Source organism: Tachypleus tridentatus, chromosome 5 (genome assembly GCF_004210375.1).
Source record: "Tachypleus tridentatus isolate NWPU-2018 chromosome 5, ASM421037v1, whole genome shotgun sequence".
In the NCBI taxonomy this organism is placed as follows: Eukaryota; Metazoa; Arthropoda; class Merostomata; order Xiphosura; family Limulidae; genus Tachypleus; species Tachypleus tridentatus.
The window spans coordinates 17,370,892-17,659,249 of record NC_134829.1 but is presented as its reverse complement, the minus strand read 5'-3'; the positions used below and the strand labels follow the sequence as shown (position 1 = coordinate 17,659,249).

General features: G+C 32.4%; 1 protein-coding gene, 1 long non-coding RNA gene and 1 pseudogene across 25 annotated transcripts; 1 reads left to right on the top strand and 2 right to left on the bottom strand.

The window, feature by feature from the left end:
• Positions 1–32,064: 32,064 nt before the first annotated feature.
• Positions 32,065–54,144, bottom strand: LOC143250627 (mucolipin-3 pseudogene; annotated as a pseudogene). 17 transcript variants are annotated; one of them, XR_013028262.1, is made up of 4 exons: positions 53,973–54,144; positions 52,140–52,256; positions 50,027–50,070; positions 32,065–40,093 (listed from the first exon to the last, which is right to left on the bottom strand). The product of XR_013028262.1 is annotated as a mucolipin-3 pseudogene, transcript variant X5 (transcript). The 17 variants fall into 17 exon arrangements; XR_013028259.1 differs by lacking the exon at positions 53,973–54,144 and adding an exon at positions 53,540–53,722; XR_013028260.1 differs by lacking the exon at positions 53,973–54,144 and adding an exon at positions 53,621–53,720.
• A 17,071-nt stretch (positions 54,145–71,215) lies between these two features.
• LOC143250626 (potassium voltage-gated channel protein Shal-like) lies at positions 71,216–245,518 on the bottom strand. 6 transcript variants are annotated; one of them, XM_076501478.1, is made up of 7 exons: positions 243,459–245,518; positions 114,685–114,847; positions 105,639–105,821; positions 98,812–98,967; positions 78,456–78,749; positions 75,017–75,103; positions 71,216–74,515 (listed from the first exon to the last, which is right to left on the bottom strand). In XM_076501478.1, exons 1-6 carry the CDS (start codon positions 244,571–244,573, stop codon positions 75,065–75,067), a joined length of 1,950 nt encoding a protein of 649 aa, XP_076357593.1. In that variant the 5' UTR covers positions 244,574–245,518; the 3' UTR covers positions 71,216–74,515; positions 75,017–75,064. The 6 variants fall into 6 exon arrangements, with proteins under 6 accessions (XP_076357593.1, XP_076357592.1, XP_076357596.1 ...); XM_076501477.1 differs by having other exon boundaries at positions 71,216–75,103; XM_076501481.1 differs by lacking the exon at positions 78,456–78,749 and having other exon boundaries at positions 71,216–75,103.
• A 59-nt stretch (positions 245,519–245,577) lies between these two features.
• On the top strand, positions 245,578–260,423 carry LOC143250233 (uncharacterized). Of its 2 annotated transcripts, XR_013028096.1 has the most exons (4): positions 245,578–245,662; positions 245,839–245,870; positions 248,084–248,162; positions 258,249–260,423. It is a non-coding gene; the product is annotated as an uncharacterized LOC143250233 (long non-coding RNA). The 2 variants fall into 2 exon arrangements; XR_013028095.1 differs by lacking the exon at positions 248,084–248,162 and having other exon boundaries at positions 245,580–245,662.
• Positions 260,424–288,358: the final 27,935 nt, after the last annotated feature.

The following is a 288,358-nucleotide window of genomic DNA, read 5'->3' as shown; positions in this document are numbered from 1 at the left end:
GAAAACTGCCAAGCTTCCAGGAACGAGAATAAAATCTCTTAGGTCCGAGAAAAATAGATTGTTATTTAGCTTTTAAATTTCGACTTTTCGAAGTTAACTTAAAATGATTGATTAATATAATTTAAAGCTATTTGATTAAACACTGGGAGATTGTAATCAAAATAGATCCATTTCCATAGCGCTCTTACACACTCTAGAGTCAAATAAATTAATTATTTTATTGAATATAGTGAAATGTCCAGTAAAAAAAAACCCAGAGAATCTTATCTAACAACCATGCAAAACTTATATGCAAGAGGTTTAATAACATATCAATAATGATCATGTAATTACAAGTTATATATATAAAATGGTTGAATGTCCTTTATTAAAATAAAATGTAAAAAAATCAGTAAGCTTCATTATGCACAGAAAGTCCCAATTGCGTTTTTAATCGACAAAAATAAAATATATCATTTAAGGAAAATTAATTTTCTGTTTGTTTGCAGAAGTTTTAAAAAAGTGTTTGCGAATGTAATATACATAAGCTATTCTATTACTCCTTAAATGATATTATGATTTTTAAAATAAACACTATTACACGATATAATATAGAGCTAGATTTCAGCTAGTGTCAGTTGATAAATTTTAATTACTCGACTACTTTTATATTAGTTGGCAAAAGTGAAATAAAACCTATATGCCCCCTAGTGGTACAGTGGCATGTCTGCGGACTTACACACTAAAAACCGTGTTTCGATACCCGTGATGGGCAGAGCACAGATAACCCATTGCGTAGCTTTGTGCTTAATTCAAAACAAACAAACAAAAAAAAACCTACATAAAAGAGAACATGAAAGTTTAAATATGGTTTATGTATTTAGTTTAAGGTCATTGATTTCGCATTAATTAAAAATGCTTTTATCGAAATAGCAACTATTCGTTGAGCTCCAAGTAAATAAGAAAACCTGAAACGGAATTGGAAATAATAATAACAAACTATCATCGTGAAGCCTAAAAAAAAATCAGTTCGTACGTTTATAGACCATTCAGTTAAACCTGCAAATCCATCTAATATTACAAAATACGTGCCTAAAGAATGTTATGTCGCTGTTAAAAAGCTGACACAATAAAGAAGATTGTTTGTTCTGTGCTCTAGAGCTAAAGATAAAAAAGAAGCTAAAATTCCGTAACTACATCTTTGAAGCCTAATTTCAAACAAGGCAGTTTGAGTTAACCTCTACAAATCAAGCTTTGCTCCGGAAAGTGCTAGGCTTGCTTGTAAATTATTTCAAATATTAGTTCAAAGATTAGAGAAGATCACTGGCATTCTTGTAAAATGCAAAATATTTTCTGAACTCTTTGTCACAAAAATCTTTATGTGAGAATTTGGTAGTCCATAAATTTCAGTGGAGTCATTAAATGCTGGTTTGAAGTATGAGATGAAATCAAGTCTATATGATTGATGTTGTTCCCTTAATGTAGAACGATACACCGAGCTATCTGCACTTTGTCCATCACGGAATATTGAACCATGCATTTTAAATTTGAAATCCATAATTACTTACCTCTGATCAACTAAGTTTAAGTGAAAAATATCTCAGTGATCCCCATAAATGCTTATGATAATTGTTAATAACTATTATTTATTTTGCTTGTTGTTAATTTTGCAGGAATAGGTAGTACTTAAGGAACACATACAGTAACAATCCAAAAAGTAAAATGCTGATAAAATTATTATGTGACGTATTATAATTTATCCGATTTATTTTATTACATACGTTACGTATTTTGATTTCAAATAACTTGAAATTTCAATATCAATTTAGGAATTAATTAAATCTCAATATGTGTTAAATTTATGTTATTTGCCAACAGGATTGACACACACAATATACAAAAAATAATACAATTGATAATAACGATTATTACAAATTGTTATTATCAATGATGTTTTATGTACGAGAGTTTTACAAACTTACAAACTATACTGTGTCTGCTATGTGATCTGGAACTGAATATTTTATCGGCTAGCCAATCAATTCTGAGTTGATATTGTTACACGTTGCTTAAGCTACCTAGCTCCCTTTTCGTGGCTGGCCACACACCCCTTACAAGCTAACTTTTTACCGACGAAAATATTTAATGTCTTTGTAGAAATATTAACATAAGAAGTTAAATTACTGTAATTGTGTAGTTTGTATTTTTTGAAATTTATAAACGTTCCTGGTCAAATTCTGTAGTTCTTCGGTTATTAAACATTAATTACAATTATACCCTCCGAGGCTTATAGTATACTGTAACTGGCCAAACAATATTCTATAACCGTCACTCAGCGCGTTGGCTTATATACTTTAAGGTGCGAGTCTCGCATGTTCAACAATATTCGAAGATACACTAGTGTTTTTATAAAATATATATTGTTGATTAACATTCTCGAGAAGCTTCTACAAATTTAAAGGAAAGGTGGAACTTGCGCAATACACATCCAACAATGAACGCCACATGCATCAAACTGAAACAAATGCAGGTGTTAAAAGAAATGTATAACAATACATCCGACATAGGTGATTTATCTAATGCACTATCCTCTGACTGGAAGTTTAGATATGTGTTTTGTTTTTGAGTATTTCAGTTATCTGTTACACATTTAAATGTATTTCGTAAATTTCTCAATCCAATAAACATATAACTATGTTAAACGTAGTAAAATAATGAATACTTTTCCATTACCGAGATTTTGAAAAAAAGCATGAGAATAACTCTTATTTAGGTAGCTCTAGTAGATAAAAACATTGCATTTCGAATCCATATACGACTTCCAACTAAAAATATTTTATTAGGAAAACCAGAATTTAAGTATAAGAGCTGCATAGGCAGCGTTTTTTGAACGATTAGACATGAACCGAGCATGGCCCAGCAGTTAGCGTGCCCGACTATCGATCTGTGACTTCTGCATTTGATACCCATTACTGTCGAAAAAAAAATGGCTCTTAATTTCAAGGCCGTGAGTGCGTTATAAGTGTGACAGTTCAATAATTAGGGACACAGTGAAAACTTGTTGATGTGTATTGTCTAATATGTTACTTTGAAAACAATGAACATTTTAATATTAATATGTATTGTCGATCGAGCATGCAACTGATAAAAGTAACTGTAGGTATAACAAAGTTATCAATTTATTGTTTTATAATTCGTCAATAATAATACATATTGCAAAAACAAAATTGCATTATTTTCCATTATCTTTACAAAAATAAATCCTTGCTTAAAACCAATGACTTATCTATTGAATGCAAAACACATAGTACATTTATTGTTTTCGTGCATTAACAGAAACGTTTTGAAACACTGTGACTAGACATAACTGTAGCGCAAGTCACTTTGGTAGTCTGTCAGCATCTATTACAATTTATATGTATTTTCTTAACCTAAGGTCGTTCTCAGAAATATTTTCGAAACCGTTATCTAATACAAGCGCAGGTGTTCCGTAGTCACTAATCAACATATCATCGATCCGTAAAATGTACGGATTACCAGATCATTTATCCATGGAAGTTCATGTTTGTTATAAGAAATGTATTTTCGATTATTGAACACGAATATACGAATTATTTTTAAGTTTGTGTTGAATATAGTTCTTTAGAAAATTTATATAAATCGAACAGTAATTAATCTCAATTGTCGATGTCCGCACCAACGAGAATTCACTGTATCCGAAAACAAACATATGAACAACTAAATCCACTATGATCCTAGCGTCACCTGGTGACAAATAAAATGTAAAGTAGACACTCGGGCCTGGTTACTCTACAATCATGACTTTTGACAAGACTACATTAAAATAAAATATGTATAATGTTCAATAGATTAATCAACTTACATTAAGCACCTGGGCAACCCAAACACAGGTTTCGTTTTATCATAAAAGTATAGGTTATATGAGCCAAATGTACTTAGTTGCTTTCATGCTTTTTGTAAATGTGTGTTAGTATAATATTTATAATACACTATACTTTCATTATCCTAATCATGATACTTTTTAAGTTATGAGGAAAAACTACTCTCGACGCAGGGGTACGAACACTCTCTGTCGTAACTGTAATATTATCAAACAACAACGAAAAGAGATATAAAGATACTAAATAAGAGATACTTACAATTAGGGCGGGAGGCCCTATATATATTATATATAACATGACAACTTCTAATTCCGGGCATTTCTACTTTTTTTTTTTTTTTTACAGATAACATATAAATAACTCTACTCAAAAGTCATGAACTAGTAGTTTCTAGGTGCAGCAAATTCTTTCTATCAAATTATGACTCATTTAATATGCTCAGCCATATTTTGGATTTTATTCACATGTTTATTAGGTACTCTGGTTTAATGTTTTCGTAACAGTTTCGCACAGCGATAAGAAATTTCTACACTATTGTGCAACAAGATTAACAAAATCATCCGTTTCAAGAAATACATAAAGAACGCAAAGTATCACCATACATTTATTTTTTAATGTTTCTCACGTGAGAAGAGTTATTTTTATTACATTGACATACGTCGTCAACCTCAAAAACTTCTTAATGAAATTTGATTCGACTAACTATTTAAATATTCTTCAAGAAGGATATCCAGGTTTTTCTGACTTCGATGCTGAGATGACTGGGCATATTATTAGTCAGTTGATTGTACGTGGCCTATTTTATCTGTATTTTTCTCATGTGTGTTTCATATCTTATCATTCAAATTTATTATGTGGTATTCATTTTTTGGCATTATGGGCTACTGAAGATAAATTGATATTAGTGTGTTGTTATGTTTACTGAATTGTAAATTTTGTTAGTCTTTTTGTCTAATGGAAACCATATTCATAGAAAATGCTGTAAATTGTAGTTTTCTCTTTTCATGAGAACTTTAGGCAATTTTCTCTGCCCCATGACTTCTGAATATTGTTATAACTTTATGTTGTTTACACTTTTTCTGTATAATTCCAGATAAACTCTCGGTTTGGGGGAAATGGCTATATTTCTGTAATTTTCTTCCTGTTTATCGAATTACTTTTCGCCTTTGTCGAGTGTTCCGTGTATTCATTGTTAAGAAGGGTCGTAGTGATGTGATTTTCTTCTACCCTATTCGATTCTTCTGCATAACAAATTTTGTTAATTTTGTGAATTAATTAGCGTTTGAAACTTGTCTTTACACTTTTAATGTGTTTTGATTTGGAATTCAACTGAATCTGTGGGTTTCCTGTAAATTATTGTGGTATACAGGTCTCAGCAACCAACAAGCTAAGAAACAGGACTTTATTATATTTTCCTATTTCCATTGTAAACTTCATCATAGGCTGCTGTCTGCTCAAGTAGTTTATGAATCGTTCACTCATGTCTGAAATATGTTACCGTATTAAGAATGTAATCAACATATCCGATTCTTATTTGTTTGGGATTTAGATAGGCAGTTTTGAGAGCGTTAACTTCGAAACATGCCATTAAAAGGCTACTAAATTGTAGTGTTAGGAGAAAGTCCTATGCTAGCCCTTTCCCTTCTTTGTATTATTTATCTTTTAATTTGGAAGAAGGTTGTGTTAATACAAGTAGAAAATTTCCATAATGTGTTTTCCGGACAACTTGTATATTGTTACAGTGTAATTGTTATTCAATATTAAAGTAATTCAATACAAAACAGAGGGTGTACCAAGTTGATATTATTGCAATGAATAAAACTAACTTCAGAATATGTTCTTAATTAAATATTATTTGGAAGTGTATGTGCTTTGTTTCTTTGTATTTGGGATTTTGTACTGTAACTGATTTGGTTTGTTTTAAATTTCCCCCAAAACTACACGAGGGCTGCCTGTACTAGCCGTACCTAATTTAGAAGTGATAACCAGAGGGAAGACAGATGAACTACACCACCAACCGCTAACTTTTGGACTACTCTTCTGCTAAAAAAAAAAGGAGATTGCTTATCACTTGATAATACCCCAACAGCTGAAAAGACAAGCATATTCTATGACTGGATTCGAATTAGCGACCTGCAGATTACCAGTCGAGTACTTTAACATCTGCATGACCATAAGGTCATGCTATGCTAAAAATATAAGTTATTTAAATTTTTGTGTCATTTCAAAGGTTAAATTAATTCTGTAAAAATGGTTCTTGTACACCTATATAAAGAACCTTGGGCCTATCTGGTTTCAAGTCCTTTATGACTTTAGTATTGCAGTTATTCAAAAGTTATCCTAATTTCTGAGCTTTCTTAATTAGAGTTTCTATAGCTGTCCCAGCAGTTTCTTTTGTTTGATTGTTTCTTAGATATGTAGCTTAGTTCAACCTGTCAAACTTCTTAAATTCTTCTCATGAGTATTGGGAAGGACACTTATTACTCATTACTAATTCGACAGATTAATATCAAGCAAAATAATTGTATAACACCTGAATCGCCCATTTTGCTCCGAAGTCATGCGATATGTCAGCTTCACAGAAATTGGAGAACCACTCAATGATAGTTAAATATCTACAAATTAAAAAGAAATGTCAGTAACAGCTTTGACCTGCAACCAATTGGTACATCATGAAACATCAGAATTTCTCATTATTTCTAATCCCATGCATATACCACAACTGGAAATAAAATATTTTATTTCAATTGTCATATTAGGCCAAAAAAGGCACTCTTTAGTCACCTTAGACATTCATTCACACCATAGTATAAGAAATTGATACTTTCACAAACTTCCTCATATGGTAATTTATATCTTAATTGTTTCGTCTTTCTTTCTACCTTTCATACATTCAATCTAGTTTGAGGTTTGAATGTAATAGCTTCTTTAAGTGTTGCTTTTACCTTTTGGGGATGCTTTTAAGTTTTGAATATATATATGGTTGTAGTGTCGTTTGTTTTTGTTGGTAGATACAAAACTACAAAATAATCTATCTGTGCTCTTTGTTTAAACCAGATTTTCAGCATTATAATTTTTTCTTCTTACCACTGAGCCACGGGGGACATTATTGAAGTAAAATATTTATTTCTTATGATTTATTCAGTGTTTTTATTAGAGTACTAAGTTTAGACTTTATTATTGCTTCTGTTTAAATTTCTTGATTTTCTTTAGCAGCCTTAGTATGTGTTTAGGTTGCAACTAGATTACGTTACAGATCTTTCTCATGATTGAGATTAATTTTAAATATTTCATGTGGTTGGAATTCGAAATCTGGAATTGTAACTGTATTCCATCTCCATATGTTCCCGCAGGGTAAATATTTAGTTTACAGACTTACAACCTAAATACAGAGATCGATTTTTTGTGACATAAAGAGTGCAAATAAACCCTTTAATTAACTTTGCCCTAGAAAACACAAAAGACAACAACATCATAGTCCACATGCACATGAGCATAATATATCTATTCTCCAAACTGAAATTCAGTAAAATGTTACTCTACATGCTCTTTGAAACTTCCTTCTGTAAACTCGTATGATTTCAGAGGCTTAAAATCTTTCCACCAAAATTATTGTTAATATTAGCAGTATGCAGGAAAACAGAGCAAGACAATGACTATTTTGAAACTGAAATCCAGCACAATGATGCTTTTGCATCATCGAGTCTCCATCGACTATTAAAAAAGGATGCTTTTTTTTACATTGCTTTGCATCTTCATTGAGGAGCGACATACACGTTCCAGGACTCATATTTTGCTGAAGTATAATGATGAATGAACAACAGGTTTACAGATTTACAACACTAAAATCCGTGGTTCAATTCCCAGCTGTGGATAGAGTGTACACACACACACATATGACTCTTAATACGATATATGCAAAAAGAGAGAGTGAGGGATGTTTTGAAATATCTCCTTGCAATTTGCAAAATACATGTAAGTGTTTGAAGTTTCATTTATAACTAGAAAAATGAAGCTAAACTTTGAGAATGTCGAAGACGAACCTAACTTGGTAGTAATAAAACAAACTCGAGTTGGTAAAGTGAAACGAATGTATGTATATATAGTTAGCTCGATTTGTAAAATATTTCAATTACAAACTATTACTTTACATAATATAGAAAATAGACATGTGATTCTGTTGAAAAGTATTGTAGAATGCAACTACAATCTCAAGAATATCTTAAAAGATACAAAGTAGATAAAGTTAGTCTTACAAGGTTTGTGACATAAAGAAATGTAGGATACTGCAGCATCATTTAAGCTCTAATGGCTGAATTTAAGAATAAAACTACTATATTACTTAATTAACTCCAGTCATATTCACATCATTTGGCTAAACACATCAACATCTATCATCTTAATGACTAATATCTGCAATTACGCGTTAAGCTTTAAACTATTTTAGTGGTTTTGTCGGCCTAAAATAATTTCATCAAAAAATCAAGTTTCACGAAATATAATATTTAATTTTGTTCAATATATTTATCATTTACTTACTTTTATGTATTTTCGTACAGTAGTTTTACAATACTTCTCTCATAAATACATCTTTTTTAATAAGCTCATTTGTTTAGTTTTGTTTGTGATTTTTGAAGACTCCATGTTTGTTTGTCCTTTTAAACTTACTTATATACACGTTTGGGTAGCAAGAAAAAGCTGGCTGCAGAAACTATGAAATGTGATGTTTAATTGAAAACTTCTTATAAAGTTTTCCCTGTAACTCTGCAGCAAACTGGAGAGTATATAACACTAAAACGTAGGTATCGATACCTATGAGTGGCACACATGTAGCCCATTTGCACAGTTTTATGCTTAACAACAAATAAAAGCATAAAATTCGGTTAAAGCAGTGCGGGAGATGCTTCAGTGTTATAATGCAGCTGTGCCATTATTCATTAATTCAGTTATGTGCTTCTTTCGTATATCATAATTCAGTAAGATCGTGTTCCACACACCATTTCAACAAAAAAAAAACATTATTTGTTAGAAAAGTGTTTATATGTGAGACACAGCCCAGCACAATTGACAAAAAAAAAGTTAAAACAGACGAGTGCTATTTTTCGTAATGGTCCTTTCACAAAATAAGATATTAAATGATAGTAAAATATGCGTTAGCCATGTGCAGCATCTCAAATTTGAGACCTCCATTAAAAGAGCCTATTTTTCTCGGAAATCAGCCGTTTCCCGCGACCATTAGTGTTATAGAGCCGTTAACGTGCATTTGTCAACCTTCAAACAGCACCATTCCCAGTACAGTAACAACCTTGGCTTTAATGGTTCTTAATCCCCTTCAGTACTCTTGCTAGCTGAATCAGGGAAGTTTTGATTATCGTCCTATTTATGAAACTACACTTATTTTGCTGTAATCATATTTTAGCACCGAAGTGCTAAATCTTTCTTATGAGATAAACAGTTAAGGAAAGCGTTAAAATGCCATAGGTAAAGTTGTAAGTTATATAAAATGGAAGCTAATTAAATTTACTATTAGAAGTATACACTCGAACCTGGCATTATCATGAAATTTGCAAAATCAAGACTCCCCGGGGATCAGCTAAAAAGTCAACTTTTGACACCAGCTGTGAACAGGGTACAGATAGCCCATTGTATAGCTTTATTCTTGCGAGCAAACAAATAAAAACCAAATGAATCATATAAAGTAGCGAGATTGTTTAGTTATAGGATAAAACATGTGCCTTTAAAGCTGTTTATTACATATAAATTACAATAGAAATATTTCTATTTTCATAGTTTGGCTTTAAAGCAAATAAGCATACATAGGTTTATATTTGCATATAAACTTGATATAGTAAAAAGTGTGTAAGCTTCTCTGTTTTTAATCTTTATCATTCAATTTATTTGCAAAATTATATTTTTTCTATGATTTAATAAGAAATATTTAATAAACTTTTTCATCACGTACTCCAAGGGTCCAAGGGACCTAAAACAAAATGTTTTCATAAATCTATAGAAAAGTAACGAATTATTTAATATATATTTACTGCAGTCGTATATACACTATAAAAATATCACTGTAAACTGTTTTTCAGTATAGATAAATAGATACCTAATATCCAATCGTGTTTGATTCTACTGCAACTAATTATACGATCTTCGCAAAAGTATTTCTATTCACCAGTTTAATAAGTTTTATAAAAAAAATAAACATATTTACAAGTAAATGAAACATAGTGCAGCATTTACAATTAAAAATCTTTTTCAACCTTTAAGGGGCTTTGGTAATGAGGCTCAAAATACACGAATGACAAAAACTCGAGCAGACCGACAGCTTTAGAATAAGCGATTGAATAAAGCAAAAATTACAATTAATTCAAGCAAAAATGTAATGAAACTTATTTCAACGACAAGATTATTTTATAAATCGTAAAATAGTTGTTTATCTGATCTGGTGAAAATCACACGTAGATTCTACAAAAGTGTAGAAGAAAGTGGACCTCTTAATGTGGTTTCTTATGAAATTTATGGAGTATTGGATCCTCATCCAACTAAAGTAATGGCTGGCAACCTTCCATTCTATATATATAGCATCAAAAATAGCTCTTTAGCTTTGTAAGCTATCGTTTGATGTTCAATGATTTCTCAAGACTTCTTTTTATAATACTATAATAATTTTGTAAATGATTAGGAAGTGTCTTACACTGTAAATGATTAGGAAGTGTCTTACACTAAGTATTTGGCACGATCGATGTTGCTCTTGTGCTCCGTTTAATGCAAAGGTGTGGCCATCTGGTGTTGGCTACTGGTATCACTCTCTCAGTCTATACTCTATAGCATACATTTTATTAACATGTCTTACTAGTCAAAGTTCCTAAAACGTACGCTTTGGTATTTGCGTCATTATTATTATAAAATATAAAACAAAAAAATGAATCTTAAAATATCAAATGTCTAACTGTTAAGCATGGAAATTACGAAATATTTAGTAGAGACGGTCGATACTGATATGTTAAAACCTTTATTTAAAACACAAAACAAATAACAACGTTTCGAAAGAGCTGGAAATATTACTTGGTTTGTGTTTCAAATAAAGGCTTTTAATATCTATATCAGCCATCCCTGCTGTATGCTTACTTAAAGTGAGTTCTTCGACATCATGAAACTAAGAAATAACTTACAAACTGTTCACAGAAGTTATTGAAGGACAAATTGTAATATAAATAATAATATTATACTTAATTAGTGGACTCTGATTATGTGTATATAGAGTTACGCCAATACTTAGCCTAATGTAAACTTCATAGACGTGTAAGGTTCATACGTTTTCTTCTTGGTTTACTTTAAAGAACTCTGACCACTCGCCATCCTTACCTCCACCCAGAGTCTCAGTAAAACGTCTGAGTATTTGCAACTCTAAAATTCTAGCTCCAATACTCGATGTGTGTAGAACACAGAAAGTCCATTACTTGGCTTTGTACTAACTAGCAAATTAATAAACATTAACAAATGACCAAAAACACTCTGCTAACGCTGTTGTCTGCTATCAGAAAGGTCTAAAAATCCCCGCAACTTTTCAATTTCTTATTTCACAAAATTTATACAAAATCGTAATAATAATATCAAAACACTTTTCAATTATCTAAGTAATTTCTAGTTCTTTGAAGCACCTTAATTTACAAACAAAAAATATTTAAAATCTTTGTGCTTGATAAAAACACATTAAGATCTAGGATGACAACCTATAAAAGAATATTAACATAATTTGATATTTATGAAAAACTATGACGCACCGTGCAGAATAAAATCTTTAAAGACATTCAAGAAACTCTTTAAAATATATGTATTCAGGCATTAATGTCCTTTAGAAGCAGTCGCAAAATTACGATATTAAATCTATTAAGTACAGGTGAGGAATATTTGTAATATACTTTCCATATATTTGACATTTGTTTATTAAATATTTCTAGCTTTGGAGCGCTTGGATATAAAGTACATAATTGCGCATGCCTACTTTTTTAACTGATAAACTAGATGAAAAGAACCTAGTCAAGATCACCAACTATCAACTCTTTAGTTACTACAATCTAATAGTGGGATTTAACCATCAATCGTATAGCATATCGAGTGTCCCAAAATGCAAAACGTAATTTAACAGCAACAGGAAACAAACCATGGGCCCTCCGATTCACAGAGTAATGAATCATTTCTGGTCCGAGTAAAAGTGAAATGCTACAATATTCTTCGTAAGAAAATCCTTGTTTGACAAATATATATAAAAAATCACACCTAAACTCAAGTAAATTGGTGCGCAAAATTTGTCAATGTATTACATTCTACAGACTTTGATTCATAAATAATATAGTAACATTGTTAAAACCAAGTTATATATAATAAAATACTTATTTGCATATTAGTTTTTGGTCTTTACAATTTTCAGGAAATGATAAAACTAATTATGTGTTGATGAGATCTTAAACTATTTGATTTGAAAAGAGTGCTGAAAACAATTGAAGATAAAGTTTAAATCTGCTCTAGTTTTTAATTTAAATAGTTATATACATATGTATGAAAACAATTGAAGATAAAGTTTAAATCTTCTCTAATTTTTAATTTAAATAGTTATATACATATATGTGAAAACAATTGAAGATAAAGTTTAAATCTTCTCTAATTTTTAATTTAAATAGTTATATACATATATATGAAAACAATTGAAGATAAAGTTTAAATCTTCTCTAATTTTTAATTTAAATAGTTATATACATATATGTGAAAACAATTGAAGATAAAGTTTAAATCTTCTCTAATTTTTAATTTAAATAGTTATATACATCTCACCAACAATTTCGTTATTAATCAATCAAATAAGTTAAATGAAAACTGCTAACCAGACTGCATCGTCAACATGGTCGATCTGGTTAGCTTCCTATTACTAATAAACTATTTGCATGAACGAACATTTGGTTTTAGTCTATAAATAATTAAATAACACAGAGATACCTCGAACCTTAAACCGTAACAAAAAAATTAAGAACAGTTTAAACGCAGAATAAAATATAACATTAATTTTCAAGATACGAAAATCGACATATTTATATTAAACTCTCTAGCGACTACAACTAATTTGAAAAAAAAAAATCCAAAACTCAAACGCTTTCAAATAATTGAATATTCTTCTCATTTATTCTCCTGGACAAGAATGATCAACTGTTAGAAACCCTGTGATCCCGCTTGCTAACTTTTATAAAAAAGTTAAACGATTACAATTTACTCTTGAAATTTGCTGTCCCTAATTTGAACGTACAGATTATAAGGAAGTTGGGTAGTCAACAGCCCACATTTCCATGCCTTTGGATACTATTGTAGTTCCCCGCTGGTACAGCAGTTACTCTACGGATTTACAACGCTAAAATCAGAGGTTAAATTCCCCTCGGTAGACTCAGCAGATAACACGATGTGGCTTTGCTGTAAGAAAACACACACACACTACTATTGTATGATTGAATGGTATCTGCACACACGACTGGAAAGTGCGAAGCGTGCTTTGCCAAAAACAAGACGTGAATCAGGAAACTTACAGATATACAGACCGGACATGTTTTAACCTCTCGACCATTGTTTTAAGGATCAAGAAGACCACTCTTGTGGGGTTGATCTGATAAGTTTACACAGGGCAGATGTCAGATAATATATGAACCCCATAACAGAGAAGATATTATTTAATATATATACATTTTCGCAACCAGCTGTACAACAAAACAGGCGTACGTACTTTAACATGATTGTTGCCATTTGCTTATACTTCTTTAGTGTTAAACGACAGGTGTAAGGACATCTGTTATGTAATGTATTTTTTTAAGTCTATCAGTTGAGGAGGTCAATCGAACACTCGAGTTTGATCTTAACAATTTATAATAAAAAAAAAATCTAATTCTGGCAAGAAAAAGCTGACGTTGAACTGAGAAATACACATTAAGATAGAGGATAAGAGTCGACTTTTTCCTTTCAAATAAAAGTGTTTATTGAATTTTTAAAAGTTTCGATTTATATTTTTTATCGTACGGATGTTACGCTCATAACACAAAATATATAATTACCCATTAACCTAATGCATACGATTTATGTAGCTGCATCGTGCATTTTACAAGACAATCTTCCTAACGACGTTCATGTAGTACATGTATGTAAAGTACAAACTGAAGCTATTTTGAGTAACATCGTATAACAATGAAATGCTTACTTACATCTATGATACTGGAAATACTTTTTTATTACGCAATGTGCAGCCTCCAATTTCACGAAATTTTTATTCCGTGTGCATGTAGATTTGCAATAGGGGTCACGATTTTCCCCTTTTTTCTCTATTTACCGTCACGGAGAACTCTATTTTTCTCCATTCAAATGTGCAGAAAAAATTGGGCAGCTGAATTTGCTGCACGTAGTGGACCAAAATAATTGTGAAGACGTTACACGCTGATTCGACTTTTATGGAGTTATAAAGTGATGAATAGCGTCAGAAACAGTTCTGTATTATAAGTTGTTCAAGTATCTACTGATTATTTAAGGGAAAAACTGTCATTTGTGGCCAAAAATTGAGAAAACTTGGGAAAATGTTCTCGAAGCGGTGCTATTAGTTTACAAAGACGCAGGATGCAGATATGATGTCATGAATATGTCACACGCGGATCTAATGCATTGGCACCAAGGGCAATCGGCTAGTACACCTAATTATACACTTAGCCTCACTTTTTTTTATTTCACCTTCTGCCTAAGCATAATTATGCTATTTCTACTCTTCACTCCCAGAACAGCTGTTTTTGAGCTTTCGACAAAATGTCAATTTAAAAACTTATTCTCAGGTCAGTAATCACTCAATCACTCATTGGACCTGTAAGAATATGTTTCAACACAAGTCTAGTTTGAAACCATCTAATTTTAATGAAATATAATAACTTATCTGAGACATATTTCAAATAGAACCAAGTTCAGGAACAGAGATTTCAAACTGAGTTTACAACTACACGACACGTCCTGTGTTATGTGAAAGTCTAATCGGAATGTATGTTAATAATACTGAACATAGATCTGCATGCATTTATAATAATAATATAAAAATAACTTGAAAAAGTTTTAATCAAAACACTATATAACTTGCATTAACTCACAAGCTAGAAGGATGAGCATATTTTTTTAAAGTAAGACTGCAGTTATACTCCACGGATAATTATATGACCCATGTTTAAAAAATAATATTATTATGAATCAGCTTGGAACTCATTAACACTGACAATTATTTACATTTAGATACTCCAATCTGGTAAAAATGAAATTAGTTTTTGAAAAGAAAATGGTACAACCTAATTTCCTTTGTGACAAGTTAAAATCGGTTGTGCTAATAACTTTTCTCCTTTATCTTCTTTAACAGGCAAAATGTGTTATTCACATTCAAACGTCAATGCTAATTTTAATTTTTACTTTTATTTTTACTAGTTTCACACTAGCAATTCCAGTTAGCAATAATCAAATTTCAACGACACTTCGATAACATTCGTCATTTTAAAGTGATCTCCCAAAATCTTGGAAATATTCTTCTGTACTAAAATACTGGAGCAAAATTTCAGACTATTGAACATGCTAAAAGTTTTCACATTAGACACCTGGGTGCAATTTCTTGATTATATCAATTTAACAATGCTATACGTAGACGTAACTAGAGTGGTGTTTTATAATACTGATATTGTTTTTCGATCACTTGTAAAGTGATTGTTGAATATTGCCCTTATAAAGTACGTACATTTACTAGAAGTTATCATTCTCAAGGAATTTCAGAACTTCAGCAATAAAAAATTCCATTGAAGATTTCAAGAACCATTATTAAAATATATATATATATAACCGAGATTTTCAACTTCGAATGGGAACGTTTTATTCACCACCCATGGGAACATTTGTAAGTCTACGCATTTATGAAGTCTATTCTCCTCAAAAGTCACAGCAGATAATTCGAGATGGCTTTACTATAAGAAAAACACAGACCCTTTTTATTCATATTGTAGTCTATTTGATACAATTCATAAACATCTAAAGTTAACTTTTTTATAGCACTTTGATACAGGAATTTCTGTTACAAGCATTTGTTTTGAATTTTAACTTGAAATTTCTTCATTTAGATTTTTATATTCTATTCAATAAAAGAACAGCGTGAAAATCCAATAATTAATTGCGATTTCTCTTATTAAAACATTCATTATGGCCATAATATGAAATGCTTATTTTTAATTTACAGAACGATGAGTTTTAAATTCAGCAAAACTAATCATCTACGTGAAACTAGCAAATCAAAAATAGGTTAGTGTTCTACATCATATTTTCTTTCACTGGTTTAATTTGAATTTCGCTCAAAGCTTCACGAGGGCTATCTGCGCTAGCCGTCCCTCATTTAGCAGTGGGAAAGCAGCTACTCATCACCACCCACTGCCAATTCTTAAGCTACTGTTCAATTAATGAATAGTGGGATTGACCCTAACATTATAGCGCATGCACGGCTGAAAAAGCGAACATGTTTGGTAGGATCGGGATTAGAATCTACAACCCTTAGGTTACTGCGTTTGTCCCTGAAATTTACGTTTTGATGAGTAAAGAAAATTCATAAGCAAATATATAACGAGTTGACCTGCTGAATAATATTGCATGTATTCCAAACACTTAACATATTTTAGGTTATTGTGATGCGTAAAGAAAAAACATAAAAAACAAATAAATTGCTTCCCTATTTTAGCCAAATAATACTTTTCTGAAATCATATTTGCTGTTAATTAGCATTATTCTTTTCTTAATTGTCAACATTTATCATACATGTGATGAATGGTAGCACAATTGAAAGACATATAAAAAGAATGCATACAAGGGCATCCGCGCAACAACACATCTTTTCACTCCGGCGCATTACGCATGTGTTAAATAACCTGTTTCAAGTATCTTCTACATTATCTGTCATAGAATGAATTATTTAATTAATCGTCTCATTTAATTTTAATTTGAGTAATACATTGATCTGTATGTATACATCAAGTTCATTGACGTGGTAAGGAAAATGGTTTATTGGAAAGTATTTCAAAAAATTATAATTACACATTACTCAAAACGAGTACTAACAAAGAGAAAAGCGCAAACTAAAAAATAACTTAGGAGGAATAAAGCAAATACTAATTAGATAAATAACTATAATTCACTAATAAATAATCAAGTGAATACCTCCTTACGAAATGGATGAAGGCTATGTAAATATTAATTTCATGTGGCAAGAAAAAAAGAGAAAATTCAAAGCAATCAGAGGATGTTCAAAAATGGTGAAATGGTGCATAAGACTTTTCATGTTCTTCCTAGGACCTTAACAGAATAAAACTTTGGCAGAACACATGGAGATTTAAGTAGTTCATAAAGCTGATATAAAAGCTCGAAGGTAAGGAAATCATATGAACTTTCAAATATAAATAGTATGAGAAAGAAGTATTGAAAATTATTTTTAAGCATTTGCTTGTGGTCAAATGATATACTGATCGATAATTTTATTGAAAAATTACACATCAGACCATGTGGCAGTTTTTGTTAAGAGAGAGTTTGAAATGCTCATGTCAAACCATGCAATGGAGCAATGTAAAACGTCAGTAGCAGTATCAACTGCAGGGCCCTTGAAGTTGCCAAAGCTCAAACATCAGCTCCACTGCATAATATGCCACTAGTCATCATAATGGTGCCACTGTGGTCTCAGAAGGAACAGCATGACTTTTTGGCCCAACTGTCGTAGTGTATTCTTAATGCAACAATAATTTGGTATTTGAAGGTGCCAAGGGTGAAATGGAAAATTTTTCCGCTTAATTGTGACTAATCTGACACTGAGTTACAGGAATATCCTTATATTGTTGTAAGACAAGATTAATATACATAAATAACATTCAGGCTAATATCCGATAAGTGAAATAAAGTAATGGATATTGAATGAGGTTTCTCAGCCAGATGAAGAGGATGCAGATGTCAACTTGCACCATATGACATGACAGCTTGTTTTAAGAACCATGGACTTGGCATCACGTGATATGAGACAATAATGAGAAACGGATATGAGGTTGAACGTTTTGAAGCATCCGACATTTTATCTGACACACACAAAAAAGTGACAGCTAGACATTAATGGAGGAGAATATCTCTGATTTTAGTTTAATAATTTCTTACAACGTGAAATTACCGTCTCTGACATAACTGAAGGAATTGATAGCCGCATAAATTGTCAGAAATTTATGTTTGTGCAACATCTAAGCTGTAGATATACAGCAAACCAATTCAATGCCAATCAGACCCAAGAATAATAAGCTGAGTCAGTGATGTCGAGAAACCCACTTGTTGAGAAATACATATGCATGACGTGAACCTGACGATGACCGAAGAAGGTCGAAACGTTGTTCGCTCTTCTATGTAAAATATTTTCTCAACCCAAACGAGCCGTTTTTGCATATATAATAAGCTGAGTGTATATATCTTAAAAAGGTGATAATTGTACTGCCAAACACGCAAATAGCACTATGGATGCAGTCTAGTGTGTTGTCACCATTTGTTGCAATGACAGAACTGATGCATGAAATTGTTTACAGTTTGGAAGATATGCTGTACTATCTTGGGTACCTGTCTAAGTACTGGTGTTACAGCAGTGTTAGTATGTAACTATGGGCGTTAGGTATTTCAGCTACCAGCTGGAACAGCTATGAATATGGAGAAAAGAATGACACAAACAAGTCACACAATTTGTGTCACAGCATCCAAAAATGAACATACATATTCCATACCTTTAAATTCTTTTTGAGTGAAGATTATACTAACGATCAGAACTTTACTAAAAGACAAGAACCTAGTGAATTATTCCAAGTGTTTGCTGATGTATTTACACATAAACACAGGAGAAATGTAGATCCAATAAAACAATTGCCAAGCAGGCTAGTTGTCAGTACTGAAATTGACCAGATGTTGGATGATATAAAATATGATCTTTGGAGAGTATTTAGTTGACTCCAGCGATGATTTTTCCACTGTGATATACTTAAATAGCCATATGTCTTTCAGTGAGACAACGCTAAATCTATGGATTTACACAGCACATAGCGCGATGTGGATTTGCCACATATACACACACACTAATAGATATATATTTATTTTCTAGATTATAAAATCGTTACAGGCATATTACTTTCATATTGATTTACATAACAAACCAGCCTAGATAAAGAAATTGTTTCATTTAACCATGTAACTAAGATCATCCTACAAAATTTCGTTCTATAATTCTACGACAGAATTTACTCAGTTCAAAACAGAGTACTGCCTAACTATAAAACAAACTTACACCATAAAATCATAATCAATGTGTCTGTTTTATAGACATCTGATAGATATTGAATTATAAGGGTGAGAAAGGAAAGTCGCTCCAGAGCTAAATATCTCTCCCTTTCCCAGCTTATAAAACACATATTTAAAATTATGAAAAATATTTAATTATTTTTGTTCTCACCCTCATTCTGTACATAGAACACTACAATACTTAAGACTCTTCTATTTTTTGCCGTCTTTATTAATTTCACTGGGTTCCTGAATTCAGGATGTAAATTTCTAGCGGATCTTTAGTACAAACATTCAAATAGCATTTTTAATTAAACATAACTAACCTAATTTAAAAACATATTGTTTCAACATATGTAAAAATAAAATACAATCCTCGCAAAAATTAAGCAAGTTAAAACAGATTTAAAATAAATTAAATTAGTTTATATTTATTAAACATATTACGTTCGGCATGGCCAAGTGATTAGAGCGCTCGACTCGTAATCTGAGGGTTGCGGGTTGGAACACCCGTCACACCAAACATGCTCTACCTTTAAGCCGTGGGGGCGTTATAACGTTACGGTCAATCCCACTATTCGTTGGTAAAAGAGTAGCCCAAGAGTTAGCGCTGGGTGGTGATGACTAGTTATCTCCCATCTAGTCTTACATTACTAAATTAGGGGCAGATAGCCCTCGTGTAACTCCTGAAACAAACAAATATTAAATATATTTCCCTTCTTTCCTCTATCAGGTTTATGTCGATTAAAATTTCATTTTAATTATCCTTTCTCTCGTTATTATAGAAAAGGAGTTTATTTCTCTAGTTCTTAATAATTTAATACAAAATTATACCATTTTCGTTAATTTCATTTTTGTGGATTTTACGATTTAATAATTCCAACATAACTTTACGCAAGTACTGATAGTTCTGCTTCGCTTCTTCTGTGTGGGTATTTGGGTATGTTAATTTTTGAATACCCAGGAGGGTCAGGTGCACTAGACCTCTTCTTCCATCCCTAACTTTGATGTCATTTATTCTATGGGTTATGTTATTGGGTAGAACTTTGGGCCAGAGTATTACACCGTACTCAGGCCCGTTTCAGGGCAATGTCCATGTACAGTCTTGAAAAGTTTTTTTTTCCTTCTTGTTTTTCAATATTTCTATTCGTTTTCTTGTGTGTTTTTAACTTGTATATTCGTAATCTTTTTTTCCATATATATGAAATACTAATAAAAAATAAATAAATAAATAAAAATAATAAAATAAAATAAAATAAAATAAAGTAAATTAAATAGTTTTAAGCGTCTAGTGCGTGGTGGCCAGTTTGATTTATATTTCTTAAATATATATTTATAGGAGAGAGGTACTTAGGACTATGTTCATCATGTACGTAGTATCTGTCGAGATCACACATTAAAACATTTTTATGCCAATTCTTATTAAAATAGTTTAGTGCATTATGCTAGAGTCTTTCAGATATTGTCTCTATGTTTGTATACTTGTGCATGAATGTGGATGAAGTACTACGTGGTGCTTTATAGGCTGAAGTTAAGATTGAATTTTGTATTTTTTGTAGTTTCTGTAATTGTTTTTGTGTTATGTTTATCCAGGCAGGAGATGCGTATTTTTTTTATAGGTCTAATGTATGTTTTGTAGATTATTATATTATCAGGTGATGTTCCTTGATTTTTACTTGAAAGACTTCTTGCATAATTTGCTCTCATCCAGTTTCTTATCAGGATATTGTTTATATGTTGTATCCACGTTAATTTGGTATCATAAGTTAATCCTAGAAATTTAGCAGAAGTAGCAGTCTGTAAAAGAGATCCATTCATGTATAACTTGGGTGGATCTTTTTTCAGTTTATTTAATGTGCTGAATAATATCACTTGGGTTTTCGGAATATTAATTTTTATTCTATATTTCTGGCAGTATCCTTCTATATTATTTAGGACTGGTTGGAGGTTTGTTGAAGGAGTGGGGACACTTTTCCAGACTGCTACATTGTCAGCAAATTGTGGTGTAAAACCTAAATTTAGGTCCGACAGTGGCATATTACTCACATACATGATAAATAATATAGGGCTAAACTAACCCTCCCTGCGTAATTCCTGTCTCGGATGAAAATGACACTGAGTGGGCCCCATTCACGTCTACTTTACACGTACTGTTTTCCAGGAAGTTGGATTGATAGTTTTGCTCAAATATCTCTATATATATATTTAAAATGGGGCCACAAATTATCAGACAGGTGGCGCCACTGCCTAAACTGAGATAACTCGGATTGTTCATAGAAATGGCATTTTAAATATCTTCTCAACATGTCTTCAAAACTTTACAATTTCATACAGAGTATAAACTAAGAGATTACAAGGAAAGAAGTTAATCAACACCACACACTGCAAACTCTTTGGCATTTCTAATAAACTTGTGACACATGACTGTCACTCTTATCACACACTCACTAGTAATCTAAGTGTCGCGGGTTGAATCCCAGTCGCACCAAACATGCCACTCTTTCAGCCGTGGGGGCGTTATAATGAGAAGATCAATCCCACTATTCGTTGGTAAAAGAGTAGCCCAAGAGTTGGCGGTGGGTGATGATGACTATCTGCCTACCCTCCTGTCTTACATTGCTAACTTAGGGACGGCTAACGCAGATAGCTTTCGTGTAACTTTGCGCAAAATTAAAAAACAAACAAAGCTACACCACTCCAGTGCTACAGCAGTACCAAAGTACCTTGTTGCTACACCATTACAATACCAAAACTAAACCATTCCAATACTACACCATTACAAAATTATTTGATGCTACACTTTTACAATATTACGACAGTATAACATTATCGTATTACACAAAGCACTAAAACATCATGACATCGTAACACTAAAGAACTATAATTTTGGAACAGTGAATATTATAATTCCAAAATATTAAACCGTTACAATGTTGTAGTATTTCAATATTAAAACACTACACCTCAATACTAAATCGTTCAGATCCTACACTATTGCTCATTAAAGCCAAATGTATTGCAGTGATACAATAGCCAAACACTCCAATAATGAATATTATATTATATGGCTCTACAGCACTACAACACTGACGCTCAACCATAATACAAAACATATTATTTAGATATGATATCACAGCGATATTTATGAAACCTCAAAACAGAAGTAATTTCAAAAAGGCAGAAATAAACCACAAGTCGGTTCAACACACGTCACTTGAAGCTCGTCTCATTGTAAAGCATTACCGATATTAATCAAGTAATGTAGTAAGTGGAAAAGAGTACCTGAGTTTTTCAACTAAATCGTAAGTGGTTCGTGCTTACTACAAGAACGTATTTATAAAGTCAAGTAAATGACGATCAAATAGCAAATTATATAGCTGTAACAATCCCAAAAAATCTTATCTGTAGCAGTAAACATTAAACAAAATGTTATAAGATTTTATCATACGCCATTTTAAATGAATATTATAATTTTCAAATACAAGATATGATATGAAAATTATTTTTTTTAGCTTTTTTTCAGCACCGTAAAAATCTATTTACGATTTTCATATTTAAGTACCACTTAATCTGTTAATATTTCAAATACAAGTTACAAATTAATATATTTCGCATTCGAAAATTATCTTAACAACTTAATTTACGTGAATTTCTGAATATGTTGAAATTCACGACGGTCCTGTGTCTCATTGTGATATGCTCTCCAGTGGCTCAGAATAAGTCTTAAGAGTTTATAACGGTTTTTAAACATGAAACAGATACCCTATTCGCCAATTCTTGAGCTACTCTTTTCCCAACGAACAGTGGGATTGATCGTTTCATTATAACGCCCTCACGGCTGAAAGGGTGAGCATGTTTAGTGCCACCGGAATTCGAACCCTCGACCCTCAGATTACGAGTCGCACGCCTTAACCCACCTGCCCATACCGGGTCTGTAGTTTTCGAAAATTACCATTGAAAGAGAGTCTACCATAGGGTCAAATCAGTACCATAAATGAAAACAAATCTTCACTTCAAAAATTACATTTGTGAGAGATAAAATCAAGAAAAATTTGGAGAACTGCAATAGAAATTAAGGTTAATTTATTTAATAACATTTAGGGAAAAAAGATGTTAAATGGCTAAAATACTCATTTTAAAATTACACTTTAGTATTATTCAAAGTATTTTATTTTATGTGTTGGAAGTTGATGTTTTTGTATACTTTGAAAACGAAATAATTTTATTTGGTCTTGTTACACAAAAATATCATGGTATCTTATAATTGTGCTATTTTATTATGAGAACATTGCAATTGAGAAAACAAACTTGTGTTTAAAATCTATAACAAAACATCTGATAAATAATAATCATTTTGTTCACGTGACACACGTGAGGAGTTTTGTTTGTTTCAACATTTACGCAAAGTCACTCAAAGATTTGTTACGCATAGTTCTATCTAATTTAGTACTGATAGATTAGTCAACATCATCCATTGTTAATTTTGAACTACTTCTTTCTGACAGAAAAGCAAATTTGACTGTTACTCTTATAATGCAAACATAATCCCTTCCAATTTACAGTCTGAATGAACTAACCCTTCGGTCATGCTTACCCACACGCACCATGTTAGTACAGCGGTGAATCTACGGATTTACAACGCAAAAATCAGGCGTTCGATTCCCCTCCGTTGGCTCACCAGATAACCCGACGTGGCTTTGTTATAACAAAACACATAAACAAGCACATTAACCACATTAACATTAAAAAGGCATACTGAAATTTTGAATAAATGTATTTCTTAGTTTATTAGAATAATAGCGTTTATTTACGAGAGTTCCAAATACAATAAGCAAAAGTGTGCGAGTGTTTCGTAGACAAATTATATTATTTTTTTCGTTCTGGAATTTTTTTACTATCGACAGCTAGTGAATTTCGAGATACCAATTTCACGTGAACTGTGTAGACAAATATAATTCGAAGAGTTCAAAAATAAGTAGTTTCAAAATATTTTTGTTTCTGAAATTCTTTCTTTCTGTATAATACAATTATAAGGGGAGGAGACCTTACGAGCAGACATAATGTGCTTCTTACTTAAAATATATCAGGTGAGTTTCAGCAACAAAAGTTGTGCACGAAATGTAAATGAAGAGTCAACGGGAACACTTATTGTGTCACAACATTCCTTTTTCAAAGTGACTTATCAGAGGGACATTAAATACTCATCAATCAGGGAAGTTTCCTGCTAAAATTAATTTCCTTATAACTCAGTCAATAACTTTACCGTCCATCTACACTGATGTTCAATATTGAACTAATATTCCTTCTATGCAATCACCATTCAAAATAGGCTGATATATGGATTTCAGGGATAGGAGAAAAGATATGCAGATGTGTAAGTGTTTAAATAATGGGATCGAGAAATATATCATTAGTTTGTTTTGCTTTTCCTGAGAAACCTTTTTATTCAGCGCTGATACACACAAGGATTTTTTTTTTATTTCCATACTAAGATTTATCCATGGTGATTAAAGTAAGACAAAATTAATATAACGTCGAAGATATGTTATTCATAAGAACTTTCCACTGATACTCAGGCCCGGCATGGCCAGGTGGTTAAGGCGTTTGATTCGTAATCTGATGGTCGCGGGTTCGAATCGCCGTCGCGCTAAACATGCTCGCCCTTTCAGCCGTGAAAGCATTATAATTTGATGGTCAATCGCACTATTCATTGGTGAAAAGGTAGCTCCAGAGTTGGCGGTGGGTGGTGATGACTAGCTGCTTTCCCTCTAGTCCTACACTGCTAGGTTAGATGGGTGGTAACAAATAAATAAAATATTATTGGTACTAATTACATTTGCGGAGAATTCTATTTTCTCTGAAGAGTGAATAGAACCAAAATTAAGATAAACAAATATTTTTTTATTTCTTGCTTTGAAGTTCATATGTCTTGTTGTGCTGTATCCTACAGAGTGAATAATTCTTCTTATAATTCATGGCAAGCACATGTTTTACTGACGTCATAAGGGTAGAAATTTCAATGTTAAGCATCTCTTATGTGACATCACTTTAGTACTTGTTTTTGAATTTCGCGCAAAGCTACATGAGGGCTATCTGTGCTAGCCATCCCTAATTTAGCAGTGTAAGACAAGAAAGAAAACAGCTAGACACCACCACCCACAGCCAATTCTTGGGCTACTCTTTTACCAACGAATAGTGGGATTGACCGTCACATTATAATGCTCCCACGGCTGCAAGGGCGAGCATGTTTGGCTCGACGGGGATTCGAACCTGCGACCCTCAGATTACGACTCGAACGCCTTAACCCATCTGGTCAGGCTGGGCCTCACTTTAGTGTTTACTAACTCTCTGACAGACAAAACACTACTGTGTAGTGAGCTCTGTGTGTCAAGTGGTTAGAATGCTCACCTCGCAATCTGAGGGTAGCGGGTTCGAATCCCCATCACACTAACCATGCTCTCCCTTTCAGTCGTGAAGGCGTTATTATGTGACAGTCAATCTCACTATTCGTTGGCAAAAAAAGAGCCCCAGAGTTGGCAGTGGGTGGTGATGACTAGTTGCCTTCCCTCTAATCTTGTACTGTTAAATTAGGGACGGATAGCGCAAATACCTCTCGTGTAGCTTTGCGTGAAATGCAAAAACAAACAAATTGTATTGTGGTGCAAGAAGTTAAAACACGTGAGCTTTCCAGGCGTCCTTCAGCGCTCTTTTGAGGAAATTATAATAAAAACTTTGTTTCTCAGTTGGTATACCATTAGTGATGATATATGTGCAGCTAATGAACTTATTTTCTTTATGGAAATTGGAATTAATCGTAATTAGGAAACGAAAACAAAAGCCGATTAAGCATATACAGTCATGTGAAAAAGTTAGGACACGTTATGAAAGCCTTTGTATTTTTGTAACATTTTTGGATATATAGATATTTAATATTAATATTTAAAATAGTGAGATATTATAGGAATATAACTAAACAATTAAAACTGAAGAAAGTACTTTTCAAGATCTTCTGTAAATGTAATTCTACAAAAATGTATATTCTAACTGAGGAAAAAGTTAGGACACCCCCACATTTATTCCCATTTAAAATGGCTCAACTTAGACACAGGTGTATCACACAAGGTGCACATGATTAGAAGATCGTTACTCAGCATTTTGAATGAGGCTTGCCCTATTTAAACCTCAGACGGTTAGTTTAGTGTGCTATTGCCTGTTGAAGTGTTCACTCGCACTACGTTGTTTTTAGTGCTAGTCTCTGCGTGGGGTTTTCTTCCGTTGTTTCTCGTGCTCGTCGGGGGTGTTTGTCTTGTTTTGTACCCGTGTATAGTATCGTGTTCAGCTTTAACCGTGGTACTTGGTCGTGTGTAGTATCGTACCGGTGCTGTTTCACAGCCGTTTCGTGTGTATGTGTGAGTGTTCTGTGCAGTCTTGGTCGGTATGGCTACTGCCCTTGATACTCTCGGGCCAGTTCCCCGGGCTGAATGTCCCCAAGTCACGTGCGCGGGATTTGTTAAATTGGCCTCGTCTGCCGACTCTCCGTTTGGTCTGGATTGGACCCCTCCCCGAGCACCTGCTTTCGGATTCGTTTTCTCGCGGGCCCTGGGGCTGCTTGGGAGGGGTGGTTCAGCGTGTTGGTTCAACTGTGCATGATTACCGCTACTGCCCTGTCAACCTGTTTGGCAGGGTGGAGGAGGGTCCTCCCCTAGGTCTGGTACATCGGGGCTGTCATTCCTCTTGATGATTGCACTGCACGATCCATCGAACGCCATGTCTTTGCCTTCCTGTGGGGCGCCAAGCCAGAGGGAGTTTCTCGGCACTCCTTGACGCTGCCGCCTCGCAGGGGTGGTCTGGGCATTCCATGTGTCTGGATACAGTGTCTTTCCCTTTTTCTGTCTGTTACCTTTCACTGTCTGTCTTTGGAGAGTCACCCCTATTGCCACCTCGTGAGATTCCTGGTTGGCAGGGGGCGCAGGCTCTTTGGTGTTCCTTTGAGCCTGCAGATACTATGTGTTTGTACCCTCCTTCATGATACATTGGCGCTGCTGCTGCGATTCGGCGGTGTCGTTCCGTGTCTGCCGATGTACCTATGGACTTCGGTTCTCTTTACCGCCTGCTGCTCCCTGCATCTATCCACAGGATAGAGAAATACCATCCTGCCCTGCCTTGGGGCGGACTACCAGCGCCAAAATCTTAGTCTTTTTTTCAGTTTTAATTGTTTAGTTAAATTCCTATAATCTCTCAGTATTGTTGAAATTGAGATTAAATATCTATATATTCAAAAATGTTACAACAATGCACAGGCTTTCATAGGGTGTCCTAACTTTTTCACATGACTGTATCCTGTTAAAGATGGTTTTACCATCTATTGACAATATTTATCATCACAATCTCTTTACTGTCGTTACAGAGATTGGAATACACGTCTTACAACTTGATCAATTGGTACATTTTAAAACACTGTTTTCTATTGTTCTTTGTGTTATTATTATAAGGGCGAATATAAACTTCTAGTGACGTTTCTCTATATCGTGTAGAATTTACAACATATACCAACTATATTTAATGTAATCTCTCGAAGAAAAAAACGGCGAAAAAATAGGTTTTACTGAAACTGCTCGTATTAAGAGCCTTCTATGTCATTTTAGTTTGTTGTATGTTGCATTATATTCAAAGTGATTGCCTAAAACGAATTAAAAAGAGGGTCCTCTGTTTGACAATTTCGTTGTTGAAGAATAGAAGGAATTAGTTTGTTTTGTTTCTTATAGCAAAGAAACCGACGTGAATCGAACCCCTGATTTTGGTGTTGTAAATCCTTAGATTTACCGCTGTCGCAGCTGAGAACTATGGGTTTAGCAAAGAGCATTCAACTGAGAGAAAATAATCTTCACTTACTTAAAAAAAAAAAAAAAAAAAAACTGATGCGATTAATATATACACAACTTTAATATTTAAACATTATTTATTTAATTACTCGTCTAATTCATTTGTTATTTAGTACCAAACTCTGTAAACTGTTCAAATACTAGTGTCAGCTGGTAGATTTTTAAAAATTCCAACAGGAAAGAAACTACTATTTGTTTGTCGATATCGTAGTTATTATCGCAAAACTACTTTCCTTTAATTATGTGTTTGTAATTTTAAGTAGTTTTAGACTGAATAGCTTGAATCGAGTTTCCTTTATTCAAAGGTTTAACTCTAAGAATAACCCTGAGTTCCCCTTAATGGACAAAACAAATGCATCTAATCCATTATCTAGCTTTGTGCTTAACAAAAATAACTCGAAGGAATACTGAAGTAGATTGATACTTTTGGATCCTGCACTGAAACTTATTACAATGAAAAATTAAAACATTCACAACTTCACTATTCCAGGCAAATACAACCCTTATAAACTAAAAATCCAGTACACACACACACACACACACACACACACACACACACACACACCCTATTTGTTCAGCTGGCTCCTTAAGGAATCGAAGATAATAGCTTACTTACACGGTTACTTCTTCACCTAGTTTATTTAAATGAATAATTTCGAATACTTTACCTCGCATATTAATTATTATCTTATTTCTTTATAATATACAAAAAACAAAACGGCATCTTCCAAATGAATTTAAAGTGGCACGGCCTCTTCTTCTCCTACGAACTATTGTATCTTATTTCATTCCTTCCTAAATTTAAAATATCTTCGTAATTCTTCATCTTTCCATTCTATTAAAGAGCATTAGTTCCTTTAGCACCTGACGGAAGTTAAAGTTAAAACGAAACAACAAAAGAAAACGGCAATTATAGTTAAGCCTATGTGACTCTTCGGAAATTAACTCAATATGGAAATTTCAAAATGATTAGAATGTAATTTATCACTGAACGAGAATTTCTTGACATACTTAATTAAAAACAAACAGCGCATGCGTAGCTATGTTTACGTATAATAAGGGAATTTTTTTACCACAGAGCAGTAAAAATTGACTGACTTCGCTTATATTATATCACAAACATTTTCACCATTCATTAACTTTTTGTGATAAATCTTGCACAATTTTGCATGATGCAAGAACATGCGATAAAAACAGTCTCTCACTCGCTGTTGTACAAATAAACCATCACTAGGTTTATACCAAAGTTGTTGAAAATGTGGCCGGTTAGAAACAATTAATTATACTCTTTTTTTTTTTTTTCACTAGCCTTAAGGACAAACATACACCATAACTTTAAAATTTTACAATAAAACTGTTTCCTTGAGAAATCGTTATGTTACTTATTTTTTAATCACTCTTGATAGGCCCTATTTTCGTAATAACTACTGTTAATGTGTATTTTAATAACAGCTAAAGATAAGACATCGTGCTTGGCAAATGATTATACTCTATCTTTAATTGCTAAAAAAGTAGCTTCCCGGTGGCTCATCGGTAATGTTAAAAATCTGTTTTCAATATCTGTGTGGTGGGCAGAATATAGCTAGCCCATTTTGTATCAAACAATGTTAAAAGTATTGTTATTGTAAGTAAAAATGGTTCATAGGGGAGCAGCCCCGGCATGGCTAGGTGGTTAAGGCACTTGACTCGTAATCTGAGCGTCGCGGGTTCAAATCCTCACCACACCAAACATGCTCGCCCTTTCAACCATGTGGGCGTTAAAATGTTACGGTTAATCCCACTAATTGTTGATAAGAGTAGCCCAAGAGTGGGCGGTAGGTGGTGATGACTACCGTGTTTCTCCGAAAATAAGACAGGGCTTATATTAATTTTCACTCCAAAATATGACACTAGGGCTTATTTTCGGGGGATGTCTTATTTTGATATATTAAAAAAATGAAGTTACAAAGTAAAACTATTAAACTAACCATTTAAAATAAACTATTATTAAACTAACTGATTAATACTTAAACAAACTAATTAACTAACTATTAAACTAATTAATAAATTAATTTTTTTAATTTCTTTCCTCTTCCTGCCACTCTTAACTAGGGCTTATTTTAAGGGTAGGGCTTATATTAAAACTATCCCCAAAAATCACACTAGGTCTTATTTTATGGGTAGGTCTTATTATCGGAGAAACACAGTAGCTGTCTCCCCTCTAGTCTTACCCTTTTAAATTAGGGATAGCTAATACACATAGTCCTAGTTTAGCTTTGCGCACAATTCAACACAAACCAAACCATAGGTGAGCACTACAAAATTTAAATCTTTATTAAACCGCTAGCTACAAACACATATATTAATTTATCTTTATTACAGATTCCACTTTGCATAGATAGTATAAAAGATAAAGTTAATGCTAACAGAAATACTTCTCTACGGACGGCTGTTGTGTTAGTAAGTGCTAATCGTAGTATTCATACCACATTCAAAACAAATAGAAAAATTAAACATTTCTTAAGATAGGAATTTTCTGGGGCGTACTGAATAGGGAAAGTGTTCAGATCCTACTGATATAAACTGTAACGTTTTTATCTACTAAAAGTGCTACCATTTACTAAAAAAATTAAGTTTTTGAAGAACTTTTTTAGTACTATTTACAAATTGCATCAATAAAGATATACATATACCGTAGCTATTTTTCGAATTGTCTGAGTTTTGAATATCCAAACCGTAAAATATTTCTTTAAGAATTTTCTTTTGTGGTGTTATTAAATAGATAGAGCAACGCTGTATTTATTTATATATATATATATATCCGCTATGTTTTAGATCTATCAAATCCCAGATCTCCTCAATTGGGTTGAAATCAGGGGTCTGTGAGAACCATTGCATCATTTGAATGATTCCAGCAGCACTTTTCTTAGTTGAATAATTTAGACATAAGTTTGAGTGTTTGGGTTATTATCTTCTAGGTAACTGAATCTTTAACCAATGATATTTACTACAGTACTTGCACCGATCCATTTTTTTTTAAATACAAATATCCAAACACCAAACCATTTAACTGCTTCCTCTATGGTAGGAGTTATGCATTAAGGTGTCTTTCACTTTTCTTCTGCCGAACATGCAACCTATGCTTGGAACCAAATATTTCAAATTTGGACTCTTCCGTCAATAATACTCTTTTCCCAATAATCAACAATCCAGTTTTTGTACATTTTAGAAAAACTTCAGCCTCTTGAATATATTCCGAGACTAAAGTAAATGTATTTTAACTATTACACAACCCAATATTCCATTTCCCTTGATACCACATATCTGGAAACCTTTCTGTAATTTGATTGGTTAGTTGTAATTAATCAAAAAGCTACACAAAGGGTTATCTGTGCTCTGCCAACCACTGGTATCAAAACCCGATTTTTAACGGTGAGAGTCTACAGATATACCATTGGGCTATGTGTCATTTCCTACATTGTCATTTATATCATGCTCAAAAACAACTGCGATCTTCCTTGTCTTGAAAGATCGCATAAACAAAGATACTCAACATCAGTTTCATTGTGTTTAGGTGTTCTGCCTCTTCCTTTGCTGCTTATTAAACAGTTCATTCAAATTTTAAATAGCAAGAAATATTTACTGCTATTAAGTTTGAATATCCATAGTTCTATTAGATAATATGGCAATGAAATGACGACTTATAAAGCATAAGCTCAAACAGAATGTACTCTATATTCTAGTTGTTGGTTCAGTTAAAGACCTATTATAATGCATTGTCATTGAAATGTGTCTATTAAGTATTACAAATAGTGCCAACATAATATCAATATTTTGATGAGTTTCAGTAATAACCTTCAACATTTCGCTTCTCTGATAGGAGAGATTGACTAGGGAAGAATCACTGTTGTGTGAGTGTTACAAAGATCATGAAGGACTTAAAATGAAAATTCCATTTATTAATCCTATATTAACATTTTAATTTCAAAATATTGAAAACAAATTTTAGTGTCATAACAATCAAACGTGAATGGTTAGAAATGAAAAACAATGTAATTCTTCTTGGGGTCCTTGTTCTGTATTAATGGTACTACAAAGCACATGGGCTAATATACATAATTACTAATAACAAACAGAAAGCAAGTTACTTTACCTCTTACAGTACTTATAAATTCAATAAAACACAGTAGTGGCTTAAAGACTTGAAGGAGAGATATTAGTGAGAGATGTTTAAGTAATAATTTGTAGCTCCTTTAAAGGTTAAATAAATATTAAGTATTTTAAAACTTAAGTTTCAATGAAAGTGAGTTTTCCTATAACTCACAAACAAAATAATCAATTAATATTTAAAATAAATTGTAGCTAAAAGTAAAAAGTTTGTACCCACAAGACACCAATCAATACTTACTTGGCTAGAGATGCTAAAATGGTCTCTATATTGAGGCAAATGCTTATGAAAACTGATCTATTGTATTGTATTCTCACTAGTTACAAGTTGAATAAATCTGTCAATTATCAACTATAAAACTCTTGCCAAGGCTTTATTTAATAGATTTTAGAACTGATTTATTATTCTCTATAATTCTTTTCTTTTAAGCAGGAATATAAAATCTACAAGTTTTCATTCTTTAAACCACTGTCAAAAACAAGAACATATTCAATAGAAGCAAGTATTGATTATTATAACTGGTTGATTTTACAGCGAAGCCACATTGGGCTATCTGCTGTGCCCACCACGAGGAATCAAATCCCAGACTTTAGCACTGTACACCTCCAAACTTACCATTTTCCACTAGAGGATGGACTATTCTTATAATTAAAATAAATATTACGTGGATTAACAAACACATTGATTGAAATAAAAAATACAAATATACTGAGTGTGGCCATAATTTGAAATATTAATGCCGAACTGCATTTTTAGTTCATTTTAACAACTAAAAATTAAATTTGTTTCAAACCAAACCAGTTTCCTACATTTTAATGCACTAATTTGATCATTGTGCTAATTCAAACTTAAAGATCAATGTTAAAAATTAACTTATCTTTCATATTATGTACAATATAAGTTAGCACTGGTTGAAATATTTCTTCAATAAAAATTCAAGTGCTATCAGTATGTGTGTTTGTGTTTTTCTCATAGCAAAGCCACATCGGGCTATCTGCCGAGTCAATAGAGGGGAATCGAACTTCTGATTTTAACGTTGTAAGTGCATGGACTTACCACTGTATGAGTGGGGGACTGCTATCAGTAATCACTTTTGTTTGTAATAACTCATAAATCATGTTAATCTCGAAACTAGAGGCAATATCCATATTATTATAAGAATCAAAATCCAATAGTTGCTTAATGTACATAACACTTACACACTATGTTGGAGTAACATCAAATTTTACTCTTTCCAAAATGTGTGTGTGTAATTAGCAAAACAAATATTTATTATGAAACTTAAGTTCTTTATAATAAAGCTGGATAGTTTGTAACTTCAACAGAACAACTTCAGTTTATTGAGGCTGTGAGCTTTCCATTTACTAATGCAATATGAAAAAAATATATACTGTTAATAACAGATTTTATCAAAGACAATCTCATGTACATTTTTTTCCACAAAACCATTTATAAAATGTCTCTAACATTCAACTTTGCTTACATATACGTAATATCATTCACTAAATAAGATTTTATTTTACAAATAGGATTAAAATATTATCACTTGTATAATATAGATTTTAACATGCTACATAAAAGCATATGACTAAAATACATAAATATTCATTTATTTAGTACTGACTGAAGTGCAAGTCTTAAGTAACTTATAAGATCTTGACTAAGAACAAGTTTTATCCAACAAAACTTGTCTGTAGCAGAATTCATGTGAACAAAACACAATTATTAATAAAAATTTAAAGAGTAATTATAATGTACATTTTTATTAGTATCCTTTATTTGTATTAGTATTATCAATATCAAAGTACAGGTACGCCACTGATTTTCTGGCAACCCCTTTAATCCAGATGAAATTAGAAGAGAAAACTAACTTCCTGTGACCACTAAACTAGTTCACTGGATAGCCATAGATGGCACTGCATGTGGCACACGCTCTTTCAGGATGGGCTATTTTCTGACCTTGCAGCATTTAATGTGTCGAAGAAAAAAGAATTTCTTCATGAGTATGCAAAAAGTTTTACAAGACCTGCTGCCAAGAAAGTAAGTTTAATGAAGAAAGTCTGGCTGAGTAAATGAATGTCGACAAAGAAACACCTGTTGTTCATCACCATTTTGAATCTGAAATTATGTATATTGTTCTGAATCCTAATAAAACCAATGAAAGTGATGAAGATAAAACAGATGTAGCTGAAAGACTTACTATGGACAATTTGTGTTGACAGATGAATTAACTAGTGGGCTAGAGTAATGTACCTTCATGACAGACAGAAGAGCTAATGACTCGTCCTTTGCTATATAAAGACAGAAGAGCTAATGACTCGTCCTTTGCTATATAATTACAGAAGAGCTAATGACTCGTCCTTTGCTGTATAAAGACAGAAGAGCCAATGACTCGTCCTTTGCTGTATAAAGAATTACACAGGGAGAGATCAAAGCACATAAAAGAACTTCACTTGTACGAAATATTTAAAAAATATAGCCAAGAAGAATGTGTGATAGAGTAGTAGGCCTACATCTGATAATTCTATAGCTTGAAGTACCCCAGATATTCCCCCTGCAAAATCACGAATCCATGATGAAACAGACAGTAATCCTGACAGCCCTCAACTTCCAAACCTTTGTGATTAGCTCTATAATTCCAGTAAAATTCTAAAATTTGTTCTTTTGAAGCAGACTACCACAACATTCTTTGTAAGTACAGTTAATTAATAAACATTTTTCATTTATATTGTACTAATAAACCTGTACCATTTATAACTGTACTAATGTATTTTGTTAATTATTTGATTTACATTCAATATTTGATTTATTTAAGTTTCTAGAGGTCCATGGTGCTTTAGAGACACAGTAGGGGTATAATTAGTGGGCCAGAAGAGTACTGTTGAATTGTTACTACATAACCTCTGTTGGTCTGGCAAAACAAATAATCCAGCAAGGCTCTGGAACCAAGGGTACCAGAAAATTGGTGGTGTACCTGTATTCAGGAAACAATGGTATTGTAAAACACAACAATCATACATATGCAGACATCACAAAGTTCTTTCATGGAGTTAACATGTTTTGTAGTTTTAAAACTTATACTTGGTGAGACATGTACATATATTGTAAAACTAGTACAAAGTAATGCTTTTAAAATGCAAATAGCTCATTCAGTGAGAATATGTCTAGAACTTCTCAAGTACACATAATCATTAGAATACAGCCCATTTGACTTTAAGGTGATCAAAAATTTTGGTGATCTCAAAAAACATTTTTACTCCAGTTAAATGGTGTACACTTAAGTGATTGAACGAAAAAAATTTTTATTTCACAATTACTATTTACTTTTTGTGATCTTTAGATATGCAAAGAAATGGTTAAAATTACAGAGATCTTTATAACAAACCAGCAGCAACTGCAGATATAAACTTAGTAAGTAAAATACAAATCACTTTTTTATTACAGAATATTTAAACATAAAGACAAAGCTTCATAACCCAAAAGCTTCAAAAGTCGTGATATAAAACCCATTATTTACCACCAAGAGTCACACTAATTCATTAACAACGAACCTGAATAAAAATACATAAACATTTCTAACTTAAACATATCTGAAATGTTACTACAATGCATTACTGGAAATAAAGTTGATTCATGTTTTTCAATGAAATAAAAATGTGTAATATCCTGATTTCTTTCCATTAAGTGTATTTAAAAAAAAACTGCTACCAATGACATGTTTGTTGTTTTTAAACACATCCTATATTTTGTTGTGTTACTGACTGGCAATTCTTTAAAACATGTCCTGGTTTTAGCTACTATTTTCTAAGTAAATGTAAATAAATACATTAGTAGATGTTTATTCTTAGGTTTAAAAGAGCATTTTCAATTAAATGGATACAGTATCTACATTAATATGTTGTCATATTAACTCCTTTATATAATCATTGTGTAAACATTCACAGTCATGTACATTTCATTCAATGTTCTAAAGCAATAAGATGCAACAATACCAGTAGAAATGTGCATTTACATGTACTACGTTGGTATTGGCAATCCAACCCATGCAAAGTTTCCATTAATAATCATAATGTAAAAATAAAGGGTAATACCAGTAAAAATGTGCATTTACACGTACTACATAGGTATCAGCAACCCAACCCATACTTAGTTTCCATTCATAATCTTTTATGTGATAATTAACTTCATTATTATTCTATACATCAGCTGATAATCCATTATCATGGATGTTTTCAGAAAGACTATTTTTGTGTTTTTAGTGGTCAAAATTCAATCCTGGTTTCTTTTTACCAGTCTGTTGCATCATACACTCAACTAGCACTTTCCCTACTGAAAAAATCTGAAACAATATACACATGAATGCTTTGTAGACTGATATCCCATTTCTGCCACATTGTCTGCTAGGATGGCTCACTGTGTTATTAAATAAACAAATGTACAAGACTTGTTGTTTGCATCTTTATTTTTGTTGTTATTCATGAGCTGTTACTTTGATATTATTCAAGTTTATTGCACATTCTTTGACATGATGGGCTACTGTAGCTAGACTGGTATTACCATGTCTTGTCTATTATGATCTTAATTCTAATTTTGTGTATTTGTTATTTTGTTTATCCAGAGTATTAGAATTCACAAAAGTTAGTAAATAAGTATCTAGATATAAAAAAATTAAATTACTCCTCACAGTTAGATTATAATATAGGTTACTAAACATAACAACAATTGGTATCCAATCACTACAACTTTACCATTAATACTGGATGCACATTTAGTAATAAGAATCATACATATGAGTAATAAGGCCTTGTAGCATTATACTTATTTAGAAATGCCTAAGGGTAAACATATGAAATTCAAAGGATTTGCTCAAATCTGAGGAACCATTTTTCATGTTTTATATTCATTACTTCTATATTTTGGAAAATTACACTGTAATGTTTCAACAGGCATCTGATATTGAAGATATATACAAGTTATACTGTTGTTTATAGAAATTACTTAATCTTAAGGAGTCTGATTAACATCAAGAACATTCAGATACTTCCTTCATTCCAAGGATGTTTTTAAATAACTCTACAAATGACTAAGGTAGATTTTGACTCCTCAAATCCATCACCTCTGGCTTTTTTTCAGTATGTTAATGAATTGATCAGCATATTAAATGTTATTTTTGAAGTACTATATTTCAAAGTACTATATAAAAGTAGCTTCTCTAGAAATTGGTTTTTAGTTAACTTATGTTAACAGTGATACTTCTCCAAACACCTTTTAGCAGTATTTGTGAAAGTTACATTAATTTCTTTATCATCACCTTACATCTTGTTTGTACATCATTAATTTTATTTTATTCAATGCAACAAGATAACTCAAATATTATGAAAAAAAGAAAAACAGCATTAGCTGTAAGTATTATATAAATACATAAATATGTACATTGTGTTACTGGTTAAACCACTGTTGCATTATGTAGCTTTGTTCTCTCTTACTAAAACCAGGTTCAGAGTCTAACTTGCTAACATATTCTGTGTGTCCTAAAGAAAACAGATAACAGAACTTAAATATACATGTATGTCAAACTTTAATTTATACTACAGTGGCATAATATATATTATAGGGGTGTAACCAACTGTGTGTCTGAAATATCACAAAAAACCAAAATTAACCTTACATTTAAAAAAAGTAATAAACCATTTTACTATATAATGTAACAGTATTAACAACTTTATTGAAATCTGAGAGTTGAAGTTATAATTATGCAATCAGTTTAATGCAAAATATTTCCAATGAAATGTTTTGTCCAACACCATAATTACCAGGTCTCTCTTCAATACAGGATATGAATAAAAATTTGAAAGAACTAAACAGTATTAAGTATCTGTCTTAAAGCATGAAACCACACAACACTGTAATAAGAAAGGTGAGTTGCAGCTTTGAGTATATTCGTAGTTAGTACACACCACCTGCAATATCACCTTGACACTCAGCTATGAACTCCTGCAACTCAGACCTAGGAAATTCAGTAGAATAATGATTCTTAATAATATCATAACTGTCCATGATAACAGATATGAAGAGACTGATTACTACATAGATAAATAAACTGATGAACAAGTAAAGATATAGACGACTGAACCACCATAAAAGAGCATTGTCTGTGTTCAAAATGCCAAAAGTTGCAAAGAGATCATCCCCATTCATCATTGCAAACAAGCATTCAGCTGTTGTACTCAACTGTCTGAATTTGAAATGATATGGTCCCAGAACAACCCACCCACAGAAGCAAAAACCAAAATATAAGAACATACCACAAACAATGAATCGCAACACACTGGGAAGTGCCCTTTTTAGAGTCAAAACTAAGATGTTGTACTTTGGAAAATATCCTAGGTAACGCAGCAAGCCTACCCACACGAGCAAGTTTCCACTTCCAAGTAAAATTGTACATACATTGTTTATGCTTCCTTCAACTAACTTCTGCTCAAGCCGAATTTTAATTGTTGATCCAGAAATAATGAGGACATCATTAGCCATGATCATTACCAGCCAAAAGTCAACAAATTCTAGTTCAAGTTTGATCAATAGGTTTTTCCCTCTTTGCCTTTTGAAAAAATTAGCTGTTTCTTGGCATAATAACTGACCTTTGTACAAGGATCGACCACACAAGATAAATGAACCCAAGCAAAAAGCAACAACAAGGCCATTAAGAATTTGTCCCATGATATACTTTAACCTGTCACTGCTAGCATAATAAATACTTCCTTTGCAGTCTAATTTTCTGGAAAATGTTTCTAGAGTAATCAAAACCTGACCATCATGCAAGCTATTGTCATATTTTATCACAATGTGGATACTACAACAGTCTGGTGTGTTAAACTTTAATAGAGATTTTACATAGATAGTTTTTAAGTTAAATATTAAACTTGCTTCAATTAGACGATCAAACTTTATAGAACTATTGTTATCTCTTAAATATTTTCTCATTTGAAACTGTTTCCATCGTGCATCACCAGCAGGATACAAAGAAGGTATCTTAAGACAAGCATATTCAACAGTATTATCACAGTTAAGAGTTTCATTGTAAGGATAAACTTCACCTATCTTATAATATTTCTTGCAAAATTTGATAGGTGACATGCCTCCCGTTTCATTATCATAGCTGTATGTCCCAATAGTTATATTCATTATCTGGGCAAACATTTTCACTACATATTCAATATGATCAAAAAAATCTGATTTAGTATACACAGCATATGGTCCTTCAGGGGGAGGATAGGAACTTATTTCACGTACTGGGTCCCAGTCTTTAAGAAACAGATGATGAAAGGTCTTGGTTGTATCTAGATGTTCTCTTTGGTATTTTGAGACATCTGAACTAAATAATACTAATTGTGTGGTCACAATGATGATTTTCACTACCTGAAGTACAAGTTTCCATGGTAACTTTTTCTTTGCCTTCCATTTCTGGAAGGGATTCATAAAATAATAAAGCAACTTTCTTCTCAGACATTCTCTCAAATAAGGAGTAAAAGAATTTCGCTGCCCCGAGTGATCAAGGAGAGGACACAGTAGTTCATCACCTTCTTGAATACTGGTATCAGGAAACTCATTGGAAAGTTCATCACTGACATTTGAAGCACTTGGATAAAATATTTCAGAAGTAACAGAGGAAATATCCTCACCTAAAAGAACTTTTTCTGGTTGTTTCTGAAGAAAAGTCTTATTTTTCCCACCACATACAATTTCTTCATTGGCAGTTCTAGGCACTGGTGATGCCATCATTTAGAAATCTGTTTTCAATACTGTAAATAAAATAAAATGCATATATTAATTAGTATATCAGTAATATTATAACAAATTTCATAGATATTTTCAAAAGATCTCTATGTTTACAATACATCCAAATACACAAATTTCAGCACCTGAAGAATTATGAACTTGTATGTTAATCTTTATGTATACATACATTATTTCTAATCAACTTGCAACTAATAAGGTATATATGATTATATATAGGCTTTGCATATCGTACAGATTGTTTCAAAAACTGTTATGGAAGGTTCTGAGTATGTTTTTTGTCAACGTTCTAATATTGCTGACAAAAAATAAATAAAATGCCATTTTGTAGAAGAAAGACTTTGGTGATATATCATTTTTTTGAAACACATTTCATCATGTCCAAACTTTCCCAAATAAAACATGATTCTTAATGTGATTTTCATGACATTTGTTCACTTAGAACAAGTAGTTTTAAAGACATAATAAATTTATCTTTGAATCATCTTCTGTATATAAATTTTCAATTTATTTGTGGCAGTCAAAAAGCTCTCTTGTCCTCTCCAAAGTTAGAAAAGTATATTCAGGTATATTCATGTAAAATTTATAAAATACATTTGCATATGTATTATATTTGAGACTCTTAAGAACAGGTCATGAACACTGTAATGTAATTGTATTAATCCTCTCCTCAAAACAAAATACCATACCAGCCATTCCTCATCAAGCCATTCCTTCACTTACTTCAACCTTGTTTTCTACCTAATAGCTAATTGTTAATATACCACCTACCACAGCACTGTTTTCTATCTTTAAAGAAATTTTTAATTTTGCTTTTGAGTTTTAACCTTTCCTTAGATGCTGTCAATGCCTTTTTAAAGTCATCATACAGAAACTAAATAAACAAAAAACAAAAGTCCCCTGAAAAAACTCCCACAAATTGATAAGGAATTCTGTTCAGATTTCAAATAACATGACAAATGTGTGTTAATGAGTTGTCCACATTTGTAACTGCAAAATCTCAAATGAAGGATGACAATAGCTAGAGGCATAACAATGGCATAGTCAAATGAGGTGGTCCATGGTGGAGCATTGTTGTAAGTACCCACATTAGGTGGGTGAGAGGAGGTTGTTTGATTTGAGAAACCAAAAAGATGAGCATTAACCATCCTCTCTAAGGTTTTACAGAGACTGCTCATCAAAGCAACTGGATGGTAGTTTGAAAGAATCTTGGGATGCTTCCCATGCTTAGAGAAAGGTAGGGCAATACCCTGGTGCCAGGCATCAGAAAAAACATCCACCTGCCAGATATGGTTAAAAACAATCAGAAGAATAGCAAAAGAAGCAGGAGATAGATGGAGCAGCATTTCATAGTATACATCATTAGGTCCAATTGATGTACTGCCAGACTGATTAAGGGCCAGTTTGAGTATCACCAGTGTAAAGGAACAATTATAGTCATAGAGACAATCAGCTCGAAAGGAAAGAGGTGATCGCTCTGCTCATGTCTTGTTGGCTAAGAAAGTGGAGAGGAAGAAGCAGAAGTGCTAGATACCTAGCAAAAGCTTTCACCTAGAGTATTGGTAATGTGCCAGGTATCAGCTACTTCCTGGCCATTAGAGAGCAAGATCGAGAGGGTGACAGAATTATATTTCTCACTGACCTTTCGAATCTTGTCCCATATGACATTGGAACTGGTAGAAGAAGATATGCCAGTTGTGAACTTAATCCAAGATTCCTTCTGGCTTTGCCGTCTTACCCACCAAGCATGTGCACGGGCCTGCTGTAAAGTAATGCAGTGTGAGAGTGTGGGATATCTACAGAAAGTATCCCAGGCCCATTTTTGAGTCTTCCATGCTATATGGCAGGCAGGATTCCACCATGGATGAGGATATAGCAGTAAATATGTCGAGGTTTCAGGAATACATTGAGCAGCTGCTTGTATAATACAGTCAGTTACGTCTGCCAAACAGTCGTCTATTTGATGGTTTATAGATGATGGCAGAATTAAGTTCTGCTAGAGCAGTTAGAGGGCCACAATTTGCTTGATCCAGCTTCCAACAAGGCACGCGGGTCTGGTGACATTGACCACGGCCAGTCTCTCTCAACATTATAGAAAACTATCACTGCCTCCTTGATTATTATCAACTCTCCATGAAAAATAAAAGATTAGTGAAGAGGAGCAAATTGAGAGATCAATAATGGTAAAAGAATGACTTGGTGCATGAAAATAAGTATAAAAACTGCTATTAAAAAGAGAGAGGTTGTGATCAGAGAGCATACGCTCTATGGAGCAAACCCTCCTACCAATATTAGCACTTCCTCAGTGGATGATATCCATTAAAGTCCCCCAGAATTAAAAAGGGAGATGGCAGCTGTTCAATGAGAACATCAAAGTCTGATTAATCATAGGTCTCTCCAGGTGACAGATAGAGTGAAGAAACAGTGATGGTACAACCCAAGGAAACAAAGGCCTCCAAGGGTGTGTCAAGTGGCAAAGACAGGGTGGGCACATGCTGATCAACCAACAGTGCCACCCCTCCATCACACAGCCCGTCCCTTCTGTACAAAGAAAACCACCTAAAGGTGACTGTATTGGCAGGTTACAGAAATGTTTCCAATAAGTAAAGACATACACGATGGTAGTTAGAAATCAATGTTTTAATGTCACCCAGATTATAACGTAAACCTCAACAGTCCCATTGTATCAAGGTGGCCATTTTTATTTATGTGTAGGCAAACTGGGTGGAGAACCCTTCTGTTTACGACAGTGTCTTTTTTCTTTACTGTCTTTATTCGAGGGGGTTCTATCAACCTCCATGGATCCTGCCCTGGATTGATTGGGCAGGTCTTTGCTGTTGGAAAAGAATTCCAGCAACTGAGGATGTGAACAAATCATCATTTTGTATCTTGATGTGGGAGAAGATGTATCTGAGGAAATGCTCATACACGGAACCAAAAGAAGTGGATCTTGGGATTTGCTGGAATGTATGTTAGGGACAGAGATGGGTGTTGAAGTTGATTCATCAACTTTTTTAACCATGGAGGTCAAAAGACTTTTCATTTGTTTTGAGAACAATTCTTTTAGAGGCACAAAGAAATCTGTCTGCACTCCCACTGTAGTAGTGAAACGAAGTGCAGCAGCATACATCTGAGATGAAGTGTGGACAGCAACTTTTGAGCCTCAGGGTAAGTAATGTTTTGAATCGTTTTCAAACACTGTACCCCTTTTTCTTCCAACCATTTAGAGCAAGAATGAAAGTAGAACAGGTGAGAGCCATTGCAATTGATGCATTGAGGGTCCATTTCACATTCACAGACATTATTGCCACTGCAACAAACACATGTCAAGGAACCACGACATGACATCTTTGAGTGACAAAACAGCTGACACTAGAAACATCTGAGAGGGTTTGGAATGTATGGCCATACCCTGGAATTAAGATAACCTGCCTTGATGATGGCAGGTAGACATGGTGATGTAAATGTCAGAATGAGGACATTGGTCAGCATCATAATTTCATCTTTGCAAGTGGAGATACGCCTCACTGCAGAAACTCCTTAGCTGGAGAAACCAGCAAGAATCTCTGACTTGGGGATGTTCTTTAAATCCCTCTCAGCAATAACTCCTCGTGATGAATTCAAATTAGCATAAAGTGTAATCTCAATTGGTATATCCCCAATCGCCTTTGAATGCAGAAGTTCACTGTGTTGAGTTGTGGATGTTTCCACCAATATATTACCAGATTCAAGCTTCTTTACTGACTTCGGAGAGCCAGCAAGTCCCTCTAGTCCCTTCTGAATGAAAAAGGGAGACATTTGCCCTAAAGGTTTGTCTGAAAGAGAATGTAGTATAAGAAAATGAGGTACAGGTGTTACAAATGTAAAGACATGGTCATTTACCTATGGACTGATTTTTCACTATTTTATTTAACTTTTTATTTGGAGGATCCATAGAAAAAGGAATACTTTGGTGTCCACTGACCCCACCCACCATGAAGCCCTACGACGGGATGCACTACAATGCCAAACAAGGACACTGCAGGGTTTTGTGAGCACTATACCCAAACACCAGCATCAGATACAATGTCCACAACACTTGTTGAGAACATCCAACACTATTACTTGGTTGACCCTAGCCCAAGTGGACCAGCCAGTTGACCCAAGGGGTGTGTTAGGGTTGGACTCCTAAACCACCAAGGGCTTCTACTCCCCTTCATGTGTCACCATGCACGGCAAACACGTGGGTGGATGTTCAGATCCCAGAGGAAGTAAACTGAAAGAACAGAACCTTCCTTGGGAGGTCCCCTCACAATGTACAGGAATCCACACTGAGGGGTGGAGAGAGAAAGGTTGTGATCCAAGAGCATATGCTCTATGAAACAACCCCTCCTATCAATATCAGCACTTCCCCAGAGGGGATGATGTTCATTAAAGTCCTACAGGATTAAAAAGAGAGACAGCAACTGTTCAACAGCTGTATACTTAATGACTCATTTTTCTTTTTTATATAAATCTGCCACGTACGCCAGGGTTCAAAATTAGTAGTATGTACAAAAAAACAACAACAAAAAAAAAGAACAGAGGATCTGTTGTTTACCTAGTGACCATTAAGGATTTCTCCATCGTATATGATGGCTAGAGTATTGGAGTAAAAGGATCAACGAAAGAATAATAACTTTTAAGATACTCATGGTTAATCTTTAATTCACTGACAAGTAATGATAAATCTGAATGCAGTACTAATTACTTGCAAGTTGTTGATTAATGTGAAAAATCACTACTGGACTGGGATCATAAAAAGTATTTTCTCTTGTAACACATAATATAGTAGATCTGGGCAGGTACTACAATAGCATTTGCTAAATTGAAATAAAAAGCATACATAATTAATACTCTTTAATATTTACATATAAAATAATAACTTATTAATTCAAAATATTGCACAGAATAAAGTTAAAACATTTTAATTATATAATACAATGACATTTTCCATTCCAGGAAAGTAAAGTTTTAATAATTCATATGTTTCCTCTGGTGAAACCATAATGACTATTTAACAAACATTTTAAACTTTGTTAAATAACCTTGCAAAGCATCTTTTATTAAATTTTCTGAAGCTTTTCCTAGCACTGATGTAAAAGCTAACAAGCCTATAATTACTTGGACAATTCTATCAACTCCCTTTAAAAGAGGAGAGAAACCACCCAAATTTCAATCACTTGACATTTGCCCTCTAATCAAGGGCTTATTAAAAAAAAAAGAAAAGAGTACCAAATAGCTCATTACTAACTCTTCACTTGTAAAAATTGAACAACAAAATTTAACAACCTAGCCAACTGGTAAGCATCAAATATTAGCCTTCCTTTATCATTGTTCAAAGGCCATACTGCTATCCTAACATTTTATGTACCATTAATGTATTTAAGAAACTTTTTACTATTTATTTTAATTTTAAACAACCTTCTGTCAATAGTTATTTTTTTGTTTGAATAACTCTTTTGATTTTCCATAATTCTCAATCTCCTCCCATTAGAAGTTAAATTTCTTAAACTTATAATGTCTTTACCTAAATATATCCTTTAAACTGTAAAAAAAAACTAGTAGTTACATAGAGCAACCTTTGTTTTGTTTATTAGGAAATGCCTGCCTTGAATATTTAAAAATTAATTTCCAAACATTTGTTAAGTAAAAAATTATGCTGTTGCCCAATTCAGATTATTCTTGTCTCAGATAATTTGCTTTTTTGAAATTTATAACAAAAAATCTTATTCCTTGTCTCCATAATCTGTAACAAAATCAAACTTAATTCAGTTATGCTCACACTCAACCAGATGTCACCCAGTTTTCATCCTATCAACCATTTCTATATTGGAATCTAGCAATCACTCTAAAATAGCACTGTTTTTTGCAGGTACCCAACCAGTTTGTGAACAAAACCATCCTGAACAGTTTCTAAAAATGTGTTTCTTTTATAATTTTATGTGGCAAATGCATCCAGGTGAGGAGTACACCACTGAAGGCATAGCTATTTGAAGACAGGATTAAAAAATTGCTCTGTAGTCCAATTGCGTAGTTTTCCAATTAACAGACATTAATCAGTTATAGCTTTTTAGGCCTACAGCATACTAGCTGTATTTGTCCAACAATATTCTTCCCTCCATTTCTCATCTAGCCACTTTTTATAATAATCACACAAGTTTGTAAAAATTTCAACAATATTTTTTGCACACTTTCCTCATACAAGTATTGTTGATTTTTATGCACATGAACATTCTACAATTTTTGAGGATAGATGTGCTTGCTCAATACACAGTCAAGAATATACGTCACAGGCAAAAAGAAAACTATAATGAAACAAGCATAGGTATGAAACGTATAATGGTAAATCTGTTACACTACATATAGGCAGAACTTTTAAGAAGGTGATAAGATTACCAAATAATTTACCATCAGCAGCATGGAAGTGTACAATTACAACAATTTATGAAAGGAATCAATTATTTCTTCAAAAATAAGGGATAGTTTTAATTTTTACTTTTATCTTTCTTGGGGATGGATGTACTTGGAAAATCTTGAAGGACCAAATTATCCTTTGTTATTTACATGTTATTATCTTGCACCTCAATATGACTGAAACATCAAAGTTTAATGTCATCAGAAAATGTTAATGTAAATAAATAAAGGCCCAAGCACTAACCCTTGAAACACCCAACAAACTCTCTTACTTTCATTGGCACATACACATTCCCATATAAACACAAGATTTTGGAATTTTTGTACCATTCTTTAAATTTCCATTAAAGCCAGTTTTTAGATATTCTGAATTATACTTTGACACTTCTTGGATACATATTCATTGTAGATTAGATCTTTATCTGCCTTCCCTACAACTTACAGCTTTGTAATTTTTTGTATCTTCATTTTCACTAGTTCCCACTGATGTGTTCTGACTTTCCATATTTCAGAGATAAAACTACCCAATTTTAATTTTACCTTTTTAAAAATAAATTTATTTCTAAGAAGTATTTTCCTCTGAAAAACATTTCCTATACCTCACCAGAAATATGGCAGGAAAAAAAGAGAATTTATATATATGATACCCTAACAATATTTGACACGGAATGAGGAAGAGTTGAAAGCTACATTTAACATATGTACTGATTTATGTAGAGAACATTCAGAACTTCTGATTCATGCTTTATTAATAGCATGAATGCACAATCAACAACAAACACTTTAGCATTTTACACATAAAGCTACCAGATTTAAAGTTGTTGGTTGCATTACAAAGTTTGTTTGAGAGTCCAATGAAAGATTGCTTTGTGTATGTTTCATGTTAAAAAAAAAAATTAAACTTTAGGTAGCTAGTGAACAAAAATCTCATAATATTGAAGTGATCGAACATCCTCTTCATACTAAAAAAAAAAAAGACTTAAGCTGTACTGTCCAGATGTTTCACAACTAATGAAACTAAGCTGATTAACAGATTAAGTTTAGAAACACAATAAAAGTTACAGTAGTGATTCTGAAAAATGTTTTTGCAGATTTTTTTTTAATAATTCCTTGAATTCCTTTTCATATCATATAACAATATATAAAATTTAGAGTATTTACATGTATTTTAATTCAACATGCATGCTTATATTTCACAAAACAAGGAATAGTGAAACAGGTACTGTTAATGATTAAGTCTTGTATACATTAAAAAGTTAATAAAATTCTTGAATATGTTAAAACAAATCTGTTTTTAAGCATTATTTACACAATAAATATGAATAAATAGCACTTAAGTTTAGTGATAACAAACAAAATATTTCAAGTGAGGCTTAAGTAGTTATTTGTAGGTTGGTATGTTGCTAAACGCAAAACTAAACATGGACTATCCGTGCTAAACCTTCCTTGGATACTGAAACTAGGATTTAGGAATTTTAAGCCTTAAGGCTTCTGAGCTACTAAACAGTTGTAAAAAAATATTTCTCTGTTTTCACTTCCAATCAATACATGTATCAACATGCTTTAAAATTCCATCAACTTTACAAAGCACTACTTCAGTGATTGAATTAGCACTATGTCAAGATCCTTTCTGTCAGGTAGACTAAGAAGAGGATTCCCATCTCTAATTAAATATGTAATTCAAATTAAGATAACCCAAATGCATTAACTTGCACTTACTATCAATATTATTAAACATTATTTGATGTACATTTGTACAAGTTTAACCAAGCCATTCTCTAAAGCCTTAACCTCCACAATAAAGCTACAAATACTCAAGAGTTTAATGTCATTAACAAAATTTAATAATCTTCCCCTACCAATATCATTAAAATAAACAACAAAAATCAAAGACCAAAGCACTGATTCCTGAAGAGCTCCACAGTAATAATAATAATAATAATAATCAGGTTTCAGTTGGACTAGACTCCATTAAAAACAACCTTTTCTTTTCTTTCATACAATCATCTTACCAGTTACTTCCAATTTCAGTTACTAATCATTTAGTACCTTTTGCAAAGGCTAAACAGTAAAACCACTTGTATTCTCCAAGCAACAAATAAAATCTTAAAAAAAGGTTAATTAGTAAGACAAGATTTTTCTTTGGTAAATACATGTTGGCTTTCTTTAGTGATATATGATATTTTCCTAAATTATTTGGAAAAGCTTCCTTTACAAGACTATTTCAGAAGGTTTTCTACCATAGAAGTACTTCACGTGAAAATAACCTAAGAAGGTTGAAACATTTTGTACTTTATTTCAATTAAAGTTCTAAAACTCATACCAGCTGTCTTGAGAATACAGTTTTACTTAAGTAGGTTTCTTGTGGTCATGAATAGAAGCACTTTATGACTGAATTATCTATAATGTGCAGAGAGCCTATTACTACACTTTTAAAAATAACAGTTACTAAAAGATTCTCAAGCACTAAACCATAGTCTATTGACCAACCAAAAATTTAAGATAAATAAAGTGATACAACTAATGTTTGGCCTCTTTCAAAATCCTGAAGAAGACACTATCTCATTCTTATGCTTTACCTATATTTGACAGATCGATAAACAATGGGAACAAACATCTGAGGATTAATTTTTTTTCTTTTTCTTTTTTCAGGAAGAGATGAGATATGCCCTTCCTGGAAATTATAGGTAAGTTAGTTTCAGTCTATAGTGGGAAAATTTCTATAAAGACAAATAAAAAGTAACCTAAATATTCAGTTATTGAAGAAAAATCTTGCCTCTTCTAATCTATCAACTCTTTAGAGATTGTTCTTAGCCCTAAAATTGTGTATGTTATTTTATTTGTTATCAGAATTATGGAAAGGATGTGAATATAATGTACTTAAGATTTTAAGAAGTGTTTTTGACACTGTGCTATCTTAAAGATCTACCAAGAAAACCATATTGTCGAGGTTTGGAGAGCTGCAAGTTGACCAGATTGTAGAATGGTTGAGGGAGCAAAAGAAAATGTTATTAATGGAGTCCAGTAAACCTAAACCTTTGTTACTGGTGGCTTACTTCAGGTTTAATTTCTTAGGTTTTTCCTTTTTCTTATTTATTTTAATGACACCACTAGGGTTATAATTATTGAAGTATAATGATGACATTAAATTAAATCTAGTTGTTAAAGTATTAATATGACTTTGAATGACTGACGAGTTGGACACATACTTTAGTTATAGTAAGTACAAAGTAATACTTTTGTTTATCAAAATTTGGATTCCATCATGAGTGTGAAATTCTTATAACATAATAATGGGACTGCTCTTTCTATTGCTAGAAAAATATTCCTTGTAAATTTCTACAGAGCCAAGCAAGTTTCTGATAATTCTGAACTATATACAAGTCTCTAAACCTCAAAACTATATATATAAACATGCACAACCCTTTAACATACATGACACTCAGTCTCACATACATCAATATCAAATAAAAGCAACTAAAGTAATAAAACAATAATATTACCTTACTTTTTTGGTAGTAGCCAAATACAGTCTCAAGCATCAGTTCTGGGAGGAACATGTAACATACAGTAATAAAAATTACAAATAATGATAGTCACAAATGTTAAAACAGTAAAACATGAAAATAGGAATTTTAATGATCTACACTCTTAAAATATAAATAATATTTTTTTAATTATTATGATCCTAAAACAAGTCATAAATGTTTGACCTTCAGCCTTTTTAGGTGCTAGATTTACAGTAGCTACAATTGAACTGACAAAATACAAGTTTGGTATTTAAGTAGAACTTGTGTGTAATGCACTTTCAGAAAGACAATATGTGCGAGATATTAAAACATTCATGATAAAGTGCTTTTAGAAGTCCACAATGTCTATACATGTTACCAACTTTTGCCTTCTTTAAACTTTGCTTCACTTATGTGACTGAAGTCCCATAGCATGACAGTTTTTGTAACAAAATGATAAACTGAAAAAGATTTATAATTCCTTCTCAATAACTGATATACAACTTTATTATTTACTTTAGTTATTTGTGTCTGTCACTACAGGATCAATATAAAATTCAATGATTTATGAAGGGTCCCCTCTGAATTCTTCCCTTAAACATTACTGAGTCTCATTCAGTATAAAGATGATCTCCTGTGTCACTTAAAAAAAATAAAAATAAAAACTTACCTGCACCCCATTAGAAAAGGTGATAAATAAGAAACATATATTTTATGGCCCCATCTTATGTTCTTTGTTTAAGAAAAACACTGAGTTATTGAAAATACTTCAAAGGAAGGTTACTAGAATGATTTCTGGTATGGAGGGGCTGCCATACAAAAACAAGTTAAAATTATTTTTTCTTCAACAAAGGAATTGATGAACAATCTGATTAAAGTGATAAGAATTACAAAAAGGATAAATTAGACTGATACATCATCTTTTTTCTATCTCTGTGTTTAATGGTAAGAATGACAAGAATGCAAATACAGACATAAGATTTATCAAAGCAAATGACATCAGCCAATTAAATAATTTTATTCTTTGAACCATGTGTTAAGGGCTTTGAAATTGACTGCCTCAGAGTAGATGCAAAAGGACTGAGAAAGCTCAAGAGACAGTTTGATGAGTATTTTGGAGACAGGTTAGATATATGGAAATGTGTGTTTGATGGAATAAATGGGGTACCACAATGGGCCAAGCATTCCTTGTCAATCAAATGTTATTTTAAAATTAATTTTGTACATGTGTATGTATCTATGTGTATGTTTGTGTGCTTGTACATGTATACACATGCACACACCCATATATCATACAGCATTTTAATTCATGGCAGTATTGATGTAAACCACAGTTTCTTTAAGAATTCATGAAGGAGATATTATACATGCTGAGCTGTAAAATTCTAATGAATTAAATGTAAAGAAAAATATTACAAAATATATTAATATGTATGGATACCTTAGAAGCAAAATGAGACAAACCATTACAAAACAGCTTCCAACAGCAATGAACTGATAGATATACAACATTTTAACCACAAAAGTTTGTAGATATAAATAGATATTTAAAAGCAAAATCTTAAAAAGTTATCACAGAGATAAAGGACACTAGAGCTTGGTGATATAATAAATTACCTACAAGTAGTAATTACATTGTCTGGTGTTATATAAAGTAAGTTATTAATCAAAATTATGGTTAAATTGAGTACTCAAAGTTAATTTTCAATTAAAACTATTTTCAATTACTTCAACAACTAACTGAATTTAATTACCAAAATATCTTTATTACATTTTTGTTGTTAAGCATAAAGTTACATAATAGACTGTATTCTGTCCATTATTTGTGTTAGAAGGTGTTGTTTTTGACTAATTTTTTTATAGTTTTAGTGATTCAGGAAGGAACTCATTTGTAGAGGTCTTGGATATGATTCCCATTGCCATCAAAATTGCTTGGCTCATCTTTGTTATTGTTTGTTTTCAGTTTAAGCATAAAGCTACAAAACAGGCTAAGAGTGCCCTGCCCACCATGGGTAGTGAAACCCAGTTTTTTAAAACTGTAAATCCACAAGCATGCTGTTGTGCCACTAGGAGGCTGTATTTATTATAACAAAGCTATTATGGCTACCTGCTTGACATCTAGATAGCAGTAATCACCACCAACTTCATTTTTCATCCGCTGGCTAGAAGTAAAGCAACTGGTTGGCAGCAACTGACACCATTTTTCATGATGACAAGAAACCCACTTGAAGCAAAAAAAAAAAAGTATTCTACAGACAGTTGGTATTGGTAATAAAAAATTTAAAATAAAGTACGCAACAATGTTTTGGCATTCTTAGGTCATCTTCTGGTTAACAAAGAGTTTTAATACCCATATCAGTCATCTTTAGAATACATTTTTGACATGACATTTATTTTTTTTCTGTTTTTGTTATTTGAGAAACAGTGTATTTATCAATAAATCAATTGTAATCAATTAATAAATACAATGATTAATCAGTTAGCAAACATCATTATTTAGCCAGCTCTAGATAGAATAAGTAGATATTTAAGAATGAGAGTAGATTTTTCTAGCATTTTGTCTATTGAACAACAAGTTTTTCAAAACTTCAACTGTACAAATACATACAACATACAGCACTCAACAGTTTGAATGAGAATAATAATCTAGACATAGTAATACTAGTAAATAGGTAACTCAAGTCTTCAATGCAGTGCTCTACTACTAATACAATAAAGCCCACAGACTTATACTGCATGTTTGTAAAATACTGGTTATAAGAAAAATGGGTTGATTAACACTTTATACAAATATGTATTTAGGGCTCTCTTGAAATATTGTGCAGATTTTGAGTTTTCTTAGATTAGAAAAGGTACAGACTTACTGCAGATTTCTAACATATTTTCTCTTGACATAACCATATTAATTAAATTAGAATAACCACGGATGCACCATATAAGGACTTGAACTGTTCATGCTTGGAGAGAACAAAATGAAAAAGCAGAATTTAGCAAAATGCACTTAATGAAGATTTACTTTTCAAATACAGTGGCTTACTTATGGAATAAATAACCTTTAGGTCTGATGGAGGCTTGTACATTACAAAGATCCCAGTCATTTATGGATTTATTTCCTTCTACTATTCAGTTCAGCTATATCTAACTAAAATGCCAGCTATCTCACCTGACTCCTAATATATGTTAAATATTAATAGGTTTCACAATAAAACATGAGCACATATCTCAAAGTGACACGAAATATACAACACATCTGGAAAACAAAATACTTCAACAACAACCGAGTATACCTTAAAAGTTATATCTATAATACAAAAAACTGCAACTCATGTTTGCACTATATTATTAATATTTACTACTAATATATTCCAAGAAAGTTAGACTTAGAAGTTAGAGAATTATTACTAATATTACTAAAACTAGTATTACGTATTATTACTATAACAGTATAAATTAATTAAATTATATATATATATATATATATTTACTAGTCCTACACCAACAACATACAATATGAAAGGAGCAAGTCTTGCCTGAATTTATTATTTACTGCCATAATTAAAATCAGTTTCATCAAACTTGCACTCTTACTGTTATTGTATTATGTTCCTTAGGATACAACACATACACAACAACAACCGTAACAAAACTTTATCCGCTTACACAACTCCTATTAGATCCTTTCAATTACGCTTAAATTTTTTACTGCCCTCTGCTAACAAACGTTATCGTTCAAAAGAAAACCAAAACCATGAAAAGTTTAAAGTATTATCCACAATTTGATTCCATACTTTTTGACATAAATTCCTAAAATTGTAGTTGAATAAGACTTTGAATGCAAGTTAACAAACGAGATAACATGGCCTTTGATCTGTGACCCGTTGCGAAAGGGTTGGTAATGACTTATTCTATTAAACACAATCCAGTTATACTGGGTACTCACACTGATGATGATGTTAGTAGAATGGTACCGTCATAATTACAAGATATGAAATACCATTTCAGTTTGAGTCATACACAAAAAACTCCAGAAGAAATAACTGACTGCTTACATATGTAGCAGTTGTCAAATATTGTCATTACTACTTCTGCTGTACAAAGTATACTATTCATACAGATAGCAATCACCCAAATGTTTGTTGAACAGCTGATAAAGTCTGATTGCATAATGATTTTACGTTACAATTTCATCCTGCACCCTCTACGTAAGATACATAAATATGCTAATAAATTATACCACTAACTAGGAAAAGCATGTATGTTAATTGAATGTGCAGACTGTAGACATTGCCTGGAAATCAAAGTCATTGCAGTGGAAACAATAAAGAAACGAGAGGGAAATTCCTTTTACGAATGGACACCGCAAATGATTAATCATGATATTTTGGAAGACTAAGATGTAGCTTTAACACAGTGAAATGCAATGGTTACAAAAAACAACAACCCTACACTACTACAAATATCATCTAGCATTTGTATAAACAGTTATTGATGCTAAAGGATGTGCTGTTTTATAAGCCAGAAATGTGAAAACCGATTATGTAAAGCAGTTAGTGGTTTCATATATCTGAGGCGGAAGATACCTTGAACTTTATACAATACAAGAAGTGTCACACACACATATACAACACTGAAAAATTTCAGAGGTGTTTTGTTGAACCACAGTTGTTCAAATATATTTGTAAACATTGTACCACATGCATCATCTAAAAGACAATTTTGCCATTAATGGAAAATATCAGCAGAGAAATATTTCTTTTTTTCAAAGCATCATCTTGGATATATCTAGTTCTCTACTTGAAACTGATACATGTGCTGTTGTTGTTAATTCCTTTATCAAGTGGGACAAAACGTATCTATTTATTGCTGATGTATCCAATGAACAGGGTATCTTGAGAGATTCGCATTCATCAAGGAAACATTTATTTGCAGAGTAGCGTCATACATTTGATGTGATGAAAAAACGCTCATCTATATAAATGTTAGTCTAATGGGTTGACTAGACTAGCGTTAAAGCTGTACCACAATCTGCAAAAGAATACGGAAATGGCTGGATTTTTACAATAGTTAATGCTCGTTAGTTTGCGTATCAGCTGTTGCACAAGACATCAAATTGTGTACATCAAATTAAAAGTTATGACAAAATAACAGTGGAAAGAAGATTTCATCCGAGTGAGTAGATATTTTTATTTCACATCTTTTTAGCACATAACCACTTATTTTTTTTCAATATTTTATTTTGCTAGCTGAGATAAACACCACTTCGGACTACACATTAACAAAGCTTTGCCATTGATCTGAGACCTCACCTTTAAAATCGACGTCACGGCTACATTTGTCAAGGTAGGTATTTTGATTTTCGTTAAAATATTCTTAATCTATATCACTTTATGTCCAATAAATGCAGACATAAGTCATTTAAATTGTTTTACGTTGTTTATCATACATAAGTAAGGTTAGCTAGTGGATTTTCATAGATAAGAGTTTATGCAGCTTTCAAACAGATATAATTTAAACACAAAATTTGTTTTGGAAATGAAACAAATTCAGATCTGTGGTATGTACATTTTGAATTAGCTTCCTCTGTTCATACTTACAAGAACCTTAGGAACCAATATCTCGAGATACCACAAATTATTGTTCAAACTACTAATTAATCTATTTAAACAGACATCTTAGAATTTATTCTGTTTGTTTTTTGAATTTCGCGCAAAGCTACAAGAGGGCTATCTGCGTTAGCCGTCCCTAATTTAGTGGTGTAAGACTAGAGGAAAGGCAGCAAGTCATCACCATTCACTGCCCACTCTTGGGCTACTCTTTTACCAACGAATAGTGAGATTGACCGTCACATTATAACGCCCCCACGGCTGAAAGGGCGAGCATGTTTGGTGCGACCAGGATTCGAACCCGCAACCCTCAGATTATGAGTCGAACACCTTAACCCACTTGGCCATGCCGGACCTAGAATTTATTTTATCCAACCATTCCGAGCATTCAGCTCTAGCTATTTTCGAAACTTTCGAGTTTCATTAGTAGTTTTTCGTGGTAGGAATTTTCCAAATATGGGATGAGCAGAAAATTTCTAAGAAATAGATATATGTATTGGTTGCAGAAATAGAAACTCAAAAACGTTTCACTTTACGAATTACACAAAGTACATGTTGTGTAATAACGGATGAAAACATCATAAAATTTGCAGACTCCAGTAGACTGAAGAAATAAAAACATCAACAAAATTTAGAACTCAGGAATATAACAGATATACAAGATACTGTAATTCGAATTCATCATTAATAGCCCAACGTGGTAGAGAAAATCCCCAAACAATCAATAAATTGGACCGATATGAACTAATGAGGTATAAACCACACATAAGAAACAATAAAGCTAAAAGAAGAGACCCATGTCCATCAAAGTGATAACACAGTCAATAAATCTATCATAAAGTCAAATTACCTTATTAAAACTGCTCATATAGCTCGATTCAAACTCTAATGGGGCATTTACTTTCAATTAGATAAGATACCAGCTATTTAAATAAGATCCGGGATTGAATCCCAGAACTTAGTGCCATAAACACTACCTGCCAAGTCGTTCTTGTGAGAATGGCTGCATGGTAATAACCAAAAGACTGTATATAAATAATTTAGTAGTTAGTATCTGTAATGAGAAAACTTGATAACCAATCAAAAATATACTTAAGAAATCATAGACTATTGAGAATGATAACGAAGCCTAAAGCTTGATAAACTAGTCGTTGTTTGTAAAATTGACTTTATGTTTGCAACCTTTACAGCTGTTACCTTATTGAATCTACAGCTTTATCTTAGTGACCTACAAATGCTAGAAAACTCGCCTATAATCGAAATGACTGTGCTTATTAATAATTAATGCCAAAATAAGATACAAAACATGGTGATTGGTCTTGGTAACATCGTTTCACAGAGGCTAAGTACTTTTGTTAAAATGACCTTGGACACTCACCACGTTGTTACACCCAACGTGGCCAATATCCAATAATACTCTGTCAGATGGGTATTGTTACGTATTATGTATTATGTTAACATATTTGTTAAGTTACGTATTACGATTTCAAATAACCGGAAACTTTAATTTATAATTTGGAAGTTACTTGAATGTCGATATGTATCAAATTTATGATATTTGCCAGCAAAATTAACACAAAATTATTTTAATGTGCAAACAAAAATACAATTTATAATGACACTTATTACAAAAAATTTATGTACAAAAGTTTTACAAACATTCAAACAATGCTGAGTCTTCTATATGTAACTGAATATTTTATCGACGGTTCATGAGGTACGAATAATTCAATGTTGATATCAGTATCTCTCACTGTTTACACGTGGGTTTCTCCGCTGAAATTATGAGACGTCTTCGTAGAAATACTAACGTCCGAAATTAGTACACTTTAAATTAAATGGTTTGTAACGTATAAAATTTATAAACGTTCCTGGCCAAATATCAGTAGTTTTCCTACTAATAAGCATTTATCACAACTGTAACTTCCGAGGTTTATAATATACTGACTACAGCAGACCACCAATATTAAACTGTCTCCCTGCGTGTTGCGATTTATAAACTTCAAGACAAGGCCATAGAAAGTTCGGTTGGCTCAGCAATACTGGTATTTACGTAGATAAATAAACTTTTCATTTTCACGCTCGAAAATCTTCTACAAATTTAGAGAACAGGAAGAATGTTCGCAGTACACATTTAACGATATAAGTTACACGCATTTCTAAATATATATATATTAAATTGAAACAAACATATATATTAAAATAAATATATTATATTAAATTATTTGCACAATGCATTTTGAAAATATTCGTGCAATGTAATATTCAATGCAAAGGCTCTGTGAAGACATTCATGTTCAAAGTACACCACTGTTCTCTCCATATTGCCATGTTCCACTTAGCATGTGTAAACGACAGTTTCCCATTGCCCATTTCAACATTTCAATCGAGCCTGGCAAGGCCAAGCGTGTTAAGGCGTTCGGCTCGTAATCCGAGGGTCGCGGGTTCGAATCCCGGTTGCACCAAACATGCTCGCCATCCCAGCCGTGGGGACGTTATAATGTGACGTTCAATCCCACTATTTGTTGGTAAAAGAGTAGCCCAAGAGTTGGTGGTGGGTGGTGATGACTAGCTGCCTTTTCTCTAGTCTTACACTGCTAAATTAGGGACGGATAGCGCAGATAGCTCTCGAGTAACTTTGCGCGAAATTAAAAAAACAACAATAACATTTCAATCTTACAGAAATCTATAGTTAACTTTACTAGTATGTCTTTGCGTAAAATAGCACGTGTATCGATTTAATTCCCCAGCTATACGAGATATGCAAGGTTTGAATGTTAGGTATGAATAGAATCCTCATTTTGGTGAACAATGTTTAGCATGGGTGGAGTACCACTAGCTGGAGATCTCTTACTAGATATTCTTAATGTTCCAAATTTACCTATGTCAGTTTCTTTCCCAATACCATTAAGAACAAGGTATATCTCCATCGTGTTATTTTGAATATCTGATCTGAATGCATTTTTATGATCTTACGAACGTTTTGAGTTGTAAAGGATGGTACATACTTTGATATGTATGACAAACAATGTTAAAAGGTAGTTGCGATATATTCTTTTTAATTGCGGCTTTATTTCAGCTGTGGTTGTTAAGTGAATAGCTGAGTTGTGTATTCAAAATTGTTTTAATATTCCAGATTCAATACTTTACACTCTAACATTAACAGCTCGCCAGACTGGACATTCACAAGTGCTTATAGTAAAACATTCTAACACTAAAGAGATGTTTGTGTTTCTAATTCCTATTGTTATCTTCAAGAAAGGTCTGGGTTATAATTGGCTGTAACATTTAGGCCTATTCTGCTAAATTAAATCTTAACTTTTAATAAGTCGAGTTAAAGCTATCTTGATAATTGATCAGTTAAGAGATTAACCAACAGATATAATGTAAGAAGATTTTCTTCTCATGAGAGAAGAACTCCAACTTTTCTGAAACTTCTCAACCGTCTGATATATCACTGAAACAGCCTGAAGCGATACAGCTTGGGGACAACTGACAGTGCCCTAAAATATTGCAAATACCCGTACCTTCATCCAAAAGGTTTATTGGGATCTACATTTCATCCTCGTCAGACATTATCGTGGTGGAAGAACCAATATTTTATCAAGTCATCCCTTAAGTAATATCTGATTTTAGGTTCAGAAAATATTTCAAACGCTTTTAATGTTATTTAATCAATAATGTATCTTCCATTATTTTTAACTACTTCCTGCCAACGATTCATAAGCTTTTTAATGCCACTTCTATAAAATTCCTGGGGGTTGGAAGAAAAGAATATAGAGAGGGTAGTTTGAAAATTTCATGTGTTCTAAGCTCTTTTCCATCAAGATATTTCTGCAAACTTCGAAATAGATGATAATCAGATGGGACAAGGTCTGGAGAATGAGGAGGATGTGAAAGTTTTCCCAGTCTAGCTCTTCAGTTTTTGCAGATATGATCCTTGCTGTATGGGGCTGTGCATTATCCTGGTTTAACACAACACCTTTACGATTAATCAAAGCAAACGTCTTTTCTTTCAGTGCAACATTCAAGCCCTCTAACTGTTGACAGTATAAGTCTGATGTAATCGTTATCGCGAGTGAGAGCAACTCAAAGTGGATCACACCAACAGTATCCCACCAAACGCTTAACAAGACTTTCCTAGGGTGGAGACCCATTTTAGACTGTGCTTTAGGCAGTTTATCTGCACTAAGCCATTGTCTGCGGCGCTTGACATTTTTATAATATATCCATTTTTCATCTCCAGTCACTGACCTGTCCAAAAAAGTGAGTTGTGTGAGTGTGTGTAGAGAAGTGCAAATCTCCACTCTTGCTCTAAGGTTGGCTTCTGTCAAATCATAGGAGACCCATTTTTTAAGTTTTGAAACCTTTCCCAGCTGCTGCAGATGAACAGTTGAAGAACTAGCAGAAGCTTAATTCAACTCATTCAACAGTTACAACACAATCTTCATTTAGTGCAGCCAGCAGCAAGTCATCATTAAACTCAACAAGAAAACCTGAACGTGGCGCATCACTTAAGCTGTAATCACCTCATCTGAACTTCTGAAACCACCTTCGACATTTTTTTTCACTGAGAGACTACGCATCATAAACACCTTGAATGTTTCGTGTAGTTTCTGCTGCACTGTTGCCTTTTTTTTTAAACTCGTAAAGCATTATATGCTTAATGTGCTCCTTAGACACATCCATTTTGATTAATGATCTGAAAATGTGGAGTTGGGTTTGTTTCTTTTTACACGTCCTGCTATATATGTTGGTCATTAGAGCCTTCTACGAAGACAGAAATGATGATGCACTTTCTATATTAAATTTTCGGACATTACTTATGAGAAGACGTAATATAAAGTTGAAAAGAATTTGATAAAAACTAACCACTACTAGCCTTAGAAGAACGAAGATCCAATTAAGATTTGTCAGTATCTGTGGAAAAGAGCCAATGTCTAGCTTATCCAATTGGGAAATTGATCATTTATTTTACACAAAATCACCAAACCAATGAGGAATGCTCAGGTATTCTTTCAAACTTTTCACACGAATATTCTGCAGTTACGTTACAACTTTGAAAACAAAACGTAGTCAGTCATATTCTCTGCCTCAAATATAGATTACTTGTTGCAAGAGTCATTCTAATAAGCACGCACTACTAAAGCAACTCTTCTCTATCATCTTCTAAGGTGCAGAATGTACGTAAACAAAGGGATGTTAGAAGAATTGTGCTGATTAACATGAACTTAATCTTTTTGTGGTATACTGATTAATGAAGACTTAATTACTTTGCATAATTATGAAGGTAATTAAACCATATAAATATATACGTGTGTGTATGTATGGATATGTGCAAATTTCAAATACATCCTAAGTTAAAGGTACATATTTATATGTATATACATTTGAAAATACTTGTTTATATATTGACGGTTCTTTTAAAATGCCTCTAAGGAAGGCAAATATGTAATTATCTTCAAGTCCGTTTTGATTTGAAGCAATTTGACCAGCAATTTGATTATTTTTTAATCTTAATAATTAATACATAAACCGAGAAAGTTAATAAAACGGTATTATTATTTCTTGAAATAAGTACTCTTATGTGTTCATAACAACTTAAATGTCCTATCCTTCTCAAAATTACAAATTTATAATATACATTAGTTATCATATTAGATCAGGAAGAAAAGTAAATAGGTTTGTATTTATTGTTTGTTCGTTTTAAATTTTGCTCAAAGCTACTCGAGAGCTACCTGGGTTAACTGTCCATAATTAAGAAGTGAAATATTTGCAGAAAGGAAACTAATTATCACCACCAGCACACTTTGGTAAAAGTATTTCGTGATGTGATGACTGGTATAATTATTTTAATTATTTCTCTGTACCTAGGGTATTTGTAGGAGTGTGTAATTTGTTTTGTTTTTTTCTTTTTTGGTATATCATTTGGCTGTAGTATGTGGAAGATAGAACGCGAATAAATTACAAAATAACAGGGAACCAGTTTTGACATTTGAATTATTAGGTTGGGCGTTAATTTTTTTGTTTTACTTTTCAATTTATATATAAAATTCGTTTCTAGCTAACGAATATAAAGAAAAACATGATTCGTTATATCAAGAACATACAAATTAATATAGGAATGTATTATTGAAAATACAAAATGAGAAAGTGAACATTTTAATGTGAAAGGAAATGTAAGTCCTATAATGTCTTACATGACCCGGCATGACCAGTTGGTTAAGACACTCAACTCGTAATATGAGGGTCGAGGGTTCGAATCTACGTCGCACCAAACATGCTCGCTCTTTCAGCCATGGGGGCGTTATAGTGTGACGGTCAATCCCACTATTCTTTGGTAAAAGAGTAGCTCAAGAGTTGGCGGTGGATGGGGATGACTAGCTGCCTTCCCTCTAGTCTCACACTGTTAAATTAGGGACTGCTAGCGCAGATAGCCCTTGAGTAGTTATTGATCGTAATATAATAACGCCCTCACGGCTGAAAGGGCGAGCATGTTTGGTGCGACGGGGATTCGAACCAGCGACCCACAGATTACGAGTCGAACGTCTTAACCCAGCTGGTCATGCCGGGCCAGTTTTAGTAGAAACGAGCCAAATCTGAAACACACTGTAACCAGTATGTGAACAAAACGTTATAAGCATTTTGTATAGACTGTTAAGTAACAAACAAACCAATTACAGAGCAATAAACCTTTAATGCACTTAAGAAAGTCGGCAAAGAGAAAATTTTCCAAACCACAAATTTACCAATCTAGCTATCAGACTGACTGACTTGTTGATAGACATAGCCCTCAGATGCTCTCACCTTATGCAATTCTAAATGCATATGATTAAATTACGCTATCTTAGCTTGGACAAAGCAGTTCTATCGTAGAAGAACGGTAACACAAATTTTGTTCCTGGATTGTATGTATTATTTCTTAATGGCTAATGTTGTAAAAGTACAAAAAATGGCCATTATTCCCTTCAACCTTTGCTTTTGTGACCTGAATAATGAAATTTAGAAATTAACCTATTTTCTATGTGAAAATGGGCAAATTTGCACATCTTCATTTACATAAGGTCTGAATAAAACAACATATGAATCACGATTTACATGTATTTATAGTAAAGTTATACAAAAATGTTTAGAAGTGAGTAGTTTTTCAATATTTGTGATTGTAATGTAAATCACTTTCACGTATTGGCCCCCAAATATAGTCTCCCATCATGTTGGTAAAATAGATAATAAATAGAAAATAGATAATTTCTAAATTTCGTTATCAAGGTAACAAATGCAAAGTTTGAAGGGAATAATGGCCATTTTCTGTACTTTTACAACATAAGCAATTTAAAAATAACACACGATATCCAGGAACAAAATTTGTATTACATAGTGTAATTTGTACTGCTGGAGCACTTCTATCTGTCGATAACATAAAGCGTGTTGTTTCTGCTGGAATAATTTATTTGTTGTTATGATAAAATAAATTGTTTCTGCTGAAGCAGTTTTATTTATTGATAAGATAATGTATTTTTTATTTCAATTTAGAAATGTTTATCAACTGCTTCTGGTTCAATGATACGTTGATTCGTGCCATGCAATGTTACTGCAATTGTTTTGGTTTAATACCACTTAAGTAGTTCATAAATAAATTGGCCAGCTGTTTAAGGTACTCGACTTCTAATTCGAGGGTCGTAGGTTCGAATCCTTCTCGCACCAAACATGGTCGTCCTTTCAGCCGGGGGACATTATAATATAACGGTCAACTCCATTTTTTGTTGATAAAAGAGTAGCCCAAGAGCTGGCGGTGGGTGGTGATGACTTGTATGTAAAACAAAGTACCTTGATTTGGTAAGATAAAAAATTACTGAAGTTTCACCTACAGTCAGTTAAACAGAAGTTAAATATACCTTTTCTAACCCTAGCCAGGAATAATATTCACATATTTTTACCAATGTTTAAGATTATGTCACAGCAATGTGAATATGTCCTTTAATTTGCCACACTAAAATACTACTGAGTTTTCCATATAATTAGGCAGAAGGGATTGAAATAGAAATGTAATTCATGTAACAGTTAACTTGTATCGAAGGAAGTCAAACTCAGATAATTAACGTAATGTCAAACACACACCTTCAAAACAAAATTGTGACTTACTATGCGTTAATTCCTGGATTATCACTAAATATAAAACTAATATCTTAAACATGAAATTGCTGACGATATAAAATATTTAGTTGAATTGAGAGTACCTTTATTTGGTCTACAGAAATGCTTAGTTTATTTTACAAAATATGTTGAGGAAAATTGTTAGAATCGACTTATGTGTTTATTACACTATTTTTTTTTAATTAGTTATAAACTGTTTCTTACATATCGACATTTTGACTAATCTGCAAAACTTTAAATTAAACAGGTTTTTTCCTCTACAACGAGTGATAGTGTATTTAATTTACCTATATATATATATATATATATACAAAAAATATCATGTTAAGATATGACGGCGTATGATGCATCTAGATATATATGAAGCATAAAATCTAGGTGTCTGTCTGTCCATCACTAAACTACTCCTAGGTTGCTGGCCAAGCTAATCCAAACCAAACTTTTTTGGGGTGGTAATTTGGAACAAGGGGCATATTAATGGGTGTTCACAACTCCTCCACTCCCATTATTGTTGTTATTGAGCATTTATCATTTTTGACATAAGTTAACATTAACTACATTCATAGATGACACTACTTTCTCAGACCAAAACAAAAACTATTAGATTTTCTATAACACAACACACTCACAATTTGAGGGGGGGGGCGGCACTGAAACGTTTTGTGCAACTCACAGAGTGCTCTACCACTCTGTTTGGAGGAAAGCAACGGGATAAAATGGCTGCCAGTATTGTATGTTACATAAACTCAATTAAAGTTTCAACTTTAACAGCCACCATAAGGCTGATATGAAGAGATGTTTCTTGAGTTACACCCACTTCCAACTTCGGCCCGTGACCTTTCAGTTTCAGCCCGAAAGACATTTCTGCGAATAATGATTGTCAATGAATTAATTACGTGAAACACTGTTGAAAACGGGTAACAGAACGTACCCCTACTGCCACTACATTGGCCACTGTCTTTTCCTATAAAGTCACAATGACCATCGCACAGTGCAAACCATATTTTAAATATTCACATGTTGAGTTCTTAAAACTTATACAGAACATTTGGTGATGTAATAATGAATATATTATGTTATATACATACATTGTGTAAAAGCTAGGATTTTTGTATTATTTCTCATAATATCCACAATTCGCACAAAGCAGGGGTACCTCAGTTTGCATGATAATATATGTAAGTATGTCTGGTTGTATCATACATGTATATACTACCATACATAGGAAACTATTGTTTTAAAACATGATGATATATGATATACTAAAAATTTCGCTTGTTTCATAAATGTATATCAAGGTATCTTTGTTTTAATACCTTGCTAAAATACTTGAAGGTTTCGTTGTTTTTTTTTCGCTCGCCTTACTTAAGTTGGAAGTGATTAACTACCCTGGGTTATTCTTTACCCATGAATAGGGTATTTTATCATTCCATTATAACAAATTCGTAGATTCGAATGCCCTAACGACCTGGCTATGTGAGGCCGTGTATCATATCATTTACACACACACACACATAGAACAACAAAAAATTAAAAATCTCTTTAAGAAAATCGCGTTTATGTTATACATACGATGATTTCTGAGATTATGTTCCGTTGCGTCATGTATACATACAAAATATCTGATTGAAACATGATGATATACACGTTACATATGATGATTCATAAGGATTTATTCGGTTGTATTGGAAATGTATAGATTATACACATTGTATCTGAGAGTGTAACTGTTTGTAATAGAATTGTGTATCCTAGCATATATACATAAACGTATCAGGTTAATGTGTGATGAGATATTATACATATATCTGAGCGTACGTGTGGCTGTAATACAAATGGGTATCCTAGCATATGTATACATAGTATATATATCAGTATCAGATTAATGTGTAATAATATATTATACCCGTGATATATTAATGTGTATCTGGTTGTAATAGAAGTGTGTATCTTCATAGTTGAATTTTTCATGATCTTTAAAAGGAGCAAAAATATTCAACAAAAAAGTTATTTACTCATTACGTATCAGTTTCCTGTTTAAAGATTTTTTTATAAATAATTTTAATGTAAAATTATTTTCAGTATTCATTGTACTTTATTTTTTAAGTTAATAGCGTTAAGGAGAATTGAAGTAAAATGCTTTTTTATAACAAAAATCATAAAAATAGTTGTTATTGCATTTAAATTATTTCAATAATAATTATTTTGTTATATGGCATCAAATCATCCAGTAGTTGGATGTATGTTCAACAGATGACGCTACTTGCTTGTGTGACTGCTATCGATAAGTCGTAATTAAAGATGTTATTTTCAATTACGTACCAAGTATCTTTTACTATGCGCGTATATAATTCTTTTCTTCTGAATATATATCACTTACTTTGTCTACTAACGCTAACTGATTGTTAATTATCTGTATTAGCTATGTATTTATAACGTATATTATTTTATTGTAATCTCATGTACTTTTGTACTCAGTTATTGTTTAACTTGTTTTTTACTATTTCATGATTCAGTAATTTTACTTTTAAATGATTTTCCAGGTTTTTCTGGCTTTCGTTTTTATATTCTTTGTTTTACGTACTACAATTTTAATACCATTCCATTTCCGTTCTAACACTACTTCGTAATTCATTCTCTTCAATGCAAACTAATAGTTTTATACTTTCAGTTTTGGCTATCAGAGACACCCATTTGTTATATAGCATTATTTGATTAGCTCCCAACAGTCATATTTCTAACTTCCGAAAGCATTCAGGTCACTTTTTATTTATGTGTGATTTATATTTTTTCTAAGTGTTTTCCAATAATCAACATATACCATTGAGTAAAAAATAGGTAAATGAGTATTTCTAATGAAACTCTATATAAATTACACGAATATGAAAAGTCGATAGGTTAGGAGCTTAAAACCGGAACTTATTTTGCAAGTAACTTTACTAATAAAACTTTCTCGGTCTGGTTTTTACTTAACTACTAAGGTTAATTGCTTGCATTTGTTGAACGCAAAGTTACACAACAGACTACCAATGTTCTCCCCACCACAGGGACCTAAATCCAATGTTTATCGTAGTAAGCCTGTATATTTACTAGTGATCCGCTGGGGTCATTTATTACGATATTTTATTCCTTCAGGTTGATTTTATTCTTAATTATAGATGTCAGCAGTGTGACATTTAATTGTAAGTCTCACTGATTTTGTAACATTGTTATATAACTAACAGTGGATAAGAATTTCCTTATTCTGGAAATGAAACGATATCTGACCTGTACGAAACAATTAAAACAGAAAACCGTATGAGGCATATATGTACACACACGAAAAGAGGGAAAGGGAAATTTTGAAACTTCACCCGAAAATAAACGTATAAATAAATCATTATTTTATTTCTTCACAGTTTTTTATGTTTTATATCAAGTAAACCGACATCAACAAGTTTAATACTAATTAATTAAAACAATGTCCTTATATGTTGTAATCCATCTGGCTTAATCAGCTCTGGCATTGAGCGAAAGGTCCCATCAGCAGTTGAATACAACTACTCCTGTGGATACTTTGATATCATTTACTTGCTGGGTATCTTTATTAAGTAATTAAAGAATGGTTATATCTTTATTATGAATTTGTTACCTTTTATGAAATATTATTCAGCCACTTTGGTGTGAGCTGATCCTATATCTGATAAGAGTCTGAAATAAAGCAGAATAGATGTAATTAACGCATGCGTGTAAGCATTAAGAGAATGCTGTGGTTACTTACGTTTGCATCTCCTAAATGACAGATATGTATGTATAAAACATATTTATAAAATATAAAAGCACCCTCACTTATCAAAACCTATCTCAGAGGGCGTCCCTGGACTATCCAGAATGGTTTGATACACATTTTTAAAGTAACCTCCTTTCTCTCTTTACAGATTTCGGCCAACGCCCATGTTGATAGAAGCAATAATGCAATATCTACTGTTATGTTTTAAAAACCTGGACTTTCTTTCTGTAGAATATGTAGAAAATTCGGATACGTATTTTATAGACGTCGAATATCTAAATAAAATGAAATTCCTTTTATAACAAAGTACATACCAACCAATGAATATTTGTGCTTTGGTATGACTTTATTTGTTCTGAAAGATTAAAGAATTCATAAATAACTGAAATAAATTTGTTTAAACTGTGTATCTTATTTCGTTAGGAGCAATTCAGTACGAGCTGATGTCTTGAATTTGTAATACAGATATATTATTCAAAATATTTCTACAATACTACACACTGTTTGTCAGCGCCGTAAAATGCCAAGTATTTAGAAGTTAACATTGCATGCAATACATCTCTGACAAGCTTAGTGGCTCTTCAGTCAAAATAGCCAAGACGTATTTTCCACTAAACTTCCTAAATGGCCCATTATAACTTGTTCACACATCATTTGAACTGTCACCTGAAAGAGACGTTAGTTACTATATACTGAAAGTAAGTTAAGGCATGCTGAGTGAGTTTTATCATGTAGTTACTTTGTTTGCTGCTAAAATAACTAGTAAAAGGACAGTTAGACTAACTATTGCTATCAGTTTATATTTATTTTGACTTTAATAATTTGCTACACAAAGCTAGGTAAATGATTGTGAAAAACATACATTAAAAAGTCTCTTTGCTTTGATGCTAACTTAAGATATATAAAGTTGATTGACCTATTATAATAAACGTTTATTTTAATAAGAAATCGCAGTGTATTCTTTTAAATTATAAATAAATCAGCCAATCAGATGTTTTTACACGTGATGCTACACCAACTACCTTCCATAAAATTATATTCACTTAACCTGGCGTTACTTAACATAATATTTTACATCTCAAAAAAGATTGATGTAAAACAAAAGCGGTATGTTTATAATTATAAAAGTATGGTATGTATCAACAAAAATCACAAGCAATAATGGTAATTATTTTATCGTGAAGGTAAACCAACAGGCAAGATCGTGTGCTTTTGTATGCTAATTATATATGTATTTCTACATTTTCAAAACTTCCCTTAATCAGGCATTTGGTCCGTTTAGTTTATTTTTGTTTTCACATATAATTGCAACATTGTAGTTAATTTTCACATCAAATTACACCAGCCCTCTTTTGAAGATTGATTACTCACACATTTTCACAACGGATTTAGAAGTTGGAAAATGAAACTATGTTTAGTGTGTTTCGTATGAATGACTGTTTATTCTTATGTTAACACTATCAGCTCCTATTATCTGATGGATACATCCAACAATATATGAACAATTGCTCGTTCTTTTGTTAATACCATCAATTTTTGTCATCCAGTGAATACGTCTCACAACATTAATTTCTAATTGCGCGCTATTTCTAAACAAGAACTTTTATTTTGACAAATACGACTGAATATAATTAATCCAGCTCTGATGACGACGAAATAGTTGCCACTAGAGAGAAACAGAAATGTTTTTGTGACCAAATTGTTCTTTTATTAAAAGTGTCTTTAGTAGCAACTCACAAGTCTAACACTACCTGGATGATATTTTAAGTATCAAACGAAAAAGGTCTCCATAAAGATTGGTACGACTTCAGATGAAATATCTATATATTTTTCATTTTATTTTGTACTATATATATATATATATATGTCTTTAATTAATGAATTATTATTGTTGTACATTACGTGTTAATCAAGTAAAATTGTTTTATTTACTGTATATCGCAAGTGTCAAACCTAATAATGGTCAGTCATTTAGCGTATTTGTTTGTCACCAAAGGTCTATTGTTTAGAAATATCAGACAAAGAACAATTATTTTAAAAATCTGTCATAATAATATATACGTACACATTCATAATCCAGTAGGGATATCGTTTGCAATATCTCATGTTCGTGTTATGACAGTTTTGGAACGCAGGAGTGTTAGTAATTGGTTGTACCGCTTTCTTCTAGGCTTCTGTTTTCTTATCAAGAGTCCAAACCAATATACAAAAGGTATATTCGGTCGTAATTTGTGTCGATCTCTCATATCAAACATGTCGGAGTTATAATGGTTTGTTTCCTTTCCTTTCGTTTTCTAGCAAACACAACTTCGAAACTCTTCTAGAAATACTTTAAAACATCAGAATAATCACGTATATTCTGATAATAATCCCGTATATTTGATGTCAGATTGTTAAAAGTGAATATAGTGTTCAAGATCTAACAAATATTTTATTTTTTATACATGTCATATAGATACATTTTATTTTCTATCAAGTATTTAAAAATTAATCTAAGTTTCATTCACATGTTTTACATCTATAGTTGAGAAATGTTTGGTTAAAAAGAAAAGGAAACCAATGCAAAGCATCAGAGATGATATTTTTAACTGTGGGACTTAACAGTCAAAACTAAGCCTTAGTTTAAGACAAGCATAGTTGCTTTACAAAAAATAAGTAGAGCTTATACCAGCTACATGTAGAGGTTACACACGTTGACAATGCCCTCGTAAGAGGAAAATGCTATTACAGTTTTCTTACAGTTGATAAGAAGTAGGTTAAATACCTTGACATTATCCTCATAAGAGTGAAACGCTGTTATGGTTATATTATTTTTGATAAGAAGTTCTTACTAAATAATAACTACAGACAAAGAACAAAAATGGGGTGAAATAATTTATATGATATAAGTAATATAATAACTATATATAACCATTAGTTACTAACAGCATCTCTTTGTGACAACTGTAATACTCCTATGATATAAGATATGTATGAAAAATGTACACGTTCGTATAACTTATTTCGAAGGATTTGTAAAATGTAGGATATCTGTAGAAAAGAAGAACTACATATTTATATAACTTTCCTTCTGGAATTTGTAGGACGCAGGAGATTCAGGATAAACAACAGGTGGACTTTATGTAACTTCAATTCTGGATATCGTATGCTATAAGGTATCTAGGAAAATAATAAATCTGTGTAATCTTATATTTTAAGCTTCTAAGAGGTTTCATGAATGAGAATTTTTTTTATATTTCTGAAGTCTGGTTTTATAAAGTCTAAATATGAATAATATCCTATTTCATTTCTTCTTTTTAGTTCTTGATAATTTCTGGTATTTTCAATTAAATATTAGGTTGTATAATTAACGAATCATTATAAGTTAGTAAATTTTTTTCTCAAAAAGATTACTAGTTAATATGATGGTCTAAAATTGCTTATGATGAACTTTATTAGCCGGATATGCAAAATTCACAAATACATTCTGTCATATTGAGATCCAGCTCCAAATAAGTTCTGTTGTATTTGAACCATAACATATTTCCTTGCTTTAGAATAAATCAACGTTATGTTATTAGCGTTAAGATGCAAAACATTATGATATAGACTATTAATTTTTCTTTCTTTTAGAATCCCTGAGGCCACAAATTTGTCCTGTTTTTTTGTTGTTGTTTTCTGTCAGTAATCATTGTATAACATGTTTCAATAGTAATGTTTTACCTGATACTAATTTTTTGTTGTTATTTATGGCAAATATATTTTAAAATCTTGGTCCTTTAGCTTGTTACCTCAAACTGTAACTCATTAGATCTGCACATTATTGAACAACAATAACTCTAAAATATGATTGTCATTCTTAACATTTTATTGGCAACAGCTTTGAAGTTACACTGAAACAATGGTTTGAATCTGTACATTATGGAACAGACACAATTATCAAATATAAAATTGCAGTTTCAAGAGCACATGAAAAAATTACAGATTTACTGGTAATCACTTCCAAGTTCAGACTCGAAAACCTCATCATTGCATGATACGCTGAACTGGAATTCAACAATGAACGTCTCAGATTGGCCACACTAAAAATAAATACGTGTCTATACAAACACCGATTCAACGGTTATGTTTCCAAAATTATAAATATCTTCGACAACGCCTGCGTTTCTATTTATCATTCAGATCACCACTATGGGCAGAGCCTAAAGCATTCGATATTCTAATACTATCTTTATAATCAAAGTTAATTCCAGTGAGAAAAGGTTAATGATTAAGTTTTGGTCAGATAAATCGAAAAATGCGAGAATAAACAAAACAAAACTATTTGGAGACCTGGTAAAATGTTTTGGGTGGAGACCTGGTAGCCCAATTAGCGAGTTTTTATGTGTTTATGTTACGAAAATAATAGCTGTGTTTAGTAGATGCTGCACACGTAATTATTACAAAATCTAGAGTGAACCGTGTTTGTTTTATTTTACAAACAAATGAAGATATGTCTTACTGAAAGTTCTCCAGCATAAAAGTATTTAATCCGTTAATAAAACGCGGACTAACTTTAATTATATAAACATCTTATACCAGTTATTGGTTAACTAAAGTTGGAATGCTAAGTAAAGAACATTTTACCTGTGTACAATGCTGTAACGTTACGTTTTTTGTTATTTTAAAGTATTTGCCTCTTTGGATGAGGTTATTTAAATAACTCCAAAAATGTTTTTTTTTAATTGTAATATTTTTTATGTAACATTCCAATTTAACAATTCCTTATATGTAGTTCATATAATCAATTAAGAAATATAATCACAATGAAAGAGAAAACTTTGCACAATGTAAATAACTTTAAGTATTTCGTATAATTCCACGTCCATAGGAGCTTTACTTTTTATTAGGATATTTTTTAAACTAGTAGATTAATTGAATGTTGCAGTAAACACAAGTTTGTTTTTTTTGCAATAGTCTTCTCAAAAATATATTTAGGCGTCAAAAAGTGTGATATTTTACCTTTTCATGACTTATTTCTTATAAAAGAAAAAAATCGGTTTTGAGATTCGAAAAACTTTTAGAAAATTAGACGTGGGAAATGATCTTATTACCAATCCTAATCCACTGAAACATGTACAGTATCATTCTACGTTGAACTAAATTAAAACGCTCTTCTGAGAGTTACTTCCCTGCGTGGAGTTCAAATTCTTAGATATTTGGATGTTATCATCACATACGTAATTATTTCTCGACACAGCAGTAACCTTCAAGACCCTTCACGTATCAACATTTCTACAGTCTACCCCTTTCAAGACCCTTCACGTATCAACATTTCTACAGTCTATCTCTTCCAAGATATCTAAAATGCTGAATAGACTTTTTAAACAAAAGGCTAGTCGGTTCATTCACCTCTAGCATATTGTTTTTTCTGTTGAAGACGTAAAAGTAGGCGAGGGATATTTTTTAAACAATTATTCTCCATCAAAATTAATTAAAAATCAATAGAAGGAGATCAATCTCTTAGGTGCTTACGATGTGCGTCAGCAAAAGTAAGTGCCTTTGTTAAAATAGCATAAAGGTTAAACAAAGCAGTTACAAGGCTACTCGGATGCAAAAGTTTTAAATACAAAATTTTAAATCTTAATCACTTAGTCTCCAAAGTATATGTGCAACCATATTGTGGGCATATATTTCGATTCCTGTTTGTGTTGCTCAAAATAAAATAAATATAAAAATTTAGAAAGTACTAACATATCGATATAAAATAAAACTCAACATGTTATGACTAACATATCGATATAAAATAAAACTCAACATGTTATGACTAACATATCGATATAAAATAAAACTCAACATGTTATGACTAACATATCGATATAAAATAAAACTCAACATGTTATGACTAACATATCGATATAAAACAAAACTCAACATGTTATGACGAATCATGTTCATTACTACTTCATACTTCTTTTTTTCCATTGTTTGTTAAATAAATTTTAAAACACGAGGTTTTAAAATACTATTTTGTGTTCCGGAGTAAAAACAAAAATACTAGTAATCAGCTTTGGATAAAATATTAACAACTATCTCGCTTTTGCCTTAAAAGTAACTGAAGTAAATATTTGATTGTTTTTACACTTACTGGTTTTATATTTATTGTGATGCTCATTAAGCGAGACATCTAAACAATATTCAAAGACACTAAATAAACTTCTATAAGTTGTTAAAAATCATTAAAAAAGTCAATATATTCTACAGCCTTCTTAATGCGTTTATAAATCAAATGGTATTTTTAATACCCATACATTAAGCAGAATCCGATGTTGGACATGGGTACTAGAGATGGTAACAGTTCAGATACTTCTCTTTTCTCAAAGATGATTTGCTACATCTAGTAACATAGTACGTGTAGAAGAACGACCTCCTGTAGTCAGCTACAAAACCAAACAATATAAAATACATCTTTATTTTGTTTTAACCAAACAAATGTAGGAGGAACATTACAATGAAACAGAAAAGTAAGCTACTTAGAGAGCTATAAATGTAGATTGTGAGAAACTTTATCATTGCTTTGATGAAATTCATGAGCATAGGTTGTAAGAGATATCCAAAAATATTAATTTACTGTACATAGTTCTGTACTTGTTCTTTGTGGTTGGAAACAGATTAGCTTCAGATAATTCCTATACACTGAATAGAAGTACATTTCACTCCAGAAGTACTCTATTATGTCAGGCAAGACAATGTAAAGGTTTCAGAAAAGTTGTTGTTTAATAGCCATCTTTAATAGTTATCCATTGTTGATTAGAAGTAGGTGCTCCGAAAACATTTTCTATACTTACCCATCGTTCAACAGAAGTGAATATTTAGAGAAGTCCTTCAATAATTAATCATTGGACAGAAGAAGTTGGCGCTCAGTAAATGCTTGCAGCACTTTCCTATCCTTAGCAATAATGCAAGATCGGTAAACACGTGAAACAGATATCCATCAACCTGTAATAATACACACTCAGGAAACACGTGTCAAGCCAATCTTCTGCAGAAATATTTTGAAAACTCATGACGCATATTAATAACATTTCAACAGTACTTACTCTATCTAGCAATAATAATGGGTGTTCAGTAAATACTCTAATACTTACCTATCATATAGCAGTAATATGTAAGCAAATGGACAATTCATTATACTTTAAACCTCGTAATGACTGTACTTAAAACTGTAATTTTGTGACATTTGTGAGTTTTTGAAGGAATTCATTGTTAGAAGACAGAACTTGATTGATTTCGAAGACTTCTAATCAGGCTCACAGTTTTAAAAATTGAAAGACCAATGGTTTGTCATTTTCATATGATATAGCATTGGTTTCTGTTACTTTGATATCAGATGAAATTTTGGAAATCACTTTGGGCCAATCTGAGACGCTATGGTTTATTTAAAGCATGGTTAAAAGAATTCTCTTAGAAATAAGTACGGATAAAGATATGTTGCTTTACATGAAAAAGGTGAAGGTTTCGTCGAACACCCCATCGGTTCACAGACTGTCATAACTGCACGACACCACAACACCACGAACGGTAGCCCTAAATATAAATTCTAGTAATTATAGTTTCTTTCGGAACTAAAAAAATACGTTATTTTAATACAAACAAAAACAGAGACATAAATATAACACTATTTTAAATATATAATTTTAAGCACCATTCAAGCTACTAACTTACGTAGGTCTAAAATGCATCAAATACAAATCACCGCATCATTAGAGAATTTAACAAAATTTCTATATCTGTCTATAGTTAGCGTCGCGAAGATGATACATTATCAGGTTTAGAATTGATTTTCACATGGATATTCTGTTTCAACCATACAAATGTTGTCAACAGATTATACTAATAATTGGTTGTTTTTTCTACTCACGAACATTTTAAGTTTCTTTGACTTTTTCTTCCCGCTGTATGCATAATTAACTATTCTTTTCTCTTGCAACATGGTGTCCAAAACATTACAAGAGAAGCATAAGACATTTTATAATTCATTTCGCATTATTTAAGGCGATGAACAAATAAGTAGTTACTCATTATTGAAACTTTTACGCCCTTTAAACATTCTTATAATAAATGTCATTTCGTGATTTTGGACAAACTTAATAAAATAAATTGTTCCTAAAATCGTTTTCTAAGCATACCAGTTTGATTTAAAGAATAATAATCATTATACGTATTACAGCACAAACATTTAGTAGTTGTTATGCAGTTGCTACATATATCTCCCTAAACATTGATAACCAGTTCGTAAAGACTAGACTAAGATATAGTTGAAAGTATCTAAGACATTATAAAAGAAGACATATCACTCGAGGTAGACCGCTAGGATACAATATAAGTATGGTTACAAATGTAACGAAAAAAGAAACAAAAATGTTACATAAGGGTTAAGTTGTACCTTAGATACAAAACATATGTATATGTATATGTATATATACAGTTATGTATATATATACGTGTGTATGTGTCTATTTACTACAGTAAGATTTCAATATTTATTTTCGTAAAGCTAGTAAAACAAAATATGTTTTAATTTCATCCATTGAAATGAACAAACGTTTAAGTATATTATTTATCGAGAAGTATTTTTCTGATAATCACGTTTCAGTATCGTATTTTTAGTGCAAAGCTTACAATGGGCTATCAGCGCTTTATGCACCGCGGGAATTGAGCCCCGGATTTTAGTGCTGTAAGACCATAAACTTAATGTTGATCAACCTAAGGGAACTTATCTCTCAAAAGTAGCAGTTATGGACGTTAAAAATGACATCATAGTTTCAATAGCTATTTTTTATGATGCAGTACATCATTCTTGAAATAATTGTAACTTTTGCTGTCTAACTACTAGTTATGTAATTAGAAACTGTAATAAATATTAGTAACTGAATGAATACAGATGGCGTCATTGCCACTTATTTTAAGATATTTTAGTTTATACGCCAAATTGACGGGTTTCGAATTTATACTTCATTTTAATGAAAAATTGTTCCAAAAGGTACGGTCCATGTATTATTCCAGATTAGAAATATTATATATTTTATAATATTTAAATGTCTTAACTAATTGAAGAAATCAAAATAGAATACTTAAAGGAAGTTGGCTACAGAAACGAACAGCGCAAAAAGTCATAAAGGTTTAAAGTAGGCCCTCTTAGTGGAAATTTATTCTACCGAATGTTTCTAGAGTTCAAAGCTAGTGATAATCAGCATATTGTACAACATTCCGTATTTCGTTTTTATTGTTTTTCGACATTGGATATCATAAATTTTACTTCAACTGTTAAGTGTTCTGCTCACATTTAATTTCTTTCAAGAACGGTTGAAGTTTCAGTGGATATTTTTTAAAATTACATTACATAGTTTCAAAATATATCTGAGTAAAAATAAATAATGCAATCTAGATGCATCCATTACAAGCTGATACCATTCAAAGATAAATGATTCTCGAGAACATACATTAGACTTTGTACATTTACACAAAGATGTGGGGGAAGAAAGATGAAAAGGAGAAAGAGGTGAAGGGGTTATAACTGATATGACATTGATATGACCATATAACATAACAAATACTGATAGACACGGAGCTGTACATAACAGTATTTGATAGACACGGAGCTGTACATAACAGTATTTGATAGACACGGAGCTGTACATAACAGTATTTCTATAGGTAATCATTCTGTGTCGTTGGAGTGTCAGGGCTATTTAAGTTCCAGTTATTAAATAGAACGCTTATCATTTCATTTAATTACACTGCGCTTCAAAGAAGAATTTCTTTAACATATCATCAATGAAGTAACTGCCTCATAACTTCCATGACCTGAACAATATTTATCACAATTGTCATTTATACAATAGAACTACATTTATACAATAGAACTACATTTATCTGTCCCTTATCCATGCTCGATTCCATTACCCGCGCACGCACCACAAAAACACACAACGTTTTAAAATGTTGTTATGAAAAACATTTTTTATAGGTACGTATGTTTTTAATGGAATGGAATGGGGTAATGTCTATATAAATTTATCTGAAAGCATTTTTCGGTCATTGCAAGCATTGCAGACTCTTCAATTAACGTTGTTTTGGTTTACTGTTTTCTGTATGTTATTGATGTATCTTTATCACACACAATTACACCTCATTTATCCGCGATTTTCACATATATGTGGGCCGTTGTTTCAAAATATGCGGATAAACAGAGTTCCACTTTATTTAATCTTATAACTCAATTACTAATAGTTTCTTTCCTCATCTATAGTTTACATTGACAAACAATATGAAACTGATATATAACTCAAGCGCTTTAGAAAGGTGTATTTTCCCTCATAAGTGAAAATTTCTTGTCTCTGAAGAAGAAATGTTCAACTTTCAAAAGCGATCAGATTGTAGGTTTTTAATTGATCATTAAATCTAGATGTTTTATTATGATCATGAATATAGTTTGGTATATTAATTCAGAATAATCTAGCACTAACTTCAATACTGTTTAAATTCTCTGAAGTTCAATATATAAGATAACAAAAGAAATAATATTTTTTTTATTATCAATAACTTCTTCGCACTATTGTTGCATTAAATCAGTGCACCTGTTCTGATGACAATCAATTCAGATTTAGCCAGTGGAACGTTAATTATCACAACCTTAGTTTATATGAGAATTGCAAAGATAAAACCTACAGCCCTGAACTATAACATACTGGAAGTATTTTGGCTAAAATAAGCCAGCATAAATTTGTACAATCCCACAAAAGTTTCTATAGGAAGAAGAAGTCTTAAATTTACAATACCATGTTCTTCTTATCATATCCACTGATATATAGTACAGAAACAAGTACAGTCTAATATTTTAGACAGTCGCTTTTTGTTAAAGAGTAGAAATACGCACAATAGGTCCTGTTCTTATGCTTTCTTGAGACGGGGATAATTCTGCTGACAACATAGCAACTGCCTCTGGATTTGGTATATATGTTGGCATAGCAACAGCAGTAGTGGTAACATCATCGCCATCTGGCGGAGTATTCACTGTTGTAATTAAAGGTGAAGCGTTGTTAAGACTGGAACGGGGCATAGTGATCGCCTGGTCCTGTTGATGGTCAGCAGAAGGGGGCGTCTTATTCGAAGCTCTGACGTCGATGTCATTTAATTCGTCTTCTTGGTCTGTGGCTCCCATGCCTTTGTGCTGCTGACAGGAAAATATGCAGATTCTTGTTTAAAGCGGAACGTCACTAAACCTGAAATACAGTTAGTTGATCTACTCGAGATTATTGCGTGGATTTTGAAGGTGACATGAATCACTTCTAGTTTGACATCATGAAGAATTTTCTACAAATCAGACCATCGTTAGGATAACGTTACTCTGATCCTAAGACATCATAAACTTCAACTGATTTTTATTCTGTCTGTTTTCTAACTGAGTCAGTTGAACTTCATAATGTGCTAAGACAAGAGTAAAAAGCTTCCTAATGTAAATGAACATCGAAACATTGATGTCAGTAAGTATATTGTTTCTTCAGTTAGTAGAAAATAAAGTTTAATTCGATAAAGACATGCTTAACACACTAAAGCTAGCATCAGGAAACTTAAAAAATACTTAACTTTCTCTTCACAAATATCCTGGACGATCGAATTCACCTAATACAAACAATCGATTCTGAGTGGATGTAAAATGTACAAATTCATTACATTTCAGAGATATCCAGAATTAATTAACAACACAAAATGAAAGGTCTATTTATTGTATAATGTACAATAATATGCAGATATTTACTAATCTTTATCCATGTCTTGGATCGAAACTCAGCCGAGTAACTTTATCATCAGTTTGGAAAACTTCACACACGATCTCATGTCATCAGCTTAGAACGTTTCTGCTTCAATTACACAGGATGTTCTTAGATATTGTTATTATTAGTGATCGAAGATCATATTTAGGTATAAATAAGCAAGTAAACAATATATACATAAGATGTTTAGTGTAAACTAGACTATTCCTGTATAGAAACAGAATAACCAAACACAAACAATTCTATCATAATTTTTTTTTAAAAATCATAAATTAGAATTACTAATAGTTTCTATTTCCGCTATTTTGTACCTATGAACAACGGGCACAAAGTTCAGGTAACTTCTTTAAAATAATAAATTGTATCATCCAATACATTTTCGAACAAAAAACGGTATTTTTGAAGGTAAAAGCAAATATTAATTCAAAAACAGCAAGAGCAAGATAAAGTATTACTATTTTTGAAATTCCATTACATTTGCATTTCTAACCTATTCATATGAAAGGAATGTGTAGACGTTTTTAATTAAATTTTCTATTATTTGATTTTTTCCGGTCATTTGATGATACTCCGAAAGTACACCAAACACAACTGATAACTTACCATGTTTTTCTTTATAATGCATGTGCTGCTTACTGGAGGATACGCCATATATACGTTTTTATGGTATCAATTCTAATACTTCATTTATAAAATAATGAAAAAGAAACATAGTCTCAGAGCGTTTTCTAGAAACAAAATATTACAGATTAAGTTTGTTTGTTTTTGAATTTCGCGCAAAGCTACTCGAGGGCTATCTGCGCTAGCCATCCCTAATTTAGTAGTGTAAGACTAGAGGAAAGGCAGCTAGTCATTACCACCCACCGCCAACTCTTAGGCTACTCTTTTATCAACGAATAATGGAATTGACCGTCACATTACAACCCCCCCACGGCTGGGAGGGCGAGAATGTTTGGTGCGACCAGGATTCAAACCCGCGACTCTTGGATTACGAGTCGAATGCCTCAACACGCTTGGCCATACCGGGCCCACAGATTAAGTAAGGTATATACCAGAGCTTCGAATTCTGTGATTATACATTTTCAACATAAAGCATTTAACACAGAAGGCTGTATCAAACCTGAACATTTGTTCATCTTTTTCACGTTAGGTGGAGATAGTTAAATATCTAAAGCTACTTAAAGGTATATGCACCAGCTGTCCGTAGTTTGAACTAACTGGCGAAGGAAAAAGCAGCTAATCAACAGCACCTACCACCAACTCTTGGTATGTTCTTGTCTAGGAGAATACATGGATCTGACTATCACCCTCATAACGCACTAGGCCTGGCACGGCCAGGCGGTTAAGGCACTCGACTCGTAATCTGAGGATCGGGGTTCGAATATCCGTCACACGAAACATGCTCGTCCTTACACTGTTGTGTTGGTGTTATTATGTGATGGTCAGTTGCACTATTACTTAGTAAAAGAGTTGGCGGTGGGTGGTGATGACTAGTTGCCTTTTCTCTAGTCTTACACTACTAAATTAGGAACGGCTAGTACAGATAGCCCTCGAGTAGCTTTGTGCGAAATTAAAAAAACAGACAAACAAACAAAATTTAGCAGCGTAAGACTAGAGGGAAGGCAGCTAGTCATCACTACCCACTGCCAACTCTTGGGCTACTCTTTTACAAACGAATAGTGGGTTTGACCGTCAAATTATAATGAAAAGGAGAGCATGTTTGGTGCGAGGAGGATTCGAACCCGTGACCCTCAAATTACGAGTCGAGTGCCTTAACCACCTGCCGTGAAGCGGAAGAAAAGGCTAAATGAAATAAAACAGTACTACAACATGATCTAATAAACGCTATAAAATTTACAAAATAACCGTTAAATAACCAAAAATAATTTAAAAAAAATATTTTCAATAACGTTGGGGGGAATCTTAAGTTAGAAAGTCTTTCATAAAACTGCTGAAAGCACACAAGAGTCAACTTTGTGTAAATAAAAATTATTAAAGAAATTATTCATATTAAAGAATAGTTACAGATAAAATAAATGCAAAGTGATTTAGAAAACAGATTATTAAATAAAAAGAGTCGCAACATTATTCTTATTGTATGAAAATTAAAATATAAGTGAAATATTATATAATATTTCCTATCAAAATGCAGACATAATAGTTATGAATTTATATGAATAGCCCACACTTGAAACTAATTCCACGATTAATAATGCTATATACGAAACAATATGCATATTTAAGTGTTTAGCTAAATGCATGTAAGCACTTATTTGCTTTTTCATTTTGTTCTGTAAGTTTGAAGTTGTTTAGCAGACATGAAGTATTTTTCACATGTTTGAGTAATTGGATTATTTTTTTTACTACGAATGGAATAATGATTCATTTCCTAACGTTTATTGTACACCTTTTACAACGAGTTGTAGTACACGAACGTACATATATAATAAACGTTTAACTGATGTTCTATCTTTAATGTGAAAGAAACTATAAATACTACAGTCTGATTAAAATATGCATATTACAACAATGACGATATATTACATTCAGTAATGTTTATAATTGTGTAAAAGCATTATAGATTTCCCAAAAGGACTTACAGAATAAACAAATCATTTAGTATTTATCGAATAAATAAAAATAAAAATTATATAATTTTGTATTCTTACCCAGACAATCTTACTTGCATTTATCTTTTTATATACTTATATTTATGTATTCAAATTTTTGTTTTAGTAGTGAATTCTTGATTTATTTGTACAAACTAATACACCTGTAATGCACTTGTTAAACGATTTTCTAAGGCATTAAGTAAAGTACCATTTCAATATCTCCTGGGTAGTCAAAATCCTTTGGTGCTTTTCTTGCATTGGGTACCACAGGTCAATAGAGAAGTATTAGCCTGTGGTTCCATTTTTAGAGGCTTGTAAGGAGGTTATTTTGTCTGCCTTGGTCTCGAGAATGTAATAGTATGTGAATATGTCATTTTGTTGTGTGAACAAATAGGTTAGTCTTGTTTTAGTTCTAAAATAGTTTAGCTTGTTAAATGTACAGGCAGTCGACGAAGTCGTCAATAACACTCACATGTGAAGTCTATCTTCACACCGGACACTTTGATAATTTCCAACATCACTTATGCATAAAGTCTGCCTTCACACTAGTCAGATACTTTGTTAATTTCCAGTTATCAGGACAGCTACAGTATCCACTTTCACCTATGGAAGTCATGGGTGCTGTTCTTGTTCTCACAGTTTATTTAACATTCAGTGAAGTAAAAAAAAAAGCACGTGCTTTTATTTGTTACGTTTTGAGTCATTTCTTTTACTTCATTTCACCAGTTCACACATCTTGGGCATTTATTTTACATTTCCTAAGAATTTCTGATTTTTGTAGATAATAATGTAACATACAGCACTGGAAATAACTACGGAAACATACAAACTACAGATGTACAGGAGTCACAAACAACGAATATTCTGGTGTTTACTCTTCTTGTGTACATCTATACAGGAGTCACAAACAACGAATATTTGGTGTTTACTCTTCTTGTGTACATCTATACAGGAGTCACAAACAACGAATATTCTGGTGTTTACTCTTCTTTTGTACATCTATACAGGAGTCACAAACAACGAATATTCTGGTGTTTACTCTTCTTGTGTACATCTATACAGGAGTCACAAACAACGAATATTCTGGTGTTTACTCTTCTTGTGTACATCTATACAGGAGTCACAAACAACGAATATTCTGGTGTTTACTCTTCTTGTGTACATCTATACAGGAGTCACAAACAACGAATATTCTGGTGTTTACTCTTCTTGTGTACATCTATACAGGAGTCACAAACAACGAATATTCTGGTGTTTACTCTTCTTGTGTACATCTATCTTTACCTAATTTCCACCCAGTGATGTGCACAGCTAGTTTTATGCTCACTGGCTACAGTGAGGTCTTCTGCTGTGCATGGGACATGGATGGAGTTTTGGGGCAGGTGCCCAGATGTTGAATCGTCTGCCTCTCACCAATAACGGATCTGTTAGAGCACCTCTATTTCACCATATCAGCCCTAGATCTGCCGAACTGGGAACATAGACGATTGAAGTGTTTATTAATTGACAAACAATCATCACAGAAAGTACGAAGGAAATGTGTACAAACTATACAACACACAAATATTTTGTTTACCAGCCTTTTGCCTACGTGAAAAATGTTAAATATTGTTTTTGTGTTGTCATATAATTTGTTTTTTACCAGAATTGTTTCATATGACCTGTATTACTTCTTACAATTCAGCTAAGTTGTGTGATTACCTTTTGATCATCAATGTTTTTCCATAAGTAAATATAACCTTAAGAATGTTCATACAGAGTTGTGTGTATTCCATTGGCCTTTAAGATTTCTTTTCACTACACTCGTCGTCTATGCGGGATCTTTGTTTTGTTGGAAGGTAAATCCATATTTGATTAGTAGTGTTCCCGAAAGAATACCATGACTGATCAAATTTGCCCTCTACGTAAAGTTTCATGAATTTCATGTAAATCAACAGCACCATTGTTGAGATGCAGCTTCAAGTTTCTATAGATCCTCAACCATGCTTCACTCTAAATGTTGTGTCTTGATATGAAACTGTTCTTCTTGAATAAACTGTTATCAAGTCTTATTGAACAAATCGAACCTGTATTGATTTGTAAATAGCACACTTCTCTATACTTATTCACATCACTTTTGTTGATTTGGTTTCCATTGCAAATGTTTGGTGTCATTACTTTTCTTAGCTGCAGTTTTTAAGCAGTTTCACTCTCACGTATATTGGTTTATGCTAATGTGAATCTTACTTTTCTCAAAGTAATATTTACAGCAAGGTTGGCAAGACTTGTAAACAACTTTCTGCCATTCAATAAATAATATATTATAAAATACTTAAATCACTTTGGACCGGCTTTAATTTTCTAGCTGGACCAGATCTTACCACTGGAACATGGAGTTTTGCTAAATTTTTCCCATGGAGTATAAATTACTAACCAAACCTTTGATTTATGCATACTTGTTATGGGATATTTCAATTTTGTACTCACTACTAGACCAAGTATGACTGTCCTTACGCTTTTAGGCTTCATTCTGGTATGGAACATTCCAATTAATTGGACGACAACCAACTACAGTGACCCGCCATGGCCAGGTGGGTTAAGGCGTTTGACTCGTAATCTGAGGGTCGCGGGTTAGAATCCCCGTCGCACCAAACATGTTCGCCCTTTCTGCCGTGGGGGCGTTAGAATGTTACAGTCAAACCCACTATTCGTTGGTAAAAGAGTAGCCCAAGAGTTAGCGGAGAGTGGTAATAACTAGATGTCTTCCCTCTACTCTTAAACTGCTAAATTAGGGACGGCTAGCGCAGATAGTCCTCATGTAGCTTTCCGCGAGATTCAAAACAAACAAACCAACTACAGTGTAAACTACCATCTTGTGATTATGGTACAATACATTTACACACGATAAAGATGTAGCGTTCCTGTAATATTTTACTTTAATTCCTTTTTCCATCACCCTTCTCATACCTTTTCTCAATATTGTATGTATACTTTATTTCCTCCGTTCAAAGCAGATCGATTGTTTTATCAAACAATAGATGAGTCGGTCATTAAATATAGACTATCTACACATGAAAGCATAAATCAAGCTTGGTAATTAGTTGAATGTTTCTCATACCAAGACGGCACATAAGATGTTAGCTCCGGTTCAATTGGCACAAGTGAATGAGAATGGTGATATATTTTTCCTGCCTGAGATGCCAGCCCTTCACAACAGCTAACAGTCTCTACCAATCATACAGTTGAATAGAACTGAACAAGTGTCTTACTCAAGAATACAAAATATTATACAGACCAACCTGGAACTCGCAATAACCCGACTACGCGTACAGTACTAAAATTATACGACTTTTAATTAAGCCATCTTAGTTGAGTTTCTCGAGTTGTTACCAGTAGCGGGCTTGTTCATGTAAAAATACAAGGTTATTTTGGAATGGGTTTTAAGACAAAAACAATTTGTTTTTGAATTTCGTGATAAGCTACATACAAGGACTACCTGAGCTACGCATCCTTAAGTTAGCAGTGTAAGACTAGAGGAAAGGCAGTTAGTCATCACCACCCACCGCCAACTCTTGGACTACTCTTTTACTTACAAACGGTAGGATTGACAGTCACATTACAAGTGCTACCAAGACTGAAATTACAAGCATGTATGGTGGAACAGGGATTTGAGCCCGCAACCTTCAGATCGAGAGTCGAGCGCTCTAACCACCTGGCCAACAAAAACAGACCTCTGTCTTCCAAGAAAATGGAAACTCAAAGGTAAGTATAGGTTGCAAAACTAAAATTAAACCGTGCGCAAAATCTGAGAAGTTATAAGGTTCAACAACATATTTTTATTATGCTTACGTATATAAACATCAATTAATGCTTTTCATATACTTGTATTCACTGACATATCCAGGAATTTCAAAATGGAGCAAGTCGTAACATTTATATTTGCATATAATTTCTATTTATAATATATGAACTTTATAATTTCCTTTACACTGTTTGTTAATTTCGCACTAAGCTACACGAGGGCTATCTGTGCTAACTGTCCCTAATTTAGCAGTGTAAGACTAGAGGGAAGGTAGCTAGTCATCACTACCCATCGCCAACTCTTGGGCTACTCTTTTATCAACGAATAGTGAGATTGACCGTCATATGATAATGCCCCCATAACTGAAAGGGCGGGCATGTTTGGTGCAACGGGGATTCGAACCCGCGACCCTCAGGTTATGAGTCAAACGTCTTAACCCACCTGGCCATCCTTTACATTGCTTCAATGACTGTTATAACATGCTAATAGCATGCCACGTATTGACGTCACTCAAGTACCGCGAATCATGACTGCGCTGAAGTTTGAAATTTGAAAACCGTGAATTGGATTTTGAGTAAGCTAGATGTAAGTAAAAGCTAAAGAACATAAAACTATGAAACTTGACATAGCTAAATTACGAATTGCAGGGAAAAAATTGTGTAAAATAAAAATACAAGTCAAAGGTGTGGACCATGGCCATATGTCCCCTTCCCTGGCTACGCCAGTGTTTGTATTGTTTTGTTTTGTATCTGAAAGTAAAATAAATGAAAAAAATTAAAAAACTATGAAAAAGATTAGACACTTTATATTATACTTTACTTTATTAAAATGGGTGACTTGTAGATACGATGAATTTAGTTTACGATGTATCATGATACTTGTGATTATATACTTTAGCAGAATAAAAAAAATAAAAACTAAATCCAACAGGAAACCAATGTTGGATAAAACTCTGTACACCCAGCATCATCCAAATGGCTTTTAATTCCTTAGTCTGTAAACATTACGTTAGTAAAATCTGAATTGATTTTCAACCTAAATACCACAGTCAAGTACTTTAAATCATTCAAATATTCTTAATCTTACCTTAATAAGGTCATTAATAAATAATGAATACATCCTAAGATAAACTGATACACTCACAAGGGAAAATTCCAGTTCAAAATAAATGCGTTTTAACCTCTTCTTTACTGTTGATCATTAACTGAATAATATTTTAGTTTATGTGATTGAAAAACTGTTTTTGTTCTGCAATATGTGTTTTATATCTGATATCTGCAGTGAATAAAATCAGTACCTCGGTGTCCTTTATGATGCGTTCATAGATATATATTACTAAAGTAAGGAAATATCTTGATAACACGAGCTATAACGTTCTTATCATTTTTTATAAATTAAATACATTTTACTACAGTACTGACTAAATGAAAGGACCAAATGTTATTCATCTGAATACTACTGGCATTAGAGAATCATAGGTAGTTATTTTATATTGTAGTTTTTCCCTCTTTTGGTTTTATTGGAAATTTGTTTGTTTGTTTTTCAATTTCGCGCAAAGCCACACTAGGGATATTTGGGTTAGCTGTCCCTCATTTAGCAGTGTAAGACTAGAGGGAAGGCAGCTAGTCATCACCACCCACCGCCAACTGTTGGGCTGCTCTTTTAACAACGAATAGTGGGATTAACCGTAACATTATAGCGCCACCACGGCTGAAAGGACGAGCATGTGTGGTGCGGCAGGGATTCGAACCCGCGACCCTCAGATTACGAGTCGAACGCCTTAACACACCTGGCCATGCTGGGCATCATTGGAGCTTCTGAATAAGTTTTATGTTTAGGCGAATTGTAATTTATTTATAATTTAAAGAAAACTGTAAGCTATGCATAAAAGTAATAGAAAATGGTGTGTATAATGTAAAGAATATCATATATTATTTTGAACATTATTGAGAAAATGTAAACATTTCTTTACGAATAAACTTATACAGTGATACTCAACAAAGAAGGGGAACGAAGACATCTTTAATTTTAAAAATATCGAATTTTCTCTACCGTTGATTACTGGTAATCAATTGAGATCTGTGACAGTTTTTACTGGTTCTCTAATACAACTAGACTAACGTATAATGTATCATCCAGTAGATGCAAACACAATTATACAGTGTAAGATTATGTGGAAAGATGAGAAAGTGTTAGCTGATCGTAAACTGTTAAAATAGTTTAAAATCACAAATTTGCTTATTTTAAAGAATTATAAAATAAAACGTCGAGATAAACTACAACTTCCCTCTCTCAGTAACCATAGAGAATTTATCACGATATAAATAATTTGTGTTTCTGGTGATTTAAATAACAGGGAATCACCAATAGCCGCGGCACTTGAAATTCTTTTATACAGGATTAGAGTAAATTAATCTTTGAAACGGTTTTTTTTTTTTTTACTTTTATAATAGCTATATATGAGTGCGCTAGCAATACTAAGTGTGGGCGAGCGCATACCCAATTCGAATTTATCACTCATTAGCATCTCTACCAGTCTACTCTAAAATTAAAATTCTTTTAAGCAAGATTATAATAAATTAACTTATGAGACCTTGGATGTACCGAAATACATCGTTTAAAAGGCTTTGGCCTCGTGAGCCTAAAACTGTAGTCAGATCTCAAATTGGTCAAGAGAAGACAGAGCTATGAGCTAAAAGTTTGTATTTGAAATGCCCAGAACAATTCTATGAGCCTTTATGCCGCTGCTAATAGGTGCTCTTTGAATTCACTTCCAAGAATTAATTTATTTAGAGTTAGACCAGCTAGCAACGACACAAGTCAAATTCCTCAATTCCAATGACGTGTGTGTGTTTTCCTATAGAAAGGCCACATCTGGCTGAGCTCACCGAGGGGAATCAAACCCTGATTTTAGCGTTGTAAATCCGTAGAAATATCGCCGTACTAGTGGGGGCAAATATAATGATGATTAATATTAAATTTTACAGAAAACCAGGCTCTATAATATTCGAGTTTTTTTACTTTATGTAGTTAAACCATTATGTTATGGCTCATATGTTTTAAAGAAACAGTCTATGACATCCTAGTAATTAGTTGTTCATTAAATCATTTTCAGATATCACGGTGAAAGGCCTACCAGTTTTCTTGTGAATTTATCATATATGTATATTATGTTAATATGTGTTTCTATCAAGCTAGCAGCTTCCTGTGAACCACAACTAATGATAGATAGTTTAATACGGGAAGGAATCCTGTGGTGATAGAAGATGGGTTCGAATTTTGCGCATAGCTACACGAGAACTATATACACTAAAAGGTTTATGGATATCACTAATTAACATTTTTAAAATATGAAACTTCTGCATTCACTACCATTTGGTTGGTAAAGTGTGGCTTGTCAGTTTATGAGGATGGATTGATTATAATAATATATTCAATACTTTTACTATGATAAGTATTTCAAGTTAATGCATCAAAATAATCACTCAGCAATTTCTTCCTATTCAATCGTGAAAGAGGAATGTGAGCTTCGTTATATAAGTATACATATTTCAACTAGGTAAAGATAGAAATTTATTTAAATAAAAAATTATTATTTGGAATATTACGTTTTAATTCGTTTACAGCTATTATGTACACAGATTTTAAAACGATTTTTTCAGTTTAAGGAAAACTGGGAATGTTGAAATATTGGATTAGAAATTTTAAAAAAATTATAAACATCACAGAGATTAACTTAGCGTGGTGTGACATTTAGGTCAAATTAGTATGTCCTTGAAAGGTGATTTACCTATATCTCTATAATAACTAAACTGATAAGTTAGATATTCTTAGGTTCATTTATAAAAAATATATAAATAAAAAAGTATAAAATAGTGTTACATCAGCTGTAAAAATTAATATATATTTACTCAGTATTTGATGCTAATTTTTCACTTCAGTGGTTCTAATAGATTTCCATCCAATATGTAAACAGCTTCATAAAATGTCTTTAAAATGTAAAATTACTTGAAAAAAGGTGTATCATGTAAGCTGCTTGACAAAATGCGTTTAACATATAAAACTGCTTGATAAAATAAAACTAACATAAAAAACTGTTTGATAAAATACTTACAACATCAAAAACAGCTCGATAAAATATACTTAATGTCAAACTTCTCGATGAAATATATTTAATGTCAAACTATTTGATAAATACCTTTAACAAATAAAACTGTTTGATAAAACGTCTTTAAAATGTAAAACTGATTGATAAGATATGTAAAGACGCTCGATAAAGTGTTTAATATGTAAAACTGAATGATAAAAGCAGTTTAATATGTAAAACTGGTTAAGAAAATATAATTATCATGTTAAAACTGCTTGATTAAATGTGTTTAAATTTGTAAAACTGCTTAATAAAATATCCTTCATATGTAAAAACTGCTTGATAAAATGTGTTTAATAGGGAAAACCACTTTATAAATATGTTTGATATGTAAATCTGCTTGGTAAAATATGTTTAATGTGTAAAACTATTTGATAAAACGTGTTTTATATGCAAAACGGCTTGATAAAATGTCTTTAGTATGCAAAACTGCGTAGGAAATACTGTGTTTACTATGCAAAAATTTGTGGTAAATATGTTTAATATGTAAAACTATTTCATAAAGTGAGTTTAATAATTAAAAGTGCAGGATAAAATATGTATAATGGGTAAAACTGCTTTATAAGTATGTATCGTATCTAAAACTGGTTGGTAAAATATGTTCGATATGTAAAACTGCTTATAAAATATGTTTAATATCCAAACTGATTAAAAAGACGTGTTTATTATGTAAAAATGATTGAAAACTCATCATTAATGTGTAACACTGCTTGATAAAATGTGTTTAATGTGTAAAACTGAGTGAAAAATGGTATTTAATAAAAAAACTGTTTATAAATGTGTTTAATATGAAAAACTGTTTGAAAAAAGGTCTTTAATATGTAAAACTGCTTAATGAGTGTGTTTACTATTTAAAATTTTGCAGTAAAATATGTTTAATATGCAAAACTCTTCGATAAAAAGTGTTCAATATGTAAAACTGCTTGACAAAATGTGTCTAATATGTAAAACTGCTTCAAAAATATGTTTAATATCCAAAACTGATTGAAAAGACGTGTTTAATATGTAAAACTGCTTAATGAGTGTGTTTACTATCTAAAATTTTGCAGTAAAATATGTTTAATATGCAAAACTCTTCGATAAAAAGTGTTCAATATGTAAAACTGCTTCAAAAATATGTTTAATATCCAAAACTGATTGAAAAGACGTGTTTAATATGTAAAAATGATTGAAAACACGTGATTAATGTGTAACACTGCTTGATAAAATGTGTTTAATGTGTAAAACTGATTGAAAAATGGCATTTAATAAGAAAAACTGTTTATAAATGTGTTTAATATGAAAAACTGTTTGAAAAAAATGTCTTTAATATGTAAAACTGCCTAATAAGTGTGTTTACTATTTAAAACATAGCAGAAAAATGTGTTTAATATGCAAAACTGTTCGATAAAATGTGTTCAATATCCAAAACTGCTTGATAAAATGTGTTTAATATGTAAAACCACATCATAAATGTACTTGATATGTAAATCTGCTAGACGAAATATGTTTAGTATGTAAAAATGTTTGATAAAATGTGTCTAATATTCAAAACTCTTTGATAAAATGTGTTCAATATGTAAAAGTGATTCATAAAATGTGTTTAAAATGTAAAACTGCTTCTTAAAATGTCTTTAATATGTAAAACAGCGTAATATGTGTTTTTACTACGTAAAACTTTCTTGAGAATATGTTAAATATGTAAAACTATTTCACAAAATGAGTTTAATAAGTAAAAGTGCTGGGTAAAATGTGTTTAATATGTAAAACTGTTTGATAAAATGTGTTTAATATGTATATATGCTTGAAAAAGTGTCTTTAATATGTAAAACTGATTAATAAGTGTGTTTACTATTTAAAACTTTGTAGTAAAATATGTTTAATATGCAAAACTTTTTGATAAAAGTTTTCAATATGTAAAACTGCTTGACAAAATATGTTTAATATTTAAAACTGATTGAAAAGATGTTTTTAATATGTAAAACTGCTTTAGAAATGTGTTTAATATCTAAAACTGCATGAAACAATGTGTTTGATAGGTAAAAATTGTTTGATAAAATGTTTTTAATGTGTAAAACTGCCTTATAAAATGTGTTTAATATGGAGAACCACTTTATAAATGTGTTTGACATGTCAAACCATTTTACAAATGTGTTTGATATCTAAACTGCTTGATAGAATGTGTATAATATCTAAAACTGATTGCAAAATGCGGTTAATATGTAAAACCAATGAATGAAATGTTTTTAATACGTAGAATTGCATGAAAAAAATTCTTTAATATGTGAAACTTCCTAATATGTGTGTTAACTATTTAAAACTTTGCAGTAAAATATGTTTAATATGCGAAATTCTTTGATAAAATGTTTCCATTATGAAAAAATGCTTGATAAAATGTGTTTAATATGTAAAACTAATTGCAAACAGTGGGTAATATGTAATACCGCTGGATAAAATGATTTTAATACGTTGAACTGCTTGAAAATATTTCTTTAATATGTAAAACCGCTGGATAAAATGTGTTTAATATTACAATTACTTTATATGTGTTTTTCGTATGTAAAACTGGTTGGTAAAATATGTTTAATATCTAAAACTCTTTTATAAAATGTGTTTAATATGTAAAACTCCTAAATAACATGTGTTTAGTATGCAAATATGCTTGACAAAATGTGTTTAACATTTTAAACTGCTTAATGAAAAGTGTTTAATATGTAAAACTGCTTGATATAAAGAGTTCATAATAAAACACTGCTTCATATGTTATGTTTGATACCTAAAATTGCTTAAAACAATTTGTTTAATATGTTAAACTTGTTTCATAAAATGTGGTCAAGATATAAAACTGTTCATAAATGTGTTTAATATCTAAAACTATTAAACAAAATGTTTCTAATATGTAAAACTGCTTGATAAAAATGTGTTTAATAGGTAAAACTGATTAAAAAGACGTATTTAATATGTAAAACTGCTTTATAAATATGTTCAATACGTAAACCTGCTTGATAAAATGAGTTTAATATGTAAAACTGCTTGATAAAATGTGATTAATATGTAAAACCATATCATAAATGTATTTGATATGTAAATCTGCTAAGTGAAAGATGTTTAGTATGTAAAAATGTCTGATAAAATGTGTCTAATATTCAAAACTCTTTGATAAAATGTGTTCAATATGTAAAAGTGATTCATAAAATGTGTTTAAAATGTAAAACTGCTTCTTAAAATGTCTTTAATATGTAAAACAGCGTAATATGTGTTTTTACTACGTAAAACTTTCTTGAGAATATGTTAAATATGTAAAACTATTTCACAAAATGAGTTTAATAAGTAAAAGTGCTGGGTAAAATGTGTTTAATATGTAAAACTGTTTGATAAAATGTGTTTAATATGTATATATGCTTGAAAAAGTGTCTTTAATATGTAAAACTGATTAATAAGTGTGTTTACTATTTAAAACTTTGTAGTAAAATATGTTTAATATGCAAAACTTTTTGATAAAAGTTTTCAATATGTAAAACTGCTTGACAAAATATGTTTAATATTTAAAACTGATTGAAAAGATGTTTTTAATATGTAAAACTGCTTTAGAAATGTGTTTAATATCTAAAACTGCATGAAACAATGTGTTTGATAGGTAAAATTGTTTGATAAAATGTTTTAATGTGTAAAACTGCCTTATAAAATGTGTTTAATATGGAGAACCACTTTATAAATGTGTTTGACATGTCAAACCATTTTACAAATGTGTTTGATATCTAAACTGCTTGATAGAATGTGTATAATATCTAAAACTGATTGCAAAATGCGGTTAATATGTAAAACCAATGAATGAAATGTTTTTAATACGTAGAATTGCATGAAAAAAATTCTTTAATATGTGAAACTTCCTAATATGTGTGTTAACTATTTAAAACTTTGCAGTAAAATATGTTTAATATGCGAAATTCTTTGATAAAATGTTTCCATTATGAAAAAATGCTTGATAAAATGTGTTTAATATGTAAAACTAATTGCAAACAGTGGGTAATATGTAATACCGCTGGATAAAATGATTTTAATACGTTGAACTGCTTGAAAATATTTCTTTAATATGTAAAACCGCTGGATAAAATGTGTTTAATATTACAATTACTTTATATGTGTTTTTCGTATGTAAAACTGGTTGGTAAAATATGTTTAATATCTAAAACTCTTTTATAAAATGTGTTTAATATGTAAAACTCCTAAATAACATGTGTTTAGTATGCAAATATGCTTGACAAAATGTGTTTAACATTTTAAACTGCTTAATGAAAAGTGTTTAATATGTAAAACTGCTTGATATAAAGAGTTCATAATAAAACACTGCTTCATATGTTATGTTTGATACCTAAAATTGCTTAAAACAATTTGTTTAATATGTTAAACTTGTTTCATAAAATGTGGTCAAGATATAAAACTGTTCATAAATGTGTTTAATATCTAAAACTATTAAACAAAATGTTTCTAATATGTAAAACTGCTTGATAAAAATGTGTTTAATAGGTAAAACTGATTAAAAAGACGTATTTAATATGTAAAACTGCTTTATAAATATGTTCAATACGTAAACCTGCTTGATAAAATGAGTTTAATATGTAAAACTGCTTGATAAAATGTGATTAATATGTAAAACCATATCATAAATGTATTTGATATGTAAATCTGCTAAGTGAAAGATGTTTAGTATGTAAAAATGTCTGATAAAATGTGTTTAATATTCAAAACTCTTTCATAAAATTGTGTTCAATATGTAAAACTGATTCATAAAATGTGTTTAAAATTTAAAACTGCTTGTTAAAATGTCATTAATATGTAAAACAGCGTAATATGTGTTTTTACTATGTAAAACCTTTTGGTAGAATACATTTAACATGTAAAATTATTTGATAAAATGTGTTTAATATGTAAAACTGTTTGATAAAATCTCTATAATATGTAAAACCGCTTTATAAATGTGTTTAATATATAAAGCTGCATGAAACAATATGTTGAATATGTAAAACTGATTGTAAAGATGTGTTTACATAAAGCTGCTTTATAAATGTCTTTAATATGTATAATTGTTTTATAAAATGTGTTTAATATGGAAAACCACTTTAATAATGTGGTTGATATATAAAACAATTTTATAAATGTGTTTCATATGTAAAACTGCTTGGTAAATATGTTTAATATGTGAAACTGATTGATAAAATGTGTTTAATATGTAAAACTGTTTGATAAAATGTGTTTAATATGTAAATATGCATAAAAATGTCTTTAATATGTAAAACTGCTTGATAAAAATGTGTTTAATAGGTAAAACTGATTAAAAAGACGTATTTAATATGTAAAATATCTTTATAAATGTGTTCAATACGTAAAACTGCTTGATAAAATGTGTTTAATATGTCAAACCATATCATAAATGTATTTGATATGTAAATCTGCTTAATAAAATATCTTTAGCATGTAAAAACGTTTGATAAAATGTGTTTAAAATGTAAAACTGCTTGTTAAAATATGTTTGATATTTAAAACAGCGTAATAAGTGTGTTTACTATGTAAAACTTTGTGGTAGAATATGTTTGATATGTAAAACTATTTGATAAAATGCGTTTAAATATGTAAAAGTACCAAATAAAATTTGTTTAATGTGTTAAACCTTTGATAAAATTTGTTTAATAAGTAAAACTGCATAATAAAATGTCTTTAGTATATAAAACTGCGTAATAAGTGTATTTACTATGTAAAACTTTGTAGTAAAATATGTTTAATATCTAAAACTGATTGATAAAATGTGTTTAATATGTAAAACGGTTTGATAAAATGTTTTCATTATGAAGAAATGTTTGATAAAATGTGTTTAATATGTAAAACTAATTACAAACTGTGGTTAATATGTAAAACCGCTGGATAAAATGTTTTTAATACGTTAAACTGCTTGAAAATATTTCTTTAATATGTAAAACTGCTGGATAATTACAATTGCTTTATATGTGCTTTGCGTATGTAAAAATTGGATGGTAAAATATGTTTAATATGTAAAACTCCTAAATAACATGTGCTTAGTATGCAAATATGCTTGATAAAATGTGTTTAACATTTTAAACTGCTTAATTAAAAGTGTCTAATAAAACACTGCTTCAAATGTTATGTTTGATACCTAAAATTGCTTAAAACAATTTGTTTAATATAATAAACTTGCTTGATAAAGTGAGTTGAAGATGTAAAACAGGTTCATAATTGTGTTTAATATGTAAAACAGCTTTATAAATGTGTTTAATATATAAAACTGCATGAAACCATATGTTTAATATGTAAAACTGATTGTAAAGATGTGTTTAATGTATAAAACTGCTTTATCGATGTCTTTAATATGTATAATTGCTTTATAAAATGTATTTAATATGGAAAACAACTTTAAAAATGTGTTTGATATATAAAACCATTTTATAAATGTGTTTCATATGTAAATCTGCTTGGTAAATATGTTTAATACGTAAAACTGTTTGATAAAATGTGTTTAATATGTAAATATGCATGAACAAATGTGTTCAATACGTAAAACTGCTTGATAAAATATATTTGATATATATATATTTGATATGTAAATCTGCTGAATAAAATATGTATAGTATGTAAAAATGTTTGATAAAATGTGTTAAAATGTAAAACTGCTTGTTAAAATGTCTTTAATATGTAAAACAGCGTAAAAAGTGTTTTTATGTGTAAATCTTTGTGGTAGAATTAGTTTAATATGTAAAACTATTTGATAAAGTGTGTTTAGTATGTAGAAGAACTTGATAAAATGTGTTTTATCTATAAAACTGTTTGATAAAATGTGTTTAATATGTAAAACTGCTTGAAAAATATTTTAATATGTAAAACTGCCTAATAAGTTTGTTTGCAATTTAGAACTTTGTAGTAAAGTATGTTTAATATCCAAAACTCATTGATAAAATGAGTTCAATATGTAAAACTGCTTGAGAAAATATCTTTAATATGTAAAACTGCCTAATTATTGTGTTTACAATTTAAAACTTTGTAGTAAAATATGTTTAATATGCAATCTCTTTGATAAACTGTTTTCAATATGTAAAACCACTTGATAAAATGTGTTTAATATGTAAAACTGATTGCAAAATTTTGTTAATATGTAAACCCGCGGGATAAAATTTATTTAATATGTAAAATTCCTTATTAACATGTATTTAATATTCAAATGTGTTTGATAAAATGTGTTTAACATTTTAAACTGCTTAATGAATCGTGTTTAATGTGTAAAATTGCTTGATATAAAGCGTTTAATACGTAACACTGCTTCATAAGTTATGTTTGATTCCTAAAATTACTTAAAACAATATGTTTAATATGTAAAACTGTTTGATAAAATGTGTTTAATGTATAAAACTGTTTGATAAAATGTGTTTAATATGTGAAACTGCTTGAAAAATGTCTTTAATATTTAAAACTGCCTAATAAGTGTGTTTACTATCTAAACCTTTGTGGTAAAATACGTTTAATATGCAAAACTATTTGAGAAAATGTATTTAATATGTAGAAGTGCTGGATAAAATATGTTTAATATGTGACACTGCTTGTAAAATATGTTTAATATGTGACACTGCTTGTAAAATATGTTTAATATGGAAACTGCTTAAATGGCATACTGTTGTCTGTAAACTTATAAATGATGAAAAAATTAATATTTGGAAAACGTTGTTGTCGTTAACAATTTTCTATAGTAGATCTTGAAGATGAAAGTAAATAAACATGTCAGTAGGATTATGACGTTTTAATATTATAGAAGATGTCTCATATGGTGTTCACACGTAACGTATCGTTACCTTATCATGTGTGGAAGTTTGTTGAATAGCAATTGTTATGCAGTATAAATGACATATATTTTATGAATAAAAACCAGGATAGAATATTTCAAAAAATGAAAAAATCTCTCTAACATTAGTATTAAATTTATTCATTCAGATCTTCATAGTTAAACTGTCTGTCTACATACAAAGTCTCTTAGGTTTGGCACGAGTGCTTTTGAGAACTTAAAGAGTGTGAGAAGAGCCATCTCATAATTAAGTTATCTGCTTGGCTGTGCAGAATTGTTTAATTAACTAGATTAGAAGAGCTTACTTTATGAAATTTGATATAAAATTACGAACATCATAATCCGAGGAAAATACATCCAAATTCACACAAAAGTTTTTTAAAGAACATCTAAATGACAGAATTCAATCGCCAGATGGAAATACTATGCAAAAAATTAAACTTTAAAGAGTAGAGAAATGGAGCTCTCCACAAAACAGCAGTGTTTTGTTTTTCATTAAAATAATGAAATATGGATGATAATGACGATTCTCTCGACAAAACTTCGGAGCAGTAAAGTTTTTTTTCCAAATTAAAGTGATGAAGTATTGATAAATGAATGTATAATTATAATATTTATTTTCATTCAGTTGTAAACAGAACTGACTATCTATATTAAAATACAACTTTTTTCACCTTTTCTTATCGTAGTTTAACAAATAATCACTAGTTGTTATATGTTTTACTTTCATTACACTGTCATAAGATGCCCACCTGTACTACATGGTCTATTTAATACCAGTTCATTGTTTTTATAGTAAAAGTACATTTGATCCGTAAAACAGTAATTTTCGGCAGTCCTATTAATTTCAAACTGCTCGATAGTGACTAGATTTAAACCATAAATCAACATATATCTCAAAATGTTCGATATTTGAAACTTGAATCCAGAATTAAATAAACAGTCTATTTCTGATGAGCACCTCTTCTGACGCTATAATCAAAATAAAACTTAGCATAGTGATTTCATTCCGTCCCAGGAAATTTAAACATAAATCGTGTTGTATTTTTCTGCTGGAAACAGTGTGAGGAACATTTTGTTCTGGATCATAATTTACCTGGTATTTCTTACGGTTGCAACTCCTTCCACAACAAGAACGGAAGAGTCTACTTCGTCGGGAAGCGGCAATAGGAGCAGGAGACAAGGGGGGTGTGGAAGAAGCTTGATTTGGTTGAATACCATGTGACGTTTCTAGTTCCACAAACTCTCGATCCTAGAGAAAATTATAAGAAATTAACAGATATATATATAAACATGAATTGAGAGTTTCAGGTTATTTAATGGATATTTGGTCACTTTTGACTCTTTGAAGACTAACAGTCAAGATTCACAGGAAGTTTACTGCAAGTTCATTAAGAATATATTTTGATATTCACAGGAAGTTCACTGCAAGTTCATTAAGAATATATTTTGATATTCACAGGAAGTTTACTGCAAGTTCATTAAGAATATATTTTGATATTCACAGGAAGTTCGATAGACTTGATCCATATTAGTAAAATAACATCTAAGTTTTACTTATTCAGAAATCGATTTATATATACGGATAAAATACTATATGTATATAGTAATGGAAGAGGATTATAATTTTCATCACGCTAAATTGGTTACAGAATCATTAACCTGGCACTCATTTATGAAGAGTTCCATAGTTGAATTTCAACAATATTAACTATTTTAACATAACCCTTCAGGATGATAACAAAGGTGCTTTTTAGCTTAAAGATTTGAACTCTCGAAAAGTCATTCCTAAGCAGTTATATTATTATTTTTCAGCTATCATAAGTTGTATATGCGTCTTTGCGTTAAAGAACTCTGTTTGACTAGAAAAATAAATATTTTACAGCTGTTCAAAATTATCTATTTCGGATCCTAATAAGAGTTCATCTGAGATGTCCCCCGCTAGTACAGCGGTAAGTCTCCGGATTACAATCAGGGGTTCAATTCCCCTCGGTGGGCTCAGCAGATGGCCCTATGTGGCTTTGCTATAAGAAAAACACACAAACTCATCTGAGATATTCCGAGTTTTCCATGCCCAAAGCGCAAAATAAAATTCACGTAGTAAAATTTCCATTATCGTCACAGATTGCAAAATACAACCACGACCTCATCAGCATCTGACTTCTGAAGTATTGTACTGGAGACAGGAAAGTGAATAATTTGTCAATGTTTAAGAGCTGATGGAAAAAATTATGATTAACTTCAAGGTATCTCATACTCCCAAAGTAAACAGTATAGTATAGGTATCCCATATTCCAAGATTAGCCACATAAGCAGCATAGATCTCACAAAAAAAAATTCTGTTCACATTGCCAAAGAAAATGGCAAAAGGTGTCAACGAATTAGCTGCAAATATTTTTGCTATTTTTTTCTCAATCTTAATAAGTAAGCGATTCTAGATGCACTTTTGACCAATCTAAAAATTGTTTTATATGTTCCACTATCCGATTTACGTATCTCAAAAGGCCAGAACAAAACAAAAATACCTTGCTTAACCAAGCATTGGGACTACAACTTCAAATTTTGATTTCCCGTAGCTACCTGTCCTCACTCAAGTTCACCTAATTCACTGATCAATAGGTCCTTATTTACTTCATCACATGTGTAACAGGCCCGGCATGGCCAGGTGGTTAGGACAACTGACTTGTGATAGAGGGTCGTGGGTTCGAATCCCGTTACATCAAAAGTGATTACCCTTTCAGCCATTGGGATGCTATATTGTTATGGTCAATCTCACTATTAGTTGTTAAAAGAGTAGTTCGAGAGTTGGTGATGGGTGGTGATGCCTTCTCTCTTGTCTTGCATTGCTAAATTAAGAACGGCTAGCGCAGATAGCTCTCGTACAGTTTTGCGCGAAATTCAAAAACAAATACATTACTTAACTGTCTTGGACGTATTTCTGAATTTATACATCTAATAGCAAATCAAGGGCACAGAAATCCGCTGTTAATAGATACGTAAACATAGCTTAAAGGTGATCTCACGAAATTACCGTGATTTCAATTCCTATGGTTTTCATCCTCATAGAAACATGTTGCTGATTTTGAGGCTTGCTGAAAGTTTGTAAGTCTTCGTTAACACAAAATAATTGCTTACTATCGTCTTGGTTTGGTTTGTTTTGAATTTCACGCAAAGCTACGCGAGGGCTATCTGCACTAGCCGTCCCTAATTTTGCAGTATAAGACTAGATGGAAGACAGCTATCCATCACCACCCACCGCCAACTCTAAGGCTACTATTTTACCAACGAATAGTAGAATTGACCGTAACATTATAACGCCCCCACGGCTAAAGGGTAAGCATATTTGGAGTCATGGGGATTCGAAACCGCAACCCTCAGATTACGAGACGAGTGTCTTAACCACCTGGCCATGCCGGACCGTACTATCATCTTAACGCGTACCGAAAAATATGACTAGTTTTATTTTAATTGCCTTTTGATTCAGATATTTTTTGTTTATTAACTACTGATTTCACTGCGCGGATCAATCAAATTGCTGCTCCGAATTTGCTCGGGTGTGATTTCATACATTTTAATAGAATCTTGAAATATAGAATTATGAAAAAACGAGTAATGTTTAAAGTTGTGATCTTTCGTGAATTGAGATTTTGTTTATTTGTTTTGTTGAATTTCGCGCAAAGTTTCACAAGGTCTATCTGCGTAATCTGTTCTTAATTTTGAGGTATAATTTAGAGGGAAGACAGCTGGTGACACCACCTACCACCAATAATTTGGGTATTCTTGTAAGTTGGGTTCGGACCGAAAGTATGCAACGCGAATTTATTTTGACGGCAACAGGATTCGAACCAGGGAACCTCGTATCCACAATTCGTCACGCTATCACTGGACTGCACTCAGCACGACAAATGGAAACTCGGGACATCGCAGGTCCAAGGTCTTAAGGTCTTACTGATCATTGTTTGGCCGATGCCTATTGGTGGACTACTTTAAATACGCGGTAGTTTTTGGTGTTTTGTTTTCTTTGCATAATATTTTTGTATTATTTAATTCAATTTCTTGGTCTTTTCCTTAAATATGGTAAGCAGCAACCAATATGTTGGAAAACAATGCTTGATTTTTTAAAAAAATAATTTGGATTTTAAACAACAACGACCTTTGATGACTTTAAACTGAAGGAAAAAATAATTTATATTTCGAACTAGAAACATATATTCCTTATAAATAAAACAATGTATGTGCGGTTAGAAATGTATACGATGTTGCTGCACAGGCCACAAAACATAGCTAAAAATTAGCGATAAACTGTCATTGAACTAGATCTATTCATCAGCCATATTGAAATTCCTAAATCGATTTGATCTGCTTGTTCTCAGATATTTTATTTCTGAGCAGCGTAACTTTTGTTATATTTATTTTTCGCTGTTGCTTTTCTAAGAAGTTAAATAATTTCAAAGTCACAATTTATCAAAAAATCATTTTATTTTCCCCTAAAGAAAACTTTCAAATGGAATGAAAATTAAACGTCCTTCTTCTGTGTCAGTAATAAGAAAATAAGTTTATTAGGACGATTCAGTTACTTCCTTTATACGACAGTCACACTGAAAATATATATTTTTGTCTTTATGTTTATTGTTTTTAACGAATAGCCTTTACGTGAATCTTCACCTCTTTGCGTAAGAGAGAAACTTTTTTTCACGTTAGTAAGTAAGTCATAATGTTGGCCACGTTGATAGATGTGAGTTGATATATTTCACACTTTAACTCAAACACGTCTGCTTTCGGTGTTTATTCTAACATTGTGGCGATTGGACATCAGTTGTTGTCAACATTAATAGTGTATGTGATTATCCAACCTAAGTGTTAATTATAATAAACTCTATCATTAAATATCTATTTTGAGGATGCTAATGTGTTGTCTTATTCGGAATGTGAAGCTCTAAGGGGCCTGGCATTGGAGGCAGTACCCGGGATTCGAGCCTGGGACATAGCAGATGTGCTATAAACTAGTCTAAAGTTTATTCCTGTCAGGGCTTGGCCCTTGTGAACAGTTCACAGTATGCATCCAGAGTTTGCTGACTTCTGTTCTAGGTTGACCGAATGCGTTATTAATCAAGTGGATGCACAAAATTTCTTTAATCTTTCTTTTCTTAGTCTATGGTTTATTTTCCATTATTTTCATCTCATCGTATTTCATTGTGCGGTATTTTCTCACATTACGAGTTATTGCAAACAGCTGGGAATTATACAGTCTTTTATGACTATTACATTTTTGTATACGCCCAAATTCTTACTTCTGTTACTTTTTTACTTCAACATATTGTAAATGGTTTTTGGGTTTTCTATTGAATTGTTAAATAATCTACCGTTTACTAACTGTAACCGTATTATTTTATGGGTTTTGATTACTGTTATAAGTTTACGCTGCTTTCAAATCATCTCTACATTTTCAAATACATTTTATACAATAAAATGCAGATGTACATCTTTAAGTTTCTTTCTTATTATTCTCGGTATTTATCTATGTTTAAAATGTTCTTATTTATGAAGCGTTCAAAGCATTAACTGTTTAGTAGGAATATACTTATCTTAGCATCTTCTATATATTAATTATTGTTGTTGTTGTTTTCTGGAGACGATATTCAGTAGATGGCGCCCTTCATCACACTCTTAGAGCAGTTTACTCTACAGTAAAGGAAATTAGAGGTATTTATGAACCCTTGTATTATATAAGTTCATGTGTCTTGGAAATCACGAAGTCTAGAAATGAAAATGTGTTATGTTCATCTATTTCCATTGTGAATTGTATTGCTAAGTATCGCCTGTTAGTAGTTCTGAATTCTCGAATCTTGTCCGTGTAGTGTGTGTAGTCGTATCACACATATATAAACCGAATTCCAGAACTTAGAACGACTGCATGAGGGTGTTATATTTTAGAAATCCTTCCAAAAGAGATTACTGGGTGCTGGCTATGATGTTGGAGGACTGTCTGGTTTCAAGTGTTGGTGCTCATATGTGAATGTTTGACACATAAAACAATTTTATGAATTAAAATAGTAAATCTCTGTCTTACGAGGCAGCTATATATATATATGTAAATTTAGATTTTAGTGGTTTTGTAAAGTCACCAGTTTTGACATCTTAAAATATTCTCAGTAGTATAATTTGTTATTCATATTTATTCTAGACGTTATAAGAATAAAAATTTTAATATCTAAAGAAAAACTTCTAAATTTGAGCATATAATAAGATTTTCAGCTTTCTGGCAACACGAAAATGTCGAAGCGTTTAACTTTTATCAGCCTTCGAATATGTTTCGGAACCTGGCACGTGGAGTTACTTGTTTAAAATACTACTTTCTGAAAATAGCTTACTTATAGCAAGACGTAAAGTTAAGGCTTCTGTTGGTTGGCAGCTAACACCAACACTTCATCAAAAACATTACACCAGGTAGTGATAAAAATGACATTATTCTTTGAAAATTTTACTCTACCTTTGTTTTGGAAGACTCAGCTATTGATAACGTTAGTGATCAAATAACCTAACCTACCATAAGTTATGAACAAGATAGCCAATTCAGGAAGTCATCTGGCGGCGAAAATACGTCATTACAGAAGACAAATGAGTCACGTGATACTGTTCTTTCCACGTGCGTCTTCCAGTTTAGGCGGTGTTTTGATTAGCGTTCAACTGAAGACAGACGCGGATCGACAGTCATTACTAGAACAATCTATTTTATTCTGAGCAGCATCCAACGAAAGCTCACCAAATGCTACAGAGAAAGCTATAGCAAGAATAGTAGCCCAATAGATACAACGTGTAGATAAGCCTCTAGGTAGCTGTTTAAGATATTCGAAGTCTTGAAATTTTGTGGGAGGGCAATATGTTGTACAAAATGTAACATTAAACCAAGAAAAGTTTACCACGCATATCTATTTCTTTTGATTTCGAAGCTATGACATAAGTTATTAGAAAGCCGTAGTAAAATAAAAATTTTAATGGAATTATAGGCTACTAATTTTTTATTCTCAACATGAGAAATTTATAACACCTTCATCTGATAAGCTAATATAATAGTTTTCTTTTGATAAAAAAGAAAAGAAAGTGATCCGTAAATATGACGTTCAAGGGTAATGATTTTCTACTTCAAGATTAGATAGTAAAAAACATTAGAGAAAATAATTTATGTAAGCGAAGATTGCTTTAAAAATATTAACCTAGATAAACAGACCTAGGAATAAGATAAAGATGTCCCCCGATGGAATAGTAATAAGTTTATAGAGTTACAAAGCTAAGTTCCGAGGTTCGAATCCCCGCGGTAAGCACATTAGATGGCCCAATGTGGCTATGTTTGAAAACAGTCAAATAAATGATAATATAAATATCAGTTTCAAGTAATTTACAAACAATCCTTATTATGAAAAAATGGACTTGACATGGTCTAGTAGTTGTAATGTCTTTGTCAATCTTATCATTCTTTAGTGAAGAGAAGTCCAAAAGTTGGCAGCAGGCGATGTTGACTAGCTGCCTTCCCTTCCAGTTTGTCAAAATTAGGATTAGATGCTCTCGTGTAGCTTTCCGTGAACAAACAAATAATTATTAAAAATACAACTTTTGTTTTAGAAAAAAAACTTTAAAAGATGGTAGATTAGCAAAATATTACTATTTGCATCTGAAGTACAATACATTTAAAACACATTATCGTTGTATTCGGCTATTTTCAGTTAGATGTTTTTAATCGTTTTAAAATATAAAGAAAGAAATTGTAGATAGCTGTTTTTTTAACATTCCTCTCTAGACCTGGTCAAGATTGTTTGTACCAAAATGTTAGATCGGGTTCCCACGTGTATAGAACAAAACACGTGTTATGACATTCCTTTGCTCCTATACAAGTAGAGAAACAAGGTAAAGAGCACGAGCACTAACCGTGGTTTTCTCTAAGCAACGAAGAAGGTGATGATGCTGTAGCTCGAATATATCGTCGTCAGTTTCTTCCAAGTAGTTGCCTTTCGCCTGGGCTGCGAGTCTCGCTTCGGCTGCTTTCTTCTTGCTTACGAAAGCTGCGCCACTTGTAGCTTTGGCAATTCGAATTCGAGCCATCCTAGCTTTCTGCAAAGATTAAAGATAATGATAAACAGATATACAGTGAAAAGATTAGTTCAAAGTTGTCTGAAAATAGAATAAGTACATAATATGTGGTAATTATGGGTGATACTTGTGATAATCAGCTAAGTAACGTTTAAAAGGAATAAGATTTCTCGTTATGTTCCTTGTTGATGTTTGACAAAAACTGGATGAGACAAACCTCGCAATCTTATAGTTGTAAAGCAAATAACTGAGTGATTTAATAGATTGTTTCAGGCAGAGTATTCATGATGACACTTTGTAGAATGGACGGCAACTGCCTGTTGTGAAGACACAAGTGTAGAGAACGACGTTTAGAAATCTTCGAAGTTGAAAACGAAAGGAGGAAAACTTTCGAAACGTCGTCCACTACACTTGTGTCTCCACAACAGGCAGTTGCCGTCCATTCTACAAAGTGTTATCAAATAACTGAGTTAAATCTTCTTTAGAAGTTATCCAATCAAAATTATAACAATCCCATAAGTTGTTTGTTAATTCGAAGTTGCAGTTCGTAATTACAAAACGTAAAAGAGCTTTTCTTAACAATAACAATATTGACATCACTGACAAAGCAAATGCATTCTCCACGAACGTAATAATTCGATAAAATAGTAATAGTCAGAAAAGAAGCCTTTTATATTGAAAAATATCTCATCAGAAAGAAATAATATGAACTCCTTTTTATGACACTGCTACAGAATAGGCCCTCGTGTAGTAAAAGTAGGAAGTTACACAAAAACTGAGTTAAACCTTGTAAATGCTAGCTCACCTACCCACCCTGAAGTATTTTAACCCCGAAATATAAACATAAAGAGAATAACTTAAACATACATAATCATTAATCTGATATGGTTTGGCGACACAGAACATAGACAAGCTATCCTAAGCCTGCAGCAAAGTAACAGAACTGTCTTATTCTACACTATCACAGACTTCAACAAATCATTTTAGTTAACGCAAAATACATAGTAACCAACAAAGCACACAATCAGTAACAACATTCGATTAAATCCCACACCATTATCTAACGCAAAATTAAAGTGACAGTAATATGAACTAAAACAAAACAACATTGTGGTGGATAAAATACGAATTTAAAATACAATACCTAACCGATGGACAAATCCACAGTTAAACTTAGACCAAAGTTTACTATGCTATCCCATCTTATCAAACAATAAATTATTATTTGCATTTTATAAAATTGTTAAACTGATACATACCTATCTTTAAACGTACTTATCAAATACAGTGTTACTATACCCTTGAAGTTATACATTTTTACAGACATAAATTCTCAATAATACTCTTACAGATATGCTTCTGCACAGTATTAAAAGCAATCACGGAAGCGAATATGATACATGATATGTATGAAACTGATATGTATACATGAATTATAAGCTATGAGTAATTACACTTAAATGGCCAATTTATAATTGTTGTTATACTTTATTACAAATACTTCAAATGAATAGTGAATAAGGTGTACAAAGCATAAATATTTCGTATTGGTTTAAGTATACGGAGTTCTACACCTCGGTTTTATGTTACTTCAGACCTTAACCTACCTGAGTAATGGTTACGTCTATGGTGTGTAAGAGGTTTACTTTAATGTATCGTCATTGATATTATGATAACAAATCCATGAGAATAAGGAGCTCGTAGCTCATTAGTGTCTCTTTACTGGCTTACATTCCAACCAATGTATTGCTACAACATTCTACCAACAGCCTGAGATGCTGTGGAAACCATATGTCTACTATTGTAATAAATTATGTGTTAGTTCGAGTCATTTCTGAGTCATATATCATTCACATATTAGTAAACTCAGGAAGGCTCATGCCGGTTTAATCTTTTTTACCTTGCTAATGGCCACTGAAAGATATGACTGGGTGAGAAAAGCAGACCAAAGATGAAATTGAAAATACTTTTATATTTTTGTTTATTATATTCCACTTCTTTTGTGTATTGTGCCGTAATTCGCAGTCATAGACAATAATTAAAATACAATCTCACCTCAAAGAAATTCGGTTCTGAGTAAGCATAACATAGTGTTTGAATAAGTTTCTTCAAAGTTTCTTCTGAATGTATTATATGTTTACCAGTCTATGGCAACTGTACAAGGAGAAAATACCGAAGCTGTAGTGGAAGTTATGATTATTAGTGAAAACTTCACAAGTGTGTAACAAATACATGTACACCAGTAAAAAATATCGGAAAATTTTGGCATGAACTAATTACAGAAAGGTGAGTCTACTCATAAATATAACCTAATTACAGAAAGGTGAGTCTACTCATAAATATAACCTAATTACAGAAAGGTGAGTCTACTCATAAATATAACCTAATTACAGAAAAGTGAGTCTACTCATAAATATAACCTAATTACAGAAAGGTGAGTCTACTCATAAATATAACCTAATTACAGAAGGGTGAGTCTACCCATAAATATAACCTAATTACAGAAAGGTGAGTCTACTCATAAATATAACCTAATTACAGAAAGGTGAGTCTACTCATAAATATAACCTAATTACAGAAAGGTGAATCTACTCATAAATATAACCTAATTACAGAAAGGTGAGTCTACTCATAAATATAACCTAATTACAGAAAGGTGAGGCTACTCATAAATATAACTTAATTACAGAAAGGTGAGTCTACTCATAAATATAACCTAATTACAGAAAGGTGAGTCTACTCATAAATATAACCTAATTACAGAAAGGTGAATCTACTCATGAATATAACCTAATTACAGAAAGGTGAATCTACTCATAAATATAACCTAATTACAGAAAGGTGAGTCTACTCATAAATATAACCTAATTACAGAAAGGTGAGTCTACTCATAAATATAACCTAATTACAGAAAGGTGAGTCTACTCATAAATATAACCTAATTACAGAAAGGTGAGTCTACTCATAAATATAACCTAATTACAGAAAGGTGAGTCTACTCATAAATATAACCTAATTACAGAAAGGTGAGTCTACTCATAAATATAACCTAATTACAGAAAGGTGAATCTACTCATAAATATAACCTAATTACAGAAAGGTGAGTCTACTCATAAATATAACCTAATTACAGAAAGGTGAGTCTACTCATAAATATAACCTAATTACAGAAAGGTGAATCTACTCATAAATATAACCTAATTACAGAAAGGTGAGTCTACTTATAAATATAACCTAATTACAGAAAGGTGAATCTACTCATAAATATAACCTAATTACAGAAAGGTGAGTCTACTCATAAATATAACCTAACTACAGAAAGGTGAGTCTACTCATAAATATAACCTCACTCTCATTATACTTTTCGTTTTAACAGAAGGCTAATTTATAACTCATTGTGAACAAACAGTGTCGAAAGAAAACATCAACCCATGAGAAACATTTCTGAAATAGAATTATATCATTTTCTTGTGCTCTTATTAAAACAGAAAATGGTTTTTGATGAAACAGACCAGCATTTAAAATCGTTCAGTAAACATTATGGTTCATTCTTATGAAAAAAAAATCGATAAACTACAAACTGAAAAGGCATTCATAGAGTTTTCTAATTTTGTAGTAGCCAAACTAAAATACTCCCTGCACTCGATAACGTCGTCGTTGTAGGATTCTAGATCTTCTTTCTATTCCAACTTAGTTTCTTAGTTTAAAGTTCGAACTGTTTTTGAAAATCCCAGTTACCTACCATTATAACAAAAATGGTTGACCTTCAATGTTACATTCACCTTTGTGCTACAAGGACCAAAATTTAATCAACTAGTCTTTTGGAGGACACCAAATCTTTGTACGAAATTTGACCAGAACCAGATAAAAACTTTTGAGTTGTACTCTTCACACATACAACATAGGAGTAAACAGAATACTCTTTCTTCGGAAAAGGGTACAATTTTGAAAGTTGGTTACTTATGCTAAAGGAAATACCTTTTTATGACCCATATTTTGTTTACTTTTCAATACTTAATATTTTAAGACCTGAAACACGTAAGCAGCTGTTTTCTCATAAGCCTATTTTATTTCCTGGATTTATTATTATATAACCACAACACGGGAAATAAATTGTATCTAAGTTCTTTGCATCCTTCTAACAGCAAAAGATTTGTCCTTAGACATCCAGCAAAGACTTAATCAGGATCGCTATCGTATGCTCGTGTTTGTCTCTACAGCCCTTTGATGGTCGAGAAAAAATACGAAACCCATACACGTTTTTTAGACTTCACGAACGGACTCACCATCCATAAAATTGACAATGTCTTTAGAACGTCATTCTCATTACTAGCTCCCGTATGCGATATGATCTTGGTTCTTTAATCTGTCTTATTTAATTCTAAATGCAAATTATTCGATTCAGACAACCAGAAAGTTATTATGTTAATTAGTGCAGTTAATAGCAAAGCAAGTAAAACTGGGTATTCAATAAAATATTGAATGCTCTATCCAATCATTATTTTACTATGAAATGAAATGGACACATTTTGTTTTTGCTTACAACATTCCGGTACGTATTCAAGACAACAGATGTAAAGACGTTCGTAATGTAAAGTGACTGCTATTAGAGCAATCTGATTGATATCATTTACAGTTCAGTGAACATGCCACTGAAGTAACTTAACTCACATTTATTTGAGTGATTTAGTAGAAAGCTGTGATAACTGAGAAGACCTACTTACTATAATATATATATAGCTACTAAGTCAATCACAGCTCAATGAACCTATCACTGAAGTCACTTAATTATGCATATTTGATTGACATAATAAGAAGCTTTGATAATTAAGACTAGTTAAATATTTTAATATATATATATATATATATATAGTATTACTGATTATTCTCTTATCGTTGAACTTGAAATTCGTAAAAAAGTATAAGATATTAAAGTGGTTCTCTAAAGTTTGATTTCTCATAGTGAAGAGAGAACATATAGCCCATAACGTAGCTTTGTACCAAAATAAACAAAAAACCTATACAGGTTTGAATTTTTTTTTGTAAAATGTTTTTAACTACATGAACGAGAACGACAAAGTTTACTGATAAATAAATGTAATTGCAGACAATTGACTCCATCATTATTGGAACTAATCACATGTTGAGAGATTAGAATATTCAATTATAAGTAAATTAGATATTTCGCTCTAAGGGCTTAAGCTTCGGTAGATAAACCAATCCAATTTATAATTGTAAATTTATTATTAATAGGTTAAATATGAATGTTATTTTCTCATAAACAACATAAATATGAGTCAAGCAAAATTAGATTAAAATATCGAATTCTGAAAAGAAAAAAAAAACATGTTTTGAGGAAAACAAGATTATTCTTTCTATTTGTTTGTTTTTAGCCATACAATATGTTTTATGTCCACTAACGGAATTGTTTGTTGTTGTTGGGTTTTTTTAGTTTAGCGCGAAGTTACACAAGGGCTATTTATGTTAACAGTCCCTAAGTTAACAGTGTAAGACTAGAGAAAAGGCAGCTAGTCATCACCACCCACCGTCAACTCTTGGGCTACTCTCACATATTTGGTGTGAGAAAGGTTAGAACCAGCGACCCTCAGAATACGAGTCGAACGCCTTAACCATTGGGCCATAGTGGACTTTTAGGTTGAATTGAACCTCGAATTTTAGTATTGTAAGCTTGAAATTGTCACAGACACAGCGGGTGAGATAATTCTAGCTAAAAGTTTTCTCAGACTTAAAGTAATCCTACAGTAAACAACATTCTCAGGTAGTATCTGAAATCAATAAAACGATAGAAACTTCTATCACGATACTGAAAATGAAACGTGCTTGAATTTATTATATTCTCCCTGACACTAAAAATATCATAGTTCGACTTACCTTTTCCTCTTTAAATTTACTATTGTTATTATTATTAGAAACAGATTAATGTATTCCACATAACCTTCTCCCAGACAAATTAATGAAGTTAATTTATGTTAATATCACACATTTCCTCTTCTAAATACACATTTTCTCATTTCCATATTTCCAAAATGAACTTTTCTTTTAAAGCTAGTTAAGCAGTAAAAAAAAAAAGCATAAGTCTACCTTATCAGTCAGTAAAAGACTATTAATTTTATACTCAGGTGTTTAAAGTAGTTTTGCAATTTTTATATATATTTGTAAACCAATTGTTGTATTTATGTTGAAGTCATAAGTCTTGTTGTTTTGCGTATACAAAAAAGTTATTCTTATCAATATTACCTTATACAAACACCTTTTAAAGCTATGTTTGTGATAAATAAACATACCTGTTAACTTAAAACTATCATTGTAACATAAGACAGTGGATTTAAGAAAGAATATATATATATAAATAAAATAGGCAAAATCATTATAAATGCGTCAGTGATAATCATATAAAAATGATAGTTTTTTTTAATTTTCTGAACGATGTGTTTGTTTGAAGTTAAGTAGAAACGTACACAATGGGATATATGTACTCTGCCCACCACGGGTATCAAAACATGGTTTCTAGTGTGTAAGTCCGCAAAGAAGTCGTTGATTCGCTGTACCACTGAGGATTTTTTGAACGATACAGTGGAATTATGAGTTACTGTTTAACTAATTTGGAAATAAATGAGTATGTTGGAAAGGGGGAAAAGAGTATATGTGTGTGTTTTAAAACAAAAGTGTGTGTCTTAAAAACAAAAGTGTGTGTTTTAAAAACAAAAGTGTGTGTCCGGGAATGAATAAATGTGAGTAGGACAAACAGGAAAAGTACGTGTGGTATCTTGAGAGGAAAGAAGATTATTTTTGTGAATTTGTTAAATAGAGGTGTAGTGTAGGTGTCGCTTTCGTTAGGATGTTCTATAACGATAATCAAGGTAAGAATGTTTTACGTCATCTTACACACGAATGTCCTGTAGCCTTTGCTTTTAAAAAGAAAACAAACAGAATCTATTTATTGCCCTCACTTTTTCTCTATGGCAACTTGTTATTGAATGCTTCCCTAACGAACTCTATGAGGTTTGCAGAATGCTGTTTAAATTTAACTGAAGTTTTTCTCTGTTTTTATTCACCGAGAACTAAAAGAACTATCTTTCTGAAAATGGAGAACTACAAAAATGGTTTATTCTGAAACTGTTTAATTTTATTACAGATTAAACATGGGTCTACCGATTTGTGGGATATCATTTTTTTGAAATGACGAAATATCGAACATAAGAGATACAAAAACAATAAATATTTTCAGGAAACAAGCGTTTTAATAAAACTAGTAATGTTATTCATTTATTCAAAATAAAGTAAGTAAGATTAGACAGTGAATTTATTTAATTTTAAAGATTCGGAATTCTTTCTTTGAAACTGAAAATATTTCTGCAACAAACGTATTTATAAATACTTTCTGAAATATTAACGCAAGTATCAAGTTGTTTACATTAGAACTATAGGAAAACAGCATAATATTACATGTGAAACTTTAGCATGTTGCAGATGTTGTGAAAGAAGAAAATGGCGCACGATATTTCATTTGACATATCTTGAACAACATATCTCGCTGTATTTGATTTGGTTTGTTTTGTATTTCGCGCAGCGCTACACGAGGGTTATCTGCGCTAGCAGTCCCCAATTTAGCAGTGTTAGACTAAAGGAAAGGCAGGTAGTCATCACCAACCACCGCCAATTCTTGAGCTACTCTTTAACTAACGAATAGTAAGATTGACCGTAACATTATAATGCCCCCCACGGCTGAAAGGGCGAGCACGTTTGGTGCGACCAGGATTCGATCTCGCGACCCTCGGATTACGAGTCGAGTGCCTTAATCACCTGACCATGCTATATTTAAATAACCACATGCGATAAGACTTCTTCTCACTTCCAACCCATTCATTGTGTTGCAATTAAGTACTAATATTAAATTTCTTAACAGTTTGTGGGTTCGATTCCCCTCGGTGAGCTCATCAGATAGTCCGATGTTGCTTTGCTATAAGAAAACACACAAACACACTTAACAGTTTGGTCGTGAGATAAGCCAGTAAATGAGATAATTGAAAGCTAATAAGTTTTGGTGTGTTTAATATTTATATTTTTTACGTTACGTGTTGTAAACTAAGACGAGTCAGAAACTAGGATCATTATTACTTGCTGTTATTTTGGTTTACCTTTTGCACGATTAGTTTTGTTTGATAATATATTATCAATATAACTTTATGCTGAGCGAAAATATGATATCCGAATAGCTTTTTTCATTAAAAAAGGTTTTGTACCAATCTTTTTGATATCAGAAACCAGTAAGTGAAAAGAAAATCTAAAAAAAAAACAAAACAATGAGTTTAAGGTAACATTTTAGATCTGATTACAAGTAAATATTTAAGCTCATATTGTGGAACCCTAAACAATCTCTAATAATTCTTTTGATATCTTAGAATAAACCAGTTGAATCATTTTTGTTAACAGTTTTATTTGAATATATAAAAAACTTGTTTTTAATAATGAATTATTTATAAATACATTTATGGTTCGCTCTTGCAAGTACGATTCGTATCACGTGAAACTACAGTCTGAGTTCAAACAAATATTGATTATGAAGTTTGTGGTTCTTTTTTATTTGCTTCGTCCTTCGTCCAGTAAAAAGAAGCTACGTATATATAAACATACAATAACATCATCAAATAAAACGTATGATTAAAATGAATACTCTACACCCCTAGGCAACATAATGATCCAACGCAGTCTGTATGGAAAATTATAATTGACTCTGACTGCACTTGAATTTTAAGATATCATGACTTTACTGGCTGCAGATAACCAAATATTCGAATTTTCTATAACATGTTTGAATGAATATCAGACTACACAGTCTGCATATGGTGTAAAAACAACTTACCTTTTGTGCTTTACGTTTATCCGCACGCTGATTCTGGTGATAAATACGAGAAAAATTTGAAACAATAACTGGAACCGGAAGTGCAATAACAAGCACACCACTGAGTGAGCACACGCCTCCCAATATCTTTCCCATGATAGTAGCTGGAACCATATCACCATAACTACAAAATAAAAAAGATATTACAGTTTAATTATAAGACATATTATTATTATCCTTTGTATATATCATGAGTCCAGACTTCACGAACTATAAAGTATGTTATATGCAAATACGAAGGTTCACTTATTACCATTACTGGTAAATATAACGTAAGAACCCTCTATTAACGTGCTTGTAAACTAAATCACATTGACATTTATGAAAAGCTATAAGAGCTAAAAGTAATTATCCACAGCGAGTTAATAACATTTAAAAATTGTATCACACTCGTATTATCCGAAGACCCATGACTGACCATTCCGTTTCCACAAAAAAAAATTAAAATCTCACTCTGCACATTGAGGCCATGAGTGCGTTATAAGAATGACTGTCAAAACCCTCCATTTTATATAAGTAGCCCAGGCTGTTGACTGTCTGCGTTGCCTCTAGTCTCTTAATTGAAAACTTAGGACACAAAATAAAGATGGTCATTGTGCATTTTTTTCTACCACAATCTAAAGAAACCAAACGTTGACCAATGATTTGTAAGTTCGTTGTTTATATTTTTTTATTTATGCAGCCATAAGATTATACAGCTTATTTACAAAGTCAGGAGAATGTATATAACGCGTAATTTATTTTTTCAGAAAATTTACCTTTTTAACTTTGGCTTTCATAATGATTATATTTATTTTTTCTATACTTACATATTAAGTTTCTCTCAGAAAATGTAGTTGTAATTTATTAAAATATAATATTTGATAATTCGAATCAGATATCAGTTGTTTAGAAAAACAGCAAAAAAACATTACCGTAGTTTTGTCAAGTGCAAAATGGTTCATTTTTTGACATACAGCAGTAGCAAAAGCAGATTAATATTTAACTTTTTTTAATTTCCAAGTTTAACACATATAAAATGTAGAATAAAAAATATGTGTTATTATTGGATGTCCATATACATTTAGATAATCCTTAACCACCTGAAGTTTTCCTGTCACTATGTTATGTGTTGTATTACTTCTAATCTTCAAGTTTTTCTAAACCATCCAATTTAAATTCCTAAGTTTTTTTTTTACTTCTAGGATAAAAAATGAATCAAATACCATTTTAAGACTAATCGCATATGCTTTATGATAGATAGTCCTGTAAATCAATGCTTTAATCTTGTTGGAAAACGTATCAAGGAAAAAAGTAGGGCGTTCCCTTTAAATGTCATTGATTTAAAAAAATTAACATTGAACAAGACAGTTAATAAAACAGTTTTTATCTTTAGTGGAAAACATACTCAAAAATAACAATAAATAAGTTCAAGATGTAAGTTAATAATCAGTGGAACTTACACATCACTACGATTGCACTGGATGGTTTTCTTTATAGAAAATAATAGAAAAATATAAACAAATAATTTAATCTTACAATAATAATAATTGATTTTTTTTATATTTTCTCTAGGTTAAAATAAAACGTGGCAATCAATTTTAAGGTGTTTGTTTACGTTTTTGTTCAACTTCCGTATTTTAATCAGGTGATCCAACTACATTAAAATTATTAATTACTGATGTTTGTTTAAATTAAAATTATTAACATTTAGATGGTGTATTTCAATAAATATCCCATCGTAAACAATGTATTATTACACTCAGTGCGTCAAGAAAAACTATTACTTCACCTATATGTGTGGTACTCTTCACTCTAAACACATACAAGAATATATCACGCTTTTTGTAGCTTCGGGGTAAGCAGCATACAGAGATATAAACAGATAGATGGAAACTGAGTGAGGGTTTTCTTATAGCAAACTCACAGCGGGCTCGCTGCCGAGTCCACCGAGGGAAATCGAACCCCTGATTTCCGCATTGTAAATGCGTAGATATACCTCTGTACTGGCGGGGCGTAGATTGAGACACTCTTTTGTATCTACTAAAATAATTTTAGATCATAATTTTCGTTTTTACCTTTCTTTTTCTTAAGTTTTCGTTCAAGTATTACAGTTGTTATTTTTTCTTTTATTGTGGTAGATTTTGCAATCTTTAATCCACACATTTTACAGGCGCAATATAAGCTGATTATAAAAAACGACGCCATGGTAACTATTATCACTTCTGTTAAAATATTTAACAAATCACCAAAACATATTGGAATACATGAGTAAAACGTATTCAAAAAAAGTTTAAACACTGCACATCTTATTTCAAAATCAACTTACACACTGCACATGAAACGCTTCTCTCACAAACTTGTTTTGCTTTTACTCCATTTCTATATCTGGCTTTCAACAATACTAGATTGGTGATTGGAGTAAATGCATGATAGCATGCAGAGTACTGGAAGGACCAACAAAGGCTGTCCATAACAATGATATCTGTAGTACGTTTATTTGAGGTAGAGCTACAGATGCTGATTGTTACTAACAGTGTAACAACTTCTCAGATACTCTGTACCACAGCCTCATGTTGCTGAATAAACATATGATTCCCTGTGTACATCTGGAGAAATTTATTTCCCTAGAATTAGTACTTTTTAAATTCTGTTTTATATAAAAGTAGAGCATTATTAGAAATTTACACGTAAACTTTACCCTTATAGAAAACATCGTGTAATTAAGGAACGTTAAAGTTAATAATCACTACATATATTTACTTACTGTATGTCAACAATTGCTGACCTATTAATTAGTTGTCATATTATAACTGATACAGCGTAGCTAGTGCCAAATGTGTGAACAGCTATTTACAGCTGAGAAACGCTCCTTGTAAACTATCAGGTGATATGGCTACATGTGTGAACAATGTTTTAGGGCTGCGAAACGCTCGTATGGTACATTGTAAAATATTATATGATGAAGATATATGTGTGAACAGTGTTTCAGAACTGACAAACACTCGTTACAAAGTACCAGATTGTATGGCTACGTGCGTGAACAACGTTTCAGAGGTCAGAAACGATCCTTTTGTACGTTATAAAGTACCAGATGAAGTAGCTACGTGTGTGAACAATGTTTTAGGGCTGCGAAACGCTCGTATGGTACATTGTAAAATATTATATGATGAAGATATATGTGTGAACAGTGTTTCAGAACTGACAAACACTCGTTACAAAGTACCAGATTGTATGGCTACGTGCGTGAACAACGTTTCAGAGGTCAGAAACGATCCTTTTGTACGTTATAAAGAACCAGACGAAGTAGCTACGTGTGTGAACAATGTTTTAGAGCTGGGAAAAGCTCGTATGGCACGTTGTAAACTAATAGATGATGAGGTTGTGTATGTAAACAAGGCTTTAGAGCTTCAAACACTCATATAATACGTTATGAATATCATATGGCGAGGGTACATGAATTAGCAATGTTTCAGAACTGAGAAATGCTGCTATGGTACATTATAAAGTACCAGACGTCGTTATTACGCTTTGGAGTACCAGGCGAAGTCACTACAACTAAATAAACTGTTACAATACAAAAGTATTAATTATATTTCGATTATTAAACAGCTCTGAGAGTTATAAAACAAAGGAACAGAGAACACTGTATTTTATTGTGTAACACATCTCTTTGAGATAAAGTAATACTTTGGAAATAACAGTAAGCAGCAGTGAAACGATTTTTTGCGCAAAGCTACCCGAGGGTTATCTGCTTTAGCCGTCCCTAATTTAGCAGTGAAAGACTTAAGGGAAGGCAGCTGGTCATCACCACCTACCGCCAACTCTTGGCGAGCATGTTGAAGTGACTGGGATACGAACCCGCGAACATCGAATTACTAGTCGAGCGCCCTAACCACCTGGTCATGCCTGGCCGGTGAAACGAAACTTCATCTCGTCGATGTTCTTAACTGGAAACCATTTTACCTAAAGGCAGGGAGTAAGAATACCAGAAATCAGAGTAACATGTGATATCTGCCTTTAACACGCTTCAGTGTGTAGTAAGATTTGACTAGTTATCTTACATTATCAGAATGCAAGAACGTTTTGCTTCTTTTGTAATGAAAAATGCAGAATTTGTACGCAGAACGAGTAAAATGAGGAAAACGTTATACGGAACCTCTGTTATATAACATGCTATACGTATCCAATACTAGAATCTGCTACACACATTTCATAAAATAGTTTGGAATTCTTCAAAGAAAAGTTTGAATTATATCATATGTAATCTTTTTCATACATTTCTCACCACATATCTTGAGCAATCATTTACTTTGTCCCTATTTATAACAACCTAATTACCATAAAAGTAAGAAGAAAATTGTGTTCTTAAAGAAGAGAAAAAAATGGTTACTTTTATACATAGGAAAGCATATTTAATGAAAGGAAACGATAAAAAAATCAATACCTCATGTATTTTTATGAAACTAATGAAATAAATACTAAGCAAATAGCATCATATTCCAAACTAAATATGTGTAAAGTTCATAATGAAATTCCTTTTATGTACATTCAGATTATGTTTATTAAAATATTCTGCGTCTCATAGTTTGTTAATAGCACACGAAAGAAAAAAATATACAAAGCGGGTTAGCGTATTTTGTTAAGCAAACACTACACTTTAGCGAAACAGAAGAAATACATAAAAACAATACATACGTTTTCTGTTTTTCATGTTTATCATTTGATTTTATGTCAGTTTCCAATTTCAATCATTGTTGGTATATTTAAGTAGCCTTTGAGACGAGATCCTTGCATAGAGAAATTCTCTAATGTATGAGCAATGAACAACTTTCCCTGAAGCTGGGCAAAACACAAATAGCCCTTTATGTAGCATTGTGCTTAACCCCAAATAAAGAAATATAAAAGTACAATTACACTATGTAACAATTTTTTTTACTTTTCCTTGTTCCTTGGCAGAAAGTGTTATTTCCTAATTTCTTATGCCTAAAGTAGATGGAAAAGACCAATTTTTCTCTTCAAACTTTCCTTTTGGGATCTGGGTATGAATTTTTCAAATATATCCATTTTCCAGAACATTCCAGGTAGATTCAGTGCTGAGTAGCTGATAAAGATTTTCTCGAACTAAGAAGAATTTTCAAAAATTGTCTAGAGTGTTGTAAAACTTACGAGAATTTTCTAGAACTTTCCTTAGTAATGTATACAGGGGCTCACCACTCACTACTTCAGTTTAGTTATAGCTGCCTAAGTGAACACATAGACCTATCTGATTTTATCAGAGATGGAGTCAAGAAGCTGCAAGCATTCTTCAGACGCATTCTGCTATGTATCTGGACAATTTATCAAGACAAGAGCGAAAAAGTACTTTGCGACAGCATCTGCTAAAATATGTGAAACCTACAAAGCATATTTCGGCAAGCCTGTCGCGAATCAAGCCAAACCCTGGGCACCTCATTTTACCTGCGAGCACTGTAAAAAAACTCTAGAAGGTAAGACGGACAATTTTTGCTTGTTCGAATAGTAAGATTTTATATTACAAAAATTTTAGTCCTTTTAAAATTTAAATACATTTTAATTGATTTTTTTATTTTCCAATAGTATAGAAAAAATATCACAAATAAAAATATTTTGCATGAACCTCTTACACATTAGTTGTGGATGAAATAATTTATTCTTCATAATAACAATTTTATTTTGCTCTTCTGCAGGGTGGTATAGAAGAGGAAAAGAGAGCCATGAAGTTCGCTATTACAAGAATTTAGCGTGAGCCCACAGGCCACTCAAGCAATTGCTACTCCTGTATCGTGGACCCTTCCAAACTTCGGGCTGGCAAGAATGCATCTGCTATCTTGTATCCTGACCTTCCATCATCCATTGCCACAGTGCCACACTGCACTGAGCTCCCTGTACCCACTCCGCCAGAGAGAAAGCAGCCATCCTCAGAAGAGAACAGCAAATTAGAAGAGGAGGAAGACGTTGAAGATACAGATTACAATTTCAGAAATGCAGTTTGTGAAAAAAAAAAACATTCTACTTCAACAAAAGAGACCTCAATGACTCGATCATAGAGTTTTGTCTAAAAAAGTCGAATGGCTAGCTTTTAACATCTAGGCTTAAGGAGTGGGATTTGTTAGATGAAAGTGTGCAAGTCGCAAGTCAGAGGAAACGTTACCGACATTTTTCAAGCTTCTTCATTCGTCAAATGGGCTCTGCTTCTGCAACAATGTATCCAGTCTGTGCGAGGCAATTGGAGTTTCTTGTAACCCGAACGAGTGGCGCCTCTTTATTAATAACTCATCCAGAAGCCTCAAACCTGTGTTGCTCCATAACGGGAATAAGTATCCGTTTCTTTCTCTGGCTCATTCGGTACACCTTAAAGAGAAATACAACAGCGTCAAGACCTTGCTAGAAGCCTTTATGTATGATGCGTAGGGCTGGTAATCGGAGACTTCAAAATGGTGGCATTCTTGATGGGTATCCAAGGAGGCTTTACCAAGTTTCCCTATTATCTTTCCTTTGGGACACTGCAACGCGCTACAACAGGAAGCTCCGATCACAACGGATCGAGTTCTCTGTGGGGAGGTACAATGTCAAGTGTGATCCACTAGTAAACCTCCAGAAGGTGTTGTTCTCACCATTGCACATAAAATTGGGTTTTATGAAACAATTTCTCACAGCTCTTGATAAGGAGTTTGCAGCCTTCAAGCACCTTCGATACTTCTTCCCTAAGCTTCCTGAGGCAAAGGTCAAAGTTGTTGTCTTCGTTGGACTACAAATAAAGAATATCCTGGAGTGCACAGAATTTCCCAAGAAGCTCGGTAGGAAGGAAAAAAAAAGCTTGGGGCAGCTTTGTCGCAGTGGTTCGGGGCTTCTTGAGCAATCACAAGGCCGAAAATTATGTAGAACTAGTTGAGGCTCTGGTAAAGAACTACAGCAAAATGGGCTGCAGGATGTCCCTGAAAGTCCATATCCTTGACACACCTCTTGATAAATTGAAGGAGAACATGGAAGCATACTTAGAGGAGCAAGGCAAGCGTTTCCATCAAGATATACTGGACTTTGAACTCTGCTACCAAGGAGCGTATAACGTAAACATGATTGGTGACTATAATTGTGGTCTGTTACGTGAAAGTGGCTTTTATTACAGTCGCAAATCTCGAAGAAACTACTCAGTTTTAAACATTTTTGTTCGTTTTTGCATAACTTTAGTATAAATAATGTAAATCTTTATCGTCGTGAACCTGACGATGACCAAAGAAGGTCGAAACGTTGTTCGCTTCTCTACGTAAAATATTTTCCCAACCGAAACGAGCCGTTTTTACATATAAATGATTAAAATGTGCAATATGTTTTCTCAAAGTACGTCAGAAGTAACATATACGTTAACGCAGAAAACCTCGTGTAATTTTGGTGTGAGAAACAAAAATAACAAACGAATATTGGAGTTCCAAACGACCTTGTTCACTCAACCGCTCTATCTTGTGCGAGCACGGCGGAGTTTTCACGTTTTCTTTTGACCACGGATCATTTCCTCCACAGTCAAAAGACCTTTAACATTATCCACGTTTTCTTCGGCGAGTTCGTTTCTTTGAAAACCACGTATATGCGCGTCTGAGGAACGTTTCTTAATAGGAAGATGTTTTCTGAGAATAAGACAAATGTTTATAGGACTACTGGTGTAAAACCGTGTCACTCACATCATAATTTGCCTTAAAGATTTCATTGATGTTTTAAGGTAAGAGTCCGAGTCACTAGTTTCAAAGGGGGAACAATATTACTAGGGCCTAATGTGAAACATGAAGAAACTGATATTCTAAGATAAGATTTCAAGTAACTAGGTTTCATAGGGGAACAATATCAACAGGAGATAATGTGAGATATATATATGTATTTTTAAAGAAATTTTATATTCTAAGATAAGAACTGCAGTCACTAGTTTTTGTGAAAACTGTTGATAATAATAATTTGGTGATACATATCACAACAACCTTGTCATATGATATACGTCATTACTACCATATGATGAAAGTTAAAGTAGCATTCTAAAGTTTCACACGAAGTTAAAAGGTCCCCAATTTGGCTTATTTATTTGAGTTAACATTGTAGAAAGTATTCCAAGAACATATTTGCATTTTATATGTTATTTAAAGGTCTGTAAAGTGTGACAAGAGACATCGTATGTTTCTAGCCAAGTGGTTAAGCAATTCAGCTCCTAATCTTAAGAGTCGTGGGTTCGAATCCCCTTTACATCAAGCATGCTTGACCTTTCAAAAGTGGTGGCGTTATAAAGTTACGATCAATCTTACTATTCGTTGGTAAAAGCATAGCCCAAGAGTTGGTGGTGAAGACTAGCTGCCTTCCTTCTGGTCTTACACTGCAACATTAGGAACGGCTAGTGGAGATAGCCCTCAAAACACAAACAAACGATTTAGCCACCTTAAAATGTTGGCAAAAGTTCACCAATATTCCCTGTGTTGTTATGTTTCTAGAATTTAGGAGCACATACTACAGAAAGTTTCATAAAATGCCTTAAAACGTTCGTCTTACTAGTGTGGAAACAACTATTTCTTGAATCATATGAATTTCCTACTTTAAGTGAGGCTGTACAAGATATTTTAAACATTTTAGTTTAATAAGGTTATAGAAGTTGTTTCAAGATACCTCTGTCCTTTCTCAGATTACTTTAGAAATTACAGTTTGAGACCTGGCATGGCCAGGTGATTAAGGCACTCGACTCGTAATCCGAGAGTCACGGGTTCGAATCTCCATCACACCAAACATGCTCACTCTTTCAGTCGTAGGGGCATTATAATGTGACAGTCAATCCCACTATTCGTTGGTAAAAGAGTAGCCTAAGAGTTGGCGGTGGGTGGTGCTGACTAGTTGCCTTACCTGTAGTCTTACATTGCTAGACCAAGAACGTTTAACGCAGTGGACTCTCGTGTAGCTTTGCACGAAATTCAAAACAAACCAATTACAGTTTTATATACTAAACATCATATTTACCACGCTGTAATTTAGTTTCAAGTATACTACAGAAATTACGTTTTAGTCTATGAATGTGACACCTTTCTGTTACCCATGCTTTTGGGCTGTCTCCCTATTATCATGAGATTTGTTTTTCGTGATCATAATAAAGCATTTAATCTTACAAAACTAACAACTTATCATAATGTATTTTGCTATAATTAATATTTTATGCAGCACTAATTTTAATTTTATTACTTCTTTTTATAATGATTATTTCTCTTGGCTTAGTTTATGAATTTGTAATTAACTTAAATGTACTTAGCTTACCGAATCAAGTATAACTTTTACCACATTGTGGTAATTCTTACTTAGACAATAACTTGAAGAAATGAAATATTTTTAGTACAGAGAGAACACACAGTGTTGGTTAGGATATTTAACATATTTACTCTAAATCTTTGTTACTTCTAATTTAATTTTTGAAATAACCTAAGCTTCCTGGTTGATTGAACATCGAGAGATGTTATTGGTTCAATTTTCCGCTATACACAGAGCATAGATAGCCAATTGTGCAACTTTGAGCTACATCAACAAGGATTGCAGTACTATGCAAAAATGTTATGGCAAAGTCAAAAATTATATTTAAACCTTGTTTCATAGGATAACGTAAGATAGATCACAGGTTAAACACCACGTTTTTACGAATCTTTATAAAACTACAGAAATTCAGTGCAAGTGCTAGAATTCATCAAACAGATAATATTTTGTGTGCTCCCTTTTTGCTTTAATAACTACAGAAAAATCTTTCAGGCATTATTGCAACATATTTAATAAAAGTGTCTTTTGGGACTTTACTTCAAATGTCTATAACACACTACCATAAAGTGCCTTTGGAAGTCACATTTGATTTGTCGAATTTTTGATCTATCAAATCCAGGCTCTATTCAATTTGGTTGAGAGCGGGGTTCTGCGGGGGATATTGCATCATTTGAATAACTCCAGAAGGCTCTTTCTTCACTAAGTAAGTTCTGCATAGATTGGTTGAGCGTTTGGGATTGTTACCTTCTGGTAGTAGAATCCTTTATCATAATACCCAAACCACTAGGTAAACTATGACGGATTAGTATCTGGTGGTAATTATGTCTATTATTCCATCCAGTTTGCAAATAACTCCTGTCGCATTGGCAGAAAAAAACCACAAAACCATCTCACTCCCTCCCCATGTTTCATGGCAGGTGTTATGCATTGAGGTATATATATTTCACCTTTCGTCCTCAGTTCGTACAACCTACATTGTGAATAAAATTTTTCAAACTTGAACACATCCGTTCATAACTCCCTTTTCCAATTATCAACAGTTTATTTTTCGCAATTTTCAATCTTTTGACAATATTTCGAGATCGAACTAAATGTTTTTTAACGGCTATACAACTACATTTTCCATCCTATTTGAACCTTCTTGACACTGTAGATCTGGACACTTTTCTGTCATTTTGTGCATGGTTGTTTATCTCATACTTTAGATCAGTGGCAGTCTTTCTTCTGTCCCGAAGACTACATAAACGAAGATACTTAACGTTGGTGTTATTGAGTTTAGGTGTTCTGCCTTTTCCTTTCCTATTTTCAACACAACCTATCTCAGCCTTACGAGTTATGGTGTACTTGACAGTGTTTCGGGAGCATTTCAGGTCTGCAACAATTAGTCAGAGACTCCAACCAGCATCATGTAAATCTTTTATATAAACTTTCTGGTCTACAGACAATTATTTGTATGTTTTGGACCGTGGCATAACAACAAAAACTTAATATATGTGAGTAAACACTGTTTAATTTTGGAGTGCTACTAAATTGATTACTTCTAGCATATATTGGAACCATATACTTTCTTTCTGCATAACTAAGACATAACCTAGATTAACATGTCAATTATTTCAGACCCTAAATTTTATCAGTACATTTGTTACAGTAGAACGTCGATGATATGACTTTGGTACAATTATATGTGAATTCTAAAGAATGATAAGTATTCTCTCCCTAATTCATTCAACTATGAACAGAGATCAGTAAAACATTACTATATTGTTGAAATTTACGTTCTGTAATGACATGGAAAAATTAGCCCCGTAAAATGGAAAAAAAAAATTATACGCTATTATCTTATCCTAACGCTTTTGCATCATTCTGTTCATTATAATCCTTAATCTCTACGAATTATTGCTTGATATCCTTGTGATCAATATTTTACTGCATTACTTTTATTAATTAAACTCATGGGCTTATATCATATACATTTAATTATTTGCGTGGATAATTAAGAACTAAGCTCATAACAACTTATTAATTTTTGATTATTTCAAAATAAACAGTAATGAAATAAAAAGGAACATATCTACGATGATTATTTTGCCCTCTACGTTATAACTTCTTTATTTTCATAGTCATTTATTCTTTTTGCTCATATGCTTTATGCTATACCATATAAAATGTTAATTTTAACGTAAAATTTGCATATAAAATTGCTTCACTTGTCAAGTAGCGAATCACGAACTTCAAATAACCACTTGTTTTATTAACAGTAGTTCATTTGGTTCTTTTTGTTATGTTTTTATTTTAATTTTATTTTTCTTAGTTTTTTTTGCTTTAAATGTAAGCAAAAGGTTATACAAAGGGCTTTCTGTTTTATATCCACACCGGGTATCGAAACCCAGTTCCTTACTTTTAATAAGATTTATCTTGTTCAAGAATGTATCTTATATAATATTAATAAGAATGATCCAATTTTAGCGAGTTAATTAATCTGGTGAGTAACAAATGCTCTGGTCTAACAAAAATTAAACGCAAAATATCTTTCCAGGAGTCCCATGGAAGGTTAACAGTCGACATCGATAATATCGGTGTTCGATTCCCCGCTGAGAAGAGAATGCAGATAGCCCATATCAGAGTAACACCTGTTGAGGAAACCATACCGATAAAAAACATATTATTCTAATTTATTATTTATTTTATTATTAAGAATTATTTAGCTATAGATGGTTATTAGTATTCCAGCGTGAAAAAACGCTTCAAGGAAAACTTTAAACAGGATAAAGTCCCTACGATTCAGGTGGGAAGGTCAGGAACGAACTCGCCACCTCAAAAGAATTTACTGGCTTTGAAAATCTAAAGAAACTTACTGTCAGTCTTATAACACACATACAGCAGAACGTACAGAACGAGTTCAGCCGTATCTGCAACAAATTTTGGTCTCAAAAGTTTTTTTTATATTCACACAGCCAGGCACTCTTTATTATAAACTTTACAGGCACACAATGCTCTGTCCTTAACGTTTATGATAAGGAAACACAGCAGTACAAAAGAACAGTTTGGAAAGATATCATACTTTAATTACTTGTTGAAAATATAAAAGAAAGAAATAATATTGAAACAAAAATTGCCAATCTGAAAAAAAAAAAAACGAATTTAACCCACTTTGGTAAACCTGTTTATTCAAAGTTATTACCTTATGAATTTGAAGCTAATACATCAACCATGGAGAGCCAATATAACGTAAGCACATAAATAAAACATTCTGAAAATATCTTTTCAATCGTTTATATATGCATATACTTGTATGATTTGCAAAATATTTGGCAGATATATATAGATGGGCCGTTGTCAGTTGTGTTTTGATGGAAAATACAGTTCCAAAACCAAGTGTAAAACAAATACAGAAGAAGTAACCCATGGTTTCTGAATTTATTGAAACATGCCAGTAGTTCCAGTAACTAGTGGTTTGCTAGACTAGTCTACTCTCATGAAGCTTTTATTTAAATAATTACACTGTAAACCAGGCTGGATTCTGTCCACTATACCTCCACACTGACACAACCTACTTTTGTGCGACACGTTCTATGTTCCAAAAATAACCCTCGATAATAAATTCAATGACCACCAAGTAAAAGTGTAGTTTACCAGACTAGTAAAGGTAAATGCAAATCTCCACTGCGAGCTATTTGGCGATGTATTTTCCTGACGCCTGTGTTCTCCTTGGTAAACATTTTAGCGTGAACGTGTCATAACAGATTCAGAAAAAGTCAAATGAGACAAGTGATTACAAAATGAGAAAGCTTAATGGATTAATGTTTTCACAGAAACATTGCCTTGTTGTCAGTCCCCGGCAACTGGAACTGTTTGCAGGTTTTAATGAAACCTGAAGTCTATGTTTTAGGGGCGTATTAAAGTGGTTGATTTAATTATTTCAAAACGTTCAGTTCTTACAGTGCCCAAACGTGGTAGCTCATGAATTATACAATACTGTACTAACCATAAAAAACACTGAATTTTCTTTATTTCACTTACATTTCTTAAAGAACAAAATTACTCATAAGATAAATATTAAAAACAATAAATATAATAAAACAGTAAAATATAAAGTTTTATTGTTTTTGTTTTGAAAGCTACACGAGGACTATCTGCGCTAGCCGTCCCTAATCTAGCAGTGCAAGACTAGAGGGAAGGCAGCGAGTCATCACCACCCACCGCAAACTCTTGGGCTACTCTTTTACCAACGAATAGTTAGATTGACTGTAACATTATAACACCCCCACTGCTAAAAGGGCGAGCATGTTTTGGTGCGACGGGGATTTGAACCCGTGACCCTAAGAAAACGAATGAATAAGTGAACTAAGAGCATGCTGAATAGTCAAATATATAGATCCACATCTGAAGATAAGAGAATCAGTTTTATTCAAAAAAAGAAAAGAAAGAAAGTTTGATAGTCTAAACCATAAAACATTTGAAGCCAAAATTTACCAATGGACAAAAATTAAAACAAATGAAATACGAATTTCTGTAATGAGTGTGTACTCACGTATAGGATCATATTTCTAAAAAAATGTTTTCATTTTTTGCATCATTTCCTACTACACGAACTTGTAAGTAAAATAGATTCATATATCTTGCATTGCATCTTAATAGATAGTCCAGTTCCTTAAATAAAATCACGTATCCAGCATCACTTCCTAACAAGCAATTCTTCTCCTAAAAAAAGGGATCATATTTCCAATATCACTACTTAATAGACATATATTATTATGTATGCCCCTTTCTTATAAATACTATTGCTCCAATAATAAAATAATATTCTCAATAGCATTTCATAACACGATACTTTGACAATAAGTAGTTCCTTACTTGAGTTAACACATAACTATATATTTTTTTTACACGGGTCGTATTCCCAGCAAGCATTTGTACGATATCATATTGTTTGTACATAACTGACTTTTATTTCTAGTACAGTTTGTGAACAGATAATATCACATATAAAAGAGAACATTATTCTCAACATAACTTTATAACAAATAATACTTGTTCCTAAGATATGGCTATTACTAGTTAATACAGCTCTCTTGCTGTTACAACACAGAATAAAGACGGTATTCTTATATCGGCATTTAAGTCATGATTTAAGACTTTTAGATCACACAATTAATTAAAATTGTTTTTGTTTTTGACAGACACGCAGGAAATCTGTAAATCTGTAGTTGAGTCGACTACAGTGCTACTGCTAAATATATTAGAAATGTGTTTAATTATCCTAACACGTTTAACGACTACTTTATATTTGCAGGAAGTTATAACTGATGTACCATATGTTGTTCATAATACTTTTCTTCCAATCAGGAATCCTACCATAAAAATAAGAATAAAGTTTTACGAAATAATTTACACTTATTTTCCGTCATGCATTGTAAAGGACAACTAAAGTCATATTAGAATTTAACAGGCAGTAAACTGTAAAAAAAATATCCACCTTTATAGTTTAGAGGTTTCAAAACCTTTTGAAGGTATTCATGACATTTATTTATATCTCAGCACTGATATTATGCCTTGTAGTCCTTTTAACTCAGAATTCAAATATCGATTTTCAATGTCTTTTCCAATCGCAAGAAATTCTAGACGTTCAACAGACATGCAGCAATTTTGCTACGAATCAAATTCTTAACACATTCCACAATATACTACAGAGTTTTTTCTTTATATATTTTTCACTTCTTTCTGATCTCTGTCTTATTACCATTTATTATCTTAGATTACATCAGTTTTGGAAAATACGATCCAACGTCAGTAACTTTGGTTAGCTGATGTAAAACAACAACAAAATAGCAAATATCAAACCCATTCTGAAATATTTGTCTAACTACCTTTAGTAAGGGTTGCTAGTTAAAACTTATGTGCCTCTAAACCAAGAAAAGAACCTAAACAACAAACAGGTTCAGTTAGTAGAATTTTCTCTTCTAATCTAATCTGTTGCTAGTCATTCTTCAGGAATTCAGGTTTGTAATTATATGTTTATGCTGAACTTTTAATAGCTAATCGTAAAGAAGCTACAGTTTTTCTAGATATGCAAGTTTGATATTTTCTTTTATTATTAAAAGTTTCGATATCAAAATTGCCTTTCGAATGTCCTATACTTAATCACTTGTCGTGAATCACATAAGCAAAAGACCCTGCGTATAAAACCCAGTTTTAAATATCAACATAAAACGTCTCTAAAATAACAGGTCTGGCAACTAATCCAGTGTGTATTCCTATGAAATAACATGAAAACCCTTTCCATTTTCAAGATACTCGATGTATGCGACAACTGAACGGATTTATCGTGGAAAACACTTGTGTCACTCGATTTGTTTCAATTTTCTGAACTGAAATACTTCATGATTATGCCTTGTATTAATAACTAGGACAAGTAAACAATTTTTGCCACTGAATTTTCTGTTTGTGTATTTTCACCTGTTATAAGAACCCACATTTTGCCTAACGCTGTTCAAGTACGACTTTTTGCAGGTATCTTTTGAGATGGTTCTGCGCCCGAATATGATTCATATTATTTTGTTTTGCAATATTATTAAATACAAGAGATATCCTCGATCTAAACGCATGTTCATTCTTTGAATGTATGAATATTCTGCTTCTTAAATAGTTTTTGTTCCACAAGGGATGGATATTTCTTTGTACTCAACAAAGGCTTCGTCTAAAGTAATAAGCGAAGTTGGACACTTACATTACCATAGTATTTTGCTAAAACTTCTTAATGTTTAGGGTAGGTAGCTTCTGTGAAGAATTTTTCAGTTCCACAAAATTCTTCAGATAATAAATATTTGAGATGTTTTTTTGTTTTTTGGCAAGCACAAAGCTACACAATGCTTTGTGCTTATCACGGATATGGAAACCTAGTTTTTAATGTTGTAAGCCTCTTGACTTTTTTAAGGCATAAAAATATGAAAGTATGGTGAAATGAAATATATTATTTTACATAAGAAAATGTTCTTCAATAATAATTATAGGCCAAAAGACATATTCACAATTTCCAAACACAATGACGCAGAAAATTAGATTATAGAATTCGAGAATATAATTATAGAATATAAAAAAAACCGTCTTATAACAAAAGTGTGGATGCAGCAGGTACCCCGATGTGGCTTTCCTAAAAGAAAAACACACACACATATAACAAAAGTGATAATTTAAATGTTTTCTGAACCATAACTTTGAGATATAAAAAACAGAAATATTTAACACATTCTCTGTGAGTTCCTATTTTTCTAAAAGTATTATAATTGTTAATTTCCATATAATCATTTTTATTATATTCTTTAAGTATCCTTTATTAACTGTTTTTAATATGAGGCATTAACTTCTAGCACCTTTAAAATATCCAATTTAAACATTGAAAACAGAAAACTGTATAACTTTGAAATCAAATGAGTTTTCGCTTGAGAACTGAGATTTAAAGTGAATCATCGTTAGGTCATTGTTTGTTTGTTTGCTTTAGCGCTTTGACTATGGCGGGGTACTGAACCACGAATTTTAGCATTATAAGTTCTTAAATTTACTTCTGATCCACAAAATTCATTTGATCGTAAGAACGCTATAAAGATGATTGTAATATTCCGCTATTCAGTCAAACAATAGTAGCTAAATAGATGAAGGTATGTGCTGTTGGCTAGCTGCCTTCCCTTTTGTCTGTCAATTCAAAATTAAAGTCTACTATGCGCAGATAGACGAAACACACAGGAAATTACTAAATAATGTGTAACCCAATTTTTCAGAATAAACCAAGCTTCGTGACAGAGATTATTGTAGACTTCTTCTACTCCGATATTTTAGCTTTTTGTCAAATGGATTTTCAAAAAGAAAAAAAGGAGGATACTTTCGTAAGAATAAACCGGACTTCCAAAAGGTATACTTCAGTTTCAGTTTTGTTTTATTTTAATAGATCCCAGTACCCTCCTTAACCAAAACGTTTTCAATAAGAAACAAGAGCAATTTCACACGAAACACCAAACACTGTGGAAGTGATTGAATTATGTTTAACATGAAATCCTGCATCCATCATCTAACACGTTGGTGTTAATCGTAATAGAAAACTATACCAGCTGATTAAGCAGCTCTTTTGTAAAATCACAGTATCTTTCTTAAAGTTTATATGTTAAGCTTTTAAAAGATTTTGTGGGTTTCCAACTATTTTTTACCATGTTGTATATAATACGTTTACTTGTATAAGATCAGAGTAAGAAGTGTTGAAAAGCTGATGATATTTGTTACTACTAATGAAAGATTCCAGTGATCTGTCTAAAGTACATTATCACTCTACTATTACGAACTATTTAATACTTAATTCTATGTTAAACCACGTTTCACGTGTCATCATTACTTAAAAGTAAAAGAAGCTAGCATTTTTTAATGTATACTATACATGAAAGTCTCGTTCAAAATGCAAGCGTTTGCTTGTCTATTTGAACTAAAGCACAAAGCTACACAAGAGGCTATCTGTACTCTGCTCACGGCGGATATCGAAACACAATTTCTAGCGTGGTAAGTTCGCAGACATACCACTAAAGTACAAGTTTTTCCCCCAAACAGAGGCATTAACATAGATATCTTGCCTTGAGCTCTGTATTGAAACGTTTCTAACCACTCCGGGTTTTCTTTTAGACCTCAAAATCTTTTAAGGCTTGAAATATTTTAAAACCTAAATTTCCGATACGAATTTGATTTGTATTGAGAGGTGTTGCTGTTCAATAAGAACTACCATCACTAGCGATGCGCACGTGCCTAGCGTATGTGTTATAAGAAAACATATGTAAATAATTCACAGAGATATAAAACATGTGTATGCATGTGAATGTGTATGCATTCCTGAATGCGAGAATAATTAAAAAAATTAAAGTATTTCATAATCTTCACAATACTTACTTTTCTACATACTGTTCAAAACACTATCCCCTATTTCATTTTGATCTATTAGAAATTCATATAGCTGTTCAAATTTAAAGGGGCATCTATTTAGTTTGTAATAAAGTAATTAGTAAATTAAATGTTTCCCTGGAACTAGTTATAGTGTCAATCCATTACTTCACCTGAAGGGAATTTTGAGTAGTAATCGGATTTGCTCTGAACTTTTATGGAATATTGTCCGTTAGCTAACTATTTATATTCTAGAAGAATGTGGGGCTAATTCTTTCACAGCGTTATAGAATGTAAATTTCAACACTATGGTAATGTTTCACTGATCCCTGTTGACAACTGAATGAGCAAGGATGAGAATACTTATCATTCTTTAGAATTCACGTATACTTGTACCAAAGGCATGTCATAAGAGTTCTGTTTGAATGAACATACTGATTAAATTTAGAGTCTGCAATAGCTGTCATGATACACCCGTGTAGTGTCTTAACTATATAGAAAAACACTAGCAAAGATACAACAAAATATGTTACTGATATACGTTAGAAGAAATCAAATTTAATAGCACTCCACAAATCAACCTTGATTTAACACCGTATAATAAGTTTTGTTGTAATGCCACAATCCTAAAAGCTTGGAGAATTGCCAGTTAGAGTTCGCATAAAAGATTTACATGATGTTGGTTGGATTTTCTGACAAATTGCTGTAGACTTAAAATTGTCCCCAAATATTGTCAAGTACACCATAGATCGTAAGACTAAGACAGGTAAAGTTTAAAATACGAAAGGAAAGGCAGAACACTTAAAGTAAATGACATTGATGTTAAGTATCTTTGTTTATGCAACGTTCGAGGTAGAAGGAAGACTGTCATTGATCTCAAATATAAGATAAACAACCATGTATCAAATGACAAAAAAGTGTCCAGATACAGTGTCAAGAAAACTAAATGAGAATGGATTATTTGTTCGTGTTTCAGTTAAAAATCTTTTGCTTCGATCTCCAAATATTGTCAAGAAACTGAAATTTTCTGAAAGGTACAAACGATGGACTGAATATTTTGGAAAAGGACGTTATGGACGAATGAGTACAGTTTTGAAAAATTTTGTTCAAAACGTAGGTTGTACTTCCGGCCAAAGAAAGGTGAAATACACTCACCTCAATGTCTAGCACCTACTCTGAAGCACAGTGGAGGCAGTAGAACGGTTTTAGGGTGTTTTTCTGTTGAAGCAATAGGATAGATGAAATAATGAAATAGTGCAAGTACCATCAGATACTGATCAGTCATGGTAAACTCAGTGATTTGTGTATTATTGGTAAAGAAGTCTTCTTCACAAAAGCTAATGACTCTCATCCAACCTATGCAGAAATTACGTAACTAAGAAAGAAGCTGCTGGAGTCATTTAATTGAAGCAATGTCCCTCACAAAACCTCTGTTTCAACCCAATTGAGCAGACGTGCAATTTGAAAGATTAAAATTAATTTCGAAGAAAGTTCATAGGTTGTATTGTAGACAACTATGATAAAATTCCAAAGGACATTTCGATTAAATATGTTGTATCAATGCCTAAAAGGCTGTCAGCACTTATTAAAGCCTAAACGGACACAAACATATTAGCTGTTTGCTGAACTCGAGCACTAAGTTTTTGTTGCACTAAATATGAAGATTAATTTAATAAACGTTTGATGTTTCACCTGTAATTTAACTTTCGTTGTTCTTTGGAAGTAGTCTGAAGTACAATTTTTGAATTTGTTCTAACAGTTTTATTGATAGTATTATATAACCATTTTTACATATATATTTATAAGTTTTCAGATTTTTTTTTATAAATGTTTCAAAGTAAAACGTCTTTTCTGAAAATGTTTTAAGACTTTTAACTGTTATTTATCTTATATCAACCTAAACATTAAATATAGCTAATGCCACACGAAAATAATAGTTGCATATCATTGTTGAAATCCTATGAAACACATACCATGTGTGTGTACATAATAAATACGTTTGATCTAGAATAAAATAATCTTTTATATGCTTAGACATTATGTTTAAGAAAAACTTAAGCATGAGATATAAGCACAGTTTATTTACATTAGATGGAAATTGTTCTTTTTGTGCTTATTGATTTTATCCGCTTCTGCTCCTCATTGTGCTTGATACTTGTGGCAAAATATCATAATATCTTCTGACAATTATCAATAACACAAAATTATACGGTGGTAATAATAATATTAAGAAGGAGATAATAACGCTCATGAATAAAACACAACGTATCATAAAACTGGATACTAGAAGAAAAATGTCATGAACAGGCCAGAATAACAAGTGCAGAAAAACTGTTTATAGAAGGATAATTTACAAAACAAACCATCGGCATTTACCATTCACCGATTAATGCAAACCTATTAAGAAAGGCAAGTATGATAAACTATGAAATATAATCCATATTTATATTTAAAGCTGTGAATGAAAAATGGTTCATGTTTTAGTGTTTTAGTCACGTATATGGATCACTCATTTCTCTAGAACAGTGAAATAAAATCTCATTAGTGTAAAAATGGATTTTACAGAGCACGATGTAGTCACGACAAGTTCTATACATGTATTTATGATTTTACAGAGCACGATGTAGTCACGACAAGTTCTATACATGTATTTATGATTTTACAGAGCACGATGTAGTCACGACAAGTTCTATACATGTATTTATGATTTTACAGAGCACGATGTAGTCACGACAAGTTCTATACATGTATTTATGATTTTACAGAGCACGATGTAGTCACGACAAGTTATATACATGTATTTATGATTTTACAGAGCACGATGTAGTCACGACAAGTTCTATACATGTATTTATGATTTTACAGATCACGATGTAGTCACGACAAGTTCTATACATGTATTTATGATTTTACAGAGCACGATGTAGTCACGACAAGTTCTATACATGTATTTATGATTTTACAGAGCACGATGTAGTCACGACAAGTTCTATACATGTATTTATGATTTTACAGAGCACGATGTAGTCACGACAAGTTCTGTGTATTTAGCTACTTACATCATAAGTGTTTTTATTCCGAAATACAGAGGTTGTTACCTTTTTTTTTCTTTTAGCTATATCAATGTTCACTTCATACTTGAAAGATAAATTAGTAAATTCATTGAAAGTAGTCGAGTATACCATGCTGTTTAGAAGTATCTTAGAAAGGATTTTTTATTTGTCATTAGAAAATAAACATAATTGTCCTTTAATGTGTGTGAGGTAAGGTTGCTAAAGGTGCAATATACTTGTATAAAAAGGAGTGTTTGTTTTACATCAGTTAGGATCATAACATTTACTTCTTGTTGTAAAAGCATAATGTAACTCCCGATTGCTTGTATAGAAAAGGTTAATTTAATCGATTCTATAAGGATGTTTTTATGATGTTGGACAAATGAATGAGAAACCTTAATTTAACAAAGATATAGACAGAAAACAATAAAAAACATCGTTGTTTCGTTACACCTAGACATGCAGTATTCAAAAGAAATCACAATCATCTCTAGCTATATATTAATTTTCAAAACAGTAATAAAAACATTGTTCATCAATTATAAAGAAGCGGTGCTTTGCTTTTTATGGGCAGTGTTTGTTTTTCTCAGACACTAATTCATTTCAAACGATCACTTGCTTTCAAAATTGATATTTTACTTTTAATGTGTGACCGTTGCTACTATTATTAAACACACTACAACAACAGGATAAAAACACATGCATCCCGTACGACGCAAAATCTGTTACTATGGAAACTGCATCTCTCAGATCCTGTTGTCTCAGCTTATCTCCAATTCGGCGTACTCGAAAATCATTAAACTGCAACGACAGAGAAGCCCAGAGTAATCAAGCAACTAAGGCTACATTATACCATTCTGTAAGGGACCGGTTCTTCATTTCCTCGGTGATATAGCTCAGTACCTTTGGTTACTGATAATAAATGACATTTGAGAAATGAGTTCCCGAAAACAGTTACGTTAGGTTATGTTATAAAATTGCTTTTGTAAGAGGTAACATGATAGAAATATTCAAGCTTTGTATCCAACACATTAATTTAGTGACACATAAAAATGACTTGTTTGTTTCCAAAATCATTTATCAAGCTAGTTAGTTTGATAAATAGACAGGTAGATTTGTCTCACTTTAACTTCAATTTATTTTTCGATTTTTTCACTTAAAGCAACAGTTACATTATAAACTTACAAATACTGTTTTCTGCTTAGTTGTTGCATTATTGTTTTTCATCTGAAGTTTAATCCACGAGTCTCACGAATTCTTTAAATGTTTTACTTAATTTATTGGACAGTTTGTGTATCGTACATCGATTATACTAGTTTATTATTCTAGTTTTTAACTAAGCTGTATTTCATGGTTTGGTTTGGTTGGTTTTTGGAATTTCGCACAAAGCTACTCGAGAGCTAGCACAGATATTCAATATATTCAATCCCACTATTCGTTGGGAAAAGAGTAGCCCAAGAGTTGGCGGTGGGTGGTGATGACCGTACATTATAACGCCCTCACGGCTGGGAGGGCGAGCATGTTTGGCGCGACTCGGGCGCGAACCCGCGACCCTGAGATTACAAAGCGCACGCCTTAACGCGCTAGGCCATGCCAGGTCCCAGCTGTATTTTTACCGAACGATATTAAATTTCTGAACAGATAAAATCTGATAGAAGGTTTATCTTCTGAGCATCTTTCTTTTTCCACCTCATACTAAAGGTTTTCAAATAGCGCTTGTGAGAATATGTTTTTTAACCACAATAAGACACAGGCGTAACTTTCCAATTAATACGTCGTGATTCCGATTGACAAATCTAAGGTTCGAGCAGCGTTACGCTTTCCATTTTCAGAGATTGGAATATTATAATAATTACACTCAGTTCTAATTTTCACTTAAATGTAGCGGCTATGGCGCTGCTGACTGGTCGCTCTGTCTCTAAGCAGTAGTTAAAAATCATGAACAGCCTTACTCTCTGATCTGGGTATTTATCCAAGTATTACGTAAGGTACTTACTTTGGGTTGAAATCTCTCGTAAAAGATGTAATTTTTATTATTACTATTTTAATATCGGATCTGTTCGTATTACTTTGTGACGCTTGCTATTTAACATTCAAATCGTTTTAATGTCATAAAGTCGTCATTAACTGATTCCTTTATTCTAGCATGTTCAATATCATTAAATTCTCTTAATGAGAAAACTCACGCACGCTGTTCTTTTCATATGAATCTTTTAATGATATTATGGTTATTTTTCAGGAACAGACACCCTTCGTTACCATACAAATAAATATCCTACAACAGATCCCCATGAAAATAATTGTTAATAATTGGAGAAAACTGTAAAATGGAGATAAATACTTAGAGCAAATTAAATACAATCTCTGACACACCTAAAACACATACGGATAGATTAATAGAAGTCTAACCTACCAACCAATAAAATTGAATTATATCAACTTCACTTTAAGTAAAAATAAAACTTGTTACAAAAACATGTTATTTAATAACGGGGAGAAAGGCGATATCAATATTCCTGAACACCCCTATTGGGAAGTCCATCTTTCTTTAAAACTGTGTTTTTCTTTTAGCAAAGCCACAAAGGTTATCTGCTCAGCCCACCGAGGGGAATCGAAGCCCTGACTTTAGCGTTGTAAATCCGGAGACATACCGCTGTACTAGCGGGGGGCTCTTTAAAACTAAACACTTGCCACAGGATTTTTTATTCTTTTTTATTATTTAATAAGTTCACTGTCATCTTGAAATAAACACAAGATGGGTTTATTTATTAAAATATTAGGTTTTATATTGACCTAATAATAAAAATCAGTTTTCTCTTTTGCGTTCCAAACCAGTTTATCAGTTTGATTTCATGAGTTTATCATATTAACATGTGTCTATTAGAAGACACGGGTCTGTTAGGAGACAGTTGCAAGAGGTTCCGATAAGCACTAAGATATCAGCCCATATTTCACCTAGAACTTTCACGATTGTACATATAGTGGCATAATCATTCTAGTTTGAGAAATAATCACTTCCTTAAAATAAAGCCAAATTCATGGTCCAATAAAGTGGATCTGGTGAATAAAGTGAATAGGCAAGTATCGCGTGACAAGAGAATATTTATAGTAATTTCGCAATCCAGTAATTCACGGCTAGACTTGAAAGAGATACACACAATCTAATTAAATACAACTATCCAATAATGCACGACTAATTTTCAGTGGGATATGCATGATCTAAGTACAACCAAAGAACAATAATGTGAGATACACATGGTCAAATAATGAGTGACTACACATTTTTAATACCAAATGTTTGATCTGATAGCATATGACTAAAGACTTTTCAAACCAAGCGTATAATTAAACATATGCGTTTAAGCTGAAGATTAAAAGGGATATAACCTAAATCAATTATTTGTTTTCGAAAAAGAAAACACTTTTGGTCATTAACAGATACCTCATACATACCAGGCCTCTTACCCTCATACATACCAGGCCTCTTACCCTAACTTTTGATGTTCTGAAGAATTGAGCCATAGCCAGTACACAAATAAAATATAAATAACACTCAACAATGTCGTTGTCCTTCATCATGAACACTAACCATCATTTCTTGTCTAGTCACAACGTCCTTCGATTTTACATTGAATATTTATCATGGACACTAACAAACCTTTCTTCTATTGTTACAGTTTTGCTCAATAATAAAGTTTCCATACATTTCAGTTAAGGAACCACTACTTTTGAATAAAGAGACAGACAGACGACAGAGTGTATACTTGTTATGAGTTTAAAAACGTTCAATATATTTCTGAACATCATAAAATCAATCTCCTCTAGAAAAATCTATATATTCATACTGAAAGCAGTCTACAAGTAAAAGTACAACTTTAATTTTGTGTGTGTGTTTTCTTTTTGGAGAGGAAACACACACATTTTAATATTACACAAACATTGCCCCCTAATGGTACAGTATTATGTTTACGGACTTATACTTCTAGAAATCGTGTTTCGATACCCGTGGTGGATAGAGCACAGATAGCCCATAATGTAGCTCTGTATTTAATAACGAACAACACAAACCTGATTTAAACTCGTGTGTGTAAATTGGTTAAAAAACAGGCTAATATACATGATGACCATATGATACAAAAGTTTACAAAATAGACCTTAATCAGTGATACGGCTTTGTCAGCTGAAAACGTTATTACTTTGGTTTATCTTTGTTTATAACTTTATTTTAATATTTAGAAACTTCTCTGTGTGTATTTTCTTATAACAGAGAGTACACGGGGTCATCTGCTGAGCCCATTAAAGGGAATCGAATCCCTGATTTTAGCGTTGTAACTCCGTAGACTTACCAATGTACTAGCGGGGGGCATTTAAAAACTTAAAAAGCACAAACCATACAACAAGAAATCTGTGAAATTTTTATTTCGTTTCTCCATAAGTTGCTCCAGATGGTTAGGGCGTTCGATTCGTAATCAGAGGGTCGCGGGTTCGAATCCCCGTCATACCAAATATGCTCGCCCTTTCAGCCGTGAGGGCGTTATAATGTGACAATCAATTCCATTATTCGTTGATAAAAGAGTAGCCCAAGAGTTGGTGGTGGTTGGTGTTGACTAGTTTGCTTCCCTATAATCTTACATTGCTAAATTAGGAACGGCTAGTGCAGATAGCCCTCGTGTAGCTTTGGGCGAAAATGCAAAAGAAACAATCCATAAGTTACGAATTGCAAAATTTAAGTTGAATTTATTTTAATTCAATAGTATGTGAAAAATAAAGTATCTGTTATATATATATATATATATGTATATATACTGAAAACTGGAATTTAAGGGAACTGGACTTCAATAAGCAACTCAAGAAATCGCTTCTTATAATAAGTAAGCCGAATATGTACATTGATATGCAAATTGTATACAACCTTATGCACATACAAGTGTTCCTGTTTCTGTTATGTTACAGTTCCATATGTTTTCGATTCGAAGGAGGAATTTAACAGACTAAAGAAAAGATAATAGTAGCGGCCCGCCTATCAGATACAACTGTAACGAAAACAGTACAAATCGCTAATGAGTGAATATTCTCAAGTGTTATTACAGAAAGAAAGGGAAATGATAAATCTTTGAGTGCAAAAAAGCATCACTAGTGCATCATCATGTGTGATCGTAGGCGTTGCGTATTTTTGTTCGTTGTACGCTCCAGCTGTTGTTTTGATGTTGATTTTTTATCGAAACCCGCCAGCAAATATTTATGACAAGACTGGTTTATTTTTAATAACAAGGTTTTCGTTGTGTTTTTTATATTAAAAATTATCTGGTACTAATATAGAAACGAAATTTTCCCTAACTTCCACCGATGCTAATTTGTTCGTGAGTGTCTTTTAATGTTTGGTATTTTGACAAATGTTTTGAAAATATATTTTACGTAGAAATATTACGCTATGACTATTCTGTTAGCTAGAATAATAACTACGTGTTCTTTATAGTTTAATACCTATTAGTAATATTGATAATGAAGATAATATTCTATTTACGTTTGAATCTCCTAAGAGTTTCTTTGTTTCTTTTGTGAATTTCGCGCAAACCTACACAAGAGCTATCTACGCTAACCGACTCGAATTTAGCAGTGTAAGACTTGAAGGAAAGCAGCTAGTAATTACCACCTACCGGCAACTATTGTGCTACTCTTTTTACCAACGAATAGTGTAATTGAACGTTACGTTATAACGCCCCCACAGTTAAAAGAGCGAGAATGTTTGGTAGGACAATGATTCGAACCCGCGATCCTAAGATTGCGAGTCAAGCGTCCTAATCACATGGGCATGCCGAGCCCTCCTAAGAGAGTCTTCAACATTTTTAGATGTTTCATGGGCTGTTTATGATCACGTGGTTTGTTTACTGGACTGTGAATCCGATGATTCATTATTTGGGTTCAGGGGTGTGTTTACGAATGTGATAGTCAAATCCAGCTATTCGATTAGAGTGAAGTTGATCAGCAGCCTTTCACCTTAATCTGTCACTTCAAAATAACAACAAAACAAGGTATTGTGTGACGTAATGTGAATCATTTGAAACAACCAACAAAACAACTAACTTTGGATGTTTTATTTAGTTTATGTTTCAATTTGTTCGGCATAATGGACTATCTGTGTTCTGGTTGTTGAAGATATATAAACGTTACATTTGGTGTTGTAAGCTTCCAGACATCTCGCTACATCACCGAAAGGGATCGTAATGATGAGAAAATTTTCGAATGTGGTAAAAGAAATTACAAATTTATTATATTTCAACAAATGATTTTTTTACGGAGTTTTAAACATTCATCTAATCGGAGTATTAAATACAGTTGTTCTAAAACATTTTATACTGGTGAAACGAATAATTTTCGCTTCAAGTTTAACATATGTAAACCTTTCCTTAAATGTTCTAATTTCAATCATATTTTATTAAGTTAATATTTAATAATTGTTTATGTGCGCCACCCTCGCCGCAGAGTAGTATGTCCGCGGAATTACAATGCTAGAAAACGGGTTTTTATACCCGTGGTGGGCAGATCACAGATAACCAATTGTTTAGCTTTGTGCCTAACCTCAAACAAACAAGGCTAGGTGGTTATGAACGCTCGATTCGCAGTCTAAGGGTCGTAGGATGGAATCCCAATCTCACCAAACATGCTTGACCTTTCAGTCGTGAGGTCGTTATAATGTTATGATAAATCCCACTATTCACTGCAAAAAGAGTAGCCATAGAATTGGCGGGGGGTGGTGATGGCTAGCTGCCTTTTCTTTAGTCTTACACTGTTACATTAGAAGATAGTCCTCGTGTAGCTTTACGCAATATTTCCGCAAAATAAGAGAACTGATTTTCAGTTGTTTCAATTCTGGGTAATATTTGTCAAAATAAAATACGTTTTTTTAATGTTACAGCTGAAATGTTTATTTTAAAGTAGCGCTGCTTTTTTCCCTTTTATATTTACGCAATAAATATTTGTTTTAACTGATTACAAATTGCCTGTATGGTGATATTTATATGTATCGAAATTGGTACCAACAAAGTAACATGAAAATAAATGTTCATAGGCCTAGTATTGATTACTGATTTTGACATGTGAAAGCGTAAGAAGGAAAAAGAGGAAAGAGTTGCGTTGAATACTACTCAACCATTATGTGTTATGAACAAATTCAACCATTATGTGTTATGAGTAAATACAGCATTATTAACTTGCCTGCGGACATTCTAAAGTGTGTAACCCACTAAATTACAAACCTTCATTTTTTCTACATTGTAAACATCAATGAACATTTCATCCGAAAACTTAACAATTAAAATTCTTAGTAAATAACAATGCTACGCATGCGCCACTTGGACACAGAATGTTCAACGAATCTGAAAAAACTAAAGGTGGAAGCGATAATGAAATCTGTCGTATACTTCATAAAGATATAATTTCCAAAACATCTATTCCGTATTTCCCCAAAATGGTGAGCAAAATTTCCTAGTGCTAAATACCTACCTCAAATACAGTAATGTACTTACTAATCCTTAGCCTAATCGATTTTTAGTAAGTATAGATTCGAAATTATAGTTATCTTAGCCGCTATTATAATCCCACACAAAAATACATGGTAAATTTGTATAGTTGAGCAGAATGCTTTTATGTCTGATAGTACATAGTAATGTTTTATTGCATAGCTACCACTGATATTTTTTGTATCATTTCTATATCACAAAATCAGAAATCTCTTAATCCTGTGATTGCACAAATAATATAGAACAAGAGACATTTTTTTTTTTTTTAAATCAGCACTTGGTAAACTCACACGACACACAGGAGAATGCCTAACCAACCACCATTAAAATCTTAATAATTTTGTGTTTTCTACTCCGGTGTTATTCTTTATAGCATATTCCACTAAGCAGTATTAAGAAAAGGTCAAATAATCAGATTTTATGGAACATCAGCTAACCCAGCTCATAATTCAACAGCGTACAGATTAACAGTTAAGAAAATATAAAATCAATATTATAAAAAAAAACATATGTAACAATGGAAATGTTTTTAAAAATATGGTCTTGATCCGAAAGTAATTTAAGTATCTACTAATACTTTTTATAAAAATTATAAGGTAATTATCGAGTGTAGTAGACATAATTCCATATTTATCATGTTTGGATATATGTTTATTTACGATCTTGTAATAGAGTGTTGGGCTTATGGGGAATTTATCGTTTTATAGTATGAACATTCTGGTTCCCATCTTTAACCTTGATATTTTAACTCCACCCTATTTGTAATAAATTGAACATTCTTTCCACTTTACGAAAAGTTATATTAACTTGCGTCAGTATACATAGAATACATTATTCGTCATATTTCTAAAATAACCTAAGCAGTTACTGATGATCCTTCAAGTTCAATTTTTCAAATCTCTCGTATACAGGGACAGCACTGAGAAATGGGTACTGAAATCTGTCTTTATTGGCACAAACAGATGAGAATGTCAATAAATCACTTGAACAGGATGGCAGTCCATCGCAGGTTAACCCTAACATACATCTGGAAAGACTGAAACACTGATAGTGCTTCGCACTCATATCAACCCAACAATGAGTCCAAAACGCTAGGCCACTGAGTCACGCTTTTACGGTATATGCGAATGAATATAATTATATATAACCATAAATTCACTGATGACCTCAAGACCCAAAGCACTCTAGTGTAAAATACGCACATTTTAATGTAATTACTAAATAACATTAATAATACTTAAAAACAAGGGTTTACGTATAATAATGCTATGGCATGAAGCCACTGGTGCTTTATTTGCTTCTATGTATATTTAATTCACTGTGAATTCGAGAGTGAAATATTACCAAAGAAGTGTGAGACAGTTCTTTCAGAAGAAGGCCAGTCTTATAGCAAAAGAGCAAAGCTAGAAACATCTTAATTTGAAAGACATATAATAAAGAATATAAAACTGTAGGCAAAGAACGAACTATGAAGGGAGAAGTAGTTAAAAAGACAATACGGATTATTATCGCAATTGTTCTTACAAAAGTGTTCTCCATCTTTAGAATGGCTCAGGCACTCTGGATTATTTGAGCATTTTTTAAATTAGTACAAAATATTTTCTATACTTTTCTCTAGTTAAAAAATTATATAAATAAATATATTAAATATATTGAAATATATCAATAAGTTAATGAAAACCTAAAAATTCTACCAGATGACATATGAAAGTGCTAGAGCAAATTCGCCAAAATATTCTACTGGATAATGCTATAATAAAGTTACCTAAGAATTCTAACAGATGGCATATAAAAGTGTTATAACAAATAACCTAAAAATATAATAGATGACATATGAAAGTGCTATAACAAACTCAAAGATGGTATTCATATTCATTCTTCAACGCGATCCTTTAAATGAGTTTATAGCGCGTTCTAACCTTTTTTTTTTTCTAAGCTTTCACATTTCCCTTGAGATTGGCTTGCATAACATAATGTTTGCATGTTCTACTCCTCTCAATTTAGGAATTTCAAAGTTGAAATCCATCATCAAATATGAACGCCCTCTCAACTTCGGGAACGTTATAAAGTGACGGTCAATCCCACTATTAATTATTAAAAAGTAGTGCAAGCGTTGGCGGGAGTGGTGGTGACTAGCTAAGTTCCTATAGTCTATTCATTAAAAATTGAGAGAGCTAATAGTGCTAGTAGTTCTCGAATCTCTTCATGCGAAAAATTCAACAAACAAACTGTTTCGAGGATGTCCCTAGGCCTGGCATAGCTTGGTGGTTAAGGTGCTCGACTCGTAATCCGAGGGTCGCGGGTTCGAATCCTCGTCACATCAAACATGCTCGGCCGTGGGAGCATTATAAGGTGACGGTCAATCCCACTATTCTTTGATAAAAGGGTAGTCCAAGAGTTGGCGGTGGATGATGATGACTAGCTGCATTTCCTCTAGTCTTACCCTGCTAAATTACGGACGACTAACGCAGATAGCCCTAGAGGAGCTTTGCGCGAAATTCAAAAACAAACACACAAACTAGCGCAGATAGCACTCGTGTAGCTTTGCGCGAAATTCAAAACAAACCAAACCGAGGATGTCTATCAAAGCAATATGCAGAATGTAGCTCGTTAGCCTGATGACATGTGATCCAACAGTTTGGACATTGGTTTTATTACATTAACCAATTTGTACACTATTTCTGCATTTTACATATTAATTCAATAAAACTGAGATTTTAGTTTAAAACTTTCTGTGTTTCCTGTTGTAGTGCGCTAACCCTCTTGAGTTTTTTTTTCCAGTGATCACAGGTAAAATAAGGTGTCTTGATCCCCGAGAGGCATGCCGAAATATGCCTCGTAGGCTTCACAGATTTTAGCAGATGCTATCACAGAGTACATTTTCGCTCTGGTCTTCATAAATTGGCCACATACATAGAAGAATGAGTCTGAAGAATACTTGCAGCTTCTTAATGCCATCTCTGATTATATCAGATAGGTCTTTGTGTTCACTTTGGCAGCTAGAACTAAACTGAAGTGGTAAGCCCCTATATAAATAGTACTATAAAAAGTTCTAGAAAATTCTAAAAGGTTGTTGAAAATTCTCGTAAGTTCTACAACATTCTAGAAAGTTCTTGAAAACTCTTGTAAGTTCGAGAAAATTCTCTATCAGCTACTCAGCAATGAATCTACCTGAAATGTTCTGGAAAATGGGTAAATTTGAATATTTCATTACGCAGGTCACAAAAGCAAAGTTTGAAGAGAAAAATAGGTCTTTTCCATTTACTTTAGATATAAGCAATTGGGAAATAAGACTTTCTGCGCAGAAACAAGAAAAAGTAAAAATGTTGTTAAATAGTATTATTAAAGGACATAAAACATACTTATTTATTGTTTTTCAATAAATAACATTTAGCAGTGTAAGACTAAAGGATAACCAACTAGTCATCACCACCCACCGCCAACTCTTGGGCTACTCTTTTACCAATGAATAGTGGGATTGACCATCACATTATACCGCTGAAAGGGCAAGCATGTTTGATGTGACAGGGATTCGAACCCGCGACTGTCGGATTACGAGTCGCGGGCCTTAACCACCTGGCCATTCCGGGCCAAATAACATTTGAACCCTGAAAGATAATACTCGTATTTTGAAATGTGTGAACGTAAAAATTGAAATAATTTTACTTTTATCACTGAAATGTCTGATTTTACCACTCTTCAATGAAAAATTCTTTAACTGATCTAAGTAGAATGGTTTAATTTTCTATTTGGTAACTTTATAGGTAATTTTCTATATCAGCCGTTTTGAGATACATTTTTAATGGGTAATGTTTTTAAGTTATACGTTTTGTTTATACATTTTATTTATTTCTGCAATTTCTGTAACTGACAAGTAATTTTATGTTTGTTGTATGATGTATATGCAACAATTGATATATGTATTGAAAATGAGATATATACATATATATTAATGTCAGCGGTAAGATTTACACACAGAAGGTCGCGGGTTCGAGTTCCCATCGCGTTATTATGTGACGGCCAATCCTACTATTCGTTGGTAAAAGAGTAGCCCAAGAGTTGGCGGTAAGGGGTGATGATTAGCTGCCTTCCCTCTAGTCCTACACTGCTAAATTATGGACGGCTAGCGCAGATAGCCCTCAAGTAGCTTTGCGCGAAATTAAAAAATAGACAAACAAGACCTACACAACGTTGAAAATTTACCGTTTTTACATTCCACACTTGTGAAACGAAACTGAAAATCTAAATCTAGAAACTGAAATGGGTGGTTGATCAAGCCATCCGTTCTTAATATTTAGATATATTTCGAATCCAATACAGTATTCGTTGCTTTAAAACAGTATTTGCCTACGAAATCTACATTATGATGTTTGAAGAAATTTATGTTTTGTTTTACCTTTTGAGTTTTCTTTTTTCATTTCACTGTTTATTTATTGTTGAGTATAAATCCATGCTATGAGCTATCTGTTCTCGTCCCATCTTTAATACAGGAAAATGAATTTTTACGTCATAAGCTCTCAAACTTGCCACTCAGTCACCAATGACATTTACGTTTGATTACACAAAGTTGGAATTATTAAAGTTTAAATTATTCAAAAACCATAATGCATATGTCCTCACGATAATACCACAACTTTTAGGTTTAGATCTTGGGAGGTATTTTGATATAACATTTTGTAAATTTCAAATTCAGAAAGGAACTAATACTTTACAAAGCTGTCGGGAAGATTCGGAAATTTTCTTCCCTTAATCCCGCGAGTGGTAAAATGATTAAGAGGGAATACATTAATGGAATAAATAAAAAATATACAAGAGTTTGCGGAGAATAAGTATACTTGTTTGTTGCGGAAATACAGACGCCCTGTATTGTGACAGGGGAGTAGTCGACAAACCCAGTTTTCTGGGTCAGAGATCAATAAATTCGATGCCCATGATATTGATGGGAAAGAAAAACGGAAGAATCTCGAGAAAAAAAACACCTGCACTATTCGGACACCAAAACCACAACAACATAAATTTCATTAATGATATTTAATGAAATGAAATCAAATGAAATGACAATTTCATTTAAATACAAATTTATTAGCCTAATATTAATAACCTTTCAAGTTGCTCTGGGGTCTTTTAGGCCCCACTTTTCGTAGGAGTGTTAAAAAAAGTCAGTAGAAAAATATTTAAATTTTATAACGGACATTCATAGAAAAGACTAACTTTCGGGCAAGAGAAAACATCAGAAAACAAATAATAAACATATCTTGTAAATGTAAAATAATGTATGGATGGCAGTACCCAAAACAATACAAAAAAAGAATACGGAGATGATACACCTATGCATAGATCATTCCTACATGACTATCAGTATTAAAATTTAATGTTGTACAATGTTGTATTCTAAAATGCAAACTGGCTTTACTATTACTGCTGTTGGAATCGAAATATTCCTAACTGTTGGTATGCAGTTGGTTTATTATAATATCATGGTCATGTGAGGTTAGGCATCAATATATTGTGACAAAGAGCCCAGGACTTAAGTTAAAAGAAAACCAAGTTGAATAAAAACATGTCTTGATTATTATAGACTATAACAGATTATTGCAACGAGGTCGATTACATTGACCGACCTCGTAACCATTTTATATTCGTGAATTTTGCAGTATAACATTAAATTTTGATTCCAAAAGTCATGTATAGCTGTAACATCCTTATTTTCTTTTTTGCATTAACTTTGACACTGCTATTTTTACATCATTTTACATTTACAATTTTTTACTTGCAATACTAAATAAACACTGTTAATGGAAGTGATGCAAGTGTTGTATTAAAAATTGTAAACTTTATGTCAGATCAGCTCATTTAGTTGGTATTTATGAACAAAACAACATAATAATACGTTAACTGCGCAATCAACCTGAAGGAAAATACTTTTATTAGTTACTCACCAGATTATTACTAATAACAATATTAAATAATTACTGTTAACAGATAGAAATAGAAATTGTCTGAATAGAAAGTTACGGTTGACCTTTGACTAATTGTACACCCACAAACAGAGTGTCACTTCCAATATAAGTTAATTCTGACACGTAACGTTAAAATAACTAAACTAATAAAGTTTAAAAAATATATAAAAATTAGTGTTGTACACGTATTTAGGTTATATTTGTGACCTTTATTGTTAAAATATAATGTAAATATAGCGAAAGAGAAAGGTTTTTTAGGAAATTAAAGGTAGTATTTGTTTTCCATCTTTTCTTTGTGAATTGAATATCGAATCAAGTATTGTTTATCAAATTTGTTAGTTATAGATGGAAATGTTTCTAACTTAGACTTGAACGCTCTTCTATTCTGAAATATATGGCTTGAAAATCGAGGGCTTATTTATGGAAAACCCTGAATGTTTTGAAATTTTACTGCATGTGAATCAGAACTTACTGTTTCTATCTCAAAAACAATCGCTTATGCTTCATAAATATACTTTTTGTGCTTTGAGACACTTCTGCAAATCTTAGATCATTGGTATAGAAATATTATTTTGAGATTTTTTCTCAAACAACGGTAAGGCCCTTAACGTAATAGAATGTTATATGAGTCCATTTACATGTACAATTTAAACATACATTACAATAACTAGGACATAAATGAATACATATTTTCATTAGAATGTCTAATCTTCCGTGTAATAATATAGATACATTTAACTTAACGGAAACAACGCGAGCCAGCACTTATTAGAGCATGAAGATCCATGATTATAAATAGTTCTACAGACATAAGTTAGATGCTCTTACAACATATACCTGTGAGAGCGAACAGCAGTGAAGGAAGGTCGTTGTAAATAAACCACATGAAGAGAAATAATCTTGTTTGTAAAGTACAAAACATGGTTGGAAGTCGTTAATTCGGGTTATTGGGTTTTTCAAAACATTAACTTCAAAATATAAAAATAACAACTGATCAAGATAACTTTTTTATTTTACTTTTAGAAATTATGATATAAATAAACAATTTATTTTTAACTTAAGACATGGAAACATAGTATTTAGAGTCCATGAAAAATTAGGAAAGGCAAAAATACAAGAATAAAGTTATGATTTTTATAAGATTTTATCTTACCGGTTATTTGAGCCTTAAACAATAGTAATTTGGTGTAATTAAGTTATACTTGTCAACTTAAAAGTAGAAAGGTGAGAAAATATTTTAATTATTTTCTAATTATTTTAATTTATTCAATTATCCAAATAATTAGATAACTTAATTACTAATTTTCTAATTATAATAAGTCTGTAATTATTTACAAAAAAATAACATAAATAAAGGATCAGAGTCAGTAAAGAAGCGACGTAATAATAAAATAGGTTAGCATAAATACACAATATTATAAATAAAGACATTCTTTTCTAAAACAATGTCATGGTTTTACTTATAAAAGTTTACTTGATAAAATTGTAGTACATTTAATATAAATTTTGTTGAAAATGTTCATTTTACTTCTAATGTCCACAGTTCTTATATATTACAAACCAAACATCGCCAGTTTTTCAGGCGTTTAACACACGTATAAACGGTAAACTGTGTAATAAACTATGGTTCTCTTTCTTCCAGAGAAACTATATATACATACGTACAATAAAAATTGTTACATCTTGCCTACCAAAAATCTATATTCAAGAAGGAAAGTTTATGTTTAGTTATTTCGTTTCTTAACGCAATATTTAAATCAAATGACAATACCACACCGCTTACATCTGAAGACAAATTTACATAAAAACAAAACATGCCGATAAGACATTCTACAACTATTTTACTAATTTTTTTTCTCTTTCTATAAACAATACACTATAAATGTTGTCATCAGTAACATATTGCGCTAAATTAACTGTTATTCACGTGATAAAAACACTCATATTGTGTACTGTAGTACCTAAAATCATTATTTGGTATTTGTGATTTGGAAAATTCATTCATTTATATGAAATCGTAAATAATTCAGGTGGCTAAAAGCAACAGCGAAAAGACGGAATATTGAAATAGAAACCTTTATAACCCGAGTGATTTCGAAAGGTTGACCTTTCTTCTTCAGGGGCAATCTGGGAATATCCAGTATAATTGAACGAGTGATATATAAATATTCAGTTTAGTAACGTCATATAGGTCATCAAACTTTCCGAGAATTAGGTTTCTATTTCAGTTTTATCAAGACTTTTTGGACCTACATGTTTTTAGCACATCATGAAAGACGGAATATTGAGTATTCGAGTTAAAAACACAATCAAACCTGTAGCGTTTTCACCTCACAACTATACGGATCAGTCCTTGTCTATAAATTACAGAGCAGTTCTCAGTGGACATACATGAAACAAAGCTTAATTTAATCACTGCTGCTTCTTAAAACTAGCTAAGCAAATATTGGTTTTGTGTTAATTACTTTTTCTTTTGTAATAGTAATAATACAAGGTTTTGAAATATTTATATCCAAATATATCATAGAATAGTAGACTATATGTACGGATAGCTCAGGTACTCAATAAGCATAACACAAATATGCACTCTAACAATTATTACTAACTGATAATGTTACTTTAAAATGTGACTGCCGCCTAATTTTATTTGTTTTTCTACCCAACAACTCTATAACGTAGACAAGAAATCGTCGCTAAGACACCAAACCATAAAGTGACCATTCCACCAAATTGTTCATCTCTTCTATTCTTGTTTTTCTCGAGATAACTCTATAATTACTTTATCACTAATGTCAGTTTAAACTAAGTCCATTCTATTTGTTTTTGGACAGTGCACGGTGCCATCGCTTAATCATAATAAGTGGTAGTAATTAAAACAAAATCGTTTATCTTAGTGTAAATGATGCTATCATTACTCGTTGAAATTAGCTCCTTTACAGAAATCTAGTGTTCCTTTAAAAACTTAAGTGCAAAATGAAACAATAATTACCAGCCAATAATAGATTAAAATTAGATGACTGTAACATTTGAACCACGCAATGCTTTGTACAGTTGGTCTGTTTAGGGAGCCAATCCTTATATTATTCATGAAGTGAAAGAGTTAACACTCCTACGAAAAGTGGGGCCTAATAGGCCCCAGAACAACTTGAAAGGTTATTAATATTAGGCTAATAATTTTGTATTTAAATGAAATTTACATCATTTTACATTTACAATTTTTTTACTTGCAATACTAAATAAACACTGTTAATGGAAGTGATGCAAATGTTGTATTAAAAATTGTAAACTTTATGTCAGATCAGCTCATTTAGTTGGTATTTATGAACAAAACAACATAGTGGAATGTTTGTGTTGTGCATACAGATGGTATCGAACTCCTATTTTTAGAGTTATAACCTTGCAACCTTACTCTTATTTACCAGAGACGTTCGTATCAGAATATTTGATTATTTGATTGTATTACAGATAGTATAAAATCAATTTATATTTCCTGTTTATTTTTCTTTAAAGGAGACAACCTACTTTCGGTCAACTCATACTCTATCTTACACAATTTGTTTGCAGAAATGAAATCTATATACTTATATACATGAAAGCTAGGGTTTGCTAGCAACACTCAAATTGCTTCAGTGTTTAGAACGACCAAACTTCCAACGGTAGTCTCGCGCTTAAGTACCAGTATAAAGTTGTCTTTTTCTTTCTATTGATAAGTGGTCATGTTTAGACAAAGCTTTTCCAGTATTTAGAAAATCACGCATAGCATGATATTATAAATTTACTAGTAATCAACGTTGGATGTCAAACCGAATCAGTAAAATACTCCAAACTTTCTACAGGACTTTTGCATTCGATTCCTAGTTGAGTTGTGCTTCTTTGTTGTTGTTTTCATAAATTATCATACTTAAGGTAATCTCTTACAATACCGTTATACATTAAATCAAGGATTCGGGATATTGGGTAGCATTAGAATTTAAAAAAATGGGATGTTTACAGCATTGAGCTTTTCCTTACAACTGAATACTTTTAACACCATCTATGAAATAAATTCCGAACTAACATTTTGAATAAATTTATAATAGTTCAAAAACAGTACAAGAAAGAAAATGTCGCTTAGCAAAAGAAAAAAGAAGTAGATGGTAGGCACAACAAAATCAAGAAGGCTTAGCAAAAATTAAGATATATGAAGCAGAGGAAAAACAATTGACACAACCAAATGAAGTTCTTGTAGAAACAAAACGAAGACAGATTGACGTTGAAAAACGAGTTAACATGTTATTGCTCCCCTAAGTTTTCCCGTGCGGTGAATGACATCTCAACTAGTAATTATGTATTATTCAGAGGGCATGTTATTTGAAATGTATTTTCTTGAAGTTTCTGATAATTGTTGAAATTCCTGTAGCATTTCATTCAATGAAATGTAAAATATCAAATCACAATAGCTGGAAAATATTCATAATTAAAAAAAATGCTGTATCTTAGATATGGTTATTTCGTAGTTTTGTTTTGTTCTATCAGTGTGTTCCTTTAAATATTCAGGAAAATGAACAGCTAAATATATATATACAAACCTTTGAAAGTTCATTATTAGTATTTCAGAGGCAATTAATGAAATTTCAATCCATATAATTTTGAATTACAAAACCGTATTTTGATATTCAGAGCAAACACTACTATTCTGAAGAGTCAGGAATCTGAAAAAAGTAACTTTTCTTTTAATCGTAAAAAGGGTAAAACAGGATGTATAGACTTAACAAATAAAAACACTTAATGTTTCGATGATTTAACACTTCGAAAAAACAACATAAATATGGCCATTAATACTTAAAACTCCAACACAAAAAACTGGAAAAATTAACCCATTATAACTAATAGAGATTAATTAAGATTTAAATTATTTCATCTCTCATTGATAAGCTCGAACAAGAGTAATATAACAAGAACAAGACTTGGTTTCTTGTACTGGTGGAGTCGATATTATGGGTATGGTGTTTCAGTTGTAATTCACTCGCCACAGTGAACCTACATTCATAGAAGATTTTAAGAATGTGTATCATTCACACTGTTAATATATTACTTTAAATAATAACCTTGTTCTATCAGTTTGCCCCTTTTTTAGGGTTGCTGAAGAAAAATAAAGTTCACCAAAACCAGCATAATTCCGTGACAAATGAAAAATCACGTGAATGATTGGGTCTTCATATTTATATTTTAGTACATTGTTATGTAGTTAGGATATAACGTTATTAGTTTTAAATTGCATTAAAATGTTCCTAACGAAATCACAGTAAGTATCAAAGCGGTGAGTCTGAGGGGTTATAACACAATAAATCAAGTTTTGATACCCATGATGGGCAGAACACAGATAGATTATTATGTAGCTCTTTGATTAACACCAAATAAATAAATAGTAAAGGTAGATTGTTTAGCTACTAAAACTTCAGTTGTTTCTTCTTCTAAGACTTTCCAGAGTGAAAAACAAGTCATATCGTTTCTAAAACAGTAAAATATTTACTAGTTTTGACCAGTACAGAACAAGTTAACTGATTATTTTAACTTTAAACGTTTTTCACTACTTTTTTGAAACAAAATATAACGAGTTATTGTAGAAAACAATTATAATCTACAAAACATAGTATTTAAAAAGCCTAAGTTTTCTACCGTAATGATTTGTAAAGCTTGTAATTTTGGTATAACTTTGTTGCATATTTTAAGCAAAATTCATTGAATGATTCCCCAAAATGATTGCAAGTATAACAAATGTAGCTCTTACTATTTATAATTAACATTGCAAAGGTCAAATAATCGTTATGATATAACTTAAAATAATACCTAAACTTTTAAAATACCAAGTTTATTTAAATTAGACATTTTAGGAAAAATCTTTGTTTTTTAATATGATAGAATAATCTTTCACAAATAATATGTAACCAGAATATAACCACCTGCAGTAGAATAGTGATAGAATAATCATTCACAAATAATATGTAACTAGAGTACAACCATCTGCACTAGAATGGTGATAGAATAATCACTCACAAATAATATATAACCAGAGTATAACCATCTGAAGTAGAATGGTGATAGAATAATCATTCACAAATAATATGTAACCAGAGTATAACCATCTGGAGTAGAATGGTGATAGAATAATCATTCACAAATAATATGTAACCAGAGCATAACCATCTGCAGTAGAATGGTCATAGAATAATCATTCACAAATAATATGTAACCAGAGTATAACCACCTGCAGTAGAATGGTGAGAGATGATTAACCTTAAGCTATGCCAGGAAAACACGTTGACCAGTACTGTATTTCACTGGTAAAAGTGTAGCCCCCTCTAGTCTTTCATTGCCAAACTAGGAACGGGTAGAGCAGATAATCCTCGTGTAGCTTTGCACGAAATCTACACAAAATAAAACCTATACTCTAATACAAAAAAAAATTCTCAAGACATCTATATATGCATGTTAACAGACAAGAAAATAAAACAAAATACCGATTACCATATGAATGGTTTTCAAACGTTTAATATTTTATTTCGAAGCAAGAAAATGTTCGATGGTGGTAATGAATAATATTTGAATAAAGTTCCAGAAATCTAGATTTTATGATAATTCGGAAAGACTCCAGAGTTTAGAACATTCTCGACATTTTTTATACATTCATGAGAATTCGTGAATGTGTTTGAATGTTAACAGTTTGTTGATACAGAGCCAGCCACAAAGTACACATTATTTGACACGCATAGCTTATATAACCTTGTTATTTCAGTATTACGGTGAACTGCTGTCCTCTCCAATTCTGCAGTACTAACTGCATCCTAGGAAGCCAAATATAGCTCTTGCAGAACATGGGCGAGAGAGCTTTTCCATAACTTTCCGCTAGTCAGTTCTATCGACCACATAGAGTACGTTGTCTCCTGTCATCAACCTGATATACGCAAGCAATTCTTGAGCTATATAGCGGGATTTGCTAAGTTAGCCATTTGGAGCCATTTTACTGGGCACACTTCCCTTTTCGGACTATCATTTGGCTGAAAAACACCTGAGCACCTTACCATGGTTCCCACAATATTTAAGATAATTTGTTGTTTCTGTATAATATTAAAACAGCACTGAGATGTCCAACTTTACTACTGTCATTTATTCTGTAACAAGAAACTAGATCAAGAAGCATTATATTAACAGTTAGTATTATTGTAAAGACAGTTTGGTGTGATGCAATACTTTATCAGAATGCTTATAGAAAAGTGCTCTTCATCAGCAATGTTACAGAAAGAATTTATTAGGTAAAGTTAATACAGAAAAAGGAACAAATCAGCTTATGCCGTAACATGAACAACTTTCCTATCAACGAGCGTTTTTATTAGATGAGAATGGATCAGTTTGGGGCATACTCAAACCAACTGAATAATTTAAGGTGAAATATTACTGTATAGGTTTATCAATAATCATTGACACGCTTGCAGAAGATAAAAATACACTGGAAGAGAAACACAGAAATAATGCGTGAAACGTCTATAATCACAAATGTATATATATACATTCCTAAAGTTCATCACTAGGCATAAAATATCCAATGAGCATAAATTTAAGAACTATTAACATCAAGTGAAACACATTTTGCATTAAAAAACAGGAACTTATCATCTTATATTAGGATTACAACTGAAAATATTATTTCCGGTGAGGGGTACCCAGTTTATAAAACAATGAACTCTAATTTTTATAAACAATAATCCAAGAAAAGTATAACTAATTAGCTACAGTAAATATAAATAGAAGGATGAGTAGCTTGTTCTGATCGCAAATGAACACAAATGACTTTCGTATAAGAGTACTTATTTCAAATTACTATAAGCTATCAGAAACTGAAAATCTAAAATGATACAAATTATTGCAGATTTTTAATTAAAAATATATTGAGCTTAAAGTGTGTAAACTTTAGAACTGTAGCCATTGTTAAAAATAAATAAAACTTGACTTATTACTCCAGAGAGCATAATTGTATTTATTTAAGTCAACGTTTTACCATTATGACTTCATGGGAGTAAACAAGGCACTTGGTGTATACTAAAGATTTTAAATGTCTTATTTGTCCTGATGAAACCATAGTACCGAAGCATTGAATGAAACATAATACACTTACGTTTTCTGGAGTAATACATCATATTTTGTTTGTCTTTTGCTTACATATTGAGCTATTGCAATATGTGGGAAGATGTATGCCTTCAACCAATATATTTAAAATAAAAATGTTCTACCTCAAAAGTCATCATAACATAATAACGGTAATAGCACAAAAAATACAAAGGCTTCCAAAAGTAAAACTTGGACTACATTAAAGAACAACATGTAATTTCATGAAAGAATGTCTAACAAACTGGAAAAAAAAAATCAAAATAGCGATGGCTATGTAACAATAATGTTATGGTCCATAAGATTAAGAATACTTAGAATAAAAACATCAGAAACGCAAACAATGTTCACGTAAAAGTATGATAATACAATAGAGGAGTCCAACAATGTTCTATGATAACCAAATCACAGTGATAAACATCACATAAAAGCGTAGCAATATCTGGTAACACTAAAAACAAATTAACTCTAGTAGCTATAACCATGTAACAATGTATTTTTTATTTTCTCCATTCTTTCCTCACCAAAATTTGTAATTTTAGTGAAAAAAAGAGAATGTCCATGAGTTATACATTGTGATCTTACAGTATTTTATATTATTATCAGTCCCAAATTTAGCAGTGAAGAGACTAGAGGGAAGACGGCTAGTTCATTACCACCCACCGCCAACTCTTGGACTACTCTTTTGTCAACGAATAGTTGGACTGACCGTCACATTGTTATGCCTCCAGGCTGAAAGGGAAAGCATGTTTGGTGTGACGGGGATTCGAACCTGCGACCCTCAGAAAAGAAGTTAAGTATCTTAACCACCTGGCCATATCGGGCGATCTGCTTAGATCACCTACCAATGAGATTAGGTACATAAAGCTCTGAACGAATCTGATGCTGTGCGGGGTGACTCATAGACTGCGAAGTTAAACCTATGTGAAGGAAGCCTATTCTACAACACATAATGCCAAATAAACACCTCTACTATAAACGACACTTTGAGCAGAATAATCTGATTAAAACATGGCAAACCGATCGATTTATCTAGGAAGCTACACCTGATTTAATGCTTCTTTGAAAACTTAGGTACCTCGGGCAAATATTAAAATCCAACATGGTGAAGGTACTGGTACTCTAGGTGTATAGTATATAAACAAAGAAGGAAATTCACAAAAACCTTAACACATATACATTTTTTCCTGAAACGTGGCTCTGAGAGATGATAAATCCATTTCTAAAATATCTGTCCTTTCGTAATGTGTAGTACTATTTAAGCCTATCTTCCCCTTAAGCATATGGTGACGTTATCAATGTATTCTTACTCGTAATTTCATTTTTAACACTTTCATGAAGTTAAGAAACAATTCCCACGCACGCATACACGTTACTCTTTTAATTAAATATAGTCTTGACCGAAGTGTTTGTATACTGTTCTATACTGATGTTACTGCTTGGAGTAATTATTGAGTAAATGCCAGAGAAGTAACACAGAAAGTTGCATATGATTAGAACAGTAGGATATCCCAATGTGTTGTATCCGGAATCCTGACATGTCATCCGACTTCAAGAAACTTGTTCTAAAAAACTCTGCTGGCAGACACCGAAAAAATGCTTCTCAAGGTGACCATGCTTTGACCAGGTTAGAAATCTTGCGACAGGAACGGCATGAACACATTCATTCCAGGGTATCCAGAAGAACATTGAATAGGAGAATGGTCAAACAAGATTATTTTGCAACAAAGGCTATCTGCAAACCAATATTAACTAGAATTTGATGCTGTCACCATATTAGGACACTAGCAACGACCCGGCATGGCCACGTGGTTAAGGTGCTCGACTAGTAATCAAAGGATAGGGGGTTCGAATCCCAGTCGCACCAGACATGCTCACCCTTTCAGCTGTGGGGCGTTACATTGTGACGGTCAATCCCACTATTCGTTGGTAAAAGAGTAGCCCAAGAGTTGGCGGTGGGTGGTGATTACTAGTTGCCTTCCCTCTAGTCTTACACTGCTAAATTAGGGATGACTAGCGCAGATAGCCCTTGTGTAGCTTTGCGCGAAATTCAAAGACGACATGTTGCTAGTGTTTATTAAAGCTAATGGTAAGATTTGCGTCCATCGTTTACTTAGCGATCATATGAGGGAAGACTACCTTTCTCACAAAAACACACAGGATGTGGTGCATCACATGTTTGTGGAGCTATTTATCCTAGTGGAAAAAATCTCTTTTCAAGTCCTCCAGGAAAACTTCAATGGCACCTCCTACAAGCATTAGATAAAGATAATATTTCTGCCATATGTTAGGGCAAAATTTAGCAATAATATTGTTAAGTTGATTTTACTGTACAGGATTATCTCGACCAGAAGGATGTTACCAAACGTGACATGGTCAACAAAGTGTGTAGACTGTTATCTCATTGAGAATAGTATAGCAGAATTGAGCCTGCAAATTCCTAACCACAACCCTAAACTAGCAACTGAAGCTGAGTTGCAGTGCCTTCTATTGACAAAGTCAAACAAAATAACTATGGATTACATCAATAACCTCAGCGACCCATGCCACTTCGCCTTTCAGAGGTTATTAGAGTTCAAGAAAAACCAACCGTAAATAGATTATAGATGCTATTTATAACAGCTTTATGTTATATTTTGTCATTATTGTGAAATGCTGAATTACATATCTTGCTATAGGTTTTGGTTAGTTTTTGTTTATTTGTTTGGAATTAAGCACAAAACTACACAATGGGCTATCTGTGCCCTGCCAGCTACGGGTATCAAAACCCGATTTCTAGATGTGTGAGTCTATAGACATACCACTATGCCACTGGAAGGGAAGACTTTCTACAGGTGTCTGATAAAAGTGTTTGCTGTTCTAATAAATCGTTCATGATATCCATAGATCCTGTCTCATTAAACAAATTACATATGTAGATATTTAATGTGACATGCATTTCTCAGTTTGGCAACGCTAAGTATATTTTTATTTCTTCCTAATAATAATCTAATAAAGAACACCTTAGGTGTGAACAGAAAGATGTAGCCAGAAAAGGATTGGGTGTGCGACAACTCGTAGCTGCACTTATAGCGTTGATAAGAACTTTAAAGCAAATATTCATTCGTTGGTTAGTTTGGCCGTGTTTTGTTCTTAAACTTGGGGCATGTTGGTGACTAAAATGGTCTAGCTAAGTAATGAATGAATATTAACTGTTCTTATGAATGTTGTAAATGTAGCTACCAGTTTGACCGGCAATCACTTTGATTCCATTCCTTTAAGTCATACATTTAATCAATTTGATTAGATGCACAGTCAGCTTTTATCACACCAAAGATGTTTTGATTATATATCATGACATTTTTGGCAATACACGCCAACAAACCACACCAAGTAAGAAAGTGACACTCGATCATAACCCAAATTAGCTGCTACAATCGCAACCCTATTATTTGGAACAGACCTTTTCCTTACAAAACTCACTGGATTCTTTAAAATATATGATGGTAGTTTTCTCTCCAAAGTGGTGTTAATAGCTTCCTTTACAATACGCTGTGGAATATAGATTTACAGTTTCTTGTCATCATCCCCATGCAGTCAGTACAGTTGAGCCAAGCATCATTATTTATGTTAATTGCGTAAATTAGTATCACGTGATGCTAAATGCTATTTAATGAAGTTAATTTAATAAATTTAGTAAATTTGTGCTTAAAAGTTGGCAATGAATAATCAATAATAACCGTTCACCCATACGATTCTTTTGAAAAATTGAGCTAGAAACAGTTAATCTAGTTTGCTTGGCCTAGCCAATGATTATATATCAACACGTATTTTTACCTTAAAGTTTTACTGCTTCAAATCTACTATCTTTAATCCAAATGATAAATAAACTAAAAACGGTCCACTTTTACTTTTAGGCAAAGCCGTAAGAAAAATGTTTGACCGATAGCTGTCGTGACTTTTTGCGCAGGCGTGGGCAAAAAGTTTCGTCAAATGTGAACGGTTTTTGTTAAATAACTTTATACATGTGGCTTATAGTTACACCGAATGAGACTCCTAATTGTAGGTTGTAAAAATCTATCAGTGTGCCATTAAAGTTAAATATGCTTTATTATCAAATAAAATGTCCGTACTTTAGGTGCGAAGAAAAATAAATTGGAAGAAACTCAATCAAAATTATAGATTTTATATCTCAGGTATTTCTTCTTGGACTGTCTTGAAATTTGGTGTGTGAATTTTAAGTCCAACAGAGCACATTCACCGAAAACATATGATAGTTTGGACAATTACAGTCTGAGATACAGAAGATGGAAAATCACTAAACTGTCACTCCTATTATTAACACTGTGTGTTCTGCATGAAGTTATTTTAGCCCTAAGACACGTGTCTTTATGATGCTATTTGTTACAAAATAAGCAAACATTTTGACCCAGACTGTAGATACCTGTTGATGTTCTGGTTTGTTAATTCTGTTATACATGACCAATGCACTTTAAGAACATTAAGAATAAAACAAGTATGTGATTTTCTTCAGAGAAGTTTGCTATTTCGTCTTATTGACGAGCAGAAGTTAAATCAAGTAACATGAATAAGTAAATAAAATTAATTATATGCAATTTGGTGATGAAAAATAATTAATGGTTTGATATTAATAAAAATAATAACTAAGTTCTCGTTTAAATTAATAAATCTAATTTATAACGAAACAGTCGTTCAATCATTTGACCATACAAACCGCGTCTAGATAATCACTATGTCTGTAGTGTTTCAGATGACCTTACGAACCCTGGTATTGGACGAAAGGCCTATTAGACCTGCATAAGACAGATATATTGTAACTAACTTATTATTAAATTCTTCATTACTTTCACTCATAAGTTTTTACATAATTACTTTTTATGGCAGGGTCCCGTAGTTTAATAGTAAGATGGAATGCTTATAACATCTTTTTCTTTGAATTTATGGTTATTTCATGCCTGTCACGTTGGGTGGAATATATCATTAAATTCTTAGAATTTCATTACATTAATAACCGGTTAGATAAAGAACGAGTGTGAACTGAGAAAGTGGATTTGGAATTCAAGGGATTTATTTAAATATCTAAAGGAGTTAAAATGTCCTGTGAAGTCTTGTCTACATTTGTTAAACACAGCATTTTACCCAATGACCATGTGTACAGTGTGCAGACCAGTTAAAAAAATAATTCATATTTCTGGTTTCTGTAAACACGTATTCTTCATTTTATTTAATAATATTTTTCAATGTATTTTAGTTTCAACAGTTTAACTTTTTAATTCATATGTTATGTAATTCTAACTCAGTTTATAATACAACTCTGTTTTGGGTGATAAAGTATTTGTTTTGTGTCTTTACACTAGCTCTTCCAGCCTACATTTAACTCCCGACATATAACTACACTGGTCTTACGATATACTTTGTGAGACTGTGTTTCATTTATCCTGAGTGTCAGGACACTATACTATGCATTTCATTACAAAAATAGACGATTATGAGGCATTTTTACCGTATCAATTCGACCACCAATTATAAGATGATGGTAAACAGGGCGCATAAAGTGTCATAAGATGTTATCTATTTTAATGTATTAACAGAGGTTAATCACAAAATAATAAAAAAGTAATCTTTGCTGCTTAAAACATGCATATTAACTGTAAATGTAGTTTACAGAAACATTGATGTCAAAGAGAAAAACCGAAATTCTGCAAAACCGCAAGTTTATGATTTTGAAGCAAAGTATAAATCAAATATGAACTCCAAATAAACAAACCGATCATACAAAAACAAAACAAACATTTATTCACAATGATCGCGTTTGTATAAACATGTCAGCATCTTAATTGTTTACACTAAAACAAAATTCTGGGGTTGAAGAGACTTTTTAATCACCTTTATACCTACCAAGAAACAGTAATTTGCTATAAAGCACTTTATGCTCTAGCAAGGAATATATGTGTAAACATCACGATGTTAAGTTGTATGCGTCATCGCCCTTTCTCAAATAATACCTATAAGGGAGAAAGGTTCTAGCTTATAACAGTTTGTACAAGTATTTTTGTCACCCTTTGAAGTGGGATCGCTACTTTCCCTCAAAATAATGGACACATAGGCAACTTTCACTAAGTAAAAAAAATTAATGAATGGTTACAATCTATCTTTGTTTGGTTGACAAAGCAAACTAACTAGAAAACTATGGTATGTCACCTTTACTTTGTTAATGAAGTTACAGTTTTGTACGAATAATGTATGCTATCCTGACTGTATTATCAGGAAGGCGAATTTCTAATATAATGTTAAACCATCTTTGTTGTTTTAACTTCACATGAATTCTAAGGCAACGGTAAATTGTATTTCTTTGCTGATACGAAACATGTATTTTGGGGCTGTTGCAAGTAAGCTTTAATGTGTTAAAAGAACAAATATCCACATTGTTTAGATAAAGATACCTGCTTCCTTATTTTTAACACTTGTCCAAACGAACACAATTACTTAATAAATACAAAATTATAGCTAATACCAATACTTGAAATATTTGTTAGCCAAAAGAATTTCTTTTTTTGTTCACAGTTAGGTTCTATATATTTTAATGCCACTTCTTCCGCCCTAATCGCAAGAAAATATTCTTTACGTTTACGTTTACCCGCCAGGATACTGTATTCTCCCCTCTATCATAATGAAACACAATATCCTATGTTAATATGAATTTATGAAAAAATAAAACATATGAGTAAAAAATAATATTGGTTGTTATCTTGTCAGCCTTTATTTTTAAGACAAAGCTATACAATGTGCCATCTACGCTCTGTTCATCTCGAAAAATCGAGTCCAGGATTCTAGCGTCGTGAATATGTAAATCTATCGCTTACTACTGGGGTTCAAGAACAGTTTTGACGATTTCCTAGAAAATGTATCGATTATCATATTACGTGAGACACTCAATAAGTTTGGACGCTAATATTAGTTGGCATCGCCTGCCATTAGATTTTTAAGCACGATTTATTTTTCGTTGTTAATCATTGGCTTATTGCCTGTTATGCAGCGGGAAGCTATCTCTTCTGTGTTAAGACCAGGTGAGCTTTAACTCGTGTTTTAATCAGATATCGATATTAATTTTTAAATGACTTTTGACTTCCACTGAATCTCAACTCTGCTTCTTATCTGGGATTAAATTTATGTTAAGTAGGTAAATGACATATTAGTACACCCAGAAGCTCGAGCCATAAAATGTTTTGATTAAAAGCAACGTAAAGCAATGAATACGCATTATTACAAAGTCAAAATTTATCGTTAAATATTAATTTTATTTAATGAAACGTGATTACGTTTTCTCATTTGACGCACAATGTGAACGTTTCAGTGGTTAGTAATTCTTAAGCAAAATTTATAACCATGCAACCAAGACAATAAATTAACTATAATTTTATTTCATTTCTGGCTTTACATAAGTATGTTAACGAAACCAACTAAATTATTGGTGCCGTCTTTAACTGCAATAGTCATGTTAATTAGATGAAAAGTGCTCAGGAAGCAACAGAAATTAACTGTTTCGTCATTTAAGTTTAAGAATACATTCATTAAATGAACAGAGCTCTACGAAAAACAAAACTTGTGATTGTCAAGAAATATAAGTTCGTCATACAATGCAAAAAATGTTTTACGTAATTGGCAAAGAAAGGCTAATTATTACTTCCAGTAAAGCACACAGTTTTATGCATACCAAGGCTCAGAGATGAATGCCCTCTGCCTGAATCTGTGACGTCAAAGAGAGTCCTCTATGTATCTTTGTTTACGTAAAGCTGACTGCGTCAGATTAAAAGAATATACCTGCATTGCCTTGTGTTTAGACCTTTTACAGTATGCTACTTCTGAAATGAAAATAAACTCTCGTGACATATCATTAATCTAGCGTCAGAGCTGGAAACAAGAAGCCCAAAAATAAAGATAACCTCATAAATAAGCACAAAATCGTCGAGATTCTTGGAAAAATTTCTATACAGATAAAATACGTAAATAAAGCTTAATATATGATATTATATCTTCTTACCATCTCTTTGAAAACTAGGTGAAGGAAAGCGTTCTTCCAAGAAACGTTGTAGTTGTCTCCCATTTTCTACTGATGACAGTTTGTAACTGGCCAACTGAAAATTGGTATTTGTGTAGTTTAATTAACCAAACCTTTTGGAAATAGAGCTTGGAGATAAAAGTTGATAATGTTGCTATTTGCCGAGTTACGTAAGTTCTTAACAAATCTTCTATTTCTTTCTAACATTTAGTTTCAAGCTAGTTAAACTGAATTCAGAGGATATTAACAGTTTGTGCTTTTGTTTAGGCATTCGTATTCTGCCAATCCAAGGTATCGAAACCTAATTTTTAACGATATAAGCTCGCTAACTTGCCACTGACAGATAGACTTGCATGGGTGAAAAATAAAACATCTCGTAGTTTACAAAACTGTATTTCTTAACTGATAATAGATGTGATGTTACACCAAAATAAGACTTATAATAAGTGTGGTTTCGTCACTCTCTCCTGGCCTAAAACCGAATACTTTGGGCATTTCACACAATTACGTTTGATGTGTCTCGTAAACGGCTAATATAAATAACGTTTCGAATAACTCTGCTAATATTGTGGCTCTGACGTATAATAAATCTAATTATATTACTCTTTTCTCTTCTAAGTATAATAACTGTGGATATTTGACACATTATATATGGCTTACTGCATAAACGACTAATATAAATAACGTTTCGAACAACGCTTCTAATGTTGTAGCTCTACCAGATCTAGCAACAGCGTAACACAAAATGGGACTGTTGTGGAAATGCTTTTTTTTTTTTTTACTGCTAACATACACTATTCTTGCTAATAAGGATACTATTAAATTATTATCGCTCTTATTATGATTTAGTATTGTACTTACTATAAATTATTATTCATTGATTTTGAACAGAGTTGCAGTTAAAAGATGGTGGTGATATTTCTATAACGAGTATTGAAAAATATCGTGCAGTAATGGTGGTCATATTTTTACAATATTTAAAACCACACTGTACTATTGGTGGTGATATTTCTATAAGGAGTATTGAAAAACATTCTGTAGTAATGTTGGTGGTATTTCTATAAAGAGTACTGAGAAACATTCTACAGTATTGGTGGTGATATTTATACAAGCAGAATTGAAAACCACACTGTGGTATTATTGGTGGTATTACTATAAGGAGTATTGAAAAACATTCTGTAGTATTGCTGGTGGTGTTTCTATAAGGAGTATTTGAAAAACAGAATACAAAGATTAATATTCTTTATTTTTCCTTGCATATCAAGAGGGTAAATCAAATGGATAAACTGTGATATTAAAACTTCTTATTTCAGGGTTACATGTAATGATCGTCCTTATGGAACGGTTCACTGACACATCACATACTTTCAAAATCACGTCAGTGTGCATTATATCATCTTCACAGTTTTATCCGTTAAAGTGTGTATAACATGTCTTGTTTTGTAGGCACACCAGTAGCATATTTCATTTAACAAACCACAACTAAAGTTTAGAAAGACACTCAAACATGAACAATGTATATTCTGAATTTTTATGGAAATAGTTCAACAAAACAAACAATATGAATTTGAACATATTGCAAATAATTAAGGTAAAAAATACTTCTAATTAACAAAACAACCTTAAACTCGTTTTAGTTGATATTATTTCTGTTTATTTGTTATTGTTGTTTTCACTTACTATAATATTATACTTCATATTAAGTTATTTTTATTTTGGAAATACATAGGTCCTATTCTTCGGGATCTTACATTTTTACATAGATTTCCAAAAAAATTATAAGGAGATAGCAATGAATTATAGTTTTCATTGTATAATATCGGCCTTAAATGTAAAACAATAGAGTATTCACATGGTAAATGATTAGATCCAACTTCCATGAGATATAATAAATATCACGTCATTATACGTCCATTAATACAAAGTGTCAAGTTAATGAATAACTTCTAAGCATTGAATCTCAGCACAGGAATTCAAATCATTGAATAATCTGGCAAAGGTTAGCTGAGAATTGAACATTATGAGTCACTTGGCATTACTATGCATTGAAACATAAGACAGGAAGAAATTATTATGTAATAGATAGGTACATCACAACCGTTTTAAAATTTGAGTTTCTTTAGTATTTAGGTTATAAAGCTATTGAAATTGGATTATAATTATATACAAGAAGTACATATATATATATATGTGTGTGTGTGTGTGTGTGTGTGTGTGTGTGTGTGGATAAAAAATTAAGTTAAATTTGATTTGAGAAATATTTGGTAAGCCTATCTGAAAGCATTATCAAATACTTGTCAACACTGTGAAATGTATGTGACACGTGAATGTTTTGTCTTAGGTACAAAAATATTTTAAAAAGTGAATTTCGTTCAACAAATGTACTAAATGAAAGCTTTACTGACCAGTAGCATTAAATCGTGAATTTTCTACGTTTTTACAGAGTCATTTTTTGACCCAAAGTTTCTACAGGAGCTCCTGAACAAATGTCGGGTTATAGCAAAAATAATAACTTTTAGAGTTCGTGTTAAAATCTTCTGTATTGTCGTATATGTTTTTCAGTGTTATATGATTATACATATAAAACTCAGAATCTTCAACTTACAAGGCAAAAACAAAATAATGCCTTTGTTCGTTGTTTAGAGGATAGCCACATTTGTCTATCTGCTGTGTCTATTGAGGAAAATCAAACACTGGATTTTAGCGTTGTAAATTCGTAAACATATCATTAACAGACCGTGGAATCAAAACAACAATAGCATAGTTTAGAACACGCTCGTGTTAAAAATTAAAAGAAGAAAAGTGGGAAGGTGGTTCGAGTCTCTCCTCAAAGAACACAACAAATTTCCGTTTTAGTTTTGATGTACGAAAGCACACACGTTTTGTGTTTTAACTTGTTAATCGCAAAATTCCATTTAAAAGTTGAAATAAATTTTATACTCGTTTTATATTCCCTTATAGGTATAAATATATATTTTTTTTACATTTCTTTTGGATCATTTTATTTACCCAGTTAAACCATCATATAGGTCGGTAAGGCTTAATGTAAACAATGCCTAACAAAGTGGCCTTATATCATCATCCAGTGCAGAGTGATCAATCTTAGCATACCTCATCTAGTTTCACGAAAAGACATTTATCTTCTGGTCATGCTGCAACATTATAATTAAAATGAAGTGTGAAATTATAAATCAAGGTTTTCTAAGTCCTAACAAAAATTGTGGCGGAAATTTTCACAAACTGAGATTTCTAACTGAGATTTTATCACTTTCTTAAGAACTCCATGCGTGTCTCTGCTGGACTAGAAGCCACATCCGCTTATTAAGTTGAAACATACAAAAGATAGCTTTCATTACATATTTATATTACTGGTCTATGGCTTCTCGACGTCAAGATGCTGGAAACAACCAAGGTTAAGAAACAGTGATTGGCTAAAGTCAATAAAGCTATATTTGTATATAAGTTTCATAGTTCAAATTAACGCTGTTTGTTTAAAACTATATCACCTTTTACGGTGTTTGAGTCTGTTTTGAAGTTCACGCAGAGTTACACAAGGGCAAACTGTGTCAGCCGTCCCGAATTTAGCAATAAAACACTAGAAGGAAGGCAACTAGCCATCATCACCCACCGCCAACTCTTTGGCTACTCTTTCATCAACGAATAGTTGGATTTATCGTCACATTAAAACATTCTCATGGGTGAAAGGGCGAGTAGGTAATACGTTTGATCAACTTTCTTTACATGGAAATATAAGTGTTGTTTTATGTTCAGATACACTTCACGTAATTCACGAACATAAATGGTTTCGTTCGACCTCAAATCAGCCTAAATTCACAAGTTTACATTTAAACATTTTTTGATACATCGAATGAAATGAATTAATCTTATTTTATAGAAAAACATTTACTCCTTAAGAATTTTCTGTTATTAATTTTTGTGAAACAGAACGAATATAAGTTAGAATTCTGAAGCTCTTTTAGTTCAGTATTGGAATTGTCCCTGGAATATCATATATACATCTGTATGTATAGCTATTTAAAGCGTGTAATGTTCTCATATATGTCATTAAAACTGTGTAATGTAATTATATATGTGTTGAAGCTGGTGATACATATATACATATATGATACCTCATTCAAATAGTAAGCTTCCTTTTTGAATTTCCTGTAAAAGAAAACGTAAAAGTTGCTTTAGTTTGTTTCTCAGCTGAATAGAAATTTAAAGTTGTACATTATCGTGTGCTATACATTAATTAATGAAAACGCATAAAAAATAAGTAATATTGACCTATATATCTAATACATTCTTTACTGAATCCTTTCTAACGACTCCAAGAAGGCAGAGTCAAGTAACTAAAGTAGCTAAAACAATACTCAACTACAAAGGTTGTTTTTCTTTATTTCGCGCAAAGCTACACGAGGGCTATCTGCGCTAGTCGTTTCTAACTTAGCAGTGTAAGACTACAAAGAAAGCAGTTAGTCATCACCACACACCATCAGCTCTTGGACTACTCCTTTATCAAGGAATAGTGGAATGACCGTCACATTATAAAGCCTCATGGCTAAAAGGGCGACAATGTTTGATGTGATGAAGATTCGAGCCCGCGACTTTCATGTTACAAGTCAAGCGTCCTAACCACCTGGCCATGCTGGGCCACGAAGGTTAGGTCTGATTGTACAATAAATCTAAGAACGCGTGTTAATGTATCTTTTGATTACTTAGCACCACGTGAACATTCTACCTCTACAACGTAAGGTTTTCCAGTTTTATTGTTGAATGTTGAATATCTGTTATATATATACTCTTCAAAACAAGAAACGCAAAAGGGATATTTTTATTATTTTAAAGAGAAATATATGTAATAGCGTTACAAGCTCAGAGTATGTGATGTTACACGTGTTAAGGCACTGATTGTCAGACCAAAATGACAATAAACGTTGTGCACTTTGAAAACGGAGGAAAACATCGGATTTTTCGCCAAAACGCATGCGTGTCCAATAAATTTGTTTGAGAGATCTCCATGTTCTGCAAGTGCAACATGTGCAAAATCTCTATAAAAGTTTCGGGTTCTCGGTTTCCATAGCTCAGTGTTAAGCCACCGACATGCAATACAGTTACGCCAAGACTGACTGAAGCACAACGCAACAACGCCATTAGTCGCTTGGAAGCAGACGAATCTCGATCAGATGTTGCCAGAGCTGTGAATGTCCACCCAAGCACCATCACAAGGCTATGGAATCGTCACCAACAACATGGATCAACTCGTGACCGTCCACGATCTGGCAGACCTCGTGTGACCACGCCCGCACAAGATCGCTACATCCGGTTACGTCACCTTCGGGATAGGACCATCACTGCGACGTCTACTGCCTCAACCATACCAGGGCTGCGTAGGATTTCCGATCAGACCTTACGCAACCGTCTACGAGATGCTAGGAATCCGACCTCGACTTCCAGTCAGAGGCGTTATCCTCACCCAGCAACATCGTCAAGCACGGCTACAGTGGACTCGGGCACATCGGGTATGGCCTCATCGATGGTTTGGTTCAGCGATGAATCACGTTTTATGCTTTGAAGGTAGGATGGAAGGACCCGTGTTTACCGTCGCCGAGGTGAACGTTTTGCAGCAAACTGTGTGCAGGATGTTGACAAATATGGTGGTGGCAGCGTCATGATGTGGGCTGCCATCGCCTACAATGCCAGAACAGACCTTTTGCACATTCGAGGGAATCTTACGGCTCAACGATACGTCGACCAGATTCTTAGGCCTCATGTGCAACCCATCATGGTGAACGTCAACGACGTTTTTCAACATGACAACGCCCGTCCTCACACAGCCCGACTCATCACTGTCTTCTTGAGACACCACAATATCAACGTTCTTCCCTGGCCCTCCAGATCACCAGATTTAAACCTCATCGAACATCTTTGGGACGAGTTGGACCGACGTCTGCGACGGCGACAACCTCAACCGCAGACTCTACCTCAGCTTGCAGCAGCTTTGCAGGCTGAGTGGACAGCCATTTCACAGGATGTGATTCGTCATCTCATCGCTTCCATGGGCAGGAGATGCCAAGCAGTTATTGATGCTCACGGGGGGCATACTCGTTATTGACGTTGAGTGACGTTAAACTTCACCTAGTGAGCGTGGACTTCGCCATTGCAGACTTTGGATGTTCAGCAGTGAATGTGCAAAGTTTCACACATATCATACAGAACTACACGGAATAAACTTGTTAACAATTTGTCTCATATTTTGCCTTTTGCGTTTCTTTTTTTGAAGAGTATATTTTACGTTAGTTTAGAATCGTACGGTAATCGATTCATGTGAAAACCCGACGGGTATTTAACAAATTTTCTAAATACTACGAGTTGGTTTCTCGGAACATTCATTTCAATACGATATTTTTATCAGTAATAAGGTATTCTGTTTAATTGTGGTTGGATATTTTACGCTAATATTACTGTGTTAGGTGCACTTTTCCAAATAATAACATCATCAACGAACTGCGTGACATATCCTTAATTTGGATCGTCTATGTGAATTTTATTCACATGAATGATGAATAGTATAGAGCTAACAACCGCTTCTTGAGAACCACGTGTTTCAGGAGCGAAGCACTTCGAGTAAATTTTCTCTACATTATTAACTTTACATTTTCTGCATTCGAGAAACATGGATAGCCCACCAATTACACCGTGTGGATGTTACATTTCTTAGGTAACGGTATATGAGACCGTTGTGCCATACAGCGTTGAATGTTTTCTTGATTTTAAGAAAGCAAGCGACAGTGCATTTTGTAGGAACTGTTTACAATTAATTCGGTTGACCTAACTAAATGATCTTTGATTTGTCCGAAATTTTTTGAATGAGTTTTGGATTTCTGGTAATTTTTACTTGATTTTCAAAGCAACATACAACAACGTAGACGGTCTGTTACTTATTATTCGTTGCAAAATTTTGAATAAGCAGCTGGCAAGGGTGATCGAACAGTGACTATTCGCTTTATTGGCTGGATTTTATTCCTTAAGGACCGTTAAGACATTCGTTTACTTTAAAAAACTGGGAAGTATCCGGAATGCCAGTGAAAACTATCGAGCTTTCAATCTTGCACATGTGTATTAAATTTGAATGGCCGTAATAAGTTAAAATAAAAATTACACATATTTAGTTTCAAAGAAAAAGACAAATGTGTAAAAATTATGATGAGCAAAGTCGAAAGAGATTTAGACCACGAGGAGGTACACTGAATGAAAAACACGGTAACAAAGAGATTTAGACCACGAGGAGGTGAATGAAAAACACGGTAACAAAGAGATTTAGACCACGCGGAGGTACACTGAATGAAAAACACGGTAACAAAGAGATTTAGACCACGAGGAGGTACACTGAATGAAAAACACGGTAACAAAGAGATTTAGACCACGAGGAGGTACACTGAATGAAAAACACGGTAACAAAGAGATTTAGACCACGAGGAGGTACACTGAATGAAAAACACGGTAACAAATATAAGATAAATATATATTGAGAGACACTTCGACAGATAAATAACATTACAAACAGTTATAATACAACTGACAGACAGAAGCGATAAACGGATATGCTTTAGGAGAAAGATGGAAATATAGAAAAACAGAAGGAGAGAAGCGCTATGGTAGTTGAAATATCCTTTAAGAAAACAATTATCTTGACAATAGATGCTTTTTGTGCTACTGATTTCCAGTTGTTTGACAACGTTTCATACACGTATAAGAGATGTTTTTACTCGACTTCGTCCAAATAGAGTATTGAAGAACAGTGAACTTTGGTAGAGTACTACTTCTGAGTTCAACTCACGAATCAACCCAGTAACTCCTAGAAGATATCTGATCCAGATCGCCAGTGTCTCACTAACGTTACGAAGATAGAACAACGTCTGGAGACGCATGCATTTCTGCCTAGGCTGAAAGTCAATTGCACGGTATTATCAGCTGTAACGCATCGTCGAGCTGGAAGGCTTCTCAAAGAAGTGAACCTCATAATATTAAGATGATTCTATTCCATTCATAAGGGCGTTAAAATTCTTTGAGAAAAACAAAACACCATAAGAATGAGTAATAAGTTGAGAACGCTAGTTAAATGATTAAATAGAGCAGAAACATGGGCGTAGTAATCTGTTCTAGTTAAAATTTATCTAAACACGTTTCCACTACTCTTAAAGTGTCGTCTCAGAGCAAAGTGAGAGAAACGCAATGCAAATTTTCATTGATTTACATGAACGTTCCGTTTTGCAAGGAATTAATCAGAATAATTTTGTGATTTTGTATACAAACTTATTTCAGTTGTTGTAAAAAAGAAATATGTTAAACAGCATCTTAGGTAGGGCGAATACTTATGCGACAGACGCAACAGAAATATATAGTTTAATGATCAGATTACACAACAGTGACATCATTTGTTGTTAGAGTGTTGGAACTTTGTAGGTGTTTTTTACGAACATTTATGTTTTGATTTAAGGATGTTATGCTAGCTGATCTATTGAAAAAAATTGATTCGACAAATGGAAATTAGCAATCTGTGAATTTTCGCATAGACAACAACAACTTGATTGAAAAAAAATTTCATTAGCGATGAAAACAATCACTAGGAAAGCCATATGTATATAATTTACCTTCGTACTATCAAACAGAAGAGATAAATGCAGCTGAAACATAAGCTACTTATTCATTATTTATTAAATGGCTCCGAGCATGCAGCATTGAAACTTATCGAAGAGTTTATTACAAAATTTGAGGAAACATAGTCGGTTACTGATGCACGTCAAAGTAGTTGTCCTTTACCACAAGTTAGGAAAACAGCACTCGTCGTTGCATAAACATATGTTTGTAGAGAATTAAACGGCCATTAAATATCCAAACAGTGTAGAAGAATCGGAAATTCACGCATAAGGTGCTGAATCTGAACTACTGGAAAATATGAAGTCCATGAACTGAAACCTATGACTATACTTCGTACTCCTGTCTAGAACAACCACTGATGACTCATTGCTTGGCAGAACCTTATGGACTAATGAGGTCTATTTGAAACCCCTGACGATCCCAACAAGCACAACTGTGTTATTTGAAGAAAAACAAAACTCACATATATAACACTACTCCATAGCAGCCATCGTCAACGCTCGGGCTACTCTTGCCTAATCAGATAGTGAGATATGAGCATCATTCTTAGTGCACCCAAGAAAACACATTTAAGCAACAGGACAAGAGCTACAAACATTTACATTCACAGTCAAGATACGCTAACAGCTCAGTCATGTGCAGTCAGCTGAAAGTAAAAACCAAATAAAGTTGACCAATAATGATTAGTTTAAATTTGCTGAAACATAAGAAGAAAAATATAAACTTACGCTTACAGTACACTACAGTTTGATATTTATTTTATATTCATTTTTTTTTAAATATGTTAAAATTTTAAAGAAAATATTATATAATAAATAAGGTATCTGGAAATAATTATCATTGTTGATATACTGACGTTTATCCATGAAATCAAAACAAAACACCACCCAAAAAGAACAAGCGAATATCTGTCATTTCAAGAAAATGTAATTTTCATTAATAAAGACAGTTTCTCAAAACTCGTAAGGACTTTGAAAGCTTATTATCCGTCAAATTCAAATGTATTCTACTTGTTAACATTTTTTTTAAAGTTTACGAACAATTTCGCAGTATTTATTTGTTCCAGTTATTATTGCGGCCCGGCATGGCCAGGGGGTTATGATGCTCGACACATAACCTAACGGTCGCGGGTTCGAATCTCCGTCAAACAAAACATACTCGCCCTTTTAACAGTGGGAACGTTATAATGTGATAGTCATTCCCACTATTCATTGGTTAAAAAAAAAGCCCAAGAGCTGGTGGTAGGTGGTGATGATCAGCTACATTTCCTCTAATCGTAAACTGCTAAATTAGGAATGACAAGCGCAGATAGCCCTCGTGTAGCTTCGCGCGAAATTCAAAACAAATAAATAAACAGTCTTCTGCAATCTCAAGTTAAAATACGTAATCTCATCATTTGTCTTATTGTACTATACTCAAAAGTTCTAAAAGATAAACTCGCGATAGTAATTGAGTAAATACTGATTTATCTCTGAAGTACTTTCTCTCTGTAGAACATTACTTAGTTTTTTATCCCAGAGACTATTTTTTTCTTTTGTTTCTTGAATTCTGCACAAAGCTACTCGAATTGTGTTTTTCTTTTATAGCAAAGCCACATCGGGCTATCTGTTGAGCCCACTGAGGGGAATCGAACCCCTGATTTTAGCGTTGTAAACCCGGAAACTTACCGCTGTACTAGCGGGGAATAGCTACTCGAAAGCTGTACATAAATTAGAAGTCATAAATTAAAGAGAAGGCATAGTTAACAACGTTCACTCTTAGATTACTCTTGTGTGACAATTGAGTGGATATATATCTTGGGAACAATTTCTGTATAAGCGACTTGTATCACTTTTTCAGGTGGACATCCATTCAGGTGAACACATGAATGATTTTTTTCCACTGACTTTCAAATTCATGGAGTCCCATCTATAAAACGCATGACTTTGTTACCACGACTGAACTACAACTTGTTGCAGGCCTTTTTTACTGATGGATCCTGTTCCCCCACGTTGATTCATATTACACACTTTTCTAATGTTATTATGTTAAAGACGTCCCTTTTATTTGAAATTGTAACTCACCAATATGAACATGTCTTTATATTATGAGTGTACCAATATTTTGCGTTCCAAAGAGCTATTACACACCCTTGCTTACGAAATACTAATGTAAAAATTCCATACAATCAAGTTAATGCCTAGTTTTCTTTTTTAATTTGTTTATTGGGACTCAAAATCAGAGGTGCGAGTAAAATATCATTTTTAAATCGCCTGTAATTTTGAGCTTCAATGAATAGCATGAAAGGAACGTGAAACGAAAAGCGTCTGCTGGTAACATGATTTAAATAAAAAATTAGATCTATTGGTTTTAAATCTCTTATTTGTGGGGTAGAAACTTATAACTTTTGAAATATCAAAATATCCACAGTGACTGTACATCAGATACAACTGCAAGGAAAAAATTGCTCTTTTACATACTTGAACTAATTTTGATATAACTTACACAACTTTTGAAACATATACAAATGTTTTCCTGAAAATTTTATAATACGTAAGTATTAAAATTGTAAAACAAATGCTAAAAATTTTGACAAGTATGAAATGGACAAATTTTAGTACAGATTCTGCTAAGGATTAAGATTTATTAAATTATTAACTTTTTAAGATACAGTTTAAACTTTGAAAAATTATGCATAGCAAAAGACACAGACTTATAAAGTCACCCCTTCGCACCAAACATGCTCGCTCTTTCAGCCGTGGGGGCGTTATAATGTGACAGTGAATCCCACTATTCGTTGGTAAAAGAGTAGCCCAAGAGTTGGCGGTGGGTGGTGATGACTAGCTGCCTTCCCTCTGGTCTTACACTGATAATTAGAGACGACTAGCGCAGATAGCCCTCGGGTAGCTTTGCGCGAAACTCAAAACAAACCAAACCATAAAGTCACTTTCTGTGTGTTTGCACATAATCAGTGCTATGTATGTTTGCCAGGTGGTACAATGACATTATGATAACACATGTACATTTGATTATGTTGTTGTGGAAACTGTGCTTGCATGTGTAAAAGATACTCAAATTCCATTCTAACCTCATTTTGGTACTTAATTCCAGCGAGAGTGCCGTTGTGGATCAGACAGAGATCCATCTTTCTGTGTATATGATAGCTAGGCATGGCCTGTAGGTTAGGGTGCATGACTCGTAATATGAGAGTTGAGGGTTCGAATCTCCGTCGCACCAAACATGCTCGCCATCTCAGCCGTGGGTGTGTTATAATGTAACGGTCAATCACACTATTCTTTGATGAAAGAGTAGCCCAAAAGACGACGATGGATGGTATTGACTAGTCGTTTTCTTTTTAGTTTATTACGGGACGACTGGTGCAAATAGCTCTAGTGATATTTCCGATGTTTAGTCTTTGATAATCCACTAATGTCATTCCTAGCCCAGCTAAACTTTTGATGATCCACTAATGTCATCCCTAGCCCAGTTGAACTTTTGATGATCCACTAATGTCATTCCTAGCCCAGCTGAACTTTTGATGATCCACTAATGTCATTCCTAGCCCAGTTGAACTTTTGATGATCCACTAATGTCATTCCTAGCCCAGCTGAACTTTTGACGATCCACTAATGTCATTCCTAGCCCAACTGAACTTTTCTTGGATGTATCAAAAGTATGCGGATCAAGGTTCTTATGGACCTTTTACCGTTGTGCAAACTGCCTGTGTAGATGTGCTAACGTCTGTTACATTTTAAGGTTATTTCTCAATGGGATGAACTTTTCAGCAGATTGAGGGCGTGAATAAATTTGAAGATGATAATCTTTTCGAGGATTTATAACTTATTTACATTTCTTACCACGTTGTCTCCTAGTCTTAACAATGGGTTTTTATTGACTCCACGCTTTGAAAATAAAACTTTGGGACTCGTTAAATAATTGAGAAATATGACATCAAAGAATAACTCCAGTTTTCACAGCAACGTGTGCAGTATCCAGTTAGTGGGATTTATTGGTCTACCATTGTATCTTGTGATAAACATACACATTATTGATCATGTACACACACACACACAAATCGTGTCCTTGAATGTTCACAAAACTAATTTTAAAGGGGCACTTTACGCTGTTATTAATGATAAATAAAGCACGATCTGTTACCCCAGAAAAACATAATTTGTTTTGTTTAAGCACATTTTTCTCGTCCATTGCTCCTTCATCTATAAAAAAACAGAACTTTCGCTAAATGATTTAAACTTATACAAAAGATTTTGAAATAATTTTGAATAACGACTCTAGGAACCTTCTGGTTTGTTATACATCTCCCTCCATATATTCCCTGTTTAATATCACTAGCAATTATTCAGTAAGTAACAGAGAATAAACTTCTATTGTTGGAATATTTTGATCCTCTGCAGAGGTTGAATGCTATAGTTCTATAACAGAATACTCTTTAAATCAGCATAAAAGTAATTTTACAAAATAAATGTTAAAGCAATTTTAATAATTGGTATTTTCATTCATAATTTTGCTTTAAGAAGGCAAAGTATATTGTATTATTAAGTCTTTTTTCTAACTATATGTATTTTTATCATAAACTATTAAATATTTCTCTCTCCCATTTTCATTTTTTTTACTTTCATCTTAAGTTCAAACGTATATATCTCGCAATTTTATCACAATAGCCTTTCTCTTCATTAATTCACATTTCTAACATAATTATATTCTAATGTTTCTCTTTCTAACTCCCGCTTGCAAGTGCTCCATTATTCCCTCTGTCTCATTTTTCGACTGTTCTTCATTTCCAACCCTCCTGTTTACATTTCTGCTTTCTTTATAATATTCTATGATCTCTTTAAATTCTCTTTCTTTCTCATCTTCATTTTTTGTCTTTGTCTATTTTTGTTTCATAACTTTCATTTTTATCCAGTTTTTCAGCTTCAAATTTTGATTATTTTATAACTAACCACTTTTTATTTATCAAAACATTACCCTTGTATCAATAACGTTTGGTTTTCTTGGACAATGAAAAACATAGATGGTCATAACTTTTGAGATTACTAAAATATGTAATTGAATTAACTACAAACAAAACATACATGTATATTATAGCACGGTGAATGTATAACTTTTTATATTTAAATAAAAATGTTGTGAAAGTAAGTAAAGCAACACTTATTACATTTTGTTTGTTGATTAAGTCTACAGACCATTAGAGTTTCTTTAAAATCTGAAAGCCTTTAAAATTTTGTTTTAAATAAATCTTTTTAGTAACCAGTTTTATTTTGCGAAAGTAAAGAAATTCTATTACACATATTTTACACCAAATGTTCTTTCTTTCACAACTATTTCATCTTGAACAAATATTTGTAAATAAAATTTTATTTGTTGCCTATTTAGATGATAGTTTCAGTAAAGATTATTCCCAAGGATACTAGGCAAGAATGGGAATCGTGCTAAGCAACAAAAACATTTGTGGGAATTTCGATAACTAATAGTATTAGACAGTAAAGCTGTCATATTAAGATGCATTTATCAGAAAAAAAACTACAAAAAATTTGAAACAGAACGAAGATTTAACAAGAAAGTTTAATTTACCAAATTATAATTTACCTTTTTTCTTTTCTTTCTACAAAACTGAATTATATGTATGAATTATATTTTTCTCTTCGTTTAATTCAATTATTAATTATTTTTAACATTTTAGTCTTGCTCTCCTACACCCTAGTTTCTGTCTTGTTAGCTCTCCTAACTTTTCCTTAGTATTTCACTAAAATACTGACTGCTGTATCCTTTTTATGGGTGTCCTAGATACTTTTTTGTTTTTATTCTGCTTTGCCATCTATTTTCTCTTATTACCTTTTTCTTATAAATTGTCATCCCTCCCTTCATTTCTTTCTTCTTTCTTTCATATTCACGGCCCATAGAGCATTCCATCTTCACTTTACCTTATCGACCAATATTCATAAAGTCTTTACTTCAGGCAAAGTGCGTCTCTGGTCTTTGTGCATTCTTTTCAACTTTATTGAATTTTTTCTCAAACTGAGCACGAGAGTCGACGAGCTTACACAGCGGAAATGCCAATATTCATTTAAAACCACTGAACTGATGAGGAAATTAAAACCTCAGTAATATAAAAACGTGATTTGTGACGAAGTATAACCATTAAAACCATCATTAACATTAAACGAATATTTTTATTTAGTCCAAAATAAAAACGAAGAAATAAATCAAGTAAAGAATCAGTGAAATAAAAAATCACGCAATGCCACTTATTACTATATGTTATTTTAGGTTTTCCTATAGTTTAAAAAATCATAAGATAGATGCTATTATTATATTATTGTAGAAATATTCAACTAAAAACCTATATCTGATTTCACCTTTTCACACGGCTGAGATGTATGTTGATGTTTCGAAAATGATTTATTGATTATCTAACCTCAACAATTACAGTGACTAAATAATTTTATTATATATAAATGAGATGCAAAATGTTGGGACAACAAATTGATAAAACTCGAAAATTAAGAAGCGTTCTATCTTAGTTATTATTTAATAGATTGTAGATAAGAAAATAATATTTATTATTACAATGAAAACAAAAATCTCTTGCTAACATGATGTGATCAAAACAAGTTAAAGTTTATATTACAATTCAAAAGATGGATGAGAGATTTGAACTTAACATTTCTATTTAAATATTAAAAGGATGTAAATTTATCTTCTGTTTATATCCAAAATCATCAAACGTTTTGACTATTTCCAAACTCATTCGAATCCCTAATTTAATGGTTGTAAATCCGGAGACATACCGCTTTACTAGCGTGGTGCCCGAAATCATTCGCCTAAACTTATATATTATTTTGTTACCATTTAATTCTGTTATATCAAATTTTTTATTGAAAAAATACTCGTTTAATAAATAATGTTGTTTTTTGTGGTTAGGATATTGTGAATTAGATTTTGAGGTTTTACTGCTGATAACTGAATTTGAAGCAATTTAGAAACATACGTAATTACAAATATTTTTTGGTATTACAGTCTTTTTAATATTTATTTTTTATTTTTGAATTTTGCGCAAAGTTTCACGAGGGCTATCTGCGATAGTTGTCAATAATTTAATGTTGTAAGGCTAGAAGGAAGGCAGCATGTCATCACCACTCACCATCAGCTCTTAGATTACTCTTTTACCAACTGTTACGTATTGTTTGTTTTGAATTTCACGCAAAGCAGCTACTCGAGGGCTATCTGCGCTAGCCGTCCCTAATTTAGCAGTGTAAGACTAGAGGGAAGATAGCTAGTTATCACCACCTACCGCCAACTCTTGGCCTACTCTTTTACCAACGAATAGTGGGATTGACTGTAACGTTATAACGCCCACCAGGGGCGAACATCTTTGGTGTACGGGGTTTCGAACCCGCGACCCTCGGATTACGAGTCGAGCACCTTAACCGCCTAGCCATGTCAGGCCTAGGGAGATCCTCGGAACAGTTTGTTTGTTGAAGAGCGAGCATGTTTGGTGCAACCGAAATTCAAGCCAACGACCCTCGAATTACAAGTCGAACGCCTTAACACGCTTGGCCATGCCGGGCTCTGTTACGTATTATAAGTTATTTTGAACGAGTCTCCAATTTATTATGTTACATATGCCAAAGTATTGTTATTTAGAATAACCGGAAATTTGAATTTAGAAGTTAATAAAATATTAATAATTATCAAAGTTATGTTATTCGTAAACGAGATTAATACACCAATTCGGGCCGACATGGCCAAGCGTGTTAAGGTTTGCGACTCGTAATCTGAGGGTCGCGGGTTCGCATCCCCGTCGCACCAAACATGCTCCCCCTTTCAGCCGTGGGGGCGTTATAATGTGACGATCAATCGCACTATTCGTTGGTAAAAGAGTAGCCCAAGAGTTGGCGGTGAGTGGTGATAACTAGCTGCCTTCCCTCTAGTCTTACACTACTAAATTAGGGACGGCTAGCACAGATAGCCCTCAAGTAGCTTTGTGCGAAATTAAAAAAACTACAAACAAACAATACACCAATTCCCTTTTATAACACAAATATATTTTAATATACAAACATAAAAACAATACAACTTCTAATAACGGTTATTACTAATACTTATTACAAATAATGGTTTACATACAAGAGTTTACAAACTTACCAACAATAATGAGTCTTGCATCAGGTCTAAAAGTGAATACTTTATCAATGATCTAGGTCCATGACGAGCAAGTTAATTCTGAGTTGATACTGTTGCACCTCGCTTAAGCTAACTAGGCTTGATTGTCCTCACACCGCTTACAAGTTCTCTTCTTACCGATGATGATACTTAATGTCCTCGTACAATTACCAATGTTCGAAGTCATTGTAATATTCGAAATCTATAAACGTTTCTGGTTCAGTTCTGCAGTTCTAAAATTAAAAGACGTTAATCACAATTATAGATTCCTAGGCCTATAGCACACTGCCTGAAGCTCACCAGTAATATTCATTTCCCATCTCTCAGCTGGCCGGTTTTTGTAAGGATCACGCGATTTTCTAGAAACTCCGAAAATATTCTGGCGCGCTTTCGTCAAACAAGTATTGTTGATAGTGCATTCAAGAACGTTTTACAAATTTCGAGAACAGGCGGAACACGCACAATACAGTCCAGCATATACGTAACGTAAAAAATAAAACTATACAGAAACAAACGTAAGCACTGAAATAAATGTACAACAGTAAATCTTTTACACAAAGAATAGTGGGATTGACCTTAAAAGTATAACCCACCCATGGCTGAAAGGGCGAGCATGTTTCGTGTGACGGGGATTCAAACCCGAGACTCTCAGATTACGAGTCAAGCGCTCTAACCACCAGGCCATGCGGGGTCTGATATTTATTACAGAACTTTGTTTTCTATCTGATAAATCATTTGTAAATCTTTATGTGGTTAAGAGATTGTAACCTTATATACATATATATATACTATTAGCAAGTTAAAAGAATATAAGTTGTATTCCCCATAAGTCATTACTACGTTTTGAGAGTATTCAGGGTGGTTGTTTGTATTATATCACTAATACACCAATAATGTATACTTCCAATAGATTATAGAGCTCTTATGGTTGTACATCTGCTGAGGTTACAGACATGTTAGGTTTTATGCGTTATTGTGATAGTTTAATGTATACTGTACGCTGCAGAGATTTTAGGGTTGTGAGTCTTAGCAGATTACAGTAGCGTGAAGAGATTATAAGGAGATCAGGCTCAAAATAATTCATTATTAGATTGCAGACGTGTCATATTATATGTATGTTATTACTATACAATCAGAACATGAAAGAAGTTCACTTGACATTTTAAAAATTAACAGAAATATCTGTAAGTTAATGCCGCTCTTAAGTTATCGGGATGTAGGGTTATATAGAAGTATCATCTAGGGTACTGTGATGTTCTCTTGATAGTACATCTTGTTTTGCTTTAGGCACAGTGCCTGCCATGTGCTGTGATTACTAATTGAAGTTTCTGGTTTGTTTGTTTTTAATTTCAGACAAAGCTACTCCAGGGCTATCTGCGCTAGCCGTCCCTAATTTGGCAGTGTAAGACTAGAGGGGAGACAGCTAGTCATCACCACCCACCACCGACTCTTGGGCTACTCTTTTACCAACGAATAGTAGGATTGACCGTAAGATTATAACGCCCCCACGGCTGAAAGGGCGAGCATGTTTGATGTAACGGGGATTCGAACACGCGACCCTCAAATTACGAGCCAAGTCTAAAGTTTCTGAAAATGTTTTAATTAATTTTTAAAATCATCTAAGTAATATCACTATGTATATGTCTATTGCTTTGTTTACTAGTCACTGTTTTTAAATGTGTAATTCAGTTACGTTTAGTAATATGCTTGTTTTACCAATTTTTTAAAATCGTAGCCTCAGTTCATAAAACTAACGTAGTAACATCAACACATTCGATACGAACCTTTTCGTTATGACAATAATTAGGTATTGATACGAAAACAATAATGTTAAAACGTTTAGTATGATTTTATTTTTATGACAGTGGTAGATGTTGGTTTTAACCATATGAGTGTAACGATTCTTACATTTCCAAATCCAATTTAATTTTATAATATAAATAGAACAAAGAGCTAAATTATATCCGGTTTGGTTGAGACTTTAAGAGCTTGATTTGAATTTCATTTGATACGATAAGTTTAACTTAATTTTAGATTCTTCTATTATTTTTAGGTCTGTAGAGAAAAAATATTTTAAATTATATTAGTTAAGAAATTATCCGGATATAAGAAGCATAAGTTGGACTTTTCTGAAATTTTTCTCCTTGAAAAATGAAACGTAATTTAACAATTGGGAAGTGAAAATGCATTAAAATCTCAGCTGGTAAAAACAAAGAAGCTTTATTTCCACTTTATTTTCTTTTTCAAGGAATAGATCGTTTATATTGCAAGAAGTAAAACTTGATAGAAATCCTGTCGGTTAAGTGAAACTACATTTGGATTTTATTTTTTCTCGTGATTACTTAAATATTACGGCTCAGTATGGTCAGGCAGGTTAAGGCACTCGACTCCTAATCGGAGGGTCGCGGGTTCGAATCCCCGCCGTGCCAAACGTGCTCGCCCTTTCAGCCATGGCGACGTTATAATGTTACGGTCAATCCCACTATTCATTAGTAAAAGAGTAGCCCAAGAGTTAGCGGTGGGTGGTGATGACTAGCTGCCTTCCTTCTCTCTAGTCTTAAAATGCTAAATTAAGGACGGCTAGCGCAGATAGCTCTCGTGTAGCTTTGCGCGAAATTCAAAAATAAATATATATTTAAATAGCCTTATGTGTAATTAGTTTGTTTTCTTTTTTTATGATAATAAATTTGTTAGTTCTATCTCCATCACTTGCTGTAGGCAAAACTATAAATTAATATATAGTATTTCATTTAATGCTTAACAAATATTAACTTGCTTTTCATTCAAAATAAACCTTTACATTTCCTTACGAAACAAAATGTCCTTTCCCGTTTATTTTCCATATCTTTAAAAAGTAAAAATAACAATTTTTTTTAATGAAAGGAATCGACATTTGTTAAATGGTGTATTGATTGCATATAAGCTAATAATAATTCTCGTTTTCTTCGTTTTGATATTCAATATTCTGTTTCTCAATGACTAATATTTTGTTTGCACGTCGTAAAAACACCTACATTTGATTGAGAAGACTGCGCGCATAGCATACTAATTTTCATTCAGTGTTATAACTGGTCGCTCGTTAGTAGCCAACTGGTGGTTAGATTCTAAGTATTTTATATAATGTTTCGGGAACAAATTGAGATACTCAGTATAGACACTTAGGAATAAACACACCTTCGGTATTTCTCATCACATTGTGAATTACTTATGCAACATTCAGCTCATGAATACTTTAAAACACATTCTTTTAAAGTACACAATTAAGTCTGCTATATTTAGTCTCTAAAGTGATGGTGGTTTTATTATAAACGATATAACTGACAGGCTTGTTACTATAAACTGCATTACTGTCAATTTTGTTTATATTTCAATAAGGAAGTTTTACGGACAACGCCCATGGCTTGTTAAACTTGGGCTTTTTGGGCGGATTCGTTGTATAAGCTTTAACATAATGTCATTAATGGGAGAACAAACACAGGCTAGTATAATGGTTTAAAAACTTGAAGAAATAACATCCTAATAAGTAGTTATGGAAGTCATGTTCAGATATGTTAGACTTTGAAAACAACATTACACCAGCTGCTATGTATCCTACGAAACCTTTAGATAAACATATGGAAGCATGTGTGATAACAAAGGTTCATCCCTTACAACGTAGCGCTTGTTCGTATACAAAGAAGGTAGTTCTTTTTATATGAGATTAAGTTTTCTAAACGTTAAAAATTTGTGTTCAGAATATCAAAGAGTATATTCAACGAATTTTTGTTTTTGTTAGTAGAACGTTTTTTGTTGGGTTTTTCCAAAATTTCATTATCTCTAGATACAGAAAGATATCATTTGAAACTCGTGATATCCGTACACAATCAATATTTATTTTTTCGATTCATCACCAAACTAGACAATGTAATTCTGAGAATAAACAAACGACCTTCAGTTATTTGTAATATTCGAACATCAGTCTTGCTTTTGTTAACCAGGATATTAAAATATTATTGTTGCTTTAAAAACTAACAAACAATTATTTCAAACAATATTGCTCATTCCAACAAACCCGAATGTTTATCGTATCACCTTTGAAATGTTTAGTAACAAGATAATTTCGCTCACGATCATGAGACAAAATAAATCAACTAATAACAGAATTTCAAAATTAATAAACGAATTATAAGCAACACCTAACACCTCGCCTTAAGTTTTTCCTGTTTTAAACATTAACTATCATATAACAAATTATGTTTTGAATAAAACATTTTTTTTTCCTTTAAGCTTAGACATTTACAATACTACCAATACTGTAATAACGTTTGTTTGAATTTCGCGAAAAGCTATACTTTTTACTTAGTTTATCAGTGTAAGACTACAGGGAAGACAGCTAGTCATCATCATCTACCGCCAACTCTTGGGCTACTCGTTTACCAAAGAATAGTGGGATTGACAGCCACTTTATAACGCTCCCTCGGTTGAAAGGCGAGTATAATTGATGTGACTAGGATTCGAACCGGTGACCCTCAGATTACTAGTCGAAACCCTAACCACTTGGCCACGTATTTTTGTTTCATCACGCAAAGTTAGTTACTAATGAGTCGTAATTACTGGTAACGTAAATTTCACCATTAGCCTTACAGAAATGTTTTATACATAATGTATCCAGCAATTGTATATTCTGGCTTGTGAATCTGAAAAATCACGTTACCTTGCTTGAAAAACGCAATGGAAAGGTGAGAATGTTTTGTAAGGTTTTTCAGACTCATACATTTTCAATAATTGTGTCAAAACGTACGTATTTACTCTGATTTACGAGGTCTGTTAAAAAAATACGCGGACTGACGTCATAAAACAAAATGTACTTTATTTAGAAGTTACAGGTCTCGGACCTCTTCAAAGTACTCTCCTCCCCAACGCACACACTTATCCCAACGGTGTTTCCATTTGTTGAAACAGTCCTGGTACGCTTCTTTTGTAATGTCCTCCAGCTCCTTCGTCGCATTTGCCTTAATCTCGGGAATCGTCTCAAATCTTCTTCCTTTCAAGGGTCTTTTGAGTTTGGGGAACAAGAAAAAATCGCAAGGAGCAAGGTCAGGTGAGTAGGGGGTGGGGAAAAACAGTGATCGAGTGTTTGGCCAAAACTCGCGAGTTCTGAGGGCTGAATTTCGCAGCAACGCGGTGCATCTTCAATTTTTTTGGTCAAAATCTCGTAACAAGATCCAACTGATATCCCACACTCTTCAGCAAGCTCCCTGACAGTCAGACGTTGATTTGCCCGCACCAGGGTGTTGATTTTGTCGACGTGTGGGTCGTCAGTTGACATGGAAGGACGTCCAGGACGCTCATCATCTTCAATGGACTGTCGACCATCCGTAAAACGTTCATGCCACTTGAAATATGCCGTACGCTTCACAGCAACATCACCGTAAGCCGTGTTAAGCATAGCAAAAGTTTCAGTCGCAGATTTTCCAAGTTTAACACAAAATTTCACAGCAAGTCGTTGCTCCTTCAGGTCATTCATTCTGAAATCCGCCAAACGAAAAAATCGCACTTCACTTAAAACCGCGTAGCTAATACACAAATGAAGGTATCTGCAATCGGGAAATGGCGTCGTAATCAGCTGATCTGTGCGAACCTAGCGACACCAAGCGGATTCCCCTGGAACCAACTGGAGCCGCACTATTCAAACAGTCCGCGTATTTTTTAACAGTCCTTGTATTTTGATTCAAGTCTGTCAATAGAATGTCTAAACTTGTGTAACAAAAGATATCATTGCAACTGCAGAAGTTGCCTTAATTAGTTTTCTCGTTTTTTAGTTTTATTTACCAAAAAACAAAGTTTTATTCTCATTAAGTACTAACTATTTCTCTAAGGGTATTCTCACAATATTTCCAAATGTATTTTAAAATTTAGAAAACCAAGAATATGGGATTGATCGATCTCGTTACGTCACTTTGAATAATAAAATCTAATAAGTGAAAAGAGTTATTTTGATAAATTGTTTAAAAAAGCCGAAACAAAAACTTAATATAAGCCAAAAAGTCTTATCCTGTCTAGTAGAAATAATAGTAGTTCTTGTTCATTTATAAAATGTTTTGTTTTGAAAAACTGCAATTCAAATGTTTATAGTTGTTTGTTTGCTTTTTTTTTTCATTTAGAGCAAACCTACTGGAAATAAACTCGTGATAAACTAAAAGGAAGACAACTAATGAACACAGCCAGTTCTTGGACTAGTTTTTATTAACAAATAGTGAGATTGATCGTCACATTGCTGAAAGGAGAAGCTTGATCTGCAAATTGCGAGTCGACAGCTCATATTGCAAAGGAAAATTTATTTTAACCGCAATTTAACCTATATAAGGACGCAAGCTGGAGTATCTTTGAAGTCTTGTTAAATATATTTATTTAGATCCTTCCACCAAGCAGTGGAGCAAAAATTCCATTTCGATTCACTACGTCTTTCTCGAGTTTTCGTTCTCTATTCTATCAGCTTCTTGTCTCAAGCCATCAAACTAGCTTTGGTTACGAGTGTTTGTTTGTTTTGGAATTTCGCACAATGCTACTCGAGGGCTATCTGTGCTAGCCGTCCCTAATTTAGCAGTGTAAGACTAGAGGGAAGGCAGCTAGTCATCACCACCCACCGCTAACTCTTGGGCTACTCTTTTACCAACGAATAGTGGAATTGACCGTCACATTATACGCCCCCACGGCTGGGAGGGCGAGCATGTTTAGCACGACGCGACCCTCGGATTACGAGTCGCACGCCTTACGCGCTTGGCCATGCCAGGCCGGTTACGAGTAACTCCACCATATAAAATCTAAGCTAATGCTTTGCTAATAAACTTCTTAAATTCTTCGAAACGTTTATTTTAGTTATACATTACCGTTCTTACTGAAAACATTAAATTCGAACTAGTTACTCTATAAATCAACAAAAAAGATTTTTTGACAAAAATTATTTAACAAACCAGCAGTTAGAAATCCTGCAATGAGAGAATAATAAACCCAGTATTGAAACACTTCATAGATTGGGCAACAAAAGAGTGAGTTTGTTTGATTATTTTCAGTTGACCTCAAAGCTTCACATTGGGCTATCTGTGCTCTGCTCAACACGGCTATCGAAACTCAGTTTCTAGAGGTATAAGTAGGCAAACATATCACTATGCCACTGAGTTAAGGAGGGGACGGAAGATAGAGAATGTTGGAATGTTAAGCTGGAAATTATTTAATATTATTATTATGATTTGTAGTGATTTGGGTTACATAACACAAGAATAACTGGATATAGTAAGATTAGTAAATAAATATAAGATGGTCAAAGTTTTAACTTACAGCTTAGTGATGTAAGTTTTACTACAACGTTAAAATGGGTTTAGAACGTATAGGCTTAGGTATATTTCAATTTACTGGTAAGTCATAAAACAGGAAAAATGCATTGTTTTATTAAGTAAATTCAATCTAAAAAGTAGTTTATTTTCCTATGGTGTTTTAAGGATTAACTTGTTTACTTGAACTTAAAACCTTTAGTTTAAATTAAGCCTATAGTTATACATAAATCACATTAAAAACATTTTATTATCAACATCAAAGACTTCTAATAAATATAAACTTTATTACTTTACTGTGAAAACAAACTGGTAATAATAAAAAATAATATAATTGGATTTTAAACGTTAGGCTTAAGAGAAACAGTGTTAGCAATAGGCTACCGGTAACTGGTATTGAATATTTATTTTCAGGCTGTGAGTATAACTGCAATGATTAAGACTTGTCTAGGAGTTAAGCGTTCACAGCTTCTTAGCTGTAATAGGTACAATGAATGTTTTTTTATTTGGGAACTTTGGATTGGCATGTACTTTCAAGGAAACTAGTAATGAAGATGTGCAATTTTTATGTAGAGTTTGTAGGTTAAAGAGACCTTGAAGGCTATCATAATTTATGCAGAGACAATACCTAAAGAAAAACGTTGCCTGTGGAAAATAGCAGGATTATACGAGGAACTTAAACATTTAGATGCAAAGAATGCACCAGTTAACAATAACTTTTAGGAAGTTAGAAATAATAGTATTAGGGTTTAAACTAGTGAATTTAATTGTAATGAGCCTATTATACTGTGCAACAAATTTCAGCCCTTGACTTCTGCAGACAATGAATTGTTGGAGAGAAGGAAAACAAAATGATCAGAGAAAGATGTGGATGATAATAAAGTTCTTTCACATGTTAATAAAATAATCTGTAGGATAGATAGGAATTCCTTGACATGTTAATAAAATACTCTGTAGGGTAGATAGGAATTCCTTGACATGTTAATAAAATAATCTGTAGGGTAGATAGGAATTACTTGACATGTTAATAAAATAATCTATAGGGTAGATAGGAATTCCTTGACAAGGCATGTTAATAAAATAATCTGTAGGGTAGATAGAAATTCCTTGACATGTTAATAAAATAATCTGTAGGGTAGATAGAAATTCCTTGACATGTTAATAAAATAATCTGTAGGGTAGATAGGAATTCCTTGACAAGGCATGTTAATAAAATAATCTGTAGGGTAGATGGGAAGAAAGAATTCGATTATGTTACCCAGGAACACAGGTGGAGGATATAACTGACAGAGCAGAAGGTATAATAAAGGGGCCAAACAGAGATACAGTTTTTGTGGTGCATGTAGTGGCTAATGATGTAGTGGAATGTAGGTCAGAGGATCTAATTAGTACGTGTAAGACATTGGTAAAGGTATGTAAAGAAAAAGGACATAATTTTGTCAGGGATACTGCTCAGAATTAAATGTGGGGATAAAGTTAAATGTAGGTTATTAAGACTAAATATTAGGCATGGCCTAGTATATAAGTTTGAACATATTGTAGTATCAGTTTCGTGGAATGAAAGGTTTTTTTTTTGGGGATGAATGGATCACATTTAAACAGTAAAGTCTGACTTGTTTGCTATGATTATTAACTCAGCTCTAAAAAAGGTTTTAAACTATGAGTAAACAGTAGCAAGTGCCGGGAAAAAATAAATGTAAATAAAGAATAAGAAAAGTTTGGCGTAGGAAATAAACACAGAAGTAGTTACAAGGGTAGGCCTAATTGTTAATATTGTAATATTGTAAGTATAAAAAATAGATGTCTTTAGAATACTGATAGGAATGGAAAAATTTGATATAATGGGAATAACTGAAACATAATGAAATGTAGATGATTTTGATGACAGAAATTTCTTTGAAATAAAGAGAGGGGAAATGAATTACATCCTGCTAAAGTTCAGGATATCAAAACACATAGAAAAAAGACTGAATCCCTTTGAGTGTCTATTTATAGATATAAAGGCGAAAGGCTGTTATTGAGAAGTTGTTACAGGCCATTAAGTGATGTTCATGAAATTATTGAGAAACTTTACAATGAGATTAAGATTTCAGCTGTTAAGTGTTATTTTATATTTGTTGTTAATTTCAAATATAGAAATGATTAAGAGGATAAAAACTGAAGAATATACAGGCGCAAATGATCGTTCCTCTATGAGATTTCATTTTTGTTGCATATTATATGCAACATGTATGTAAGGAATAATGATATTTTAGTTACAGAGTTCATAAAAGTTACTCTTGAAAGGACGCAACAAGAATTATCTGTTATGAATTTGGCACCTGAATTATTTAAAGACACTGATCAGAAAGGAAAACATTTTTTTTTAAATATTCCTTATAGAAAAAAGAGGTCAGCTGCAGTTAAAAAATTCCGGTTGACCCACAAAGTGCATAAGAGATAAAATTAAAGAAAAGCATTATAAATATAAGAAATATAAATTGACAGAATATTTATTATACTATAGAAGTTACTGAAAAGTAACGAAACATAAAATTAGGACATCAAAAAAGAATGTATGAGGAAAGGTTGTCTGAAAATGTAAAAATTAGCTATATGGATCTCATTAAATACATTAAGGATGGGAGTAGAACCCTTGAAGGATGGTAAAGAAAGACTCGTATCTGACGATTTTGACTTAGTTGGATTATTAAATTTTGTATTTTTCTGCAGTTTTTACTAACGAAAAATTAAGCAATATTCCACATCTTAAGCAGTTCATAGATGAAAACGAGATCGAACAAAATGACTACATTATCTCTGAAATAGTTAAGAAAAATTTTAAAAGTTTAAAGAATGATAAGGCTCTTGGGCCAGATAATATTTTCTCAATGGTCTTGAAAGAGATTAAAGATTATATATGTGAGACAATTGCTACTATTTTTATCAGTTCTTGAATAGTGGGCAGGTATCAGAAAATTGAAAGGTAGCTAATGTAACTCCTCTTTTCAAGAAACGTGATAAAATTGTTCCAATAATTACAGATCCATTAGCCTTGCATCAGTTGTTTGAAAAGGTTTGGAAAATCTGATAAAAGATGTTTTACAAAGTCGCTTAAGAAAGTTTAGAATTTATTTGATAATCAACATGTTATCACCAAGGGAAAATCTTGCCTTACAATTATTTTCACATCCTTTGAAAATGTTGCCACCAATGCAGATGAAGGCAATAGCGTAGATTTGGTGTATCTGGATTTTCAGAAAGTATTTGATAAGATACTATATATAAAATCTTGTAAAAATATCTCTAGGTGTGGAAGATAATTTAGCAAATTGAATTGAAGAGTAGCTGGATGGAAGAAAGCAGAGGATTGTTATAAATGGAGCTCAGTAAAATTGAATTGATATCACAAGTGGGATACCTCAAGGCTCAGTCTTGGAATGGTCGATAAATTACTTAAATTTGCAGATGATATTAAGGTATTGAGTGTTGCTACCTGTGAAAAAAATAATGCTGATTTATAAAAGGATTTCGATCACTTAGTGAGTTGAGCAAATAAGTTCTAAATGGGTTTAAATTATAATATATGCAAGAACATGTATACGAGTTATCATAATTTGAATTATAAGTGTAATTTGGATGGAAATAACACTGACAGTATTACAAAAGAAAAGGTGTAATAGTTGATCAGTCTACAAGGCAATCCAAACAGGGTGCTGTTGCTAGTGGTAGAGTAAATGAGATTTTAGGTTCTAACTGCAGAAGTAAGGAAAACAATTCTAAAGAGGTTATAATTTCATAATATAGGTCGCTTATTAAGCCACTTTTGGAATACTGTGTTCAATTTAGGACTCCTTATCTTGAATGTATGATATTCATACATCATCCTTTTAATGTTTAACAGAAAAAATAATGTACTAGAGGACAAAAATATATATTATGACCGGGTATGAGTCATCTTTAGCTGAGACAGTTTTATTTTTCTAACAGGAAGGTTGGCCTTTGGAATGGGTTGCTTTCAGATATTGTTGAAGTAGTAAATTTAAGTAAGTTTGAGAGCAAACTTGTAAGTATATGAATAATAAGGGCTGGCATTCATATTTTATTCTTTTATTGATAGTTTGAGTTTGAAAGATGGAACAATCGAGATGAACCATTAAGTCCCATGTTGTTCCATAATGTCATGTTCTAAATTTAGAAACTCCTTTCTGTTTGTTTGTAATTAAACACAACGGGTTAGTTGTGCTCTGCCCACCACGTATTTCAAAACCCAGTGTCTACTGATGTGAGTCCGCAAACATACCGTTGTGACAATGGGAGCACTCCGTTCTGTGACAACTAGAAATGCAGTGTTAAAATAATTAGAAATTCCATTGTGAGATAGTTATAAATCTCGTGTCAATACAATAAGAAAGCTCTTATTGAAGTATACAGTACCACATAAAGAGAAAGATAAGAACCTAATGTCGAGGCAGTTTGAAAACCTATTTTGAGACGTTTAGGTGTCACATATTGAAATAATTCTGAACTTCTAACACTTTATTGAAAGTTTTAGATACCATATAGAGAAATACTTTTGACCCCCTATAGAGACATTTATGTATGAAATGTTGAAACACTTTGGAATTTGTAACTCTATGTTAAAGCTGTCATGCACCATATTGAGAAAATTTGTACCTCGTGTTGAAACGATTAGGAGAACAAATACATAAGTATTATAGGTTTTTATAGAAAGCAAAATTGTTTTCCAGTTTAAGAAGAGCAAAGAAAATTAAAATAATATAATGAGTGTATTCTATTGTACTTCTTCAGATATTTTACTAATTGACAGAAAACTTCGCCTTAACTTTGAACGTCATAGCTCCTTAAATACATGAATCAAAAATTATAAGTTACTGGCATAATAAGTTAAAAGTAGAAACATAGCTGAAGATAATTATGTAAGTGGTAATTTCTAATTCTGCCTTAAAAACAAACACTATTTCTTGGTTTAAACCTGAAACCTTACACTACATGCTACATGGGACAAAAGTCTTTCTACAGACCGAACACAAGATGTTTCCAAACATATATTCTGATTTTTTCTTTGTTTTTAGCAATTTTTCTTTTCAATAATTGTCTGCATCTTGTACGTAAAAGGTAAGCTATTAATAAACTTAGCTTTCTCTCTTGATATAACTCTCAACTTTAGTCCCGATATTTACGTTAAGATTTCTGGCGTGTGTTTTTTTTTTCCTTTTATACTACTTTAAAATAAAAGTAATTCTGTTATTTGAAGTTTTGGTCATTTTATTTCCAATGCTCAAAATGCATACTGCTTGATTCTGTTTAGTAGACGATATTTATCCACATACTGGATTAACCTGACACACAATGTAGCAAAATTGATGTTTTCTTTTCGAGAAAAAAACAAATTAAATCTTATCGACTCTTAAGGTTGATATCTAGTTTCATTGGAACATACAACAAGCATTACTTTGCGTATCCATTCGGTATTTGATGCTGTTTTCAGACTAATCCTGGCCGCTGTAATTAAGTCTTTCTTCGATACTGTCATTTGTTGCTTTATAAAACTAGATTGTATGTTCAAATTATCATTGCAGCGTTAAAGTTCCAATAATATTCGCAGAGCCGTGTTAGAATGTTATGCTATCACACATCAATTGTCATTAATCGCCAAATGAATAGCTAACTTCAATGTCGAAGTCGAAATATTGCCTTACATTTAATTTAATAAGTTTGTGTTTTCTGTTATTGCAACTGTTGACGTGATGAACTAAACAAAAATTAGGAAATGAAGCATTTGTTTTCACAAAGAAATAATTAATGGGTTTTATTACAATGATTATAGTATTTTTGTATGACTCTTGTATCATTAGCGATACTAGAATAAATAAAATTCTGCATAGACTCTCAAATGTGTTAACAGTTTCATAAATGCTATTAGGGTCCAAGTCTCATTAGTTGTCGAAGGATTAAAAAACGTTTTAAATAGTGTGATGAAACTTGAATGTCTGAGCTTCTCAATGTTTCGATTTATAGACCTAGCAAAATTTTAGTTAATGAGTTAATTCTAACTCTGTAAGCATCTTTAAATACAACGTTCCGTTCTCTGTAATCCCCTGATTCGATAACAATAGGTCTTCTGATTTACAACACTAAAATCAGGGGTTTGTCTCCCGTGGTAGACACGAAATGTAGCCGCACGTGGCTTTGCTATGAGATAACTCACAGGTACATCCGCTCCCTGCACACTTAGATCATAATTGTCTCAAAAAGCTCGTAATGAATGAGAACCACCTGATCCTTTCAATATTAATTCAATTAAAAACACGTACTTATGCTTGTTTTATAATTATGTTAACTGATTTTCGTATCGTTAAAATACTGACATGGATTAAGTATTGTTAGGTATTATAATTTCAAATAGCCTAAATAAAATGTATGTGTACTGTTTAATTTCTTGACGTTTCGTTCGAACAGTTAATCAGAATAACAAGCGGTTTTTTTTATTTGGAACTGATCACTATTCATATGACATTCAATAAATAAATAAATAGGTACATAAGTATAAAGATCAAAATATTTTGTATATCTAATGCATGGTTTGTATATAGACTCTGTGGTTGTATTGAACTAGATATTCGGCAGTCTCAGGTTGGAAACGTGATTTTATTAGAAGTGTTTCGCACTTAACTATTTAAGAGCGTTGTAATAGTGAGTCCATCACGCCATACAATCTAAAGGCGGCAGTGGCTAGTTACTTGTTAAATCCATTTGGTCTGCAGTTTCCAACTAAGGGTCACTTATAAGGTCATTTGCTTTCAGCCGTGGGAGCGTTATAACGCCACAATCAATTTTACTATTTATTGGTAAAAGAGTAGCTCAAGAGTTGGCGGTGGGTGGTGATGACTAGCTACCTTTCCTCTAGTCTTACACTGCTAAATTAGGAACGGCTAGCCAAGATAGCCCTTGTCTAGCGTTGCGTGAAAATTTAAAACAAACAAACAAAATATATTTTACATAATAAAACACTACATATTCTAGGAAAGTTCTAAAGGGTAAACCAGTATCTATCATCACAATATGGGATGTTTCAAATCCAGTTACTCGGAAAGAATAACATATTGTAAAATATAATAGTAGTGTTGAACAAAGAAAAAAATTAGGGCTTAAATAAATCAACCTGTATGAAAATTATATAATCTTCAGGCTAAATAAAGACTTAGTATCAATGTAAACGCCCAATAGAAACGCCCACATTAATATACATTTTGGGCTTTATTATACATTGTGAGTCTTCTATATCTAACTCGTAACAAAATGAAATAAGGAGAGTAACATATAGAAATGTCAGTTAATTTTATCAGTGATATTATCATATTGCAAGATGTTTCAATCATTACTTCAACTATTATGAGTATGTAATTGAAATTCCATTTAATATAAGAAACTCAATAAATTAAATGAACATAATATAATAATCTAACATTTTTTGTCATGTTGTTTCATTCTGCTTCTCATAAATATGCAGAAAGAAATTTTAATTAAAGATAAACATAAAAATGCAAGTCGTTTATAGAGAAGTATATTATTAAAGCCTTTTTTTTAGGGTATTACCGGAGAATTGAGAAGAACTGAACTCATGTACTCAATTTATAAACTTCAGTGACATATATGAGACCACACTCAGATTAAAAAAGTTCAATTTTATTTTAACACATTTATTAATAAAATATGTTTTGCACTCGTTTGAAAATTCAACTAACAGATTTTTGAACATCAATAGATCTGCCTTAACTAAACATCTAAATGAAGCAGTGTTTGAAACATTACAGTAAATAAGGGTGAAGATTTGTAGTTATAATGATTAGGTTTTAAAACTAATTTAAGGAAACAAAACCTTAATTCACAAATTTGATAGCATCAGCTACGTAATCAACATTACAAATTATAAATTAATTCTATGTTCCTTATCCCCAAATACAGAAAACGATGATTTAAATCATATCAACCTTTTTCCCTAAATATAAATTTTATCCACCACAGCTAGATTTGTGTCAGCAAATAACGTTTTCGATCCATATTTAACGTATATTTCTGTCAGTAGATTGCTAGATTGGTTCTCCTTATTGTAAGTATCTACAACGTTTCAAATAATAAGATAACTAAAGATGTAAAGTCCACTTTGAAAATATAATCTTAGGACAGAATATTAAGAACGACATTTAAATCTTTTGGGAACGATGACCAACTTTGAAATATTAGTACTGAATACTGCATTTTCTAAACATATCGTCCCTCTGCAGGACAGCGGTATGTCTGCAGAATTAGAACGCTCATATCCGGGGTTAGATTCCCCGAAATAGATACAGCAGATAGTCCAATGTGGCCTTGCTCTATAAACACAATAAACCATACCCTAACCGCTCCCCCTGCTCCCTTAGGGGAAGATCATCCTGAATGATCTTACTGCGATGTTTTCAGGAATATGATTTATTCGTAGAACAATGGTATTAGTTTTATCTTCGACTTTTTTTGTGTAGCTCTCCATAAACTGGTCAATGTTTTATGTGTACGATTTTCAAGGTGCACTAAAATACGGCAAAAATATGAAAGTTCATTGAAGCTATAACGTAAAATAGAAAGAAAGGAGATTTGACAGATATATAGGTGGAAAGAGATTTTGGTATTCCAGTTTTGTTGGCCTTCTTTCTAATTAAAATAGTTCTTGGTTTTGTTACATGAGCAAAACATTCGGAAACATTTATTTGACTTATGAGCTTTCTTTATATCCTTGTTTATTTTCTCCTTTTAATATGTCAGTAGATATGTCCAGCTTCAGCAATGTGTTTGGTAAAAGGGTTTTACCTCTTAACCACAACCTTAATTTTTATGGATAATGGCGCTGGTCCTAATTGGTGTTTGATATGGTTTCGAAACAAGTTGATGTCCAAAACTATTTACAATACCAGTTCTTCAGATTCGATTGATAATTCTCTCCTGTAAAATGGTATGTGTTTCGGGTCTACATCCTTTAAGAGAAATCATATATACTTTTCAGATACCGATTCAGTTTTGGAAGCATTTTATTCTTATGTGGGTACAAATACTTGTCCATCACGAGATCATAATACCACTAAAACCATTTCGTCATTGGCAATAAAATGGTAGCTAATTCACCTACGTCTCCATATTATTTAAATAATCCTCTGTATATTATCAGTATGTTATTCGTAAAAAAGTCCCGGCATGATTAGGTGGATTAAGGCGTTCGACTCGTAATATGAGGGTCTCGGACTCGAATCCCCATCGCACCAAACATGTTCGTCCTTTCACCTCTGGGGGCTTTAGAATGTGACGGTCAATCGCACTATTCGTTGGTAAAAGAGTAGCCCAAGAGTTGGCGGTGGGTGGTGATGACTAGCTGCCTTCCCTCTAGTCTTACACTGCTAAATTAGGTACGGCTAGAGCAGATAGCCCTTGAATAGCTTTACGCGAAATTCAAAAACAAATATTCACAAAAAAACATTACACAACGCAGTACAAGACACTTTCTATTTATTCTATATCAAAATATAACAGTTAATATAACACATTTTTTTTCTGTTTTTGGAGACTGAAATAAAAACATACGTAAATACAATTTGAGCTTGGTATACGTATGACTAATTTACTGACTTGGCTCGCCCTCTACAAAAAATAGTTGTATCGAATTGGCATTCTGAGTAGAATTTTTAGGGTATTTGATAATTCCACCATCAAACTTAGCGGTTTTGTAAAAGATTCACAGGCTTACCCCGAAGCTCCATAGATGATTAATGAATGGGTTTAGTTCTCTGTGTAAAAGGTTTTTAACTCGGATGTTTAACCAACCTCTAATTAACTTATAAAATATTATGTATCAGATATAAATGTCGCCCTAAATCGAATTATGGAATGTTAGTTTCACATTCACGTTTGACTTGAAACTGTTTATATATACAAATGTATATATAGTCGAAAATGCATAAACAAATTCTTAAATGCTGTTTTGTTATAAGGCATTTTTCTCTATCTTAATTAAATACAATAGATTCCAAAGTTGTCAAAGAAGATATCATATACAGGGAGAAATCGAGGGATAAAAAGGTTTTTTTTTTTTTTTGTTAATCTGTAGTTCAGGACCAAATAATAAATGTAAGAAAACTATTATATTAATTGTTCTAAGACTTTTCTTTAATGTACTACAACTACAATAAAACAGATGGCGCTCTAGGTGATAATCATGCAAAACAAGTATTGTAGTCTTGTTTGTGTGTTTGTTTGTTTATTGTTAACCACAAAGCTCCATAATGGGACTTCTGTACTTTGCCCATCATTGGTATCGAAATCCCATTTTTAGCTTTATGTACTTGTCATGATATGTACTTTGTTTTTAAAGTTTAAATAACTTATATTTTTCCTTTTCAATAAAATCGGGGAATAAGTACCACAGAAGCTCCGATACCAGTACAATAATAGAAAAAAATATCCATAAAATATATTTCAAGTTTGTTTTATTACTTATCAGTTAATTATTCTCTTGTGATAAATGGTATTTGTTTCGAGAATTCACATACTTATATAAAATAATTAGAAGTTAACAACAATTCCGAACAGTTGTATAATCAGCGGCTTATGATCAGAATGTCATAAAATTTATTCACCTCGATGGTAGTTATACAACAATTTTCCCATTAATAAGTATAAAATTAGCAACCTAAAATTCGATAATCTTTCAAGGTAATAAACATCTCTTCCCACTGGAATAAAGTAGGTTAGCCGACAAACAACGTTTTCCAGAAACTGGTTTACGTGTACTATATGATAAGGTGGATGTGTTTAGAAGAACCATGGGACGTAGCCTAGGAATAGAATTCACGTTTTATAGTTCTATAAGCTTCTGGTGTCTCATTTGTAGCTTTATAAATGGCAGTGTTGTGAATCATTACGAAAACAAATACTGAAAACATATTTTGGAACAACTTGTAGCTACGTGCTTCATGATTATATATTCTTTCGCAGCGTTTAAGCAAAATTTCTGTTGGTGTTGAATGTAACATTGTAAGTTTCAGATAACTACGATGAACTGTAGATACAAACAAAAGTGTTGGAATAAATTGAACTAAGCAAGTTTTAATTATAAACAAAATATAGTACAAGCACAACCACAATGCTTTGTAGAGAATCAATTTGTCTTAAAGAATATTTGATTTTATAGATTAGACTTCTCAAGCAAATTATGACTTTTATATAAAATTAAAATATTCTCTGAATAACCTCTTACTTATTACGATATGTTTGGTTTCATTTGATTGCTTTAAAATTATCTTACGCGTACATATTCTCCATCACATAATACGTTGTACTTTATGTTCAATTAGAAATGTTATGACATTTTCTTTCTAAATAAACGAAGAAGCGAAATGAGCCATTTTGAATGTGTTGTTTTTCGCAAAATTCTTATCAGAGTTTATTGAAAGTGGGAATTGGTTGAAAAAATTAAATATACGATATATCATCATCAAATATATATGGAAAATTTCATTATATAAGTTTTCACTTTAAAGAAATTGCTATGACATCTCCTTAAATGCTACGGGCTGTTTGGTGAAGCGTGCATTCAATAATAACATTAAAATATAAATTTTAAACTTATAAAGATTGTTAAAAATGCAAAGTCATTAAACATTTTTATTATTTATATTAGAAAAATAACTATTTTAATGTCATACGTTGACATCAATTATTTTCCATTGTTGTTGAAAGTATTGTTTGATATCAGCTTTGTGTCTGCAACCCAGTATTAAATTTATATTCACTCTAGCATTTAAAAAATTTGCCCATACATTGTTCACTTCTTAACACATATTTTACCTACACATTATTACCTTTTTAATAAATATTATACAATTGTCATGTTTAAAGATATTTTACGAATGTATTTTTCAATTTTAACAATTGTTTACTCGTGTCTGTTGTCCAGTTTTTAACTCGAAATTTATTCAAATGAAACTAAATTCAATAGGTTCAAGTTTGGTAGAAGCATAAATTTTCTATGTGTGGAATTTTAATATTGGTATAAGTTCCTAAATTACGTCATTAGCACTTAAAATTAAACAACGTATAAAATTTATGCAGAACGACCTTTTTTTTGCAGTTTATGCGTGAAAACATTGGTAGAAAATAAATCTATGCAAAAGAAACCTAGTCTGTACATAAAGATTTAATTTTAATGTTTGTAACGGTGTCATAATTTTATAAGAGCAAATAATTTATATGCATTAGCAAAATTCTAATTCGTTTCTCAGCAAATTCATAAAGAATTTTACGAAAAATGTGGTTAAGAGTTTGTAAAACAGGATTTGGGGTATGCACAGTAATTAATACCAAGTCCATGCTGAAAGGAATTTCAGAGTTAACCTAAAGCCTTGTGCATCATTATTTATAAAAGTTAGTTGCGCTTGGCAAGCTGTCTAGACTTGCCCATAGAATGGAGATTTATTGCAGTAAGAAAACTGTCGCGTTTAAGGTCCTTTAATATCAAGTACACCATGTACTTTTTTTTTCTCTTTTCGTAATTGCTTTCTGAAGAAAAGATATATTACGTATATTCTCTGTGAACTTAGTTCTTTTGGAAATATTGTTAGCATAAAACATATCCCCTTTTGTTTTACAATTTTTTTCTATACATTTTCTAAGATAATTTAATTAAGGTAATTTATTCCCGTTCTTTTATTAACATGGTTCAATTAATCACGATTTTTATAGAAAAAATGGTTGTTTTAAAATGAGAAAAACACGAATAAAGAATAATCACAATACTTTCTTGATGACGAGAAACCCACTTGAAATAAAAATGTATCTAATGAACGGCTGGTATGGCTGTTAACACTTTTATTGATAAAGAGAGAACAACGTTTCGATCTTCCTAGGTCATCTTCAGGTTAAGAAATTATATTATTATTATTATTATGTTTTTGTTGCACTGACTTATTATATATATATATATATATATATATATATATAATAATAATAACTGACTTATTATATATATACTGATAATAATATATATCTTTGCGGACTCCCACTGCTAAACACCAGGTTTCGATACCCGTGGTGGGTAGAACGCGAGTAGCTCATAGTGTAGCTTTGTGCTTAATTCCAAACAAACAATTAATAAAATAAAGAATATAAACAATAGATTTGAACTATTTGATACGTAGCATTAATTACAGAGTTTTGTGACACATGTGAAATACAGTATTATTTGATACTTTTATTTCTTGAACTGGTGTATAATACGACGTGTATCAATAGTGACGACAGATGTTAAAGTCAGATTACACATATTTTTCCTTTAACTACTTCCTCAGGATTACTAAGTTAATCTTGATAATGTTTTAAGCATAGTAGGTTTGTTTCTTAAAATCGAATAATATATGGAAATTTCATATGTGTTTGAACGAGTCTATCACCTAACATAACGGTTCTTTGATTTGAATTTCGCGCAAAGCTACACGAGGGCTATCTGCGCTAACCGTCCCTAATTTAGCAGCGTAAGGCTAAAGGGAAGGCAGCTAGTCATCGCCACTAACCGCCAACTATTGGGCTACTCTTTTACCAACGATTAGTGGGATTGACCGTCACATCATAACGCCCCCACGGCTGAAAGGGTGAGCAAATTGACTTTTAAATTGAAGGTAGAGCGCCCTAACCACTTGGCAATGTTAGACCCAGAAGACGAGTGGAATATATTTAAATTATTATTAATGCACAATACTTTCCAAGAAGCGATTTTAAGGAACTGCTTATATGGATGGGACTCAAACAATAGCATATTTTACGTCTCATTTCATCTCTATATGCAGTGATAATATGTTTCTCCAAACCGTACTATTTTAAAGATTCCTATACAATTTCATAAACCAGAGAAGTTGAGCTTTAGACATTGGGTTTGCTGAAACAAGCTTAAAATATCTTTAAAGTTCTTAGACTAAAATACATTAAAATCTTCTAACAGTATAAGAAAACATTTGTAACACATTTTCTCGAAATATGTCATAATTTACAGTAGCTATAACCTAGACAAGACTAGAAAAGAAAACTAGAAAGTAACATTTGCTAAACATTATTGTAGTCCTTTTTTATACGTCAAAGACATTAGTGTACAATAACGAGGCTAACATTGACAGAACACAAAGAAAGACATAAAAGTTCGTCTTACAGAAACCCTTTAAGAAGTTTGAAAATGAAATGGTGAAACTAATTATTGTAATAAAACACGGAAAAAATACTACACTGGTAAATTGGAATTAGAAACAAAAAGGTGATTGATAAACAAAGAGATAATAATCAAAAGACTTTAGTGTCGCTCTTTTATATACTGAATTATAAAAAAGGTTTAAATGAATCGTTTATTCCTTGTTAATTATAAGTAATAACACTATTATAATGATACAAAACCTTAGGTTTGTATGTGTGAAAAATTGAAACGTCTCATGAAAGAGAAAATATAGCAGCTTATTATAAACATGATTAAAACATCTTATTCAAGCAAGACAGAATAGTCACTAGAGAGCGAGATATATATCAGCAAGAATTAGAAATGTAGGTGGCGCTGGAGGCAGCTTATTGCTGAATCATGCGTTTACGTTATCAGTATATTTATCTTTTAATAATCCACTCTGTTACCCTCTCCCTTGCTGACGATGCAAAATTAGGAATTCAGAATAATGACTACAATCATTAGGCTATCAGCTAGGGAATTTTGTTAAACTCGTTTGTTTTGTTTTTTCCCCAAAGCAACCAGAACTTCCCTATGTAATTAATATTACATCAATATAGTCAGCTGTCTATCAACTCATAACAACATTTTATAAGTAATGTTCAGGTATGAGTGGGGGTGAATAATCAGATATAACTATGACCATCATTTTCAGAACCATCCTGTTATAACAAGAACAAAGAATATATCATGTGTGTGTTTTTCTTATACATCATGATATCTGCTGTGTCTACCGACGGAAATCAAACTCCTGATTTTTCCGTTGTAAATCGGTGGACTTACTGTTGTACCAGTAGAGAACGAATATATAGTAATTTATTAGTAAGGAATTTAAACAAAGAGTGCATTAGCATTCTTGACTTACTTCAATATTTTTATCAAGTTATTGAAAGTGTTACTATAGTTCTAAATTCTTGTTTTTTTTATTGGTTTTGAAAATTTCCAAGATTTCATAGCATTATCATGCTTGCTATAGTGATTTGCGTTACGGTGACTTATTGTAATTTATTATTTTTTAAGTGCTCATAGCTATGGTGTATCTTTTATTGCCAAAGCTCTGAGAACTATGGTGTGTTTATTACTGTCGAACATTTCAGAGCTACAACGTGTCTTTTGCCGGCAAAGCTTTCATAGCTGTGGTATGTTTGTTATTGCTATGATCAGGAGCAAACTGCTTTACGTGTTATGAAGCTTATAAGTAACGAGATTCTATCGATTAAAGAATGAAATGTAACTAACACAACAATAACAAAAATTGGCACCTCATTATTTTCATTTTATTTAGACCCCTATTTGTCAGAATATCTCACTCTTCAGGTAACTGCTGTAAAAATAACTGTCTTTACAGTGTTAAATGTTCACGTAGGGCAGAACAATGGAACAATAGATTTGAAAGGCTATTTAGACGTACATCTAATTTGAGATTCTGTTTGCTTGTCGAGTTTAAGCGCAAATCTGTACAATGGACTACGTGTGTTTTGTCCATTACGGAGGATCGAGCCCCGAATTTTATCGTTATAAGTCAGCGAACTTAGCGATAAGCCTTCTAAAAATCTGATTTGCAATCCATTAAAACTATTTAAGACGAATATGAAACAAACTTCTGCAATGTACAGTAAATGTAATTACGAATATTAGACCTATTGGCTCCATTGTCTACCAAGCTTTCGTTGTTTAATACTGTATCATTGAATTTTCCAAAAAGTATAGAAAATACTATTTTATATAAATCACGAATTTCAGTCATATTTAGCCAAGCTTATACGTTCTGATATTGAATGAAAAGCATCATAGGTAGTACTTTTTATAACTTTTTTATCTTTGAGAAAACAACATATAATGTAATGGTGCAGACATATATTAATATATAATTGGCTTTATTTCTGAGCTATCCAGAAGAACAAAAAAACATTTTACTAGCTTTCTTTGATGCTGTGTTACTGCATGTTGTTATACAAGTCCAGCTATACATATAAATAAATGTATTTACAGGATGTAATTTTCTAAAATCTACACAAAACTATACCTTTAAAATAATAAATGGTATTCTTAAGTTACTAGAACAAATATCTTGAATCTTCAGAAAATTCTCATTTCGTTTCAAATTATGTTTCTTATCCTTGCACTCTGAACTTCTGTGTGTGTGATGTGACAATAATATTAAATTATTAATATGCAAATAGTGTGACAATAATATAAAAACACCCAACAATATACACTTTGGGAATAAATTTCTTGTTTAGATACTTATAAATATAATCACTGGGAAAAGTTTTATTTTGTTTTCTCGCCCATCTAAAAATATATTTAGACTTTCACTTAACATAATGAATGATATACCAAACATCGAGGAAATGTTTATGAACGTAAAAAAATTGATGTGGCTCAATGATGATTTCTCATAAACGTTTCATGCCTAAAGAAAAACGTAGGTTAATATTTGTACATATTACTATTAAAGCTCTCTGAAATAATGTAAAAAAAAAACACAGGGTTTTCCATTCTTACAAAATATATCCAAAAATAGATTAAGCATTGCATAGATAAATAACTCCGAAAAGCAAAGAAATTATTTCGTAGAGGTGTTGTTATTACAATGGGCGTTCGACTTCATTTCCAAGTGAAACCCTTAGTACCTCAGTAGCCTTGCGTGTTCACTCTATAAATCTGTGGCATATGAAACCAGATTGGCTGAGGGTTCTTTCTAATTTCCACAATTATTTGGCCCTTGGACCATTGAAGGTCATTAAGTAGTAAAGAAAGGAGGTATCTAGAGACGCCGAACTTCAAACAAACGAATATAAAAACAAAAAAAACGGTTTGGCGAGAACAGAACTTAATGACACAGGAACGCTTACTTATGTGCAGACTAAGCTGTTAACTTGATGACATAGTTTAAACAGCTGTGGTGGAAATATAATTTGAACCTTCGTTTCCATACATCGTTAGGTGTACAGACGAGAAACACGTTATATTAATCTTGTCATTTTTACTACTCTATTTCACAAATGTAGAATGAGAGACAAAACATCTCGACTGCTTGAAAAGCAAATTAGTAAGCCTACTAATACATCAATATTCGAAAAAATGGATAGATAGATAGATATAAGTGAATGGTAAGATTCTCAAGAAAACTTAAGACAAGTAAAGTAAAAGGCGGATAGACAAATCGACAAAAGTATAGGTAAAGAAACTGACAGATGTCAAGATAAGTGCACTGACAGATAAGTAAATAAAAATATGTAAGGATAGACAGGTTGATTGAATGGTATATATCGACAAGCACAGCACGTAGGCACACTACATGACAGACAGATCAAGCGCATAGATGGACGGACGACTGATATACATTTATATACATATACATATATATATATATATATATAAACGGGTGAATGAATTAAAATTTAAAATAATCATAACACAACGATTTTGATTAACTAGAAACCCATTACATCACCTGTACTTACAATCTTTCAACAATACTTTACAGATAAATATATTCAGAGTTAAATTATATCGTTTGTAAATAAGTTGTTTTTCTCACATGTCAAAATATTATCATTTTTTTAACTTTTTCTTAAAAAAAACATTGATTATGGTTTTCACCAAACAAAGGTGAACATATATTTTAAGAGACTGGTTTTATCAATCTGTAAGTTTATCACTGGATTTGCTGTTCCCAAAAAAGGGTTAAAAACTGGAACCCGGAAAATAAAATAAATATGTACTGAGACATAGCTCCCGTTTTGACTGTGTGTGTATTACAAATTATTTATTGTTGTTTTTATAAATCACAAAACAACCCGAAGAACTATCTGTGCTTTGTCCACCATAGGTATCGAAACCAAGTTTCTAAAGGTATAAGTCCGTAGACATATCACTCTGCTGCCATGTTGTAAATAATAACGTCATTATAATACTGACATAATCGAGCCTAAATGAACTGTGGATTTTAATGTCATTTTTACATGTAGAACACGAGATTGATTGCTATCACAAAAATGTATTCTTAGCCAATCAACTATAACTTAAACATTGGTGTAATACATGTATGAACTTTATTCTTTTTAAATATGTACCTGAACAAAAACTGTAAACAGTTTTACAGTATTTTAGTGTGTTTGAAACAAACTGGGTGACTGCGTTTTGCTGATTTTGTTTTATTCCAAACGACAAGGTTCTAAATCACACTTGAGAGTCTTCTTATGTCAAATTCCTCTGAAACCTTATGTATGTCAAGTAATAAGCTGAAATATTCCATTGATATCGTGCTGAACTAAGCACTAAGACACGAAAGAGATAACATGTTGTTTTACTAGGTTATATTACTCACTGGTATACATATGTATATACATTAAAATATATATGAACGTATAATGACAGCACCATTTTCTTTAATATATATTTATTACAGTCTATCACCGAACATGCCATTTTAGCCATGGAAGTGTTATAAGGTTACCGTTGATACCGCTTTTCATTTGTATAAAAGTAGCACTGAAGTTAGCGGTGAATAGTGTTGACTGGTTGCTTTACCTCTAGTTTATCACCTCTAAATTATGGACGAGTAGTATGAATATCTCTCGAATAGCTTTACCCGAAATTCAATAAAAAGACAAATAAATTATTGCAATTTATTATTGAAATTTAGCCAAAGCTAGGTAATATAATTCTTACGTTACAATAAAATTTGCAAAAGATATGAAGTCAATAAATCTATCTTAGTATTACATACTGTCGTAGCTTGCGTATTATAAATACGATTTCAGTAATAATTATATATAATCAAACACAATATAATATATTAAATTTCTGAAATAATTCGTATCTGTTTATGCAGAAGTATGCTAACAAAACTTGATTTGTAATGAAAATTGGTCCTTCCATCAACCCTGAATTATCTGTATAAATATGCATAATTATTAGTCTTAAGCACCGACTTTCGTAACAAGTACATAGTTGAAAGGTTACAAAAATAGTTTTTAATTAAGACTAAAAAGTTATTGCACTGCAGTCCCAAACAGGCAGAAACTTAAAAAAAAAATTTAATTTTAAGAAAAGCAATAACACATTACATTATACCACATATATGTTGGGTGACACTTAACCCAACAACATATTTGAAACGAAAAGAATGTATAACAGCACCTCAGGCCTATCTTTAGCACATCAGGAGTCACTTTAGTTTAAAATTGGTAATGGGCTCACTGTGTCATTTTTCACTCATAATATGTCTCGCTTGGGAAACGTTAAGCGCAAATTCATCAGAGTTATCCAGTGAGGCTTCTTTTGTACAAATGTAATGCTCATATTTATTTTGATAACCCTATTTTTCTACAGTTCTCCTTTTTCCTATAATTATTTATTTACACGCAATCTTTTGCCATCTAGTGCCACAAAACGTCATATCTGCTGAAAAAAAAATTCATTATAATCTCTGCTTTGTGCGGCATTTTTTTAAAAATAGGTATTGAATATTTAAAATCAATTTGAAGTTACTTTCCTATTGGTTTGTAAATACTCAATAAATTAATTAAAGAGTAAATCAGTCTTGAGAAAATGTAAGAAAATATGTACAGTAATAATTTTTAATACAACTTTATTTCTACGAGTATTCTTTTTATTATATTTGCTGATAAGCAAACTATGAAGAGCATAAGAACACAAACGTTGAAAATGTCATTATTCAGAAGGAATAGACGACAATTATCAAATTCAGATTGGATCGTTAGTATGCATAATGTTTCTTGTTGGAGCACATCAGCTTGTTAAAATCAAACGCTTACAACGTGAAAATGGAATGTTATTATAAGAAGAAAATATGCACAGCGTTCCAACGATCGAACCAATTATCTTCAAGTGTGACACTGAACAGCAATCTAACAATAATAACTTTAAAAAAAAAACTCAGAAGAAACAGTCAGTATAAAATTATAATACAGTATTAACCAGTCACTTTAAAAATGTTAATTAAGAGCAAAAAACTTTTATAGAAATAAAATTTCAACCAGGACGTTTATCCAGTTTCTGCTTCCTGATTAAGAGAGATTTTTAAATTATTATTTCCCATAATTAATATGTTGTTTAAGTATTTTAGCATTGAATACGTACATTGTTGGAACAAAGTGTAAAACATTACTGGTCACATTTCATTTCATAACAGCTCTCGAATGGTTCATAACGATTACATCAAGTTTCAATACTCGCGGTGAACAGAGCACAAATATCACATTGTGTAGTTTTGTTCTTAACAACAAAACGAACATTTGATAAAATATCGTGTTCTTGACTATCTTCATGGTTTCGAATAAAAGAGAACAGAGTTACAGGCCATCGTTGAGGGAATAATGTAACTTGGGTATTTTTGTAGATGAATGTTTTGTAATTGTTTCTTCGATATTGTTATAATAAACTGTTTTTATTATTGACTCGTTGTGCGTGCTACATTTTATTTGAAATGCATATAAAAAGCTTGTAAAAATATGAAATATTAGCCTAACTGTGCGTAATTATGATTGGACAGCGTTCTAATTACGCGACTAAGATACCTTCTTTTTCTGCCATTATAACAATAATGAGATCTTATTTTCCCTTCATCTTTACAAAATTGTTATCCTTGTTCGCTCTTTTTTACGCTTCACTTTATCGGAGTTATATTTTACTGTGGCTTGGATAATTTTTGGAAACACTTTGGTTTAATTTGGTTTGAAATCTGTGCAAAGCTACACGAGGGCTATCTGCTCTAGCCGTCCTTAATTTAGTAGTGTAAGTCTAGAGGGAAGACAACTAGTCATCACCACCCACCGCCAAACCTTGGAATACTGTTTTACCAACAATTAATGGAATTGATCATAACATGATAACGCCCTCATGGCTGAAAGGGCGAGCATGTTAGGTATGACGGGGGTTCGAACCCGAGACTGCGAGTCGAGTGCCTTAACCATCTGGCCATGCCGGGCGAAAACACTGGTATTGACTTTCACTACATTTCTTACCTCGACGAATATACAAAACTCAAAGTGAGAAATCAACGAATAAAGCAAAATGTTGTGTCAAGTGCTAATTATCAAATAAAAATAAATTACCGAGTAAAAACTACTTAAAGATATCCAAAATATAATAGTTTTTTTGTTTTTATAATTAACTTGTTCTGGTTATATATTCACCACCAGAACGTGCTATTTCACTTTTGGTTTTGTTCAACATTCAACAGTTGCTGTCATCTGACGAAGCATTTCAAGTGCATTTTGGGAAATAAAAGGTAACGAGAAAAATGCTTTCAACAAGAAAAAAATTTAGGTCATTCTATTAATGTTATGATACTAATGTGAAACGAAATATTATTAATCAGGACGTTCAGTGTGTGTTTCGTATACATTTCGCAACAAGCTGCACGAAGGTTCTCTGCGCTAGTCGTCTCTAATTTAACAGTGTAATACTCTTGGGCTACTCTTTTCCGAACGAATAGCTGGATTGACTGTCACATTATAACGTCCTCAAAGTTTAAAAGGCGAGCATATTTGGTAAGACGGGGAATCTAACCCCTAACCCTCAGATTACAAGTCGAGTGCCTTAACCACCTGGCCCTCCCGAGCCAGGGTGTTCGTATTAAAGTATTTTTTGGTCAGCTCAAATATGAACTGAAAACAGAATACATATGCATATAGACGTTTTTTTTTAACAAAGGGAAAGGATTAAGTAAAGACATTTGAAATTATTTTTATGTTAAACTGGGTTTCGTTTTCATAATGAACTTAATACAACTTTGTGAGTATCAAAGAGGAAAAAAAAACTGTCATTCCAATAGCTACCTGAACCATACGAGGGAAATGTATACAAAATTACTTCTATATATTTAAATACTAGGTGGAGTAACCACTTCGATTTTGTATCATTAAAATGTATTTTGAAATAACTGAACGTATTTTATTGAAATACTAGCTCAATTCCTGGAAGGAAGTCATGTAAATTTATGATTGATTAATGATAGGATATTTTAGGACATGAAAAATTACTAATCTTATGTATAATTGTATAAAACGCCATAAAAACTGTAAAACACAAAATGGAACCCGGAAGTTTGTGCGTATATCTCCATGGAGACAGTGAATCTCAACACTAAATTTGGGGAAGATAAAGTTTCAGGAGGCAAAGTAGTAATAAAAATCGCAAAATGTAAAAATGAAAATTTGTACACCCTCACCCACCCACTTCCCCGCTAGTACAGCGGTAAGTCTTCGGATTTACAACGCTAAAACCAGCGTTCGATTCCCCTCAGTGGACTCCGCAGATAGTTCAATTTCGCTTTGCTATTAGAAGAAACAAACGCACATACCCACTCATGGACCTTATGAACTTTATACCAATTTGGTGAAGATCCATTCACACACTTTAAAGTAATTGCACAGATATACAATAGATAACGGACAGTACTATTATAATTATGTATATATATACACACACAAAGGGTGACAAGAACAAAATAAACTTTTATTTTCTACGATTAAACTATTTCAGATTAAAGTAAACAATCCTCCATATTTTGGACTCTTTGGGAAACGAGTCATCACTTCTCAACGTATTAAAGAAATTCCGTTTCAGTGAACTTCTAAGCAGCTTGGTGAAATAAAAGTACGAAATTATGAATCCTAAAACGTGAAACTTTTAAAAAACCTCACATTTCTATATGTATTGTAACACAGAATGTTCGTAAGAAAACGAAGAAGACAGACGTCACAGGACTGATGAAATATAACAGTTCATTCGAGCTATTTTCACCATTTATTGTTAGTTTGTTGTGCTTTAAACTAACATAATATAATACTTGAAATATATTACGCCGTTTTCAGAAGCTCGATACTGACCTACTAAAACAATCATTCAGTGACTTCAGTTCAATCACTTGCAGTACATAAAGAAGCAAATTCTCGATTCTTTCCGATCATATCTGATATAAAAATATTATAGTTACGTCACCTGACTAACTTTAACACAGAAAAGAAAACGAACGTAAATCGATAGCATCTTCATACGTCGAATGATTTATCCCCCTAGAGTGGCACAGAAGTATGTATGCGTACTCACACCGCTAAAAACCTGGTTTGATACTCGTTTGGCAGAGCACAGAGAGACTCATTGTGTAGCTTTGTGTTTAATTACACACAAAAATATCACACGACTTTTTTATTTCAAAGAACTAGGCCAACAAAAGTATTAGATCGTATGCACACGATAGACAAATAAAGGACACAATTAACAAAGTTAAAATGGTACAAAATGCATCTCAGTAGGAAAGATATCTTAGAAGTAAGATTCAATCAGCGACAGGGAGACACAGTCTACGACGTTTAATCTCTACTTGTGTCCTCGCACCTGAAAATGAAACTACAGTTTAAAATATAGGATGAGCAGAAACCAGAAAGCTCATTATTTATCTTCGTACTTTAGACGAAGCAAGTCAACAAAAACACTTATTAAAATAAAATATTATGATGTCTCCTTCAAATTGACGTAATACAGTACATCACCCAATCTTCTTAAAGTAGGAGCTCTGTTGTGAAAGTCTTAATTAACTATATGTACTTCCCAACATACTGGTTGTAGTCATCCATGTTTATCTTGGCATGCAGTAAGAACCAAAACAGGCATAATTTAAGTGAAGAAATCTACAGTAAGAATATTTCTTCAGTATATTTTAAGAAAGATTTAGTATACATATTACAGACTTATATGAACGTACCACTTTTACTCGTGACCAGGCGGTAAGATGATTCTTTCAGAATAATATAACCTTTTTTATATTTCTTGTGGTCAGTCTATTTATACTAATGACATAAATATAGTAACGTGTGATGCTGACACAATATGGGTGTTACTTACCTTCTAAATGTCAATTGTTACAATTCTACGATTTTACTCATTATTAGCTCTGACCGATTCGTTTAATGCTTTTTAAACTCTCAAACCATATAACTAATTAGTTCGACTTGATACAGTTCTATTCTCACACTTTCTTGGAGTTATTAGTGCAGAAAATATGAATAATTGTAACAGAGGTTTCGATTTCACTGAAAATGTGTGACCCATCTAACAACTAATTGCGCAGATTTCAATCTTACTTCAATTTTGCGGGTTTTACAACTTCTAAAATTCGCCACGATTGTTGTTTCTTTAGAGATCATTTTTATCATATGATGTATGTACTGAAGCTGTAACTTTACGGAAATAAAACGTTAAAACGTGGGGTTCGATTCCCTGCTTTAGACACAGCAAATAAACTAATGTCGTTTTGCTCTAAAACAAACGGTAATACTAAGTAGTTCAAACTTCAACCAGATTTCCCTTTATTCATATATGTTTCCTATTAATTTCACATTATATGGTTTAAGATTAAATCACACAGCAAATACACATTAGAAACGGCCCAGCATGGCCAGGTGGTTAAGGCACTTGACTCGTGATCCGAGGGTCGCAGGATCCCCCTCACACCAAACATGTTCGCCCGTTTAGCCGTAGGGACTTTATAATGTGACGGTCAATCCCACTATTCATTGGTAAAAGAGTAGCCCAAGAGTTGGTGGTGGGTGGTAATGACCAGCTGTCTTCCCTCTAATCTCACACTGATAAATTAGGAACGGCTAGCGCAGATAGACCTCGTGAAGCTTTGAGCGAAATTCAAACTAAATTATAAATAATTTTACTTTAGCTTCTAATATCATAACCGTAAATCATATATTTTATATCATTGTGTATTTACTGCGCATATAATGCTCATTTCGGTTACATGATTGTGTTTATTTGATTCAACAGGCTTGGCAGGGACAGGTGGTTAAGACGCTTGACTTGTAATACGAAGTTCTCAGCTTCGACACCTCGCCATGCTCGCCTTGTTAGTCATCAAGGCGGTGTAATCATGTGACGAACAATCCCACTACTCATTGGTTTGTTTAATTTTGAACTTTGCGCTGAGCTACACGAAAACTATCCGCGCTTGCCGTCGCTAATTTAGCAGTGTAAGACTAAAGGGAAGGCAGCTACTCATCACCACCCACCGCCAACTCTTGGGATACTCCTCTATCAACGAATAATGGGATTGACCGTCACATTATAACTCCCCAACGGCAGAAAGGGCGACCATGTTTGGTGTAACGAGGATTACGAGTCGAATGCCCTAACCATCTGGCCATGCCGAACCCTACTCATTGGTAAAAGAACATGCAAAGAGATGGTGATGGATAATGTTGATTAACTGCTTTCCCTCAAGTCGTACACTGCTAAATATGGGACAGCTAGTGCAGATAGCTTTCTTCTAGTTTTGTACGAAATTCAAAACAAACCTAACTTTGATTCAAGTGTAAAATTCTCAACCAGAAAACAGTTCATGTTGACCCTCGTTTAATAAAGTGGAGCTCATATTTCAATGCTCAGTTCTTGTTACGGTCTGTAAGCCATTTAGAAGAAGAAAAATAAAACATTAACAACATGTACCAAAACGATTCAAACGATTGTGTGTTAGTAACACAACATTTACTTTTATAAGGTTATGACGTCATACTGCACTCAGATATACAGCGTTTCAGAATAAAAGCCCTCAGGTTCTTCTCTCATTTGATTGAACAAAAGCCAGCCATATTGAGTAAACATCGTCTTTAAGTTATTGGTACAAGATATGAGATCTGGTACTCAAGTAGCTCTGGCAAAAGTCTTAGTTACACATAAATTTAAGTAGAAACCATTTCTTCAGTCACGTTCGTAGCTTTGAAAGCCTGTAGGGCACTCGCCATGTTCTATTTGCATCTAGTTTGTTACAAAAGCTTTATTTATATAGTTTAGTTTTCAAAGGAAAACGTTTACTTCTGTGTGTAATGAAGTGAAAGTTTGTGTTATATATTAACGATGCTTCTTCGCACTGCCTCCAAAGGAAAAACTAAAGGTATTAAACTAATAGGATTTATTTGTTTCTATAGTTGCCTGCGCAAAACTAGCATTTACTAGTAAATATCATTTTCCCACTTATGACAATTAACAAAGGTCTAACCCTTTCTAAAATCAAAAAAAAAAAACATTTGAAATGTGATAGAACAAATTTATAATTTAAAAACAACCTTTCACTCATGTTAACGTGATACGTTAACACCAGCAGATTGTTCTGTTTAAAGATGTATTTTTATATCATCTTTTAGTTGTTTTTTTTTTTTTTAAAAGTTTGTAAGGTGTAGGATACCTCAAGCATTTACATTTATATTGTAAGATCGATTTCACTTTATCAATCTGAAATTCAAGTTTTATAATTCATCCTTCCGCAGCACTAAATTCGTAGTTGAAGAATGAACCAATCACTTTTATTCTCCGGTCACGCCCCTAATGGCAAAAGAATGAAACTGTTGATATTAACGTTATTATGTGTGTGTTTTTAGATCTAAGTGTTCTTAAATACCGTTTTTAGGTTACAATTTCACAACAGTGGCTATTTATTTCTAAGCAGAGTTCAATGTATTTTATCTTTTCTTCTTATATTCTTTACTTGTGCTGTCAAGTTGATTTAAACCTATTTGATAATAAGAGAAATTGCTACTATCCAAATATTTCTCGTAAAGCGTTTTTATGACAATACCGTGATTTATCTATATAAATATAATAATACTGTCTGTACTCTTGTATGCCCATGTAAATATTTCGCAGCCTGTAAAGGCTTAATTGGTCCATTGAAGGAAGGATAAACATTTTCAGTTTAGGGTTTGCACTCGTTATGGGTGTTTTTGCGTTTTTACCACTACTTCGCCTCTATTGATGGATATTTACCAAATTTGGTATGAACATTTATTGAATCCATGGAGAAATACGTGTAAATTTTCTGTATCACATTTTGTATTTTGCAGTTTTTACGAATTTTTTTTTTTTGCGTTTATAACAATTACGTCTAAAGGGAACAATATTTTATGTCCTAAGACAACATTTAATTAATTATGAATTTATATAACTGTGGTTCAGGCGAAGAATACTCCAACTACTGTACCAATAAACTTATGCTTTCTTCATCACAGTTCTATATTGCTACTAAATTTAAATAAAGTCAGTCTTTAACCCTAAGATATAACGTTTAACTTATTTTAAGCTAATCTATAGCATTTGTCAATTAAATATCGTCCTGTAAATGGAGTTACAATACTCACAGTATGTATAAAAAAAGCTTTAAACATTTTCTTGAAAGTTGGATAGACCTTTAGATACTATTTCGATCTTTGTATCAATAAAATATATTTTGAAGTTACCTAATCTATTTCATTGAAACACTAGCTCGAATACCCATCACCTGGACGGAAGTTATGCAAATTTGTGATTAATGAAAGGCTATCTTAGGACATGAAAGTTATTTCCCTTATACGTAATTGTACAAAATACCAATAAGAACTGCAAAACACAAAATGTGAAACCGCTAATTTGCATGTATCTCTACATAGACTGATTAAACCTCTATACCAATTTTGATGAATATTCATTCACACTTTGCGAAGTAATTACAAGGATATACAACAAACAGTACTACTACAGTGGCTCAATGGTAAATCTGAAAGCTTATAACGCTGAAACTCAGGTTTCGATTCTCGTGGTAGGCATTGTGTAGCTTTGTTCTTAATAAATAAGCCAGCAAGTAGTTTCATTCAGTCATGATATTCGATGTAAAACAAGTTTCAATACTAAATCGTGTAGCTCACAAACCAGAGTAATAAAAAACGAGATTTTACTGATCAACAAGTTTAATTTTCAGTGTAGTTTGACACGAGAACAACTTTTGCCTTCCATACATTTGTTCATGTTTTATTGTTGGTGGCTTCCGTAGCAAAAAGAGAAGAGAAGAAGCCATAAAAACAATTTGTCGTCAGTTATATCAGTAGTGACGTATGTTCGTGATAGGATTGTAAAGTCATTAAAAGGTTTTTTTCCTAAAATAATATATACGTCTCATTTTGTATTTGGCCAATTTCTTTTTAATGTGTGCATTTGGTACGAAACTATATAATGTCTTCATGGTTTTGTAAATGTAATTAATATTCTCTCTGATTTTGAATTTTATCCCAGCTCCAGAATTAAAGTATTAACCATCTCTGGCGAGTGAAGCAAGACAGAGCTGAGTGTAAAATTTGGGGTATGGGCATTCGTTACCTATGCGATATACATATTAAACATCTGTTTGTTCATTTGTTTTTAATTTTGCGTAAGGCTACACAAATGATATCTGTGCTATCCGCCCCTAATATAGCAGTGTAAGACTAGAGGGAAGGTAGCTAGTCATCACCGCCAACTCTTGGGCTACTCTTTTACCAACGAATAGTGGGATTGACCGTACTTAATAACACTCTACTGGTGAAAGGGTGAGTGCGTTTGATCTGATAAGGATTCGAATCCGCAACCATCAGATTACGAGTAGAGCGCCCTAACAACCTGGCCACGCCGAACCAGATGTAACATCTATCCAATATAGGGGAAACCTTTCTATCTGTGTACGCATCTCCTCCTAACCGAGTTGACCAGTCTAAACCAAACTTGGCTTGCTAATTGAATAATTCGAAAACAAGGTAAATTCTTATTATATTTTCTCATATATTAAAAACTAAAAATAATTTATAAAATAATCCTCATACTATTATTTTAGTGGTTACTGTAAATAACTATGTTTGAATAAAACTTTCGTCACAACAAAATTCAAGAAGTAAAAGATTGTTAATCACATTTTCAGTATTTTGGCTTGTTTTCTGTTAAAACCAAAACATGCAGTAACAAAACATCCAACTAGTTGTTTTCTGTTAAAACCAAAACATGCAGTAACAAAACATCCAACTAGAATGCGAAGCATAATCTATTGCTGGTGTTTAAATTTCCCGGTCTTTCTGATTCACACCTTTCAACCTTCATTTTACACTAGGTTTGGAATAACTACTTAATATATTCCATGACCATTGTTGTTCATATATTTCATAAAATAAGTACAAACTTTACAAATATACAAGAATTTTATTGTACAAAGTTAAAGTTAAAAGACATACAATTAAAACTCAGCATGTTGTGGTGGAAAATATTTCACCATCTTTAAAAGACCAAAAGAAACACAAGAAATTATTTTTTAAATAAGCAAATGTAGGTGTATAACTTATAATTGTATACAGCCCTCTCTGCAGAATAGACTTCCAAAAATGTATAACTTATAATTGTATACAGCCCTATCTGCAGAATAGACTTCCAAAAATTTATAACTTATAATTGTATACAGCCCTATCTGCAGAATAGACTTCCAAAAATGTATAACTTATAATTGTATACAGCCCTCTCTGCAGAATAGACTTCCAAAAATGTATAACTTATAATTGTATACAGCCCTCTCTGCAGAATAGACTTCCAAAAATGTATAACTTATAATTGTATACAGCCCTCTCTGCAGAATAGACTTCCAAAAATGTATAACTTATAATTGTATACAGCCCTCTCTGCAGAATAGACTTCCAAAATGTATAACTTATAATTGTATACAGCCCTCTCTGCAGAATAGACTTCCAAAAATGTATAACTTATAATTGTATACAGCCCTCTCTGCAGAATAGACTTCCAAAAATGTATAACTTATAATTGTATACAGCCCTCTCTGCAGAATAGACTTCCAAAAATGTATAACTTATAATTGTATACAGCCCTCTCTGCAGAATAGACTTCCAAAATGTATGACTTATAATTGTATACAGCCCTCTGCAGAATAGACTTCCAAAATGTATAACTTATAATTGTATACAGCCCTCTCTGCAGAATAGACTTCCAAAATGTATAACTTATAATTGTATACAGCCCTCTCTGCAGAATAGACTTCCAAAATGTATAACTTATAATTGTATACAGCCCTCTCTGCAGAATAGACTTCCAAAATGTATAACTTATAATTGTATACAGCCCTCTCTGCAGAATAGACTTCCAAAATGTATAACTTATAATTGTATACAGCCCTCTCTGCAGAATAGACTTCCAAAATGTATAACTTATAATTGTATACAGCCCTCTCTGCAGAATAGACTTCCAAAATGTATAACTTATAATTGTATACAGCCCTCTCTGCAGAATAGACTTCCAAAATGTATAACTTATAATTGTATACAGCCCTCTCTGCAGAATAGACTTCCAAAATGTATAACTTATAATTGTATACAGCCCTCTCTGCAGAATAGACTTCCAAAATGTATAACTTATAATTGTATACAGCCCTCTCTGCAGAATAGACTTCCAAAATGTATAACTTATAATTGTATACAGCCCTCTCTGCAGAATAGACTTCCAAAAATGTATAACTTATAATTGTATACAGCCCTCTCTGCAGAATAGACTTCCAAAAATGTATAACTTATAATTGTATACAGCCCTCTCTGCAGAATAGACTTCCAAAAATTTATTTCTGTGGTGCCCACACCTAAATCTCTATTGAAAGTAGAATTGATAGAAAATACTGTAATAAAGTACCAATTTCAGAATATACCAAACTGCACAGGCCTGGCATGACCAAGCGCGTAAGGCGTGCGACTCTCGTAAACATGCTCGCCCTCCCAGCCGTGGGGGCGTATAATGTTACGGTCAATCCCACTATTCGTTGGTAAAAGAGTAGCCCAAGAGTTGGCGGTGGGTGGTGATGACTAGCTGCTTTCCCTCTAGTCTTACACTGCTAAATTAGAGACGGCTAGCACAGATAGCCCTCGAGTAGCTTTGTGCGAAATTCCAAAACAAACAAACTAGACTACAGATAATAAGTAAGGTTAATAAACAAAGAGTATGTTCGCCATATGTTCCGTCACTGTTAACACAAACAAGTAAAGTGTTCATGAAGAATACGACTTTTCTATTAGCCTTTACTTCACAATTAACACTAATGAATATTATTAACGGCATTAGAGATAAAATTAAATTGAACGATAAAGTGAAGCATATAAAAATCTCTTGAAGTTGTGGCTTGAACTATATCCATCAGACATATAGAAGTTCGACATTTCTAGTTAATGAACCAAAAAATCCTGAGTAAAAATTTAAAAACTGGTGATTCGGCCTTGGCGGAACGTGTGGCAAACTCCATACATAAACATTGAATGAAATAAGGTTCAAGCGCATTAAAGATTTAAACTAAAAAAATAATGAAGTAAACATAGTACAATCTCTAGCTATTATTAAACATAAAATGAGTTTGAGTATAGATTTAGGCTCGGGTGGAAATACTTTCTGTAGCGAACACTGTACAAGTTAAAATTATACATTTATAGTTTCTTGTGTAAAAATAATGTCCTGTTTCACTTCTGCTCTCCTGATGATGGTGAAATTTTCTTCCACCTAAAAATTTAACACTTTTACTGTATAGAGTTTTTAATTGTATAAGTTACTTTTAACTTTATACAGTAAATTATTACGCATTTTTTTTTAATTTAAATGATAAGCTCTTAAGCCTGAATCAGACAGATATTACATAATTACAATATTTGGGGATGTTTCTTACTTCTTGTTGTAGAATATAGTTTTCCACAGAAGCTTAATTCAACATTATTATTAAATGTACCAGCATCAGACTGTAGAAATATTAAACACATTTCTAATGTGAAATGGGCTGCATTGAACAAGAAGTGACGCAACTGCTTCGCAAATTCTGCCAAGTTTTCAAATCAACTGTTACACCTACTCACTTCCTATCCACTTCTGTCTTACACCAGTTTTCTTGGGGAATGAACATTATTGAAAATTTTCTTAAATATTTTCCCCATTTTTAGTAAATTTATGGGTGTTTTCAAAAGAAACGAGCCTGAAGATTGCAGTCTTCTTAAAATAACTTACGAAATTTCTAAGGTAATTCATTTAAATTGTATAACAAGAACTTCAAAAAGGCAGCTTATAATGGATTGAGAGTTTACTCGTAGACTTCACCTGGTCTGTTGGGCTTTTGCCAAAGGAAGAACTGCCGTTCAAAAATTTAGTAAAATTCTATGGCTACTAATTGAGATCAAGTCAGTGGTTAGACCACTGTCTAGAAATGCGATAATATTTTTTACCTAAAACAAATTTTCTCCTTCACATTTGTAAAAGGTCATCAGGAAATGGTGTTGAAAACAATAATACAGGTGATATCTCATTTTCTAATTTTTTAAATCCATTTTGAACTATTGTTTGAATTTAATGATGGGCTTCTTTACCAAGTAATCTTTAATCTACTTGTTGGTATTATGTTAATTTTAACGTGTAAAAGACACGTTAATATAACACAGCAACATTTACGTATCTTAAAAGACATTTAACAATACAACTTTACAGTTACTTAAGACCACATGGTGCCTCAGGGGAAACTTAAAAAGATTATAACCCAACATTAGGGGTTCGATCTCTTTGGTTGGCACAGTACAAATAGCTCATTGTGAAACTAGCTTTGTTCTTACCAGAAGACACGTCAGTAAAGTGTTCATAATTTTAATTTTAAAACTAAATTAGTTCAGCTTTAATGTATGTTTGTTTGTAATTAAGCACAAAGATACACATTGGGCTATCTATGCTCTACTCACCACAGATATAGAGATATGGATTCTAGCGTTGTAAGTACGAAGACATACAGCCAGTAGAGGGGAAGCACGTTTACTGTTCTAATATTAAACATGTCAACTAAAAGTCTCAATATTTTCTATCTTTTTTCATACATTTAATAAGCAGATACACATGTGTGTGTTTGTGTCGTCGTTGTCTTTTACACGAAAGCCACATCAGGCTATCTGTTTTTTCCACCGAGGAGGATCCAATCCCTGATTTGAGCAGTGTGAATCGGAAGACACACGTTTGAATACTAAATGTGTTTAAAACTGTTTCCATTAGGAATAAGAAAGGACTTGGGTATTACTTCGACTCCTCTATATTTACACATATTTTCCAAAGTATTAGTGACATCTAACAAGGTGGAAACAAAATTTGGGACCGCACGTGTTCCCTGATTCACTTTCGATGACTGAAATATTTTGATATTTTAAGCGCAGTTACTTCCTTAGATCTATTAAAGGAAACTTGAAATATAAAGTGACACATCTCATGCCACAAGTTACGACCTACATAAGAATTTATCTTTAAATAGGTACTTTTACTGCTATTATTTACTTGCTGTAATTTTTTTTAGGGAACAAACTTTTCATTTTTTACTTAATTTTTCTACACTTTTGTTTTGCTGTACTGAATCAGGCACTATGATTGATAATTATTTCTATTACTGGAATTAAGAATCTATAACAGCTAAGGTAGAGAAGAACTATTTGAAACAATATTTTGACAACTATACTGCAGTAACTAGTACAAGCAAATCTGTTTTATCTTGTTAATTAATTCAACAGAACTGTCTTTTTAACTAACATTTTATTGTAGAATGTTTTAGTTTAAGTAAAATATTAGTATATTTCTTTTCGAACGTAAATTTTGTTGTAAAGTGTTTGAGTTTGAGTGAAATATTTTGAACGTACATTTCATTATAGATTGTTTTGGTTTAATTGAAATAATAGATTAATAATAATAATAATAGATTACTTATGTTTGAACGTAGACTTTATTGTAAGGTATTTTGGTTTAACTGTAATATCACCTTGCTTATTGTAAAGTGTTTCATGAAAGTATTGGTCTACTTATAACAAGAAAATAATAAAAGTGATAAGCAAAATATTTGTTTTGCTGTATATGCTATGCATATAACCAGGATTTTCTCTGCTGCATGAATTGAAAAGTTTTGCGCGCAGCTCAGAATGTAATTCTATTGCGAATACCTTAATCAATAGATTTTTGGAAGATAAGAAAACCATTAGCCATTAACCGTTCTCAGTTTCGGAGTCTCAGTTAAAAATCGTTTCATTTCGTGATCAAAGCCTTCTGACTTCTCAGATTTTCATTCCGCTTTCATTAGCGTGATTTTCATACTTTCAGATTTTCCTACTTTGTTTGAATCGAACGTTCTCTTGATGATGACTCACTAATCTGACGAAAAGAAAGAATAATATGTTTGTAATGACTCTAACCTGAATTATTTCAACTAGAACAAAGCTAGTTGAGGCGTATTTAATTGATATAGCAGCATTTCAACGATAAAGTCTAATGTTTCATGTAATTGGTAACTAAACATTATTTTGTTCAGCGTTAGAATTTTACATATTAAAAGCATTTTATAGGAATTAGATATATATATATTTGTGCCATATAGTTATTACGTTTACAAAAAATAAAAGAAAAATGAACTTCGCACGTGCTGATGTTTTAGATTTTTATACAGTTACCTTTTGCAAACACTTTCTGTATTTTCCTTGTATTTAATATGCTTGTTTTTATTTTCTATATAACACAAAACTATTAGCACACAGATACGTCTAAAAACTTATGCTGATGCACATGTTTTACTTTTTAACTATTTGCTCTTACATTTAAGCACGTTTAAACTACCTTTCTTGTACAATATTTGAACATAAACCACTCGTGCTTTTATAAAACGTCTCTTTCCACGAATACTGTTAAAAAGTACTAATAATCACACTCTCCCAATGACTCAGCGATTAAGCTTGAGGGTTTTTTAACGCTAAAATGTGGAGTTCGATTCATTTATTCTGCTGTTCTGTGATTAACATCAAACAACGTTCTGGTTAAAAAAAAAGATTAACACCGAAAGCAGTAACTTACATACTGTTCTGAAAACCAACATTTTATCTAAATATATGAAGTATTTAAAATCACAATATATCACACTCTACCCCATATATGTATATATATATATATATATGTATCTGTCAAAATACTTGAAGTTTAAATGCTGAAGGAATTATTTAATGTTTCGTGATTAGTGTTTTCCGTTCATGGTTAACTTCATCGTAATATTTGAAAGATCTGAAAGTAAACATCTGTAGTGATATGAGGAATTTACAATAGAAATGCTAGTATTGATATCAAATACATACATGTGAAACATCTGTAGTGATATTAGAAAATTTACAACTGAAACATCTATAATGATATCAAGGACTTACAACTAAAACAGCAAGAGTAATATGAAATCCTTATATATGAAACACCTTTAGTGATATCCAAGGCTTACAAGTGAAAAATTTGTTGTGATATCAAATGTTCACAAGTAAAATATCTCTAGTTATATTAAGGATTCCAAGTGAAACACCTATGATGCATTCAGCTACTCCTAAGCCATTTTATTTAGAGTATATTTTACTAAGCGAGAAACAGCGCTCAAAGAAGCTTCCTCTAGTAGTACAGCGCTATGTCTGCGTATTAGCAACGCTAGAAATTGCTTTTCGATACCCGCGGTGGGCAGAGCAGAGATAGTTTATTGTGTAGTTTTGTGTCTAACCTCAAACAAACATTCAATATATTGATTGTTTTTGTTTCTGCAGTCAAAACATCTGTGTTAAATTGTTTTAAATGAATGACACCACTTATCGCAATCCTTTGTCTATAATCAATTAAATCTACAGTTTTAATTAAGAATGAATCTTTGTATTTTATATGGGCCTTACAAGGTTTCGGAGAGCAAAAATCAATTGATTACATCAGTAGACTCCTTTGTTTTATTAGCTTTAAAGATTGGTGTCCTGCTAAGTGCTACCTGAATTGTGAACACTTAGGTTGTAGAATGGCATCTAAAGTGAAAAGAACATTAAGTGGTTGAATATTCCCATTCGCTTTGTAAGAAACCTCTGGCGAAGATGCCATGAAATCTTTTCTTACTAAACTGGTGAATAAAATGAAATCAGAATATATTGTTTAATGAAATTATATTATTGTAAATGTTTTCAAATATCAATTTTATTCACGTAATAAAACAATAATAGAAACAAGTCTATTATTAAAGAAGTAGGCTAATGTTTGTGGTGAAACTATGATGAAAAATCGAAGATTAAATGCACTTATAATTAGATTAAAACTCACATCGTAACAACTGATGATCGAAGTTGCTTTCTTTTCTTTTTCTCTTTTTTCTCTCAGTATAAATAAATGATCCTAGTATATAATGTAGTACGCCCGCGTCGCGCTAAACATGCTCGCCCTCCCAGCCGTGGGGGCGTTATAATGTGACGGTCAATCCCACTTTTCGTTGGTAAAAGATTAGCCCAAGAGTTGGCGGTGGGTGGTGATGACTAGCTACCTTCCCTCTAGTCTTACACTGCTAAATTAGGGACGGCTAGCACAGATAGCCCTCGAGTAGCTTTGTGCGAAATTCCAAAACAAACAAACAAACAAACATAATGTAGTTGTTTATACATTCCCTGCACTACATACCATTGGCCTTACGAGGCGGAAGACTTCCTACATAAATAGTTCGATAAGACACCTCGTCATGGATTGATTTTTCCTTGCGACTTATGTTATGAAATCTCACTTACTGAAATCATCTTAATATAGGTAAAGCGTGAGCAACAAAAGCATAGCAAAAATTAACTTCCAATCCTAAAGTAAAACTCAATACACTTATGTAACACGTTATTTATGCTTAACATATTTAAACTACAGACTTGTCTTTGAATTTTTAAGTTCACAGAGTTCACGAATAACCAGAAAAAGTGTTTATGCGTACATTTCTACATCGCTCAACGACAGATAGGTTAGATACTTTCAGAGCGTCTTGAAGGCAGTGGGATCTAAATTTAAACATAGCAGTCTGTTTCTTTAAGATTTTCTTGACATTTTTAATTTTATTTGTCTCAGAATAAAGTTCGTTTTCAGTGGTATATTAAGCCAGTAAGACCTAGAGATAAGATACTATTTATTCCTGGTTATTTCAACAAAAACCTACTTCCTTATATTTCAGACGAACGGACTAAAGTATCATTTCACTCTAAAGATAATTGTGTCACAACCTCGCGTTAGGTTTATATTTGGATCTCGAAATGATTTTTTTTACATAGAATCTTTTGAAAGAGTTCAGCTTGGAACGCTAAAAATGAGTTCTTAAGGTTCTGTTTTCCATGTGTAATTCTTTCGTATACTTTAACATGTTCCATAACACGACAGTTATATATTCAAGAGGACTGCATCATCACTTCTAAGTTCGAAAGAGAATTTTGTCTTAGAAAATAGTCACACAATTTAAAATGTGATAATTACCAATATTTTTAATTGATAGACAAACTGTAAGAGTTTTCTATGTTTTGAGGTGTAATTTTTATGTTACTCCTGATTGAACATTACAGTTTATTTCGAACTAATCATAAGCTTCTGAGGGTGTCAGTCATTCCATATCCAGGTAGTTTGGTAGTTTTTGATAAGTTGTACCCGTTAATAGCCAAAGGAGTTTAGCAGCCCAGTTTGGAAGCTGTTTGTGGAAAGTAATTAAATTAAGGCTTCAAGAAACCCTAAAATTAATGTAGCAAGCTATGTCTACAAGTTGTAAAACTGCAAGAAAAAAAGAAAACCACTTCCATTGAACGAAGCCAAAATATTGGACAATTTTGTTACTAGTAGCAGTCCTTATAAAAGCTGTTAGTAGCTTAAGTACTTAAACTTCATGATTAAATACACGCACGTGAGGATATAGTCTAAATACAACTTTTATAAAATAGCGTCTCGAAACGCAACTCACGAAATCCGTGTGACTGATGATTGCTACAATCTACACGCGACAACAGCGACCTTCCTCTTGATTGTCTATTTTGTATTTACACTTATAGAAATATGTGTTTGAGGAATTATAAAGATTTTAATTACCCTAAAATTTATGACATTGTATTGTTTTGTTGTTTGTGTCGATTTTAGCGAAGAGTAAATTATTTTTGTTTTGTTTTACCCTCATGCAATATGACATTGTATTGTTTTGTTGTTTGTGTCGATTTTAGCGAAGAGTAAATTATTTTTGTTTTGTTTTACCCTCATGCAATATGACATTGTATTGTTTTGTTGTTTGTGTCGATTTTAGCGAAGAGTAAATTATTTTTGTTTTGTTTTATCCTCATGCAATATGACATTGTATTGTTTTGTTGTTTGTGTCGATTTTAGCAAAGAGTAAATTATTTTTGTTTTGTTTTTCTTTTCTTTCTTCACCGGAACCCTCGTAGTATTAGGGAACGTGTAAGACATTAACTTATATTATGAGCAAAATAATTAAAATATTATTGGTGAATATAAAGTGGTGGTACACATTAAGAAATGCAAAAATCATCTGATAATGTCTAAATATTTCAGTGACGAAAAGCTTAAAATTACTTTCCTTAATACTATTATTATCCAATACGTCAAAACGAAGAAAGTTGGTTAATTTTTATTCATTGCCCCATCACAGAAGGTGCTTGCCTTTTCAGCGGTGGGATGTTATATTTTAGCTGTCAAACCCATTTTTTCTTGATAAGAAGTAGCCCCAAAGTTGAATAGCTCAAGTAACTTTGTACATTCAATAAATAAAAATTTCAATCACTAATAATGAACAAAAAGACCACATGACTAGAACCTTTATAACCTGAAGAAAAGTCAATAAAGAATTATTATACATAGTTAATTAGGCTTGAGTAGCAATAGCATAAATACAAAATTAAAAACTATTCGTAATACCACAATAAAATACAGCATTAAAAAACTTATATTCATCAGCATAGATTAATGTTACATCACAAATTCACGTTGTTCTACTGAATATATTCTTTTGTACGATTTTTAAACAGCGTGAAGTTTGGTCATCGTGAGTGTGAATATCTTCAGCGTCATACTGAATTAATTTAAACTAATCAATTGTCCTCACTGGCATAACGGTATGTCTGAGGACTTACAACGCTAGAATTCGGGTTTCGCTACCCGTAGTGAGAAGAACAAAAATTGCCCTTTTGTAGCTTTATGCTTAATTACAAACAAACAAATAAACTTCGACTAATCTGTCAAGTTGATTTAAGGTAGTTTATACGATATCCATACTCTGGTTTGGAAGGTCAGATTAAAAACTAACTCACAGCTTTAAGTTTCAAGACCTGTTAGAACATTTCAAATTACTCTATGTAAAGCTAGAGTTTACACTAGCTACAATAAAGATCCCAGAAGAGATATATCTAAGACTTATGTATTGTGAGAAAAGTATTTTGATCACCTTTTCTAATATAACGGTCATTCAGGGTTTTCATTTTAGATGCAATATGTAACACAAAGTTGAGCACGTTATAATACAATGATTTAGGAGTTTCACCAAGGTGGCTACAGTCAATGTTTTTACGTCCGATCTTGTTCTACCTCCCGACCATATATCTTCTCAAATATATCACACTTCCTGTTTGTTATTCATACGTTATTTAGTGTACGAAAAATATGGTTTTCCATCATCCGTTCAAACTGACACTACACACTGCGTTCGGCGAAATTTTTCCCGGTATGTCTTCGAATGGAATATCGTGAATAGTTATTTAATTCTCCACTTGCTCGAAGGTATTCGACAGTTGAATGGATATGTGGTGGAAGAAGCTTGTGTATTGGTGTTTTGTGTCGCTTTTCAAGACAAAGATCCTCTTGATTACGTTGAGTACTGTTGCATTGGGGACGTGAACGGATTTTTGTCACTGTCCTTTATGTTCGTGAATTTCACCTATTACAAGACGCAGCAGTTTGTTTTCCACATTTGGGGTACGACTTGTTGCAAATGTCTTTCTGGATGTTCTGGTGATCCCAGAATGATCCACGTTCTTTGTTTTCCAATGTCATTAAACACAAAAGACAACTCTGTCCTGAAATATTTACATGCCCGATCTCAACACATCTTTACCAACTAAGTGTGTGAATATCTTGCGTCGCAAAGAGATGTCGCATACCATTTCCAAAGGCGACAAATCTTCTGTGACACCTCACTACTTACGAATACCAAAGAATGTTACAATATAAATTATAATATATAGTCTTCTACCGCAGCTTTAAATCGACTCTGTTTGTCAAGTGTCACACTGATTTATACGTTCAAGGTCGTTTTATTACAACTTACTCAACCCTCTGTAGATCTAGTAAAAGCATATGGTACAGCGACAAGTCTACGAATTTATAAAGATACAAACACATGAGCACAGAGACCCCACTATGCAGCTTTATGTTTAGCACTAAGCACAAATAGGCACCACATTTCCTATCAAATAACATATTATATGTTTAATTTGATGAAGCAGTTTTCTTACTGTTTCTTATCGAACATCATCTTACATGAATAATTTGATAAAACCGTTTTGTCACCACATTTTCTATCCAACAACATCTTACACGATGAAACTTATTCTTCATTTGCTTTTTCGAGCAAAGCAACTTTGTGCTATTTGTTGTGTCCTCCGCGGGCAACCGAACTTCGAATTTTAGTGTTGTGAGTCCGTAGACTTGCCAGTATCCAAACTGGGGCACCTAATGAAGCAGCTGAGAGTTTGAAACTGACTACTTCGCTGCTTTAGTATATACATTTTTTTTAATTTCATGAAGGCTAGGAGACTCTCTTCTAGCTTTGAAGCTTTCATTCTACTTAAGAAATATATGAATATATATATAATTTGTTATAAACAAAACCAATTACAAACTAAAATAAAAAACGCTGCACCAATTGAAAGGTACAACCTAAAATTTATTATATAAAATGTACCCTATGTTTTGGAGGTAACTGCGGAGGTAGAATCCACATTATGGTAGAGATATACCATTTATCAGTTTTAAACCTCCGTTCGCCAGATCACATGAACAATAATTTAATAATAAAATAGTCAAAGGAATAGAAATAGAAATTAGGAAAGCGAGATGTGGGTTCTCAAACCCAGAACGTCCCACATCTATAACAGCTTTCACTGCCTGCAGACAACTGTGAGTAGGTGAATGCTCTCCAAAGTAAAAAAAAAAAAAAAGACAAAATTAAAAATAACAAAGAAAAAAGAAGAAAATATTAATATTAATCAGGTATGTGCATCATCAAGTTGGCATTATGTCAGCCAACATTATGGTTGTAAGGTACTAATTAGTACCTTTAACTAATTGGGTTAAGACTCATAGACGATGTATTTCCACCACAATGTGGATCCCACTTCCGCAGTCACCTCCAAAACAGAGGGTACATTTTGTATCCAACATTAGAGGTAGTACTCTAGGGATCCTTTCAATTGGTACAGCGTTTTTGAATTTGTTTATCACAAATTATCATTAATCAGAAGGTTGGATTTGCTGTTTTTAACGCACCCCTTCCTTTTTAGTTGCCCCCTTCAGTAGCACAGTGATGTGTCTGCGGTATGTCTGACCCACACCGCCATAAACCGGGTTTCAATACGTGTGGTGTGCAGAGCACAAATAGTCTCTTGAGTTTCATTGTGCTTAATTCCAAACCAAATTCCTTTTGATTTTGTTTTATTTTACTTGATTGTTCAGTATTAATATGATATAACTAACAAGTGTATGTGTTTTCGTATAGCAAAGCCACATCGGTCTATCTGCTGAGTCCGCCGAGGGGAATCGAACCCCTAATTTTAGCGTTGTAAATCCGTATACTTACTGCTGTACCAGTGGGGGACATATATAACAAAAACACTGCATCAGCTGAAAAGATCCCAGGGTACAAGCTCAGTCTCACATGAAAAATAAAGAATAGCAATAGATATAAAATTAGAAACAGAAATTATAAGTGCGAGATGTGGATGCTCAAGCCCACAAGTCCCACATCTATGTCACCATTCACTGCCTGAAAACAGTTGTGGGAAGGTGACTGCTCTCCCAAGTAAAAAAATAATTGAAATTAAAAAAAAATAAAGATTTAAGGTACTACCATTTGGGTGTAAGTAAGATAAAACTTTCCCCTTGATTTTAGCATTCCAGTCCCAATATGGTAGAAAGTTAGTACAGCAAACTAACTGTACCACCATGAAGTGCCCCATTTAGTTGTCCAAACTAATGTATCTCCCAGGTTCATGCAGATGTACATCTTGCCGCATATAAAGACTTGTTTAGAGCATGATAGTCACAATAGACGTGACGAATGGGTGGTTGTTGGGAGCTATACTAGTTTCGACAGCTGGATGAGATGCTCCATGCTGGTATAGATTGTTTGCTGTGCTATCAATTAGTGCCTTTCTACTATATTGGGGGCTGGAATGCTAACATCAAGAAGTAAGCTTTCATCTTACTTACCCCCAAATGGTAGTACAAATTTCTTTTTCCTTTATTTTTACATCTTTAATTTTTTATTTCTAATTCAATTATTATTTTTACTTGGGAGAGCAATCACCTTCCCACAACTGTCTGCAGGCAGTGAATGGTGGTATAGACGTAGAACGTTATGGGCTTGAGCACCCACGTTTCTAACTCCTAATTTCTAAATTTCTTATGTGAGATTAGCAAATTGGAGGTTAAGCCTGATAGACGGTGTATCCCCACCGCTATGTTGGTTCTACTTCCTCAGTCACTATTTTGAGTTAAAATAACACCTTGTATGTATAAACATATATATGTTGATGAAATGTTTGGTAAGAGCTTGAGTACAGATCTCAATATTTTCTATTCAAGATATATTGTTACTTTTGCTGTTGGCTATATGTGTTTTAGTTGTTTTCTTTTTTTATTGCTTTAAGCCGAACATCCCTAAACTTCTAAAATGCAATGTTTCGTGCTAATCTCCATCAAATGCAATGTCAGATACATGAAAAAAGTTATGTAAAAAGAAATACTAAATTAGCTCATATACAAACTTGTTCTTACATCCAATGAAAATACACTTGAGAACCTCCATGTTACTTGGAATTACTTTATTAGTTGTAAAATCAGAATATTTCCACTAGAAAGAGCACATATAGATAGTGTTCTCAGTTTACCTGTCTTTGTTATTACTGATTATGATACAAATTGTCTCCAAAATTACCTCGTTGGAGGTTAGTTTTACAATATTCTTAGTACGGTATTTCACCGTATTACACTAAGTTATTACACTATGTAACAATTTTTTACTTTTTCTTATTCCTTGGCAGAAATTGTTATTTCCAAATTGCTTATGCCTAAAGTAAATGAAAAAGACCTATTTTTCTCTTCAAACTTTGCTTTTGTGACCTGGGAGCGTATAACAAAAACATGATAGGAGACTATATTTTGGGACTGATACATGAAAGTGATTTACATTACAGTCGCAAATCTCGAAAAACAACTCACTTCTAAACATGTTCGTTCATTTTTGTATAACTTTAGAATAAATACCTGTAAATCTTGATCCATATGTTATTTTATTCAGACCTTATGCAAATGAAAATGTGCAAATTTTCCCATTTTTACATAGAAAATAGGTTAATTTCTAAATTTCATTATCCAGGTGACAAAAGCAAAGTTTGAAGGGAATAATGGCCATTTTCTGTACTTTTACAACATAAGCAATTAAGAAATAACATATACTATCCAGAAACAAAATTTGTGTTACATAGTGTTATGATTTTTGTTAGAACAGTACTTCATCATTTCACATTAGAAAAATATATTTCTTTCAAAATTTATATTTATCCTTCTTTACAAGTTCAAACTTTTAGCAATAGGAAAAAGACAGTAAGTTAAATAGATTTAAAAACAAACACTAGAAGATGCTAATGATCTTTAACATTCAGTGCTTATAACCTAACAAGGTTTTTTTAGCTGGAAATTAGAGTTTACTCAGTACTATAATAGATTAATATAAATCGGCTAAATCACTTATAAATGATGAAAATGTTACAATATAAATTCTACCAATATTAAAATATTTTTAGTGCATTAATAACATTGTCTTAAAAGTATACTTATAAAAAACAGTAATAACAGATTCAAATTAATCATTTTATGAATACTACGACACTATTTTTCCTTCTTGCTTTCCTCAGCAAGAAAAACCTCTTAAAACAAATCTTCAGTTTCATACGCCTCCCATTGACACAGCTGTATGTTTGCGGATTTATAACACTAGAAACTGGGTTTCAATACCAAGGGTGGGCAAAGCACAGATAGCCCATTGTGTAGCTTTGTTCTTGATTAAAAAACAATTTCACCCTTGTAAATGGCAATGTTTTAAGGGTTATTTATTTGCATAAAAATATTAAAGTAAATTGTAAGGACGTATTAGTAATAAACACACTATTTTTATCATTAAAATAACCTGTTGAGCTATTAATTATATACAGAGAAAAATAACTAAAACATCAACAAACTTGAATGTTGTTTTGAGAAAGTGCTGAAAGCAGTACACTACGCATATCATTGTAGCTAAACTTTAGAATTTTATTATTAACAGTTGAAATGGTAACAAATATAACGTGTTTTATTTAATCAGTTAACAAAAAACAAGGATGTTTTTAACTACATAATTCGTTTCTTAATATTTAGGTTTACAAATCTGTTTTGAGAAAATATATAGGAGGTTAAAGTGAAACTTTAAAAGAATGTTTCTTGTGTATAACTTCGGTACTGAAAGTATTTTGGGAACCGTTCCTGCACATATTTAGTCATAGATGAGCATCCTTTCGCTTCACTTTGAAAACATAACACTCACACATTTAGTCTTAGCTAAGCACCCTCTCGCTTAACTTCGACTACATGACAAAGTTTTAGCTAACCAACCTCTCGCTTCACTTTGACTGCATAGCACACATATTTAATCATATTAAGCACCATTTCGCTTCACTTTGATCACATAACACACACACATTTAGTCCTAGCTAAGCACCCTCTCGCTTAAATTCGACTACATAATTCAAAGTATTAGTTAACCACCCCTCTCTTTGCTTCTACAAAGTGTTTATCTGACCAGCCTCTCGCTTGACTTTGATAATATAGTACACATATTTAGTCATATTAAGCAACCTCTCGCTTGACTTCGATAACATAACACATACCTTTAGTTTGACTATGTTTTACGAATTTTGTAGTTTATTGATGTCTTGATTACTATATAATACGTTCATTCTCCAAAACAAGTCTTTTTTTTTTTAAACGATACAGTTGGATTGTCTAATTTACTAATCATAATACATCTCACCAAAAGATTGTAAGAAAAATAAGACATTTCAGACTATTTTCTATTGTAATGTTTTTCGACAGGTTACTAAAAATGTTCCTTTTCAATTGAAATATCATTCTATCATCAACCACTTTTTAAACAGATTTTAAAGCTATTCATGTTTAATAACATATGAGTCATACAACATTTAAATTAAAACAAGATCAATATTACAATTAATCCCATTACTTAATGCTGGAATCCATGTAGACTCCTACGTATTTTACATAGAGAACGGGTTATTTTAACCGAATGGTTTCGTCACTTTTAATATAGTGAAACGGGCAAGATGACTCAATACTATGACTTGTACGTGCTAATTTGTATTTATAGCCTCTTATGACTCAATGATTATTCAAGGGCTTATAACGGTAAAAATTGGATTTCTATACCCTCGATAGGCTAAGCACAGATAGCTTATTGTTTAAGTTTTTTCTTAACAGCCAACCATAAAAGAAAACCATATTTTAAATCCATAAAAACTTGTACTTTTAGTAGGAAATTCATTCCAGTTTCCACATTCTGATGAATCTCTTCTAATACATTGGCAAAAACAAATTAGAAACAAAATAAACTGAATTGTTTTTTTAAATCCTACGTGTTTTTACAGAACAGTGATCTCTTTTCTTCATACCTAAAAAAAGGAAAAGACAGAGCAATGTGCTGTCGAAATATGCTGTACGTTCCTCCAAAAATAAATTCCCCCGGCATAACCAGGTGGTTAAGGCACTCCACTCGTAATCTGAGTACCGTGGGTTCGAGTCTCCTTCACATCATGGGTACGTTATAACGTAATGATCAATCCCACTATTCGTTTGCAAAAGAGTAGCCCAAGAGCTTTAGGTGGGTAATGATGACTAGCTGCCTTTCTTCTAGTCTTACATGGCAAAATTATGGACGACTAGCGCAAATAGCCCTCGCGTAGCTTTGCGCGCAATTCAAAAACAAACAAAACAAACCAAAAATAAATCACTTTGCCAACATATTATTGTATTAGCATATTCTGCTCCCTTAACCAAATTTCAGAATTTATTCATTAATAAATTTTCAGTGAGTTAAATGAGTTCTACAGCCAAATCTATGGTAGATTAAGGCATTACCAACTATACAGCAATTAGAAGTTAAAGCAATGAAGAGCGTTTAATATGGTAATGAAAATTCCAGTGATAGAATCTCAGGTTAAAATGAGATTAAAAATGAAGGCTATTATGATAGTGATAAAAAATTACAAGCGCCTGTTTTTACGAGCTAAAGCTGTGAGGGTTTTTACAACAACAACTTAGTAGTCAACTGAGAATAGATCGTTTCTAATGCTTTGCGAAGAAGCACCAGTCCAACTGGATATGCAAAAAGAAATATTCACACAAGATTATCTTTATTCGTGACAAAATGAATTATGAGGAAAATACTAAAAAGGAAAAAACAAGAAACGAAACTGGTGGTGAGAAAAATTGAAATATTTGGATTCTAACAATGCGTTTACGCTAGCGTGTTTATAAAGCAAGAAACAAAGCGAACAAGCAGCATTGGAAAAGAAACACCAATAGACCTTTTCACCAGAATCAAAATATGCTGAAGAAAAATGGGTTAAAGAGGTTCCATTTTTATGAATATGCTAAGAAAACTAATTGGCAAATGATGACCAAGTCTGATAATGCCACACTTTGATATTGTGGGTGCGCTATAAGAGTAACAGTTAAATCTCGCTATTCGATCAAAGTAACCCAAGAGTTGGCAGTGTGGATAGGGTCGTCTAACTTATTTCCTCTGGTAATCAATCCAAGATTAGGAATAGCTAACACACTTAGCTTGAGGAGTTTTATGTAAAAATTAACAAACAAAGAAAACAATGACTTCCAAAACCTTTTGTGAAAACAAGGACTGACATATCAAAAAAGAAAATTTGATTTTTTCTAGATCTGCTCTCAAGTAATACACTAAAGACTGCACAACTAAACGAAACAATAATTTCCGAAAACTTTTGTGAAATGAAGAACCAGCATTACAAGAAAATTTTATCTTTTCTAGTTCGCAAAATATACAAAAGAATGCAGGAACAGATGTGAAAAGTTACAAAATGTATATATAAGGAACATTTCATTGTATTTAAGAATTAAAATGTATATATAAGGAACATTTCATTGTATTTAAAAATTAAAATTTGTATATAAGGAACATTTCATTGTATTTAAGAATTAAAATTTGTATATAAGGAACATTTCATTGTATTTAAGAATTAAAATTTATATATAAGGAACATTTCATTGTATTTAAGAATTTTATTGGTTGAAGAAAATGTTTTAGTTTATCGTTAAGTTTTTTTTATTTTCATTTTCTAGTTTTTAAAGCTTTGTAATATTGAAAACTATTTTGGTTTAATTGTTTCAGACGCACAAAATTAATAAATCTGTGAAGCAATACAGATTAAATGATTTTGCATAAACTAAATTAACAATATTTAATTTAAATCCAACAGTCACACATGCAAAACAATTGGATGTAAAGGACAAGAAATGTTCAAGGTTTGTACATCTTGAACATAACGAAATAATCAAAAAACAAAGTAAAAAACATGTGACCATCAGAAAGTAAATCATAATGATATAACGGTATAGTATTTGAATATATTGTAAATATCTTGCTCGACAACAAAATATCAAACAGTTATATCAACACCTTGTGGGTATTAAGCAAGAAAGACCAGTATTCTTTCAGCTTGTAGCAGCAGGGTCGTTGAACATTCTGATACATTTTTGATCTTATACTCAGCTTTTATCATCCTCAGTCATTTGTTGTAGTAAGAGCATATATTAACTTACAACTATACCACTCTTCTAAGCGGAACATAAAATAATTACTAAATTTTGATTATCGTAAAATTATTCTGGTAGTTGTTCATTAAAAACAATTATAATAAATTACTTTTTATGAACCTTTTCAATAGTTTAACCGGATCCCGCCTTTCCTTGTTTCTGGAATCTATGGGCGGAGCTGATCGTTCAACTAAAATTAAGACATAATATTCGTTAGCATACTTAAGTACAAGATTACACTCCAATAGAACTACTGTCGTTAAACACTCTCTGAGGTAATTTAGTACAAACCTATAAACGTTTATGCATCCAACAAATATTCCATTTATTATATTCTTGGCACCCCCTGCACAGCTCAGCGGTAAGCTTGAGCGTTTAAAATGTTAAAATTTGGGGCTGATCTATGCAAAAGGCATTGTGCAGATAGACCATTGTACAACAAATAAAGAAGTGTATTTTTTGTGGGTAAAGTAGGCAAACAGTTTTTGTTTTAGAGTGCTACAAAACGCTGCCAACTAAATATAAAATGAAACAGGATTTCTTTAAAACCATTTATAATATAAATTAAACTATTGACCGCAATGTCATAAAACATTCTTTCTTCAAAAATGTAAAATATTAAAAACAGTTATCATTCAGGGTATGAAGTTTTGAGATATTGCAAATATTAATCAACTAACTTTCAAATCAGATCTTTGTTATAATATTCTAATAATTACCAAAAAGTTTATTTACTACGATGGCACTGAAATGTGTGACAGAAATGATCTAAAGAAAAAAATTATATTTTCTGCCTGGAAAATGATGAACTTTATAGAAAAATCAAAATTCATATTTGAATTTATTAAAGTCGTTAACAACGTATAAAATACTTATTAACATATATGGAAAGATGTATTGGCAGTAGAGATGAGTGGAATAAAGTTTTAGACTTATAACGAAGACGCCCTTTAAATCAACGTGATTACAAATTGCCTAACAAAGTATTACCTTTATCACAACTATAATAACGTGGTGAATTCGTTCACGAAATTGTCTTAAATGCTTCTATGCATTTTGAGGAATTATTTTACGACAAAGATAACCATTATATACATATCATTATTTTCATATTTTTGAATTCCTTGTTCACTAGTTTCAAGCAATGAGGTAAACTTAGATTGCCATTATTAACCATGATTGACAAGAACAGTTGGAAGCAAATACCTCTAACTAACATAAATAATTCCCTTAACTCTATTTTTAATGAAGTCTAAACGCGGCTTTAAAAATAGCATACTATTGTTAACATACGTGAAAAATACAACCAACAATCGGTAATACTTAAACTCTAAAAAGATGTCGGTGAAACTGCACAGTGTTTTCAGTGTGTCTTTATCAGGTTTTCTGATATCAATAGCATTGTAATTATTTTTATAACTAGCTTTCTCTATTTAAGTTAACTTCCCAATATATTATCAATATTTTCCTAACTTTAAGAGAAAACAACCGAGAAAAGATCTTTAAATTAATAAAAACATATTAAACACTATTTATTTAGATACTATGACAGCTTTGAAGATAAAATTATTTTTGGTTTATTCCTTCATAATGAAAGACCTAACATTCATTCAGAGGGAAATTAACCTGCATCCTCAGGTGGGTTTGATTTGTTTTGAATTTCGTGCAAAGCTACTCGAGGGCTATCAACGCTAGCCGTCCCTACTTTAGCAGTGTAAAACTAGAGGGAAAGGAGCTAGTCATCACCACCTACAACCATCTCTTGGGATACTCTCTTACTAAAGAATAGTGAGATTGACCATTACATTATAACTCTCCCACGGCTGAAAATGCGACCATGTTTAGTGTGACGAGGATTCGAGCCCGCGACCCTCGGATTATGAGTCGAGTGCCTTAACCACTTGGCCATGCTGGGCCCTTCAGGTAGACAGTGGTAAGTTTACTGACTTATAGGGATGAAATCTCGGGTTTGATTCAGGGCGGTGAACACAGAAGATAGTTCGATGTGACGTTAATCTTAAACATTCAAATTACCCTGTTTAAAATTTTTAACTTTCTCTGTTCATTCTTTCATGACGCATAACTAAACATTTCAAGCTATTCTATTTAAAGGTTTGGGGTTTTTCCGTTTATCTATTATGGTGTATAACTAAACATTTTCAAGTCAAGTTAGTTTGTTTGGAGTTTCTAGTTTATCACTTCATGGTGCATGACTAAACATTTTCAGAGTGTGTTAGTTTTTCTAATGTTTTGTGCCTGTAGCTTTTTATCACAGGTTATCCCACTTCAACTGAATAAGTATATAATAATCACTTTTAATTTAAGCCATAAAGATTATAGTAATCAGAATAGTAAACCCAAATGTCATTATAATTTCTAAGAAATCGCGTATTAGCACCATATACTGCACTTAATGTATGCATAAATACCAATAATATTACAGCATTTTAACAGTATTAGGACTTAATGGTGACATATAACAAAAGCCCTGAGCCGTTCACTGTATTAAGAACTGGTGAAAAGAATTACAAAAATGACAGTTTTTAGAAAATGCCGTATTTTGAATTTTCCAAAACATCTGGTGTTTTAACAACTAAACAGCCTCACGTCTCTCAACAATTTCATGACTGGAAATCATCTAGTATGACGCCAAAAATTATTTTAATAAGAATCAGTAAACCCGTAATTTTGATATGTTTTTTTTAAACTACAGACGGGAGTTATTGACGTACCAGAAAAGTTACAACAGTTAACGATAGTAAAAACGATTATATTCAATAGTCTTTATCATACCCAATTTAAAAATGTGTTTTTGGTAAAAATATATATAACTATATATTAAAATAAACGTATTGATAACGTAACATTTTTTATTTCATTTCTTTAAGAAATTATAACACAAGGAAGATTGTTATTATAAGAAACATTTTTCACACTATTAAGCTTTCCATCTGAAGCTATCTGATTTAATTGTCTTTATAGAAAAATGATAACATTGTGTTTTGTACTAATCAATTCAACTCCTATAAATTAGTTTCTCTTAGAATCAACCAGCTGTGTAAGACTAAAGGGTAGTAGACCGACATGGCCATGTGGTTAGGGGGTTCGACTCAGAGTCTGTATGTGACGGGTTCGAATTTCCGTTACATCAAACATGCTAGCTCTTCAACTTTGGGGGTGTTATAATAATGTAACGGTCAATCCCACTATTCGTTGGTAAAAGAGTAGCCTAAGAGTTGGCGGTGGGTGGTGATGAGTAGCTGCCTTCCCTCTAGTCTTACACTGCTAAATTAGGGACGGCTAGCGCAGATAGCCCTTGAGTAGACTTGCGCGAAATTCAAACCAAAGGGTAGAGTCCCAGATTACACTCACTGACTCAAGCAAGTAATAGGAATAGTATTGGATATCTCTTTAAACCTAACCCTTCACGAGACCCTTACGCTTCAGCCAATTACAAACACTAACAAATGTCTTTGAAACTTATTTTTCCCGACACGTATTGTTTTCTACATTCTCACACCTACATGTAAATGACCTTATAAGCCTTCTTAATCTGATAAAGTAAACATTCGAATAAACTTTAAACCAATAACGTAACTTATACACAAAGAGAGAAATAAACTTTCAGACTTTAGCATTACACGATGAGTTAGAGTACTTGTCTCAACTTCTACAGTAACAATTGCTACACAGTGAGTTAAATGTACTAGTCTTATATTATATTAATCAATACACAGTGAGTTGAAAGTATCAATACAATAACAGTTGCTACACAGTGAGTTAGAAGTAAAAGTCTTAACATTTACAGTAACAAACCCTACAAAATAGGTTTAAAGTGCCACTCTTAAATTAAAGAGTAAGAAACGTAAACTTTACACAGTTAGTTAGAAATATCAGTCTCAATTTCTACAGTACGGAACATTACACAATGAGTTAGAAATATCAGACTTAGTTAATATAGTAATGAACGTTACACAGTGAGGTAGAAGTACCATTCTTAGCTCCTAAAATAACATATCAGAAAAGAAATGGCAGTTAGTAAGTAGAAGAACAGGATACGCAGTAAATTATATTTTTTAACAGCTAGGTAAATAAAAGGAATCTAATGAGAAAATCATTTAAGGTATGGAATGATAATACGAATAAGTAAATATTGGTCTAAAGTAATAAGTAAATATTGGTCTAAAGGTAGCCCGGATAACAAGTAATTCGTTATTAAAAAAGTAGATAGAAATGAACAAATTTGTTAGCTACTATGTCGTTCGATGCAACATAAGATAGCTTCGCATGCTCACATATCAGTTTTTATTACTCTGCTTGATAATGTGTTTCTTATTAAAGTATAATTCCGATATCAAGTTTCTTTCTTACATCAGTTAGCCAGAATATAATCTAAAACTGTGTGACAGTTAATGTCCACTGGTCACACAACGAATCAGCTAAAGCTTTCAGCATTTATTGGAAAAATATATTATTATTATAAGATCGATGGCTCTCATCCATTTAACACTTAGTTAGCAGCTAACTTATTTCAACATCGATGTGTCTGCTTATCTCTTTGACTGTTTTGTCTCTTTATCTTTATATATTGCAATCTATCTTTTTCCCTCTCTGGCTTACTCAACTCTGTACATTACTAATGACAAAATGAAGGGTAAACGTGTCTTATATCATAACTCAAATCTATTACAATAATTGACTTGGTATTTACGTAAGAGAGAACGAACCATCTTACACGATTATGATACGAGCCTAAAACCGAAGGCATTCATTATAAACGCTGTCCGAAAGAAACGCCCTTATTCAGGACAGGTGGGATTCCTTGAGATGTCATTGTAGACAGTAATTCTCCGTGAAACGAATTATCACAGCTCCATTAAATCTCTGTCCGTCGCGCCCTATTCGTGTAATTATCTATGGAGCGAAATAAATGATGAGAAAGTTGAGTATTCAGCAATAGGTAAATGTGTAATGTATATAAAACTAAAAGTCGAGTACAGGTTGCATTTCAAATATGCAGGGTTCGTAAATTATATCCACCCAATTTTTCTTCTTGCTGTTCCTTTAAAATATCTCCAGATCAATATCATTTTACGTCTTTGTTGATGTAGAATTGTATTGTGTTTATCATAAGTAGATTGTTTGCTAAGAGATGTGTTTTTGTTAATAACAAATTATACCTTAAGAAATTTGGGTATGGTTTTTGAATAATGAGACATATCATAAGAAGTGTGTTTTGTGAGTTGCACCATAAGAGGCTTATTTATGAAATGGTTTGAATTTTGAATAACGAGTTATATCATACAACGTTAGTTTACGAAAGAATATTGCGTTTGAATAATGGGATATAGTCTTATAGACATCCTAGTCATGAATAACAAGGTAAGATTTCATATAAAATTACACTTGTTCCGGAAAATATTTTTATCCATGTTTTTGATTCTGTCGTGAGAAATAAAGAGAAATGTATCATCTAAAATAAATCAATTCACAAAGTGATGAAAATGACAAGAAAAAATAAACACTACAAGCACCGAAATTAGAGTAACAGCACTTCTGTACTCACCCTAAAGTCGTCATGGTAACGATAGTATACCAGAAAGCTGATGGAATGCTAGTGAAGTTAGTTTTTTCGACGTTTTTCTCAGCATAAAACATAACCGTAGCGAAAATAATGATGGCCATAGCCAATGAGAAGACTAGAAACCCCAGTTCTGAAGCGCAGCTCTGTAAGGTATACCCCAAAATACGAAGTCCTTGCGAATGACGGGAAAACTTGAAAATCCGGAAGACCCGGAAAACTCTCAGGGTAACGAAAGCTCCGGACAAGTCCTCGTTGTCAGTGAGACCGAGACTGATATAGTAAGGAAGGATCGCCACGACATCGATGATTGACATGACACTTCGCATGAAGTGGCACCTACTGGGTGCTGCATATAAACGCAACAGGTACTCAGCCGTGAACATCAGCACGCAGGCAGTGTCCAGGCAGAAAAACGCAATCTTGTACGTCTCTCCACAAGAGAGAGAATTTTCTTGTTCGGGTATGAACCCACACGGAACCGTCTCCACAACGTTGGCCATCACTGAAACCGCGATGAAAAACCCCGTCACGTAATAAAACACCAGAGCCGCCGTGCTGGTGTGAGGGTTCTCAAAGGCCCGCCACATCTTCTCCCTGATCGTATAGTTAGAAGTATCCACTTGTTCATTTACCTCTGATAATTTGTCGTCCATTATTCTTTCAACATTCTCCCGTTTCTTGTCCCTATAGTCCTCGTAACAACAGTCGCCAATAACATCTGGAATAATCCCAAAAAAAGCCAGTTCCTCATCGAAAGCCATGAGACACTCATGTTTCGGGAAATGTAACTTTCCCGTACGGTAGTAGTTCAGGACATGCCGAAATAGATGGGGATCTCTGTCAAAAAAATACTCCTGATTTTCCTCATCATAGAAAAACTCTCTTTCATTTGATCCCAGCAATGTATCGGAATATTTTTCCACTGTGTTCCTCCAAGTTTCGAACTTGCAACCGCTGACGTTAATGGTAAATTTTTCATCCTGTCTCCCTTCTTTTTGTTTAGTAATTGGCGGTGCAGGCAGGGGGTTGTTAGCAATGGGAACCCAGCCTATCGCAGCCGCTCGGGCGAAAGGCAGCCAAGCTGCGACAGAGGCCATGTTTCTCGCCTCTGTGAGTAGCGGAACTAAATCTTTTTGCCAGGTAGAGGTGATGGTATCTGCAAACTTTAGAAAAGCACGAGGATCGTTAGGCTTAAATGTCGTGGAATCGAATGTAATGACACTAAATCACCTTTACGACTATGACATGTGCATTGATTCATTCTTTTCAACAAAGCTGATGTTTCACGTGAATTGATTGGAGATAATTTACTTGGCTTCATTCGTTCTTTCCTAACATCTTTGTTTCACTGTTAGCCTAGTGAACGAAACTAAAACTGTGCTAGGATACCCGGTGAAGGTTCTCAATAGGTATAGCAGCGCCATTACGAGGAGAAGCCACCGTGCGCCGACGATGTCGAGAGCCTTATGGATGCGCACTGACTGCGACACCCTATCAACCTCGCGATCGTTCTTGTTGTTGCGTGCACTGTGCGTGGCGATGAACGTGAAAGGTGCGCGTGCAAACATTGAATCTCACGTGGGTATTCATACCAACTAGATCATATACTGGGTCTTAACCTTGGCACCGACTTAAGAGTTGTATATTTACATACGCTTGGTTATCGCACAGTGTAAGCTAGAGAAGAGCATTACGAACAAACCCTGACGTTTCAACTATAGCAAATGCTACATTTCATCTAATTCCATATGTAATAATATATTTAGCTAAGAACTGCTCATCGCGGTGTGGCTCAGCCATTATAGCAACTCTCTAATATAACGATTCTTATGATATACGAGAACCGAAAAATCCAACATGAAGGTACTTTTACTGAAGTTGAACATTCGTAAGCCCTATCTTACATATTCTTAATTTTTCGCTCAAAGTTATGTCATTCCCAGGCAAAAGGGGATCGCGGGTGACCGCAGGCTTCATCGAGTCCCGGCGGTCACCATAGTGACAATGACGTCAGCAAAGGTCGGCATTAAACAGACGAATCACCACGCAGATATTGTAAGCACCTCCACTCACTTCTTATTCCTTAAGCACTATATTTTTTCGAAAACTTCGTAACCTTTTCACGGCAATTCTTTGAGCCATTGCTTGGAAATTGGAAGATATCAAATGAGCTCGGCTAGGTTCAGGTTTGAGAAACTGTAGTAAATAATGTAGTGTGAGAAAAGTCCGATTGAGTAATATACGTTCTTATCTGTTGGAATTCTCATTAAATAAGTTTTTATATAAAAATATTACAGTTATATATATATATATACAGTATAACATTTTTCTTAAGTAAAATACACCATTAATTTTAATACAGCTACCAAGAAAAGAAGAAAGACACGAGAAAAGGTAAATTTTCTAAATTTTTAGTGTAAAATCATACAGCAGTTAAAAACCTTCGTGAAATAATTTAAAAACTAGCCAATTAAAAACACTTAAGCATAACTTATGTGGCTATTGAATTATCTGTTTTCAATTTTTACCATCTTCTTTTATACTTGAAGTTTTGAAACTGGAGGCCAAAGCTAAGTAAGAATCCAGCGTTCTTTTACTTTGTTTCACTTTTTATTATGGCGTTTTCATCAGTACAGTTCTACTCTTTTATGTAGATGTGTGAGTATTAAATTACTTCCAAGCTTAGCTTTACTGTTTTATAGAAATGTAATGCGCGAAAGCAAATTTTACAAGGGACGTTATGTATCTCAAAAGTTGACACTCAAACTTCCATACTAAGAGTAATACCGTTTATTTATCCACAGACACCATTACTGTTACCTTATAAAAGTAACCTAAAAACTTTTGGGGTAGTTTAATTATTACTCTGGTTTTGTCGTTCTCAAGGTATCACAAGATTAAGATTGAACTTCATGTTTCTTTCATAATCACGCACCAACTGTGTGAAATGTCATATAAACACAATTCAATACACTATAAAGATTTAATATTTAAGCTAACCATATAAAGCGGAATGTTCTAACAAAACAATAGCTGCATGTATCTAATCACAAAACCTTTTATTTGCATTGTAGTGCTCATTATAACAAAAGCTTATGGTAAATGAGCAATCGATATAGTTGGTGCTATTGCTGTCATTCACACATAAGAATAATTTATTCATTTCTAGATGCTCACAAATCGTAGGGCGCTACTGCGACTGCTTTGTATGATTCTTCTCTTAATAAACTCATTTTTTATTACGATTTCTCGTTACCCAGCTGATAGCTTTTTACTTTGTTATACACGGTTTTAAAACGTTATATATTTTCCAAACATTCGAAATTGGCATCTGATAGAATGTTGAAATTTAAAATGTAATAGCAGGCTCTTTCATATATATATATCTATATACAGTCGCATACTTTCAATGTATAAAATGTGCTTTAATAAAGTGTTGTAAAAAAAGTATGTCACATAAAGAGAAATCTAAAGCTTTTTTTTTCAATATGCGTAAGGCCCTATGTCTTTCAGCTGCTACTAATGATTGGTTCCCTTAAAGGATGAATTAGCCAATAACTCCTAATTTAAATTATTACACGTAATCAAAACTTCCGGTCGATAGTATACTATGAATTCTGTGGATTTTTTTTTTGCTTCGCAAAACTCTGACATCTCGTTTCATAAATAACCTTACCATATCTGGTGTAGTATATGACTGAGTTCTAATACGATTTATGAGAATAAAAAAGTAACAAATAATTTCATAATTCAGGCAGACTTCCGTATTTTAAAATTATAGGAAGGAATACACTTCTTTATTTTTGTTTTGTTACACATAAACTGATCAGTGGTTTTTCTTACGTCTAAATGCATTATCCAGTTTCTTTGAATAACTTGAAAACAAAGAGAAAATCTATTATTTGCTTTCATAATTTATCATTAAGCTCTGATCCATGTTATAGCTAAAATCAATTAATTACAATATATTTTAAGTGTACATATACATATACATATAAGTGTATATATACTTCATAATATCATATATCATGGATAGACAAAAATGGATAAATTAATGTTTTGGTTGACGGTTGAGAAGGTCTTGATTTCTCGGAGTATCTATTCTTCAAATATGTTTATGATAGTTTTCATATTTATCTGCACTATCGCCCCTCTATTTACGCATTTAGTGTTCAGATATGTTTTTAATAGCTTGATATTTCTCTGTACTGTCACCCCTCTCTTTACGTATTTAGTGTTCAGATATGTTTTAATAGTTTGATATTTCTCTGTACTGTCACCCCTCTCTTTACGTATTTAGTGTTCAGATATGTTTTTGATAGTTTTGATATTTGTCTTAATTCAAGAAGTTTCGATTACTTTGTGTCGCTAATTTCTGCTCAAAGATAGAGTTATCATATGCCTTATAATATTTTTCAATAGAGAATACCGTAACAAAACAATAAATTATTAATCATTAAACCAGGCTACCAATTTTTTCCAAAGATTAAAAAGATTTCCATAGTAATTTTTAATATCATACAATATAATTAATGACGTCACTAATGTGAATGTTTTTTTAGTTTTGTTTTTCTTTATCTTATTTTCACTTCAATATATTGTGACAGGAAGCCAGCATGGCCCATTCTACTGTGAATCCAGTGTTAATTCAACGTTTACCCTTTTCATACTAAAGCACTGCCTACTGTGAGTTCGTCTTTTTATGAATATCTATCTCATCGTCACATTATCCGAGATATTTTTTACTATTCAGGATCTAATATAACACGATAAATACGTAAAACAAAGTGAGCCATCATTAATGAAAAACAGCACCACTGTCGTATATAGCCTAACTTAACAATTTCTACTTTTGCTGACTCTATTTAATACAAATGTCCCAACCGATACCCTTGTAATTTCTATCCCTTTTTAAGATACGAGTTAAACTTTTTTTTCTAATGTACTTACTTTATGAAATGGTAAAGGAGAGAATGAACAGAAACTGGTAAACTTTAAAGACCTTCACACGTTTTTGGAGATTTGGAAAGTGCAGTGCGAATTTAGTTCAGGAGCTTAGAAAACAAAACATTTCCGGTCATCATGAAGATTATCATATCTAAAGAAATTACAGGTCTTAAAGACTATTACTGTGAAACACAATACATAGCAAATAACATTCAGTGGTATGCATTAATTTTAAATTTATTAACTAATATTGTGGTCTGGGCAATAATAACTTTTAAAACGGTATAACTGCGTAACAGAACTAATGAAGAACTTTTAATATAATTTAGATCCTATAATTTAGTTTATTACCCTTTCTTATAAGAGTATTATTACAGAACCTCTGACCTTAAACATTATTGTTAATGTTTATTGATCTATTTTTCTAACACAGAAATCATTACTATTGTTACTGAAGTGAATGAGTTAGCCTAACAATAAAACTTAGTTGTGATAATTCTTAACTTCGTTAAACGAAAACCGAAATTTATGAAGAGACACTTCTATAAACGTAAATAAAATCAGGAACTACATATATATATATAAATTCAATTATAATATACATAGCTGTGGCTATGTTAAAGAGAACTGCTATGGGCATTAAAATAGCCTTAACAAATGCCATTTTATCATTGAGCATCTTAGGAAGAATAGTACGTTGATACCTGGGAATCTATAGATTCTGAAATCATTTTGGTTTTATTAAGTCAAATATGTTAAGTATAGTTATATTCTTTAGCAAATAGCGAAGAAACTGATGAAATTTCTTTATATTTTGCATATCAAAAAATACTGTTTCAACTTTTAAGAATGCATGAAAATTGCATGCCCTTCTAGAAAGAAAAGTTTATTTGTATCGTTTTGTTTTGTTTCTTATTTCACGCAAAGCTACACGAGAACTGTCTGCTTTAACAGTTTAACACTAGAGGGAAGGCAGATAATCATCACCACCCATCGCCAACTCTTGGGCTTCTCTTTTTCCAACGAATAGTGGGATTGATCGTAACATTATAACGCCTCCACGGCTTAAAAGGCGAACACCTTTGGTGTGACGGGGATTCGAACTCTCGAATCGAGCGCCTTCACCGCCTGGGCATGGTAGGCCTACGTAGAAGCGATGTACATATGTAATAATGATACCTGAGTATTTCATTGTTCCACAAAATTATGTATTTTATAAATCTACTAATTATTATGTGTATTTTCTCTTTTAATGCCACTATTAACTAAATATGTTTGATAAAATTATATAAATATTTTTAAACCCAATTTTCTCTCAACATTTTGAACACAAATTAATAAAAAAAGAAATCATATTCATGGTATCATTTATTTCCCACTTATATTTCTAATGAGATTGTGAAAACTTAACTTTCTTGTGCAGCTTAATGTGTGTGTTTTCTTATAATAAAGACACATCGGGCTGAGTCCACCGAGGGGAGTGAAACCGCTGATTTTAACATCATAAATCCTCAGACGTACCACTGTACCAGCGAAGGACGTGTAGCTGAATAAAGATTATTTTCTATGACACAAGAACTCTTAAGTTTTGATGATTCCCATGTGAATAAATTAACGTTAGTTTTCCCTTTAAGTTATACTATGGAGAAGCCTTGTTTAATAACCGTTATAAGTATGTGGTATGAATTTCAACTACCTGCAAGGTACGACCCATACATCAGACTAAATATATAACATTTATGGTTGAATTAACAAACATAATTTTAACATTTCTCATGTCCGCCAAAATTAGCTCTCCAAAATTTTCAAAACGTTTTAGAAGTTTTTTGCTAACGTACTTTAGGTTTTGGTTTTGAGAAAATTTTCATTTACATATAAAATGTCATAATTTTCTTGATGTTTGGTAATTCTTTAAACAAACAAAAATGCACGTAATTGTTATCGAAGCTTGTTGTTTTTTTTTAAATTTCGGTCTACTAGAGAGCTATCTGCGCTAATCGTCCCTAATTTAGTAGTGTAAGACTAGATGGGAGGCAGCTAATTATTACCACCCACCATCGACTTTTGGGCTACTCTTTTACCAACGAATAGAAAGATTGACCGTCACATTATAACGCCCCCACGGCTGAAAGGGCGAACATGTTTGGTGCGACGGGGATTCTAACCCGCGACCCTCGGGTTACGAGTCCAACGCCTTAGCCCACCTGGCCATGTTTAACTGTCTTTTCCTGATAAAATAACTTGATATAGATCTCTCTGTTTTTTTTTTTACTTTCTTCGGCTTTCTGTTATTATTTATTTCTGTTTAAATTATTATCTCCATTACGGACTTTTTTCTTCAGTTTTGAACTGATATGCTTATTTCTTGTAATATTATTGTGATTAGTAATAGCTATATTTTTAAAAGACTCGAAGGATTGTTTCAAGAGTACTAAAGTAATTTCCATATTTTAGAACAATTATACATTACTGGAAAAGTAGTGAGAAATTGAGTGTGTGAAAGAACCCGGCTTTCCTTGGTTATTAGTTTAATAGACTCTAGATGACTATGTCAAGAATTGTATCCTGAACCTGTTTTATGATCCCGAAGGTAAACATAGTCTTCATCTCGGAACTTATTTTGGTTTATGCCACTGTATCACACCCATTCTCTTTTACTTTTGACATACATTACCATTTGTCCATTACGATCTTAGTGACGGGGTGCAAGAGAGGTATGAAACCTTGTAAGTGTTGTGAATGTTGGTATGATTTAAAAAAATTAATAAATAAGCCTAAAGTAAAAACAGTGTGAAATAATTTAGCCTAGAGCCAAGTAAATAAGATTTATCCTGCAAGTTAAAATATCGATCCAATTTTAAGCTTAAATTGCTTCTGAATTATAGGTTTTTTTCGTTATATCACCTGTTTTTATTTAAAAACATGGCTATTTAATCAACGGAGGACTTAAATTAAGTAATCAACAAATATTTTTCAAATTTTATTGTTTATACATTTCATTTTATACTTTCAGAAGATTGACTAAAACAGTATTAGGTAAAAACTTTGTTGCTAAGCAACATGAAATAAAAATCATTATTGTAATGCACTGGGTTTTCTCTATATTAGAAGTTGTTAATTTAACTAATATACTACATGAAATACTAAACAGTGACAATACTTGTGTCGTCATTTTTGACTTGCTAACGTTTATAATAAAAGAGTATGTCTGTCTGTTTGTCTGTGATTTCAATTTGTAATATAAGAAACCATTTCTTTCTATGTGACTTTTCGTTAGCTTAACATATTAAAAAGATGTGCATGCACATGGGTAAGATAAGTAATAATACCTAGGTGCAACCTCAGGGTGCACTTAGTACGAGTACAAAATTTCAAATTCCTAGATTATTTCCTCTTGGAGCTATGGAAGACACATACACAGACAGACAATAAGACACGCCCTTTGATTATTACATTACAAAATAGCGTGGAATTATTATGATTATATTATTGTAATAGGAAGTGGCATGGAATTATTAGTACTTTATTGTGATTAGACGTGACATGTTAACTTTTTAATGTTCAACCATTTGTGTTCTGAGGACACATTTTTTAGCGAAACAATGTAAAAAGTGCAATTTCAATCAGATGATGTGACTTTAGAGTTAGCATTGCAAGATTAAATGTGATGTTTTCAAGGTAAAAAAAAGCTTTAAAAAGGAACTTATATGTGTTTATAAATAATTTACTCACATTCTCTTGTTTTCTATGTTGTTAATGAGTGGGTACAATATTACATGAATTTTGTAAATGATAACAAATAAGATATGAGGGCTATAAACTGTATTCTATACCATGTCTAAATTAGCTTGTTAAAACAACATGAAATGAAAACATAAAATACGAGAACAAGTACAAAACATCATTTTCTTAATACTTATTGTAGCAGTGATGCATTTAGAATTACATATGACTATCACGTAAATTGTATTTCATCATTTCATGGTTAATCAGAATTAATGTATTTTAGGATTAATTGCACTCTGTAATATAATACTACTTTTCATTAACCTGCGTATTTTTAAAATTAATTGCACTTTGTAATATAATACTACTTTTTATTGACTTGGGTATTTTTTAGGATTAATTGCACTCTGTAATATAATACTACTTTTCGTTGACTTGGGTATTTTTAGGATTAATTGCACTCTGTAATATAATACTGCTTTTCTTTGACTTGCGTATTTTTAGGATTAATTGCACTCTGTAATATAATACTGCTTTTCGTTGACTTGCGTATTTTTAGGATTAATTGCACTCTGTAATATAATACTGCTTTTCATTGACTTGCGTATTTTTAGAATTAATTGCACTCTGTAATATAATACTGCTTTTAATTAACTTATTCAATTAAAAATTACTCGGTAGTTACATGGAAATTAGAAGTTTAATATTCCACTGTGATTTATAATCATGTTATTAAAATGCGCTCATTCAATTTTATGTCATTTGCTTTATAAATATTTTGAGGCATTGTTTAATCTTATTATACTGTATGTCTATTTTCTTTCGTGTATTTAGAAATATCAGTGCTCGATAGTATTAACACTCAAATAGGTTTTGATCGCCAGTACAATGGTAGTTTACAAGTAGGCCAGAAATCAAATGAAGGATATGCCTTTTAAGCATCTTCATGTTACTTCTTTGCTGTGACACAAACACTTAATTCGCTCTGATGTCTTTGTGTTTGAGTTTTTATCTTCTAAAGAAATACAAAATCATAACAAAACTTACTGTTTTTCTAATCTTTTACAAAAACGCTATTTAAAGTAGTCATTTACAACCTTCAATCGTTTTGTCTTACATTTGCCCGGTGTTTCATAACTTGTCCATATTGTCCTAATAAACCTGTTGTTCCATGACGTGTTCATATTATATTCTATAAGACAAGAGTTCCACCACATTTCTACATTTTCCTATTTAATCCCAGTCTTCTGTTATTTGTCCACATTTTTTCCTATTTTACCCCGGTGTTCCGTAACTTGTTCACATTGTCCTATATAAGCCCATTGTTTCATAACCTCCATGTTATCATCTTTGATGTTTTTACTTTGATAGAGGTTTAGGCAAATAACTTATTATAAACATTTGTTAAAGTTTGTTTCTGTTGAAGTAAGATCTTAACAAGAAAAAAAGAAGTCCGATCATGTGACCTCGAACTAAGAGATATGCTGCAAGAGAAGAGATGCCGACTGACAAATTAATTTGGTAGTGGAAGATGAAAAACTCTTAAATTCACTTAATATTTCGCTTGTATTGACACAAATGCATGTCTTGGAAAGTCTTAATTAACAACACAAAAGTCACGAATCTTCCAAATCTGTGACTTAACGCACAGAGTGGCTAGTGTGGTTTTTTTTTTTTTCTATCCTGAAATGCCTGGTTAATCCTGGTTTATACCGAAATCTCCAATCAAGAATACTGAGATGTGTATATATAATTATATACATATAATTTTCACACAAGAAAACACAAACAACTTCAGCGCACACTTACAAATAAAATGCTTTATTTGGAAAAAAAATACATTCAAATAATGCAATGATATAAAATACAGAAAAGCATTACCAGTGAAGGGTCATCATAGTCGGTATTTTTAAAGGGTATAAATATTCATAACAAGAGGTGTTCGCTCTTCTACCCAACATGGCCAAATCTTTAGGACACTTTTCTCTCAATCTGAGGGTCGTGAATTCGACTCTCCAACAACCAAGCAGACTCGCCCTTTTAGCCGTGAGGGCGTTATAACATGACGGTTAATCCCACTACTCCTTATAGTAAAAGAGTAACCCAAGAGGTGGCGGTGAATGATGATTATTAGTTGCACACATCTAGTCTCTGATTCCTAAATTAGGGGCGGCTTTTCTGTCACATAAAAAGTCTATAAATTTTGTTGCTACAAGAATGACACATATACTCATAACACGTGAAGAAAAAACTAAAAACATGCTCTCCAGTTCCTAGAAAATTAACTGATCACAAACATTTGTATTTTCGAATGTTTTTCGTCTATGGTTGGAAAGTACAAATAATCGTCCTCTGTCTCCATAAAGCATTGAGTCGAGGTAAAGTGTTTGTGTGTTTAGAATTAAGCACAAAGCTACACAATGGGCTATAGGTGCTCTGCCCACCACGGGGAATCGAAACCCGAGTTTTAGTTGTCTGTAATAAATATGTATCTTCAAAATAATATTTAACATAACCTATAGAATAATAGTTAATAATAGAATGATAGTTTCTAGCTGAATGAAACAAATCTACTTTAAGATGAAGACAATTATTAAATCAATATCTACCATATCTTCACAACTACAAAACTAAAGTGTGGTCTTTTATAATTATGGTTCCACTGTAATTGTTTCTTTCCATAATGTATTCTAGTTTTAAAACGCTATGTAAGTGGAAAATGTTATATGATGACACTAAAATGTACACTAAGTTTTTTTGTTGTGACACTAAGCCGCACGTCAGCAGATAACTGTACGAGTTATTCACTCCACATTTCTGAAAGTTTTCTGTACTTACACCAGTTCTGTCGTAAGAGATATTTTTCAATGCAACGCAGCATGCTTTTGTCATACACTGTACGTTTTATGCTTAAATAACGTAAAAGTTTCACAGATAAATTCAATAAAAAACTTTCTTTTTTCTTTCTTTAACATTTTCTTAAGTAAAAAATTAAATTTATAAATTCGAAGAAAATTGCAAGCTAGTTGAAAAACGTTTGGTAAACTTTTCAACTAAGTAGAGAAGTGTTTTCTCCACACGAATAATACCTTTTACAACAATGTGTATCTCAGAATGGCTGGTATGGGTATTAACACTTTTTCTAATAAATCAAAAATTTGGCCCAGCATGGCCAGGTGGGTTAAGGCGTTCGACTCGCAATCCGAGGGTCGCGGGTTCGAATATCCCTCGCACCAAATATGCTCGCCTTTTCAGCCGTGGGGGCGTTATAACGTGACGGTTCATCCCACTATTCGTTTGTAAAAGAGTAGTCCAAGAGTTGGCGGTGGGTGATGATAACTAGCTGTCTTCCCTCTAGTCTTACACTGCTAGATTAGGTACGGCTAGCGCAAATAGCCGTCGAGTAGCTTTGCGCGAAATTCAAAGAAAAAAAAGACAATAAATCAAAGAACAACGTTTCGACCTTCCTAGGTCATCTTCAGATTAACATAGGGAGAATTTCGAACTTTTACAAGAAGATAACTAATAAGAAAGTGTATGAAGTGCTCTCCTTAAAATAGGAGGATTTTTTTAAAGATAAAATTACGCTACAAGGAATCAACCATAAAACCTTCAACTGTTTTTAACACTTTGGAAAGACAAAAGTACATAATTCTTGAAAGTTATTATCCTAATAAACCATGTATAAAAGTGATGGACCCTGTTTTAAAGGAATAAATAAAATGTACAAAACAGCTAAAACTGAGATATTAAGGATTTTTTTTAATAAACCTGCTCTTACTGAACTGTATGAAATATCTATATCTTACACGTAACAATTTTTATTTCTGTATAAAGATGGCAGTATATCAGAAGCTTATTATCTGCCACAGAAATCTTGAATTACAATCCCAATCAAGCCTTAGTTTTACTTCTTCAGAAACGCTATTTCCAAATCCTAAATGGTTGACCCTGTGGCACAACGGTTAAAGCAATCCATTTATCAATAATTCTGCTAGTTGATCTGGCGTTACAACACAAGGAAACTTCATACATCAAGACGTAGGCTATAGTAAAACCTCATCCCCCAGCGGTATGAACAGTTCGTATAGAAAGAAGTCAGCCTGTTTTATTATCTAAAAATAGAAACATATTTAACGTAGAATTGGTTTCTGTTATCGATAATCTTATCATAATTAAAAATAACAAACACTCAGAGATATTTATCGGAATTCAAACAATAATGTTGAACAGAGATTGTTACTTTCCAACCAATCAGACTGTTTTCATTGAATTTCGATCTATACTGACCAGTTTGGTATTTGTTTTTAAATACTGTAGCTTAACCCTTATCCTGCCGGCTATTGACTACATTGTCAAGTTTTGATTGTGTTTACATATAAGTTTACTGTTATCATAGCTAAAACACAGCTATAATGTCAGACTTAGGCCGTCACAACAAATATACTCGCCATTTCAGCATTGGGAGCGCTATAATGTACATTACAATGAGACAATTTGGTCAACAGATCGTAACTGGTAAAAAAATTGTGCCTTTAGATGTTTAAATATGCAGCAATAACATCAACCAGTGGGGTAATGGCACACATGTTGAATGGTTGTTTTGAGTCTTTCTGCTCCTTTCCTTGGTACAGCTTCGTGTGATAGTGACTATTATTACTTCTTTTTCCAAGTCACATGTGATGAAGTCCCATTGAGTTTCAGCAAATTTTCTGCTAAAAAGTGTAGGCTGTAGGAAGTGTTTTATGAAAATCGCATTCATTCTTCCACTTTGATAATCGTTTCCTTCGTTTTTTGTGAAACTATTGTGCTTCACATTCTTCATCACTTCTAATTTCGTCTTCCATTTCAAGCTTTTCCGCCAGTTCATATTATTCTTCCAAGTCATCAAAAACATCCTCAATGTCACTTACTTGGCTGACTGCGTCCCCTGCAGTTGGAGGCAATACGACAGTGTCACATACTCCTTGTATTGTATTACTTTCATAGTTCTTCTGGCTCCAAAACAAGATCGCGCATTTGTAGTCGTAACACTTCATAAGAAATAGTACACGTTAACCCTCGTAGGTTTATTACACGAATGGTCGGCTGTTTGGTGATTGCTACTTTTATATCTTTCGGTATATCAGTGACGCCACCCCCTCCAATGTTTCACAAATAGAACATTAAAACTTTCTTCAGATTTTTAGCCAGTAGGTACTGAAAAAGAAAAACCATGAATGTTGCAGTGGTATACACTAGCGTATGATAGTCATATTAAAGCGTGGAGCAAAATTAATTCGAGCTCAGATCATTTCTGCAAGGCACATATTATTGAGTGTAAATGAAAACTGCTTTCTTATATACTTTTTGTGCATTTATTAAACCTTTAATACTTGATCAATTTTATTAATTTCTTTCATCGAGATGAGAACATGTGTTCTCAATACATAGAAAGTACAAACAGTGCTGGAATGAAACTTGTAACTAATTTTCTAAGTTCTTTAAGTAATATTCCATTTAAGAAACATTGACACACGTTGATTTTCTATGTAGCCAGAAGAAATAAACTTCTAAATGCATAGGAAGAAAAAAAAACGGCTTATACAAATAAATACATAAGTTTCTCTGCCAATAGTTCTCTATCAAATTAAATATCTTTACCTAGACCGTATTGCACATGCCAATTACGTCTTTCAAATCAAGCGATTCCTTTTGTGTTGCTTCCCAGACTGACTGTTATTTTGTGTAAAGCCGCATCACGTACAAAATTATAACAGACAAGTGTTGTGTATCTCCTGTGATTGGTAAATGTGTTATTTTTTGCCCGAAAACTGAACTCGAAGAGTTACAAACGAAGATGATCTCCTATAGTCATATTTTGAACTTGATAATAAATAATCGTCACTGTTTCGAGAATTAATCTAAATCAACAAACAGATGGCCAGTACCAAAATAGTTACGTTACTTGTAAATGAGATCTATTTCTTTTAGCCTTACTTAATTAGTGCATATTTCGCTGTTTCAAAAGGAAAAATGAGAACTCAATAGAAAATAGGAAATTGCTTTGAATTTTTTTTAAATAGACGTCACTTGTTTTCTACTTTTATTTATATATAGAGCGCATGACATCCTTGTCTTCATGTACCTGGATAGTAAAACAATTTGTGCCTGAAGCAAGACAAGTATCTCGACGTGAAGCTGTTCGCTACTTGAATAACGAAACGGGCGGAGTAGGTGTCATATACGGTGTCGAAATGGTAAAAAACAAACAGAACTGAGAAGGGAATGACAGACAGCAGTATTTCAAGTACCGCTAAAGGAAAATAAGTGTGCACGAATATTCGATAAATAAAGTGCGTCTACTGTTAGAATAATTTTAAGAAACAGTTAATCAATGATTAAGTACCAATTTGAAATAAGGAAATTTCAAAAGTCCCGAAAATGTTACCAGTGCTTTTGATGTATTTTTAATAACTCGTAACTACTTATGGCTCGGAATGGTCAGGTGGATTAAGGCGTTCGACTCCTAATCCGAAGTTCGCTGGTTCGAATCCCCGTCGCACCAAACTTGCTCGCCATTTCAGCAGTGGGGGCGTTATAATGTGACGGTTAATTCCACCATTTGTTTGTAAAAGAGTAGCCCAAGAGTGAGTGGTAATGACTAGCTGCCTTCCCTCTAGATTTGCACCACTAAACTAGGGACGGCTAGCGCAGATAGCCCTCGAGTAGCTTTGCGCGAAATTCAAAAACAAACAAACAAATTGTTGTGGTCATTGTTTTGAATTGAGCACAATAGTCTATTTGTGCTCTGCCCACCACGGGTATCGAAACCCGGTTTTTAGCATTGTAAGTCCACAGACATACCGATGAGCCACTAGGGGGCAAACAAACGAATCACTACATACTGTTTCTCTCTCTACAATAGAATTCATTTTATTCATATAATTTTCGAAACAGTTTCATGCACGATTTTTAAAACACATTTTTTTCAGGTTCATTCTGACCGATTGAAATAAAACAATTATAAATTTATGCGACATTGAAGAACGGCTGAAATGCATTGAGAGAAGCATATGTGTGGATAAGTAGCTGGATAGTGAAACGTGCGAATGAGCGAGCGGATGAAAGACAGTTTTGTTTTGTTTTTATGAAAAATAACTTACTAATACAAATGGAGTGGTGATTATACATATATAATTTAATCAGGTCTGTCACTCCCATTCAATAGCTACCTTTAAATGAAAAGTATTTATGGCCCGACATGGCCAGGTAGTTGAGTCACTCGAGTAGTAATCTGAAGGTCGTGGGTTCAAATCCTCATCATATCAAACATGCTCCCCCTTTCAACAATGGGGACGCTATAATGTGACAGTGAATCCCACTATTCGATGATGGAAGAGTAATCTAAGAGTTGGCGGTGGGTGGTGATGATTAGTCTTACACTACTAAATTACGGACGGCTAACACAGATACCCCTCGTGTAGCATTGCGCGAAATTCAAAACAAACCAAGTATTTACACTTTAAAGTACAAGTATTCTACTAAGGTTTGTTCTCTTTATACGGACTAGGTTTGCTTCTTAAAATTCTATGCTTTAGTTTTAAATACCCCAAACTGAAGAATCTCCACAATAAAGACGTTCCCTGAGAGTAAATACCGTTCTTTTTCTTTCGGTTATGAGTAGCCGAGTAAGCAACAAGTCCTGATTAATGTTTGCTTCTCGTGATCTGTTTGTTTGTTTGTTTGTTTTGGAATTTCGCACAAAGCAACTCGAGGGCTATCTATGCTAGCCATCCCTAATTTAGCAGTGTAAGACTAGAGGGAAGGCAGCTAGTCATCACCACCCACCGCCAACTCTTGGGCTACTCTTTTACCAACGAATAGTGGGATTGACCGTCACATTATAACGCCCCCACGGCTGGGAGGGCAAGCATGTTTTGGCGCGACTCGGGCGCGAACCCGCGACCCTCAGATTACGAAGCGCACGCCATAACGCGCTAGGCCATGCCAGGCCCACTCGTGATCTGACCAGCATCTTCAAATTAGAACTAGTTATGTCTAAACCATGGGGATTTCTAAATGATCATTAGCATGTATTTTGCCAAAAATAATGTTGAGAATGTTTGGTCTCAAGAGAAATAACAGTATTCTTCATTTAAAAAAAATAATTCATTATTTAAAAAAATGCATACGGTATCTTACGAAACTGGAACTTAATTATTGAAAGATACTCAACATTTTTTAGTTAAAATGTAAATAATCTATGTTAAAATTATTAAAATAGACTGGATACTTTTTATTTCTCGATTATTGTATTTTATTAAATTAATAAAATTTGTAGCTTCTGTGTTTTAAACCATGGAAAGTTATTTTTCAAATGTTTATATATTAGTTTTCAACTTCAATAGAAGTTCCTGTTGTCAGTCTAGACTTTAGGTTTCATAAATAATATCCTAAGCTAAATAAAACATCTACAAATAGAACTTCTGTTTAAAAGTGAATATTGTAGTTTGGCAAAATTACATGAAATTCGATTTAAGAAGCGGGAGTTTTTATCTTAAATTTCATAAAAAATATGGTACATTTCTTTCTCACTAGGAAAAATTTTAATACGAATAATGGCAAGTCATTTCAAAATAAATACGACTTTTAAATTATGATACAAATATGCGTTTCTATCACGAGGGGTCATTATAAATAAAAACTATAAAGTTTTTGTTGTTTGCTGAATTTAGCGCAAAACTACTTTAGGGTTGTCTGCGAAATGCTTCTTCTTGTACAATACAGCCTTTAAGCAAAACGTATTCAGATAAAGATAATCTGAAACACTTCCTTTTTAGAGATAAAAATGATTGTAACTCTTTGGAAGATAATTCGGTATAAATTCTTGAAACTGTCCACCGTTCTGTAATATTTTCACTTACTAGAATAAAGTAGTACCACAAAGGTGTGTGTGTTTTCTTATAGCGAAGCCACATCGGGCTATCTGCTGAGTCTACCTAGGGAAATTGAACGCCTGATTTTAGCGTTGTAAATCCGTAGACTTACCGCTGTACTAGCGAGGGACCAACAACAGTGAAAAAAGTTGGTTATGACCTCTTTTTGTTTTTAAATACTTGAATATACAGAGATGAAACACAGCGTAAATGAATATATTTGTTGAATCCTAGAATGCTGGACGAAATTATACTACTTAGTTGCTATTACGCTGTGTTGTAAGTTGATTATTGTTTTAGTTTTACGATTTGGAAATGAATAATTCGAATTCATGAAGTTTTATATGCTTTACACTCATGGAAGCAAACGAAAATTTGCCCTACATTCATAAAAACTTGATATAATTGTAAATCTATATTTGAAATCATATGGTCCGATGATATTACTTCTCATCGAATATTGTGTCGGATTACAAATAGAACTTGAACGACGTTCCATTAATAGTATATGTTTTTTATAGTTCCTAACACTTGAAAATTCTATAATACCCAAGTAAAATCCTCACTGCAACTGTGTAAACTAATCTGTACTCCTCAACCGTTAAAAATATTCATCTATTCAAAACAATTATCCCTTTTTTAGAAGCATAGATTCTCCTCTGTGACATAAACATAAGTCCAAACACTTATAACTCTAGAAACCGGGTTTCGACATCAGCGATGAGCACAGACAGCGTTGTGTAGCTGTCGCTTAGCTACAATTACATAAACGAAACCAAAAAATATTAAGCTTACATTTCTTTATTTCAAAAGGTATGGATTTTATATTTTTCTAAAACGAGAGAAAAGAGCACTCAAGGAAGTTTATCCGTAAAATAGAAGAATAGAAGGATCCATTCATAAAAAGATATCAGATAACTAAGGTAGCCCTAAAAGGGTAAATAAGAAACTGAATGTTTCACACACATCTACACACTTTATTTGCTTAAACACATAACAGATAGGTAAAGTTATAAATAACTTAATTACAGAAGTAAGTAAATTGGTTTTAGACACAAATGAATCACAAGATTTAATTAAAACTAAATATAGTTGAAAGTGAAACAAAAAAAATTACTGAAAAATGTTAGCTGATCTCAAGCTATTCACTTTCTTTGAAATCTACCGCTCAACTCTCTTGTCCTACAAATAAAACAAGATATAACTAAATTTCTAGCAGCAGAGTCAGTTAAAATTAATATTACCTAGGTATAAATAGTTTTGCCACTTCAGGCGGCAAATGGCCAGCTAGGTAACCTCCCTAATGTTAGTTTAGGCTCCTTTTATTTTCATGTACAAAATAGAATAATGAGACTATATATCCAAAAACTGTTTAAGTCACAAAAGCATAGAATCATGGCTAGTCTACAAAACAACCATTAACAAGAAATGTTACCCGAATTTTCAAAACCCTTTCCTCTTACCATTTGCTTGAAACTATCTGTATTATCTATTTATCTACGTCTCTGCCTATCTATACATAATCTATGTTCAGCAGTAAAGAGAAGTGCGGGTGTTAGATAACTAACACGTACGTCTAATTAATTTTCTTGCCAGTCTTCTACTGTCACAGCAAACATGCTCGCCCTTTCAGCGGTGGGGGCGTTGTAATGTGACGGTTAATCCCACTATTCGTTGGTAAAATAGTTGCCCAGAAGTTGGCGGTGGGTGGTGATCACTAGCTGCCTTCCCTCTACTCTTGCACTGCTAAATTAGGGACGGCTAGCGCATATAGCCCTCGAGTAGCTTTGCGCGCTTTTCGAAACAAACCAAACCAATTCCACTGTCTTATTCAGGTTTATTTGTTTTATTTAACATATTGGCCTTAAGCCTATTTTCAGATAAGTTTTGAAGAGAAACAGATATTTTGTAGTTCTTTAATACATTCGTGATAACACGTGAGCAAAAACGGCAAATCGATACTACTAATTATAAATAACATGGGATTTCAGAAGCATCTCTTTGACGACAGTATATGTTTTTATTAAAAAAGAAATATAACAGTTTAGAGTTCTAATTCATTTCATCTTTTAAGTTGAATATAACGACATTTCAAGTTGTCGTTCTTTATAATATATCCATATACTTTACATATACATTTCATCAATACTTTACCTTCACAACAATGCTATATGTGAACAACGATAGTTATGCAATGATAGAAATGAAGATTTTCAACGAGTGCTTTTCTCTTATGCAGACATTGTTGACAGTTTTTATGTTAGTTTAACATCCTAGACTAGGGTGGTTGTCTTGAACTTCTTATTTTCTGTTTTTCACTATAATCGATCATTTTTGATTTCCTAGTTGGTGCGATTCTCGCATTATTAGACTTTAACAAAACTCTTTAAATGTTAAGAAGAATAACCATCTTTGTGCCATTTCTAAGTGTTTAGGTATAAATTCTCCCTGTTTCTTTCGTGTGAGATTCACCAAGGAAATAGAGAGATGTTAAAAACATAGTTTGTTTTGCTGATTCGCAAGTGGGTGTCAATCTTGTAAGTAAATTCAAAGACATAGCAAATATATGAGGATTCATGTCAACTATGCTGGCACTATGTTTAACAGTTGTTTATTCTTTATTTACTTTTAACTAGATATACATTTTCTCTGAAGGCTTTTTTGATGTGGTATATTTATTCTGTGATCAATAATTTCAGTAGCTATTCATATAGAAAATAGATTAATGTTACTTTTTTTATTCGTTCAAACAAGTATTAGCATTAGACAAACAGCATCGTATAATCTATGCTTATTGGTTCATTTTCAACCTCAGTTTATGAGATCGGTGAAGCTCCAAAATTGCAGCCTGTTATAACTTACCTTATTCCTTCTATTTATAACCACCTACATGTCTTAGTTAGACGATGACATTTTCTTATCAGAAGCTCATAAGTTTGTGTTACTATTTGTGACCATTATGTGTATGGATACAAGAGAGGAAGGTTTTCCTTTTTAGTTTCCAGCATTCTATATTTGTTATTCGTGTGGTTTAGGATGTTTTAATTCTCACTGTATTACAGTCTTGGTATGTATCTAGTTTTGTGTGCTTGTTATTTGTTTTCTTTTTTATTATTTTCTAGTCTGTAACTACGGTAGTTATTTATCTATAATCTAGTTGTACAACCATTCTTTTTGTGTAATTTATAATTACAGAAACAAATAATAATAAATATAGTGGTATCATTTAGTTCAAAATATTAATTTTAATTGTTTCTTATAGCTATAGTAAACCGAAGAAATATCATTTGGCACCTTATATTTCTACTGAAAAGTTATAACTTTAATTACAACTAGTATGTTCCTTTCCAAACTCAATCACAATAATTGTTCATTACTAGAATACTGTAGAATTAGTTATCTATATAATTGCTATATAAGTTTGTAGTACATGACATTTTAATTGTTTTTAAATATTGTTAGTAAACCTTTCAGTTTTTGATTTATTTTGAGTGATTCTGTCTATAACATTATCATAAGATATGTTGATAAATCTACATCGCTTTAATTTTGGGAATTTCAGAAAAACTACATTCTAAATATTCTAAAACTAAGTTCAATATATATTTTCTGATTGAATGTAAAAAGTTAAATATTTTACCATCATCTTTGAATTTTAAGATTTATATACCTTATTTTTAACACTGTGAAAAATATTACAAAGGAAAAAAAATAGTACTTTCTATATTAAACAGAATAATATTTTGCTGAAATATTTACCTCAGTCTAAAGACGTCTGTGGTTTATTAAAACAAGTTAACAGTCCAAATATCCTACAGTTTGAAACGTTTATAGCTGTTAGAAAACAATGTATTTCAGACTGTAGAGAAAGACATGTCATTAAATTACCTACCTACATTAAATTACCTACCTACATTAAATCGATATAAGGTTAAACAATCGTTGAAAAAACAACAAATGAAGTAATTATCTATTGTTCTAATTATGTTTTGAGTGAGATTGAAAAGAAATTATTAGCTTTCGATTTAATTTTCAGTAAACATAACAATTAAAATTTTTAAAATTTTTTCTACAACCTGAATTATCTTGCTTTTACTGTCCAAAACTTAGACTGGTCTAGGAGAATATTTCAATAATATTAGATATCAGGTTAGTAGAATAACTTCTTTAAATAATTATAACTCTAAATATCAGTGTTTAAACACACGTAAATGAGAACTGCCAGTACTAGAAAATAGAGTCAAAATGGGAATATCAGTATTAATAGTTATAACAAAGAAATTCGTTTAGATATTTTGGATAAAATAGAATATTTTAGTGAAGTTGATAACATCTTAAGTGATTCAAACAAATATGTGAAGCTTTTGACACTACAGAAATAAATTTACCAAGATACCTATTGATATGTGATTGAGTTATAGTGTGACGGTCAATCGAACAATTCGTTGATAATAGAGTAATCCAAGAAATGTTGGGGGATAGTTTTTCACTGCTAATTTAAAAATAGCGTCGTGTGAAATTCGAAACAAACCTGTCGTTTCAAATATTCGAAATTATAATTATGCTCTAGAAGTTATGCAACTGTTTTTTTTTTCATAATTATACTAATAAGGAATATGCTTTTAATAAGAGATAATTTAAAATTTTTCTATTGAAATACAAAGAATTAGGATTGATACTAAGATTTACTCTTCAAGTTTTGACACTGGATCCTTTTATGTTAACATCATTTTATTTACTGTTCCAGTTTTGACATTGGATCCTTTTATGTTAACATCATTTTATTTACTGTTCCAGTTTTGACACTGGATCCTTTTATGTTAACATCATTTTATTTACTGTTCCAGTTTTGACTCTTGAATAGTTATATCTTAAAATCCTTTTGAAAAAAAAAAACTTAACTGTAGATTTAATTTTGAATGACAATTATTCCAAAGATTTATATATTTCAAATCTGTGGTTCTTGAAGCTCATAATTTTTGCAACTTTTTGTTCAATGGTAATGTTTATAATTATTTTGATAGTGTAACTATGGGATCCAGATTCTCCTTTTCTAGCTAATGCATTTTTTGTTTTCCTGATTATGACTAGAAATCTGGACGTAAAGTTCTCCACAAAAATTTACCAGCCTTTATTTGAATGTGGAAAGTTGTGTATAAAAAACAGTGACGTTGTGCGAATAAAATTTATATCGACTACGAAGATAAACTGACAACACTAGAAGTTCTTATGTAACAATGGTTTTCCTAACTATTTGATTGATCAAACAATTTGTGGGTATTTAAACAAACGACCATTAATCAGTGAACTATTAACGTACCAAGTTTCTAACCTTGTAGTAGATCAGTAAATATTTATTGTATGTTACAAAAATAACTGCGTAATGTGTGTCCGCATGTACAACTATGACGTATTTTTAAACCAGGATGTCGTCTTTAGTGTTTTTCATATACGTATTTCTCTGTTGAAAATATCAAAATTGTTTATAAATGTACCTGCTTATGTTGCAAACAATATTATATTGGCTCTACTACAAGAAGGCTGCTTGAAAGAACGTCGAATAAATCGAGAGTATAGAAACACGCCCAAGGTAAGAGTGACGTAATCGTCCATTGAAATTATTTTAAGATCTTAATGATTTGCAAAGCCTTCATATAAAATAACGTTTTCTCATTCATAATCTGCGGCCGAAACGTTTTTGGCATCAACAATACAAGTACATTCTTTGTAAACGGATCAGTTGACATAAATAGTAGGGACTGGGCATCACATATTTATAAGTTTGGTAGACAAGGTAAGGAGATTCAGATTAAAACTATTTATTTCTTAATATCACACTGTTAACAATAAAAAGCATTTTTTTTTTACTTTTTCTTGTTCTCTGTTGACATCAGTAATTATCTGATAAAAATCTATGGTCGAAACCCCCACATAAAACACATTATTAAGAATATATCAGAACAGCGAATACCTATCTTTGTTTTTATATCTTTTATTAAATATGTTATAATATATTATTAAAACAGAATCATGTTTTATGAAAACAGTCTGAAAAGTTTGATTTTTGAGTACTTATATGTAAATTAATATCATATTAACTCGAAACATTTCAGTACTGATTAGTTTAATATAAATTTCCAATATAAAAACAATATACAATAGTATTGCAAATATGCTCTGACTGCCGATGACAAAGAAGTACTAAGCGCAGCTCTTCCTGATAGAAATACTTGTGTGCTATTCGCTAGTCTTGTTTTTAACGTTTACCATTACGTAATATTCGTACCCTAAAAGTACTTATCATATGATTGAATATACCAGATATCAATTGTTACAAAGACTGTAACACTGTATGTGACCCATACAACCACATGCATTAAGTGAGGATGTAAAGCGAAAACTCTATACCAGTGGGTACCACCCTTTTTATAAAGAAACTTGACCAATACCGTCACAGGAATTGTCCTTCTATGGATACAGCAGCACATCTGTCGAAACATAGGATATAATTAACACAAATATTAGCAAGTAATTAATAATTAGGCTTAGGTGATCGTATAGGTTACAAGCTATGACAATAATTCCCACAGTCAATTTGAAAGCATTCACGTTTGTCCTATACCTTAAATTTATAAACATTTTCATTGGGTACCTTTACATGTTCAGTTTTACACAAACTTTACACCTCATGCTAAGATCATTAGGCATTAAATTTTTCTTTCTAGAGCTAGGATGTGATCTCCAAAATCTCTATTCCTCCATGTTAGTAAGTAAAATAAAATATAAAATAAATGTTCTGTTAATTTTGCTCATTTTATATTGTCAGTATTTTTATGGTATTCACAACTGTTTGGAAAGGACGAACATTTACTGACACGTACACACATATATTTATGTAATATATATACACATTATTTGTTATAATACTCATAAACATTTTACGCCAGCGGGAAGCGTGTACGACATATTTCACACGCAAATCACATATTCAACAACTATTCTGTAATTTATTCAGAACACAGATTACAGTGCACTACGGTGCATCTTATCTGTCACATCTTGCACAAATGTTCTATAATCACTTATAGTGTAATTTTTGTTGTGCTATTATGTATAAAATATAATTAAATTTACTAGATATTTTGCGTCTTGTACCTCAACAATGCTTACAATATTATTTAACATTGTAATGTTTCCAGAAATGTTTCTAGACATATTTAAAGAGTCTAAGATAATTTGAACAATTATTTTGGCTTTGTCATAGACTTAGATTTTCGTGACATGCGATTATCATACATCATAACTTTCCTTTGACTTTTGTAACCACCGTATGGTAGATGAAATATTTTCAAGGCAACCATCTTATTTATATTTGTAAATGGTTACTTACAGAATTCGATAGTGTCTTTATAAAAGTTAAACGGGCTTATTAATTCTACACTATTACTTGAATATATTTAATGAATTAAAATACTTTACATAATTATCTTGCTTAATACTCAGTTTTGTAGATATATTACAATACAACCGCATGTCCACTCATTGAAAATTACAAAACTCCGCCCACGATATTCCATGTATCCCAGCTTTCCAGAATAGTATGGTACCTGGTCACTTCTCACGTTCCATTGACTCAAAGCTTTTCAACCTTTCATAAGCACTTACGCCTTCACACTGCAAAAATGGCTGAGTTTAAACGAGAAAATGTGGTAATATTTTACAAAGTACCATAAACGCAGCCGGTCTTAGAAAATGTTAGTAACATCGAATTGGTTAGAATATCTTAGTTAATTTACGATGTAAAATAAATTACTTTTTACTCGATTTATTAGAAAATGTTAGTAACAGCAAACTGGTTGGAGTATCTTCGTTAATTTACGACGTAAAACAGTTTAATTCTTATTCGATTTATTAGAAAATGTTAGTAACAGGGAATTGGTTGGAGTATCTTCGTTAATTTACGACGTAAAATAATTTACTCTTTATTTGATTTATTAGAAAATGTTAGTTACAGCGAATTAGTTGGCGTATATTCGTTAATTTAGGACAGGAAATAAGTTACTTTTTATTCGATTTATTAGAAAATGTTAGTAAGATCGAATTGGTTGGAGTATCTTTGTTATTTTATGAAGAAAAATAATTCACTTCTTATTCAATTAATTCAGCTAGAAATAGCAGTCGTTTCTGTTTCATACTACTAATAATAGGTGTGTGTATGTGTTTTCTAAAGTCACATAGGGCTATCCGCTGAATCTACCGAGGGGAATCGAACCCCTGATTTGAGAGTTGTAAATCCGCAGACTTACCCCTGTACTAGCAGGGGACCATAATAATATATACATGTATATACTGTTTCAGCATTTTCGCGAAATCATAGGCAATGAATTTTCTGTTTATATCCATTTTGAAATGAAAGACTGGAATAAAGTCAACAGTACTCACCGTAAACTTTTTGGTTACATTTGACCATCATTCTTTAAGCGCACCCAGAGCCCCAAAAATCTCAGCGTGTTTTTACAGCGACGGGACACCAACCATAAACATTGGCACACTCCGAGCATGCTAATCACTAAGTCATATCTGGAGATATGTAGATATAAAAATTATAAACTAAATCGTCATCATCTGCAAATGGCAAAAATATTTAAGCGCCATAAACAAATAAAGTTTAAAAACAAAGTTAACTTGTAAACGTGTAGTAGAACATAAACAGATAAAATAAACTATACTTGCTGCACTATTTATCTTATCTATTTTTTATGTCTGTTCATGCATGTATAGGTTGTTTGTTTGTTTTTGTTCAATTTCGCGCAAAGCTATCTGCCCCAACTGTCCCTAATTTTCAAGAGATAAATTAGAGGGAAAGCAGCTAGGTTTAACGTCACCCACCATCAACTCCTGAGATACTGTTTACCAACAAAGAGTAAGATTGACCATGCATTATAACGCTCCAACAGCTACTTATAAATATAACGTATATAGAGAAAATATTATTTTTTTAAAACTGAAATGTATTAATAAAACTACAAATGTGAAAGTACTAATCTAGTAAAAGTAGCATTGTGGTAAAGAAGAAAACGAATTACTAAACTTTTCAACATTTCAATGTAAGAAAGACAAAAATTAATCGAAAACAATGTTATATTCAGTATTTAGTGCAATATAAATATATCTTATGATGGTTCATTAGACAAATATGAACTATAATTTTTTTATTTACTCAACATGGTGAAGTTTTACTTCCATATTTGTGGGTTTAAACCTACATCCTGTAAAAACACGGTTATGGACAACACTTTTTTTCCAGTTTCTTATAAATGAACACTAATATATATGTGTGGGTGTGTGAGTAGGCTTAATGGCAATATTTCTAACTGAAATAAGCTTCGATTAAACTAAAATATACAATTTTTAACTTTTAAATTACATTGTTTATTGTTGTTGTTTTCAAATAGTGCTCACATTAGCTAATTAAACTTTTGGTCAATACTTGATATGATGGTGTAAACTTTTGAAAGGACATATGCTGAGTACATTTTCGTCGTCATTTAATCACGATCACATATTTGTTTTCCTAGTAACGTTAAAACATCAAACATGATAACATTAAACATATAGTCGGAAATTGAATCCAAATCACCTTGTAAGATGTGGCAGTTTATTCTATTGTAGTTTATAAACAAATTGTGACAACTTGATTCCCAAGCTTATCATTTGCATTTAATTCTATTTTACGGACTTACTAAAATCCATGGTTCAGTTCCTAGCGGTGAACTTAGTAGATAGTCCAGTGTGACCTTGCTCTAAAACAAATAAACAAAGTCACTTGCATTTAATTAGCAAACTTGTTACTTGGAAATATTAGAATTACTAGTTCATAAAAAGATGCAACAAATCAGATAAATCTATAAATAAATTAATATTCTAGTTTTATTATTTATAACACACAAACAGTAATGTGTTATTAACATTTGACTTGGAAATCTCTTAAATTAAATTAACTATAATCACAAATCACGTGCTTAACCTAGTTCACATCTACCTATCCCTTGGTTTCACAGCCTGAGCACGCTAACTAATGGGCCACACCTCGGTTAATCAAATACCTAATGAGACATTAGTACTCTTGGTTATCATGGAAGTGTGAAAACTCAATGAACAGTATGAGCTTCCACATCACTTATAAGCTTGCATTAATTGTGCCCTTTATCTGTAGCCATCGGCAGGGAATTATCTACATAAATATTTTATACGTTTATTTCATGAAACAGTTGTTTCTTGTTAAGCACAAAGCTATACAACAGGTTATCAGCGCTGTGCTCACTGCGTGCATCAAAACTCGATTTGTCGTGTTATAAGCCTTCAGACATATCACTGAGGTGACGAAAGGCAGGACGACTTTTAAGAAACTAGTGTTTAAGAAATATTGTAAGTAAATATATATATATGTACACTTCACTGAATTAATCTCAATGTGTTAATAGGTTACCATGATAACAAAACCTCAATAAATATGTATTAAGATATATCTAGGTTTTATAATCCAAGTTTAAGAAGACAACTGTAGAACCTTTTGAGTTATCGCAGGTGTTAGAAATGATGATCGTTCTGAACCAGGTACTGCTGATAACGCGGGCAGATAGAATTACAAACTTCATGAATCATTTGGTATTTGTGTGCATTCTGTTTCAATTGTTGCTCTCATTTCATTAACTGTTACAGGTTTTGTGCTATAAACCTTATCTTTGACGTATTCTCAGAAAAAAAAAGTCCAGAGGTGTGAAGTCTGGTGAACATGGGGGAAATTCAGTGCTACCTCTTCACCTAATCCATCTGTTCAGCAAAGTTTGGTCAAGATAGGTCCTCACATTACGAAGATAGTGTGGAGGTGCTCCATCTTGTTGGAAATAAAACTCCTCATCTCCAAATTGCTCTCAATGTGTGGCACGACAGATTCTTGCAGCAAGTTCGGATAAACGAGACCAGTGACTGGTAAGCTTACATGGTATTCATCAGTAACATGTGGGATCTGAGGTGCCCAGTAGGTGCAATTGTGGAGATTAACTGAGCCATTTAACTTGAATGTGGTCTCATCGCTCCAGACAATCTTGTTTGGAAACTGTGCATCCTCTGCAGATTTTGCCAGATACCACTCACAAAATTAAACTCTCCGGTCAGGATCATTTTCATTGAGGGCATGGACTAATGCCGGAATAAAACTTTTTCCAATGAACATGCTTCAACATGCGATGGACGCTCGATTTTGGGATTCCTGTCTCACAGGCTGTTTGCCGAACAGATTTTCCTGGAGATCGGTGTAGACTTTCTAACAGCTCTGCTTCTCGTGTGGAACTGGTGGTCGACCGCTGTCTTCCAGAACACCATGGACGTCTTGAACAGTTCCATTTGTTTCAAACTTATCTCTGATGTGAGTAATGGTGAGTCGCGTTGGCGGATCTGTTTGAAACTCCCTTCTAAACTGTCTTTGTACTTCAGCTACGTACTCACACTTCCAGTAACACTTTGAGATAAATTTCCTGTTCTCAAAGCTTAATCTTGCTTCTGTCATTACTTTAAATCAGTTGCACGTGTAAAAAAAGAAAGTTTGAGTGAGTTATAATCATTCAAAGTGTGTATATACTTTTTGCGACCCCCTGTATTATGAGAAATATCGATGATCTGGATTTTAGTGGATAATTTTACAATACCTTTAATTTACTTAAAGTTCAATAAACAGCAATCATTTGAACACAAAATTTTAACTACATGAAAAATAATGTGTTTTGCCCGTCATATTTTCACAGTTTCTTCTGTAAGTATACGTATATATATATATATTCATATTGTATATATAGATTAATCTACATATTTCGTATAATACCAGTACTACATCACTCGATACTGTTTGATAAATCTTAGATCCTTTGTTATCTGCCTATTCTATAAAACCATTCACACGCTGTTATGTCATCCTTTGCATGATGACATTGAAACAACTGCTTAGCTATTAAAATAGGCTTAGCTTGTGTAAGAACTTTTATTAGTGCGTAGAGAAATTTATAAACGACAGTATCTTAAGTATAATCTAATGGATTTAGCTATTGATTTGTCTGTACTTTCCATATAAATGGTTATTTCTTAAGTCTTGTCCATACGTTTCGATTTCTAAAAGCAATTTAATTGTGGAAATTGTGCTTGTCTGAGATATATGTAGGTAAAGTAATAATAAAATCGTCACTACGTATGCGTCTTCAGGATGTTAATATATTCGTAATTAATTTATTTACTTCTTTTACTTCGTTGCTTATTTATTTTAAAGAAATTTACTTCACTTTCAGATGCTTTTTTATAGCTGTGACCAAAATAACGTAAGTACAACTGAAATACAGCAAATAACTTGAGAAATAAGAATTATGATAAAATGATTTATTTAAATAATTTTAGTTCCTGCATTCTATTAAGCTTTCACTTATGAAAAGATAAACATGCAATACAAAATATGATATGAGATAAATCAAAAATAACATTTAAATCTAGATAATGCTTAGGATTTAACAAAACAAACTCAAATGGAACTAATAAAAGTAATTGACGACTCCAACGTTATAAATGTTTAAATTTATTGAAGATTACGTGCACTTTAACAATATTTCAATGAACGACCATATTTCCTAAGCTTGGGTTAGTTTAGGTTAACTAATATTATAACTGTTTACACTGTTAAATTACTATTACAACAAAACCACAATTAAAATGTGATAACATTATAATTAATATGTCACTAAAATGAAACGTCTCAGGCTTTCGTTAGTTGTAATGCAAGTGATATTATATCGCAAAAAGTGTAAGTGTTGCACAGCATTTCAATCCGTTTCCAGAAGTCATCGGCTTAGATACAGAAAATGAATGAAACATGTGATAACTTCTGAGTACAGTACAGAATGTCTTAGTTGACACATTATTGATGCCAAATGATATGTTGTAACACAAGCAAAGTGGTAAACGCCCAACTTTAATGTGTGAAGGAGATATATGCTTTAAGGTTATGTGGTTAGGCGGCCTGTGATGTCATAGATTGGAAGTACCAATAAGTATTATCAGAAGATGAATAGTTCTACTGAGTGTTATCAGAGGGCTTGATAGTTGCATCGAATAACCTCAAAGGGCAACAACTATTCATTTAGGCTGTTGCTGTTGTTTTGAAGTTAAGCGCAAAGCTACACAAATGACTTTCAGTGCTCTGCCCACCACGGATATCGAAACCCGGTTTCTAGCAATATAAGTCTGCAGACATACTACTGTGCCACTAGGAGGTGTTCCTTTAAGAAACAATCTAAATGCTTATTGAACCGTCACATTCCAATTTGTGACCTAGAATTCAAAAACTTCTAAGAATATTAACCTGCTTTATCATGACCACAATTTCTGTTTTATAATTTCAATATATATTTATTCAATAATAAACAATATTTGAATAAGTAAAATTAACATCTTATGTATTACAAGTGCGACTAAATGTATAGCATGATACATTGTTCACATACACATACGTATTTAGAATCAATAGATGGTACGTCAAACATTCAGAATATCGTTATTCATGATATAGTTAGATTTACAAATTCATGTTTTATATGTTAAGAAAAAATACGTTATATCTGGGCACTCTTTAGCAAGAATTAATTATTTCCCATATATTTTGAACTAACTAAGATTACGCTACTGGACACAATTGTTGCCCTGGGAATACTGATCAGCCTTTTGTTAGTGAATAGCGTGATAAATGCTCAGAATATATCTATATTTCAGAATGTGTCACTGTTCTCAGAATAAGTAATTACTACTCTGAATTACATCAGATCATAAATACTATGCCTTATTTGTTAAGAAAAGCTGTTTTAAAACGCGTTGCGTTTGTGACTAGAATTAATTTACAGAAACTTTTATATTTAGAATATCGTTATTCATAAAATGGTAAAATTTTTAAACTCACGATTTGCATGTTAAGAAAACGTTACATTTGAGCAATATTAGTCTGAATAAATTATGTGGCATTTATTTTAAATAGAGGGGAATGAAATAAAAAAATACAGTACTTAAGAATGAAAACAAAGGTATATAAATGACAATGATTTGAAAATACTGTCTATAAAAATAACTTTCGCTTGGAAATATTTTAGTGGAAATGACGAATGGGATGGATCTCTATAGTTGAGATATTTCAGGTTAATATGGAAGCCAGTCCTCTCCTGATCTATCTACTTCTGAGGTGAAATTGTATATAAATGATTATACGTATTCATCAATCATTAATAACGCTTAACATACAGTCAAACTGCAATTCACAAAATAATTATTTTATGCGATGAAATGCTTAGTTTATTAATTATTAAATGATTTTGTTTGTTTGTTGTTAAACACAAAACTATACATTCGTAATTTTTATGCTCTACCAACTATAGAAATTGTAAGGCCCTCATCACCAGAGTAAATCAACTCTGTATTTGTCTCATCGTTTTTTCGCATCCAAGATTCATCGGATGTTACAGCAAACTTCCAGCCTTCTCAAGCAAGTCACGTTTTATAGAGTTTTATCGAACTTATCTGTATCTTATCGAAGTGTCCAAGAAGTAGCTTATGCCCTGATAGTTCTGTGTAAGGGTTAGACCTTCATGAAGTGATCTATGTAAGTTTTATTGTGACGTGTGTAATTTGTTAGCTATTACTTTCTGCGGATCTTGGCAATTGCAGCGACAGTCCTGCATGTGATGGGAGAATGTGCAGCTGGAATTTGGTTATAATACTGGTGTGTTGATCTTTTGTTGTTGATGCTATTCATTGCTTCTTTGAAATGGTGTGCCTTTGGCTTTGCATCTTTGCATCTTTTCAATGTTAAGGTTGTGAAATAATCTTCTACCATAAGTCTATCTGTGCTATTCATTGCTTCTTTGAAATGGTGTGCCTTTGGCTTTGCATCTTTGCATCTTTTCAATGTTAAGGTTGTGAAATAATCTTCTACCATAAGTCTATCTGTGGCGGCATTGCGCTTTGGAAATTCACCATGAACCAAATAAAAACATACTGTCCATGTTAGCACGTGACTGCTTTACATTCGTAAATATATTTGCTTTACTCAACGTAAATAGGGATAACTCCCACAAAACAGGTTTATCATTGTTTTCCAACTTATTGAGAAATTGCAAACTTATTTGTATTTCATCTCACGAAAAGATAAGCGAGGGTTACCTGCGCCAGCTATCCCTAATTTATCAGTGATAGACAAGAGAGAAGGCAAACAGTCAACACCATACACAGCCAACTGTTGGGTTGCTCTTTTATAAACAAACATCAAAACATCATAATGCTAAAATAACTCAAAGAACAAGCACGTATTTGTCAGGCCCAAATGATGCTAATTTTTCAGATTATTAAATTGTATTTATCAGGCCTAGGTGCTCATGACTTTCTGAAACTATAAACAGATAATACTTCTATTTCATGCCGTCTAATAATTCAAAACTTCTGTTGATTAGTTTGTTTATCTTTTACAACATTAATTTTCAAGTAGTTTTACAAAATCTTAATTGGAATACCAATAAACTTTAGGCAAGTTATTTCATAACTTTTATATTACAATTTTTTCTTTAAACACTAAATATTAGTAAATACTATACTAAATACAGTAGTATTGTACGTGCAATATTTTAATCCTCAAAACCAAAACCAGATTATATGCATCCACTGGACCATGCACAACGAACTAACTTTTTTTATAATGTTCGAAAAACATTCCCGCACCGTTAGAGAACCATCCCCATGTTTCATACTCTTGCTTGAATTTCTCGTGGTCTTATCACATGAATTTGTATCATTCTACCAACTTCTGTGGTCTTTTGGAAAAAGTAAACGGTTGGCCATGTTAATACAAGACATACTAGGCTTCTTGACTGCAACTTTTGTCAGTAGAACGATTCTTTCTTCCTGCTTGGGAATCCATGCACGCTTCTCTATTTGTTGCAGTAGATATGTTGAATCGATTTGATGTTGAATGTTTTTGAATGGCACTATTCTTAAGTTTGGATATTTTTCTTTGGTGTTCCCTCCTTGTACTAGCCCTACTTCGAATGACACAGTCGTATGTCTGTGGATATATAACGCTAGAAACTGGGTTTCGATACCCGTGGTGAGCAGATCACAGATAGCTTATTGTGTAGCTTTGTACTTAACTACAAACAAACACATATAAAACTCTTTTTAATATAATTCAAAAGCTCAGTTGCAGAATATCACTCTAATGTTCTCTGAACAATACCAATAGAGCCATTATGTTAACAATATGACACTAAATTTATTTCTCATTATACAAACCATGTTTTTAATTGCGTAATTCGACAAAATCATTCTACTTATTTTTTAAGATTTAGTCATGTTGAAACTTTTCAAGTCTATAGATTATACTTGCGTAGTTACTAGTTATTCATTGTAATTAAATGAATTGAAATATGAGTGTTTGCTATTTAAAATAGATCTATAAAATAATTGTTTCGTAATAAAAACACGCATCAACAGATCATCCTCATCCATTATGAATGTCAGTAACGGATGCGCAATTACTATGATACCAATGATACTACTTATGAAGTCACTGGGTTTTTTTTATAGAGTTACATAACAATTTATGGTAACTAAAACAGCAAGAAACAGCATGAGAGGTGTTGTTAATGTTTTTCTAACTGTGGTTTCCGTTCTTGTAGGTTTCTATAACAAAATCTTTATCGTTGTTGTTGGATCCAAGTTTTTCAGTCAAATGGAAAATAATATATAAAAAAAACATTAACTTGTTATCGATAGGTCTGCAATTTGGATAGCTCCACATTTTCAAATCTAAGGCTATTTTCTTGATACATAATAATACGAAATTTATGAAGTGAAGAACACTTGGATATTTTATAAGTTACATCAATATTTTGTTACGAATATTTCTTGATCAAGCACGACTATAGCTCTATCCTTTCTTATGATGAACCACCATGTGACATTTACGGATCGTTCAGTTAATCCTTACTCTGTGAGTTTATCACCAATCCAGTCTTGAATACTTAGTGCATGAGTTACTGTTTCCATACTGGCTCCATCTATTGGGTTAAATAAAGAATCGCGATTAAATAATCAGTGATGTCGAGAAAATCCACTTGTAAAGAAATATATTTGTAAAAACGGCTCTTTTGGGTTGAGAAATTTTTTTACGTAGAGGAGTGAACAATGTTTCGACCTTCGTTGATCATCGTCAGGTTCACAAAGAAAGAGAGAGGTAACTGACCGGAAGCTGACCACATGTTTGAAAGGGGTTGTGTCGGAATGTAGAGGGCGAGCTTAGATGTTTGGATATATAATTTTATATTATTATTGATTATATATATATTTTTTTTTAATATAGATATAAAGGTGTTCCTTTGTATTGGTTTATTTTGGGCTTAAGTTGTTGTATAAGTAAGGCTTCTTTAACTTTGCTTTTGTTTATGTTTGTTTCTTTATTTAGTATTTGAGTGTTTTCTATGGTTATGTTGTGTTTATTTGACTTGCAGTGTTCGAAAACGTGTGAAGGTGACTTTTTATGTTCTTTAAATCTGGTTTCAGTTTTTCTACTTGTTTCTCCAATATAGAAGTCGTGGCAGTTATCACATTGTATTTTATAAATAATGTTGGTGTGAGCATAGTATTATAAATAAAATTAAAATTAACGATGAATTAGACAAAATAAAACAATACTTCATCAACATCAATAAGTTTCCTCCACAAACCGTAGAAAACATTATACACACACACCTAGACATAAAGCAAAATCAACCAACAAAAGTAAATATATTTCACGAATCAAAAAAATCACAAAACCATATACTGCTGTATACCATATATTCCTGACATCAGCAAACAAATAACCAACATTTGGCAAAAACTAGTAACAAAATATGACATTCCAGTTAATACCAAATTTGTTCAAAAAACCCGGCACAAAACTGAGGTCTATACTATGTAAAAACTACACTGACAAACACCACACCAACATTATTTATAAAATACAATGTGATAACTGCCACGACTTCTATATTGGAGAAACAAGTAGAAAAATGGAAACCAGATTCAAAGAACACAAAATGTAAAACAGCATACATTCTTCAACTTTCTAAGGCTTATAAATTTCACATATATACTTTCACATGTAACATCTGATAATTAGTTTCCAAACTAATATGATAATCTGTTGTCAAGTAGTAAGAAAAGAAAATGATTCAATTTTACAAAAAACTTTTATTGTCAGAAATCGTTTCTTTATTTCATAAGTTGTTTAAAATCTATATTTAGTCATATCATGCCAGTTGAATGCCAAATTCCATTTTCAGACGAACGTAGCTCATGAACGAGTGAAGCAAAATCTGATATCATTCCTTAAGGATAGTCAATGTTTGTATACATAACTTCCCTAAGATATCTATCCTCTTACCCAACTTCAAGTATGAACTATTTATCATAGTTCCCGTTCCTTAAAATGAACTGTTGCATGATGATTAAATACTGACTACACCGTATTCGTGTAAGCTTACATAGCAGTTCCTGTGCCTCAATGTAAAAGTGTTTAATGATGATTAACACTCATCACGTCGTATTTGGCATCAGTATGAACTATGACATTTATTTTTGTCTATTATCAAATGACAGTATTACATTACAAGAAATATTTAGTTGAACCCTTGTATAATATTTATCCTGTAATCCAAGTAAATGCTCCTAAAGTCCAGCAAAGACAGTATACTTTGGGTAATTATTTTCTCTTCTTATGTTCATGCTTTGTTTTCAAATAGTTAGGTCTCCGTTATTAATGTTATTTAAGTGTTTGAAAGTCATAAATTATAAATCAATTTAAAGAAGACATCCATAATTTGTAAAAAATACTTATTCTAAACCTTGAATATTGGGAGCGTGGATTCAACTTTCTGTCTGTTACTTTTCTCTTTAAGGCCCCCAATAGCACAACGATATGTCTGTGGACTTCAACCGCTAGAAATCGGATTTCGATACCTGTGGTGGATAAAGCACAAGTAGCCCATTATATTGCTTTGTCCCTAATTCCAAACACTCATTTTCTATAGTAGAAGTATTTTGTTTACACGATGTTTGTTAACATATTGATAGTAATATTCAAGCATAAGGGTAATATTGTTTTTCTACTTAGTAGTCCTCATGAGATTTATAAATACTACGTCATCATTTAGTAACATATGGTGTTCGGTAGCTATATTGACACGTGTTTACTGCAATCTTTACTTCATTTGTAAGGAAAAGTCTTTGGAAATAATTAATTAGAATCAATAAAACCCTGCGGTTAAAATAAAAAGTTAATATTTCAACTCTTGACTCATCAATGAAGACTTTCTAGAATAAATAAAAACTTGTCAAAGTTATAAGGGCTCCATTATCTGTGAATTATAACTTGTTTTTCTCCACTTTCTTGATGTGAATAAAAAATTTAATGTTTCTAAATAAACAACTTTCACTTGAAAGTATTACTACAAAACACATCACCAAGAACATTCTGCCACAAAAAAAATCATATAATCATGAGAAAACATTATATCGACTCTATCTAAGTTTCAGCGTTGAATCAGAAATACATATATATATATACTTAAAAATTCCAAAATATCCAAGAAAGAGGATAAAAATTCAATTGAGCTAAAGAGAAAAAACTTTATTGAATGGCAATTGATATAGAAAATATAATCACATATTTAGCAAATGGAAATAAATGAAGAAAGAAGGAACTTTATTGATATTTTTTGAAGAAACCTGCGAGGGTGTGAAGATCAGAAGTAACCTTTTTCAGGTTCACTTGCTACAAAGAGGTTCAAATATGTGTGAAGTACCATGTATATTGTTTAACCACAGTATAAATTTATCGCTATTTATTCTTGCATGATGAAAGTTTCTCAACATAGAAAACATGAGTTAGTAAATTAATAAAAAAGGAATGTGAGACTTATTGTCACACCAGAAACTTTCTGGTAATTGTTGAATTAACAATGCTTTATTTTTTTCATTGTTTTTCTGTTGTGTTTGTTTGTTTGGTTTGAATTTCGCGCAAAGCTACACGGGAAGTTATTTGCGCTAGCCGTCTCTAATTTAGCAGTGCAAGACTGGAGAGAAAGCAGCTAGTCATCACCACCCACCGCCAACTCTTGGGCTACTTTTTTACCAACGAATAGTGTGATTGGCCGTTACATTATACCGCCCCCACCGCTGAAAGGGCGAGCATGTTTGGTGCTAGGGGGATTCGAACCCGCGACCCTCAAATTACAAGTCGAACGCCTTAACCCACCTGATTTTCTGTTGTAAAATAATACAATAAAGCATAACAATATATATTTTTTTATCATTATTTTAATGAATGATAATGGTAATAAGGCGTACTTCGCCGATTTTAAAATTACGATTGTGAAATCTCACGTTATAGTTTATAAATTGCATATTTTCATAGATCCTAAACTAAAGTCTTTGATAATTTACGTCTCGTCAATGATGGGCTAATATTTTCAATAAGAAGAAAAATTTGTTGGAGATCAAATAGTTAGTATTTAATAATTTTATTAATTCATTTTTCAAGCTATTAAATATAACGGGATTTCTTTTCAAGATGGATGAAGTCCAATATCTGAGAAAGAAAGTAACTCTTAAGTACAGTAAACAACTGCAGTTAAAGTTGTGCAAAGAAGAATTTTTTTTAAAAAAGGTTATCATTTGAGAAACATCAGTTGTGAATGTGTAGGACTTAAAAAGTAGGTAAATGTGTTCGTTTCAGTTAAAATCTTTGTTGTTGTTCTTGTGTTTCCAAAAAGCAAAGTCTACATTGCCATTAAATAGTAGTTGGTAGTTCAAGTATTACAATATGGAACAAAAGTAAGCCATAAAAAGTAGATTAAAATCACGGTGGTGAAATTTCGATGAAATCTCTGTTTTAATTTCAATTGCTTTCGCTCTGACAAACTTCTACTTTCTACATAACTTTATTGCACCCTTTTCTTCAGGTTAGCGTGACCTAAACCATCTCGTTCTAATAGAATTAGAGTCTTTTTCTTTAAAGCATCTGCAATCATTCGGATTACTAGTATATTAAGAGAAGTTTTTTTAACCATTGAAAAATGAAGAAAAAGACAAAAAATAGGCACTTTCTAAATATGTTTTAGCCTTAGGACCTTAGCCAATGTTTGTGTATTAATTAATTTCGTGAAACTAATTTTCAATTATAGTGAATCGTAAGCATGATTTATTTTAATAATTTGATTAACAAAAATGTGTGTAATTTTACTGAATAACATACACAATGTTTTTAATTCTGAAATTAGTGATTAATCTTTACTCAGTTAGATACGTTCAAATTACTCTTTACAATAAACACTGTATTACTCTGTGATGTCAAGAAAACCCACTTGTAGAGAAATATATATGCAAAAACGGCTCATTTGGGTTGAGAAAATATTTTACATAGAAGACAATATAATACAATTTCACAAACAGTTTATTCCTACCTACGTAAAACCGACTCACGCACACCACAAATATACGGCATCCCCAAACCTCATAAACCAGATTGTCCATTACGACCAATAATGTCCACATATGAATCGTTTAATTACAATCTTGGTAAATACATAGCATGGGCATTCTCCAAATATCTAACATCAGCCAGCTCATTCATCAAAGACTCTTTTAATTAAAAGTGTAATCTAAATCAACTTAATCATAAAGCCTTAATGGCCAGTTTCGATGTTATATCCCTCTTTACAGAAGTTCCAACCCCTGAAGCCTGCAAGATAACCTTAGAACTATCCGAGACCCTAACCCAACTATAGACATTCCCAGTAACCAATTAGCAACCCTCATAGAATTCACCACGATAAAGACAAACTTCATGTTCAACAACCAAAACTATATACAAACAAATGTCCTAAGCATGGGTAACTCAGTATCACCAGTTGTAGCCAATAGTTTTATGACACAAGTTGAAACACAAGCAATTAACACAGCATTACATCCACCACTATACTGATACAGATATGTAGATGACACGGCTGCGGAATTCAAATCTACAGAACATATACTTAATTTTTTCAATCACATTAACTCTATACATCCCAACATTAGTTTCACATGTTAACAGGAAGAAAGCAATCAAATATCATTTCTTAACCTCAAAATTACAAGAACCGACACACAATTCAAAAGAGAAATCCACCGAAAAATCACCCATACTGGACTATACATTCCTTGGGACTCAGCACATGAAACGAAACAAAAACTCAACATACTAAGAAACCAAATAAACACAGCCATAAAACTATGCTCAACATAAAAAGTCACCTTCACACGTTTTCGAACACTGCAAGTCAAATAAACACAACATAGCCATAGAAAACACTCAAATACTAAATAAAGAAACAAACATAAACAAACGCAAAATTAAAGAAGCCTTACTTATACAACAACTTAAACCCAAAATAAACCCATATAAAGGAACGCCTTTATACCTATATTAATATAATAAAATAAATAAAATTATATATTCAAACATCTAACACCGCCCTCTACATTCCGACACTCAGTTACACAACCCCTTTCAAACAAGTGGTCAGCTTCCGGTCAGTTACCTCTTTCTTTGTGAACCTGACGATGACCGAAGAAGGTCGAAACGTTGTTCGCTCTTCTATGTAAAATATTATCTCAACCCAAACGAGACGTTTTTGCATATATACTGTATTACTCTGACCATGTTTATTTCAATATTATGCATACGAGTAGAGTGTTAATCTGTGACTATATGATCTGATAATTTAATTTACAAAATTAATTAGTAAATATTTTTACGGACAAACAATTTTATAAGAACAGTTGTGTCACTTGCCCTTAGAAATTGTGTAAAATCAGAGATATTAACATTTAATTCAAATTGAATGACCTGCGAAACTATACTAGATAAATGTACTTCTAGGGTTGGTAATAAGTTTACAGGTTAACAGTGTTAAACCTGGGGATCGATTCCAATTACGGGACAGAGTGCAGATAGCCTATTGTATACCTACGCGCTAAAACATAAAAATAACATGAAATTGAATTATGTTTCTCATAAAGATATAATCACTAACGGTTTGAAGTCAACAAACTAAAACTGCTTGAACTATCTACTTAGTAATCATAAATTACTTAAAGTGCGAGACTCAGATCAAAGTCATTCCAAAACAAATAATTGAAGTTGTGCTTTAGTCACTTACATTTGCACTCGTCCGTTAGTGTTTTATGCACTAGGTGAAAAATAGTTACACGTAAGACACCGCAGATGGCAGCATTGCATAACTAGTGATACACAGAAATTGTCATTTGCCTGAAGGGACCGTCTTATCTACCATCTGTTACGTTGGTATGAAATTATTATTTCAAAATAATATACTAAATAGTTTCTATTTAGTTTTCTTTGATTCGATGTGGTGTAAAGTTTAAAAGATACAAATTATCAAGAAACAGAAAAAATCAGTTCGTATAAAAATCCTGAATTCGTCATAATGATTATGAAAAACTTTCTATTGTACCAAAAAACGAATAGAGAATCGTTCTTCAAAACCAAGAAAAGAAATGTGAATACATAATTCTGTGTTTCAGTGCTGCATACTCAGCAATGATATGGTATAACAAAATAAATAATTTACGTTAACTCCCAGCTAACACTGGTATCCAATATACAGCTGGGTAGACTGAAAAAGATGGGTGTAAAACGTCTTGTCCAAAGACACACTAGTATGGCACGATACAAGCTGAAAATCAAAATAATCTAACTACGATTACGAATCCAAAGTGATTGATATAAAGTACACCGACAGTAGCTGAAAGAAACTATAATGGTCTAATTTAATTTCACCGTGGATTGTAAATATACATTTTTGTAATCAACGTAAATATTAACATCAAGAAGGAAAGGTAACCAGATTTTATCGGATAAGTTTCACCATGGAGAAAGGGAGGAAACTACAGTATTCAGGGCAAATTATACTATTTAAAGAAGGAGCACAGGAAACAGGAGAGTGTTTTAATAAAATGTAATCATCGAAAGTCGGGTACAATCATCACACCAAGTAAGTAGGAACCTCTGGTACTCTGAATAAAGCACGCCAACGTGAGTGGAAAATAGTAAGATGGACATTGAAAACAGTACTCAGAGAGAATTATATGTTATCAATAGAAGGCTAAGATGTAAGTTACTTCAGGCAAGTCCTGCTGGCAAGTCTCTCAGCAGACTAGCATGATTGAAGAAAATAAAGGTGTGACATATACGTCTTTAGATAAAAACTTCATCACCGTAAACGTTAAATTTTTGCTACTACATCAACAAAAAAACTGGGTTGAGTTGATTGTTGTCAAACACAAAGCTGTACAATGGCCTATCTGTGTCATACCCATCACGGGCGTGTAAACATAATTTTTAGCATGTTAGCCTGCAGACTCACCACCAGCAAATTCATCAAGATAAACTCGAGATAACTAAACAAAACTGAAAGATATATATATCCGTGCCTATATTTTGGTTAATAATGTATTCAATAAATCGTATCGATTCCCATATAAAACATGTATGGCCAATATTTACTAAATAGACAAATATCATCTGGAGATAGATCTGTATTCTGACTATGAAAGCTACCATACGCTTTAATATTGAGTATTTTTTCAGAGAATGTATTAAAAACAGATTTTCTTTAGAGTTATGATGAACGAGTTGTAATGTTGTTTATAAAGACCATTAAGTATCGAAATGTCTTTAACACTCCTACGAAAAGTGGGGCCTAATAGGCCCCAGGGCAACTTGAAAGGTTATTAATATTAGGCTAATAATTTTGTATTTAAATGAAATTGCTATTTAAATCCATTAATGAATGGATTAACGAGATTCCCACTGTCCCTATCTACTATCTAGCGAAACCACAGCCAGGGGAACGGGCTTGGAGAAATCAGGACTAGAAACGTCTTTTCGTAGGAGTGTTAAACACTTTCATTCTTTTATAAAATTCATGAAGAGTGATAAAAAATATTTAGTAAATAACTAGAGAATAAACGCATTAAAAACAGAAATGATTTTATTTATTTTTAAGTAGCCATTTAAAGATTTTTCTAGAGAGTGTTATTTGTCATTTAGTGAAGCTTGAAACCATAACGGTGATATTGATAGAATTGAATTACTCTTTTGTGTAGCTTTGTAATTCTTTGTAAACATTCAGTAAAAACAAGACTAGAATGCCAACAGTAAGTTAATTTATCATAAGATTCCCAAAACTCTGTGACAAAAGAAAGCTAATAAATATTAGTATCACGCTAAAAATTATACCTTCAATAGACAGAACATTTTTATATTCAGAGTCATCGAAGTAGATTTTAAGATGAGCTTATACCATTTTGTGCCAAAAGTAAAATCAAAATTTAAATTAATCACCTTAGTGCTAGGCCTGTTTTCGTTTTACCCTTTAATAGAGCCTCATCACTGGATATCACTTTTGTCTTCAAAAACAAAGTCAATATTTGAAGCTCGATCTAATAATTTTAAAAAGTCCAGGAAGTTAAGATGTTATGTTTTCGAGGAATCAGTCTCTTAACAGACGCACTTGGTGGAAGTTTTTAAACACTGTTTTTTCCCTTGAGGTCTATAGCAATTTTGTTTAAACTTGTAAAAATTCTCTTTAGTGAGCTTTTTTGTACCTCCGAATAAATGGAAAAAAGAACAAGTCTTGAAAATAAAAAAACCTAAGTGTAAGACTAGCTGTCTATCAAAAAATGTGAACGTAATCGACACCAACTTATCTGATATATCCATGACCAGATAAAAAGTAGCAAAAATTCAACATCAGTTTACTTCTTTTGTCCACTTTCAATTTCGTTGTTTGTTGGCAACCATTAAGAACCACTTGATCTTTCGTCCTCTCTACCAAACGCTTAAATTTTTGCCAAATAGATAAAAATACGCTATACAACATAAAGATACTGATATATGTAACAATTAACACCTTCATTACTCACGCGAATCAATATGCGAATTCATCCGAGCCTTAGATTCAGTATCTCTTCCGATAAAACAAAAGTTAATACATAAGAAAAAGGTAACTTTAAAACGATCCTTTAATACTGTTAAGTTCATAGTTAATAAGTGTGGTTGACCAATAAGTTTGGTTCAGTTTTAACATTGTAGAGATTTAATATTTAAATGAGCTAAAACTTGACGTTACTAATTACATAGTTAATAGGCTTGTAAAATAAGATATTAGTCGGTTCTAGTTTTTAATTTGTCATTTCAATTGCTCTAAACGATTTTACGAAAGGCAATTAGGTACCTATTTTAAAATTTTAATCAACGACAAAACTACCTTCTTCATCTCTAAAGAAAAAGCTTCATTGAAGATTATTTTTATGTTATTTTTCAAGACGATAGATAAAAAAACACTAAAAATCGATACGTATCTTCTTGAAAAAAGTTTTGACTTTAACCAACTGAAGGATGTCGTAATTAAACCTATCGTGTATTTTCCCTGAAGCGTAATGACATACTAACTTTTCAGCACCTATGAACGAACAAGAATAATTTCTTTATATATATATATAACTGTTTCAAATATAAGTTTCAATCGTACAAACAGTCGGTATATATGATGCTGTGTACAAAAACGTTCTAGGTACAGAATAACTAAATGTTTATACTGTATTTGTTGATGACACATGTTAAAGAAACTTTGCATTATTCACATATTATGTCTTTTTTTTTTACCATAAATCATGAATGGGCCATATATTAATCGAAATGTTTTGATGGACTCTTTAAACAAGAGAAAGTCTGCTAGATTCAATTCTCCAACATAATTTTGCATCAGTATTTATGGTTGTATCATTTTGTTCGAAAAACGTAATGAAACTCCCAAAACTATTTTTAAAATGTAAATAAACGGAACATCCCTGGATAAATATAACTTACTTTGGTCACCCTGCGCACTTATTAGAAACAAATATAAAATGTTGAGCTATTTTTACGGCTTTTGTTTGTTTGTGTTTCATATACTATATCTAAGTGTTAATCTCTGATTCATCTAAAGCAAAGTAGTTACAATGACAAGTATAAAGCACCTTATTTTTACTATTCCTCCTGGTTTACAATTTTTTTGATGCTGTTGTTATTGTATTTTATCCTGTTTTTATTGGATTCTCACGTTT

What these genes read in the sequence shown, in the direction of transcription:
- LOC143250626 (XM_076501477.1), bottom strand. Translation starts at nt 244,573, where the DNA reads ATGGCCTCTGTCGCAGCTTGGCTGCCTTTCGCCCGAGCGGCTGCGATA. An exon ending in GTTACCATGACGACTTTAGG is followed by an intron (nt 114,848 to 243,458) that starts GTGAGTACAGAA and finishes TTTATTTTGTAG; the next exon opens with TTATGGTGATATGGTTCCAG. An exon ending in ATAAACGTAAAGCACAAAAG is followed by an intron (nt 105,822 to 114,684) that starts GTAAGTTGTTTT and finishes TAATCTTTGCAG; the next exon opens with AAAGCTAGGATGGCTCGAAT.